General features: G+C 39.1%; 1 protein-coding gene across 6 annotated transcripts; it reads left to right on the plus strand.

Moving 5' to 3' along the window:
• The first annotated feature begins 117396 nt into the window (after positions 1-117396).
• Positions 117397-224210, plus strand: pcbp4 (poly(rC) binding protein 4). 6 transcript variants are annotated; one of them, XM_036559314.1, is made up of 15 exons: positions 117397-117520; positions 117758-117863; positions 163547-163742; positions 165624-165647; positions 173753-173785; positions 184841-184957; positions 192224-192355; positions 194050-194178; positions 198678-198752; positions 201593-201664; positions 209013-209054; positions 210164-210242; positions 212806-212861; positions 219066-219235; positions 222044-224210. In XM_036559314.1, exons 3-15 carry the CDS (start codon positions 163635-163637, stop codon positions 222396-222398), a joined length of 1392 nt encoding a protein of 463 aa, XP_036415207.1. In that variant the 5' UTR covers positions 117397-117520; positions 117758-117863; positions 163547-163634; the 3' UTR covers positions 222399-224210. The 6 variants fall into 6 exon arrangements, with proteins under 6 accessions (XP_036415207.1, XP_036415210.1, XP_036415211.1 ...); XM_036559317.1 differs by having other exon boundaries at positions 212809-212861; XM_036559318.1 differs by lacking the exon at positions 222044-224210 and adding an exon at positions 221697-221847.
• The last annotated feature ends 21822 nt before the right edge of the window (positions 224211-246032 follow it).

A 246032-nucleotide genomic window follows, 5' to 3' on the forward strand; every position in this document is an offset into this window, starting at 1 on the left:
AGCAGCTCTTTCTGGGTGGGAAGTTACAGTAAATGTAAAGACTAAAGAAACTATCACTTATTTCGATTGGGTTGCTGTTTTGTTTTGCAGGTTTAAAAAGTAGTGAGTAAGTGGGACATGATGATTGGCTAGTGGCGAATTGTCCAACTAAATTAACCCCTGATGCCAGGCCTGTCCGATCACCCCCTGCACCGGTTGATGTTGTAGATTTGTTGGCATATCGTGTGGAAAGTTTGAAATGTATGATCATTTATTTGTATTGGCTGTTGTGACTTTTATTATTTAATATATAAAGTGAATAATTGCTAACATGTGGTACAGAATTATAGTTGCTCCAATGAATGTGGTGAACAATTGCCACCAACAGTTAGATGCAAGATATTGTCTGTAAACCAATTAGACATAAACAAGTCAGACACTGGGGAAGCAAATTTTTTTCAAAGTGTTTCTGAAGGCGAGTTGCTATTTTAGGCAACGTCTTTTATATTTATGACAATAAGGATAGCACATAAACCCAGACTTGACCTAGATGAATAACTATGAATAATTATGTAATTACATATGTAAACAGTTGCATCATTAATAGCAAGTGGAGCTTCTAACATAATTACATTGGTAATTCATATGTAATAAATTTATAATTACACAATTATGCAAAACAGAATAACAAATCTAATAAAAACTTTTAAAAGTTATACATAAAATAGATGCATTATTTGTAGCATGTGTCATTTCTTACATAATACCATATTTGACTCTTATGTAATACATGTGTAATTACATAATTGTGGTTAAACTACAGAAAATCAGTAAAAATTTCATCTTCATTTATGTGGTTACATATATAAATACATGCATCATGTGACATTTCCTGCATAATTACATATGTAACTTATGTGTAATATATATGTAATTACATGATTATGGTTAAACAGTACATCAAAAAAGTAATTATGGACTTTTACCTATGTGATTACATCTAAAAATGCATGCACAATGTGGCACTTCCTATATAATTACATATGTAATTTAAATGTAATTCACATGTAATACAGAGTACATAGTACTTTTCAAGTAGTACAGCAAAGCAACATTAACATTTCTAAACATTTAAGAGATAAGGGGGAAATGTAAACCGTGTAAAATGATTTTTGAAAGTTTGACTTCTTATTTCTTTCTTTTTTGTTTTCCTTTGGTGCTGAATCTTGAATTATGAAATAAATTGTCACATTTTTCTTTCTTTTTATCCAACCTACTGCATCAGCCTTCACTTTTTCTGATTCAATCTCTGACCAATGAGAATGAAAATACATTTAAAAAATGTATTGCCACACATAATCATTAATATGTTGGTGCATATAGACAAGTCTTGCTTCAAGAACCAACAAGCTGACCACTAAGAAAATGTAACCCCTTAAAATCCCAGGCTTATTACATACTAAAGCTTATTATTCAGTAATTACACAGACTTCAGTGCAAAGTAGATCAGCTATTCTTAGGTTTATTGCTTTAGGTTTAAAACTTTGTGCCCGTCAGCGGACCCTGGCCATTTAAGGGGTTAATATTTGGAAATTTGGAAAATATTGTCACAATACCATTATGAACTGTAACACAGTAATACAGAATGAGCATCAAAATGTAGGTGTGCATTATGGTTCTTACCCTATAAATCTTTGACCATTGCCGGATACACAACTGAAGTGTTCATGTAGCGTGTAGACATGCGAGCGCAAGAGCAAGAAGGTGTCCAGATGCCTCTATGGTCATGTGTGGAATAATAAGCAATAAGCACTGGTGCATGATGGGAGATCACAGAGGGAGCAGCAAAAATGAAGGAACAGAGACTGTAATGAGCTGTGAGCAAAAGAGCCAGTGTAATAAGGACAGTTTCATTCATGACTTTCAAAACAGATGATCCTCTTTCTCTCTCACTCTCTCTCTCTCTCTCACTCTCTCTCTCCCTACACTCTCTCCTTGCGGTGGGAATCAATGTTAAATCGATGGGTGTCTTGGAGAGCTGTCAGAGGAAAGCTATTTCTCCACATTTCTTAAAAAAGGCGCCGTGCCTAGAATTCCAACAGCCGCCCCTGGTCTGGCCAGGGCAGACAGTTTATTGACAGAGGAGGATGTACTGTACAAGGGAAAGACTTGAGATTAGCAGACCATGTAGAGATGCAAGAGACTGAACTATTTTATTGCTTTCTTCATCTCACATCCCATCCTCTATCAAAGTGTTGCTGTTGCAGAGAACCGGCCCTGTCTATTCGGAAAAGGTGGAAACAGTGGAATGTGTGGAAATGTAATGGATGGTAATGACAGATGCAAAGTAATGAACGCTAAGGTACAGCACGAACTGGTTCATAGTCTCAGCCTCAGATGCTTCACCCACAGCTACACTAATGGTATGAAATCTACTCTACGCTTACAGTTATATGTCATTGGCTATTCAAACTGTTTGTAGGCACATCCAGACGCCAGGTTTTATCAGTTTGTTGGGAAACAAACTTCGGTAAGCGGTTGCTCTGCAGACAACAACAACAATGAACCAATCAGAGCAAGATGCAGGCACTGTATTTAAAAAAAAATTGAGTATCTTGTTTTGGAGTTTTCTGCACTGCATTTAGTAGCTGGTAAAAGAAGTATCCTCTTGTTTTCTGATAACAAGATTCTGGATTTCCACAGGATTCTGTTTTTGTTGTTTGTGGTTGGTCATTCTGTGGTTTCTGGTCACAAATGAACCTATACAAAACTGTGATATATGGCCACATATGCAAACCTACACTCTCAGAAAAAAAGGGGGGTAACTGTCCCTGGGGCAGTACCCCTCTTGTCAATGGGGTGGTTCCCTCAATTGTACCATAATCCACTGAAATTATATTTTCTAAGTTGTATTGACTCCACACACCCCGTCTCATCTCCAGGCTTTTTATTTTATTGTTCTGTTTTAAAACATTAGGTAATGAAAAGAAACAAGTACAAGACACAGGTGCACAGTTGGACCTTAAAACCACTGTTGTACCTTTAAGGGAACGTTTACATTGTTTGTACCATAATGAATGAAAAATGTACCTGCACAGAACCTTTATTTCTAACAGTGTGTCATAAAGGGTCAGACATATTTTTTAAATATGTAATGTAAGTATCAAATATTAGACATGCAGTCAACTCCAGAAATATTGGGACCCCTCAAGAAAGTGAGCAAAAGTGAGACTTTTTTCCAAGTCATTTTGGGCCATTTCTTTAGGTCCATTCTTCATGAAATTTACACATAATGCAAATGGCAACAGGCATTTTCAAATTATGTCAAAAACTGAAAAACTCCAAAATTGGAGATACAAGGTTTTCTTCCGACAACAGTGATATATATTATATACTATATATATTTTAAATATTAAATTATTTAAATGTAGCAGCTTTCAATGCAGCAGGTTAAATGTTTCAATGCCAAAAATCTAATCTAACTGCAACCCATTACATAACTTTCCATGTTACATTACATATGTATTTATGTATAGTAATTTAATTGTAATTCTATAGCTAGTCTTAAATAATATAGCAAGAACACAGTAATACCTCGAGACATTTAAGAGTTAAGGAACTTACCAGGTGAACTGTACAGCAAAGTTCATCCTAGTGGCGCCCACTGGGAAAGTTTCAGCCTTTTAGTTCAGGCCTCATGTTGTGAACATTTAAAGTGTCAAAATTTTTGGAAGACTTGTCAAACTCAGTCAAACAACCTCACAACCTTGAAAAACCTCCGCTTCTCAGAAGGCACACAGAATTGTGGACTTCATAGTTGGAAATGGACAGTATGATTTGTAGTATGTGGCATTTCCTGAATGCTTTTAAATGCTTGCAATTAGAGCATTCATATGTATACAGAAACATTAGCATACTAATGAACATGAGGTGACATGACTAATGTAGATCATTATAACATCTAGCCAACATATTACTAATACATTGCCAGTGTTGTCTATTATGTTATATTGTTATTAATTCAGTCATCATTTAACTTCTCTCAATGTTTGTTTTTTTTCCCAATATATGGCCGAGTTATTAAGGCTAAAAACCTCAGTGATGTCTCCTTTATCTAACAATGCAAATCATTGCATGCATCCACCAATAAACAGCCAGGATCTTTAAAATGTGCTAATTACATGCAAATGAGATGGGGGTCATTTTACTGTTATAGCCTTATTGTAGTTTATTACATGGTCCACAGAGGCTCCTCACAAAGCCAGGAAACATTCACTTAGCTCTCATTATGCTGAAGAGATGAGAGTTAGCAAGAGAGAAAGGATAAGAGAAGAGCTGAACATTCCAAGTGCCACAACAGCCCCTTAGGACGCTGGTGTTCCTCGTGCTGCAGATCAGTGAGCTGTGACGTGGAGCAGATTTTGAATTAAGAAGAAGTGAATTACCTTAACCTTGGAGAGGCAACAGTACTAGACCACCTCCTCAGCTCTATTGATCTCCACTACACTGGCTCTTTCTAAGTGTTCTCATTATGGGAAAGCCCTCTCTTCTTCGGTAGCTTTGCTAGCTTATTAGCTTTCTTCTCTCTCTTTGTGGTGACTTTTGAAACGGTTGCGCAAAAAATAAATAATTAAATGAGTAAAAGTCAATGCTGGCCTAAAATACACAGTACTGTGCAAAAAGCCATCCTGTCAAAAAAGACAGGATGTTCCAAAACTGTATAAAAAGTTGAAAAATAAGAAAATGATTGGAAGATATAAAGAAAATGAGACTCCTAACAACCACCTGCAAGTCCCACCAAAACTGCCCCCATCAGATAAACAGCACTTTAAACTTTCATCTTTGAGAGAGAGGAGAAAATCAAGCTGCTTCAGATCTGAAAACCTCCACAGGTGTTTCTGTCCATCCTTCCACTGTGAGAAGACAACTCAGTGATGCGGGTCTGAAAGGATGTGTAGCTGTTAAGAAGCCTCACTGAGAAAAGGAAATAGACAAAAAAAAGAAGAACATCTGCAGATCAAAGAAGCTGCAGGTGTTCTCAAAACAATGGACTGACCACTCGAGAGTCCAGACCTCAACGTCACTGGGTATGTTGCATTGTGGACTGTGGGAAGCAAAAAATGCAACCAACTTCTAGACTGAACTTTTTTGAAAATGAAAGTGAATTTTTCTAAGCCATTCAGGTAACACTTTGTTTGAAGGGTGTCTACATAACACATTCATAACTTTACATAAACACTTCATAACATGTTCCTGAATGTTTAAATCAACATTTATAAAGTATACCTGTTTACATGATATTTATATGGACCACTATGTCCATATTTTACCAAGAAATATTTTAAAAAAAAAAAGTCCTCACTTTTTTTTTTTCAGCAAAATGCCACATTTCTGGACTGCCAAAATAAAAATAACCTAATTTTACCTCTTTGGTCATTAAGTGCCTTAACACTTAGGTACACCACCACACTAAGAATCCAATCGAATGATTGTTCATCATATATTTATTAGTAATTTACTGTTCATGTGTTAAAGTGTCATGGAAAGCAATAAATGCTTAAAAAACATCATTAAAAAGAAATTGAAAGTACAGGTGAAACATGCCAGAGTGTCAAAGCACTTAATGACCAAAAGGGATAAAACAAGGTCATTTTTATTTTGGCTGTTCAGAAATGAGGCATTTTACTAAAAATAATATAGTTCTTCAAAATAAAAAAAGATTTTTTTAAAGAATGTCTCTAGAAAATGACACAGTAGTCCATATCAATGTCATGTAAAGCATGTGCGCTTTATAAATGTTGATTTAAACATTAATAAACATGTTATGAAGTGTTTAAGTAAGACGGTATGAACTTTGTTATGTAAACCCCTACTGAGTGTTATCAACATAATAAAGAATGTAATAAAGGGCAAGATATAATAGATATCCATTTTGAATGTAAATAAAATAAATGAGGGGTGGTCTCTGACTTTTGCACATAACTGTAGGTGCAACTACTTTGAATGAAAAGGTTTATTTGCACGAGGAAAGCTGGGAGGCTGTTGTGTAAATTAACATTGATCAATGTCTGGTTTGTGAGACCAATAACAGTCTAAAACATTATGAATTGCAAACTCAAAATAAAGCGCAAGATATTTATATGTCATGAAATTTGAGATACAGCTCAATGAAATTATAAGCATGTGTCAGTTGGGGATGTCATTATATAGCAATGTTTAATGCAAAAAAACTTTTAATTCTTTTTTTGACCCCTTAAATGGCCAGGGCCTAGCAACAGGACCAAAGATTACAGATTTCTATAAGAATATAACCTAAGAATAGCTTAGCGAGTTTGCATAGCCAATACCCATAGTTACTAAAAAATAAGCCTTAAAATGTATTAAGCCTGGATTTTAAGGGGTTAAGTAGCATTTTTTGGTCCCATTTCCGCTACTACCAGAATGCTAATGTTTGGCTATGGGATTTCTAATGTTATGTTAGTACCAAGCGTAAAGCATATTCCTGTGTGTAGTCTTGTATATTGCTCTTAATTGCTGTTTGTAGACATTACTTACGTGAATAATGAATCTTAATGAATAATGAAATCTTACTAAATTGTAAGATGGTGATACACATCTAAGGTTACTGTAACTGATCACAATTGGTTAATTGAAAGCAAATGATCTTGCTTAATTTGTAACCTGATTCTGGCTGAGGATCCTGTAGGTTGCCTGGGCTAAAGTTTATGCTTTTCACTCCGTAAGGCAAGCTAGCATCTGTGACTGGCTGCACTGACATTACCAATGGAAAGACCTTGGAAAGCAGAAATAACCACAATACATACTTGGGGAACATCTCTGCTCAATATCAGGGTGTAAACAAATTGCCACAAACAGTCATTCTTGCGCTCTTTTGAAGCTGCTTGTTAAGTGCCCTATCTAGAATAATCTTTAAGCCACCAACCAGGCAGAACTGCTTCTTGAGAGTTGGGCAGGAGCATAAACTCAATTGCAGAAGCATGCTCTGAATGTGTGGAGAAAATACAGCTGGGCTAAATGAGTTTCAGTGGAGGGCCCTCAAGATATCACATTATTCAAGCTAACGCTTGGCTGTTAGATGACTTGCAGGTAATTGGGCTTGATGAAGTTTGAGGTTTCGCTCAAATTCCTTATCGGTGATATTATAGCGCTAATGTACATTGACATAATGCTTTGCTGTGTTCTGAATTTTGAGTCATATACCAAATCTAACTGCATTGATAGCTTGGAGATACTCTATGATAATAAAATGACCCTCCGCTTCATTTTCCAGGCTACATCAGTGCAGAAATTTAGTGCTTGCCTTTGCTCTAATGCACCCAATTCAATTCATGAAGACCTTGCTAATTAGCTGATGAGCTGAATCAGGTGTGTTGAATCAGGGAACTCAGCAAAGTCCATAGCTTTGGCCCTCAAGGCCCAGAGTCTAGCATTGCCTTGGTTAGAGGTATGACCCCCCACCACCACCACTACCACCATTTATTGATGCCATAATCAATAGTCATTAACCCAAAGAAACATAATTGCGTTGTTTACATTACATTTCTCAAAGCCCCCGCATGATTCCTGATGGAGGAAAATTGCTGCGAGTTCTTGTGCCGTCTAAAATGAGGAATAAATGCACAGCGCTAAGTCGACTTTCATAATAAGGCTTCAAAAACCATAGAGTGGTACTTCAAGCCTAAGCTAGAACCGTAATAGTGGCCATATCCCGAGAATATTATCAATTAGCTGTCAGAAATGCAGCAGACAGTGCCTAAGGCATATAGCACTTGTTCATTCATTAACTTAAATGAAGCTTCGTCTGACACTGCTGCAGTAAACTTCCTTTCTCTGAAACTTACTAGACAGGTAACATGCAAAAGGATTTGCCTGTTGGCTGGATACAAGCACATTTTCCTGTTGATTGTGTTATTTGTGATGGAAAAGGCAAACTGTGAAAACATGGTCAGATTTTGCGCCTCAAGAAACACAGATTTCATGACTGCCAGCACCTGCAGATTTCATGCATTTATTATTAGCCTCACATCCCAATGAACGCAAGCACAGAGCAACAAATCCACTGTGACTTGTTGAAAACAGGTTTGTGGTGCTTCTTCAGTCTATGAACCAAGAAAAGTATTAGCGTCATGCTAATTAATTTGGAGTAAATGTCATCTAGTCGGCAAAGACAGTAGCATGGAAAACCACTGAGAACACGAATCTATTAAACTTACAGTGTCTGCTGTGCTGTTTACACTGTTTACACCTTCTGCACTGCTTTAGTGGGTGAGAGAAAACATTACAATCACATTTTATAATGCAAAAACTAGTGTTTATCTAGTGTTTAGCATACAAAAGTAATCAAATATTACTTGGATGACTGAACAATACAGTCATTATATCAGTCATAAATGGCAGAATTATAGCATTTTATCACAAGTTTTTTACTTATGAAGTCAGAAACGCACGTTTGTTTGCTGCATCTTCACCTTAAAGGAGCGCCTCAGTGCAAAATGCTAAAATGAATGAAGTTGCGTGGTCAATAGTTTACTTCTTTAGATTGATTTTAATTGGACTACTTCCATTCATCCATTAACCACAACCCTTAAATAGCCAGGGCCCAAAGTTTTATTGCACATTTCTATAACCTAAGAATAGCTCAGCCAGTTTGCATTGAAGTCCTTGTAGTTACTGGATAATAAGCCTTAGTATGTAATAAGCTTGTGACTTTAAGGGGTTAAGCTTCAGGCAGCGTATATGTAACCATTCCTTGTACTAGTGTTCTGTGATCGAGCTTTCAGCGGTATTAAAGGCTTTGTATGTCTGGTCCCTATCACCACCACAGTTAGCAGTTTTGATGCTGTAAATTTCTCAAAAATGGAATATTTCATATTAACTCACTTTAATTTCACTTTGCTTCATTGTTTAGTTATGTAGACATTTTGAACAATAAGTGAAATTCCCCATCGAAGAAATAGCTCCAAATGCAAATGTTGCTAACAGTAAATAAAACTGTATAGTAAATAATGAGTATTATTGTAATTGGTGGCTACACACACCGGTCAGGCATAACATTATGACCACCTCCTTGTTTCTATGCTCATTGTCCATTTTATCAGCTCCACTTACTATATAGGTGCACTTTGTAGTTCTACAGTTACAGACTGTAGTCCATCTGTTTCTCTGCATACTTTGTTAGCCCCCTTTTACCCTGTTCTTCAGTGCTCAGGACCCTCATGGACCCTCACAGAGCAGGTACTATTTGGGTGGTGGATCATTCTCAGCACTGCAGTAACACTGATGTGGTGGTGTGTTAGTGTGTGTTGTGCTGGTACGAGTGGATCCGACACAGCAGTGCTGCTGGAGTTTTTGAACACTGTGTCCACTCACTGTCCACTCTATTAGACACTCCTACCTTGTCAGTCCACCTTGTAGATGTAAAGTCAGAGATGATAGCTCACAGTTTGTGTTGGTCATACTCTAGTCCTTCATCAGTGGTCACGGGACGCTGCCCACAGGACCCTGTTGGCTGGATATTTTTGGTTGGTGGACTATTCTCAGTCCAGCAGTGACACTGAGTTGTTGAAAAACTCCAGCAGCACTGCTGTGTCTGATCCACTCAGACCAGCGCAACACACACTAACACACCACCACCACATCAGTGTTACTGCCATGCGTCTCTGTTTTCGCAAAAATATATGTTTTAGGTCCAAATAATTTTTTAAGACCATCATAAAACAATGCCTCAAGCATGAGGCATCATATTCATAACCATTTAATGTAATAACTCTCTGTGAGGAAGCATTTAGAGGCATTAATCTCTTCAGACATCTGGTTCCTATCACCACCACTGTGAACGTTTCTGACTCGTTTCTCTAGAACAGAGCATTTCACCTCAAACCACTCTTTTACATCTTAATTCAGTAGAATTGGTGGAATTCCCCATTGAAGGGAGCTCAGTCTAAAATGCTAATATTGCTAACAGTGAATATAGCATTATTAGCATTACTGTAATTGGTGGCTTTTAGTTTCCATTCACTGTGAGCCATATTAGCATGTGTAGCTCGAGCCATTCCTTTAGCACCAAAAGAGGGTCGCAAAGCACTCCAGCCAAATAGACCTAAATAAAGTTAACCCAGGAATCAGTGGAGGCCACCATCCCCTCCAACCAGACAAAGTCTCATATAGCATTAGCCTCCAGCCAAGTTCTGATTTGATCATCCTTCCCTGAAAAGTGCTGCTTCCTCTGACTTCCAATTTTTTGCCCATAACACTGAATTACAGTCCCTGACTCAGACGACCCCGAATGAATTCACACGCGCTGAATGAAAATGTGTATACAGGCAAAAAGGTCAGCTGTTACATCAGTGACGGGGGGATGGAGGATGCATGGGGAAATTATATTTACATCTCACTGGCGAAGAAGAGAGAGGGAGAGACAGGAGGGAGGGACAGTTTGAGTGAGCGAGCGAGTGAGAGAGTCATGTCTCTACAGTCAATGGAAGGGCAATGGGGGAGGGGTATTGCATCAGGGGATTCATTAAGGCATTCCTAGGTGGCCAGTCTTGGAGTGAGAAAGAAAAAGAGTGCTGACAGAGGCTGACCACAAAAGACAATTATCTGAAATGGAGGAATATGAGGTAAACTAACCAGATCCCATGGCGAGGAGGGGGTTGGGTGGAAGGGTGGCAGTCCGCCTGGACTTAATTTGAGAGGTCAGGATGGGAATGTGTCTTTGAAAACCTGTCACTTCAAAAGCACAGATCACTGAGATGTGATACGAAAAGCTGGGGCCTGTACTGATTTTCTTCCTTTTATAGGATGCTGCAATTTCTTTTCAAGGGCTAACTGAGATAATGCAATTGTGAAGACAGCTTGTAGGACATATTAGGTTATAGGCCTATTTAGCCCATCACAGTGGTAGTTCATATCAACTGATAAAGTCAGGATGAGCTTGCCTACCATCTGAATTCCATTCATCTGCAGTTTAGCTTCCTACTTCAGCGGCCTCCCTCAGTGGACATTGAGTATTGCTGCAGACCAGGCAAGGGGGCAAATAAAATTACAACATCTTACTACACCTTCACTCAATGAATGACTGACAACATAGTCTTTTTTGTTGCTTATCATTACACAACAGCTGGCTTTTCTCAAACATTAACAGTGCAGTGCAGTCGGGAGTTGGTGTAGCTATATTATAGCCTGCTAAGCTAATGATAATGAAAATAAATAAAGCTTCATAATACGAAAGTGCCCAGGCACTCAAGTAATTGATTGGCCATTCAAGATGCCAGTACTGGACCACTCAACTCACTATTTGAGTATTGATTATATATCATTATGGGAATACCAGGAATATAAAAAGACATGACTTGAAGAGAATTCAAGGGTAGCACAGCTGTATTGCTCAATGAACTACTCTAGCTGAAGTTAGCTAGGTCTAGAAACAGTAACAATATATTTATCTAACCAAGTAACCTGTTGGCACATTGTCCACTAAGGAGAAAAGACCACCTGAAGACAACGAGTCCCCTGTAGCATCCAGTGTTGTACTGGTTAGTTCTGTCAAAAAAGCAAGCAAACTCATCAGTGGTCCATGTACCCATGTGTCAAATATAGAAACATGGTTCAAACATTTCCTGAATATGTACAGTCACCCTTTTGATTCTATTTCATCCTAAGATTGTATGTGACTCACATCTGGAGTTATGAGGCTATGAAGTGAGGCTGAGAAACACGTCATCTGCCTTTCACTGTGCAAAATTGTTGGATTTGTGTGTCCATCAACATTTTGTGTGAAACTGACCAAAGGACACTCAGGAAATCACTAAGCACTGACCCAGCACTTTGGCAACCCTTTATTCGACATAAGAGACGCATGTGAAATGGTATGCAAAAAGTTTACAACCACTGAAGTTGCTGCAGTGGTTTTGGAAAGTAAAGATAATGGAGCATTTTGAAATTTGCAAGTGGCTTTAAAAGAGAATTTAAGAAGATGTGCCCAAAATCAAGAAAATACCTTAGACCCTTACCTTAGAGGGCTAACTCATGTGAAGGGGCAGCCTTGCCTTACTCATCTTACAAAAAAATGTACTAATTTACCCTGTTTTCATATGTATTGCTCTGAATGCTGCTCAATCTTTGATGCAACACAAGTGATATTACCAGCCTACAGACCTACATTAGTGTAGGCCAAAGTTGTGCTGTTTATCCCATTTTCACAGTTAACCGATTATCCGTTCATTAACTATTACAGATACTTGAAGAATCAAAATTAGTCGGAATGTATATCCATCCTTCATACACTTCACGTTACTTACCCAGCTTCATAAGCATGCTACAGAACTCACCACAAAGTGATCAACAACATGATTCAGCTTTTGATGGACTACGTCATTAGAAAAGGAACCAAACTGAGAACAGTAGCATACAGTTATATCTGATGGGCTCCTATCAAGCAATACTTACTAAAAGATCTAAACTGTTCGCTCAGCAAGCAAATCCACGACATTCCCGTGAAGGTTTGAAGGCTAGGCGCCCTTACAGGACAAAATAGGAAAGCACAGCTGAGAGGGGACAATATTCCCAACTGAGGGGGCCACCAAGCCTGTTGTGCACACTAAGAACACCTGTCAAATGCACCTGTTTTGACCCCCAGCAGGTGAAATCACACAGATTACATGCAACATCTCGCAAAGCTGTCTCCATCTGAGCTATGCAATTGATCACAGGGGCGGTTCTGTGCGGGAACCCAACTCCTAAGTCGTAACTGTGTTATTCAGAACAGCAAGTGTGTGTTTGTATGTGCTCTTTTGCAGAAATGTGGGCCTTGACACGCCACCCCAAACAAGGGAATGTGTCAGTTGTCACAAGTGTATGTGTGTGGTGTTAAGCTTGTTGTGTATGCGCATGTGTCCCCTCGTTCACTCACATTCTCTCCTCATCCTCCCTGCAGCACAAACACACATCACTCACCAACTAATTCTGACAGGAGGAGAGATGTATGCAAACAACTGTGCAGTCAAGCATGGTCTACGTCACCGAGTGTCTATGTCCTTCACTCTCAGGCACGCCTGTATGGGCCTGTTTGTGCTTGTGTGTATTAGAGCTTGTGTTATGTGTCCGAACCCAACTATCCATGGGGTTTGGACATCATTTCTTAAATATTTGGCAGACATTGTCTGACAAAGCTGTGCACACTGGATGTCATGTGACATTCTTTCTTAATATTTATTTATTTATTAATTTATTTGGCTATGTTGTTCGCCCAGCAGTGAAGAGGGTATCCTATTCCTCACAAAAAAGGAAAAGGGTGTCAATAGGTAGGCTTCATTCCATCTTGGAAAAGTGATAGCAGTAGGGAGTTTTGTTAAGGAGCTCTTTACTGAAAACGTCACTGTAAAACTTAACATAACGCATAACGTCTGTTATGTCCGTTACAAACTTTAAATAAAATGGAATGGTATTCTGCTCGCTATCCAATATCGATCAGAGGAGGATGGATTCCCCTTTTGAGTCTTGGTTCCTGTCAAGGTTTCTTCCTCTTATTTTTTGGGGAGTTTTTCCTTGCCACTGTCGCCATTGGCTTCTCATAAGGGTTTGGATCTGGGTTTTTCTGTAAAGCTGCTTTGTGACAACGCCTGCTATAAAAAGCACTATAGAACTAAACTTTGACTTCACTTGTTCTATTTAATGTAATATCTTATACCAGCTGCAAGTGTCCATGTCTGGCCAAAAACTCATCATGTGAATTGCTGTTAGCTAAGTGCAGGGTATGGGGAACAACCTAACACGATTTAACACGGACAAGGTCAAGCAACGTGTGCTTTTGACTACATTACCACATTTCCTAGCCACATTCTCCTACCAAAATTCAAAACAATTCATCAGCATTTTAAAGAAATATTTGCTAAAGAGTGTTTTCAGGGCATGTAAGTCATTTTTTTCAACACACGTGGTTACTGAGCTGTTTGTTTAAACCACAAAACCCAACCTTGCATTACTTTAATTACCATCTAGTTGCCATACAGTGTAGCACCATTTTGAAGCTGGTGACAAGCTTACAGCAAGTTCTAGCTAGACTTAAGTCCAGCCTCCGTACTGTGGGGTTAGTTGTTACTTGGCATTACAACTAAGCCACCTTTACTAAACAATGACAAATAAAGTACATTTTGTCTTTTTGTTCCATGTGTTTATGCAGATTTTTAAATAAAAAGACAAAACATCTGAAAACAGGGAGTTTCTTCTACTTTATTAGTATCTTCAGATGTTAGCGTTTTGGTTTTACATAAGTATATTAATGAAATTGGTATTAACAGTCGATAAAGTTGTAGTTATTCAGAAACACATATATTTTACTGATGTGTGATGGTTTTTTTTGCCGTTCTACACTGGACAAAAAATAAATGTCATTGACAAACAGTCTAATATCAGTTTTCATGTGTAATTTGATGTGTGTGAGTGTATCTATTGATTGAACTGTCTATCTGTCTTATAGGTGATAATATATAATGCTGTACACTTGAAATATATATATATATTTCATGTAGAATTAACTTTGCACTAATTCATCAGACTTTTCTAGAAATCCATGTGTAAATTGTAACATTACACTGCCCATCATGTTCAGTGGAATTGTACCTGAACCATAGGTGCTAGAAACAAAGTTCAAGTGTTCATTTGTAGCAGAGATATATATGTTGCTAGTATAGAAATATCATTATTACAACTTAAATATTTGTAAAATTATTTTGCAAAAAACAAAATGTATTGTGCCCCGCTCTCTCCCACTAAAATCCCTCATCGGTGCTAGCAGAAATTAGCATTACTGTAGAGGTGTTTTTGTCTGACTCTTAGCATTTATGACCTGAAGTGAGGGCCTAGCTTTAATAGTCACAGTTTACTACTAAATTAATTAAGATTTAGTTGGTGGTGTTCAGGTTTGGGCAGAATGCTCTCAGGCTATGTTTAAAATGTAAGGCCCGATTAAAGCTCTAACATGAATAAAGAGGACAGAACGAGTCTGTACAACTGTACAACAGCAAACATGGGCTCACAGAGTCTCCTTGCGTGACAACTCTGCAATTGCATGGCTGGATTTGAAAACAAACGCATCAATACACGCCTGGCGGTGCGTTGGCGACATTTGCAAGGACCCTCGCGGGCCTCTGGAACGACGTGCCCTGCCAGGGAATGTGCTTTGATCTCGCTGCAGTCCATAAAATATCCAGAGACAGTAACACCGAGGGCAGGAGTGTAAAAAAAATAGTTTGATTCACTTACATGCCTTTAGAACTACCCAACCAATATAGCTTTCATAGTGCAATATGAGTGAGTGTTTCTATGTCTGTGTTTAGGGGAGAGGGAGACAGACAGAGATAGAGACTGAGACTGACTGGGAGAGAGAGAAGGAGAGAGAGAGACCCATAGAATGTCAGAGATTGCCAAGCAGGGAGAGATTGCAAAGAGAGGGAAGTAATTCAGCCTACCTGTCGGATCCCATTCCAGCAGCTGCCAGTGGCTTTAGCTCGTGGAAAGCTGACACACTCCTGTCCCTGTATGAAGCTCCCAGCCGTAGTCATCTGCCCTTAATAGTCTTCAGGCCGACTGACAGTGCCAGTGTTTGTCACCGCTTTCACCGGCTGTATTCATTTCATGCTTAGTTTAAGGCCATGATGCTGCGTCCATTAGTATTAACATGGACAGCCACAACTACAAGCATCGCTTGCTAATAATTTAGAGCTGTTGCTTGGAAGATACTGATATTGAGACATGGGCTGTGTGTGTCCTCAGGAAAGCTGACAGGTGAAAATGGAGCGGGAGGAAAAGGTGTTTTTCTTAGCAGAGTTTGCAAGAAGAGTCATGGAATGGGCAGCACGTAGGGTTTTCTAGGTTCTCCGCAGTAGCCATAAAACGACACTTGTTTTGGACGGCCCTCCATTTTTTAACTATTCTTTTTTTCCAATAATGTTAGTCGTAGCATGGCCATCCTAGTGTGAATTGTTTTCACAGCAATGGGGGTCTCATCCCTCCATTTTCACCCATCATTGCTCACCAGCAGCTCAACACAGAAGCACAGCATTACACACTGAGAGAGCCAACAGTGTCTTAGTTATAAGGAAAAACACTTTATTTGATTATATTCAAAATATCTGTGTAAATTTCCATTCTGACAAAGGAATGGCCTTTAGGGGGCCTGGAGAAAGAGGTTTAAGTGGATGCATTGCTGACACAGTCAAGTATACTCAAGTATAGTCAAGTATAGTCAAGTATAATGCTAAGCATTCACAATGCAAAGGGATTGAAAAGAAATTAAAATTGAATTTAATCAGTTTAAACTAAAATGAACCAAGTTCACTTTAAAATAAACAAAATCAACAAGAAAAATTGAAGAAAAAAGATTTAAAAGAATAATTGAAACTAATTAAGAAGTGGAACCAGTTAATAAAAGGATAAATAAAGCAAACTGAAATTTAAAGCAATTAAGTAAAAGGATTTCAAAAAAATGTAAAAAGTAATAAAGTTGATTAAAATAAAATGAAATAAGCTGTAATATAATTAAAATCAAACAATGAAAAATACTAACATTTGAATCAGTCAAATTTTAAAAATAGGAAAGAAAATACAAATTTTAAATACAAATGAGAACAGAAGAAATTAAACTCAACTAAAAACTGTTACAGACTGTCTGAAAGGTGGCTGGAGATTAAAGTTTAAAATGATTGAGTGGCACCAGCGGGCTGAGCTTTAGAGGCTCCTGTAGTGAAGTCCACCTCACTGGTTCACTGTAACTAAAAACAGATTTCCCCACTTAAAAACTCTAGGTACCTGACCGGTGATCCAGTCCGTAGAGCGAGTCTGATAATTATGGTTGCCGTTATTTATAGAGATCAGAGATGGGATATAAGGTGACATATGGGCGGAGAGTGATTTATAAATAAAAATAAGCCAGTGTGTTTCCAATCATGCTGCTAGTGAGGACCAACCAACTTTATCAGTCTGCAAAGCAGAGTGATAGACTGAGTCTAGTGGTTTGAAAGTACTGGTGGATCTGTAAAATACAATGCTGTAGTCCAAGACTGATAGTGAGGTCGTTTTTTGAGACAAACGTAGGCAGACAAGACTTATTCCAATAAAGAAATTCAAGCCTCTGTCTGCACTTACTGACCAGATCAGGGGTCGGCAACATACAGCTCTGGAGCAGCATGCGGCTCTTTTACTGCCCTGTTGCAGCTCCACAGTGGAATTGATTTTTAGGTAAAAATAAAATAATCCTCCTCCTCAGACTGCTGGTCACTACAGCAACACAGACAACAAGCTCACCTGGCTTGTAGCTAACAACAAAAGTCAAATCACTCCAGCTGGTTTCCTGATAGATTTAATCTGCAGTGAGAAACCGTCAAACACTCTAAAGTTGTGAGGCTGTAGTCACATTCTCATTTGTCAGCTTCTTGTTTGAATTTTCCCGTTCCACCTTAAATAGTGCAGCAGTTCTGACGCCTCAGGCACCATTTAAGGTGGAATGGGAAAATTCAAACAAGAAGCTGACGAATGAGAGGCTGACTTCAGCTTCATAAAAAATTGTTTAGAGACTTTTTACAAGAAACTATTCCATTTTTGTGGTAAAGTTTCCTGCTGGAGATGTGAGAAAAGCTGCTACAGCTGAGCTAAGGCATATATTTTTAGTCTATACTAGTATATCAGCACATACTGAGACATATTTACAGCCAAGACAATAAAATGGACATAAAATGTTGTGGCTCCTGAGGTAGTTTATCCATCCATCCATCCATCCATCCATCATCTAAACCGCTTATCCTTCTGGGTCGTGGTGGGGTGCTGGAGCCTATCCCAGCTGTCATTGGGCGGATGAGGTAGTTTACTTTTTGTTAAAGGAGCAAATATTTCTTAACATTTCGGTTGCCGACCCCTGTACTAGATAAATGACAGCTATTGGAATAAGTGTTCATAGATGTTTGTGTAGGTCTCTGTCAGTGGTCAGGAAGGGCTTATGCACACTCTTCAAAAGATGGTTCTTTGAGGGTTCCTTAGTAAAAAAAAAAAGAACCATGAACCCTTTTGGGTGCTATATAGAAGCCTGTTTAAAAAAGGTTCTAAAGCACAATACAGCACGTTCTCCGTCAATCTGAAGAACCTTTTCATGATGCAAAGAACTCTTTAATCATGCATGAGTGTTCATGGTTCTATGTAGAACTATTTTCTTTACTAAAGAACCCTTGAAGCACCATCTTTTTTAAGTGTGTAGGTGTGTGTGGCTTATAAACACTGCCTTACAGTAAAGTGTTACCAAAAATGATTATAAAATTATTTTAAAAATCAATCTTTAAGATTTCTGTCACCAGCATTCTGGAAATCACAATAAAATACATGAATGTTTGTCTTTCTTTTTAAAAAAAAAAACCTTCTGTATTGCTGTCAGATGGAGTTGACATCCCTGGTGACAAACTGAACAGCACCATGCAGTGTAATTCTTTAGACATGGTCCAGTTAGTCTGTGTCCATGTCGCAATGCCACCCCAAGCCCTAAGGTCTGCCCTTAGGACGACACTTTGGTGACATGGAGAAGCTGTAGACTAATAGTGTGAGGTTGTATGAGGTTACACAGGTTTAAAAAGAAAAGAATTGAGACATGCCACATGACACAGTCGCTTGACCATGTTTAAAGCTTACAGCTTTACACATGGTCAGTGTGTTCTAGCTGTTTTTGCTGTGGTACTGCTTAAGGTGCCAGAGAATTTCTATAACCTAAGAATAGCTCAACCAGTTTGCATTGGAGTCCTTGTAGCTACTGAATAACAAGCCTTAGTATGTATTAAGCCTGAGATTTTAAGAGGTTAAATTAGCATGGAAAAAAAGCTATTGACACCACTGCCACCTCTTTTAGCTTTAAGCTAGCTAGCTGTAGCTATACTACAGTGGGCAAAACTAGGTAATGCTATCTAATAAAGGGACATTAACTAGATTTACACTGCAAAGAAATGATATCTTGGCAAGTGAAATCTAGTCATAATAATAATCTAGTCAATATTTCTCATTATCAGAATCAGAATCAGAATCTTTATTTCCCAAATACAAGATGTATAATGAATTTCTCATGGTGCAGATCTCAACACTAAATTACATCCATTCAAATATCCATTAAATATAGAAAAAATACCGTATATAAACAGAAAATAGACCAGGGATGTCCAACCTTTTTTCATAGAGGGCGAGATCGTACCGTGTCAAAATACCTGAAGACGGAAACATTATTCACAAATGATTCAAGATATTATGTATTCAAATTATCAGAGTATAGAATCATAGCTTTCTGTGAGCTACGGTGTTTTCTATCACTGTATAAAAGATGCATGAGGCTTCTTTTATTGTTGGATTGCTCAGCACAATTTGGATCAATAAGTGCTTATAGCAAATAATTACATTGTTTAATAATAACAATAAAACATGTCTAATGTATTAATTATATTCCAACTCAAGCGTTCATTTGTTCAAAAGCATAATTTGTGAGAGAAATTAAAATCTATAACTTTTTGGATTTGTCAGAATTCAATTTATTGCAGTCGTTTGATTTTCAGTCTTTGGCTCTCGATAAAAAAGTTTGTTTTTGTTTGTTTTTTGGTTTGTTTTTTTTGGGCACCCTGGTCAAATGACATTTTGTTGATTTTCTAAGTGAAAATAAGCTCACATCCTCTACGGAGAACAGACTTCTGCACATTTAGTTTTTTTGCTGAATTTAACCTTACAAAAAAAACAAAACTATAATAATAGAATGTGACCTGTGCAAAAGTAATTGGACATTTTATATTTTTCATTTTACGTCAAACTCCAGAAAAAAAAATCGAAGTTGTGCATTACACTTTGCTCTCGATAAAAAAGTATTCAAATTTCCATCTCGCCAAAATCGCCAGTTCTCAGTGTTAAGTTTGTGCTTTATGGCTGTAGTCTTGACTAAATGTGAGAGGAAAGGCTCTTAAACTTTAGCTAACCGTTATTACAGTGCCGTGCATTACGCTGTAATTTTACAGGCACTGCTGCCATCATCAGGTGAAAGGAAAAACTGCAACATACTGGCTGGTGGGCCTCTTACACTCTAAAACAGAAGCCACGGGCCAATTAAAATCTGCCCAGGGGGTGCATTTGGCCCTGGGGCTAGACTTTGGACACCCCTGAAATAGACAATACACAAACAATCTGCAAGTAAAAAAATTTTGGGAACATAATTGTATTATATTCCATTGCAATTACATTTTAAGTTGCATTGACTCTTTACAGCCAGTCCTGACTGCAGGTTTGTATTTTATTTAAGTAATTGAATGTAGTTAACTTTCAAAACTCATTTGAGGTAAATAATTCGACGTTTAAGACATTGTTGTACCTTTGGGGATACACACTCAGAAAAAACAGTATGAGACTGTCACTGGGGCAGTACCCCTCTTATCACTGGGGTGGTACCCTCAAAGGTACATCTCAGTACCTTTAGTCAATGAATATATTTGTACTATAATCCACTGAAATTATATTCTCTAAGTTGTACACTCACCCCTGTCTCGTCTCCAGGCTTTTTATTTTATTGTTCTGTTTTTATAACATTAGGTTATGAAAAGATACAAATGTGTACTTTTCATCTAGAAAAACGTATTTAAGGTGTACAACTGGACCGTAAAACCACTTTTGTACCTTTGAGGGAACCTGTACCTGTACAGAACCTTTTTTTCTAACAGTATACTCTGACAAAGCACAACAATATACCTGTACGTTACCTTCTTTTTTCCGTTTTTCCGTTTTTTGGTTTGTTTTTTGGGCACCCCGGTCAAATGACATTTTGTTGATTTTCTAAGTGAAAATAAGCTCACATCCTCTACAGAGAACAGACTTCTGCACATTTAGTTTTTTTGCTGAATTTAACCTTACAAAAAAACAAAACTATAATAATAGAATGTGACCTGTGCAAAAGTAATTGGACATTTTTATATTTTTCATTTTATGTTAAACTCCAGAAGAAAATAGAAGTTCTGCATTACACTTTGCTTAAAAATGACCTATAGAGGATGTGCTTATTTTCAAAACATATCATTGGACCGGGGTGCCCAAACTTTGAGAAGGGTCTGGCCGCAGACATGCACTCTCAACCTGATATGCTCTGCCAGCCTATTAATGGCGTCAGTGCACGCTCTGCCACTCTAGTGTTTTGGTAGGTTTTATGAGGAAAAACAACAAAACACCTACTGTTGGGCAACAAGAGTTACACTGAACATATATTAATGTTGCCATATTGAAAATAAGGTAATTAAATATGGAAACTTCCAAAATAAAACCACCACGATGAGACATAGATGTCCGGTTTATTCAGCTACCGCTGAAACTCATGAAACCCATGCTGAAGATGATTAGAACCGTTAGGAATAAAACCTGATGATATTGCCTCCTAACGGGAGTTGGCTTTATGGTTGCCATTAGAGGCCATTAAAAAACAAAAAATGTCTGGAATCAGTCCCAAAACACCTGATTAAATGATTTGAATCCTTTACACTGTGCTATCACCCCATCAGGAAAACACAGAATAGCATTAGCGACTACTAAAACCCACCAGGAACAGACACTTTTAATACATTCTACGACTTTTTTGAACAGGGAGGACACTAAATGCAATCATCTAGCCGCGTTATGGATGAAAAATGGATTAAGTGATGATATCGTTAAGCAAAAGCGGCCATATGTAAACGTGCAGTGGGGCTGCTTCTGCCGTCGTGGCAGAGAGTGCATGTGCACGTGATGTCACTGGGGCTGAGAGTGTATCTGGCTGAGAGTGCATGTCTGCAGCCACACTCTATTGCAAACTTCTCCATAAGACTGTTTGCTCGATGCATGTATGTTAATTGTTCTTTGGAAAAACTAGCAACAATCCTTTGCAACTGGAGAGAAACTGAAATGTCACAATGTTGCACTTTGGGGACTTTGGGGAAACATCACTTTGAGAAGTCTGCTCTGATAGGGACTTGCTAGAGGGGCACACCAAGGGCTCACTTGGGGTGCTCTAGAGCAAGCCGGTCAAGCTCTATTTCTGGAGGGCTAGCACTGTTTGCTGATCTCCCTGCTGGGCAATTACCAGGTTTATTGGTGTAAGTGAGGAAGGAAAAGCAAGGAAAAAACCAAACTGTACTTGACCAAGGCCCTCCAGGACCCCTGATATGGGACACCCTAAGCAGTCGCTTAGCCCACAAGACTGCTAGTGTTTTAATTAGTTTCTATCTCCACAATTAGTTTTCCTCTCTGGCCCCTCAGCCAATCCCCCACCTTGCTAAAAGGCATTCAATCTCGACTGAAAAGGCTACAACTGCAGAGGCGGCACTCGTGGCTCTCTCTTACGAGCCACTCTGTGGTGGTCTGCGTGAGGAGCAGAGAAGCGCTACTTATTGTTCACTCACATTGTGTCGCCTTTCTTAATTACATCAGCTAATGAAGTCTCCGACGACCATGTGCGCTCTCGGGACTGGGACATTTATCTTCACGGCCAGAAGGGGATCTGCACATGGAACATTGTTGTAAATGATGCAGGAGAGCCACATGTGTCATGATTCCTGATTGGGCTCCGCTGCTAATGCATAGGCTGCGGCTGACACCAGCAGAGCGCATATTTTCAGTAAAGGCTGTAATGGGAATAGGTATTTAAAATGCAAGCAAGCATAAAGCAGTAATTTATGAGCCACAAGTAAGAAGTAACATGCAAATATTAACACAGTTAAAGAGGCATTAATATGTTATTTCTCATGTTACTGTAGTGTTCTGTAGTCTAGCATTGTATCCCTCAGCATCATCAGTTTGCCAGAATATAAGACTTCATACCATTTTCTTGTTCTTACTATAATACCCAGCATGCATTGTGCAAATACATACAACTATTGGGAATCCCTGTGGTGTCAACCAATCCTGACTGCTGGCCACTGATCTATTGGCTAATGCAATAAACCAAGCTAGCATTATTGTAATGGCCCAGTCACTTTAGCGTTTTCTAGTGTGTTTCACAAGAGAAATTATATTCATTTTACTGTAACTCGCCATGATGAGTGATTTTGTGCCCTAAACTTCTGAAGAAAGTTCGCCTTTGAAATTTCACATCAAGTTCGACTTTGACGCATGAATTTGCATCTTTGACGAAAAGTGCTACTGCTTTAGCTGTGCTGACCTCTGAAGGGTCAGGGCTTCATAGCATGGAAGAAATTATTATTTTAGAAGTTTTTATGCACAAACCTTTTAAACATTTTTTCCCCACTGGCTATAAAAAACACATGAAAGAGAGATGGCATGATGGTCAGTCAGGAGACTTTTCTTTTGTGGTTCTACATTTGTGGTAGACAACCCTGCTGAAAAAATACAGCTCAAACCAGTACAAATTCCATGCTGGTCTAAACTGGATTATGCTGGCCTGAGGCTGTTTTAGCTGGTCACCTAGCATGGCCATGCTGTTTGCCCATCATACTTTTATCCAAAACACAACATATTGTTGCTGTCCACAGAAAAACGTATAGTAAGTTTACAGGAAAAAAAAATGTAACATAATGTTGTAAAGAGTTTTACTCCAAGCAATTTTGGAGCATTGCTATTGGTCCATTCATCATGAATTTGTCACACAATGTAAAGGGCAGCCTATGTACTCAACTGGAATAGAAAAATAAAAATTAAAAAATGTAGATACTTGTATATTTTGGACAGCAACAGTATGCTGGTTATGCTGGTGATCTGCATAGAAGCTTCTATTTCTGCTGACCAGCATACCAGCATTAAAAACACAGTATATGCTGGTTTTCCTGGTGAACAGCTATGTTGGTCTATGCTGTTTTCTCTAGCCGGCTTGCTAACTGCGATGTTAGCTCCTTGCACAGATCAGTGTGCAGCATTATACTCTTGTGAGAATATAAAATTTTGCTTGTGTTGTTACTGTTACTGTGGGCAAGATAGCAGGCCTGCTAAATGCACTGCAACAGCTTAGAAGATTTTTTTCTTTGTCATTCTTCCTGTCCAGCCTTAGCAGCACCTTTTTCACAACTGCTAATATCTAGGTCAGGGTTTGGCAACCCAAATGTTAAGAAGAGCCATTTTGTCTTTCAACAAAAATCAAACCACCTTGGGAGCCACAACATTTGATGTCCATTTTACCATCTTGGCTGCAAATATGTCTCAGTATGTGCTAATGTACGTGTATATTATAGAAATATAATATACTATAAACAAACGCAGATTTTGCTTTAAGCTTTAGCTCAGCTATAGCTGCTTTTCTCACATCTCTGGCAGGAAGCTTTTTCTCAAAAGTAGAACAACTTCTTAAAAATGTCTCTCACTGTTCGACTTTTTATGACGTTGAAGTCAGCTTCTCATTCCCCAGCTTCTTGCTTAAATTTTCCTGTTCCACCTTACATGATGTCTAAGGTGCCAGAATGTAACTGCTGCACCATTTAAGGTGGAACGGGAAAATTCAAACAAAAAGGTGGCGAATGAGAAACTGACTTCAGCTTCACGACTGTATAGTGACAGTTTCTCGTTGCAGACTAAACATATGAGGAAACCAGCTGGAGTGCTTATGAATGCAAATAAGTCTACTTGCTACTAGCTAGGCAAGATTTTTGTCTTGGTGTTGTTATGGTGGCCAGCAGCCTTCTCGCCGATCTTCAGGGTTAAAGCGTGAATTGGCAGTTATACATTAACTCCAACATTTAAGACCATTTATTGTAAAAACTGTGTTAGAACGATCAGCAGAGCTTTATTTTACTGCAAGAGAGGATTGGTTTTTTTTTTACCAAAAAATCTAATTCTGCTGTGGAGCCGCAACAGGGCAATAAAAGAGATGCTTGTGGCTCCAGAGCTGTGTGTTGATGACCTCTGATCTAGTGTGACTGTGGCTGAACTCTTCAGTTTGTTAAACAAGATAGTGTATTTCTATATCAAAGAGGCAATTCAGTTGAAGAATACCTGCAAACTGCAGCATATTTAAACAAAGATCATGACAACAACAATATTGTGTCTTTATTCAGCATATAATGAATACATTATATTATATAACCCATTCAGTCAGATATAAGGAGCCAAACTAAGGTATTGTCTCTTTTAGGAAGCTTTAGCTTTCAGCTTATTGTCCGTTTTATTGAGGGTCATTTCTGTCATTTGAGGAACTTATTCTTTCCTTTGTAATGATAATTGAAAGACAAATTGAAGTTATCATAGTTATACAGTTGCAGCAAAGTGTCCAACTTCAGCAGTTGCAGTTTTTCAAAAGTTCCTCCCACCTTCAAGATACTTCATCAGAAGGGAGTTTCCTGGCCTTTCAACTGGAAAACCACTGTAGGAGGCAAGCAGGCCTGTTTACCATAGTGATGGTTACAGTTTTCATTTTGACCGGAGTGTCCCATTGAATTATCACTGTCTTTTTAGGTTTATTCCACACTAATCAGTGATTGGATCTGTTTGTTCATGACATTATGAAAGAGCCCTTCCCTTGAAAGCATGTACAGAAATGTTACAGTACCACCTTATTTTCAGAAAGACAAAAAAATCATCCGTGATAAATCATGGCATCATTAAGAATGACATACCCCCATAAATCCCTCTACTGGCCCATCACTTTGAGCTGTAATGAAATTATCCACTTCTACCTGAGGACTTCTAACCTAATCCCCAAACCAGGAGCTGAACCCTCACTTCAATAAGTTTTCCCACAATAGGAGGCCAGAAGGAGGGAGTCAGATATCCATAGGGAAGCAGAGGTGACAAATGAACCCCTAAGGAAAGATGATTTCATGAATTTCTAAACCAGGTGCACAGCCTAGAGGTAAAGACACAGCGTCGCACATCAAAGCTGTTACTCAACACGTCCTGCCCTTCCAGGTGGGTAGTTTGCGGTTGCATATCTGGCGGAATTGGATTACTGCCTGTCCAGTTAGCTGAGATAATGAAATGCAATATTTCACTGATTTATAGCGTACCATAAGGGAGAGTATGGTGGTAAATGGAGACTTGTAAAGGCAGACTGAAGACGTTGTCATTAGTTATTCATTAAAACAGGAGTTACAATGAGATTGAGCTGGAAAAATTAGAAAACGTAAATTTGGAAATGAATTCTTATATGAATAATGGCCACTGTACAATCTGCTCAATGTCTGCATATTAAGTGGCAATCAGACTTTAAGTTATGGGAAATGCCAAGTCTTTAGCTACCCAAAAAACTCAATCTCCATGTACTTACTGCACTTCTCAAGACCATACTGATTCTTATAATGCTGTTGTTGATAGGTGTAGAAAGTGGTTGGAAGCAACACAGACTGCTTCATAACTTTGACATAATCATGTCATAAACTTGTTAAAGCAGATGTTTTATCACTGTTGTCTGAACAAATCTTCATATCTCCATTTATGTCCATTTTTCTGTTTTTGTCATAATCTGAAAATGTCTGTTGACTTTTATATTGTGTATAAATTTCATGATGAATGGACCAAAAGAAATGACCCAAAATGACTTGGGAAAAATTCTGGCTCCTTTGACTTACATTAAAAATAAGGTATGTTTCTCCATCTCCTGTAAAGTTACCATTTTGGAGATATGAGGTTTTGTTCTGACAGCAGCGATATGCTGTCATGAGTTATCATGGCAGATTTTGTTCAGTAATATATTAATGCCACGTAAACCGTTAGCGGTAATAGTCATGACGGATGTCATTGTTTGTTATTACACCTTATCTTGCCAAGTGTACTCTAGTTAACTGTCATAATATCAAACATTATGACATCTGTGATGACTGGTACTGGTAATAGTAACATGACAATGTTATATTACTGACAACACATGACAGCATGTGACATCTGCCATGACATGTTTATGGCATGGTAATGTTAGTGTTATGTAGCAGGTGTTAATTAAAATGTTACACATTAGTCTTTAGGTTTGGGAGGTGAGGTTGGAAAGTTAGGACAAAAGGGACAGGGAAGATTTTTGTCTCTGGCAATCTTCTAGTCTTGAGGTGATTTTTAGGCTTACTGGAAGATTCTTAATTGAAACACTTTATTTGTTAAATAACATCATTAAAAACTATTTGAAGAAACAGTGCCAGCACCAATGTCTCTCACATTCTGTCCCCCCTTCAGTGGAATCCTATGTGTAAATGTCCCATAACCTGATCATGTTCTTTAAGAAGAGTGAGAGTTTTGTTTTTAACAAAAAAAAGAGCCATCAATCAGGTTAAAAAATGACAGGATAATAAAGAAGAACAGCAAAAACAGGGAAGACGGTATCACCACATTTCTCATATGTAAGTACTCGTATGTAAGTAAAGGTGGTTAATAAAGATATACTGAAGCTGTTGAAAGAAAGGTAGCTTATCATCACTTTTCTATTTCACAAAACCCCAGGTACTCTTTACATTTTGTTTCATGATGAAAAGACCATTTAAAATGGTCCAAAGTTACAAAACCATTACAAGTAATAATGTTTTTTTTTCTTAAGGTAAGTTATCATTTTGGAGAAACAAGGTTTTGTTCTGTCAGAGACGTTTTGCTGTAGTATACAACAGTTTGTTCTGGCCACGCAAGCTGATTGGTTGAGAAGCATTCTTATGGCGAAAGAACATCATGGCTTTTTCCCAAACACTGTATCACTCCACGTTGCTAAGTAACGAGTCTCACGGCTATAGGAGATGCTCAAGCCATTTAAACGTTTTTACTTCTTACTTTGTGCACAAACAGAAAATGGATACTTTTAAGATTACATTTGACCGACAGCCAATTTGGTCAGACTCTGAAGATGAGACTACACTAAATTCCCAAACTGTCATTAACACTGAGCTGCTTTTCAGTCAGCAGCTGTGACAGAAGAACAGCTAAACAACCTTTCCTAGCCAGAAATGAACCGAATACCATTCACCAAACAGCTGTAAGATGCTTTACCGACTGGCTGGAACAAAACAACATTAATACTGATTTAGCAAAAAATGACAACACTGAGCTAAACTTGATATTGTGGCAGTTTTATGGCTCAGTCTGTACTTCAAAAGGCGAGGCTTACAGCAGACTGTGCAGCGAGTGAGCAGAGCTCGTTACTCTGACATAACAACAAGCTGCTTGTTTAGGAACTATAATTTGGTGGAAGGAACTGCTAACATTGAAACATATTAAATGCCACGTTCATTTATTTGTTTTTATACTTTATTTATTTAACTGTTGTATAAAAGCAATAGAACACAAGGTCATTTGTCATCGGGAATAACAACACACTCCCTCTCGTTTTCTATTGCTTAAGTAACTGGAGTTAGAAATCATTTGACAGAGCTGAAAGGAGAAAGAAGACTCATGTCCTAATAATTTATAGTGTTTTCCATTGTTTCCTTTTTAAATCAAAAGTGCCCTTTGCTTTTGTGTAAAGATGTTATGTTCTCACAACCACTGAAATGTAAAAAAGTAAAAAACCTGAAAGTAAAGGTGAAGCTGAAAGTGTAACAGTTCAACAACTGAATTTCATTTCCTACCAGCTTCTCTGGTTTTACGTATTCCTTTTATCCTAATTAAGGCTGCAGAGAGAATGAGAGTTACTGTATAATGCATTTGCTGGGAGATGCTTTATGTGCTCAGATATGACAGTAAATTGATTTTACCTGTGAAGGACGGCAGATGGTCAAAACGATTTACCTAACTGCTACTTTGTCATGCCACACACACCGTGCATGGCTAGCACATGCTAATGGGCCCTGACTCTACCCAGTCTCAGGGTTATCCATTACCTTCCCATCAGCCACCCCATTAATGCCTCAGCATGCCTGTGCCTCTGCAGACTCCAAAAGCTGCCCAGTGAACCAGCACACACACACACACACACACACACACACACACACATACACACACACCTGACCCATTACCTATCACAGTATCCTAGCAATGGAAGATGGTAATCTCTACCTGCCATCCTGCATTCCGATTTTTCATTCCTTTTTTTCTTGGTATACTTTGTCATTACCTTGAATTAAATAAAGTTGCTAGAAGAAAAGAAGGTTATCTAGCCCCGTAAATCAATAGTCCAAGTTCCACCAATTACCTAGCTAGTCAGGAGTTAGTTACAAAGGTATGTGGCTCTTTAATAGCTGTTAAAGTTATGGCAGTATGGCAGCAGGGATGTGGTGGACGTCCTGTACCCCGAAACACAGCAGCATTACTTACATTGAAGGAGACCACTGGGATTGGCCTCGCCTACATAGTACCACCCGGTAATCTGGGAACTGAAGCTTTCCGTCTCATCACTGATCAGAGCTACAGAGAGTGCCACAGAGCCAGTGTTGAAAAAGGCAATGCCTCACAAGGCAGAACCACCTCACAAGCCAGGCTTCTCACTTTGGGGCCCACTAACATAGCTACGCCTGTTATTTGATTCCTTTGGCTAGGCTATAAAGGGGGGCTACTGAGGTGGCTACGGCGCAAAGCTGAAGTTCTCTCCCAGCTCAGGTGCCAGTGCTCCTCCTCATAATAGGCCTGGTTTGGCACAGTAAAAAAGGAGCCTGAACAGCCAAGGAGTTAGAGAGTGAGCAAAGCAAGCCAGAAAATCTCCTGTGCTCAGGAAAAATGGTTAGTTTGAGTGGCACTGAAAAGAGTCAGTGTCTACAGGGCTGAAAAGCTTTACTTAAGTTAAAGTGCTTAATTTAGGTAGAAGGCTGAAAAGTGCCTCACTGTGTGTGTGTGTGTGACTTTGGGCTGTAATAAATGGTCTTTTCTGCTGCCGCTCATCCTGGCCCCAGTGTCCTTTTCTCGCAAGGAGCATGGGGTAAAGTAGCAAGTTAGGCATTAACTAGTTAGCGAATTAGGAGGGGATGTATTTGTCTAGTTGGAAGAGGAAGAACTAGCCAGAGAGGTATACATCCTTCTAACTAGTTAACTAGCTAACTTCCTACTAGCTAATTGCCATAACTTGAACAGCTATTGAATTATAGTGACTCTTCCTCTTCCAACTAATTATGAAGAAGAACCACTATAATTCAATATCTGTTCAAGTTATGGGCAATTAGCTAGTTAGGAGTTAGCTAGTTTGCTAGTTAAAAATGTCTTTCTAATCTAATAGCTGTCCAAGTCCTGTCAGTTAGCTAGCTAGAAGTTAGTTACTTAGCTAGTACGAAGGGGATGTGCCTTCTAATTCAATAGATGTTTAAGTTCTGGCAGTTAGCTAGTTAGAAGTTAGCTAGTTAACTAGTTAGGAGGATGTATACCTCTAATTTTATAGCTGTTCAATTTCTGGCAGTTAGCTAATTAGGGGTTAGCTAGTTAGAAGGGGAGATACCTCTCTGATTCAATAGCTGTTCAAGTTCTGGCAGTTAGCTAGTTAGAAGGGTATTTGTCTCTAGTTCAGTAGATATTCAGGTACTGGCAGGTAGCTAGTTAAGTTAGCTAGTGAGCAAGTTAGAAGGGTGTGTACCTCTCTAATATAATAGCTGTTAAATTGCTGGCAGTTAGCTAGTTAGAAGTTAGCTGTTAGCTAGTAAGCAGGGGAGGTGCCTCTCTAATTCAATAGCTGTTCAATTTCTGGCAGTTAGTTAGGTAATTAGGAGAGTGTTGCTGCTGAAATAAACAGCTTGGACCAGCATGAATTCCATACCAGCATCCAAAACAATATGTATGCTGGTTTTGTTGATGATCAGCCATGCTGGTTTAAGCTGATTTTTCCAGCAGGGCTGTACTTCTCTAATGCAATAGATGTTGAAGCTCTTGCAATAAGTTAGCTGGTTAGAAGAGTCACATTGTAGATGGCTACTGGTAAAATTCAGACACCGTGCATTTCTTAGACCAATTCTAGGAGAGATAACTTCTCAATAAAAGCTCAATAACCATATTTCAGATTCCCAGGCAAGTGTGGAACCAAACACCATTCCTTCAACACCAAAATAGGTTAATCTACAGTGGACCACTGCTCCCTCCATGTCCCCTACTCACTACTCTGCAGTCTACTGACATATTCTCCACCACACCAATGGGATGATTAATTCAGAACACAGATCCCTCTAACAATCCCATTTCTGCCTAAAATGTATGCAGGCCTCGTGCGCTCAACATAAACCACGCCAAGCAGGTCTGCCGTAATGCGTTCAGGCCCTGGCCATTTTCCTTCTAACACGACTATAAAGAACGCGATGCGACAGGTTAATAGAACGGGGGCCCGTGTCGGAGAGACTATTTTAAAATTTAATAAGACGTCGATGGAATTGGAAGCCCGGGTTGCGATTCTGCCTCTTTCTCTCCATTCTCCCACCTCCCTCCCCCGCGCCCCAAATCAACTATGCTGTCTGCCGTGTTATTTAGTCCGTCCGACCTATGATTCATAAGAGTTTATTTCCAAAGACAAGCCAAAGGTATCATTAAATCGAATTTCGCATGTTCAGAGCTGATAGGAGGCCACTGGAGGTGAGATTGCAGTTTAAGGCACTCATCATCGCCTCTCTTTCGCAAATTGCTCCCTGAAAAGGAATCCAATCGCAGTCATTTTTTTTTCTTCCTTCACCCTCGTCCCTCAATGTCAAGCTTTTATTTAGCTCCAAAGAACAAATGAAATGTGAATAAGCAAAATATTGTATGACTCAACTGGCCCATGCTATTGGAGAGCAAATTACAAATGGAGGTGTTCAATTGTTTATTTACAAGCAGCCGGCTGATCCAATATACATCAAATGCGGCAGACCTACCAAAACAACTCGAGGCTAGTAATTTCATTATGGATCCTCGCAAAATACGTTTCCTTCCCCCGCTCCTTTGATTAAAGTCTTCCACTATGGATGCACTCACATTTTACATAAATTTAACAGAAAAGTTCAAACTGTACATAACTATGAGGAACAAATCTTTTCTCTGGCATTCGAGCAGAGCATCTCTCAGCTACCCCCATTTTAGCCACCACCACCACTGGCCGCTAGCTCCTGAGGCTCTGACTCAAGTGAAGGGTCATCCACTTCTCTTCATAACAAATCATTAGCAAAGTTCAAGCCCAAGTGCCCACGGCAAAAGGTCAGCTCTGAGTGAGCCATAAAGCTCTAGAAGGTTGGATGGTGCAATATCAGCACACGGTAGCATCTGTAGAAATACGCGAACTCCCCACAGAGGGCTATAGGTTGTGAAAATCACTAGTATGTGAGCTCTGATGACGACTATCCATGGAGTAGAATGAACAAGCAACATTAATCCCAGTCGGCCTTTCAAAAAAGCTGCAAGAGTGAGAAGGCGATTCATTTTTCAATACGGCGCAGGTTATGACTAATACTCACAGATTGTTTCTGGACTGAGGTACAAAATGAGACTCACTGGCGAAGCCTACTGAGAGACAGCCTACGCACACGGTCAAGAGAGGGATATTTTAACATAGACACTTCTTTTAATGTAGAAACTTTTCTACGCCTCGTCTGACGTGGGCCGTCGGCCTTGATCAAATGTTTCTGACAAGAGCAGTCAGCTCCTTTTCTACTCCAAGTTATTGATAATTATACTGGCCTAACTTGGATCTTATGGGCACCAGTGCATAGAAACGTTATCTAAAATGACTAAATACAAAGTAATTGGCTCATTTACTCTCTATTGATATGCTTCAACCAAACTTGTGCTCTAATGTAGGTTAATAATTGAGCTTTATAATGAAGTCATGAGTCATGGATGTAAAATTGTATGATATCGTAGCTGTCAAGCTTCAAGGTTTACACGAGCCTCACTTTTTTGCCTTTGCTGCAGTCTCGCTGCAGTGAATGTAAATCTCACGAGTAAAATTTCATGAGAAAATCTCACCGGACTCATCTATATCTTTGGATTTCCCCACCAAGCGTTATTGACCAGTACATCCACCTTACACTTAAACACCAGAGTACTGATGTTGCATGCTCTGGTATTGAAATAACTGAAATGAATACAAAGCAAAATCAGCCAGTATCTAAATGCACATAAGTACATATGCAAAGAAGTTTACACTTTTTATCAAATTTGATCAAATTCTACAGATTGAAAGGTATACAAGTTAAAAGGTATGCAATATAAAAGGTTCAATAAAGATATCTAGGCTTGCCTCCACTACTCGTGGTTATTCCACAGCATAAATGCTAACTTTAGAAAGAAATACAGACTGTGAAGAAACCAATAGATAGGATAAGGATCAAGTAAATGCACTTTTCCCATATGCATTCAGACCAGCACCCTCCTGCACTAGGACTGGCCATCAGCTTCCTACACTTTCAGAAATAAAGGTATGAAACTGTACCCTCAATGGTACATCTCAGTACCTTTAGCCAGATGTTCTCCAGAGATCATGTATGGTCCTGCTAGACTATTGTAGTTATAGATTATTTTATTCCATACACATTCAGACAAGCCCTGCTGTCCCACATAAGGACTGGCTATCAGTTTCCCATCATAGGTGGCAGGACTGGTTAGCAGTATTGCCGCCACCCAGACTGCTTGTGAGTATGAACTACTAGCCAATCCTAGCGCAGGTAGCAAGATGCTCCTAGCCAATCCTAGCCCAGAAGAGAGGAGCCCATCTGAATACAGAGATAATGGGGCCTCAGCAGCTATCACTGACCCGTTTCTTAGCAATAAGAACTGTAAGATTACAGACGTCGATTTTGAATCAATTGTGGATCAAACGCTGTGAAATTGGTTTGGATTTCCTCCCAAAGCCCTTACGGAATGACTGATGTATCTGATTCTGTAGCGCTGAGCTTTGAGACTAGCGCTGTCTACCGGTTCAATTTTCAGCTGTTTTGACAATCTTCTCCCTCAAACTGACTCCAACAAGCTTGTAATTGACAAATAAGCTGCCGTGCATGTTCACAGCGAATTGCATTAAGCAGAGTCAATTTAATATTCATTTCACACCTTGCTTTTTTTCCTTTTCCCTTTTACTCACCCTCACGATTCAAATCAATACTTAAGTTTTTTTGCAGAGAAGCTCTCTTGCTGCAAACGTTAACAGGAAAAAAAATGTCGCGCAAGCAGGACGAAATTGGAGCTGAAGAAGATCGAAGATGATTAAGTAAAACTAGAAAACAGCATCAAGAAACCGGCGCTCTCGGTTGTAGGACAATATAAAAGAGAAAACAAAGTGGTTTCACTAGGATAGCCTGTTTGCTAATGCCGGTACAATGTTTAGATAGAGACAAATAACAGTTTATGCTGTTGTTTTCATAAAAGAAAAAAGAATTTCATCCTTTTGTGGCCTGAGAAAAAAGAGAAATGCCAGCAGGAGACTGGCTCTCGCAGTTGGAATGGGATGTAAAATAAAACAGAGCAGTCGCATTGAGACTAAAATGCCTGGCAGTGTTGAATGGAAGGGTAAGCCATAGAAACACAGTGTACGAATGTTTGGTATTTTAACACTGAGAGAAAACTTCTTCATTTCTGTGTGATAGACTCTTAGAGAGAGAGTTCAAGTGAGAGTAAAAGAAGGGGAAGCAGGGAACTTGTTTAAGAGAGCGAGAGGTAGAGGTAGGATTCAAGGCTTCATCCTTCCATCCGCTGCCTTGGGGCATCTGGCCTTGTTCATGCCTGTCTGATTTAAAGGTGGACTGGTAGGGGAGAGAGAGCAGATGGAAGAGAGGAAGAGGAGACAGGAAACATGTTGGGCTGTTAATCTGATCCGCCTCCGGGTTGCTGGTCATGCGGCCCAGCCTCTGTGTAGGGGCAACAAGTGCAAAGCTACTGACCTCCAGTCAATTTCAGTCACTGTCAAGCACATCCCTGCAGCTGCTGTCTGTACCTATGCACACCATACCAAATACCATACTATATATCTATATATCTATATATCTATCTATCTATCTCTCTCTCTCTCTCTCTATATATATATATATATATATATATATATATATATAAGAATCAGAATATACCATATAATGCATGAAGATGTATGGATAAAACAATGAGCAGCCAGTGGAAAGACAAACACCCAGGCAGGCGTATATGCATGCGTATATGACTTCACCACAGTAAATACAGAGAGTTTACCACAAAATGCATACCACCTCACCTGTTGAGCATGGTGGAGGTAGTGTTACGGTTTGGGCATGTATGGTGCGGGCATGTATGGCTGCCAACCGAACAGGTTCCCTTTTATTTCTCGATGATGTGACTCCTGACAAAAACAGTAGGATGAATTCTGAAGCGTATAAGGCTATACAACCTGGTCAGATTCAGCCAGATGCTCCAAAACTCTTTGGACCGTGCTTCACAGTGCATATGGACAATGACCTGAAGCATACTGTGAAAGCAACCCCTTTTTAAGGCAAAGAAGTTCAACATTCTGTGATGGCTAAGTCGGCCACCTGACCTCAATCCAATCAAGCATACATTTCACTTACTGAAGGCAACATTGATGGTAAAACAACCCAACGACAGTCAGGAACTGAAGACAGCTGCAGTGAAGGAAGAAACCTGATGTCTATGGGTTCCAGACTTCAGGCAGACGTTTGTATACAAGTATTAAAAATGACAATTTAATCTAATTTAAAATTATGTTAATTTAATTACTTTTGAGCCTCTAAAAATGGGAGGGCTATGTACGAAAATGGTTGTCATTCCAACACCGTTAACTCGATTTGGGCGTAAATACCCTCAAATTGAAGCTGAATGTCTGCACTTTGAGCTCATGTCCTTTTTTTAGTTTCAACTCCAATATGTTGTGGTAGCGATCTAAAATAACTTTGTGGATGTATCCAAATATTTATGGACCTGATTGTATACTCATTTGGATTATAGTATTTCATAACATAAATGAGTATAATTTTATATTATTTATGCAGTTTTCCATTTAAAATTTGAAACATTTCACTAGTTTAACTTCTTTCAGTCTTTTGCTTTGGCAAGATCAATACAGGTATAAACAGGTCAGCGCTGTCCTGCTGGAGGTTGGTGAGGGTAGTCAAATGGGTGACCTTAGGTGGTCGCTTTGACAATGGCGAGGTGCACAGCAGGAGGCTTCACCTTTTACAACCTGTGTTTTTAAAGATTTTCCAAACGGTCTGTGTTCAATAGGAGGCTCTGGCTGACCTTTCCGAACAGCTCGGCCGTTGCACGCTCCAAACGCACTCGTGTGTTTGAAAGAGCTGGCTGTATAGCCAAACAGAATCAAAGGCTACAGCATCAGCATGCAGAGCAGGGGGGGTGCAGTGTGAGACAGAGTGGGGGAAGGGAGTGTGTGTTTATGTGAGATGGCTGTGTGTGTGTGAGAGAAAGACAGCGAGGAGGGAGTGAAGCAGTGTGTGAATGTATGTGTGTGCACGCGCATGCGCATTACTGCGTCATGCCGGGGATCAAACAGAATGCCTACAGACACAATCAACACCACCTGACACTCGCTTCATCACTGACACCCTCGCTGAGTATCATCCTGCGCTGTTAGCAGAAATCCATTACGGCCTTGTACGAAAAAAACCGGTAGTATCTAATATAAGACTTGTTCTCCATACTGTCTCTCTCCCTTTCTTTCTCTCTCTCCTCAGATTAAAGGTTAACATTTGCTCTAGTATTCGTCCCAAGTGGCTCTGCCTCACTATTGAAACAGCTCTGGTTTGGACAGATCTTTCAGATTAGAGGTGCGATGATGACGGTGTACAGAGAGGTAGAAATGTCTATGTACTCTACTGTATGAAAAAGGAACATGAAGGTTTTGAAGTGTAATGTTGCACAGGGATGAATTTTCCAGCAGGGCAGAATTTATACCAGAACAAGCTCTGGCTCTGATTTCCATGGTCCAGCACCTTGGTCATTCATGATACTAATGCTATTACCTGTTAATGTTTCATGATCAACCAAAACCATAATAATTTCAACAAATAATTTGTTATGTCCTTATAATCTAATTCTTATAACCATTGCCAACTTGACCAAAATGCAGCTAGCAAGCAATGCAGTGCATGTAGAGTACATCTAAAACGTTTGGGAAACCCACTTACAGCCATTTTCAAAAGTTTGAACATGACGCTTTGTTAATTTTCTAAGTAAAAAAATAACTTAACATATTCTCTATGGGGAACAAACCTAAATATGCAATTTTCTGGTACAAAATTTTTCAAGTTGGACAGAGTCTGTGGCTGGTCTGCAAATTTTCAGGACTCCAATTTTCAGACCAATCAGTCTATGTCTAACACAGTTTAGCACAGTCGAGCAGTTGCGTGGCTGTACAATGTAAATTCTAAAAACTACCACATACTGATCATGGCTCACATCTACAACCTCACCTGAATGTATTCTACCTGTTTATTCTGTACTGTTTCGACTGAAATCAACAGAAGCAGCAAGGTGCAACACTGAGGAGAAAGAAGTACTGCTGAAAAAAGAAACACAGAGAAGTATTTAGATAAATCACAACTCGCCTGGAACAACATACTCGACTCATCATGCTCGGAGATTAGTGCATATAATTGGGAAGCACACAGTGAAGCCTGGAGGTGGGAGCATCGTGATGTGATGTTCTCTGCAAACAGTGTAGGAACAATCCACGTCATTGAAGGAAATGATGTACCAGCAGACATTACAAAAGAATTTAACCTCACTGGCCAAGAAACTGAATCTGGAGAGAAGATGTTTCGATAAGGCATTGACCCCAAACACACAGCCAAAACAACACAAGACTGTATAAAAAAAAAAATTAAGGGGCTTGAATGGCCTAGCCAATCTCCTAACAGGAGAATTTGAAATTGTGAGTCTATCACAGGCACCTTCATTTGGGTGGGGAATTGAAGTTGTCCAGCGCCAACCTATTGTGTAATCTGTGATCCCCAGTATTTCATTCATCAAAAGCTGAAAGGTCAACTGTGGCAGCTGGGGCATGGTTAGCACTAGGAAGGGAGACGGTCCATGGGGTGGTTAGGTCAGGGCTAATGTGGCACACCTGCACCTTATTTGAACTCTCTGGCATTATTGTTCTCTCTCTCTACTTCAGTAAAGGAAGGCAAACAGAGCAGAGGTGAGAAGAAGACAAAAAGGCTGAGGCTGAAAAGCAGAGCAGAGCTAAAGTGTGTGTTTATTGTTGTTTTATGAATTTTCCAGTTATGAAAGTATATAAGAAAAACCTAGAAAGGGAAAACTTCTGACCAAGCTGAAGTTGGCTTGACAAAGCCAGCTAATAATACTGAAAAAGTTAAAGCAAACTTAATTGGGTTTATAAAGTAATTCCACCAAAACTGTCACCATCAAGTTAGTTGTTACAAGGTTGCTATGGCATCCCAGATAGTTGTTAGGGCATTGCTAAGATGTTGCTAGGCTGTTGTTATGGTATTACAGGTGGTTGTTAAAGTGTTTTCTTGCCATTGTTGTGCTATCCCAGGTGGTTGCTAAGGTGTTGCTAGGCTGTTGCAATACTATCCCAGGTGGTTGTGAAGGTGTTCCATTGCTATGCTATCCCAGGTGGATGTTTAGGTGATTTTAGGTCACTGCTGTGCTACCCCAGGTGAATGCTAAGGTGTTGCTAAGCCATTGCTATAGTATCCTAGGTCATTGCTGAAGCATTGCTGGTGGGTAGCGGGCCCCAAAGTTAGGGCCCCCCTTTTCTGAAATGGCCCTGTGTACAGTTACCACCGAGCTGCACGTTAATGCACCTTCATGCACTCCCGTCTTTACTCAGTGTTCCAGAACCTTATCATTTACGAATTAAGCACTGTATATCAATCATGTAGTAATTGAACCTACACCAGCTAATAGGACATTACGTCATTTTGAGTTGAGGCACAAATCATAACAGAAATCTTCAACACATAATCGTCAGGTTTACTTTTGCTGTGATTTATTGTCTCTGCCCACATCGAGAAACATCATTAGCTCGAACTAGCAGCATTTCGAGGCCTTCGCTACAAAATATGTAAATTAAAGCAATTGAACATGCAGGAAAACTCTAGATATGTGGGAAAGCAAGTCGTAGTCACCTAGCAGAGCAGGAGATCAGTCAGCGACAATCATTAGTCAGGAATAAATCAGTGTTCTTATGATGAAGTGCCTTATAAATAATTAGCTTTCTTGTTCTGTTATGCGTCAAGGCGAGATGGTGAAATTTTCATGGCCTTTTTATGATTTATGTTTCTCGCTTGTCCCTCCCTCTTGCCGCTTCACATTTGCTGACAAAGTACATGCCAGTCCTGACAATGATGGTTTACTTAATGCATCTAAATGTGATTACTTATGCACAATTCATATAATCTGGTTTTGAATCAATGCAAAATGAATTTGGTTTGGTTAATTATTTTATTACATGCTATCGGTGGGCGATTCATAATTAATACTTCTGTCAGCCTTCAGAGCATTGGAGTGGGAGTGTGTACTGAATTATAAAAATAAAGACTAGTGAAGTCGACACATTTACGCTCCAATATTAACTTGGTTCAGTGTGGCTCAGAAATGGAAACAAAGACTGCGATGACTACAGATGTAGAACAGATGTTGAAGAATTCAAGACTGGCAGTTTAGCAAAGGAACCAATTTACACTTGTCTCTTATACCAAATGTAGCCAATCAGAAAAGACATGCTAAGCATTGGATATTTGCTTCTGTAGTTGTGCACTTGTGTCTTGTCTGATAGACTAAATTTGGAAGGGAACATTTTCTACATTTGATTTGCTGAACCTTTGCTTTAAGCAATTGTTTTTTAAGTTTTTACGACTTGACCTCATCATTTCATCAATCCCCAACACCAGGGGTGCCCAATCCTGGTCCTGGAGATCTACCACACTGGAGATTCACCACCCTGGAGAGTTCAGATCTGTCTAACCTGGCTCATATAGTCAGATGCCCCTGAAGGCCTTGATTACCTGGATCAGGTGTGTTAGATTAGGGTGGGAGCTAAACTCTGCAGGGTGGTAGATCTCCAGGACCAGGACTGGGCACCTCTGCCCAACGCCATTCATGAGCTGTTCTTTTCCTTTATTAGCTCAAGCGAAGTGTGTTAAATGACCCCTTGGCGGAATAAAAGATCAAGCAAACACATAGTACTGTGCAAAAGTCAGAGACCACCCTTCATTTGTGTAATTTCGAGTCAAGACTGACATAAAGTTGTTTCTTATTCAGGAGGTAATTCGCTAACACTTTATTTGAAGGCTGCGTACATAAGGACATCATAACACATGCATAAGCATTAAATAATGCATTTATAAAGGAAAAGTTTGTTCCAGTAATCATAGTGTACCATAAGCTGAAGTAAATGACATTGTATTAACGTAAATGTTTTTTTCATGTAGAACTGCATAGAACAGATATAAATCTAATGTTTTATTACTTGAGAATGAAACTTCATTAATTTGTTATAAAGAACAAAGAACAATTGTCCATCGCTTAAGTTTAAGGTTCCTTACATTTACTACACATAAACTTTTGTCATATCGAGGTTACTAGCATGAATTTGTCATAACTACTTGAATATTGCTTCATAAATAAGTTATTCAGTGCTTATGCAGTTATGTGTTATGCAGTTCCTATGTAGATAGCCTTCAAATAGAGTGGTACCAATATTTCTGAAGAGATGAGGTATAAGATAATCCATTTGTATAAGGAAGAAAAAAGTGAAAAAACAGGAGTTTCCAAAACTGGAGTTTGTAAAGTGATTAAAATATATAGGCAACACAAGGTAAAGCAATGGTTCTCAAACATTTTCTGTCATGTCCCACTTTGGGGTAAGAAAATTTGGTAGACCACCAAAACTGCCACCATCAGATAAACAGCAGAGCTTTCATCTTAGAGAAAGAGGAGAAAATCAAGCTCCATTTTTCTTCAGATCTGAACAAATCCACTGGGAGAAGATGCCTTAGCGCTATGAGTCTGAAAGGATGTGTAGCTGTCAAGAACCGCTTACTTAGAAAAGGAAACAGATATAAAAAATACACTTGAAAATCAAACAAAGAGGTTGCTGGTGTTCTCAGAGCAATGTACTGACCACTGCAAAGTCCAGACATCAACATCACTGAACGTGTTTGGGATCACTTGGAGTATTTAAAAAAGAGTGTTTGAAAAAAGTGAAAAGACTGAATTTCGGAGGTGTGGACAAATAACACTTCAAAAAAAAAAAGATTCTGAAAAAGTGGACACACTAAATACTGAAAAATATATTAAATTTAGTTCATGAAGCTTCTGTGTAAATTTCTGTTCAACATTTCTTTTCTGTTGTTTTTTCTGATGAAAAATGAATAACTTGTACTTAAAGACTATTTTGACTGGAAACCCAATAAACCAAGGTGGTCTCTGACTTTTGTATATTATCAAGAGCAGAACTTGCCCAGAAATCAAATGTAAAAACTGGCAGGCAAAGCTGTTTATAAGCGATAACACTAAAACACTTAAAAACAATTGAAATTTCAAAATTATAAATTTCACTTTGGTATTTATGTAGTAAACCACTCTGTTATACATGACTGCTGATACAGCTGCATTACTTTACTGTGCTAGCTTGCAAACCAAAGGTAGCAACAACAAAATGAATGGCAATACTTCACTAAAGCAAAGCTCACGGCCAAATAAAACACTTACTACTAAAAAAATTACAGATGTTTTAGTTAGAAATGTTCATAGAGGGCTTATGTTGGTGTCCTGTGTTTTGTTATGTCATGTGTTATGCTCTACAGTAATGTTATCAAATGTTCCAGGTTTAGATTCAGTGTTCAGTTGGTCTCTGTGCCTCTCAGCCAAGTTAAACTGTAAACGTTATGTGCCTTCTGTGCTCTCCTGCTTTCATTTACAGCCTCCATGTTCATGAGAAGCGTGCTAAGTTGTCTTTGTGTAGCTTGTTATTGACCAACTGGTGAAGGATGGAATGCTGGACTAAAATCAGACGAGATGAGGTTAATAGTGATCATCTGGCAAGTAATAAAAAGGTGCATTAAATTGCTCAAAGGCTAAAAATCTAGGTAAACATAGCCTTCAAGTGTCATTCAGCAAGATTTATCAGACAGCAGAGTTGCTAGCTGAATTATGTTAAGTAAGCATCTGTGGAAAGTTTTAAAAGATCAAAAAAGGGAACAAAGTCCATCCTGAATAAATGTAGAAAACAGTCCACTTTTGAGGCCGTAAGAGATCCTGAAACTGAATGAATTTCAGGTCCAGTAAAATGACTGCAGGCCTGTTTTAAGTCTGGTATTATTCAGCATAAATATGGAGACATTTTTGGTCTGCCTAATAAATTAGAGCTGTATTTTGCTACTTTTAACGTGTTTATATTTGATATGACTGTACATTTTTTAAAATGATGGTTCTTTAATGGTTCTTTAGTTAAGAAAATTGTGTTACATAGAACCATGACCACTCAAAGAAACATCTGTATGATTAAATGGTTCTTTGCAATGTTGGAATAGTTCTTCAGATTGATGGAGAACATGTTGTAGATGGTTCTATATAGAACCTCTTTGAAAAAGGGTTCTTCTATTGTTACAATGTCAAGTCTGCAACAATAGAGGAACAGTTTTTGGTGCTATATAGAACTCTTCTCAAAAAGGTTCTATATTAAACCATCTATAACACAGTCTACACCAATCTGAAGAACCATTTTACCATGCAAAGAACCATTTAATCATACAAAGAGTTCTTTGAGTGTTCATGGTTGTATAGAACCATTTTCTTTACTAAAGAACCATTGAAGAACCATGTTTTTTAAGTGTGTAATGCTACACTGAGGAAAATATTCTACATATTCACAATATTTTACAACAATCCTGTTAAATTCACAGCTTAAAATGGTTATTTGGCTCCAGAAATCATTAGAAATTCAGATTTATAAAATCACTTTCTAGAATTAATTTTTTTGCCCTGAGGTTTTCTTATATTTACGTGGCTTTATGTAAAAATAGTAACTTTTTTCCCTGCCTCTCTTTTTTATCCATTAGAGTTCAACAGACTGTTTTTGCTACATCCTTGAGACTGAAATAATTCAATTATCTCTTTTTTCATTGTGCCTCATTTAGTCTGGGCTGCAACACTTCTTATAACTTCAACATGAGTGGGTGGGGCTAAAGTGCTACAGGCTGAATAAGGAGATATGCAAATGTGATGGTCATCACAAAAACAATAATCAGGCTGTTTTTGCATCTTATTTTCATGTATGGTCTAAATGGTATGTTATGAAACTGTAACAATGATTATGTTTATATACTTAATCAAGATGTTTTATTTTTTAAAAAGTGAAAAAGTTCGCGTTTTCCACAAACATGGGCTCTTTAAATTTTGTTTATAAAGCAATAACTGACTGAAATGATTGTAGCTTTTATATATGAGAGGTAAAATAACCTCTTGATGAAGGAACTGGCTAAGCAATAAAGATAGATCTTCAGTGCACAAAGTCAGGAGGAAATTCAATGCTATATTTCATCATTTTGTATTTCATCTTGGTTAAGTCAGACTCATATTGGTGTAATATTAAAAGCAAAAACCTGAACATTTCATTATGTCATGTTGCATCATTTAATGGGCATATAAAATATGAAAATATTGCCATTAGCTAGGTCTACTACATATTTTATTTGACTGTTTAACATAAAAACATATTTATTATAAATAAATTGTTTCATATAACATGTATATTCTGTGTCATTTCTTTCCCTTTTTAGAGCAGAGTTATTTGGTTTAAAAAACAAATGATCCTTCTGCTACAAAAACCTCATGCTAAGCTTCCAGAGAAATACCTTGTTTCTTCACACTTTCATTCCCTTTAAAAGGTGCACTCTCATAACAAGCAGCCCCAAACATCAGTAATGCTCTGGCACTAATGTCATGAGTGGTTGACTTCAACTCTTCCGTAGCAGGCCTCATCACTTGCAGTCTGGAGAGGGAAGTTATGCAGCACTAGACAAATTCATGTCTTCCCAGAGTCGCTTTCTTAACGTTCCTGCAGGAGAGCTGCTCTAAACAGTGGATGACCAAGCTATATGTCAGAAAAACGCTGCTGCATAAACAGGACTTCACATCAACATTAAACATTTTTCCAGACCCCACAGTGCATCTGCAAAATCACAATATGTAAGTATAGTTAGTCCCCTGGATTAGACTTTCACTGCCATGTGGGGTTTTTCAAAAGGTCTCTGCTCAATATATATATAATTTATTGCTGCTGTTAGGAAAAAAACTTGTATCTCCATTTTTGTCCATTTTTCAGTTTTTGACATAATTTGAAAATGGCTGTTGCCTCTTACATTGTGTGTAAAGTTTATGATGAATGGACCAAAAGAAGCCACACTAATTATTTGGGAAAAGTCTGGTTCCATTGACTTACATTAAAAGTAAAGTATGTTTTTTGCTTCTCCTGTAAAGTTGCCATTTTAGAGATACGAGGTTTTGTTCCAAAACATGTACATACACACATATATACATAAATCATATATATATATTATATATATATTATATATATATATATATATATATATATATATACCGTCCAGGCATAACATTATGACCACCTCCTTGTTTCGACGCTCATTGTCCATTTTATCAGCTCCACTTACTATATAGGTGCACTTTGTAGTTCTACAATCCCTGTGGACCCTCACAGAGCAGGTACTATTTGGGGGGTGGATCATTCTCAGCACTGCAGTAACACGGATGTGGTGGTGGTGTGTTAGTGTGTGTTGCGCTGGTCTGAGTGGATCAGACACAGCAGTGCTGCTGGAGTTTTTAACCACCTCAGTGTCACTGCTGGACTGAGAAAAGTCCACCAACCAAAAATATCCAGCCAACAGCGTCCTGTGGGCAGTGTCCTGATGACCAACACAAACTGTGCAGCAGCAGACGAGCTATCGTCTCTACAAGGTGGACAGACAAGGTAGGAGTGTCTAATTGAGTGGACAGAGAGTGGATACGGTGTTTAAAAACTCCAGCAGCACTGCTGTGTCTAATAGCTACATGTACCAAATCTGACATAGGAAACCTGGGTGTGATCTTAGACTCTGAGCTCTGTTTTATTCCGCAAGTAAAGACAGTCACACAAGTAAATTTCAGCCTTTTCTAGCTCAGAGCGATGCAGAGAACAACAAAAACAAAACAGAGAGATCAGATCACCCCCGTTTTAAAAGAACTGCCTGTATCTTTCAGAATAGATTTTAAAGTTCTGCTACTAGTTTTTAAGGCTCTAAGTGACCTTAAAGCATCACTTACATCAAAGAGTGTCTGTTCATCTGTTTATGTTCCAGCATGTGATCTTAGATCTGCAGATTCTGACCTTATTCTGCTTCTAAACTGTGAAACTCACTTCCACCTTTTATTAGACAGTCAAGCTCAGTGCTCACTTTTAAGAAGCATCTAAAAATCTCTAACTTTTTTTTAAATTAAGAGCATGTGATTAAAACTATGTCTCGTGGTATTTATCTTTTAATTTAATTTAATTTGATCTCTGTCCTTTTCTTATATGATTCTAAGTTAATACTTATAATTCCTGTTTAACTGAATCACCAGTCTATAGAGAAAATCAGAGATATTCAATGTGATCTCAGACTTTTGTTACATTCTGTTCTCCACAAAATTTCCTAGATAAAAATACAATAATAGACAGATGTCAAGAAAAGCTAATTAAATAATTTCCAGATCAGTTCAATTCTGGCATATTGTCCTTACTTTTAATGCATAAAATATGTCATTAATTCAGTAGTTCAGCTCAACTTAATTATATTTGTACGGCATTTTTAAAACTAGGCGTTGCCCATTAGCTGTAACGGCATGAAGAAGAACCACAGAGAGGAACCAAGACTCAGAAGGAGAAACTCTCTAAGAACGTGAAGAAGAAGCTCTGAGAGGAAGAGGAACCCATCCTCCTCTGGGCCACAGCTGCATGGATAGTGTGGTTAAGATATAAGGAGGACACATGAGATTTGGCCTGATACAGTACAAACCCATAATAGTACATATTCAAATATCTTCTTACTACCGTGTTCAGTTATATATATGGAAACACAAGTGAGAGCAGTGGGCCAGGTTTGTGAACACAATTATCTGGTGTGAGATTTCTTTTTAAAATCTGAGAGTTCTTTTGGATTTGAGAGGCGGAAAGTGTGAGCCAGGTGTGAGATACTACAACATGTGAAGCTCCAGCCCTGAAATGGAAAACAAGAGTTTGGTTGTTGTGCTCAGCTCAGGATGTACCACTGTGAGCACAATATATAGCCCAGTAAACCTAATGTACAGTGAGCCCAATGCAGTACAAAATGAGAGAATAATCTAAGAGAGATAACAAAAGCAGCACAATTATCTTAATCTTTACTTTTCTAGGTGAGAATAAGGTCAAGCAGTCACATGACCACACACTTAAAAAAGAAGGTTTAAGGTTTAGTGAAGAAAATGGTTGTATAAAGAATCATGAACACTCAAAGAACCCTTTACATGATTAAAGGGGTTTTGCTTCATGAAAGTGTTCTTCAGATTGCAGACTGCAGAGTGCTGTAGATGGTTCTATGTAGAACATTTTTGAAAGGGGTTCTCCATAGCACCAAAATAGACTCTGCTATTGTTATGATGCCAAGTCTGTAACAATAGAAGAACGCTTTTTGGTGCTATATATAACCATTTTCAAAAAGGTGCTCATTATAGAATCATATACAGCACATTCTCCATCAATCAGAAGCATCATTTCACTATAAAAGGAACCATTTAATCATGCAAAGGGTTCTTTGAGTGTTCATGGTTCAATATACCACCACTTTCCTTACTAAAGAACCCTTGAAGAGCCACCATTTTCAAGAAGGCACCAGAAATGTGAGGTAGAATGACCCAGGTGGTCTGTCACTGCTATTTGTAGAATTATCACTCTTTAAAGAATTGGCTAAGGTGATGTAAGTTAATGCTACTATGCCCATGTTATGTTAATGTTATGAGCATGTTTGCAAGCACCATTCCAATTCCACTAACCAGGGCTTAATTTGTAAATGACGAGGTTTCAGAATATTGAGTCCTGCTGTATCCAGCAGGTCGATGGGGTGGCAGGAGGTCGCAGAACAAAAGAAAAAAAGGAAGAAAGAAAAATGTGTGCGTTAAAAAGATGCATCAGACACGAAGCTCAGCTTGAGCTTTTCCTTTCGGATCTTACCACTAATGAGACTGCTAACGAGGCTCTTACGTGAGTTTTCCAAAACTAAGCATAATGCTGCTAATGCACGAGTAGTTAATAAATCAATGCCTCAAGGCAAGGCTTTCACACAGCGTTCCTAAGCTCTCGTGAGTGATGAGGGCACATTTAACACAGATAAACTACATGGTAACTCTGTGCTTTAAGAGTGTCTACATAACACATTCATAACATCTTACATAAGCACTTCATAACATGTTCATGAATGTTTAAATCGACATTCATAAAGCATACATGTTTTATATCACATTAATATGGACTACTGTGTCATTTTACAGAGAAACATTTTTCAAAATAAAAGTGCTATTTTAAAAAAACTATAGTATTTTCAGTGAAACGGCTGATTTCTGGACTGCCAAAGTAAAAATGACCCCTTTGGTCATTAAGTGCTTTGATAGGCACATTTTGCCTCTACTTTGTTTCTTCTTAAGCATTTGTATTTTGTACTCTATTACTCTTTCTAATTTTACTCTATGTCTTCTTCAAAGCTTTATTGTGCCAAAGGGTTAATTTAACAGTCTACATTTTGTTTTTTGAAAACATTATTTATCCTAAGTTTAACCCTTTCGGGATTAAATGCTGGCACTGTTAGTGATGTTCTTCCTTGCTTATGGTATTAAAGAAGGCATAAGTGCATTGGAAATTATAAGTATACATGAAATATTCCTCGGCATGTCAAAGCACTTAATGACCAAAGGGATAAAGCAGGGTCATTTTTATTTTGCCTGTCCAGAAATGAGGTGTTTTACTTGTAAATAATATGCATTTTCAAAACAAAACATGTAGACTTTAATTTTGAAAAATGTATCTCAGTAAAATGACATAGCAGTCCATACCAAAATCATAGAAAATGTACACTTTATAAATGTTGATTTAAACATTCATGAACATGTTATGGAGTGTTTATGTAAGATGTTATGAACGTATTATGTAGACACCCTTCAAGTGAAGTGTTACCAACCACATATTACGCCTACAAGATGCTGAGATATTAGTTCATGCTTTCATTACTATAAGATTAGTCTGCTGTAATGTGTTACTGGCTGGTTGCCCTGTTGCCACTCACAGCTCAGTTGGTGCAAGATTATTTTCTTATATGAAGCATTCTATTAAATTAGTACAAACAAAGAAAACACAGTAAAAATATTGAAATACATATTCAGATCTTAGATATTTACAAGGATTGTAATCTGTTTCAACCCAAGGCATTCACGAGATTAGTAAACTAATTATATATAAAATCTTTATTTATAGGGTACCTTTTATTGGGAGGGGTCTGTCGCAAACCCTGACCCATAATTATGTGAAAATAATGCTGTTATAGTTTTTTCAATATTTTTAAAAGATCTTTTTGATTTCGGTGGAGCTGAAGGATTTTGTTGTATAAGCTTAATTAAAAAACTCAAAATAAAAAAACTTCATTCAAAAAATCACAAAGTTTAACATCAGTAAGTTTTAGTCTATAGGCAGGGCTTTATTCTGGCCACACCCCTGTATTTTAGAACAGAAAGTAAGACTGCATGCCTGTCCCTCATGCCCCGTCCCTCAAGTGTAAAATTCAGTGTAGAACATAAAGAATTATTATCGAAACATTTTCTGCACTATATTTTTAATGAAAAACATTGTGATTTTATGTGTGTATAACTGTAAAAATGGAATGTTCTGTCATTGTCGTAATAAAATAAATAATATAAATATAAATAAGGCATAGTGTCAAAGCAAAAGCATTTTCGTCTCAAGTCCAAGTCCGTTAAAATTCTTTTGAACCAGTTTGGTAGATTCAACCATGAACACTATATGGACAAAAGTACTGGGACATCTCCATGTTACACCTACAGGAGCTTTTATAACATCCCATTCTAAATCCATAGGCATTAATATGGAGTTGGTCCCCCCTTTACAGCTATACAACTTCCCCTCTTCTGGGAAGCTTCCTACAATATTTTGGAGTGAGTCTGTGGGAATTTTTGCCCATCCAGAAGAGCATTTGTGAGGTCAGACACTGATGTTGGATGAAAGAGCCTGGCACGCGATTTCCACTCTAGTTCACCCCAAAAGTGTTTGATGGGGTTGAGGTCAGTGAAGTTCTTCCACACCAAACTCACCCAGTCATCCCTTTATGGACCTTGCTTTGTGCACTGGGGGTCAGTTATGCTGGAACAGAAAAGGGTCTTCCCCAAACTGTTCCCACACAGTTGGAAGCAAAGAATTGTCCACAATGTCTTGGTCTGCTGAAGCATTAAGATTTCCCTTCACTGGAACTAAGGGTTCTAGCCAACCCCTGAAAAACAACCCCATAGCATCTTCCAAACTTTACAGTTGGCACAATGCAGTCAGACAGGTAACGTTCACCTGGCATTCACCAAACCCAGACTCATCCATCAGACTGCCAGATTGAGAAGCATAATTCATCACTCCACAGAATGCGTTTCCACTGCTCCAGAGTCCAACAGTACACCAGTTTTTTTTGCTGATGTTTTTCAAATTTTACATACTGACTTGTGGCAGAGGTGGCATCCTATGACAGTGCCATAAAAAGTCACTGAGCTCATCAGTACAACCCACTCTACTGTCTACTTTTCCTGAGTAATGCTGTCATGCAGTCGACAACCAAAGCATACAACCAGTTCTCCACATACAAAGCAAGTGCCTCTCCCATACAACTGGGAATCTCTGCAGTGTAGGATGTTCTGTGATGTAAAAATATGTGTATACTGTGCAGGAATCAATGGATGAGTAAATCCTTGTTGGTTCTATTTATGCAGAAGTGCTTTCCTGTACACCCACAATGACTTAAAATGGAATCACTTCAACCGGCACAATACAATGAGTAGCTCCCTAGCTGACTGACGCGATGGCAACCAATACGTGTCAGTGCAGTTAGATATCTGTTACATCAAAGTCCGAAGAAAAAGATACAGATACTAGACCACGCTTAATAATGGAATTGTCTATTCCATTATATAGAACAAGAGGGTGAAATGGAAGTGGAACACTTTATAAGACCACCGATGCGTTGGGTGGAAAAGAAAGAGCAAGGACGTTCAAGCAAGGCAAAGCAGCCATTGTGGGTCATTGTGTGAAATCTCACTGGATGAGCAGCAGTAGGTTTTTCACAGTTCACTTCCAAAGTGACAGCTGTCTCTTTTCATCCGGCCAAACACGGCAGGACAGTGCGGGTGGGATTGCTGGGGTAAGGGGGACAAAATAAAGCAGAGAAGATTTGGACTGCACCGCAACCACATCTGAAATTAACACCTGACAAATGTGGCCCGGGAGCGCAGGAGCCCGCAGACGGACAGCCACGAGATTGTGAAGGACGATGGAAGTCTCACATCTCAGGCGTTCAGCACTGATCAAAGCCCACAGCAGCCCAATGTGTCTAAACCCTACCTGACAGAAACCAACGCCAGAGGATGTGGTTGTGAAATTGTCTTGTCTGTGGGCCGAAACACACGGGAACATATGTGTGTGTGTTTGCTGTCTTACACTGTTAGAAATAAAGGTCCCAAAAATATTTAGCACTTTTTTATTTTTCTGTTATGTTTTTCGTTATGTACTCTTTTCTTGCTACTTTATGTTCTTCTACTATACAAATATTATATTAGTATATTATATGTATAGTATTTTATATAGTATTTTATAGTATATAATCTATTTAGTCTGCTAAATGTGAGTGAGTGAGTGAAGCTTGAGTAAGTGAGAGATTCAAATGAGTGAGCGAATGAGTAAGTGCAAGTGTGAGTGAGTGAGGTTTGAGTGACTGAGTGAGCCAGTGAGTCAGGAATGTGTGATTGAGTACGTGAGTGAGTGAGTGAGGAAAGTGTGAGCGAATGAGTGAGTGCACGCCTGAGTGATGGAGGTTTGAGTAAGTGTGTGAGAGTCGAGCAAGTGAGGATGAGTAAGTGAATGAGTGAATAAAGATTGAGTAATTGAGTGACTAAGTAAGTGAATAAATGAATGAGAATTGAGTAATTGAGTGACACTTGAGTAAGTAAATAAATGAATGAGGATTAATTGAGTGAGTGAGAGAGTAACTGAGTGAGAAAGATTGAGTGAGTGAGTGAGTGAGGATGGAGTTAGTGACTGAGGACTGAGTGAGTGAGTGAGTGAGTGAGGGAGTGAGTGAGTGAGTAATTGGGTGAGGATGGGTGAGTGAATGAGTAAGTGAGGATGGTGTAATTGGGTGAGGTTTGAGTAAGTGAATGAGTGAGTGAGGATGGTGTAATTGGGTGAGGATGGGTAAGTGAATGAGTGAGTGAGGATGGTGTAATTGGGTGAGGATGGGCAAGTGAATGAGTGAGTGAGGATAGTGTAATTGGGTGAGGTTTGAGTAAGTGAATGAGGGAGTGAGGACTGAGTGCATAAGTGAGGACTGAGTAATAGTAAAGATTGAATGCATAAACGAGGATTGAGTGAGTGAGTGAGAATTGAGTGACTGAGCGAGTAACTGAGTGAGAAAGATTGAGTGAGTGAGTGAATGAGTGAGGATGAATGAGTCAGTAACTGAGTGAGTGAGTGAGAGTGAGTGACTGAGGAAGGTGTGAGCGAATGAGTGAGTGCACACCTGAATGAATGAGGTTTGAGTAAGTGTGTGAGAGATGAGTAAATGAGGATTGGGAGAGTGAATGAGTGAGTAAGGATTGAGTAATTGGATGAGTGAATGAATAAGTGAGTGAGTGAGGACTGAGTTAGTGAGGATGAGTGAGAGAATGAGTGAGTGAGGATGTAGTTAGTGAGTGAGTGACTCAGTAAGTATGTGAGTGAATGAATTATACCCCAGTTCTATGAGGTGCTTAGCATCTAAAAAGGCTTCTGTGTATGATCCCACTTTTGTTTCCAAAAAGAACCTTTAAGTAGATGGTCCTCTTGAGAGGCACGTTTGAAAAAGAGAAGTATGAGTGCAAAGAACCTTTTAAAAGTTAAAGAACCTCCATGTAAATTAAAGGTTCTAGGAAGAACCCTTAAAGAACCCTTGCATTATGTGAAGATTCCTGAAACCTTTAAAAGCTTGTTACCCATACACCTCTTTTAAAGGGAGCCAAAAGTGGTTCTTTTAGCATCATTCAAAAATACCTTAAATGATGGTGGGCATTAACAGTAATAACAATATTTATTTTTGTAGCATTAAAATTATGAAATCTTAAAATATTTAACCTAAGAAGATATGCAAAACATTAGAAAGGTAAAAATATTACACTTTAAATGGAAGAACAATTCCTTTTAAAGACTTTTTCACTGAAATCAAATAAAAATTGAGGCATCTGGTTCTCAAACTGGTTTCTATGGTCATGTCAGCCATGCCCTGAATGACGGACTTAAGTACTGTTAGTTAATTTGTCCCTAAATCATTTGTTTGGCACAAATGAACAAATATTCACTACGATATAAACCATGTAGGCTAGGTAATCTAATTCTGTAGACTTTGACTGGACAGATGTCCTCTAGACCTGCTCTATATGTGCATTTTTACAGGAACTGGTCATTGTACACTGGCCATGGCTGAGCAGGACAATTCACCAAAAAGATCCATTCGAAAAAGAACGACTCATTCACAAACAACATCACTTCTCTCAAACTCTCACTACACTAACCACATATGATTGGAAGAAGACAAACAGCAGATTTGGATGGCGGCCTGGTTGGCAAAGCCTGAGGCTGTTTACCTTCACATTCTCAAAAATATTATAGACTCTTAGGAGAAACAAACTGAACAATTAACCTCCGTGGCCTGTAGCACCTCATAAGCGGGTACTGTGATTACACCGAAGTGAGGGACGCTTTTAAACAGGCCTGGTGTAATCTTCCACGCTTGTTGAGAGCTACTATTAAATCACTCCAGAAATCAATGAGGATACCGATTGCTTAGCCGTCGTGCATATAAATGTCTGCGCTATATAATGAAGGGGAAGGTGTTCCCAGCATCTCCGCCGTTGATAAACGCTGCATTAATCTGGCCGTCCCATGTGCGACTGCGGCGCAAGCCCACAACAGCCTGCGTTGCTCAGATCGTTGCGAGTCGATTCATTCAGGTCATGAACGATTGACTGTGTGAGGCAGACTGTACGTGATTTACAGAGACGCTGCAGAGTTCCTCAGGAGCTCCTACAGTGATGCAGCTTTAATTAAGCGCTAACTGTCATGCTGGGAGGGACTACATTATTCAAGAGCTTAAATGCAAAAGCAATGGAGTGATTACTGTTTTTCTGATGGCAGACACGAAGCACGTAACTTTTAGTGATTTGATGAGCAGTCACTGGGGCACTAGAGAGGCCATTTTTACATCTTTTTAACCCCTCAAACCAACCCCACTCCAATTCCTCTTTATTACATATTAGTTTCATAGTAATTAATAAATAATAAGCCTGCAGTTCAAAAAGTTAAACTCCTAACCACAGATCTCAGCTTCATGTGTAGTCAGAGTGAGTATTAACTAGTTACATACACTATTTCCATGTTTAAGTACAATATATCACTAACAGGATGTCTTATTTGTCAAAAAAGATTATTTGGCCGATGAAACTACATAAGACACTGCTAAATTCTGTTATTGGAAAGTGTAAAACACATCACCAATTAATTACTTATTAACATGTATAAACTCCAAATAGGACACCTTAGTGTAAAGTGTAAAGCACATCACCAATTAATTAGTTATTAACACGCATAGCATCCAAAAGGAGCCTTATTGTAAAGTGTAAAATACATCACCATATTACTGTGTTATTAACATGTATAACCTCCAAAAAGAAACCTCATTGTAAAGTGTAAAACACATTGCCCTATTACTGTGTTATTAACACACATAACCTCCAAAAAGAAACCTTATTGTAAAGTGTAAAACACATAACCAATGAATGAGTTATTAACATGTATAACCTCCAAAAAAAGCATTATTGTAAAGTGTAAAACACATCATCAATTACTGACACTTATTTAAATAGATAAATATCTTTTTAACAAATATCTGCTGATGGAGATGACAAAATAAGGAAAAAGGGAATCTTCTTGTAAAGTGTAAAACACATCACCAAATAATGAGTTATTAACGTCTGCAACCACCCAACGGGAGCCTTATTGTAAAGTGTAAGACACATGACCAAATACGGACACTTACTTAAATAAATAATTAAATAACGTATTAACAAGTATCTGATGATGGAGATGACAAAGTAAGATAAATAAGATAAAAGGGAGTCTAGTTGTCAAGTGTAAAACACAATCACCAGCAAGATCTCAGGTTGAAGAGTATAGATGAATAACTGCTTCTTAAGTTTTAAGGTGTTTATGACCTGATTGATTACCATTAATAAACTCATTTTAAACCACTCATTAACCCTTTATGAAAGTATAGTCTCAGTGAGCAGCAATGCACATCTTGCTAGACCTCATGTTCCCATAAGTCAATCTACTGTTAAGCCAGGTGTACTACATTATTTCAGCCTGGTTTTAAAACTGATTTTTCTCTTTTGACAGATATTCACAATGTGAAGCAAATGTCAAGGCCAAGAGCTTGATCGGAAATGAGTGACGGTAGTGTATACTAAGGTAGTGTAAGGAGAAATGACTCAATCTTTAGCATTGTGGTGCAGCTCCAGAGTGACAGTAAGCCTTATGATATTGTATGATTTTTAAAGTCCTGTTATACGAAATGATTAGCAACATAACCAAACAAGTATTCATTCAACAGCCAATGAAAAAGCTAGAAGAGAGGAAAGGTGCATGTAAAAAGACATAAATGTGTGGCGATGTAACTTTATAATGACCAGAACTTCAAGCCACTCACCTGACAATTGCACATCATCTTGCCAGTTTGTAGTAAAATCCTTCTCCTTGCTGCAGAACAGAATGATATCTGTTTCCCGACCCCACACTGATGCACAGATTGCGATTTCACTATGCATCTTGTGTGCATCAAAGCACAAACAAATCCGAGGCAGTTTCAGCTTTGTTTGTGTTAAGATAACAGCCAGATTTGGGATTTTGAGTGTTTATTCTCTGAGTGCTTATTTGTGTAGTGTATGCCTGGCTTACTTGAAGGACAAACCACCCATGTTGGAAATTATATTCAATTTTTGGTAAAACTTTACTCGAACCCTGCTAAATAACATTGACACAAGCATGCCAAAAACATTTCACGGCAGATGTCTTGTGCATGTGTTGTCACTGCCTATTATAAAGTAATATAACAGCGTTAAGTTGCCTTTACTGGTAATAATTATGGCAGATTTTATAAACTTTCAAACTCAGAGAAAATTTTTTACACTCAGAGAAAGCTGCTTTATGAGAAGCTTGGTTCTTTAGTGACTGTATTTATGTTCGCAGTCACTAAAGTAGCTTTTCATCATTTGAAAAAAATTAGATTGGCCTTTTATATCTCAGAGAAACTTGCATTTGTTACAAGCAGAATTGATCACTGTAATGTTCTTCTTACTGGGCTTCCTAAGGAAACAATACATGCTCTACAACTCATACAAAATGCAAAGAACTTTTGAAAGAACTGCAGCTTTTGAAGGCCTTAAGGCACCACTTACATCACAGACTGTCTGTCTGTTTATGTTCCAACTTCTGATCTTAGGTCTGCAGATACTGACCTTCTGAAAATACCTTCTGTAAGATACAGAAAATAAAGAGAAACGTTTGCTTTTATCATGCTTCGAAACTGTGGAACCCAATTCACCTTTATTAGACAATCCAGCTCAGTGCTCACTTTGATAAAACATTTGAAAATGTATCTCTTGATCTCATCTTAAAATTCTACATCTCTTTTGTATATGATTTTTGGCATATGCGGAATGCCTTTTGAAAGTCTGGACAGAAAAAAAACACATGAAATCTGATTTTTGGAAATTGGATCCAAAACAAATTTGAAGGTCCTTTGAAATGTGATTCCAATCGGATTTTTACAGACACATCTCAGCGCAGATGCTCTGGCCAATCCAATCAGATTTCGAAGTGCATCACCATTGTAACTATGTAGTTACTGATGCCTACATCGTTACCACAGCAAACCACACAGAAAGACTGGTGATGTCTGGAAACACAGATCGAGTCTAACCACTTGCAAATAACAGGGCGGACAGTCATCTCAAAAGATCTGATTTGAGAAATCTAATTTGCCTGCACTCTGAAAATATCCTTAGAAATGCTAAGATAATGCTTTTATGTAACAGGACAAAAATTGTCACGACAACTGAAGGCAGCATGTAACATTTATGGCATGGTTATGTTAGTGTTGTGTAGCAGGGTTCAAGTAAAGTTTTACCATTTTTAATGAGAATTAGGTTCATATTTCATCCATGAACATCCAGAGTTTTGAATTCCAGTGATGATATTTCACCCTGCAACTCCTGAGGGCCTTAGACCTAGTTTAAGCATAAGCCTAGCCTAAGAAGAATTTCCAATAGTTATTCACCATTAGCAATTTAGTCCAAATTTAGGTGTAATCCATGTCTGGGAAAACAGTCCAAAATGGGTCTGATTTTCACCTCAACACTTCCAGAAAAAAGCACTAAACCACTACTGGACTGGTACCCTCAAGGGTACATCTTCAGCACCTTTAGATAGGAAACATTATTGTATCATAATCCTTTCCAATTGTATTGTTTAAGTTGTTTTGACTACACACACCCCATCTTTACTGTAGGCCTTTTACAGTGTTGTTCTGTTTTAAAACATTAGGCTATAAAAAGGTACAAATATGCCCTGAGAGAAGCTTATTTAAGGTACACAATTGGACCATAAAACCACTGTTTACCTTTGAGGGTACATTTACATTGTTTGTACCTTGATAAATAAAAATGTACCTGCACAGCACCTTTGTTTTTCGGACCGTTAACCACTAGACGGTAGCTTGGAAAAGCCCTGAAGATGTTCTCCACTCCGGGCCCTGCTTGTCTACAGAGATTCAGTCTCCAATCCGGTGAAAGGCAGGAAATAAACTCAACCTTAAAAGGGGTGGACATTTTAAAAAATGAGATCTCATTGCATGTTGTCGGATAAATCGCGGCAGTTGGCACACGCATGCTGATATCAGCAAAGTCTTTTCAGTACAAATCTTCGCAAGCTTTTCCTGCCTACTCCTCTTCATTTTCCCGCAGTCCGACTGAAAAAGTGAGAGCGGCCTTTGAAGTCACTGCCACGCAGAGAGGAGGGAAAAAAATAAGAAAGAAATAGAGGACTGGAGATTAATTAAATGCAAGCTGCTGAGGGTGTCTCTTCCAATTAGTATCATTCTGTTTCCCTCCCTTGGTTTTTTGCTGGTATTCCTGGCTTTTGTTGTGCTTTTTTTTCTCACTGACAGTGCCATAGTTGCTGATTTCAGTAAAAAGGTACAGGGACACATTAGAAGGCACTGCATCAGATTACTTTGGCATAATCGCTTAAGCTGGTTTCACCATTGGTTTCGGCCTTTGTGTGCTAATTAGAAGTGGCTGTCATGAGCAGGAGGGAGGGGAAAAAAAAGTTTTACGGCAGATTTACAACAGGGAACGCAACACCTCACACATCAGCGTGGCCTAATAATAAGCAGAGAAGTGCCACTACTTGGCATGATTTACTGGCTGCTTTGTCAATGACTACGCTGACATTTTTTGTAACGGCATCCAGCGCTAATCAGTAGACCTGAATAAGTATGCGGCGCTGTTGATTTAATTGGGGATGATACGGGCACGTCTGACGAGCCTTAAGCCTAGGCGTGTCTAATGCCATGCTTACAAGGCACGAGGAAGCTGTTATTTACCTCTAGAAGATAATGTGTGCATGCGTCCTTTGTGTGGGTAATGGGTTATAATGTAACTCCAATTTGATTATATTGTGACAGCAGAGGATGCTGAGCAGTCACTGATTCGTGCCAGTGCCCTGAAGGTTGTAGGCTTGATTCCCGTGAGTGAGTGATGGGAGTGAATCAGGAGATATCAGTGGTTGTGCCTTAAATTGACTTCTAGTTCAATATGTTGTGATTTACTATCTGTGGTAGTGGTCACCATCCCTCATCTTCCTACAGAATGTATTTTGAACCCTAATTTACTGCCACTGCCGTTCTCACTGCAAGTTTGTTCTGAGGAGTTCTGCCAGAATTTTTCCTTCTCAATTATTTTGCAAATGGCCAGTTAACCTGTCCACCTACAAATGTGTTCTTTTGTAGCAACTATTGTGAGGCTGAGCTAGCTTTGCAGAGTGTGGATGAAAATTCCCATTTGTCCTAGTAAAAACTTATAATCAACTCAACTCAAATTACTAATTTCAAACACTAATTTTGCATACATGTGGTAGGTCACACTGTTAGTATGGGATTTTTTTTTTTTTTGCTTTGTAGTCAATTTAACATTAACATTGTGGCAAATTCATGGTCATTTCTAACCTGCCAAGATTTCATAAACTACAACTCTAAAATGTGTCTCATTCACCAACCAATTTCTTCTCAAAACCCACTTATGCAGTTTTCATGAAGATTCTGACATTCACCAATGTTTTCTTATTTCTTTTTTACTTGTTCTTAGGTAAGAACACAATCTACACACACTCAAGAGCACAAAAGTGCAAACAATTCTGTGGTTTAAGAACACATCAAGAATCTGATGTACACTTTCTTTTGGACCTTTCTCGAAAACAAATTTAAGAAAAAACTTTGGAAGATGTTGGTGAAAGAGCCCCAAAGCTATACAGAAAAGCTGAGTCCCAACCTACATTTTTCAAGTATTTTTGCCAGCGTTCGGTAAAGCTTGTCCAACCTCACAGCACTTGATATGGAACAATGGATTTGTGGGCAGGGCATGGATAGATCAATTTGCTACACTATTAGTAGTCTTGTGGGGCCAGAGACAATATTGTAACGAGAATGTCTGAGGACAACCATGAGAAATTCTGGGCTAAATGTTTGTGGGAATGTAGATTTATAGAGTGGGAACCAATTGAATATGACATTTCTAAACCAATCCAATGCTTTGTGAAGATGGCGCTGAAAGTAGGGGTACACATGTCAACATTGTGACATGGACATCAAGCCTTAGCACATGGATGTAAGTTAGCATGGCTGTAAAGTTTCCTCAAAACACTCCAGTTATGCATGTAGATGTGTCATTACCCCTCACAAGAGAAAAACAGTTCAGTTAGCTAACAACAGTGTTTCACTAGCTATTTTGTTTTTGCTCATGTTATGAGTTACATTCTACAAAAGAGAACAAACTAGAGAAATCTGAGGGGTGGGTCTAAGAGGGGGTGTGCCCTTGTTTGTGGTGGATTTTATCTCAATCCAGCAGTTTAATAAGCTGTTCTCAGACATGTATTCTCAATACAAGATCAAGACTACATCAGAGGGGGTCCTCACATGGACCCCAAGGTAAAAAATACCTCTTACCTGTTGTATCAAATAATTATGAGCTGTATTCTGTACATTAAGGAGAATGGGATCACCCGAACCTGTTTTTTTGGAACTCATTGGGCATATAAGGGGGTATTCATCTATATAAACATGCGTTTGCATGTGGGCGATTTGGAATGCATGGTTATGGCAGTGGACCCCAGACAATTATATACAGACAATTATAATGCTTCGATTCAGATTCGAACATTGTTCGACATTCTCTGTACCTGCTTTGCTGTTGGTCTGATTTGCAGTGCAACCTGGGATTTGCCAGATTCCTGTCATTACACAGATGATAAAGACCACAGGACAGAAACAATCAAGCTCATGCAGAAGAACTTTAAATCGTACGCACCTTAATTTAATGTTCGACAAGCAACATCCAACTTAAGATATTTTAGGGCCTCATTCATCAAAATCTTCCTAAGTTTGTTCTTAAATTTGTTCTTGAGAAAGGTCCTAAGAAAAAGTCTATGTTAGATTCATGATGCGTTCTTCAACTGCAGAATTGTTCACACCTTTGTGCTCTTGAGTGTTTTAGAGTCCTCTTGTTACATAAGAACAAATCCTAAATAAGAAAACATTGGTCAGTCTTTGTGTAAACTGCTTAAGTGAGTTTTAAGAAGAAATCCTCTTAAGAACACTTGGTTAATGAGGCCCATTGTTTTTAAGGGAGCTCATCTTTTTTTGCTTCCTCCTGAGATTTTTGGTAGCTTGTATGAAAAAGCTTGAATATGATGCATGTAAAATGTGATCTCATTATTATTTGACAGAGGTGCGGGGGTGTGACTAATGGACAACAAAGGCACCAATTAGCATAAAGAATGAAGAATTTCTGGAAGAACAAGTACTATTTGAATTCAAATGCTTTACAAATGTCAACCTAATTTAACTGAGTAAATGTACTCACATATACTGGAGAAAGAGTGCAAAGCATCCTCTATTAAAATGTTTTGTACAAGTACAATTAATTCAGAAACTTAGTCAAAGCTGCCCTATGTAAGGGAAGTAGTAGCATTATTGAGTCAGGAGAAAAACACAGGCTAAGATATGGCGTTGTTCACTACTGCGAGTAACCCTGTAAAAGTCAGAATCGTAGAGTCTTTGCACATTAAAGTCACACATACGGCTCAAAAAGAAGATCTGCTCAGTGTTTAAGTTTTAAAATGCAAAATCAACATTATTCTGATGAAGATATGATGACAATAGTAGATAATTCACTCGCATCCTCAGAAGACACATCCCTCACCAAGTCCTAGTTCTTTCTTTCTTTGAATACTCTATGCAGGCTTGCAATCCTCCGATTCGCTTGGTGAAAGGGTCCAAAGCACAGCCCAGGTGTTCTTTCACATGCACTTACACTTTTCCACCAGAGAGGTGCCCAAATAAGAAAATCTGCAGTAAGTTTGCATGTTGGGGAATCTATAGATGGGGGTGGGGCTGTGGGCCAAAGACTATTGAGTATTTGTGCCTACCTTATCAAGTTTATTCCACTTCATATAAATATTTTTAACTATTAGATGACAATGTAAGAGTTATTTACTAGAATTTGTACCGATATTGACTTCAACTACATTATAGTGTGAATGTCAATTATATCTACCGAGGGCCTCCTATGGATAAGAGATATGAGGGGTTCAATGCATCTCCCCTTTTTTGGACTGACTTTGAACTGCGCCATCCAGAAATGGTTCCAAATAAACAGAAACTGACAAGTAATTACAGGTGGAAGTCTCCTTATTCCCCTCCAATTATCTTCCTTCAGTCCACCTTAGAGCCAATTATTCCAAATTGTGTTGTCATTGTCACTGATTTTTCCATCTTATCTTGGAGCGTGCAGTTACTCATTAGCGCTTACAAGTAAACTTGTTTGTGTCCAGTGGTCAATAGCCTTAGCAAGGTATGACCACCATATTCATGATGATCTCCAAACAATTCCTCGCCCAGAACTGTAGTCCAATTATAAGAATCGCAACTATGAAAACGTGTGGAGAAACGTGCTGATGTGGGATTGGCACTGAATCGGCCTCCTCTGCCAGAAACGAAAAGAGATGACATCTTAATTTCCCTTGTGTTTCCCTTCATTCTCCCAAACCCCACAAATTATTGGCTGAAAGACAGCAGTGCCGTGCAACGGGGCTTCTTTTATTAAGTCCCCAGCTTTAAATGTCACTGCCGCCCACCACAGCGTCGGCCTTGCTGGGTAGGCAAACACCACGGGACGAGTGTGATGGCTGTTTCTCCTTGGGATTTCGTTTGAGTGAAAACGGAGATGACGGCTCACGCATGCCCGAGACTTCGGTCAGGTCATGGTAGATGATGTGGAGTATCACCCTGCACGCCCTCACTGACAGGAAGCAGAGAATGGCATGGCTCACACACACCACCATTCACTAGAGGTCTGCACCCACAGGTCCAGCATGAACTGCGTTATAATTTTGCGGGTGGGATTAGTTTTTGGGGCACAGCGGTCAGAGCAGGTAAACAGCCAATAGATTGAGAGCTTTTGCGGGCAGGTCTTGAGGCTCGCTGGGTGGGACTGGCTTGGGCAATTATTGGTGCAGATGGACAAGCAACAGATAAGCTGCAAGTGTGCCACAGAGAAAAAAATTATATATATATATATATATATATATATATATATATATAATTTTTTTCTTATATATATTATTATATATATATTATATATATATAATAACATTCACAAAATGTAACTGTATTTTAGAGAAGTGGGTAACACTTTACTTCAACCTTACTATATAACAATGAAATAAATATGCTATAAACATGTCATATGCTGTTTAGTTCAGTAGTTCAGTTTGTTCAGTAGTTCAGTGTCATGTTGTCATCACATTGTTATGGTGACAGTGTTTGATGTCATGATGGCTAACTAGAGTACACGTTGCAATAATAAGCTGTCATGACATTATTATAGCATCTTTTATGACAATTACCAGTAACTGTACCAGTAACATGATGCTGTTATATTGCTGAATAAAATCTGTTGTGATGACTCATGACAGCATATGACATCTGCCATGACATGTCTTTGCCATAGTTATGTCAGTGTTATGTAGCAGGGTTCAAGCAAAGTATAACCTAATTGTGTAATTAATATGCGGCTATTTCATAACATTTGAAGAGTATTGCAAAATGATGAAATGACTCTAGACTAAAAGTTAACACAGAACAATGGTGATTCTCACTGAGTGTAGAAGTGCATCCCATACGATCAATTTGTGAAAGATCTAGTGACTCTGGATGGCCAGACCATTTTTCAGACCCATGGAATATTTTGGAAAAAACTTTGGTTAACTCCTTAATACCCCATAATTCAGGCCTATTCCATGCTAAGATTTATTATTCAGTAACTTTAGGGAGTTTGATGCAAACCAGTTGAGCTATTTTTAGGTTATAGTAACTTTGGGACTGCCAGTGGGCCCTGGCTTTTTTAGGAGTTAAATTAGTAAATGTTGTGTTGGGTGTTGGCTAATTGGCTTGCGTTCATACTTGTAGGCCTATAGTCAGCACCAGCTCCACTTAATTAGTGACATAAGTAGCTTTCTAAAGATGCAACTTCTAAGATTTTTAGTGTAAAACATTGAAAAATTGACTAAAATATTGAAGACATCTATGTATCACGTTGCAGAGATATCTACTGAAGTTAGCATGTGAACCAGCTAGCCCCGGCCCATGCTGTCTTGTCATACCACTTTGTACCTCAAAAGGCAATAGTGAGTCACTGTAGCGTCATTTGCCATCTAATACTCAGACTCTGATTAATACTAGTTTAGATACTCAGGTTGTGATTAGTTCTAGTTTAGATACTCAGGCTAATCTTTTAATTCTAGTGCACGTGATCATGAAAGCATTTCTGACAAACAGCTGATTGTGTAAAAGTTGCTAAAAGGCATTTATAATAGTATTTATAACAGCATTTATAACATTAAAGAACCAATGTTGTCTCCCTGCCACCAGGGTCAGATCAAACTAAACTAAAAGTTAGCTGGGTAAACGAGAAATACTGAGTGGTGAGACAGATGCTTAGATCCAAAATGCTAATAAAGTTCTCTGTAATTTAAATTGTAACGTATTAGAAACCCAAACAGGCATCCATCATTAGCAAAACACAGTTAGCCACTCATACATGTGTTTAATTTAGAGAGCTTGTGGTAGTCAATGCTATTAGTTAGCCTCTAATTTTACAGTACTTCATCTAGCAAAATGGGGACCGCAAAAAATCCTGCTTAGGACCCTCAAAAGGCTAGAGCTAGCCCTGGATCTCTTCTCTCTCAACTCTGATTGGAAATCACTTGGACAGTTAGGTGTGTGGTGTCATGTGTGTGTATGCATTCACAGGCTGACTGGCATGATTCGGCACCTTCCAGCAACCTCCAACACCATGTTTGGACGGAATAAATAGCAGTAAATGGTGGGGAGGGGGGCAGGGATGAGTCATCGGGAAGAAGGCACAGAAAGAAAGGCGTAGACGAGGAGAAAAAAAATGGCCTGTAAGAATATTGCTTCTGTGGAGCTTTGATACATCCTAAGAGCCCACTGGTTATGCATGTGGCTACAAAACAAACGAAGCAGCATGAAATGTAGTTTGAGGCCAGGGCATGGAGGGGGAAGTATCAACCACATGCAATGCAAATACTTAAATATTACTGCCCTTTGCAGTTCCAGGAGTTCAGCAGACCCGCTTTTAATGGAATAGTTTGGTGAAAAAAGTCACTTTTTTACACAATTTTCCCTTTAAATGTACACTATATGGACAAAAGTATTGGGACAATAAAGAATCTGGATACAGGAGCTTTTATGGTATCCCATTTTGAATCCATAGACATTAATATGGAGTTGGTCCTCCTTAGCAGCTACAGCAGCTTCCACTCTTCTGGGAAGCTTTCTGCAGATTTTGGAGTGTCTGTGGGAATTTTTGCCCATTCATCCAGAAGAGCATTTGTGACGAGAAGGCCTGGCTCACAACCTCCATTCTAGTTCATACCAAAGGTGTCCAACACTTTGTATGGTGATGTAAGGCTTGCATGCAGCTGCTTGGTCATGGAAACACATGCCATGAAGCTCCTGACACAGTTTTTGTGCTGATGTTAATCCAGAGGAGGTTTGGAACTCTGCAATTATTGAGTCATCAGAGTGTTGGAGACTTTTATGCACTATGCAGTTCAGCACAATGATTAAGAGGTGTGTCCCAATACTTTTGTCCATATAGTGTAGCTGACAACTCAAAGCATGTGTGATGTCCAAAATTTGCTGCCTTTGTTCTGCTCTGGAGCTACAAGGCTAATGATGCCTATACTTCACAAAGCACCTGCTTCATCTCACACTTGTCTCAAGCGATGCTGAATTTGCACCTCAGTGTCACTGCTGGACTCAGAACAGTCCACCAATCAAAAATATCCAACCAACGGCACCCTGTAACCACTGATGAAGGACTAGAGGATGACCAACACAAACTGTGCAGCAACAGAAGAGCTACTATCTCTGACATTATCTCTACAAGGTGGACCAGCAGGGAAGGTGTGTCTAATTGAGTGGGCAGTGAGTGGACGCAGTGTTTAAAAAACTCAGGCAGCACCGCTGTGTCTGATCTACACGTACCAGTGCAACACACACTAACACACCACCAGTGTCACTGTGTCACTGCAGTGCTGAGAATGATCCACCACCCAAATAATACCTGCTCTGCGGTGGTCCTGTGAGGGTCCTGATCATTGAAGAACAGGGTGAAAGGTGTATTATGTGGACGTGTTTTTATATGAATAACAAAAGCTACAAACAACAGTAGTTGGTAAGACATTGTTGCTTGGTTAAACTAAAAACAATACAACTGACCTGTCTTACAAAACTAGCTGGCTTTCACAAGAGACCCCCCCCCACACACACACACACATACACACATACACACACACACACATACACACATACACAATTTCATATTTGTCCTGTCCATCACAACAGCTCCATTGTTCGTTGATAGGAGGTGGTATTATTTACAAGATTCACATTATAGAAAGACAGTGGCACATCCTGGTAACATATTTATAGACAGCATTTTTTCATTTTCACCTCTTCAGGGACTTCAATGCAAAGAGTTATTCTTAGGATATAGAAGTGTGTAATAAAACCCTAGCCCACCGGCAGGCCCATGGCTTGTTAAGGGCTTGAATAAATAAATAAGGGGATGTGATTTTTAGTGTACTTTAACATCCTATCAGTTCCAATATGCTTTCTTGTCACTCTGAGAATGTAGGAATAAAATGATGACTAATCAAATAGTAACATCAGCAAAGTTATCAAAATTAACAGTGACAAAGCTTCAGCTCAGAGCTCTGAGCATTAAGGACCAGGGAATAAACTACAGAAAAAAACATGAAAATGTAGCTCTGAATTAGTGAGTCTGGTGATTAATGCATCCACAACACAAACCCAACTGGCTCTGTTTACACTTTGATGCAGCATCACGGTCCATGAGTTTTAGGCTGTTTATATAAGATGGCATTTAGATGTACATGTACATTTTCAAAATGTGACCTGCATTAGAATCCCGTTGCAACCTAGAAGTTAAGACCACAAATTAACAGTCTGAGTCTTGAGTCCATTCTATAGACCACAAATTAACAGTCTCTGTCTTGTGTCCCATCTCAGTCTCGAGTCTGATCTCTAGACCACAAAATGAACAGTCTCTGTCTTGTGTCCCATCTCAATCTCGAGTCTGATCTCTAGACCACAAAATTAACAGTCTCTGTCTTGAGTCTGGATATAGTCATGAGTCCGGTCTCCAGACCACAAATTAACTGTCTCTGTCTTGAGTCCGATCCCAGTCTCAAGTCCGGTCTTTAGACCACAAATTAACAGTCTCAGTGTTGAGTCCGATCTCAGTCTCGAGTCCGGTCTCTAGACCACAAATTAACAGTCTCAGTCTTGAGTCTGATCTCAGTCTTGAGTCTGGTCTCTAGACCACAAATTAACAGTCTCGGTCTTGAGTCTGATCTCAGTCTTGAGTCCAGTCTATAGACCACAAATTAACAGTCTCCATCTTGAGTCCGATCTCAGTCTCGAGTCTGATCTCTAGACTATGTCTCTAGACCAGGGGTGTCAAACTCAGCCCGTAAAAGGGCCATATTAAAAATATGTGGGCCAGAGAAAAAAAATGTTTTTATTTCATTTTTAATTAATGGTGTGCTGTAACCCAAACTGGCCATTGTTTATTCAAAACATGTAAAACCTTCAATAGTAAAATAAAGACACGCAGTAGACCTAGAAATATTACAGGGACACTTGAAGTATTAAAAATTTAAATGTCCTCAGAAGCGCAGTCTTTTAAACCTACCTATTTGCTTGAACTAGACACCTGGACGTTAAGTGTTTATGTTGGTTAACCTTCAGCTGAAAGGGCTGGTGTTTTTGAAACGTCGGCGTATTCTCTGAATGCTTTTGTAGAAGTGGGTTGTTCTGGTTAGATGGTGACTCAATCAGTTTTAGAGAAGAAGGGCCAGAGAACCGCCTCTTCATCATTTGCTTCCAAAAGTAACAAAGTAATATTGAACTAAGACTATGATATAACAATAATATTTTAAGGTATATTTTATTTAATGTTATATTTTACAAAATATTTTATTAAATACAAAATAAGATCATAAACGTACAGTGAACTACAAACTAATTTCAGTTTCCCCCTTTCTTTTTTTATTTTTTAATCCGAAAAATTGATCTTGGTCTGAACTTGGTCTCAGCCATGACTTGGACTCAATGTAACATTACTTTGCATTAATGTGGCCTGCACAGAAGACTGGGATGAACGTGCACCTCTGGAAAATAACATTGCAGCTTTAAGTCATAAAAGTACATGACTTATGGGCAGCTGGGGTTAAAGAAAGATGGAGGAAGGAGAAGTAGAGATCGATATTTAGGTTGATGCGGCTGGCAGGCCATTAAACTTGGCTACTGGAGACCTGGGCCCTGCCATCAGGGAGGCTGGTGCCTAGATTTACAATGCATGGAGCCTAGAAAATCCCTATAAACCATTACAACCCCATTGTATTATGTTCAGGCACCAGGCCCCATCGCCTTTAAAATAAAAGGTGATAGAAGCCGAAGCGAAGAGCACAACAGCCCGAGAGGAAGGATGGCAAGCTTTAAATATATCACTCCATGAGATGGGCATGTTGTGTCGAGGACCTCCGAGCTGGGGGGACGTAACACACCAGTCCTTCAGGATCGCATTGGGAGGACATGTCAGTGAGAATTAATAAGGCCGTCTCCCAGCATTCACTTCTAATTAGGCACAGGCTGGGCTCAGAAAGCTGAGGCTTAATGTTAGGATGAGCTTTCTATTTGGTACTGGGGAACTGTTTCACTTTTTTTTCCCCCTCTTCTTCTTCTTCTTCCTTTTGTGGCACCGCTTCCCCCAGGAAGGCAGTCATCACAAATGCGGTCTGACATGCAAATAAAACAAGGCGGCGGACTGCAGTTCACTGCTTCCAGTTCAATCTCATGCAAGTACTTAAGAGCGGCCTCGGCACTTTCTTCACGTAGTTTTCAGGAGCCAGCCAAACTCGCTTGGCGTCGCCGAGCGCTGTCAATATAAGTTACGACGTAGCAGGGCCGGTGTTTTTTGGAACGTCGGCGTATTCTCTGAACGCTTTTGTAGAAGTGGGTTGTCTGCTTCTGTTGCTTCCTTTTTTTCCCCCCTACTCCCATTACTCCAAACGATGAAACATCCATTACGAAGGCTTGTATAAACAAATCCATGCTGCTCCTCAATCATCAGACCAATCTTCTGCAACACGCTTAGGATTTTTCCCCTCTTTGTTAAGAAGCTAGCATTAGCGACATGATAGATGTCAAGCCTCTGTGCCTGAAAGCAACCTAATTATAGAACTCGCAGACAGAGAAGCAGAGCGTGAGGGAGGAGGATGGGATATAAAGAGGTAAGGAGAGGGATGCTTTTCCTCCCCGTGACATTAATGTCGTTTCCCAGAGGACCAAGACTTGGCGATGTGGTGGCACAGCCAGACAGACAGAAGCAGGCCGATAAATAAACACCGTTAGCCGCCTCTTCCTCAACAGTGGCCTCCTCCCTGAGGAAACTGGAGGGAGAAAAAAGGGCGTTCCAAAGGCAAATGGGTAAAAGGGACACTTTAGCAGGCTCTTAGGAGTGGGAGCAAATCTGTTGACAAGGACACTGAAGAGAGATGCCCTTTGTACCTTTTACGGCTCAATTTGAGCAACCCCGTCTGGCTAGTCATGTCTGGAGTGTTGGAGAGCTGTAGCGGCGGCTGAAAGAGGATTTTGCCTGTGTTTAAAGGCTCCGGTGCACCACGGTGCTCCAATTATTCCACCTGAACCCTTTCTGCTGAGCCCCTGTGTGCCTGCGATTAGAGCAATGAACCTGCTCCCTCCAGACGGCCAGCGCAAACCACTGGCAAGCACTCAAAACAGACAGTCACCAAGTGAGACCCTGAAAACGAGAGGGAAAGACAGAGCATGGGATACAAAAGGAGGGAGGGTTTCGGTGTCTATTAGGAGCTCCAGCTGTGAGGGATTTGGCCTGACATTTTTGCAGTGCAATTAGGGAGCTCTTTTTTTGCCTCTTGCAGCTATCATGTGATGCTCTGTGGCTTCTGGTGTATGCAGGGCTCGAGCCAAGGGTATATGAGGCCAGTTTCAGGGCGATGGCTTTGCATGATGGGTTTGATTCGACTCCATTAGGGACATAATACTTTCATGAATGAAAAACAAGGTGCCACCTGATGTCTGCCCGCCAAGGGAAAGAGATGTCACCAACCCCAAAGCCAGGAAACAGAAAGAACACAGTCAATATCATGGAGACGCCCCCCGATCGTCCCAGGCCCAGCCAGGTTATTGACGGAGACAACTTTGTCTGTCTGCCAGAGTTGAAAGCCCTTGACAGATCTTAGGCCAGCCTGTTTGATCAGCGAGGTTTAGACAGGGCAGTGGTGATCCTCCCATGGTCGCACTGATTAAAGAACAGAGGATCCTCTCTTTCTTTCCAAATGCATTCTTTGATCCTTTCGGTTCTCTTGCGAGCATTCCTCACTCAGAGGTTGTGACCATTCACACTGACCAATGGCTGTAATCCTCTACCCCTCTGTGAGTCTAATTTCCCACAAGATATTTATACTTTTTAAAGGCTGGACAATGTAAGTTTTTGTTGTTGTTGTTGTTGTTAAAATTGAAAGAAGTTATATTACAGAGCCAAGCGAAAAAAAAAACATGCTAAGACATGGTGTGCATGCATTGCTGAGAGTCACCCTGTAAAGCATGAAATACTATTCTGGGAGTTTTTCGAGAGACATCATATGTCTTTCTGAATCAGCATCAAACACAGAGGCTCAAAAAGAAGGTCCAGCTCGATATTTAGGTCTCAAATGCAAAATCAACCCTTCTGATGAAGATATGATGACCATCGTAGATTCACGAATATCCTCGGAAGACACGTCCTTCACCAAGTTTTGTCTGAGTTTCTTTGAACACTCTTTCAATGCGCTTGCAATCATCACATTCATCTGCTCGGGGAAAGGGGTCTAAAGCACAACCCGCATTACCAAAAATTCATCCACACTTTTCATGTAATTACACATTTTTACCAGAGAGAACTCCAAATCCCCAAGTACAAAGTACAGCTTTATTTAATGTTAGAATGCTTGGAATACAATCCAAGCTTTGGGCAAATTTGACTTGTCAATAATAATGAAAACATGTCCACAGTAAGAACATAAGAATATTAATTTCATAACTTCCACTGATAGTCTTATATTTTTCATAACCTTTTTTCTGTTATAAACATATAAAGTTATCTGCAAATGAACAGTCTTTCTTTCATCTTTCTTTGAACAACTTTGGAAAAAGGACAAAACAAGCATGTCAAGAATTACATCAGAGTAATCTATGTACGATAATATGTCAATACTGTTCACAATTACACGCTGTTAATCAATTTAGCTAATCTGTGGATTTACAAACTTAAATAGAAGCTAATGTTAGCTATAACTCTTTCAATTACTATGTAACAACACCTCAAGTCAGATAATAGTATTAGTAAGCTGTTTATTTATGTCTCTGACACTGTACTGCTAGGGCTAACGTAACAAATCTGTCCTCCTATTATATAATTATGTAGTGATTTATCCAAGTTAACCTATCTAAGGATCAAAAAGGGAGCCTGTATCTGTCAAAGTGAACCTTTCCCTTTTGTTAATTTGATTTCCTGTCTTTATTTGACCTGTATTCAATCAACTAATGAAGCAGTCTGAATTAGGAACATAATGACTTGTGGAATATGCATGCACTCCATGTAGAAGTTGATCTTCTTTTAAATTCAGTTCTGCCTGGATGGTGGCGTAAAGATTATTCTAGATAGGGCACTTAACAAGCAGCTTCAAAAGAGCGCAAGAATGACTGTTTGTGGCAATTTGTTTACACCCTGATATTGAGCAGAGATGTTCCCCAAGTATGTATTGTGGTTATTTCTGCTTTCCAAGGTCTTTCCATTGGCAATGTCGGTGCAGCCAGTCACAGATGCTAGCTTGCCTCACAGAGTGAAAAGCATAAACTTTAGCCCAGGCAAGCCATTAAATCAGCTTTCGAAATAAATCTCATTGCTTTCTTTTCCAGTCCAGGTTTAGTTTCTTATATAGGTATTAGATGGGTATGTAACACGTAAGACTTATGTCTTCAAGTGTCTTTGTCTGACCGCTTAACCACATGTAACTACTTGGTTTGTTCCTGTTGCTTAAGCCTTGGATACACTACATGACTTTTAAAGTCCTAACAGATTACAAAAGAACCAGGCATCTCACACTAACTGACTGGTTTCTGCAGATTTTTTTGGCCAACTGCAATATTGGGGATCACACACTAAATGACTGACTTGGGATCACATATTACCCATATTGTTGTTGAACTGAACCAAACTCATCCAACTCACAAAACTTCACTGAGAGATGTGAATAAAAACGCTTGCTGCTGCTGTTGTTCTCTCTGCTGTTTGTGCTGACATGGTAAAGAAGCATCAAGTGAACACATTAAGTGATTAACACATTAAGTGACATTAGTGAGGGTCATGGATGTAAAGATATAATGAGTGTAGTAGTTTTAGAGTTTTAGATGTACATGAATTCAACTGTGCCACTGTTTAGAATTAAAAAGCTTCACTACACACAAAAGTGTCTTTTCACTATTTGTCTTTTTTCCTTGTTGTATTCACTTCTTTCAAGCTCTCAGTTTTCGTTGGCTATTGGAGGAGTCCATTCAGCCTGAGTCACTGTCCAGTACACACTACTAGATTACACCGGTCAGGCATGACTTTATGACCACCTCCTTGTTTCGACGCTCATTGTCCATTTTATCAGCTCCACTTACTATATAGGTGCACTTTGTAGTTCTACAGTTACAGACTGTAGTCCATCTGTTTCTCTGCATACTTTGTTAGCCCCCTTTTACCCTGTTCTTCAGTGGTCAGGACCCCCATGGACCCTCACAGAGCAGGTCCTATTTGGGTGGTGGATCATTCTCAGCACTGCAGTAACACTGATGTGGTGGTGGTGTGTTAGTGTGTGTTGTGCTGGTCTGAGTGGATCAGACACAGCAGTGCTGCTGGAGTTTTTAAACACCTCAGTGTCACTGCTGGACTGAGAATAGTCCACCAACCAAAACTATCCAGCCAACAGCGTCCTGCGGGCAGCGACCTGTTTATTGCTAGAACACAAGTTGCCAATCCCTGGTCCTGGAGATCTCCCACCCTGAAGAGTCAGATCCAACACACCTCTAATGCTTAGATGCTCCTGAAGGCTTTCATACCTGGATCAAGTGTATTATAATAGGGTAGACCTCCACAACCAGGAGTGGGAACCTCTGAGCTAGAACCTGTTAAGCATTTCAGTGTAATTTAATGATTAATCACCTGTCTTGGAACTCACAATCATGTTACACAGAATAATTATCTAGTCCTTTGGATATTGTACCGCACACTTACCCAGTTAATACCAGGTAAGGGGACTTGAGGGGCTGTCTACTTTGACATCCAACCCAAACCCAAAGACAAGCAAACAAGCAAATTTGATTGATTATAGCAAATATCTTAGTGGAATCATTAGGCACACACACACACACACACACACACACACACACACATCTTCTAAGCCGCTTATCCTTCTGGGTCACAGGGGGAGCTGGGGCATATCCCTGCAGTCATTGGGTGAAAGGCAGGATACACCCTGGACAGGTCACCAGTCCATCGCAGGGCAGAATCATTAGGCATAAGTGTAATAAAAATTAGCATGAAGATGCTTAACATTGTGACCTTATAGAAGTGTGAGGTTATTGTTGTGGTTTAATATGCAGGAAATTTACATTGTAGAATATACATATGTAATTACATAGTTAATTACATAGTTACACAATTAATTACCTGGATATTTGATTTACATTCTAAATCAAAATGGACAAAATTGATAAAAATGCAAATTTTTGTCAGACTCATAATAAAATATCTCATCGAATAGACACTTGGAGAATCCACAATGCATCCATTAAATTGGGGGCTATGAGAAATAATATTGTACCTATTATAAGAGCTACTTAATACTAAAATCCTTAGAGTACCCCTCATAAATTGTCATAAATTAAAACACCAAAAATCATTGGTGTTGAAAAATAGATTGTTAAATGTTTAATCTATCAAACTAAAAATGCCACAGAAGCATTTTTAAACCTTAGACCATAAAAGGTTCAAACTCACTCATGACATACAAAGCCAAGCTTTCTGTGTAGAGCCCTACAAATTGCTTTCTTCAAATGTTCTGAGAAAGTTCATGTTGGAAAAATGTGCTATAGTAGCACAATTGAAACAAGTATGAGTCTAAATAACCATAATAAGCCAGCACAGATGACTCAGCCCTGTAAAAAGCACATTTTTGAGTGCAGGGGGTGTTTGAACAGTATTGAATCATTCAATGAAGTACTCTAAATTATGCATGTAATAATTTGGTACATGATTTAGCTTCATGCCTATTGTAAGCTATACATGCAGTATTGATTTTGAAGGGATTTATGAAATACACTCGGAATTTGTCATAGCTGACCTCCCAGCAAATGGAACACCACAGCAACTTAGAATTTGATAAGCGAGTTCTGTATAAATTAGTCATTTGCAGTATCTGAGTTTGGCTTAAACAATTCGAATTCTTGCATAATTATAATTAGTTCCAAAATTGCCTTTTCTGCCGTTTTAGTGACACTGTCGGCCTCTCATTTCATGGGCTTCATCTTTGCTAAATGCAGATGATAGCGGCGCTACTTCGGCAGGTGTCACTCTTCAGCTTTTGTGGGGCTAAATTACAGAGGATGAAAATGACTGAATTTTCTCCCGGTATAATGCCCGTTAAATTTAGCAGCCTAATGCTGCGGAGAACCACTGCGAGGAGAGGGGCGAATATGCTTCTCTGACATGCTGACAAAACCCCTTTTTTCAAAAATGTTTTTTTAATTATCTTAACTTGTCAAGCTCCTTGCGAGAATTATCCGTGATTAAAATCCCTTGCAATTTCATACTTTGTTCTACCACGATTGTCACATTATAACACTGTTTGGGCAATTACTGGCTCTTTCATAGGGGAATTACTTTTGCATTTCATTAAAAAAAAAGGGAGCTGCAAGAATAATTGCATGTCTTTTTTCATTCCGTCGTCTCCCTCCCACTCTCTCTCTCCCTCTCTCTCTCTTTTTCTCTCCTCCCCTCCCTCAGTATAAGCAGAGGAACAAATAAGCGGGCGCCGAATGAAATTTGTTTGAAACTGCGAATAACTCGAGAATAAATCCGCCGTCGTCAAGGGGATTCCGCATCAACCCCAGGTTTTGACTGCGAGGGAAAACAATGTGCATATTGACTTAGCTCTGAGGAAAGCTTACATTCACTTCCTACCCCCCACCCCCCACCCGCCACCTCCTCCATCTCTCTCCCTCCCTGCAGCAAGAGACAATACAGGCGGCTTTTTGACATGCTCGAGAAAACATGCAGGTGCAATAGCTGCCTATGCCAGAGTAACCAAGCTCGCTTGGCGTGCTTTTGCTTTTCGCAGACGTTCGGCGGCTGCTGTTTATTGCCGTTCTGCTGGGAGTCAAAATGACACGTGCAGAGTCGAGGGAGAATACACAAAAGCAGGGTTGTCCAAAACCTCTGGGGCTGCAACGCTCCGACCGAGCGCTACCTTTCTGTTTTGAGCCCAGGCAGCACACACAATGGTCAGCAAGTGTATGTGTATGTATGGATTTTGGTGCCTTCAACATATCACTGCTGTCCAAAAAAAAAATCTCAGTTTTTTGCCTTTTTAGTTTTCTACACAGTTTGAGCTCAGCAGCTGCCCTTAACATCATGTGAAAACCTGTGCTGAATGGAGCGATAGAAATGCTCCAAAACTGCTTGGAATGAAATCTCTTTACTTTAACTTACATTAAAAGAACATTTTTTGCCCTCTCCTGGAAAGGTACTATTTTGGAGACACTTGCTTTTCTTCAGACAATATGCTCACCAAACCTGCAAAAAAGTACGTCCATGGCCAGTCCAAGAGAGAAAAATTGGCCTTACTCTCTCTGAGTGGGTAGGACGACCCTCCCTCCTCCCCATCACTCAGACATCTGTTAACTGGCATAGCAGAATTAGCAGTCCCTTGTGATGTTGCTCCACATGTCTTGCAGAAAGCATACGCCAGCCTTTACCCTCCCAGTGTAGTAACTTCATGTGATGGGGAGGCCTAGCTAGCATATGGGGATCTTTCTGACTAAACTGAGTGAAAATAACTTGTGAAAAACTGTGTTAAATGGAGACAAAAGAGGTGAAGCTTTAGCATAGCAACAAAATATCATTATTCTAATTTGCTATTGTACCCTTAAAGGGGAACACTGGAGTTTAACCCCTTACATGGCCATGGGCCCACCTGCAGGCCCAAAGTTTTATTGCACACTTCTATAACCTAAGAATAGCTTAACCTGTTTGCGCTAAAGTCCCATTAGTTACTGAATAATTAGCCTTAGTATGTAATAATCCTGAGATTTAAAGGGTTAATGTTTTCATGTTGTGTTACGCAGTATAAATATCCCTGAGATTTATTGGCTTGACAGAATTCACAATTTTAGGTCATTTCCATGTTTTCATTCATCAATGTTCTCTCACTATAATATCCAGTATGCCTTGTGGTGTCCACCAATTCTGACTACTAGTCTAGCCACTGATTTATAGGCCAAAATAACCAATCTAGCATTAGTGTAACATCAGTCATCAAACAAAATCGTAAAGAAAACAGTGATTCTATCTTTATTCAGCACAAGACAGACACCAGAGACACATGTACCCTTTTCAGCCAGAGAAAAGAGTAGAAAATGTTCTATCTATATTTAGATAGAATGCTAGATAGATGCTCATTCTAATTGCACTGGGTTTTTTTTTGCACTATTTATACCCACAGACCTTAATCTGTATATACCTTATGTCACTTTAGTGTTAATTTCAGGACCTTCTATATTTATATATTTTGTATTATTCTATCTATCTACAATTAGTGTTTATTTTTACAATTAGTGTTTTTTATGTCTATTTAAATTCACACTTTTCCTGTTTGCTCTCTATTTAATGTTATTGCTACACCATGGGGTCTGAGAGTAACGCAATTTCAATACTCTGTATGTCCTGTACATATTGTAGTATTGACAATAAAGCTGACTTGATGCTCTTAACTTATTGTCCTCATCTTCTGATAAGTCATTTGAGTAATCCATTCCCAAAAATCCACCCCAAAGCAGTTAGAGTTTTTACAAGTACCTCCCATCTTCAAGATGCATCACCAGAAAGGGGTTTTTAAACACACTTAAAAATGATGCTTCTTCAAGGGTTCTTTAGTAAAGAAAATTATTCTATATAGTACAATGAACACTTAAAGAACCCTTTGCATGATTAAAGAGTTCTTTGCATTGTGAAAAGGTCTTTTAGATTGATGGAGAATGTGCTATAGATGGTCATTTTTAGAACCTTTCAGAAAAGGGTTCTATAAAGCACCAAAAAGAGTTCCTCTATTGTAACAACCTTGACATCGTAACAGTAGGGGAACCCTTTTTGTTGCTGTATAGAATCCTTTTCAAAAATGTTCTGTATAGAACCATATACAGCACTTTCTCCAACAAAGAATCATGTAAAGGGTTATTTGAGTGTTCATTGTTCTATATTGAACCATTTTCTTTATTAAAGAACCCTTGAAGAACCATAGTGTGTCTTTAACCTGGAAAATCTCAGACTAGAGACTACAGTGCCAGAGAATGTTTACAACAAATGCAGCAATTGGTACATTTTTCATTTTGACTATATTCCTTGAAGTACCCTCCATTAACAATGCTAAGTTAAATAAACGTCACTTGGACGGACACACTGGTGAGGTTTTTTTAACCATAACTTTCCTCCCCTGAGTCATTAATAATGAATGCTTCTAAAATTAATTGAGTAGGCTCATAAAACCACTATTCAATAATTATGTTAGAAAATGTTTGCAAAATTCATGACAGACCACTACAAGCACTGAGCAATTATTACTACAAGCAAAAAAATATTACAAATAAAAACAATAATAGATTCCCGGCTATTAAAGACAATTTTAAATCATTTTATTTCAAATAAAACACTTTATTTAGAGTGATCCTTAGTAGATGGTTAATAAACTCTAAACAGAGTATCAGTAACACATCAACATATCAGTGAAGCAGCAGTGGTGAAGCATCTAAATACACTGAAGTAAATATCTTGTAGACGTTCTGTTGATACGTTACTTACATTAAGTAGATGTATTGTTAATGTTACTTCCATTACACAAAACCTAACCTTACCCAAAACCTAACCCTAACCCTGGCCCTAATCAGAACCCTCACTTTAACCTCAACCAAAACCTAACAGTAACCCTCATATGTTTTTGACATGTTACTGAGAGTCTGTTGAGTGTTTGTTTCATCTAAAAATGACCACTCGAAATAAAGTGTCACGCAAACAATGATAAAAAGCCCTTTGTCTGGCAGTCGAGGACAATGTTGAGCTTGTTCCCACCGTAAAAACATCATTTGGACCTAGTGCTCTACCACACGTTGAGAACAAAATACATCCAGCCAGATTTGTTTTACTGATGATCTGTAAAAATGTGAAGCATCATTATGCTGTAGATGACAAAGGATGGCGTGACGTTGGGAGAGGAAGTGAGAGTAAAGTAAGAGCCGGTGGGATGTGATGGGCAGGCTGTCATGAGTCACAGCAGCTGCTGTCCATGGGAAGATGATACTGTAATATCATTATCAAGAGGGGAACACAGTCTGTCCCCCGCCATCCCCGTCTCTCTGAGATGGGGAGGGGTCACGGGCCTCCTCGGCTCCAGCTCCCCTCTCTGTAATGCAGCCTCATTCGCGAGTAAATCCTTCAGGGACGTTGTTATTCATTCTCGCTATTTTGTGTCAATAGAGGGGATATTGAGGAATGAAAAGGCATGTAAACCAGAGGTATGAGGAGTGGAAGCTCAGCGCAAACAGGCTGAAATTCCCTCCGTTCGGCTCCTGGACACAGAGGGGAGGGGGTTGAGGCTGTTTCCGATGGCAGAGCTCCCCCTAGGGGAGAGAGAAGGAATTGCGTAAAGTACGCCTACCTTGCTCAGGCCAAAAAAAGAGTAGAGCTGCCTTGTCGCAGCATAATCACAATCTCGCTAAGCAGACCTCCTTTCGGCTTATTGCGAAACAGGAGACGGACATTCATTCCCACACAAAAGCAGCGTTCAAAGCACAGGGAGGTGCTTTTACGGCCAGCACCCATGCACGTCTAGCTGACAGACGGACTCTGAACCCATTCAGTCCATTGAGGGCTGCCTTATAACCCTAACAAGCCTTTCATGAACAAAAGAAAATAACCCAGGGGATTCTAAAACAATCCCCAGGTCCCAACTGATAATCACCCCACCCCCTCCTACCTACCAAGTCTCCACGGCTTTGAAAAAGCCGAAGCCCCTGCTGATTTGATTCAAAATAAGGGAGAAATTGCGGTCTTTTCCACATTCCAAGCCTGAAATGATGGGCGGTGAATGGGGTTGAATGCTAAGCAAACCTGAGACAAGTTGGTTTGTCTTGCAAGGGATGAAAATGCCTATAGATCCCTTCAAAGATGCCTTTTCGAGGCAGTCTAAATGTGTTAATATACACACTAATCTGAGATTAATGTCAGTAATGAGGTCTAAACGAGCACGATGACTAATGTGTTCCAAGATCAGCGCTTAAGAAAAGCCTGTTTCTTTCTGTGCTCAACAAGCAGGCAGAAGACACTAAGATAAATGGTCAAGCCAGCCGCCCAGTAGCCAGCAGTGGTGACATTAAGCACTCTAACTCAACCGTAACCTTGAATAGGTGACAGCCAAGAGGATTTTGGTTTTCTCAAGGTGGCTTCGCCTTTTGCCTCGTAAACATCACGCTCAGGCTCACCACTGAGGGGAGATGCATTCACGAGGTCAGCGGCATCTGTTTATTGCTCCGTTCTGTTTAATGTTTGCACTATAAAACCTGCAAAGTTCCTCATAAAAGCCAGAAGCGGAGGCAGAGATACTGCCAGTGAACTGGCAGCTCATACAGTATATGTCCAAAGTGTGTTGACATCTGCTCATTCAATGTGTTCCAAAATCAAGGGTATTAATTGAGAGTTAGAACCTCCCTTTGCTGCAGTAACAGCCTCTACTCTTCTGGGATGGCTTGATACTGGACCACTGCTATGAGAATTTGATTGCATTCAGCCATTATTGAGGTCAGGTACTTGGATGATTAGCTCTGGCTCCCACACCACTCCAACTCATTGCAACAGTATTGGATGAAGATCCATCACTCCAGAGAACACAGTTCCACTGCTCCACAGCCCAATGCTGGGGGGCTTTATGCTGCTTTAGCCAACACTTGGCACTGGGCATTGTGCCCTCTGACTCGAGAGCATCCCATTCTATTGGTCAAAGCTTTTCTCAGGAGATTATACAAGCTCTGTATGAACAGTTGAATGCCTTTTGTCAGCAATGGATGCACCATAATGTATCTGAATTAGAAGTAATGTCTCAATATTTCTGGACATAGAGTGTATCTCTTTGTGTTTCTTGGGAATATTGCAGTGGTTCCCAATCCTGGTCCTGGACTATCACTCCCCTAACATGTTAGCATTTCCACTGCTCTAACAGCTTCAGCTCAGGAACATCTTGTTAACTAGTCGAATAGTTGAGCCAGGTGCCTTAGACCAAAGAAAACACCAAATATACATGAACCACTGGCATCCTGTAAGTCCTTTTAAAGCACCCTGCATTGACCCTGCATTGAGAGTGTTTGTCCTTTGGCTGGCAAGTTGAAGGGGACTTTGTTTATCTGCACTCCTTGCAGCAGCTGCTGAGTCAGAAATTGTCCACATTCAAACTGTATTTCTTGGTGAAGAGCTTTGAACAGTCTTGTTTTGCTGACACCCCCATTTCCCAACACCATATCTGCTCACAAACATTGCTAGCACCTCTACAAATCACAGGACTGCTCATCTTGGTGGACCCTGAAATATTTGTTGAACCTACAGGACCTGATTAATCCTGGGGTTTTGTCATTATGTTCTGAAATATTTGTTATATTTTATTTGGTTTCTAGATGGTGGTGGTCAGGTTTGAGTTGGGTTTGGACCCAATTTTGCCAGGCAACAACAAAGGTTATGACAGAATTATATTGTGCTGTAGTTTGGTTTAGACAGAATTTTGTCGAACTGCATTCAACTTACGACAGAAATTTGTCAGGCTAGTATTAGGACAGTATTAGGACAGAACTTGGTTGGGCTACAAATGGGTTAGGACAGACTTTTGTTGGGCTACAGTCAGGTTTAGACAGAATTTTGTTGAGTTACTGTTGGATTCAGACAGAATATTTTCAGGTTAAAATTCTGTCAAGGAAGAATTTTTCAGGCTACAGTCGGGTTTCCACAGAAATCTGTTGGGCTACAGTCAGGTTTAGACAGAATTTTGTTGGGCTACATTCGGGTTTAAACTAAATTTGATTGGACTACAGTGGGGTTAGGACCAAATTCTGTTAGGCTACAGTCAGACTGGGATTCTATACCTGGTCCTATATGTCCATCCAGGTTGGATCAAATTCTCAGGCCTGATTAAAGCTCTGCTTCCTGGATATCAAAGAACCACAATTGCTGTACTCCTCAATCTTGCTCCCTCTCCTTCTCCCATTCCTTTCCTTGCTTCTGCTTTAGCATCATCCTCTAAAGAGTCACTGGATCAGGCTGGGATGTAAAGCGGGTCATTGGGCAGGCGGCAGCACGGTTAGTTCCGCGGGAGGTTTTCCATTCAAAAGGCCAGGGCTGGAAAATGTCAGCCAGTGAAAGCAGTCCGGCTTTCAGAATCGGCAGCCAGGCTGCTGGAGCGGTGGACCAAGATCCGAAGCCCTGAAGCACTGGCGCTGATTAACTATTCAGCACCTTAGATTGAGAAAACAGTGAATTATTGAAAGTGGAGCGCTCAGGAGAAAGGGAGTGCATAGCTGAGAGAGACACCATTGCTTAGAGGAAGGTGACAGTCATGGCAAGTTTAAAACCGAAGGTAATATACAAAACTTGTAATGTGCTCTAAAATGTAAACATTTGGAGCTTTCTAGCTTTTCAAAATGTAATAATCACCACATTGTTATGGTGACCAGCAGTCTACTTGCCAATCTTCAGGATTAAAGGGTGAATTAGCAGTTATAGGCTATGGAGCCGCAACAGGGCAGTAAAAGAGCCAACCCCTGACTTAGCCTCTTATGAAGAAAACTATTTAGGTCTTGCTATTTTCTTTGCAAAACCAGAAAAACTGAAAGAAAAACTGACAGAAGTCCTACCTTGAGAATAATGTCGTATCCCACACATTTTATTCCTTGTTTCAGGTGTTTAAACCGCCTTTGGCCAAAGGAATTTCAATACGTGCTTTTAACAATAGTTTAAAAAAGAAAGTAGTCAATCTTTATTTGGGCAAAATCTGCTCTTCATTCCAAGGAACACACTTTGATGAACATACAGCAGAGTGTTATGAATAGTTTTGCGAGTAGTAGTAAGCAGTTGCTTTATGTCAACAAAACCTTTGCAGATACTTTTTCAGCCATAATTAAAAAGTACCAGGATCAGTCAAACAGTACTCCGAAAATTTCAAGCCAATATGTCCCCAAACTTTTGATGAGCAGTGTATCAATAAGAGTCGACCAAACACACATCTCATGTGCAATCAAGTGAGAACGCCTCCTGTGAAAAGGACCAGCAGGTCCAAAGGCGAGAAAGTGATAAAATTTGGAACCCGTCCGCCTTCTGTAATCTCGGCCCCCGCAGGAAGACACGGAACGATGGAGTGGAGTGGGGGCTTTCGCTGGCTTTTCCCGCGACCTGTCCTCTATCCATCCTCCACTGGCTCCGCTCGGGCTGGGGAGGGGTGCCAATAATGTGTCTGCCCGCTGATGGAGGAAAGCGCGGTGCCTTGCCAGATAAGGCATGCCTCTTTATTTCACCCCCAGCTGTCCTGTTCCACCAGGGACTGCCAGCAAGTCTTCATTCCCACCTTAAGCCCAACACATACAAGCTACCATTTAGGACCACAGGAGCTAAAACACCATAATAAAAGTTTAGATCGATTCTCTAAAAGGGCAAGAGAACAGGGAAACGCTCGCTGCAGCTTTCTTCATGGAAGTGGTAACTTCAAAACAGGGCTGGCACTGACCGTTATTTATGTGATCGGGCCATCAGCTATGTTTTTGATAAAGTTACCTAGCAGAATATCTGCTGTAACAGGTGCTTTTTTATTTCAAATACTTGTATAATCATTGATTTGTGGATAAAAAAAAAACTTTTTTGGACATTCTAGGCTCTCTATTTGCTGTTCCTATCATTCATTTCCACCAGTGTGAGCAATGACAAAATAATAGAAACTGTATCACCTCCTATACATCCTGTAGGGTTCTGTTATTTATCAGAATGACCCCAAGTATCATTTCAGATCAGGGGTCATTAGTTCCAGTTCTAGAGGACTGGTATCCTGCTCAAACCCTCATTAAGTAGCCCCTTTCTGTAAGCCCCCTACTGGAGGACCAGTGGAATGAAAATTTTAATTAATCGGGTTAAAAAATAACCCATAACTCTGTCCACAGATTAACTACACTTTAGTATGCAAAATAGCTCTATATAGAACCATGAACCCCTTAAATAACTCTTTGCATGACTAAAAGTTTCTTTGCATCACCAAAGTGTTCTTTGGATTGATGCAGAATGTGCCGTAGGTGTTTCTATATAGAACCTCATTGAAAAGGGTTCTATATAGCACTGGAAATGTTCTTTTATAGTTACATTGTCAAGCTTGTAACAATAAAAGATCCTTTCTTGGTGCTACATAAAACCATTTTTTGAAAATGTTCTACAGCATATTCTCCATCGATCTGAAGAACCATCTTTTTTCAGTGTGTAGAACACTTGCCTCTCTGTGTGTGAAGTGATCTCTGTGTTGAGCTGCTAGTGAGCAATGAGGATTGTAAGGAGAGGCTTGAGAGCTCCCTGCTATGAAAACAACTGCCCCACAAAGAAGGCTGTGCTGAGATTAAACAGACAGCAGAACTGCAGCTTTCGTGATGTCAAAAAATGATATTCTTCTGCTACAATAAAAACAAAATTTAAACACAATAAAAGCCTTGCTGACTAATGGCTAATGTCATGGGTATCACTAAAGATTTACAGATGTGGGCTGAGGCTTTACTAAGGGGGTCTGGGGGGCCCCCCTAGGAGGATGTTTTCTTAAAAATGGCTATTTGGTCAAACTGGCACACAGAAAATCTTTTTCTCCATAGTGTACTAAGTATTATTCACAGATCTCTCACTTCTTCAACACTGTGTCTGTTCACCTGCACAGATCACAGATCAAACAAAGGTATTAGTCAAGCAGTGCTATCTCCTCTCTCTTAGATCAGCTGCAGCTCCTCAATATGTTATTTAAATGCATTGACTCTTAAAAAAAGATGTTTTTTCAAAGGATCTTAAGTAAAGAAAATGGTTCTATATAGAACCATGAAGACTCAAATAACCCTCTGCATGATTAAAGCGTTTTTCAAATTCATGGAAAATATGATTTATATGGTTCTATATTGAACCTTTTTGAAAAGGGTCCTGTATAGCACCAAAAAGGGTTCTTCTATTGTCACAGGCTTGACATTGTAACAGTAGAATAACGCTTTTTGGTGCTTTACAGAAACCTTTTCAAAAAGGTTCTATATAGAACTATCCACAGCACGTTCTCCATCAATCTGAAGAATGCTTTAATGATGCAAAGAACCCTTTAATGATGCTTAGTGATCAGGAAGAAAGCAGGTGAGTGATATTTAAGCTTTCGGTTAATGTTGATACTGAATTTGTTGAGATTTTATTCTGTTAATATGTTCTCAATTGTGAGACTAAAGTTAAAAAATTGAGAAAATAGTTTTTGTGCTGTCAGATGTCACTATGAGTGTGTCACCTAGACCACTAAACATGCAAGCAGAACTACAGAACAAAAATCACACTATCTGGTTGCACAAACGGAGACTGTACCAATCTAAAATCTATACTCTTAAAACTGAGGGATCTTCCAGGGTGCTTTATAGAAGCATGAAGACCTTAAGAACCCTTTGCTTTATCAGACCTGATTTTACAGCTTCAAGGATAAAAAATACAGCTAATACTGTTGTGATTGTTTCAAAACACTCTGTAGAAATATAAAAACAAATAATTTGTTTCACAAAATTGTTAAAATAATTGACTCTTTAGCTAGTTAATATTACTATGCCTTTTCTATACTTCACATGAACATAAAGTTAGCTAGCAACGGGCTAAAAACTCATCATCCAGCTATATTGACCACAATTTGCACAAATCCATATTGTAAGTAAAGATTTTGACTAATTCAGATTGTATATTATATATCCTGAATATCAGCGCTTGACTTCATTTAGAGTGAGTAGCACCAGAGACCCTCTCCAGCTCTGATATGATTGGCTGAGCCAGCATTACATTTCTCCCCTATGCTAAACAGCAGAGGATTGCTATGTTAGTAAATCTACTAGCATCACCAAGGCAGCAGTGCATTAGAGCAGCAGCAGCTCCTCCCCCAGTTCACGCCCTGCTATAACAGTGTATTGTGTATTTGGAGAGATAATAGCCAAGTTGAAAAATGAGGAATAAATACAAAATACTGTTAATTATTTGATCTAATAATGTACATTCATTTGGGGACAGGGCTAAAGCCCCCCTAAAACTGGCCTAACAACACCACTGGCTAATGTTAAAAGGATTACTTACAAAGTTTAGACTGAACAGTGCAGTAAAACTGCGCTTCTTTGATCCTCCAGGAACAGAATTGTTGACCACTGAATGTTGATTATATAGCTTTTTTATCAAACACCACATTGATGATAAAAGTCCACGTGCAGTTTTCATCATTGTCAACTTTATCAACTAATTGTTGCAGCCCTACCACAACAATTTCCTATTTTTAGTCCATTTTTTTTTAAGTTAGTGCAGTTAAGTTGTTCTGTTTCACAGATGCTGTTGAAACGATATTTCATTAACAGAGCCACAGATCTGATGTAACAGTTTGTTAACTGCTTAAATAAGGAACAGTGATCATTGAATAGGGGGTCTCTTAGCAAGGAGTCCCATGAAGAGCATAATTGTGCCACCTGCAAGCTGCAAAACACAGCATGTTTGAACATCTGTGCATCCTATCCTGTTGCTCTAGCTATAGAAACAGAGGACAGTTAGAACTGTAGAACTACAGGATTGTTAGCGAGGAGGAGGATTATTAGTACTCTGTTGAATGGGACCTGGTCCAGTACAATATTGGAGCCATTGTAGAGTGGTTGAGTATTAATGTGGCCCTTACAAACCATCACAAACATTCTTTCTAGCAAAGTCAGTACAAAACTTCCCCCTTCCAACTCCTCAGGTCTGACTTTTTACTCTTTTTACCATTTCAGTTTTTTTCTTTTTCACTACACACCTTCCCAGTTAACAAGAGGCGGTGTCAGACAGCTCCATACCAAGGTGGAAGTTTAGTTTTGAACACTCCAATATACTTCAGCTATGAGTGCAAGGTGAGGTGCGCAACACAAATGAAAGAAAATATGTATCAAAGGATGTAGGCATGATTACATCATCAACAAACACGGTCTTAGCCAGTTCAAATTGGCAGTGCAGGTCATGACATACAGCTCCCTCGTTCTAAGTATTCTAAAATGCAGGAACCATCATGACAGGTGGCAGAATCGTTGCTCGTGAAGAAAATCCTTCATTATGCATACACACTGGCAGAGGTTTAACACGTTTATTTCAATACAAGAAAGGAAATAAGGCAAGCAAGAGTAAATAAGGAGTCCCAGGTATGTCACTCAGATAGACGCATTGAAGACTGCTCAACCCACTTTGCTGAATATTCAAGTGAATACTCCATCCAGCGAGCGGAAGCGCTGAAAACGTTTGGTGCGGAAAACAGTAAATCAGTCAAGACTCCAGACTGTTCTAAACGGAACGATTAAAATCCCACAACAAAAATTCAAACATCAATACACGTAGCATCAAGAAATATGCACCATAAACATATCGCTGTTGTCAGAACAAAACCTCTTATCTCCATTTTTGATGTTTTTCAGTTTTTGACATATGTTGAAAATACCTATTACCCTTTACAATGTGTGTACATTTCAGCATCAATGGACTAAAAGAAATGGCCCAAATAGACTTGAAAAAAAGTCTGGCTCCTTTGACTTACATTAAAAGTAAAGTATGTTTTTTCCTTCTCCTGTAAAGTTATCATTTTGGAGATACGAGATTTTCTTCTGACAACAGCGAAATATCTAAACCTACTTACTTTGTAGAACCAACTGCAGCGCAAAACATATTTCTAATATAATAGTGGTGAGGTAAAGATTTACTGCCCCTTGCTAACCTTTTAGGTGGCCAGAGCCCACCAGCAGGTCCAAAGTTTCACTACACATATATAATAACCTAAGAATAGCTCAGCCAGTTATCACTGAAGTAATAAGCCTGAGATTTTACAAGCTCCAACTGCCTTATTTACATATATGTCTATATATATATATATATATATATATATATATCAGACAGCACAACCATCTAAGTGGCTTGCTTTACAGGTACACACAGTTCACTCTTATATATGTATAATTTACATATAGCATGCCCTGATTCATGCAGATGTTTCAACCGTGAGCCAATAAAATGAAAGCATTCAGCTGGTTGTTCAGCATTTCTTTCAGCTTATCACACGCAAATTTACATGCACTTCTACCTGACATGAATGCAATTGTACATACACTTGTATGCAGAAGTTTTAACACCCAGTCAAATTACATTGCATTGATTTTCTAAGGGAAAATAATTTAACACATCATCCTCAGTCACACACACTATCTAAACCACTTATCTTTCTGGGTTGCAGGGGATCTACAGTCAGTGAACTTAAAAAAAAATAGAAAAAAAATCAGAAATAGAAATCTAGCTCAAAGCTCGCAGAAAAAAGTTTTTTTTAACTACAATCAGCAAACTTTAAAACTGACATTTTTCTGCAAATTTTAGAGCTTAATTTCTATTTTTGAATTTTTTCTATTGTTTTTTCTATTATTCTTTTCCCAAATATGTTAAATTTAGCAAATAAACAGCAATTGTGAAATAAAATGTGCAGGAGTGTGTTAGAGGAGCTTGTTTTCACTTAGAAAATCAATATCATATAACTGTATGTGCCAAAGATGAACTCGATGACTAACAAAACTGCCATTTTATGGTCACTTTTGACCATAAAGAACTTACGATTAAGGGCTAAAGGCATAGCATACTTCATACTTTTGGGTGCTCGCTAAAATAAATATATCATTTAATTTGCTGTAAATAGCATGAATTAATGTGATTTGCACATAAACTGATGATTTTGATGATTTGATAATACAGCAACTATCACCTTGAAAGCTCTTTCTACCATTTAATGAAGATCCTTGTGGTGTGAAGCTTTGAGGAAATGCTGCCCTGGTCAGTGCAATTACACATTGTGACAAAACCCTTATTAAACGTTAGAGACAATGTTGGCTCCATTCGCACAGTCACACGACTTCGACTAGACCTGGCAGTAGCTCCCTGCTCAGCTAATGCTGCTAATTACGCTGAGGGAGGAGGCATTTTGAAAAGGGCGAGAGAGTCACGAGACTCCTTCTATCTGCTTAGGGCTTAATTATGACCTTGCCGTGTGTGTGTGTGTGTGTGAGTGTGTCTGATGGAACATCTTTAACTTCAGCTAAACTTTATGTTCTCCTCCAGCACTGTGCCACTAACTACCAGCTTATAGAAGCATGTCTCGCTGGGTTCTCTGGCATTACATTAATGGGCATGAAAATGAGCAGCTTTCTAAATGGGTCTCATGCAACCCTGGGGTGACAGTGAGCCACAGACATGGCGGCTAAGAGATAATGTATTTCACACCGTCGCACACATGGAACCGTCGGCGTGTGACATCCATGTTCTGCTGTGCATTAGCGAACCATGGCCTTTTAGCAATTAGCAATAGGAAGGCCATTAGCAATACGTATGGGTTGTGCAATAATGCATCTAATAGTAATGAAGAGGAAAGTGGTTTTTGATTGAAATGACATGCACAGAGGAGATTCTCAAGGATGCCTTTTGTCTAAAACGGCACTTTTTAGTTTTTTACTTAGACTGAGCATGTGTATATATATATATATATATATATATATATGTGTGTGTGTGTGTGTGTGTGTGTCTGTGTGTGTGACAGGCACCCTCTACTTGCATAAGGAAGGAAAAAGACAAAATAAAATGAGTGAAAAAACAACAGCTGGAGTTTAAAAAATTGAGCGCAATTTTTTACATGCACTTCATAATCCGATAACTGCAGAAAATCAGACTTTGTTAGTAATCTGATCAAAGCGTTTATATGCACTTGAGCAACGAGATAATGGGGAAACTCCATGTCTACATGAGTCAGACAGTAATCGGATTTCTGCTTTGCAACCAGCCAATAAACTCACAGAAGAAGACGTGACGTAAACGTAATGTAAAGCTCAAACCTCATGCCGCAGCTATTTTGTTAAAAAACGCTGCGCCACTTTACTTGAAACTATGAACATACATCATCTAGAAGATGAAGAATATTTAAATCCTTCATTTCGTCAAGCATCTGTTTGATCTCAGCGCAGCTCCAAAAATGTTTTGCTGCCATCTAACAGCAATGCTGCTTGCTTATTTCCAGTACTGCCATCTGTTTTTGCACATGCGCTGGCTGAGAAATCTGAAAGAAATCAGAGTAAGAGTTCACATGCACTGAGAAATCTGATTACTGAGCTAAAATCCAGCTCTCTTTATCAGATTTCTTAATCAGATTTCTAGACCTTACCCCTATGTTAGAAATCAGAGAATGCTGTTTACACAACCATTTGAATAATCAGATAACTGCAGAAATCCAATTAAGATCAGATTATTAAGTGCATGCAAACACACTCATTGATGAAACTTTTATTGAGAAAAGAACAAAAAATCTAACAATGAAGCTGCTGGTGTCTCAGAACAGTGGACTGACCACCCTCAACATCCAGTCCTCAACATCACTGAACATATTTGGGATTATTTGGATTGTAAGGAGAACTTCTAAGACTGAACTTTGTAAGCATGATAAAACATTCCTGCAGACGTCTGAAATCGAGTCTCCCCTCTTCTGGGGAGGTCTTACACTAGATGTTGTGGATTTGATTGCATTCAGCCACAACAGTATTAGTGAAGTGAGGTCCTGATGTTAGATGATCAGTTCTGGACACTCCAACTCATCCCAAACATACTAGATTGAGCTCCATCACTCCAGAGAATGCAGTTCCACTGCTCCACAGTCCAATGCTGGGGGGCTTTATACCCCTCTTGCCAATGCTTGGCATCAGGCAAGGTGACCTTAGACTCATTTGTGGCTGCTCCAGAGCTTCCCATTCTTTTGGCAGTGCTTTTCTGTGGAGCTTAAATAAACTGTTTCTGTGCAGATGAATGCCTGTGTCTGTAATTGGTGCACCTGGATACTGTAGTGTATATAATGTTTTTAGATACAGGTTTACATCTAACATAAGGTGATCCATCCTTGTACTGCTTGTATGAAGTTAGCCATGGAAGAAAGCCCGTTCGCAGACATTTGTCTCAAAATTGCGACGAAAGCCTACATTATTTATGCTGCTGTAAATAATTCATTGCCATTGAAAAGTAAGCATTGCAGACTGTCACCAATCTGTCTGTGCTCATGTATTTTAATGTTTGCAGCAGAGGCTTATTGGAGCTGGCAAAGCTTAGAACTGTTCCCAATTAAAGAATAACACACAACTAGGCGGTACGTCGCTAGAGAAAAAAGAAAGTCTCAGGACAATGGCTCGTACCAGGGCAGAAGGCCGAATAGAAGACGCTGCTCAACTATTCAGGGATGGATAAAACAGAACATGCTGGTGCAACAGCCACTGCACTCTTTGATATCCCATCACAGTGGCACTGAGGACGGCAATGAGAACAAGACATCAAGAAGTACGCAGCAGCTCAACCTTTCCGAAGACAGATCGAGACAGTGTAGGTTCAAGACTGAATCCACAATGCGTCTTTAGAGAGACCCGGCGTCTGTTGCTATATTAACCCCATTCCCTATTTGTCATGAAGCACTATACTCCGAGCCTATAACCTTACTGATGCACAGCACGTCTGCTAGTGACACTGGAGGGAAAGGAGAAACAAAGACACCTATTACAGTTATGCACAAAGGGAAAGCCCACTCCTTCATAACGTGACAATGTAATAAAGATGCTGTTCATGGAATTCACAAGCTCCGCACACAGTTTCAGTAAATAATCCTTGTCACTTAATCCCTTCAAGGCCTTCGAAGGGAGACGGCGGCAAACAAGGTAAAAGAAAGGGAGGGACGTCGGAGGAATGCCGTTGTTCCTCATTGTCCCTGGCAAGCCTTAGCTTTCTCTACACGTGCCACCGAGAGTTCCCACAGGCATGGGGGGAGAGTGCTGGGAGTTGGTGGACATCTGAGATAAAAAATAATTAACACTAGCAGGTCCTAATTCAAAGCTGGTGCATAATAGCGGGAAGCTTTGTAAGAATGTGAGGGGCTGGGTGAGGAATTGCAGAGACAGACTGAGAAATAATGGAATGGGGCTCTTCTACCACACATGGGGATTGGATTAGCACCGGAGAAAGACTACCAAATGTAAAAGTGTACACGTGAGTGTATCTGCATGGTCTTTAGGGCTCAGCTGATATTAGCTTTTTGTCATTAATGCTGGGAATTCCAGTGATTTTTCTAAATTGATGCATAATGATATGATTAGGATGTAAACAAATAGAAATCATAGCTTCAATCATACTGAACGGCAAATACAATAGCTATACTTTTGCTTTGGACATATTGACTTTTGAAGTTTCTCTAAATTGCATTTCAATACACTCTGAATTACTTTGTTACATCTTACATCAATAATCCAATCATAATCAGATTTCTGCAGTTATCTGATTATTCAAATGGTCATGTAAACAGCATACTCTGATTTCTAAGTTTGGAGTCTAGAATCTAAAATGTCTAGAAATCTGATTAAGAAATCTGATAAAGAGAGCTGGATTTTAGCTCAGTAATCAGATTTCTCAGTGCATGTGAACTCTTACTCTGATTTCTTTCGGATTTCTCAGCCTGCGCATGTGTGAAAACAGATGGCAGTACTGGAAATGAGCACGCAGTGGTGCCGCGATGTAGCAGTAAAACACTTCTGGAAGTGTTAAAAAACGTAAGAAGCGTCATGAAGTTTTACATTACGTTTATGTCACGTCTTCTTCTGTGAGTTTATTGGCTGGTTGCGAAGCAGAAATCTGATTACTGTCTGACTCATGTAGATCTGGAGTTTCACATTATCTGATTACTCAAGTGCATGTAAACATGTTGATTGGATTACTGACAAATTTTTTTTGCAGTTATAAGATTATTAAGTGATTGATTTATGTTGAAATTTTGCAAAATGTAAAATAAGGTAAAATAAGCTGACACACTTTCATTTGATTTAAAATAAAATGAACTTCAGCACTTTTAGTTTTCAGTAATAAAAACATTGGAGCTCCTAGCATTTTTACCAGTTTTAAAACCAGAAATGAGAAGTGTCTGTTACAACAAGAATCCAGCCAGAAATATTTGTGCCTTTCTGGCAGGATTTCTGCTGATTCCAATAAACCAATTGAACCTTAATATTGATCAGTTTTCCAGCAAAAATTTAGGCTCAGATTAGTCAGGCTCAAGTGTTCTTATCCTTGCAGTAGTGTCTTGTCCTTCACAGTGTGGCTGGGACAAGAAATGCTTCTTGCGAAAGCATGTAACAAAGCATTGCCCCAAACTGCTGAAAGTACAACGTACAAATCACAGTCAACAGGCTCTGTCTCCAGTGCAAAGCTGTAAACAACTGGATTTGCAGAACAGCCTCTCTTCACAACATGAAAATAAACTAAATGAATCATTTACTAGCGAGGATGTGCTAGTAATTTAAATTCAAGAATACACACAGCTGTTGCGCATAAGCCTTGAACTGCACTATATATTTAATCATTATGGCAGCATTCAGTCATAAAGTTGAGAGTTAATATCATAGCGAGAGATTAAAGAACGTCTTTGTAAATTAAGAAGGCTTGGATGGATATAGCGTGGGAGGGAAAATAGGGCTGGCAATAGCAACAAATGCTTCTTGTGCGTGAAAGTTCTGACTGAATCATGCTCTGTATTTCAAATAAAGCATTAGCTGAGACAGTGGGGATGCCATTACTTTTTTTAGAACCTCAAAAACCTTAATAAACAGGGAAGTCAGGATATCGGGATCCCAGTGCTGTAACTAGAAGTAGTTACAAAAGCAGTACACAGTGTTCTTGCACTAAAAACAGCTCATCGCAGTGATGAAAAGGTGAAACTTTACTGCTTGTGAGAACAAAAAGTGCAATATTTCATTCAGAAAGGGTGTATAAAGTCACTCATACTTACTGACTCCTATTAGCTTTTACTGATTGCCAGGGCACATCAAAATTAATACACCGACCCAACGTTCTCCAACAAATTCATATTTAAGGTGGTGTGCCATAACTATTTGTGATTTTCTCTCTCAAGTGTTCTCTCTCATTCACACTGGGTCATTTATTTTTGTCGATTCTTCTTCTTAATGCTTGGTAATTGCTAACATTAGAACATCCAGGTTAATTAGAGAAACAGTACAGAACTACACTAAAGCAATAAGCCATGAGAGGCAGTCCATTACCGCGATTTTATCATGGGAAGGGTGTTCTTAGGCATGATCCGTGGCTTATTGCTTTTATAAAGTGGCAGTCAACATAAAATATGATAAAATACATATATTTTTTAGATAGTAATTCAGGTTATTAGTAATAATAATCAACACGAACAAGTATTCCACCAAGAAATGTAGTTCCTTTAGAGTACGGTATCACTGCCAAGCAACCATGGACCGCTGAATGAGGAGAACGTTCGGTCACCCATCGCTGTACATTGTAGACATTTAATGGTTTTTTAACTTTTTGTCATATAACAATGAACATATGATAACACAGCAGTGTTTAATGCAAAAAACCTTCGCTTTATATGTATTTTTAGTCACCAAAGTACCACCACAAGTCTTTTAAAGCACCAATCCAACAGCCCCTCTTCTCACACTAGGGCTGAATCTCAGATGACTCCCTGATCCCTACATAGTGCACTACGAAGGAGTTTAAATACTGGGTCCTACACGACAACGGTGCAAAATACAGCTAAGAAATAGTCATTTGGGACTCAGACACATCCACACTTGATACATGATGCACTATTTGGCTGTAGAGGCTAGAATTTCTAAACATTCATAGCTAGAACACTGTTTAGGGAATACGGAGCCGTTTGGGTTTCAGCCTGGGTTTGACGCAACTTCTGACAGAAACATGAACATTTGAAAGGTGTAAGACATTCAAGTGACTTTTTTTTAGACTTTTATATTGCTGTTTCAGAGAAAATCACACCGTAAGTACTTTAATTCATGCCCGTGATATTAATGAGGAAGTTGTTTAGGCTGTTAGCTGTCTTTTAGCCTGTTAGTTAGCTGACCAGCCTAGTTCTTGCTAACAACATAAGTTGCCAGCCCCTCAGTTTGCACAAAGAATGGGTTCTTACTTCCTTAATACACTTGGTGGTCCATGTGAGCAGCATGAGAGTCAAATATTATTCCATTAACAGCACAAGGGTTTTTTAATGCCATGGCATAGTAATATACAATTCAGTTGGTGTGAGGTGGTCATAGGTATGCGTATATCTTGGATTTTACAACGGCTTCGAAAATGGCTCAGCCAATCAGATTTTAGGACCATAACTATCTGTTTTATGTAACAATAGTCACCAATCATCTCTAGTAGAAGTCATAGTGTATATGGCTACAGTGGAATAGTTCAAACAAAAAAATTCCATCTAATGTCAGAATAAGTCCAGCCACTGACAGTGGACAAAGTGAAGCAAAAAGCACAGCCCAGCCCTGCAGCACTTTGTGGCATTGACACTGCCCACGCAAAAGCCATCAGCCTGTGAAATGTGGCGGCTAATGCCTGAGCAATTCCGCCCTACACAATCTGTGAATAAATCTCAGCTGAGGGAGGAAAATAAATAAAGAAAGAAAAAAATTGCTCATCCACATTACTGGTCCCACCATTACCATCAAAAAGGACAGAAACAGACTGTTTGTTAGCCATTTACCCTGCAGAGCGCACCTTTCTAGCACTACGGGTTTGACCCCCATTCTATCTACAGGCCAGGTGGGCTTGTGGTGTTTATATGGCTACCCACCACGCATCATCATCTTCATCCTTCAGGCCCTCAGTCCAACCGATGATGAATGCGTACGCTCATTTCTCCCTCCCACTGCTGCTTCACTTTTTGCGTCAGAAAACGTCAAAATCAGGTTGCAGGTTAAACTCAGATGACTTTTTTGCTTTGTTGTTTTTGGCCGTGTCTAAAATCCATCCCACCTCCTGCAGGGCTTCAAATATACGTGAATGGTCCAGCTCCAAAAAGAAGATCTGAGTACAACTGGCAGAAGATCTAGGTTTTTTTTTCATTTTAATTATTAACCAAGCCCCAGCCTAGATGTCAGCATCTGCATAAGTATTCCATTTGCGTTTGCGCCCAGCGTCTCTGCTTTTAATGGCAGCCTGCCAGTGTATACATTAATGCGTGTACAAATCAAAACGACCCTGAGGTTGTCAAAATCAATCCCCATCTACAGCTGATAACAGTCAGGATGTCATGTGCCAGGATCCAGTGGCAGGACATTTGGGCCCGAGCTGCCTCTGATCATCCTACACTTTTGTGAAAGTCTCCAGGGAGCGAATGTGGAAGGAGTGCATAATTTTCTTAAGGAAACAGAGGAAACGATATTATCAAAGAGAGAGCTGCCCATAGTCCAGTGGGTCTAGAACAGGGGTCGGCAACATGCGGTTCCAGAGCTGCATGCAGCTCTTTACTGTTCAGCTGCGGCTCCACAGCAGAATTAGATTCTTAGGTAAAAATAAAATAATCCTCCTTTGCAGTAAAATAAAGCTCTGCTGATCGTCCTAACAAAGTTTTAGCAATAAATGGTCTTCAATGTTGGAGTTAATGTAGCTTATAACTGCTGTTTCAGCCTTTAACCCTGAAGGTTGGTGAACAGACTGCTGGTCACATAGACAACAATCTTGCCTAGCTAGCAGCTAACGAAAAAACAGATTTAAGGCAAACATCAGTGATATGGAGATGAATGGACTTGCATTTATAATCACTCCAGCTGGTTTCCTGATACGTTTAATCTGCAACAAGAAATTGTCAAACCCTAAAAAGTCACAAGGCTGAAGTTGCTTCTCATTCTCCAGCTTCTTGAACGAATTGTCCCGTTCCACCTTAAATGGTACAGCAGTTACATTCTGGCGCCTCAGGCACCATTTAAGTTGGATTAGGAAAATTCAAACAAGAAGCTGGGGAATGAGAAGCCACTTCAGCCTCGTAAAAAGTCCAGTGATGAGAGACATTTTACAAGAAACTGTTCTACTTTTGAGGAAAAGTTTCCTGCCGGAGATGCAAGAAAAGCAGCTATAGCTGAGCTAAAGCTTGAAGCAGAGCAAAGTAAGTCTGCATTTTCTTTTATATTATATTATATTTTTAGCCTATACTGGTACATTAGCACATACTGAGGGATATTTACAGCCAAGATGGTAAAAGTGGACATAAAATGTTGTGGCCCCCAAGGTGATTTGATTTTTGTTGAAAGGACAAAATGGCTCTTCTTAACATTTGGGTTGCCGACCCCTAATCTACAACATTCAGAAGCATAAAACTCATACACAGCCTATGCAGCCTTGCAAAAAGAAGAGCAGGGGTTATCAGAGTTCAACCACTTAACTACAATTTTGCAGACAATTGTCCTACAGCTGGGGTTACAGTTTTAAACTTGTATGCTGTTTGTTCATGTCAGTCAAGAGAAGAACCTCCAAGAGCAATATGACAAGCAGCTCAGAAGGCATTCCTGTAATTATACAGATGCTGTTGATGGCATGCCTACATAACTCCATAACTTCCCAATGCATTACATCAGTGCTTCAGACTAGCAACCTGCGAGAGAAATATATTTAGATTTAGCACCTGCTTCCCAAATGCCCATTTTGCCATTCTAGCCTCTGGTCGTTTGCCACTAATAGGAAATACGAGTATGAGAGATTAATAACTGGCATTTTCAATCTGGCATAATGCAGAGTTTATAAAAAAGGTATTTTCCTCTTGTAAAGCTCCAGCCAGGTGTGGAGGGCTACACGGTCAGATGTCAATATGTATCGCCTTCAGTTCTGTGTCCATGTTGAGTCCCTTTCTCTACAGAGCGTTCAATTCAAGCCAGCCAGACAGCGAGGCGCTTCCCTCAATGGTTCCCATTGTTTGAGAGAAAACAGGTGTGCAAATAGCTTTGGCATGGTATTATGCAGCTGTTGCAGAGGAGTACATGTGCTCCATTCCTCCACAAGAGAGATTATTCAAATTGTATAAAATAGCACAGGGGATGGGATGTAGTCTGCCAAAACAGAGATGCTAGATTTGTACAACATTTATTTTGTCCTCTTACTTTCTCCCAATTTCTGTTTGCAGGTCATTTCATTGTCACATGGCGCTAGCACTGATCCATGAGGGCAAAGGCCATCACGCAGCATCTGTAAAGGATATGAAGCCTGCCACAACAAAGGCCCAGGAATTTTGTCAATTACCTCAACATATTTGGAGACAGTACTACTGATGAGATGTTCAAGTGACAGGCTAGAAGCCTGATGAGGTAGCATCAGGCATCAGTTCCCAAGCCAGGATTCTGCAGGTACACCAGTCAGAGAATAAGAAGAATGCTACAGTTTGCTCTTTAGTTGCACTTTTTCTCTTGCTTATAACAAATCTTCAGGCCAAATAGTGCCATACACCATCTATTAAAATCCAGGAAAAGTCAGTGATACAGTAGTGACACTTGCATCTAGAGCAGTTTGAAAAATTGGAAGTACCTCTACAAACAAATCCACAGAAACCATCTGAGAGAGTAAGCAGAGGTTAACAGAGGACGGCAATATGATGGATTGGAACAGAAATGCTGGCTAATAAACTCTTGGCTCTGATCCCCCCTCACTGCGAAAGAAAACTACAGGGAATGCTGTCCTCTGCTTTCTTTGCTTTTTACTACCCTAAAGTGCCACATCGGGGACATTTAACTTTCATTAATGCGGCCCGCTGACAGCTGATCCAGCATCTCTCTCTGTCTTTCTGTTCCCATCTAGATAAGCACTGGAGGATGGCAGGTAGACAGCAGGAAGCCTGTACTTGCAACGATGGAGGAGGCTGTACCAGAGCAGCATTCCCAGCATGGCCGCTCTTGGGGCACAGAGCATGTGGCCTGCCCAGCTGCTTTAATGAGGTGATTAAAGCAAGATCAGGTAGGTGGGGGAGTCACTGAAGAGACCAGATCCCTTCCCTTACCATACACCTGATGTTCTCTAACAGCCCCCACAGTCGAGGAAAGATATGGGATGTCGTAGTTTGATGCAACGGCATTCGGATTCAGCAGTGCACCCATTATAAGTTAACCCAAATGTGCAGGCAGGATAACGACTAGGGGTTTCACGTCTGAGCAGTCCCTGCTGCGGGTCTATTATGTATTCACTGATGCACTCAAAGTGTTCGAGCGCACACCTTAGGCCTCTTCGTTTGACGCCTTCGTTCGTCCTCATTAGGAAGTACTGGTGAAGGAGTTTCTGGGCTAATGAGTGTTTTGTCGTACATTATCCAGTGGTGAGCTGGAGAGAAATATGACTAAAGGATTCTCAGAGGTTTTGTGAAAGCCTGAAAATGTCAAAAGAACTTTAAAGGGAGATCTACCAGGTCATTGAAGTTAAGTAAAGGAATATCAACCTGGGCCAGAAGCCTTTACTGTTAAGTATTTACATAAAGACCACTTCACTTTCTTCACCTTCCACTTTCCACATTTTCACATTACTAAATTAGTCTTTTCAGGACTTTTTAAACGAGTGAAAACAGGAATGGACAGCATAATGAAGCAGTTGGATGGCATAGTGGATAACTCCATAGCAACACACCTAATCAGATCAGATTTGATTCTTCATCCAGCCACACTCCATTTGCTATACCAATAAGTGTCCTCAGGCAAGACTCCTAACTAGGGGCATAACAGTACATCATGACAAACAATCATTGCAATGCAAAAATCTGCGTCATGGAGCTGTTTGCTATTAGCTGCATTCTATTAATTATGCCATCTAATGCAATTTCAGTCACCTGTACACAAGCACATTCAATGTCTACCATGTGTACCAGGCTTGCCACCCCCCAGGTCCAGTCTCATCAATTTGTTGTCCAACAGTATGGATGACTGTTCATCATTTTCTTAATATTGTGGTGATATTGAATCATGAATCGAATATCATGAATCAAAACTGAATCATGACCCGGGGGTATAGTTACACCCTTTCTTCTAATGGTACATTCACCTACCTGCGTGAATCACTCTGGAAAAGCTAAATATGATGGGCCCTCAAGAATAGTTTTTCACGTCTTTTGTTTTTTAACAAATTAAATTTCCTATGAAAGTGCATCTCAAGATCAGGTTCTCTCCAACATAGTTGGATATTCTCCTTCATTAGCTGACTCATGGATATTTCAAGAGCGAAAACATTTTAGGGCTGGAGCTGGACATCCCTGCCTCGATCAGTAAACAATTGTTGAAATCCAGCTTCTCTTACTCATCATAGAGGAAATAACAGTACTGATCTCAAGTGTAGAAGGACAACTTCTGCTTTAGGCCTACATAGAGGAAAATGTTCTGTATTGTAAGCATGTCATTCCAGATAAGCCTGTGGCAAACTAACCCAGAGATGAACCCAGTTTGCTGTTTGTGTTTGCTTTGGAAAGTTCCCTCATAGCTGTAATTTAAAGCATATCTCTGCATGATTACAAGAAGTGGATGATGATTATACAAGGCAAAGGTTGAGGCCTTTCTTTAGCAAAAAAGCTCTCGCTCTCTAATTTAATCCAATGCTGGATCACATATTCACATCAAAGTGCACCTTGTACAGTAGAGCCATGAAATCCTTAGATAACTTCAAAGGGAAGGTGTTCAACAGCCATTCCTCTCTCATATTTATTTAGTTGTTATGCTTAATCAGTTGTTAATGTATTCATTTTTTTCTGCAGTTCTCAGCCTTGGTGAAATGTGGAGTGATCCGATGTGAGGGGAAACTCTAACTGGTCCTTTGAATCTTGCTGCGCTTGGGTACATCAAGACATATATGCACAGCTACACATGGTGCAGAACGACATTTTGCATGCTGTAAGAACACCAGCTGAAGTTTATGTGGTAAGCTACTTTACTCCCACTCAGCTTCAGCCTAAGAAATGTCTCGAGTCTAAATTCAGGCAGAGATTGGCCTTGGTTGATTATCTAATTACAATTTCAGCACCCCTAATCCACCATAATGGAAAAAAAACAACCTCAAATCTGGCTGAATGAGGAGCAGATCCACAACATTCTTCCTCAGGGTGTTATGATAAGGGTAGGAGCGCCCTCTGTTGTTCATACTTGCAGATACAGCTTCATATTTTTTAGGGGGGTGAGGGTTCCTTTCCAGGAAATCTGTGCACGCTGCATTAGTTTAATGGTTATTTTGTTTCTATGCATGAAACTACTAATAACACCTCAATGAATGAGATATTATGAATAGATAGAACGAATAATTGTATGTAACATTTATTAAGTATCTTTTCTATGGCACGTCACTGGAAATTACATATGAATATAATTGAATCTAGGCCAGTTTTCCAACTCTAGTCTTGTTGTTCACCTGCTTTGCCTACCAGCTAAAGATCAGGTTTTCATTGAGATACATCAGGTCTGTTACAACAGCAAAAATTGAAACTGTGTAGTGAAGCTGTGCTCCTAAAAATAAACATTCCTGAATGTTTTTTGGATTTGAAGAAAAAATGTTGCAGAATTTCCACCAATTTGCCGAAAGTTAGATTATATAATAAGGCCTGTAATATAGCTGTTTGTCAGAATTGTTCACAGTGGTGGTGATAGGAACCAGATGTCTGAAGGGTGTGATGCCTTTAAAGGCTCCCTCATAGAAAGCTCCTTGAAATGATTATGAATATGCTGCTTGATGCCTGGGACTATGTTTTATGATAGTTTTGAGAGAAGGTATTGGCCTAAAACATCAACAACAACAACATTTTTCATCCGTTCATGGCATATAGGTACATGCAGGTGCTGTGAGGCAAAATAGTCCCCAAAGAATGTTTTTTCAGATTTATTACTATTTTTCCATCATCTATGTTTTGTATGCAAATGTGCAAATGCAGAAAACATGTGTAGGTTCTTGGATAGTGAATACAATGGTCTTATTTGCATTGTAGACATTGTGAATCCTGGTTCCTATCACCACCACTGTAAAAAAGACTATACGCGTTTCGGTAACACTTTAATTGGATGGTCCACTTTAGATGCTTTGTAGGTACTTTCAAGTTTCATTCAACTAAACATCGACTAAATTGACCATAATTTTCTTTAACTCTAAACCTGGATCTAATCCTAAACCTCACCTTAACCTTAACTTCTATCCAAAACCTAAACCCTAACCCTGGTCCAAATCCTAACTCTAGATATATAGTTTACTTTCAAGTTTCATTCAACTAAATATCTACTGAATTGACCATAATTTTCTTTAACTCTACCCCTGGTTCTAATCCTAACCCTAACCTTAACCTCAACCCAAAACCTACACACAACCCTCACCCTGGTCCTAGCCTTAACCCTCGTCCAAATCCTAACCCTAATCCCACCACTGTTTAGAATCAACTAAGTTTGAACAGATAGTTTGTTAGCAATTCGAACATCTGTAGATAATCTATAGTGGACCATCCAAATAAAGTGAAACCAGATTTTCTATAACTAACCATTTCACATAAAAGCACTCTGAATGACTTTGTTTACAGCTAAACTTTTGCCTGTTTGAAAAATCAGTGAAATTTCCTGCAAAGCTTCTTTAAGTTTAAAAAAATGTTCTTAACAATCAAAAATCTCAGGGATGAGTTTATACTTTTTACATTGCACTGAGTTGGACTACATGGACTGATGAGAGCTGATCTTAGATCCCTTTCGAAATCGTTTTGTAAACTTTATCTTACAAGCTTACAAAATGTAAGATTTTGTTTTGTTAAAATCAAAAGAATTAGCATTACAGAGTGAGAAGGGAAAAAAAACACACTATGGTAAGATATGGTAACTATACATATTAACATCTCACACACAGGCTCAAAAAGAAGGTCTGGCTTGATGTTTAGGTGTCAAATACAAAATGAATATTACACTGATGAAGATATGATGGCAATAGTAGATAATTCATTTACATCTGCAGAAGACATGTCCTTAACCAATTTTGACTGAGTTTTCTTTAAATACTCTTTCATCAAACTTGCAAACATCAGATTCATCCCCTCAGGCAAGGGATCCAAAGCATAGCCCAGGTTATAAAGTGTTCTTCCACATGTTGCATGCATTTTCAGCAGTCTCAAAATCTATGAAACTTACATAGTGTAGCTTTAAGAATGTAAATGAAAAGATATGAAGAAATGAACAACCATTGTGTCCATTTGAAAAGGTACAGTAGCAAACAATCACCTGGTATCGATTTGGGCTTTGGCATTAAGCTGTGGTGTGTATTAGTAATAACAGCACAATTCTAAACAATGAAGTATTGACATAACATCATGCTAGTTCCATGTTGCATATGAAGGACAGGGCAGGAAGAGTGTGCATTGTTTTTGACCTAGGGAAGGGCAACAAGCCCCCAGGTCCCTTTCAGAGCACAAATCATCTTCAGTACTGGCTTGGCCCCTCTCTCTGTCCCCTGAACGAAACACCCTTTTTGTCAGCCTATTCACTCTCCTCTCTGAACTAGCCCTCTGTTTTTTTTCTGCAGCGTAATGCCTTATCTCACTTTTCTTCAGAAAGAGCTGACACGCTCTGACACCCTGCCAGGAGGAAATTTGGGCTGCGGAGCCCTGACCCCCTCTTTCTGCACAATCTACTTGTCAGTGCCGCTGTCACTCTATATCATCAGTTTAAAGCAAGGCTTCTCCTTTGCTACGGCTCACTCCCTGCATAGATAGCCCTGTGCAGCAGAGAGAACAGCTCCATTTGCCTCAGGGCGAGTGAGTGAGGTAGTATCGGTTGCACCTGAACTCTTCGTTGACTGATAAAAGTAATTAGCCGGCTTGCAGAGTGGTCTCAGCTTTGTTCCCTATGTTTAATCACCAGCTAATTAAAATGTTGCCAAGATAGCCGACTCTCACAGCAGCACACTAGAGGAAAGAGTTGTGTTTCAAGAGTTAAGGTGTTGAAGCGTTTACATTAAAGCAGGAGGGTTCTGAAAAGTAATGAAACGACAGAGTGTGTCATCAGTTGAAGTTTCGTTATCTTAAGAATTATATCATGTGATGTGTTAGTTGTGCGTTCAGCTTTTCGTCTATAAATCATTGGCACTGCAGTTGCAAGTTTCTGTGGTTTGAGTCCGAGTCAATTCTCAAGTGTCTGGGTTGTGAGTCTGAGTTAAGTCTTAAGCTCCTGAGGTGCTGGAGTTCAAGCTGACTTTCAAGTCTCTGAGTTGCAAATTTGAGTCGAGTCTCAAGTCTCTAGTTTGCAAGTCTGACTCGATTCTCTGTTTTTTAAATCTGATTCAAGTCTTGACTCACTGGGGGGTGAGTCCAATTTGAGTCTCGAGTTTCAAGTCTGAGTCTAGTCTTGAGTCTCTGGCAAGTCTGAGTCAAGTCTTGAGTCTCTGGCTTGCGTGTTTGAGCCTTAAGTCTCAGTGTTCTGAGTCTGATTCAAGTTTCAAGTCTCTATATTTGTGAGTCCAAGTTGCATCTCTGTGGTGCATGTTGTAGTCAAGCACAGGTTGAGTCTCGAGTCTCAGTGTTGCAAGTTGCAGTCTTGAGTCTACGACACATCAGGTCGCAAATCTCTGGGTTGCAAGTTTTGAGTTTCTAGGTTGTGAGTCTGAGTGAAGCCTCAAGTCTCTGGGTTGTGAGTCTGATTCAAGTCTCAAGTCTTTGTGGTGCGAGTCCAAGTTGACTCTCAAGTCTCTGGGTCACAAGTCCGAGTTGAGTCTCAAGTTCTCTGAGATGTGAGTCCAATACCAAGTCTCTGGGGTATAAGTTGTAGTAAGTCCCGAGTCTTTGGGTTGTGAGCCCATGTCAAGTTTAAAGTCTCTGGGTTGTGAGCCCCTGTCAAGTCTTGAGTTTTAGGGTTGCAAGGTGCAGTCAAGTTTTGAGTCTCTAGGTGCAAGTATAAGTTGCAATCCTCTGGGGGACGAGTGTCTTTCAGATCTAAAGTCTCTGGGTTGCGAGTCCAAGTTGCATGCAACTCAAGTGCAACTCAAATCTGAATCACTGACTTGAATCCCCATTTCTGGTACCTACTCATCTTTCAAACCCCAACACAGAGAACATTTATGAAACTGAAGTTTGTGAACAGAACAGACAACATGGGTCAGAAAAATAATTTTTCACAGTCACATTTTTCAAAGGCTGTGAAAAACACTGCAATGATCTTTAAAGGGACAAATCACAAATTTGTCATATCACAAATTCGTCATACAATCACTGGGAACCTCACCATCATGACAAAGAAATCTGGGACTGCTGGCATAGCCACAGATCAGGGACTAATAAACACAGTGATGGCAGTAATGACAGCCATCTCGCTTCCTTTTGGATTAGCTAGCTAGTGAAGAAAAAAACAAATACCTGGAATCTGCCCGCAGGTCGTCCATTCCTCACTCCTATAACTTAAGAATGACTCAGCCAGTTTGATTGCTTTCCATGTAGTCACTCAGTAATAAGCCTTATGATGTAGAAAGCCTGGGAATGTAAGGATTTAGTGAAATAACTCAATTATAAGCTGGTTGTTTACAGGATCTCTATTATTCATGATGCATGCAGTTGTTTAGTGTTCTAGAAGTCCTGGTAGTACCCGTAATCTACTCAGGAAAGCATATGCTGGAGTGACTTATCACATTAGTCACACTCCATATTACTGAACAGAAGTTCTGACTTGAGCTAACATCTAACACCTTTTTGCCCAAATCACCAGCAGTAGTTAGAACACCTGCTCTGTTGTAACTAATCCTCTCGATACAGGAAAAAATCTGCTACCTCAGTGTCAAAAGAGCCCCCTTTGGCCCTTACAAGACCATCTTCACGCTACACCTGCAGTGTTTCATTCTCCTGTGATCTGTCCCAGCCTCATCAGGTCATATTTAGCTGGGGATTGCCTTCGCCCAGAACGCTGAACGCGTGTATTTTTGGCCCATCAATTTAGCCTTTATGATGCTGTGAAGCTGTGGGTGGAAGGACGAGGAAAAGGCAACGGCATGCTGGGGTGTGCAATTCTGCGCTCCAGGAGGAAGCATAGGTAGCGCTGACGTGTTTTCACAGATTCTTCTCGTACAGGCCCACAAACCATATGTTAAATTAAAGTGTGAAATTACATATTCATGCACATATGCAGTGTGTATTTTATAGATGTGGCTAAATATTGGAGATTGTGGGCTGGATGGAGCAAAGGTGAAGATGCGTCAAAGACAGCAAGCTCAGCCACAAGAGTCACAGAATTTAACCCTCAAAATTGATACTATGCAAATGGTTGGCAGACTTTGTTTAAATTAGCATTCATTTTGCTTTCAAACATAGGCAATATGCATCATCGAGTACAGAGACCTTCAGTAACTAGCTCCTATACCAACACCATTAGATAGATGGATGGTTCAAAGACAACTGCTGAGTATTATTAACTATTGACACACATCTCAGAACCTTTCAGCCCACCTCTCCCTCTCCCATTATCTATATCTATCTGATATAACAACACTGAGAGATATAGATATATACAGTACTTTGCATACATCAGAGATCACCCATTTCTATAATTTCCAGTCAAAAAGTTATTAATTTCTCAGTGTCAAGAAGACTTCTGCAGGAATTTGCTGGGATATTTTTTGACACAAGTTCAGTCTTAGAAGTTCGTGCATTTTCTAGTCACATTCAATGATTTTGAGGACTCTGAGGGGGATCGGTCAGTTCAAATTTTTGATCTATTTTTTGTCTATTTACTTCTCTCAGTGAGGCTTCTTGACATCCTTTCAGACCCATAACGCTGAGTTGCCTTTAAGAGAGTTTTCTCTCTCTCAAACATGAAAGATTTACTGTTTATCTGATGGGGCAGTTTTGGTGGTTACCAGGTCTTGCATTGGTTGTTAGGAGTCCCATTTTCTCTGTATCTTCTAATAATTTTTTGAACTCCAGTTTTGGAATCTTCTAAGCTGCTTATCCTTCTGGGTTGTGGAGGGTGCTGGAGCCTATCCCAGCATTCATCAGGCAGAAGGCAGGAAACATGCTGGACAGGTCACCCATCCATCACAGGGCAGACACACAGACATACACATGGCAATTTAGTATGTCCAATTGGCCTGACTGCATGTCTTCGGACTGCGGGAGGAAACCCATACAGAAAGGACCCTGGTCGCCCGGCCGGGGAATCGAACCCAGGCCTTTTTTGCTGTGAGGTAACAGTACTGCACCACTGTGCTGCCTGGATAATTTATATCTAACCTCCTAAAAATTGATAACTTATGGCCATTCTGACTAGAAATTAAATAAATGAAGGGTGGTCTCAGACTTTTGCACATTACTGTAGGAACCACACTGAATATATCTGGGTCAGTAAACATGCTGTTTGCATGTCTTATTTTTATTTAATGTTACAACAAAGTCTTGAGACTAAAACAGATATCATACTTGTGTTTTTATGCATTTAGAATTTCCTAAACATGCAACAGTCCAAATGAGCCAGCAAATTAGCTCTTTCAATCTCACTAACAACCTGACTTTTACCTTCCCACTCAAATTACATAAACAACATCCAATCAACATTTTCTCTCCAAATTTCACTGCCAACAGTTATGTGTAAAACCAGTAATTATACACCGCTGTGGATTCAAAGAAGTGAAAGAGAGTCATTGTTTTCGCTCTGTACTTTTGAAGAAAGTTTCCTGTTTGGTGTGATGAAGATCAATCCACTCTTGCACGATAGGCTAAATGCAACGTGGCCAGATTCATTTACATAATGTGAAAATCTGCTGGACTTTTTCACAAGAACTCAGCAGAGCTATGTATAGAAAGGAACAGGATGTGGCACATAGACACATACCATAACAACCTCTAGTCTTCCGTGAATGCCTTACACTAGATATTGGAACATTGCTGTGAGGATTTGATTGCATTCAGCCACAAGAGCATTAGTGAGGTCAGGTACCCACGTTGGACTGTCACTTCTGGATCACTCCAGATCATCCCAAAGATATTGGATGGAGCTCCTTCACTCCAGAGAACACAGTTTCACCGCTTCACAGCCCAGTGCTGGGGGACTTTATACCCCCCTAGCCGAGGTTTGGCCTTGAGCATGGTGACATTAGGCTCATGTGTTGCTGCTCCCATTCTATTGACACTGCTTTTCTATGGAGACTATAGAACGAAGCTGCTGCATTTCAGAGTTCACGCTCTCGCTTATCATCTTGTCACATTCAACCACTGCAGATAATCAAACTTTGTTGAGATTGCTTGAAACGATCACAGCAGGCTGCCCATCATGCCCACTTCAGCTAGCATGTTTACTTAGCCAAAGGTTAATCAGCACATGAGTGATGAGGAGTGTATGCTTGCACTGCGCCCCACCGCAACGTCACATTGCTGGCTTAGCAGATGCCTCTTCATGGAGTGCGCTGTTAAGGCTTGTTCTGTAGAGGCTAATCAACACCTGCTAGCGAGTTAATTAAGCTGCTTTTGGATGGAGAACCGGGCGTATAAACTGTTGTGTAATGAGTGCTAAGAACAACTGTGCAACTGTGGGGGGATTTAATTTGCAGCCTGACCTTCACTGATGTGAGCTTTGGGGTGTAGAGTTTTAGTAGGAGGCACTTTGTGATACAGCACTCCACAGTTTTTGGAACTTCAGGATGCTGTAAAGTGTAATGGCACTGCGTCAAAATCACTGTTCCCATATGTGCTCAGACAATATCTGTAACCTTTTACAGGCTGCTTTTTAAAAACCTTTTACTGTCGAATGTAATGGTTTGAACACCCCCAGTCAAATGACGCTTGATTGATTTTTTGAAAATAGGTAGACATCCTGTACAGAGAACACACTGCACATTTTAAGGCACAGCTACTTAATGTTTGCTTAATATATCATTTTGAGGGAAAACAAATCAAACATAAAATGTTATATTTTCATCAAAAAAATAGAAATTGTCCACTAAGAAATGCAGAAAAAAGGCCCCATAAGGATATGTTAACTAATTTTCACTTATAAAACTCAACAAAATATTTAATTTGACCAGGGGTGCTCAAACTTTTGCCTACACCTGTACCTGCATGAGGATGATCTGAATTTGGAGATGCTTGTTTTGTCATCCAGTACTAAATCAATATAGCAACTTTTAGACATGTTTTTCTAAAGAAGAGCTAAATATGACTGTACAGATTTGGCAAATCCAGTTTACTTATTGGGACTTTATTACCACCCTCTATTGGTCATGTAATGAACTGCATGGTTGAAAGAGACACATTGTTCCACTGATTTTATAAATTTCTGCATAATTAAATAGATATAAACAAAGTCATTCATTCTAGAGAAATTTGCCAAATCAAAATTATTCACAGGGGAACCAGGGGCCGGATTCACAAAAGCTTTCTTAAGAAAAAAACGTGTAAATGTTCTTAAGACAAACACTAAGAAGTTCTAAAGAAAGTTCTTAAATGCAATTCTTAAGACTCTTAAGACAATCTTAATTATTTTCTTAACCCTCTATTGCATGAATTATTACTCAAACATGATAAAAATGTTGATTTTTATGTTAAACTGCTTAAATAATGGAAATATTTGAAAAAGAAAATCTTTTTAAGTGGGGTATTTGGTAAATTGTTGCCATATGGCAACAATATGCACTCGTACCATAGCACCTAAAATCTAAAAGAAAAGCACCATAATATCTCGTTTGTCTCTAAAAACATAATTTTATTGAACACAAGACCAAACAAATCCAATTATACTTAAATACTTACAAATATTGGAAATTAATACAATTTCAACTGGTATTTGGAATGTATGGTAATAACAACTTCATAATAAGAATTCGTGGTCTTGTGATGTCATTATGTATTTGTCCTTTCTAAGTAAAAAAAAATAAAAAAATTTCACAATTAAAAATGAAAACAGATTTTATATCACTGCTTTTTAGTAAAATTGAGATAAAGTAATTGTTGCCATATGGTAACACTGTGCAATAGAGGGTTAAGATTTTCTTAGCAAAATTGCCATTGTTTTCTCATGTAGGCTACGTTCCATTTTACCACGTACCACAAAAGATGCAGGATACATTTTGAATTTGGATTAACTGTTATTTCTGGTATTTAGTTTAAATCACTCAGATGTATACTTTCACACTCACAATCACACACACAGCCACACCCAGGGCAATTTAGCATGTCCAATTGGCCTGACTGCATGTCTTTGGACTGTGGGAGGAAACCGGAGTGGCCTGCAGGGAGTTGTAAGGCAAAAGCAGTCCCCAAAATATGTTTTCCTTCTGACACCTGGTTCCTATCACCACCACTGTAAAGAAATCAGAGTCCGCAAGTTTCTCTACAATTAACTATTTCATATCAAACAACTCTGAATGACTCTATTTACATATCTTTACATTGTATATATTGTATATATGGAGAGGGAGGTGATAAGAGCCGGTTTTCACGTTTTGTATCATTTGTACATCATTATTACAGTTTATGTTTATTTCACTTACAGGTTAATGTTGTTGACCTACTGGTAGAAAAGAATTCTAGTTAAATTTTACATTTTAACAGAAGTACTTATAAAAAGTGGTAATTTGGGGTAACCCCAGGTGAGGAGTAAGTGGGTCACATTTTTCAGGACATGTTCATTCAAGGTGGAAACATAATCTATGATGAATCGTTTTGAAAACGATGCATACATTGTGTTAACTGTAGGAAATAAGCATGGAAGAAAATGGCATGGATGAACTGTCGGTAGCACAGTGTTTAACTTAGGCCACAGCTTCAGGTGTAAACCTAATAGGAACAGTAATGCATTTGACATAAGTAAACTGCTGTGACCTAAATAGCACTGTGCCAGCTGAAATGTCAGCTCTTCAGCCTGCTCCACATTCTACCTGGAACACAAACTGTCTCATACAGGCCCCATCACAGGTCTTCATTTATAGCCACTGTTTTGATGGCACTCTCTAGCTCTCCACTTGCAGCTAAGGAGATGAAATCTGCAGGGATGTTTTTCCACACCTCCAAAGTTCAGTCAAAGAAGTTGGTCGCATTTTCTGCTTCTCGTGACGAAAGTAATCTCAAACACGATCAATGATGTTGAGATCTGGACTCAGTCCATTGCCAATCCGTTGTTCTGAGAACACCAGCAGCTCATTTGTTTGATATGCAAATTTTCAAATTTTTGTCTATCTCCTTTTGTCAGAGCTTCTTGACAGCTACACATCCTTTCAGACCATAGTGTTGAGTTGTCTTTGAGAGAGAGGTTTTCCTTTCTCTCAAAAGCTTTACTGTTTATCTGATGTGGCAGTTTGGATGGTCTTCCTAGCCTTGCATGGCTAATGAAATGAAATCTGCAGGGATATTTTTCCGCACCTCCAAAGTTCAGTCGTAGAAATTGGTTGCATTTTCTACGGAGCCCTGCTGGTGACATCACATATAAATAAAAATGATGCGTATAACTTATTAAGGCATGGGAACAAGATAATTAAGTCGTGGCAACGACTTAGCAAGGCATGGGAACAAGATCCTAATGCGTGGCCATGACCTAGTAAGGCCTTGACCACATCTTAATAGGGCGTGATCTCGTTCTCACACTTTACTAAGTCGTAGCCACAACTTAATTATGTTGTTCCCACATCTTACTAAGTCATGGCCACGCATTAGGATCTTGTTCCCACACGTTAATACACCGTGGCTATGCATTATTTTTATTTATATGGCATGTCAAAAATAAAGTTTCCCCATAATTTTCTGCCTTTCACAATCCATTGAATCCCAAACACATTCAGTGATGTTGAGGTCTGGACTCTGGGGTGGTCAGCCCATTGTTCTGAGGACACCAGCAGCTTCTTTATTTGATTTGCAAATGTTCTTTTTTGTCTGTTATCTTTTCTAAGTAAGGCTCCTTAACAGCTACACATTCTTTCAGACCCATAGCAATAAGTTGTGGAGGACGGCCAGAAACAGAGAGGGATGGATGGCTGTGGCATCACCGGAGATCGGATCCGCAACCTTCTAATAACATGGCAGACACTCGACGGTTGCACCACTTGGCTACACTTTTCACTTGAACTATAAAGTCATCTTAATGTTCTTCAAGCACATGGCCTGACGTTCTCTCCAACCATAGCTGCTGGTTCAGATTCAACCCTTTAGTCCTGCTTCATACCCTCAACATGCTAACCACGCTAACACTTGCCCTACATCAGCTATGAGCACCACAAAGCGTCCTCCACTTCTGCCATTGTCATACCTCAGAGTTCCAAAGCCCGCATTGTCATCGTACCTATGGTGGGCACATTCTTCCTCCCCCGCTGTGTGAACACCACTCTGCACTTCTGCACCTGTTTGGCATTCTCCCTCAGCCTCGTCGAGCTTTCAGAGTGTCACAGCAGCTTGGGCTCGCTCGTGTCCACAATGTAACTCTGAAGGGCGACACAAATGGTTCCCATCTGCACGCTCTTCGCCCGCTAATCCTCCCCATGGGGCAGGGCCGTTTCTCACCGCTGTCCGCACTTGGAACACCTGTCTGCCTGTCCGTCAACAAGCCCAACTCTTCGCTCACTCTGGCGTAACTGCTCTCACTTACAGTCAGCAAAGAGGATCACTTAAGACAAGCACAGACTCTCAAAGCATGACAAAGCAGCTCCAGAGGGCTTTTAAAAGCATCTGTTAGCAGTTCAAGAGAGTAACTGACCAATGTGGACTATTCTTTATATTTTTCATTGAAATCTTTATTTTTGAGTTGTATTTTTTTTCGACTTTCGTTTGCCTTGTCAAAGTTTGTTTAAAGCTTAAAATGTAGACCTTTTTACCTTGTTAGTTTATGTCCTTGGTCAAATTAAAGAGCAATTTCAGCATAAACGATGTCAACATAAGATGTCAACAAAGTCATTCAGAGTGGTTTGGTGTTAAATGCTCTGTTCCAGAGAAAACTACTAAGTTATTACATGGAATGGCCTATTTTTTAACATAAACATGGTGAAGCAAGCAGGACTTTGTAAGTAAAAATAGAAAATGAAAAAGAAGTTATTTACATGCACCACAATTTTGCCATCATCAGCAAAAACCCAGAACAGAAAAAGGTTCAGTGGTCTTTCTGGATTGTAAATCAAATATATATTTGTGTTATAGACATCCTGACCTCTAGTTCCTATCACCACCACTGTAAAGAAAAGAAAAAGTCAGCAAGTTTCTCTCAACAATTTAATTACCGAATTTTTATTCAGTAATTTCTTTCAAAAGCAGTTGTTTTCTCCTTCGAGCCTGATTTATCATATCATGCCATTTAAAAGACAAATTTGTTTTCTTGTAATCTTCAATCAACATTTAATGACTGCCCACCTCTAAAATGCCTTCTGATTTTGATTATATCATAGTGCACCAGTGGGCAGGGAGACAATATTAAACACTGAGTGTTTACATGCACTCAATAATCTGATAAATGCAGAAAATCTGATTTTTTCAGTAATCAGTCTGATGCATTTACATGCACCTGAGTAATCGGATAATGGGGAAACTCCAGGTCTACATGAGTCAGACAGTAATCAGATTTCTGATGTGACATAAACGTAAAAACTCAAATTCCTTGCCGAGGCTTTTTTTTTAAAACATCATCCCACTTTACCTGAAAATATGAACATACATCATCTAGAAGATGAAGAATTTTTAATCCTTCATTTCATCAAGCATCTGTTTGGTTTCAGTGCAGCTCTAAAAGTGTTTTGCTGCATCTCATGGCAACACTGCTTGCCTATTTCCAGTACTGCAGTCTGTTTTTGCACATGCACAGACATCCGAAAGAAATCAGAGTAAGAGTTTACATGCACTGAGAAATCTGATTCTCACTGATCTCTCTTTATGGGATTTCCTAATTGGATTTCTAGACCTTAGTCAAATCTAAAAAATCAGAGTGTGCTGTTTACATGACTATTTGAATACTCAGATAACTGAAGAAATCTGATTATGATTGGATTATGAATGTTTAATGTATAGATTTTTAATTATTAAGTTCATCTTTTTTCCACCTATGTTTTTATGACTTACAGAGACGTTACCGGCCCACTATGAATTACTGCCACCCCCTGAGTGTAGGCCCATGCACCACTAGAGGGTGCTTTACAGCCCACTGGTGGTCTGTGGCCCATAGGCTGAGAAACCTTGCTCTAAACTACCACATTTGCAAAAGCTTACTGATTGTGGGGGATTTCCCTGAGGTTGCCAGTCATGATGTCGATGTCGATTCAGTGCACACCAGTGTTAGCTCACATTTACAATAGCTGTGTATATATATATATATATATATATATATATATATATGTATATATGAAGTGCAATATTATTATATAATTTTATATTTTATAATGATATCAACATATATGTTTAACTTATTTTTTTCCCTTTGCACACATATGTAGAAAAAAAAATGAAATGTCAATTTTTAACACTTACATATGTCAAAAATATTTTTTCAAAATTTTCTTTGACTTACATATACATATATGTTAGTATTGGCAGTATATGTAATATTTTGAAAAGTATGCATACATATTTTTCCTTTTCATATGAGACGATCAGAAATTCAACAGCATATGGTGACAGGCTTCACACACAGCCTCTCAGACTGGCTTTCTAAGAGATATATATAAAATACATATATAAACTGGTTGTGACTAAATAGTTTTGCACAAAACAAAAGAGTCATTTAGTCCTACACGACAAGCTCACTGACAAGTCCAGAGGAAGGTCTGGATGTCTAATTGTAGCAGAGGCTAAACATACTCAAACCGTGACAGTGATCGATGCAGCACAGGTGTGCACTCGTACCAAGTAACTGCGGCCAGGTACAGTAAATCATCTGCAAAAACCCACAAAAGCCAATTATGGATGTTCATGCATGATGAACACTTAAATGTCAGTGAATGTTCTGGGTGAAAAGAGAGCTGCCAACTATAATGGAGCGCAGAAAGAAAGCTGAAGCACACTGTGAATAATAAATGGCATATACTATAATGTGTTACATGATAGATACAACACACTGTGTTCAGTCTTATAAAACTAAATTGTTGAAGATACAAACACAAAATGATTCTATTATGAGGCTACAGTTATATAACTTCATAGCTTTCAGCTAATTTGTAGAAAGCTGTAAGAAAGTGAAGAAAGGTCAGGTGTCCAGACTAAAAACAGAGCTGTAGATGATTCTATAACGACTGAGAAAACAGCAGGACATTGAAATTAAGGTTATAATAAAATGAACATCCAGAATGCCTCGTGTTTGACAGATAACCTATCAATAAATCACTGTAAATAGATCACTGCAGAATATAATTTATCATTTAATAAGTTACTGATGTTCCCAAAACCTGAAATCTACAATAAACATCTTAAAAAAACATCTGGTGTCTAGCTTACAGTATTTCCCTCGTAAAGAAATCTGCACTTAAGTGTACTTTTCAAAAATGTGTTTAATATGAAAAGCACATAGCTTTAATATTTACACTTTTAAACATACTTTATTACATACTAAAATTTACTTATGAAAACTTAAGTGTATTTAAATTGCAATTAAGCTGTGGTTAAATATATATTAAATATAAAATATTTTAAATTAGTAGTGCTTCCGAGTGCTTTTTACAAAGTAGATTTAAGTATGTAATAACAGTTTTGTCTACAAATTACATACTTAAATCTACTTAAGAGAAACATAAGTTAGAAAAAAACATCCAAAAGCATAATCAAATGCATTAAATATATATTTATTCATAGCTTAATTACAATATAAATATACTTAAGTTGCACTACTGGATGTACTGATACACTTCAGTGCTGTTATACTGCAACAAAAATGCACTTAAATGCATTCAACTATATTTCATAATCACTACATTTAAACAGATTCAATAAATAAAGTGTATTTAACTGTAACTCTATTAAACATAATTATTATATTCTAAATTGTACAAGTTAAGTTAAATATACTTTTGTTTGTGTGCATTTATTTAATGCATTATGCATGTATTTAAATGCATCTCCTTACAGAATAATAAAGTGTAATTTAATTTATTGTTTAAAATATATTGATATAGTTATAGTCTAATATGTTCGATATATTTCCATAAAAAACATCAAATAAAAGATTACTGTAGTATTCTGTATATACTTTAATATACTATTGATGTACAGTATGCTTCTTTTTGGAAATGCTTCGAACTACATCGGATACATTATTCTTAAATACAACAACAGTAATTATTAATATAAAACTTCTGAACTTATTGATGCTTAATACCGATGTTGATGTTCTCAGACATGGAAACAGCTCAGCGAAACTCTGTGAGTCTTCTTATTAAAAACATAATAAAAATAAATCTGTTCTTAGAGTTACTTTGCATTTTGTTGCCACATGGCAACAGCATGAGACAGCGGGACTGTAGTCTGCAATGCACACAATGAGAGTAAACCCATACACTGCCATTAGACGCAGCCACATTCATCATCCAGGCCTGGAAAAAATATTTGCATTACAGCCAAACATGCCTAAATGTTTTAAGAACAGAAAGAATTATGAAAATAAGTGTATATAATAAAACCACCAACTTAGAATGTAAAATGATGTGAAAATGTCTTTCCGATAGTAGTGTACTAATTTACTCCCTTTGTATGCATTGTAGATTGTAGTTCCATTGTCACAGGCTGTTGCCATATGGCAACAATTATATTTTCTCACTTTATGTAAAACCCCTACAATCTAAACTGGTTTTATTTATGAAAACAGAAACCATAACCTTCCACAGATTGTGTTTCAATTTATTTTCAAAGGTTTTAAAGAATAAGAATTACACTTTGAAGGAGCTTCAGAAGCCTGGCTGCACCATGTCATGTGTATGTGAAAAAAGAAATACAGACTAAAAGGCATGTGATCAGATAAAAGTACATCATGTGATTCAATAAGCCTTCAGATTACTTATATTCCGTCAAGTAAAAAAAGGAAGAAAGAAAGAAAGAAAGAAACAAACAAACAAACAAACAAACAAACAAAGAACGAAAAAGCCACTGTTGCTTTATGGCAACAGCATAAAGTAAAGGGTTTCATTTGGATGTTGGAGGATCTAATCGAATACATGCTGGTGGTAGTTCCTCAGAATTATGAATGTTGTTATAATAAAATAATAATAACTTTTTGTCCATTTTGAAAGAACAGTGATTAAAGGGCCTTTGTCTTACAATTTTTGTGTATTTTATGTTTACCACTGAGGTCCATTTTGATCATTTGTAAGGTTTTATGTACCAAAGAGAGCCATAATTGTTCTCTACATGATCGACCTCTCTTTATTTGCCTGTTGTGGTTATTGATATATGCAAATGAGCTTTGCAGAAACCAGACCAGTTTGAAACACTCCTTAGAACTTTAATGTAAATGGGTGGGGCTAAACTGCTGAAGGCTGAATAGGTAGATATCTGTAAATACATTGTTTTTTGTGACATCACAAAACTTTCACACAACGAGCCTTTTTCCACAGCTGGTTTGCATATATAGGGAGTAAACTGTGTGTTTTGAAACAGTGTTTTAACACTACATCAACCTGCTCCCTTAAAAAGTGAGGAACATTTGGTTTTCAATTATTTGGGCCCTTTTTTACTTTTAAAGTAAAATAAATCTATACTAACTTTTGACAGCAATGGACTATGGCAAGGACTTATGTCAACATCTAGGCCGAATTCAGGCACTAATGAATAGGCCCATCGTCCGTCCTCTAGTCTAGCAGTTGCTGTTGACCAATGGGACAGTCTGGCCAGCATGAGGCCGGCAGAGCAGGTCATTACGAGCCAACAGGAGACCGACTCCAGCGTCCTGCACATCCTTCACTGACTGGTCTGTGCTGCTTGACCGCTGCTTGTTAGGAGATGCCAGAGATTGGAAAGAGTAGAATAGAGCTCCTGCTGGTTCTGTGTCATTTTTACAGTGGGGGAGGATTAATTAAAACATCCAGAGAGGAAGAGTGACTGACACTTGCATACTGAGAGCGGAGAGCATGCTGTTTGCTAGTGTGGAACTGAAAGGCAGCAAAGAATATGAAAGGGAGTTATTGCACAAACCGGCCACAAGGGGGAGGCAAACCTGTAAAGATGAGCCCAGTGCAGTGAAATACCATCTAGTTGAGCGCAATGCATGATTAATTGAAGGCAATAACTGTGGTGTAAAAACAAGTTATGTTACACAGTCATACATCTAAACATATAAAGTTTAAATACAATACTGCTACATAGAAGCATCAGTAGGCCTAAAATTTTATATCTTGCTCGGATTTTATTTTTATTTTGTGGTTTTTGTTTGTTTTTTTTTGTGTGTGACGGCACTGAATCATTGCCTTACGTTGCTTTAAAATATTTTAAACATTTAAATTAAGCCATGAGGGAAATCTCACACAGACATATGTTAAAACACCTACACTAGGTGGCAGTACGTTTCAAGTGATTGCCTACAAATACATAGTCAAGGCATGTATCAAATAAGGCATCTAATAAGGATTTTAAATACCTTTAGAAAGGAAAAAATACTGTTTACGCTAATAACAGTGCGCGATGAGACAACTGTATTTCGTTTTTGGACGATTTTCTCTCAGTAATATGCGCATTTAAGTGCCACAGGAGGTGTGTTTTCTTTTCCCACCCGTTTTCCGACATCTTGGACTACGATTGGCTAGTAGTTCATTCTTATAAGCAGTCCACCAATGCAAGCACAGATGCTGGTGCCGTACTAGTCAATAGCAAGCGCAGGAGGGCGGGGCTTGTCTGAATACGGGTGGAGAAAAGCCGAACTCGTCTCGGCACGGCTTGGCGCTCCATGTGGGTTTGTTAACTCTGAGGCTACGGCAGGTTTAAGGATGCTCCTTTTGGCCAGCCGTCGTGCACCGAGCCTGGGATTAATTCTGGACGACCGAGGTAGTGTGCTGGGGAATATGGTGGCTAGAAAGGACCTGATTAAGAATTAAAAGCAGAAATGCATTCAGCGTGGAGGAGTTGGCACACTGTGTTCAGCGTGAAGCTTCACCCATTGTTTTTTCAGTTAGCCTCTCATTTGTCTGGTGTAATTGGATCTCTCTCTCTCTCCCTCTCTCTCTCTCTCTCTCTCTCTCTCTCTCTCATTGTTCACATCAGGATTTTTTTCTCCCCTTACAGTAAGAGCCTCGCACTGACAATGTGGACATCAGCCGGGAATATATAACACATTTCCACTGGAGGGTTTTGTTTTTCTATCTGCGCATTCACCTCCGTAACCAGAAAGGTAGGACCATCTCTCACCTCTCTCACATTCTCCCTTCTTCTTATAATAAATGTAGTTTTTATCTTCTGTCTAATTCGCCGCGAGCGAAAGTGTGCACGAACGACGTTGTCTGACTTCCAAGAGATGTCCCATAGTGGGCAATGCAGTAAGGCTGCTCGATTATGGCAAAAATCAGAATCACGATTATTTTGCTCAGTATTGAGATCACGATTGTTTAACACGATTAATCATCGATTTTGGAAACATTATGCGTTTTTAGGACTTAAAAAAAAGTTGTTTTTTTAACAGTGTATTTCCTTGAACTTTCAATATAAATCAATAGAAAGACGAATAAAAAATGTACAAAAATAATAAAAATATATAATATATACGTATTTAAATAAATAATGTAATAATAATAATAAATGAAATAAATATCAAAATAAAAAAATACGCATGTCCACAATGTACTTAAATCTACTAAACATATTTTTAAAAAAATAATTAAACACAAATAAATTAGACCAAATAAATTAGATGAGTTTGGGGTTTTAGGGAGGGGCAAAAGCACACCACTATAAAGGAAAGGGGTGCGCTGGTTTTATAGCTCAAGACAAAATTGCAAAATGTGCGTCACATAATTGTTTCATTTCGATTATCTTGATTTTATAATCATTGGAAGCCAAAATTGTTACTGGAAATAAAATCTGATTAATCGCCCAGCCCTACGATGCAGTGTTACAACACATAAAAATGTCTTACTCATTAGCACAACTTTTAAGAACCTGCCTGAGATGTTCAGATGTTCAGCATTAAGGACAATTATCATGGACATTGGAGCTTCTTCTGGATCCTGCTAACAGGTTATCGGATTTAAACAGAAGCCCCTTTATTTGAGGCTCCAAGCTGGATTTATGGCAGTCAGTGAGCTCCGATTTGTTACGCCGTCATGTGGACCTTGGTTAGCCGAGGCAGAGCAGCCTGAAGCCGGTGAATGTGCAGCGCCTGATCGCAGTCACAGCTCCGGGCTTTGGGTGGCAGATGGCCGTGGGCCTGACAGATGTTCGTACATTTTGACAGTAGTTTGGTGAGAATGGGGCAACCACTCATCTCCATTGTTGGCTGAAGATGCGAAGGAGGAGGAAAATGGGAAGAAAAACTGACACAGCAAATGTTCAAAGATTGTCCCATGGGGTGGAAGTGCATGCATGACAGACGTTACATTTGGCCGTCTAATTTGATTACGAAGCCTTTAACAGATTGCACTGACCAAGCCAGATTTTGCTGAGAACAGTTATACTCAATAATTTTATCCTCCCTGATATTCAGAGTCATGTATTCTTTAATACTAGTTCACTAGTTTTGAGTTAGCTGGGTGGTCTTTGCACATTTGACTAGAGTAGGAAAAATATTGGCCTTTTATTAAAGGGGAGCCCCACTGATTTCTCAACAGTTCTACATAATTAAATGATTGAGATGTGAACAAAGCTATTCAGAGTGGTTTGGTATGAAATGCTTCGTTCTAGAGACACTTGCCAAGTCGGAATTGTTCACAGTGGTGGTGATAGGAACCAGACGTCCACCTCCAAAAGCCCCCTTACAGAAAGTTATTACATGGACTGGTTAGATATATGCTGCTTGATTTCTGACACATTGTTTTATGATAGTTTTGGCTTTGAAGTATTTAAATCCATTTATTTTAATCCATTCCTGGTGGAGGGGTACATGTAGGGTGTTGCAGGGCAAAATAGTCCCCAAAGAAAACTTATTTTTTCTGATTTATGATTATTTTACCATCATCAACATTGCATATAAAAACTCAGAAGACACATGTGGGTTCACTGGTGGTTTTGGATAGTAAATAAAATGGACATATTTGTGTTGTAGACGTGGTGACCCCTGGTTCCTATCACCACCACTGTAAATTTCTATTAAAAAGTCTATTTCTGTAGTTTCTCTACAATGAACCATTTCATGTCAAACCATTGTAGGTGGCTTTATATACATGGATTTATATTGTATAGTGGAGAGGGAGGTGAAATGAGCCAGCTTTACACATTTTGTATCATTGCTACATTATTATTACAGTTTTACGTTTACACCACTTACAGGTTACGATGTTGTTGAACTACTGTTGGGAAATAATTGTAGTTAAATATTAGCATTTTAAAAATGCACCTATAAAAAGTGGTAACTAAAAGGAGTAAAAGGATACATTTTTTGGGCACCTGCTCATACCAGGTGCAATAATAATCTATTTATGATGGCTCATTATGAAAACAATGCATACATTGTGTTAATTGTAAGAAATAGCATAGCCTAGACAAACTGTCGGTAGCACAGTGTTTAACTTAGGCCACAGCTTCAGGCGTAAACCTAATAGGAACAGTAATGCATTTGACATAAGTAAACTGCTGTGACCTAAATAGCACTGTTTCAGACTGAACTGATCAGAAAATTTGAAAAACGGGTGGAATTCCCCTGACTTTGATGTGCTCCATGGACTGGGTTTCCATAATAATGTATTTTTTCTTAAAAAAACAATCCCACTTTTATTTAGGTTGTATCTGAACAAGCCTAAACATATTCAGTATGTACCTAAACTAATCAAGAGGTGCAGTATGTATTTATAATACAGCCATTCAAGAGGCTGTGTGAAGTCCCGTCTGCGTTTGGAGAAGAAAAGAGACTTTGTGTGAAGGCTGTTTTGTCTGCTGGACTAAAGGACACGTGAAAAGCAAATGCCCTTATTTCAAAGATAAGTGTTTGAGGTTGCTTTGACTTTTAGCGGAAACTGACTGTTTTTGAACTGAATGCTTTGAGTGGAGATGCATCACGGGTGACGCAGTCGGCATGAAATGATGGGTGAAACTGGTCGGGAGGGGGAGGGGGGGTCAGGATTAGGGCTAGGTTTATTTTTGTGTTTTTAAGTCCTTTCCTTAGAACTCCATTATACAGCACCCTCTCAGTGCTTACAGCTGCGCTGAAAGCGAAACATGAAAGTAGCCTCAAAATGTCCACCGAGCAGCGAGGCCCTTTGAACGTCACTACTTGATATTTGGATCAACCCAAGCTCTGACTAAGTGCCTTTTTTGGAGAAATGCGCAGTTGCATTCAAGTAATTGTCCCTGTTAGATGCACGGCGGAACTGTAGCAAATGACATTAGCTCTGGTCTCAGATTAAACCCTCTTGTCAGCATAAGACCCCACTTAAGAATATTCTTCCAGAGCATATATATATATATATATAATATATATATATATATATATGTATTTGATATTTTTTTCCTCATGAAAAATAATTGTTTTGCATTGGAGCATGGGGCATTAGGCTTGCATACTGAGTCATGTAGTAAGAAGGGTAGCTGGAGGGCCAAAGCGTTCTGAGATGTAAGTTAATTTAGTAGATCTCATTCCTGTGCTTTGGTTTTCTTATTAAAAGACCCTAACAGAACCACAGCTGCAGCAGGGCTAATCACTGAGCCCAGAATTCTTGATAATCTCTCACTACCCGACTCGATTGAGATTCTGAGAGCAGGCCCCGTCCAGTTTTGCTCAGAAGACACCTCAGTGACTGCATTCCTGCACTGCAATTCTTCCCTGTCTGCTAAACGTGAAAATAATCATACTTACAATTGTAATTCTTCGGAATTCCTTCTGAACATTTGCTTATGCATGTTCTCATGAAATAATATGTGGTTCAGGCAAGGAAAACACTTGAATTCTTTCATGATATTGACAGATTGATAACTTTGGCTTCATACTATCAGATTCTGTATTAACGTCTTGATTTAATTTAATGTATTTTAGCTTTTAAGGCACTGCTGTTTGTTGCAGTTGTGCCTATAAGGGAACATGTAGCACATCATCACTGAAGATGACACTAACTGAGCTTTATTGAGTCTGTGCTGGGCTGAGGTCTGTGTCAGACTCATTTCTTCAAAATCTCAAACCAGAATACTATTTCTGATGAAACGGCATTGCAGGCAGCTATCAGTAATCCAGCGATTCTGATAAGGATGTGGTTTCACTTAGCAGCGACTGTAGATTTTGAGAGCATATGCATGGCATAAATGCATGTGATTAATGCAAATTCGCCTTGGTTTTTTTTTTTCTTGTTTATTTTCTCCTCCGGTGTTTGTAGTTCAAAGCTAAGCTTGGCGCATCACAGAGGCCTAAGGCGGGTAGTAGTGGAGGCAGAGTTGATCATCTGTAAGTGGTGCTTTATCAAAGAGAGTTCAGTAGAGATATCGATCATTTGCCTGTACAGTGGCATCAGTAGCCAGTGCCTCAGGCTTGCAATGTGACTTCCAGGATTAGAAAGCTAAAAGGGTACAGGGTTTGACTGGAAATCCTCTTTCATTTTTATTAAGATTTTACTAAAAATCCTGAAAAACATTCCAGAAGAAATTATAATTTACTTGATTAATGCACTACAGTGAATTGCCTGAAAGCTTTATAGCATGAAGATCATTATATGATGGAATAGAACCACTTACGGAAGCTCATTCTTGAGTCTCTAGTGGGTCCTGTTGTCTTTGTATGTTCTTGATTTATAGGGCCCAAATTTTCCTCACCTTTTTTGAAAGGAAAAAGTCGTATGGTTGGTTTGTAAATATTAAAGTATTAATACCTGCTGTCCATACAGCCCATAAATGGAAATTAAGCTGAGAAAACGCCTCAAATTCCTTGATTTTGTGCATTTACGTCTATCCACCTTTTCAGCCTACACAAGTTTAGCTCCACCCATTCACCCTGAAGTTATAAGGAGTGTTTCAACTCAGGCTGCTTTCTGAATGAGGCACAATGCAACTCAACCAGTCAGAACACAGCTCATTTACATATGTCTTAAAGGCGCAGTAACAAAAACAGCCTGTATAGTTGTAAGGGATAAAGAGAGCTTGGCAAACAGTCATGTAGACATGAATTATGATACTGGAAAAAATGTAGGATACAAACACTTAGTCATCTCACAACATATCACCGACAAATAGAATCAGACCCCCAATACAAAATGACCACTAGTTTTCCACCAGTTCTTCCTCAAACACAACTTCCTTCTGCCAGCTGAGTCACGGGTGTGTTTTCCTACATGGTTCATTTATAGGTCTGGTTCCATGTTTTAAATTTTGTTGGCAGACGGAACATTCCAGATTTAAAGAGGCTTTTTCTGGCAGGGCTGTCAAGCACCTTGCTCACGGGGCCATTGTGTAAATGCTGGACATCGTGAACTGTTGTTTGATCAAACGGCTGAAGCATTGAGCTACTTGTGAACTAACAATTTAATGCTAGGCCACCTGAGCATAACCTGGAAAAAGATTAACTAAATTCCGTTTTCCCCCAAGCCAATGAGCGCCTCGATTTAAAAGCCGTCTTCAGGAATGCAGCGCCTCTTTATTTCGTCAGCTTATCAGCCAGCTCCTAATTTAACGGTGAGGTTGTTGCTTTTGTCTGGAGACCAGGTCTAAACTTAGAGCTTGTTCTCTCTCTCGCGCTTGTTGTTTGCCACTCATATCCACTTCAATTGGAATTCTTTCCCCATCAGTGTCAAAGCTCCCCCTCCCCACCCACTCTTCTCTCTCGCACACACGCTGTCAGTGTTGCTGCCTTTGCTTCAAACTTTCCCCAAGCCTCTTTGATATGTTGCTTTGCAAGAAGGTGTAGCAATTTAGGGCTTGGAAAGCGTTCGTACCGCAGCGTGACGCATCCCTGTTCTTTCGTGTCGCACCCCTGTTTCCAAGCAGGCCGTAATTATAATCTAAAAAGATGAAGATATGTTTTGAAAACATGAATAAGACTTTTGACCTGCTTTGAAACGAGCATGAGAATGAAAGACATGCTGTTGTCATGCTAAAAGAACACAGAGTTACTTGTGGGCTTGTACAATTGTCGACTGGTGGCGTTAGCAGGGCTTGTGTAATATTTCACTTAGTCTTTATAAGCCTGTAATGTACATTATTCAACAGAGCTGGCCTTTATGTAGAGAGTCAAAATGTATATTGTTCTTGGTGAGCTAGTGCCAGAGTGCATAGAAGACAATCTACCATTTTGAACAAACAGCTTCTTCTTTGCTGTGTGAGAGATTGAGGTCATTGTTAATTGAAACTCAGACACATGTTAATTAGTGTGAGATTTTTTTCCCCCTTGAATCTCCCTAATCACCACTGTCCTTCATTAAATCATGTTCTTTTCATTGCAACGTGTGCGAGCTATGTACTCCACTAAAAATGAGTTTAAAGGATCCTTAATATAAAGACAGACCCCAAAATAGATATTCAGCTAATGATGTGAAGATGGGCAAGATTTATTTGCTTTATTCTAATTACTCATTCTTTCATATTATTTAGATAGAATTACAACAGGATAGATTACAGCAGGATCTTCATGTTAGAAAACTTATGTTTTATGATTTATAACAAATGTTTTATGTGAAGACATATTCGATCATTTTTTTTTCAACTGTTATTTTAATTTTGTGTCTATCTCCCAAATACAAGCCAATATCACCCGTTAGGATGTTCGTTTTGGCCCACCTAAAAGCTATCCTGACTCAACCCTCTCATCCAGTGAGAGAACATACATATTTTTATACTGTATAGCTTATTAAATCTTTTTTTTCCTTTTCCAATTTGTGTTTTGTATAACATAGTGTAGTGAAATGTTATAAAGGTTATAGAACATATAATACTTTATTATAACATTATAAAAAATTGTTTTAAAAACTCAATTTAAACCTGCCTACCATCTTTATTTATATGTTGTTTTGTCTTTTTGACCCTCGGGCCCACCAGAAACTTTGGCCCCCACAAGGCAAAGTTTTGGCACCCCTATTCTAAAGGGACTGTGTGCTTATTTATTTACCAATTTTTCAGAAACAGCAAATCAAATCAAACAAGTTTTTGCTTCAAACAAGCCTGAATTGCAAGTTTTAGGACATAAATGAAATATTTGGATGCTGCTGCTGTGCCTACACCAAAATGCTGTTGCATGCTTGTGTGTAACTCATTGTATTAAATAGCCAGTTTTAATATACCACTTTATTAGATTCATGCTATTGAAATAGGCAAAAAATATGAGTTTGGTCTGTGAAAGACCAAATAATGTTATTTATTTTGGAACTTTAGCTTATAAAAAGTACTGGTATAAAATTGGTCATGAGCCAGTGTGGATCCTGATCTACCACTGCCACCTTGGAGAGTTCATATCCAACACACCTGGCTCTAATATTCAGATGAGCCTTCATTACCTGGATCAGTGTGCTAGATTAGCACTAGGGCTAAACTCTGCAGGGTGGTAGATCTCCAGGCCCAGGATTAAGCAGCCCTGCTGTAAAGAAATCTGTATCAGCATCAGCCATAAAAATTTTGATAGATGCACCTAAAGCCTCTATGATGACAGCTAATCAAGAACCATGCAAGTTAGTGAGCGAGGCTGGGAGCTTTTTATGATATAATTGATCTGACACGTGTGTAAAACACCTGTTCTGCCAAACAGTATGGCTGCCATTCTCGATTGCAATCAGGTACCAGGGAGCTGTCGTGGCGTGTCCAACTAGTGTGACACCTATTTCCTGCATTCAGAAGCCAAACGTTCATTTTCCGAAGCTCTTTGGTGAATTTTCCAGTGATCACATTTAGAAATCCCAGTATTCACCTCACAGCCCCTCTATGTCCTTTACCACAAGATTTGCTCATACATGACTGCTGTCTGTGCTTTGAAGATTGGCTATGGCACATTGTCCCTAGCTTTGAGAGCTAGCCACTTGTAGTGCTTTTTTCCTTTCCATATTAGCGCTTGAGAGAGAGTAAGTGTTGGGGAGGGGGATAGCATGGACCTCTGGGCTTTCTGCTGCTGGAGGCAAATGAAAGAAGCAGTGAGAAGAAGGAAAAAGGAGGACTCGTTTCAAAGCACTCAGTATTCTCAGAGGGACAGCCGAGTGCATTGGAAGAGAGCTGAAATCCGCCATCAGATTGTGGGGGTGAGGGGGTTACAGGTTAATAACTGACTAGAGGGAACATGGGAGGGGAGAGAACTCGAGCTCTTTTGTCTTGTCCTGTAACTGGTGGGTCCAGGAGAGCATTGAGATCCACATACATGGTCAGCTGGTAGCACAGAATGGGACATGGATACAAGGGTTTGTGCAAATTCATTATGCTAGTGCTTTTACCCTTTAAGCTCTTGTCAGTTTGAGTATGATTGATGATATTTAGTAGGTGCGTATGTGTTAGTTAAACACTCATAATCAGTCATCGGAGTGTGTTTGTAATTAGTGGAATCTGTGCTTCTCGCCTCCGGTTGAGTAATCAGTTTTGCCTGTGTGGCTACTTTCTGATGATTCTGAAAAACTGTTTGGTAAACGACAGACAATATAAGGGAAAGTACTGCGGCGTCCACCACACGCCAGGGGCATAGTCTGCAAAACTGCACCCTAAGCTCCGCCCCCTCTGCTGAAAGAGACCTTTACTGTTTTTATGTTAGTGTTGTCAGTTGTTACGTTCAGATGTGTGTATATGTTGACTGTGTTATTTAGTGTCAGGCTTGGATGAGATTGAGTGAAGGTTAGTGTATCTACCATAAGGAGGAAACGTATGGCTAAAAGTGACCTTTCGCTCCCTCTACTCCGACGCCACAGTACAAAGGAGTGTCCCAATACAGTGGATCACATTGCTTCGTTCAATACAAGCCCTTCGATTTAATTCGCATAGACACTGAAGGATACATTCAACAGGCTGGAGCAAATAACATGCTCATTTTAATACTGATTATCTTGCATGAAATATAATAAAAACCAAACAAGCCTGAGGAAAATGAGGGTAGACTATCCCTCCTCTTTCTCTTTTAAGTCAGAATCAGGTGCAGGGAGGAAAAGCACAGAGTTAATATTAGCTCATTGTGTATATATATTATTGTATTTTTATAGTGCTGAATGCTCTACCAAACTGTAAATGGAAAAAAATGAACATAAGGCAAATCAGAAGTTAAATAATTTATTGTATCGTGTTGTATTGAAATATATATTAAGAATTTTGTAAATTGTTAAACCCCTGGAAAATATTTTATATTTTTATTTTATATATTGTGTATAATAGTTATATACAAATTTAGATAGATAGATAGATAGATAGATTGATGGATAAATAGATACATGGGTAGATACATAGATAGATAGTCAGACAATTTGATTTCTTTCGCCCAATTTCTCAGTTATGGATAAAAACGTCTGTAACATCTAAAACTGTCCATTGTGGATCATAATTACTGGAGTGAATGAAACATGTCAGTGAGCAAAAACAAGCCTGGAGCCCAATAGGCCTCCAATCATCCGCGTAATCGAGTTGAACGTGGGTGTCGTTCTTATCTCTAACATACAACTTTGCAGGAGGATCTAGGTCAAATGGTGCGTAATGTTAAGGGGGCCAGTCAAGACTACCATCATTGTTAGTCCTCCCCTTTTCTGAAATTGGGTTATCCCGTCTCCCCCAACAAAAACTTGCCTTGTTCCCTTATCCATTATGCCCCATTCAGGCATGGCCGCACAATTATGTCAAGCCAAGCCAAGACTGGAACGAGCAAGTTCTGGCTTTATGGAGCCATGTGGGAGATTGTGGGAGAACTAGAGACTGTTTCCCAGACAGAGCTTGTTTTCTCATTCATGTGCAGCGCCTCAAGAGTCAGACCGTCTCCCAAACCGTGGTGATAGTGACCTGTATGAAAAATCCAAGCTATAGCCCCAGGGCTCTTAAATTGGCTGACATAGAGGCATCTGGACACGTATGACCTACGAGCACTACCAATGCATCGCCCTCCTCATCCATCTCTGCTCCTCAATCAAGGGACCACAGGTGACACAGACAAATGTCCAGCATTTTTATTTTTTACTAGTGGGGCATGCTGACAGGAGTGTGAACAAGGTTGTGTTACTACATGAAGCAGGGATGAGGTGTGGGACGGGGGTTGCTTCCCCATTGATTCCATCTTTAATTAAGTTTTTGTGTGGCGGAATATTCAATGAGGTGGGCCAATCTGAAAGAGCAGGGCTGTGCGCGGCAAAGTGGCGCTTCTGGAAATTTCCCCAAGCTTATCAAAAGGTACAAATTAATCCTCGGGCACGTCTAAAACCCACTTCCCCGGCTCCTTCCTTTGGGAGGCGATAGTCCCATTTGAAATCTTAATCTTTCTTTAAGAGACAAAGCAGCTGCTCCAACCTTTTCATGAGACAGCCGAGTGAACTCAACATCTCGTCTTGTCTCTCTTTGTCACGGAAGTAGACTCGGTAATAGGACACTGTGAACAGCTTGCACAAGAAAGACATTCTTCATATTTTTTGCTCAGCTGCATAGCCAAACGAATGACCATGGCTAAAGACTTGGCAATAATGGATGCTTACATGTCATGAAGAATGCTCCTACGGCCCTGAGCAGTGGCGGGGGTTGGGATTGCGTGGGTGCATGCATGCACATCTTTATTCACTGGCGCGTCAGTGGGATCCGTGCGATGACAGTACGGCCACTGTGCTAGCCTCCGCCCGTCATTCCCCAGCTCACAAGGGGCAGCTTTGTGTGCGTGTCAGCCCCGGCATGGCATAGCACAAAGACGGAGATGAGGCGATCCAGGGCCCAGGACGGAGAGAGATGACTACTCTTTCTGTACCTCTCTTTTACCACTGGCTCCTGGATCCATTCGTTCCAAGTAAGAGTGGAGTGATTGAGAGGGGGATAGAGATAGGGGACAGCAGAGAGAGAGAGAGAGAGAGAGAGAGGGAGGGAAAAAAAGGGGAAAAGGCAGGTGATCCTGCCAAGTCGGCAGGCAGCATCCATCCCCGTCCTGGATTTAATATCCTAATGTGCTCTTGGAATCGCAGATCTAATAAGGAAGGAGAGAGAGAGGGAGAGAGAGAGAGAGAGAGTAGGAGGCCTTTTTCAATAATGAAAACTGGCCAGAGATCTCTCAAGCAACCAGAGAGATGGGGGGCGGGGGGGTTGGGTAGGGAGGGGCGAGGCCCTCCATAAATTACCCAGCCTAGAGTGACACATGCATCTCCAAAGGCTATTAGAAATGCCAATAACTGGGCTCATTTGTACAGCAAAGATGCAGCAGTAGCAGGCAAAAGGGCTTTTCTGGGTGGAAATCTCTACACTGAAGCACTGCTGACTTAGAGCAGCGATCTGCTCTATTTGAAATCCTCAACCTCTGTGAGACTGTAGACATCAGTTCAAGAGCTGTTTTAAAAAACAGATCCTGCTAGACAATATAAGCATACTTTTCAATATATGACACATGAGATCATGTTTCTTGTGTGAGAATTTTAATAAGTAGGGCTTCAGATTCCAGATTTCATCATCTTTCTTCTTTCTTTTCATCTTTTCATTTTGTCCCTTATGTGGTTCTCTTGGATTTATTTTTTATGAATTTTGCTTTTTTTACTGTACGTAAGTGTGGAAACATGGCAGTAACAAACAATAGAGAACTTGCTCCTTCCATACTTTCCCTAAAACTGCTGTAATAACGTATCTGTTATTTTAAGAATTAAAATAATATCCATTTCTAGCAGTTCGGATATACTGAGGTTTTGAAAAGAATATCAACTGATATGGAACGGAAAGCACATATTGTTTTCTGTAATGAAGATGCTATTAATCATAATATAGCATCGATATTTCTTGGATGTGTAAAGCCACTCCCAACAACGTATATCACGAAAAAATTCTTGAAGGTGGTCTGTGTTTTGCAAAACAAAATCTTAATTTTTAACCCTAATAGTAAGAAATGTTCACAAATTTATTTATACATTTAATTTGAATTTCATTAACGGACTCACTCGTGTTAAGCAAGTTTAAAGATTCTTCACAAGAGGAGATGATTAGCATAGTTTGGATTCGCTGAAAGAGAGGAAACGTGCATGAACCCACACCAGCAGGATCTCCTGAATCACCAGTTGAGCCGCAGTATCACTGCCTAGTTTCCATAGATTTCCATGTTTATATCTGAAATCTATTTTTACGTCTCAATTCCGATTTTTTTTGCGTTGCCCCATATAGGGTCTTCACGTCTTACTTCATTTACGTGTACATTTACAGCATTTGGAAGACGTTATCCAGAGCCACGTACAGAAGTTCTTTGTTGTCTACATGGAAAACTTGTGCGTATAGGTCAGTTTCTAATCCTTTTATCTTACACTGTCACTCATTTCTGTCCATCGCAGACAAGACTCACTCAATCTCTCTCTCAGTTTGATGGCCTTGTGGTCCTCACTCCTTGTGTATACATGTCTGCGCCGGTAATTACCCAGCAGATCTCTTTGTTATTAAGCACAGAGGATGTGGTGTCAGTATGAATTAGGGATGAGACAGCCCTGAAGCTGATGGCTGCGCTCATTTTTGAAGATATAATCATCTTCCCTCATGGCACTGGCTCTACGCCATGCTACGCACACCCTTCTTCCCCCACTCTTTGCATCCTAATACAACCCCATCGCTGCCATTATCTCGGCAGGTTTCTCCAAAATGAATCGATTATGCTGACCTACTTCCTGTTATGGGTTTATAGGCAAACAAAGGCTACATAAAGGATTGTGTGCACACAGATGTCTTTTGGAAATGATTAAAGACTGAATGAGGAGTGTGAGATCTTCTGCGGTTGCCGCTAAGATGTAATCCTAGTGTAGTCTTAAGGATTGTGCCACAAGCATGAATTCAAACTCAGAAAGATGGATTTCAACAGTCCTCTCATACTGTTTTTCTACTTGCTTTCATTCTCTTTGCCAGCCCAGTGAAACACTCCAGCTTGTCAAACTTATCAGTTCGCTTTCTAAAAATAAATGACCCCGACGATCAGGCCATCGTCTTTTGGGACTGAGAAGACTGTGCTTTGTGTTTCTGAGGCAGAAAGGTAGCACCAGCGTATGGTGACAAAATGAGGCAACAATACATTACAGCAGATGATAGAAGAAAGAAAAAGATAACAGAGATGGCAGGTAGGGGGATGCATGCGCTCATGGCTTCAGCTTTTCAACAAACCTTGATCTCCTCTTGAGGCAGCAGAGCGGAGAATAACAGCACAGAGTGTAATGTATGTGTGTACAGGCCCATATTCGCCTGTTTACTTTTGTACCCGTAGTTCATATCTGCATTAGCGCTCAAGTTTCCTCTGTGCTCTATTGTGGGTGGCCATGCATGCTAGGTAACAGCGGTGGCTGCGGAGGAGACGGCATCGAGCCCACTTGTCATGCTAGTGGGCTCACACAGCACGGCTGGATGCCTCTCGCACGCTTTGATCAAGTCCCGAACCCAGGCGCTCTCACATCACGCTCCCCCCACATCGAGGGAGATTGCTACAGGTTACCTAAGCATCTGACAGTCTTCCCACCCTCCCAGAAAAAGCCCAGTCACTTTCTCTTTAATGGCCTGCACAGGGTTTCGAGAAGGCATCACGGGTTGCTATGCACATGGTCTAGAATCGCAGAGGTTTCTCCTCCCTCGATGCCCCCCCCTGCCTCCCACTATATCCGGTTTGCCGGCACCGTGACAGCGGCCACTGCTAACGCCTGCTAAAAGCGGCTGGCTTTTCCTAGCAGTGGCTAATCTCACTCGGCTTTTTCCCTGCGTTTTGGCCGGTCGCAAAGCCAGCACCTAAATAACTGCTCGGGCTTTGTTGTGCGGTTCCTGGGACTGTGGCAGTCAGGCGGGTGGTTGAAAGTTAAACGAGAGACTCCATGTTTTTTTGCCACGGTGGCTAAATCTCCAGAGGTTTGTCAGAAAAGCAATGCAGGGACAACAAATATATTTATGCCTTTCAATGCAGGTCAGAGAGCTTCAGCATTCCGCAACGGCATGTTTTTGTTTGCAGGTTTTCGTGGGGCGGGAGGGGGCACTTTTTTTTTCTCACTCCCTTCTGCCAGCCGAGTGCCTAAAATATTTAACAAGGCTCGTGCTATTTTTGGTTTGCTGCTGCTCTCTCCTCCTCTGTATGTGCGTGTGGTCCCCCCCACCCCCCACCGTCGCTACCCTTATCCAGTCCATGATGCCATGGCAGTGACTTTCACTCTGGGAGGGATCTACGACTCTGCCCAGGACAGGGAGGGCAGCGGAGGTGGCGGCGACTATGCGGTGGCCCAAACATGCATCGGTAACCTCTAATCAGACGCCGTTCGGTCGCGTGCGAGGCTGAAGATCGACGGAATGCAAATAGTGCGCTAGTCACGCGTGCACTGTTCAGTCAGGGCTCACAGCCTAGTGGCGTGCATGTTAATCAGATTTAGGAGCATCCCAGATCTTTTTCCCCCGGTTTTATTTTTTTCCTGTCTCATCCTTGTTGTTTCAACCCCCTCCCCAGCATGCCCTGCACCTGTCGATCAATGTGACAGACAGATGGGGTATTGCAGTTAGAGAATCTGCATGAAAATCTGCTGTTATCTCAGACCCAGGGGCCAGGAACCTGTATTTAGAACAGTCTCAAGCGTAATGACATTAACTATTACTCTGTTTAATAGATAAGGTATGGCTAAGCAATCATGCTATGTAAGCAAACAACAGCTGCCGTAATCATCCTTTGACAGTGCAGTATAGGGGGATAATGTAAGAACAGTTAAGCAAATATGATCTAGGATCACTGCTCCCTTTAAGTCAACATACATCTGCATGATTAAATAATTCACACCGCATTATGGCATTCATTTAAACCAGTATAACATTCGAAAGCAAAGCAATCCGGAAACATTTCCTTTAGGAATATGATAAAGAAGATGATGAAGACAGTCTTTATTTGCCATTTCTTGACAGCTTCTACTGCTGCCATTTGTACACAGCCGCTGCGGAGTACGCTGGAATGCTTTCAGATTACAGATGCCGTTCAAACAAAGCGATCCTCCAGCAGCATGGGATCCGTGGGATCTCCAACGAGGCCTGCACCCTCAAAGCACGCTGTCTTGGACTAGATGTAAAGGTCAGATGTTTCTCTGAACTGCTTGGTTGTTTGGAAGTAGAAGAGACTGCTCTGAGTGATGGCTTTGGATAACTGCCTTGACAGGTCTTTCTCACGCCGAGCGCAGCATATAGGACTATCCCTGTGCTGCAAATATACAAGTGAGTTTGAATTAAGAATGTTTTCCCCGCACTGTTGGCTGCAGCCTGTGACAGAACTCATCCTGTTTGGAGAGCAGTTTATCATCGGAGGGCTGTTATCGATCTTTCCCATTCTAGAACTGGGAAGTCGTGGTGAGCACCCCATGTAATACTTGAGTTTTGGACTGTAGCACCATGCTAGATTATCCAGATGGCGGTCTAGACATTTTGGATTACATTCCGCTGAAGTCCCAGATTATTATTGGGGTGGAAAATGAATTTTGAAATCGATGGTGGGTGTGGGTGGATATCCTTTTTGGTTTATCATCGTTTGTTTACTGGTAAACAGATTAGGCTGAGAAGAGCTTTTTGAATCCTGAGTGCTTTAGTGATTATGCTGGAAACCATTGGGAAAAGCCAGTTGAAGAAGCCCATAATATGGAAAGCTGAATTTTCCTTGCTTTTTTTTTATAAAAATGTGTTGTAGTACATAAACGTGTTTCAAAACCCACCGTTCCCTCCCCCGTCCACACAATCCATGCATGGACACTAAGCTGCACAAACAGCCCATTTTGAATTGTTTTTGTGATGTCATGAAGACCAGCACATTCACATGTCCGCCTATTCAGCATGCAGCAGTTTAGCCCCACCTGTACATGCGAAAGTTATAAGGAGTGTTTCATGGGTCAGTGTCATGATTTCTATTCTTGAGGTCATCAAAAAGAAGTGATGTTTATGGTGCAATGCCAAGGTCAAATCATAATCTAGCCTCTGCCAATCTTAGTCCATTAGTTTTACAATTTTGAAATTATTATTATTATTGTCATTTTGCATGTGTGTGTATGTATATGTATATACAGCGATGAACTGACAACCTGTCTAGGGTGTTTTCCTATATATATGTGTGTGTATGTATATATCACTGCTGTCGGAAGAAAACCTCGTAAATTTCATGATGAATGGACCAAAAAAAATGCTGACGTCATTGGTTTTCATTGTCTCATGTGACACGTTTTCTTCCTTCTGTACAGTTACTATTTTGGAGATACTTCTTCCGACATTTTATATATATATGTGTGTGTGTGTGTGTGTGCATATATATATATATATATATATATATATGTATGTGTGTGTGTGTGTGTGTGTGTGCGTATATATATATATGTTCACGCACACATGAGACAGTCTATTTTTGGGATAAACAGGAATAAAGAGAAGTGTAAACGTAAACTATGGCTGGTTTTGGTACATAAAAACACAAATATTGTAAATGGACCAATGGGAAATCAATTAAATATAAAAAAAATGCAGGAAATGGGCACTTTATAGAGGTATTTCTGGCAGAATGCAAACACCCAAAGAGTAAGAGTGTGCATAATCAGCTATGATCTTATCCTGCACTGCTTTTGGTCAAAACTGCATTTTCAGTCAAGTATTCAGTTAAAGGCTATAAATCCAGTTTGATAATTTCTTGACGCAAAGACATAAATCCACTTTTTAAAAGGACAGTGCAGTTCTGTTAAAAATGTACACTGTCTTATAAACGTGGAACTGAAGTTCAAAGACCAGCCTGCGTAGTTACAATGGAGTAGTGCGTTTAAATGATTTCTGTTCTGTGTTTTGGCTGACACCCTCAAACAGAGCAATTTGCAAATCACAGCACCTGTTTAAGCATGCCAGTGTTTACACATCCATCCTAGGCGAGGAAAGCTTCTCTATTTTGCACTGTCTGTTATACCAGCATGTCTTCTAGATATCTAATGGAATAGATGAAAAATTCGCATTCCCCGCGGTCCAGGAAGACGCCTATACTGTTATCTTAAAATTGGGCGCCGGTATGTGAGCATAATGTAACACATTCCAGTAGTTTAAAGCAACTATTGACAGATAAAACTCTTGTTCGCAGAACATTACATGAATACTGCAGTGCCTTCTCAGCTACATCAGATATGAGGTGAACATCTTTATCTAGAGCACTCTGTACTGAGTCGAGGGGAGCAACTCTTTAGCAAGGCTTTAGGCTGCTCTTGCTCCAAGAAGAGACCTCCATCCTTCCAGGGTCTCGTTCGTCTGCATTTTTAATCTGCACTCTGGCCATTCGGCTAGACCTGTTCCCTTCATGTGAGATCAGTCAAAGCCAGATGGAGACATCCCTCCCCCAAGTCATATATTAGTCTTCGTTCCTCTGCTTCTCCCTGACATGAAGAAAAGCACTTTGCTGAAGAACTTCTTCCTTTTTTGCTTCCCGTATTCACTTTCACTGAGCTTCTGGGTCGAGAGGGAAGGCATGAAATGTAAAAATAGCTTGACGTGGTTGTCTGAATGCTAACGTAATAATCATTTTTTTAGTTGTTTCAGTTCCCTGAAAAGCTCAGGGATACTGGAATGACTAGAAAGGCTAAAGAGGCACAGCACAGTAGCCGAGTGGGGGGAAAAAACGAGATCTGTGTGCACGTAATCAAATTAAGAATAGCTCAGCTCGAATTACCACCAATTTAGGCACAAGGACAAAATGTACGTCTCTGCAATTTGTTCTTATAACGTTTTCTGGTCAGGAGGACTAGCTGGAGATCAGATGATGAGCAGAAATAAATAGAAAGCAGTGTCCGTTTTGTCTTCGGTGCTCGCATGTAATACCTTTTGGTTCTACTTCGTGACATTTGGACCACAAAAACACACGAACATCCCTACACTGTTAGAAATAAAGGTACTATGCAGGTACATTTTTCCTTCATCAAGGCACAAACAGTGTAAATGTTCCCTCAAAGGTACTACAGTGGTTTTAAGGTCCAATTGTGAACCTTAAATAAGTTTTTCCAGGTGAAAAGTACATATTTGTACCTTTTTCATAACCTAATGTTTTAAAACAGATCAATAAAATAAAAAGTCTGGAGACGAGACGGGGTGTGTGGAGTCAGTACAGCTTAGAAAACATCATTTCAGTGGATTATGGTACAGTAGTTATGTTCCCTGACTAAAGGTACTGAGATGTACTCTTGAGGGTACCACCCCAGTGACAAGAGGGGTACTGCCCCAGTGACTGTTCAGTACCTTTATTTCTGAGAGTGCACATTATTGCAGACTATATGGTCAGTTACTCTGTGGAAACTAAAGAAAAGCGGGTTTTTGGAACTTCTATCTTGATCCACTGAAGTTCTTTATCCGTGCTTATCCTCGTCTTAACCTTTTAGCCTGTTCAGGCAGACTCCTTTAGGCTATCTCAGCAGCACAGACAGTATCTTGACAGGGCTATAGGATAAGTCCTAGGATGGGGAAATGTATGCTGATTTATTATGCTAATTTATGCATTTATCTTGCTCAAAAAGAACTTCAAAATTTGAATGCTAATTTATACAGTTCTTCTCAAGTCACAGTGCCTGGTAACAAAACGTCCGCAGCTGTCAAACTGTCTTTCAGGATACCTCGAAATGTTTTGTTTACCCCACCAGACAAATATAAAATCCAAGTATATTTATTTACCATTTCAAAACCTCATTTTCTCTGTTGTCGGTCTGTTCCGTCGTTTCCTGTAACAAAAACGCAGGAATCGATCGGCTGATACGCCGTATACATTTCAACGGTGCATTATGAAAGAGGAAGAATTCCCGTAATCGGGGGCCACACAGATATCCGCAACCCGCCCTGCCTTGCTGTTAGGAGGCTATCGATCATTAAGCCCCCCTTCTTCAGTCCCCCCCATCTCTTGTGGGTTCTCAAGTTGCAAGCATCATCATCAGCTAGCAGGGAAGTGGAGTAGGGTAACAGACAGGAGACACGACCTTCACCCTGGGATGAGGTCAAAGGGCTGGATAGGCTTTTTTAGCCGAGCACCACAGTTGTCGTTGTATGCTTTAACCGAGGCCTGATTAATTAGGGTCACGTCTATAAGGAACGTCAGCAGATGGGAGAATGAAGATTACTCAGCTGTGTTGGTGGCAGAATTGGTATTGAGTGAAAATGGAGTGAACAGAATGGACTCCAGCCAAATGTGTAGAAGTTTATTTTTGAATGAAGTGTTTATACACTACTAATCCAACGTTTGGGATCCAGCGTTTTCAATAGCACGTCCAGTTAGCTGTAGATAAATTAAAAATAATAAAATAATATGATTCTAATATGATAGTCCTGTGCAACCTCACACATTTTGTGTCATTTATAACTGAGAATTTGAAATACAAGAAGATGATGAGAATCAGAGCTGTATATGATTCTAAAATAAAATTTAAAAAGCAAGAACTGTAGAACATCAAGAGTGAAGTCATAAAAGAACTATTCACAATTGTTTGTGATGCAAAATTGGAGACCAAATCTCAAGGCTGAAATTGACAGAAAATTGTTCTAATTAGGTAATTATGTCATTGTGTTGTTTAGCATTTTACAATTTCTTCTCAAAATGCTTAACATATTGAAAGAACATCTGAAAATACCTTTTAATTAAGTGTACATTCTATAGGTTATCATTAGTGAAACCAAAGTTCTTGGCTCAAACTGAAACTGAAATTCAGGTCAGACTAGACAGAAAAAACAAAAACCAAAAAAAGGCTGAAAATAAGTATAAACAGTTTACTTAAAATGAATTTACTAAAATGATTACAGTATGCAGGCTACAGTGTGGCCTATGACATCCAACATCCTCATACAAAGCAATGAATTCCATTTTTTTAGTTATGATTTATGTTTGTCATTTGTGAATTTTTTTCGTCATTTCAAAAACTGTGGCTTTAATACTCAACTTGAACCAAGGCTGTAAATCGGTTGTCTAAAGTTTCTAGTAAGTCTTTGATTTTGACACTTTGTTGAAGCAATCTTTGTCCTTTTTTTCCAGTCGAAAATTTTAATGTTTTTCTCAGCTGAAAATGGTCAAAATTGCATTTTAGTTTGAAAATTTTATAATAATAATTATTGAATGTACAATAACAAAATTGATTAATATAAAGTATATGACGTGATTGCAGTCTTACGGTAGTGTATACAGTACACAGACGGAATTTAAAGCTGCGCATGGAACACTTGTGTTCCAGAATTTGCCCAAATTGAATCCGTAATCTGGACAAAGCTACTGCAAATATGCAGACGACACAGGACACAAATGGAGCCTGAGGGCTGGAGTTGTCCTCAGAGTGCTCTGTGGTCCCCTGTGCCCCGGAGCCCATTTATTCTTATGCGAAGAGCCTTTTATCACATGATTACTCAATGTGAAGAAGAGTGCATGTCATTAGCGAGCCACAAGACTGTGGCTCTCCAAGGAGACTCGCTCTGGCACTCTGTCTTTGCTTTGTGATCCCTGCCACAGGTCAGGTTGGATATATAGTGTAAGGCAAGCTGTAGTGCATTATCTTCCCTGAGGTTATTTAACCCTTAATAGTGTAAAATTCTTATTGTTTGTTTTGCTATATTTTACATAATTAATTACATATTTATCTAAATAATTACACATTTACATACTGAAGTCTTCTGGCACTTTTTTCTGTTTGTCTTGATGCCAAAAAATGACAAAAATTCAGAAATTTGAAGTTTTTTTTTTCTTTCCACAAACAAGACAGTAACCATGACAGTAAAGTTTAAATTCCATACTTTTGACAAACTACTCCATTTTTCCAATGAGATATGAGTGAGAAATAGTTCATATAAATATATACACTGCATTTTTTTATTGATGGAAGCTGCCAATTCTAAAGGTTTTTAAGGGTCAAAGAAAGTCTGTTCAAGTATTGCAATTGCAGGAGTTTGGGTTTCCGTTTGTTGGTAGCAAACAGCTTCTGCAGATGCATATTAGAAAGGCATGATTGGAATCAGTCTAGTTTGGAATTGGCAGATTTTTGCTTTGAACACTCAATTGGCAATTAGCCAATTTATTGTTTTTGTTTTGACCATTGCAATTTTATGATGTCAATAACATGAACTGGGTGGGAAGTGCACTCGCACTGTACTACTGTACTCTATACCAAAATATTGTAGCATAATTACACATGATTCTTTGATGCAGTAGTTTATTTGATTTATGTATTTTAAATAGGCAACTGATTTTTCATGTACAACTTTAAAATGCTTGTTCAGCCCATTAAAGAGAAAGTAATATTGGACTAAACGTTGGCTAAAAGAAAGTGCTGGAAATGGTGTTTCATTTATTCCACACAGTGTGAGCAGGTTTAAAAAAAGACTGATAAAAATCATCCCTAAAAGTGGCCATTGGTCAATTTGGCAGTAAAAATCTGAAATAAAATTCATGAGTGGTGCATTCCAAGTGCATAATATTGCTGCCCAAAGAAAAAACGTGTATCTCCATTTTTGTCAATTTTTATTTGTCTATTGGACAAAAAGAAATGCCTCAAAATCGGTTAGAATAAAATCTCTTTACCTTAACTTACATTAAAAGCTAACTGCATTTTTTTCTCTCTCCTGTAAAATTACCATTGTTTTTCTTTGGACAGAGACGGTATGATGTTTCTGTTTGACCTGTAAAATGAGAAGTCGAGTATCATAGAAGAAAAGGAAATCACATTTTTCAAATACATCAACACTCGGGAATGGCGGCTACTTCACTGCTCGGAAATGATGATTTGGTTTGGAACCGGATTGTGAATCACAAACATTTGTCAGTTTGTCTTTGCCATCCCCTCGATTAAAAAGCTTTGTCCAGAGCCTCATCTCAGAGATCCTTTTGTGTGTGTGTGAGTTGAGGCGGAAGCATGGCACTGATTGCCGTCCAGATGTCCATTAGCTTAATTGAATGTAGGAACAGCAGACTGGTGGGGAACTTCTGGAAAGAAGGAGGCCGGGCCCGAGCGGGGGACAAGGAGCCAAGAAGGCTGGCGGAATGACCAGGCTTTATCTCCGTTCTAGGTGGTAATAAGATTGCAGCCTTCCTGCCTATGCGTTAACGTCCTCTCTCCCCATAAAATCCACACGACCCAGTCCGCCACTGAAGCCCCGCACCCACCCAGCACCAAACATTTCTGACACACCTCGTGGGGACTAGCTGTCATGGCAGTTGTGTGGTCAGATTAGTGCCTGTACGGGCATGATGGTCACATGTCATGAGGGAGGCTTAGCCATGCTGGCTTGTGGTGGTAGTAGGCTTCGTCCTGTTGTCATTCAGGAGGACAAAGAGGTATTTTTAAATGTGGTGGTTCTTCCCCCCCGTCTGGGCGCTGGAGACACTGGGCTCAGATACCTGATCCACCCATAGCCAGCTGTACCACAGGCACAATGACATATTTAAAATATTCCCAGGTACGGCTCGTCGGGGTCCGTGTTCACAAAGCTTCTCAGAGCAGGAGTGCAGGAGCCCATCCTACATCAGCACTACTATTCCGAGAAGGTTTGTGACTGTTTACAGTAATTCATGTCTGTTTATTTAAGCCATTTGTGATTGCTAGTGTTAATTTCTTATTAGCGTCCTGATGGGACGTTTTCTTATTGTTCTGAGTCAACATAATGGTCATGTTGGGGCTTGCAAATAAATCAGATTTTAATAATGAATGTTTTGTGAAGTACATTTCCAGCTGAAGCGCACAGTTTGCCCTAACATAAGGCATATGAAGCATGAAGTGTATTATCATAATTACGTTTGGCTTAGGTCCGCTCTACAGTTTCTGTATTTGTGCAATTACTGTTGTCCTTTATTATCATTTTTCTGATTAATAACCAGAGTTACCGTGAAAGTTGAGGCTGAAACAACTTTAATAGCCAGTGGAATACATGATTTTAATTAGGGTGAAAATATGAGATACCGACTGTGGGTCTCTTGTGACCATCTGCAATATCCAGCCATTATCTGGGGCTGGAGCTGCTAGACTAAAACAAATACGCAAACTGATATTAATACAAGGCCAGTGCTTTTGTTTGCTGTGAGCCCTTGGAGTGCATCATTATGAGTGTGAAGACATTATGGGCAAATTTGCTGAAGAAGGCATGCGTGTAAAAGAAAGGAGGTCACTGTTTAGTTCTTAAAAAAGAACAGGAAAAATAGACCATTGTTATTCTCGCAAAGCTCCTTTTGCCGCTTTATCGAGGGCTACAACAAAGGTTCTGTTGAACTGGCATGGTATTTCAACAGCATAGTGCTCACTGAAATCATCTGTTTAACTGAATTACATTGAGTCTTTTAGATGTTGCTGAAACCACGTCAACCCTGCAGGTCTCTCAACACTTAACTGACACACAGCAACGAGCTATTGTAATGGAAGATTGCATCTGACAGGAAACCTCGCATTACGTTCACCTCAGTAACTTAGGAATTAGCACAGTGGTGGTGGACAGAGCAAGATGCTTAAATAGAAGGATGAAAATCAATAGGTGTTGTGAGGGTTAATGGGCAGACGTATGTCTGGACAACCGGGAAGGAGCTAAGCAGGGCTTCGGGGAGCAGCGTCCAAGCTCAGGCCCATAGCACAGCCCCCCAGGGAGTGAGCCAAAGTGGATGAAACTTGGACGAACATGCTTGGACCAGCAGCCACTAATGCTGGACTGCAACGATTACCATGCAAGCAGTTATACGGTGCTGAGTTAGACAGAATGTGAGCTGCTGTTTCAAGCATGAATTCTCCATTTTAGCTCAGACACATTTTGCGACCTGTAAATGAAGACTTGACAGTATAAGACTAGAAGGCAGTAATGTAGGTGGGAACCCTCAGGGCCTTTTAGACCTTCAGAGAAGACCTAGTGTTTTAAAAATAAATCTGTAGTTTTAGTTTATTTTTATTGATCAGAATCACGCTTGTGTTTAAGCTCTACAGGCATTATAATAATCCTCTTGGTTGGAAACAAAAGGGGTAATGAAAAATTGTTCAGTCAGGATTTTTTCTCGGTGGTATCTAGGTAGACACAGCCAAGCGAGTTGTCTCATTGGTTAGGACTTCAGGAGCCGAACTGAAGGCCTTACACATTAGATTAACGAGCAACACGATTAGAAAGCGACAAAGGAATCAGCCAAACGCAGTTTGATTCCAATAAATGGGACCAAATTTGTGTTGAAAAACATCATTGAAGGCCTTCTGGAGGTTCTAGATTTGTCCTTGACTACGAATTCAAGCTGTAGTCTAACTAGGTTTTAGTCAGATGTTAGAAATGAAAAGGATGCAATGACTCTTTACCGAGTCACTGAAAAACTGCTACTTACAAGGTAAAATATATGTTAATGCAAATTAAAAACTTCAAATAAAAATATGAAATGTCTTTCACAAGCCTTAAATATCCATGTTTAATCTAGAAAATGTTCATGTTCACAAGTGTTAGTTTAATGCTAACATACTATTGGAACTCCCATAGGGGAGCTAGAAATAAGCACTAGGTGGTATTTTCTATTTTTTTTTCTATTTATGGCTGTAACTGAAGGCCTAGCTCTAGCAGTCAAGCACTAAACACTGCTTGCACTACTTTTTCACTTGGATTTTCATATACAAAACCCCGATATTTAACATTCCACTTTCCTCTAAATACATTCTAGGGCTTAATGAGTACAGGACTGCATTAAGTCAGGGCACAAAACTGACTGACAGACTTCACATTCGCTTACTTCATTAGCGCTGATAATTGGTGACAAAATCAACAGCGGATCACGATGGCGCCGAAACCTTCAGCCGATGGTTAGTGAGATGACACCGCACGGGGCGAGCAGCCGCACCATTCTTCTGCGTGGACGAGGGGAGACATTTACTAATGAGGCCAAGCCTTCCAGCCTGTCAGGCTACTCCATCACGCACACACGCACAGATACGCACACACACCCACACGTGTTGGCGACTGGAAACAGCAGTAAATCACAATTAAGATGACATGGCTTAACAAGCTACACTCCCAGCCCCACTGTTAATACCATAGACCCACAGAACTACTACAGCGTAACTAATAGTTAGATCATTTGTATTACTACAAGCTAATTGGTGTGCAGTGGCCACGGTTTGTTCCTTTGTGTGATGTTTTCTTGTTAATGTAATATTCAGGAACAAATGAATGTTTAATATGTTTATTTTACAAAGTGAACATTGAGATTTTATGGCTTAATGTTCTACTTAGCTGGTCTCTAGGAACCAAACTGGAGCAAGTGTTGGGGTGAACAGGGTGCAGGACACTTTCAGAAAGAGTACTTTCTTTGTCTTATGGTTCCTCATGTCATATAATCTAACATGATGCCTTCATAAAAAGCTTAAAATCTTGCTATAAAGAATTAAGAAATGCAAATTACAGACAGGTTGATCTTTCTTAGAACCTCTGCTGACAGAACTCTGACTTTTTGCAACTTTCTACAGTGGGACACCTTTACTGGATAAACTAAGTAACTTACCAGATCATCTACTGTAAGCAAACCTTAAACCTAAAAATAATATAATAAAGCACAGTTTTTATTTATTTGTTTTCAACATATTGGAAAAAAATAAAACATACTAAATATGTTGATGTTTGTACACGCCATAATTTTGTTCTACGTTTTTCCATTATGTTATGTTCAGCAAATAAAGCCTTTTGCATTACAAGCATACTAATAATAATAATAATAACAATAATAATAATAATAATAATAATAATAATAATAATATAAGAGGTGTGTTCTCTGTAGAGGATTTTTTACGTTATTTTTACAAAATCAACAAATGTAATTTAAACAGAAGGGTCCATGTTTTTGCATATCACAGTGTTTATTATTTATTATTATTTTCCTTGTAATGTGTATGAAAATGATGTATATGACTGATATCTGGGTGAAACTGTACAGCAACAACCAACAATGTTATTTGCTTCAGAAAAATCAAATATAAGCTTCTGGATTTTCTTTCCAAACCTCTATTGGTCAGTATCTAGTGTTGATAATTGTAGTCATTATTGTTGTAAATGAATAATGAACACAAGTAAAAAGTATTCACTCGTAAGCCTCCTGAGTAACCGTCCCAGTTTACTAGTAACACCCTGTCCCACTGCGCCAATTTATTATTGGTAAAGTGGGACAGAGCATTTACATTTACAACATGACAAACTTTGAATTTAACTTACGCTGTACTTTCACATTCCACTTACATATTCCATATGTACAAAAGATATGTATACATATATTTGCTCATGTTAAAAATGTGATGTTTTAAAAATATGCACTAACTGTGCCATTTTGACTATAGATATTTGCCAATTTATGCACATATAAGCCAACATATTAAATTATAGTGTCAGTATTTATTATCTACATATGTGTCAAACGTATATGGGAATATATTACAAAGTTGACAGAGGTAATGAAAAATATATGTAAATATATTTGAGGTGTAAAATCTAAAAACCCTAAACCAGGTTTTACTTCTTTATAACCTTAACATGATTTGCCTCATACTGCCATATCGTTGCACTTACCATTCATTTTCATGACCCTCGTTTTAAAATTTAATAATGAACTCCCTCAAAAGTGATATCACAAACAATTGAACATCTTACAGGATGAACTCAGTAATGATTCTTCATTACTGAAGTTACTTTAACACATGAAGATAAAATTAATCAAGCTTTTGTGTCCCACTTTACCATTTGTTACCAATAATCACCCTAATATCTGCATACGCTCATTAGTTTTAGCCCTAATATTTCGTTGTTGTCAGAAGAAAACATTGTATCTCCATTTTTGTTGTTTTTCAGTTGTTGATAATTTGAAAATGCCTGTTGCTGTTTACATTGTGTGTAAATTTCATGATGAATGGACCAAAAGAAATGGACCAAAATGACTTGGGAAAAGTCTGCTTCCATTGACTTACATTAAAAGTGAAGTAGGTTTTTTCCTTCTCCTGTAAAGTTACCATTTTGGAGATTTGTGGAGGTTATGGAGGTTTTGTTCCAACAACAGCGATATGCTTTTGGTGTATATTATTCCTCTGTAAATGTTAGATCTTGGTAATTTAAACAAATGAATAAACAAAGGTGCCTCGTCTCCGTGAAAGGAACTCTTCCAGTGTACGATTCAGGAGAGAGTCACACAAAGCCGTAGGATAAGCCTTCACCTCGTAAAATTATTTCCATGAATGATGCCCCCCTCCTCCCCTTTTAGGAGAATTGGATTATCTGGTGTGATTGATTTCCAGGGTATTGTGCGGCGCCTTCGTTTAGAATGTAAATAAATCAGAAGGTCACCTTCACTTAATTAGCTTCAATGCAGCGTTGCTTTGGCCGGCAAATGGGCGTTTGTATGTCTGCAAACAAACATTCAGACAAATGGACGCAGGCCCATATTTGTGCGAGGAAGACTTAGTGTCTGTTTGCATAGATATTCTTGGAAATGCACTTAAAAACTTGAGAAGGTGAATATGGGCGTAGAACCAAGGTGTAAATTCCACAGAGCAACTGAAGATGTTTTCTCATTTGTAGTTAGTTTTACGTTACATAGCTGGTGATGTGATTTGGAATGTGTAAATGCTAGAATTACATTCTGGCAGATGTTGGATATGAACGCAACAAGGCTGAATTAACCTTCACTTAACCCAGAGTGGCATCTGCTGTCACGTCCATTCATTTTATTAACTAAGCTTGTCTGTCAGAACCTGTACTTTCCCTATTTGTAGGAAAAATGCCTGCAGTGTGAGCTACAATTAACTGACACTGAATACCGTGCTTATAAATATGCAGTCTGGGTAATAGCACACTTCTAATGGCCTTTCACATGGATGCTTTTCAGTGATAAGGACTTTGATTCAATAATTAACGCTGCTGATCGATATTTAAAAAGACCAAGGTGGAAAATAATCCAGTCCAGATACTGAATCCAGTCGCAACTGAGATCGATATGATGGCAAAAATGCTCAGAACTTCCAGTCAACTAATAACACCCTTTAGTGTGATGGCATGACAAGCGTCACAGGACAGGCAGCGCCTCAGCTTGTAATGTGATATATAATTAACCTGAACCGGACCTTGTGTTGATTCTTAATTATTTGGTGGGGGCCTTTGCTCTTAATTGTGTCCACAGTTCTCTTGAAAGAAACGGGGGAGGGGCAGAGGTCATGGCACTTACAGAGTGTCAGAAAGGCTGGAGTAAGAGGCTTTCGCTCCCTATAGACCTCATTAGGCCTTGAGGGGAAGTTGAGAGAGTCTGACCACTGTACTCCACTGGAGAGCAGCTACTGCTTTCAACTACAGCGGCCATAACTTTAAAAGTGCTTGTTTAAAGCATGCGTCTCGGTTTCCACGGATAAATCTCAGCCCAAGAAAACAAAATCCGTGATATTGTTTTATCAGGATCTAGACTGACATTCTTATTTTTATAGTTCTAGGTTAAAAGGAAACTTTCTAGGGCTGTGCAACAATTACAATAATTCAATTGCAACTCATCACATTATTTTGGGTGCCACACATCCTATTTGACTCAAATTTGACCTTAAACTGAGACTTTCATTTATAAAGCAGTGCATTTTGTTATAGCTCCATGAGGGGGCAAACTGGCCATAGCTGGAAATAGCTTTGGTTTTATCAAGAGGGCCGTCAATGAAAGTTCCTCCCTTTTAAAAGCAGTATTTGAATGAGAGCCATGCAGTGACATATAACGAGCAGCTGGGCTTCAGGCTGGACCTACAGATGGCTCTAAGGGTCAAACTAGAATAAATAACAGCATTAGGAAATTACTGCCTTTAATATTTTATCACTAATACATTGTTTTTGCAATTCAACTTAAAACTGGTAACTTTTTATTAAAGAAAGACAGATTTTCTGATTACTTCTCTTATTCTTGCAACGTATGCTGAGAAAATAGAAGCTTTTTGAACTGAGAACACTTAACGCCCTGGTATTGAAGTGAAACATCCAGTGGGGTCTATTTATAGCCTCGCCAGATGATGAAAGCTTGACAAATCAAAACCTGGAAATAAGTGATTTTTTTTGTTTTGTTTTTTTTTCAGGAACATGTAGCAACCTAAAAATCTTTTAGCACATCAGTGACAGGCAATGAAGGCAGATATGATTAGTGGATCAAATGCGTCTTTAATCTGTGGATGAGAAGTGATTATAAAGCTCGGTGCAAAACAACCGGCTTGAAATTCTAGCACTTTCCCAAATGCAGTTATCACAAGATTTTTTTAGCTGTTCTGACCATGCAGGTGCCATCAGAGTGGTGAAAGCTCTGCTGCAGTGTAATAAAGGAGCACCACCACTTCCCAATTTGGTCAGAATGAATGGAAGTGATGGGCAGGGATTAGAGCTGGTTCGATGTTGCACTGTTGTAACGAGGCATGCTTTTAAGAAAAGCTCAGTATCTCGTTGTCTCCTGCCGACTCCAGTGGCTTGTCTGAAGTGCCCCGCCAATACCACAATCCCCCCGCTCCTACCCCCGCTGGGTTCCAGCTGTCCAGACTGGAACAGCTGAGGAGCTTCCCTGAGATCAGAGGCATACGCCCAAACCTCTCTGCTTGCGCAGCTGACAAAACCCTGCCATGGTGCTATGCTCCCCACCCCCTACCCCAGTACACCCAAGCCTTCCGCCTTTTGCTTCAGGGCCGCAGTGCCGGAATCCACTGCAGTGTCGAGGGTGTGGGTGGCACGCTCTGTTGTTTTAGCAACACGCTCCAATAGTCCCAGGCGTCAAGTCCCTAAACCAAGCGTGTCCGAGACACATATCTGTCACTGGAGAGCGCCGTCCCTCTCTGGCTCAGATGTCTCGAGCCCTCCCTCTCGGAAAAGCAGAAGACAGAATAACGAAGGCTCCCAAACCCGAGCTTGGCTTCCATTTAAATGGAAGAAGCATTGCAGTGGAATTATATTATGTATTTGGGTCAGTTTGTGTCAGGCCGGCCCGAGTTTGCTCATCAAGAGTTGGATTTTTCTCACTAATCTCTGTGTAAAGCAGGAAACAAGAAACAGAATCTTTCAGCTGAGGTTTTGAAGATGTACAGCCCCCCCCCACACACACAAAAAAAGCCCTCGCCTAGTTCATCTTGCCGCATCCTTTTTCCAAAGTACGCCAGAGAATTAATCGCAACTTTATGTAACAGTGCTCTGACCAAGCAAGGCTCTAATAGACACCTAACAAAACCAGACAAGAAACCCCCCCAACCTCTTATCAGCTCATCAGCATGGAAGCAAGAGAACATACAAATGAAAACCCACATAGCCGATAACCCCCTTCCAGGCACTCCGAGTTTTGCTTATTTCCTTTCCCTTTTTTCAATCTCCACTTTATTTACACTTCCATCACCTGGGTCTTCGGGCCATGCCGGATTCTGGGGTCACGAACGGCAAACGAGAAAACAAGACGAGATTTTTTATTTTTTTTTCCTCTCTCTATATCCCCTGCCCGGTGACCTTCTCGGCAGTTGAAGTGGAGGAAGCCAGCAAGGCAGGGGCTGACCGGCTGAGCAAGGAGAAATAATACCTTGGAGCAGAAGAGTGGAAATGGAGTTTCCTGCTGGGCACACCAGACCCGCTGCAAGGGCCCAGGAAGGATAATAACTGCGCTGCCTTTGTGGAGCATCTAATTAAATCAAAAAAAAAGGGGGGGTCCACTTCCAGGTTATTGCCTCTACTCATTAAATACCTACTCAGCCTTCGTACTCCCATCCTAGCTAGATCACCGAACAAATTTAATTCAGCGCCTACTCTCAGCTGGAGCTTTTCTCACTAAATGAGAAAAATGGAGACAAGATGGGACCGCGGCGACTTGAGGCGTGAGCATAACCGTTGGGACATTGATACATCAGTTACGCTGGTTGGATTGATATCTCAGAATGGAGACACTAACAGACTCGCCAGTGAGACAATTTTTTGAAATCATAAAAATCCTAAAATACTAGTCTAACTTAAGGTACGTTCACACTAACGTGGCAAATGCATGTTGCCCTATACAGTGATTATGTCAGGGGTTCCTAACTCACGGCCCACCCACCCAACCAACCATGAAATCTTCCTTGGCCCACAAAGAGATTTAACCAAACCAAACATCTAATATGCAAACAAATATAACACAATGGTGTAATGCAATAATATAAACATAACTAATTAGATAACCAGCTGTACAGTTATGTCAGTCATGGATTTCGCAGGTCAATCAATGAGCTCGACCGAAATATGATGTTTTATTATTGCAAATGATTATATCAGTATAATATTTGTCGTATTAAAATTTGTTTGCTTAAACATTCATATGTTGTAATAAACCTATGCAATAAAAAAGTTTACCGTGAATGGCCCTGTAGCACTGGCCAGAGTGACTGCAAATAACTGGACTAGGTCATTGCTCAAGGCGCCAAACCACCCGTCAGAAGAACTGCAACAAACATCTCAAACACATGAGTCAAGACCAGTTTTTTTTTTCAAAATATACACATAAAAGGAAGAAAGGGGAGAAAAATGGAATTTGTCTGTAGTTCAGTGCCACATGCATTATCATTCATTATCCATGATATGTGTTAATAAATAATATCATGTGTTTGGAATATATAGCCCTGTGATGGACTGGTGACCTGTCCAGGGTGTTTCCTGCCTTCCCACCAATGAGCACTAGGATAGGCTGCAGCACCACCCAGGAGGATAAGCAGCATAGATAATGTGTGTGTTTGTGTATAATATATACTGTAAAAGATATTTTATAATATTACAGTTTACACTTATTATTGTTATTATTATTACTATAGATAATTATAATATAGTATCCAATTATTATAATTATATATTATTATTATTATATTATAGAGAACAGTTTTCAAGTCTATTTTACCCTGAGATAAACAGAGACCATTCATTTATGGTCTCGAGAGCGTTCTCGGACTCAAGTAGCACAACACTAGTGACTCATTTTGAGATTTTATATTAATTATTTCTCATTTGTGGCTCAAACATTAATGAGATATTTAGGATTTAAATACAGTGACAAGCTACTATTGTGTACAGTCTTGTTTTGAAGTACCCAGCCATGCTTTTGTCTTTGTTTGACATCAAAACACAGTAATGTAATTTGATTGTAACTGTATGACTATATAATTATGTAATTTTGTTGTTACATTTAAACATTGTGGCAAAACAATAATAGCTCTAGACTTCTACGGGTTAATAAAAAAAGAAAGGGGAAAAAAAAAAAACATTAGAAAGAAGTCATGGAGTGCCACAGTGAAATTTTGAGGCACAAGTCGAGCATGAATACATTTCCTAATTACCCTACAAACAAAGGCGTGCATTAATTTCAAGCTCCAAACAATGAGGATTAGGTACGGAGAGGTTGGGGCAGACACGGCGCACCTTTACCTCACTTCCCCCTGCCCTCTTTAATCCGGCCTCAAGCTGATTGAGTCATGGTTTGCGTAGGGTCACCAGGAGCTCTGTAATTCCTAAGCCTGAAGTCTGAATGCTAATTAGGGCGACAGTGCTAGCTACAAAGAGCTTCTGTTGCTTGTTTTTTTTTTTTATGACTTGGAGATCTGCTGCAAGAATCAAAGAGCTCCTCCAGCTACACACACAGTGGAGGATATTCAGACAAATGCGGTTGGTTGGCTAAGTCAGTTAGTTAAGTCATTTAGATGTCTGCACGACAAGCATTTTACAACAGCTTATGTTGTGCATTGAAAACATCCAGACGTTCCCAAGATAAATAACACTGAAAAAAAAGCCTTTTACACTGAAGAAGAACGAGCCTTTCTGCTGTTTAATCTGCAGTTTACTGTTAATAACATGATTCCGTAACTGTTGCTGCATTTATTTGATAAAGAATGTGATCTCAGAGCTACGGAGGTCCAGAGACGCCATGAGGTAGTTACAATTTTCTGGATTGTTATCTTGAGATAACAAGTTAGCTATCTTGTGATCTCAAGATAGCGAGTTAACTATCTTGTCCTCTGAAGATCACAAATATCTTGAGATGATGAGTTAATTACCTTGTGATCTCAAGATAACAAGGTTGTTATCTTGAGATAGAGGTAATTATTTTGTGATCTGAAGATAAAGTTATCTTGACAGAGTTAATTATCTTGTGATCTCAAGAAAACAGTTGTTATCTTGAGATAAGGAGTTAATTATCTTGTCCTCTCAAGACAACAAAGTTGTTTTTTTGAGATAACGAGTTAACCGTCTTGTGATCAAGACAACATAGTTGTAATATTGAGATAGTGTTAATTATCTTGTGATCAAGACAAAGTTGTTATTATGAGAACAAGTTATTTATCTTGTGATCTCAAGATAACGAGTTAACTATCTTGTGCTCTCAAGACAACAAGTTTGTTATCTTGAGATAGGTAATTATCTTGTGTTCTCAAGATAACAAAGCTTTTATCTTGTGATAACGAGTTAATTATCTTGTGATCTCAAGATAACAAATTAACTGTCTTGTGATCTCAAGATAACAAAGTTGTTATCTTGAGATAACGGGATAACTATCTTGTGATCTCTAGATAACGATCCAGAAAATTATAGCAACAGCTCATGACCTCATTGCACTTCTGTACAGAGCCCAAAATGTGTAGATGTTTATTCGATTTGTCTCACAGACTAGCATTTTAAACAAGAAAACATAAATAGGAAAATAAGACACATCAGTTGTTTTATCGCTATTCTGATTAAACAAAAGACTTGTTAGCGTTTACTGATCTGAACTGCGCTCTTGTGCACTCACTCAGAAGAAACATCACTGCATGCAATAGTAGAGGAAGCCATACATCTTTTATACAGTGATAGGAAACAAGGTAGCTTTGATTCTCCACGCTGATGTATTTCACTGTGGCTAAAATGGACTTGCACACACAGTAATTCCTCTGGCTGCTGGTTGAAATGTTCAAGGTGACGTTACCAAAGCCTCTAAATGCATTGCTTTTGAAACGTTCAGTTCCATAGGGTTAATAATGAGCTCATCATCTAAGGTGTACTTGTATATTATACTGTTTGACCTTTCAGTGATGTTGTGTAAAACATATGGTAACTGAAATGGGAGATTTTAGTATCAATTCCAGTGAAGGACAATATGGTCACGGAGGATCAATATCCTTGAAACATGACATGGATAAATCTGCCGTCTCCAAACTACATTAGAATGATATCATATCAGTTCCGGCCTGTCGTCTATGCCCTAATGGCAGTGCATGGTATCAGAGATGCATTCTCAAATGCTGACATTCAAATGCTCTGTGGTGTCGGACATTTGAATAATGCTCTCGCTTTCTCTCAGTACAAACAGTGACTTAGATTGAGTACGAATGGAGGTCATAGACTGGGTTTTCTAGCTTGTTTTTCTTTTTCTTTTTTATTAAATGATTGAAGTAAGGACATGACTTGACGGAACTGACCCTAGCTCAGAATTTATGTGGGCGCTCTGCCAGGACCTGGTGAGTTACGCCAGAATCTGTCAGCTTTGCTCAACCTGATTTGTTCACCATCAAAGATATTGATTTTGCTTCCCATCTGATTCGTGCTGCTGATTAGCAGAGTTGCTAAAACATTGGGGGGGAAATTTTATGTTCTTTGAACAGCGTGCTCCAGCCTTGAGCCTGATATATAGTGATCTGAGATGATTCAACAGCACATTTGTTATGTATTTTAGCAAAATATTTCCCTCTAGGCCTGTGCCTAGTAACGGTTAAACGAATTATTGTGGTAAGATCCTCCAGTGGTGGTAAAAATTTAACGTTTAGAAACATTGTTGATTTATTTTGTGCGAACCATATCAAGACACTGAGAGCCTGTTTACACCGTTCATTAACGTGGTTTATTTCCGAATGATCTATTTTGGGCCATATCGTTTATACTTTTCGCTAAAATGTATCCCAGGTTGGACCACATGAATATACACCAATCAGGCATAATGTTATGACCACCTCCTTGTTTCTGTTCTCATTGTCCATTTTATCAGCTCCACTTACTATGTAGGTGCACTTTGTAGTTCTACAGTTACAGACTGTAGTCCATCTGTTTCTCTGCATACTTTGTTAGCCCCCTTTCACCCTGTTCTTCAGTGGTCAGGACCCCCATGGACCCTCACAGAGCAGGTACTATTTGGGTGGTGGATCATTCTCAGCACTGCAGTAACACTGACGTGGTGGTGGTGTTTTAGTGTGTGTTGTGCTGGTCTGAGTGGATCAGACACAGCAGTGCTGCTGGAGTTTTTAAACACCTCAGTGTCACTGCTGGACTGAGAATAGTCCACCAACCAAAAATATCCAGCCAACAGCGTCCTGTGGGCAGCGTCCTGTGACCACTGATGAAGGACTAGAGGATGACCAACACAAACTGTGCAGCAGCAGATGAGCTATCGTCTCTGACTTTACATCTACATGGTGACCTGACAAGGTAGGAGTATCTAATAGAGTGGACAGTGAGTGGACACAGTGTTTAATAACTCCAGCAGCACTGCTGTCTGATCCACTCATACCTTTTTTCCACAAGCATGGCTTGGACACTTTCATCAGCCTAGAGTGCTATACGGCTCTTTGTTACGGATCACTCCGGCTTCATATCTTCCATTCTTTGTTTGATTGATTGTTTTTCCTCTCACCAGCTAGTCAATCTGGGTAGATGCATTTCCGCTCACGTAATTGTATACAGATATTGAAAATGCATTCAGTTTACATTGTGCTAAGCATCTGTCTCTGACCACCTCCGAATGTGGTCTGATAATAATGCAGCATTGATGGGTAAACTTTGTGTGACATTCTCAATTGCATTCTTTATCGCTGAATTGCAAGGCCAAATTAAAGATGACAGTAAGTTACAACTTCAAACTTTTAGTAAAATCCAAATGGCAATGACCTTTCCCTGAATTTGCATTTGAGCATCTGTGTTTCTTTAACGGACAACATAACGCCATTTTTCAGGCACCCCTCCAAAATTCAGGGGGTCCAAGAGGTTAATAAAGGAGGTCGGGAACCCCTAGGTCCCCCTGTATTTCACACTGCTGTCTGTCAGTACATCTTCTAATGCTCCCGGACACATCATCAGTGATGCTCCTGAAAGCATCTGCCGATGTACTTAGAGATGTGAGAATACTTATAATAATAGTACCACTTTTTTTCTTTTAGTAGTTCATAGACGGTCCCTAACTTTGAAGCATGTCCGGAACTGGTTTGCCTATTACAAGCACAGGCCTATTTCCCTCAGTAAAACCCAGCGTAGAACACCTCAGCAGAGAACATTTGCTTAGCACTCAAATCCATTTTGTCCTTCCAACTGCTTATTTGTTTGCATGCGAGCGCGTGTCCGTGTGCGATTGCGTCCGATTCTTGGCACTGGGTGTCCTGTGTGGCGGAGGGTTCTCCGCATGTGGTGCCCTGTTGTGAGTTTAGTACAGCTCTATATGGCAGGCGCCAAAGCGCCAGGCAGTATTCTCCGCTGAAAACCTCCTTCACATCCCTCCCTCCACCCCACCTCACCCCACCCCCGCCTCCCCCAGTCCTTCCCTTCTCTGAGTGGCTTCCAGGCCCCCCCTTATAAATCTCTGCTGGACACGAGGCCCTCAAGTGGCCAAGGTCACTGGTGCCGTTTTGGCTGTCAGTCATACCCCGTAGTCCCTTTCAATCCGCAGTGTTTCCTTCCACTCACCAGCATTGTGCACTCAGCTCTTTTCAGAGGCGGGAGAGGGAGGGAGAGAGAGATAGAGTAAATATTACCACAGCAACAAAAAAAGTACTGGCACTTCAGTTTCCCTCTGAAGTCGGCCCGCAATTCTCCACACGGGGCTGGCTTGAAAGAGCCCACAAGCTCCGTGAACCCGAAGAAGCCTGAGTCTTGTAATTATGATAATACGGCTGAAAGCTTTTAACAGTCAAATGTCTTTCTTTCCCCCCCAACAACGACCTTGGGGTGCACACTATTGCAGTTATTGACCTTTTAAGTTGTTGCAGTGGCCAAGGCTGTAGGAAGGGAGATTGATTTGAAGAGATAGTGATCAGAAAATCCACCCATCACCAGTGCTGCCTGAGAAATTCGTTTAAATTTGTACTTTTTAGCTGCTGGTGATGGCCTTAAATGTACTCGAATGGATATGTACTACTGCACTATCAGTCACTGTTGTAAAATATGATAGATTGATGCACTTGCCATGAACGAGTGAGAGCAAATTGAGTTTGACTGCTTTGTACAGTTCAGCACATACAGCTCACTATCTTCAGAATAGAGACCTCCGCTGCACCCCTGCTATTATATTCAACGTAATTATAGTGATTGCAAGCACTGGAGAGAGAGCATGAGAGAAAGAGGGAAAGGCTGTAGGAGGAGTGACAAAGCAGCCTCATCTTTTTTTTTCCCTCTTCTCTATTTGCTCTGTCAAGGCCTGGTCAGTGCAGAGGCGAACTGCTATGTGTGTGTGCGTGCGTGCAGTGCCCACATGTGCCAGTTCAGTCTAAAAACCTCTCAGCTAGCGTGCGTCACCATGACATCACGACTGAGCAGAAGTGCTCAACATAACCACTGCTTAGTAGATCAAAGATGGCAATGCTTAGAGAGGCGTCAGTTTATGCCAGCTTTGTGTCAGGAATTAATAAGGCCTTTTGTATCTTCAACTTCTTTGGGACATAAAATGTGCTTAGCAAATGTTCCATTTTATGCCACCAAGGTTTTATCTAATTAAACACATCAAGTAAAACTTTTAAACATGACATAATGGGACAACATTCATTTTTGTGCTGGCCGAGACGCTTAGAGCGACAGTTAAAAGGATCAGATTCATTTGCCAGCTGCTAATAAAGGATCCTTATGAATCATTTTAACTGGCCTTCCATATATGATTTTTTTTCCAGTCAGTATTTTTTGCTATACAAGATGCTGTTAATTTGAGTCAATCCATTATTACAGTGAAATCTGTTATGTTATTGCGTTATACATTAAAACCTCCAACTGAAGAGCTGCCAAACTGTAAAAGCTGAAGTCGTAGTGAAATTAAAGCTTGTTCGGTGCATTTATTTGATGTCCTAGTTAGTACATATAGGGAGAGTAATACACTTATATTCTGTAATAAAGGTTTTAGTTTTAGCAAGAACAGTATTTATAGGATTTTTACACATTCTTTGGTGCTCTAGAACACACTTGTGGAAGGCTCTTCAATGGTTCTGTAGTAAAGGAAGAGATGAACCATGAACCATGAACACTCATTGAATCCTTTGTATAATTAAAGGGTTCTTTTCATGGTGAAATGGTTCTTCAGACTGATAGAGAATGTGTTACATAAGGTTCTATATAGAAACCTTTTGAAAAGGGTTCTATATAGCACCAAAAGGGTGTCAAGCACATTCTCCATCAACCTGAAGAACCATTTCACGATGCAAAGGATTCAGAGAGTGTTCATGGTTCTATCTGGAACCATTTTCTTTACTAAAGAACCCATGAAGAACCATCTTTTTTGAGAGTGAAAATTACAAGTCATACAAAGGCAGCTCTTTGCAGTGATCGTTATATGCACTGCTTTGTTCAACAAAGACTACCGCTGACTTCAAATGGCTGTGAACGTTTGAAAGCAATGTGTTGTCCAAAAATGCAAATTTTGCAAACATTATGAGAATTAATGTTTTAACAAGAATGCTAGGTATCTACCAATTAGCACATTTCAACATGGCTATTTTTAGTGAAGGTATGGGGGAGTGGGGCACCGACTAAGGCAGAGTAAGATACAGTGTGGACTTTTTAGGTAGTTAAAAAGACTCAAACAGAATGTGCTTCTGATGATCTTCTTATGAGCCCACCCAATGGCATCTGCCGATTTTTAAAGCAGTCAGGCTGATATTTCTCAAGATTTGCCATCAAGACTGTTTCTGTACCATAAAGGTCATGGCCACACATTAGGATCTTGTTCCCACACCTTACTAATTTGTGGCCACACATTTGGATCTCATTCCAATGCCCTACAAAGTTGTGGCCACGACTTAATTATCTTGTTCTCATGCCTTACTAGGTCATAGCCACACGTTATTTTTTATTTAAACAGGATGTCAACAGCGGGACTCCGTACAATATTTTGTTTTCATGATATTTAATAAGTTGGAACAGACAAGATAGAACCTGTAGTGCAACTAAAAACAATACTAAAATAATAATCATAAACCTACAACTGCAGTGATTTTTATTCAGTGTTTTTTACAAACTGCACTGCACAAAATCCAGTTAAACAAACCTATTTATGCACACTTTGCAATGAAACATGTAGTTAGTCAGTGTTGACATCCACGATATGCCCACACAAACATATTGTAACATAATTTATCACAATAACGATAAAATATCATCATGGTGCCCATCCCTACCTGCTATATATATATAAATTCAAATTCGATATGTTATACACAGATTCATCGAAAACATACTACAGATGTCATTTAAATAAAATGTATAAATATATTATCATGCTGGTATTAGCTCTTCTACTTTATCATCAGAAATTTGCCAATTTGCCAATTGTCACAGCTTCTTTTCTCTATTCATATTTATTTTGATGAATATATCAGAAAGCTCCTCCGGCTTAAAGACCATAGAATGGTGTTTGCATCAGTTTACCAGACTTTTTAGTATTAAAACTAGCCTAGTCTGTTACAGTTAACCCCATCCGTGGAGTAGGTTCTAACATTTGCACTTACTCTGCTTTTACTTGAACTGTTCGCAAACAGTAAGTGCTGGAAACAAAGTTAATTTTATATATATATATATATATATATATATATTGTGTTCGGCTGTGCCCTGCTTTCCTTTACTCCTTTAAGACTGCATAACCAGATGGAGTGTCAATAACAGCAACACAGCTGTGAGGTAATGTTTGCATTATCGCAGCATGCACTGTCAAGCCCAAGGCCAGCCAGGGCTGAAACTCCAGAAGAGTTGTTTAGTGAAGGAGGCCTGACCATTATGTGGAATGATGGCCACGCTAGCACTGAACCCCAGAGACAGGCTATGAATCAGTCATGCGAGGGGTCAGCAGCCCGCCATAACCAGAGAGACAGCAAATTAAGGCCCAAACTCGCGTGGAAGCACTTGTGTATGTTTTGGAGGACGTGTGGTACTAAATAGAAATTTTAACCCCGTTCTGTCCAACATTTTGGTAGCATTTCAATGATTCATTTCCGTTACGATGAGAGGTTTGTATTAGAAATTCCACTGTGCATGCTGAAGGGCACCCACAACACATTCTCCCACACCACCCACCCCTAAGTCCATGAAATGAATCCTGCCCCCAGTGTGAAACCCTGGAAGAAAATCGTCTCGGCAAACATTGCAATCTTTTCCTGACTCGGCTCGGCAAATCCCACGTCCTTTCCTCTGCCTGTAAAAAGCACCCCCAAGATAAATACGAAGGCCTGTATGAATAGTTTGCAATGCAAAATGAGAATAAGCCCAAGTGGCCATCTAGGCACCTGTTTGTGCACCCCCCCTCCCACCTCTGCCCTATTAGAAGTCGTACAGTGAGTGTCAGTGAGGATGGAATGCACCATTGTGGAGTTTGGGGGTGGGGAGGTTGAGGGGTAAGCATGCATAAACCTGCCATGTTAGAGTGCGCAGCCTTGACTGCACGCCGTGATATGTGAGCTGTGCTTTGAGAAGAAGGTGGGGTCGTAAGCAACAGTGGGGCCTTGTAAATAGTAGTGCTCAGCTATGGCCAAAGCATGTCTGCCTGCATGCAGATCCTCTGGATGAATCCACCATTTTTGTAACCTATTCCGAGTACGGAGAACCATGTCAAGGCTGAAAACCCCATCGATCTCAAAGCTCTGGCATGGCAGCCAAGACTACAAGTCAAAAAAAGACTAGTAAGATATTAAAAAAGGCCAAAATCAATCAGCCGTCATAAATTTTGGAACAAGATACAGGTCCCTTCCTTACTAGTTCCCGCAAGAAATTCGGTTTTTGACCCATTTGACCGTATTCAATGTTCTAAAAAAGCATTAAAATGTTTTAGGTTGGGTCTGTTCAGGTGAAGTGGATTTTTTGGTGCCTGCAGCTTGTTTTCAGCATCCTTCATTCAAGTAATATGTGTCGAAAGTTATATCATGCATGTTCGTAGTTGTCCTTACTCGCTATCTTAAGTTTTCTCATTTAAAAGTCTGAAATTGATTAGCTGTCATAAACGCTGGAGGAAGGTTTAGGTCCCTTTCTTATTAATTCAAACAAGAAATTCAAGTTTGGACTGTACTCAATGTCTAAGACAGCATGGTAGGCAAGAATCCTCAGAAGGCTGGAATTAAATGTTTTAGGGCTTTGTCAGGTTGAATTGGGCTATTTTGGTGAAGTGGATCGAAATTAGATCCTTTTTGACTGCATCTTGTTTTCATCCCTCCTTCAAGTACTGCATGTCCAACCTCATATAGCTTCACAGTCATCCTTACTCCCTGTCTTACGTTTTCTCACTTCTTCAAAGTCTGAAATTGACCAGCTGTCCTGAATTTAGGAGCAAGGTACAGGTCTCCTCCTTATTAATTCATAGGAGAAATTCAACTTCTGCATTTGACTAAACTCCATGTGTAATACAGCATTTTTTCCATTGCGCCTGGCTTTGCTGACCTCTCCCTATGGCATGTGTTCCTGAGCTTCTTAGGACTTGGCTGTTGTCCATTACTGCCGGTCCTGACAGTGAGAGCCCCCAAGTCACTGCAGGACACTGAAAAGTCGTTTAATCGCTGCCCATTGCTCTTCATTAAGTCCAGTGTTTTATTGCTTCCAAACGAGGTAGACAGTGCCAGAGCGTCGCATCAATTAAGGATGCTGAAACTAAACCAGACATTTCTTGCCTAAGGCTCAGACATTGGTAGAACTGTCTGGGTGTGACCACTGGGCACCTTGTCCCTCTACGTCTCACTGCGCAATCACTCCTGGACTAAGTCTTTTTAATTGGTCTGTGAGCGACGGTGAGAAGGGACAAACACGGACGCTAGGAATGATGTCCGTGTCCTAATGATGCAAACATGTCCCCCGCCTCCAGACGGGACAAGTTGAGTGACAGACTGTTAACCCCCAACACCACCACCACCAAGCCATGAGACAAGCAGGCCTCATTACCGATGCAGCTCACGTGACAGACTCATCTTTCAATATCTAAGCCAGCATCAAATTTGTGACCTATATTTTCCCCTTTACCCTTGCCTATTTGGCAGACTTGCCACTTGTCAGCGATCCCAAATTTTCATACGAGTCTTCTAAAACTAGAATGGCTGTACCTGTTGTTGAGCGGGCACGACAGTGGAGCCCACAATTAACCTGTCCAGTGACTTTCCTGACTTGTCAAAAATCTGAAATCTGGGTTTCGCTGCGGCAAGACAGATGTCGGAACGTTCGTCTTCGTTTCTTATCAAGCAAGCCAAGCTCCTCATTAGCATGCAGAGATGCCACGTCTGTAGCATGTGTGATGTCTGCCAGAGTGGCCTCTATTTTTCCTCTCTTCCTTCCCTTTTCTCCCTGATATTCGGCACAAGTGGCACATCAGAGCCAAGAGCTTATTTAATTCCCCCCCTAAGCTTTTAACAGACTTGCAATTAATTTTTAAATTACAACGCATCCAGTCTCATTCCTGGATCTTTAGAAGGCTGGGATAAAATGTTTTAGTGCTTAGTTGAGTTGAATTGGACTATTCAGGTGAAGTGGATTGAAATTAGGTCTTTTTTCTTTTCTTTTCTTTTCTTTTTTTTTGCTTGCTGTTTGTTTTCACCCCTCCTCCAAGCTGTGCTGTGTATTTTCATAGTCATCCATTACGTTCTCCTTTCCCAACATCAGCTTCATTCTCTTCATATTTTACTGGCTATTTCTTTTGCAAATAAGATATTTGACTGCTGCAACAGCTGTCGAGATGATAGCATGCCCAAGCATCGGCGTACATCCCATGAAACCATGAAACAGTCACTGATTGAATGGTTATTTTGCACTATTTAGATGTATTTTTTAGACAGAGCCTTGAAAAGCAGCCAGTCCATCCCTGCAGTCTGCCCCAGGGGTCTTGGGGAGAAAGCGGCTAATGCAGATGCAACCTGCAATTACCTCACAGCTATGACACATACAATTCCCTGAGCCTGACGTATCTTCTTACTCGCTTCTCTGAGTGCCAGAATGCTTGACAGGACTCAAATACTGTATGGAATAGACTTCCCAGGCAACCCTTTGCCAACTGTTCTTCCACTTTATGGGGTGAACGCAGCTGAAATGGTGATACTTTATTTCAAGATGCCCGTGGCTCACAATGTTATTGTATAACAAAATGCCTCATTATATCTGTCAGCTGTCCCTTACGTCCTCATAAATGTGTGCTATGTTCGTCTTCATTTAACATCTGAGCACAAATAACAGTTGGCACATGTCGCTATTCATCTCTGTTGCAAGAGCTAGATGTTAAGGCCCTATTTTAAGACACGTGATAACCTTTTCTTCTGTACTGGGTTGCATTAAGGGGTGACCCCTGGCAACCCCAATTTCTGTTATACATGATTCTTTCTCATATAAAAATAGAACATCAAGGGGTCAAGCTGCTGTTCGAATGTAAAAGCAGGAAATGACCAGTTTTGCTTCCTTTGTTGAATCAGAGATCAAAAGATACTTTGTTAAAACGATGGATGATGCAAACGGTTTTACAGATGATTTCTTTGAATTCCAAAGAAATGTTATAAAAAAATATTAAAAATGTTTGTGACCCTAAACTTGAGTGTTACAATATACATCCAGCAGACATGGAACAAAAGAAGAAAATAGACATAAAGGAAAAAAAAATCAAAAAACAGCACAGTTTTCTGATCAAACGGTCTGGGCGTGGCCTAACATTTGCTTGATTTACGTCACTTCGTCCAACACTCAGCTCGCAGACCTAACATTACAGTCAATAGTGCAGAATAAAAATGGCATCAACACAAAACATTATATATTGATCTGATATCAGTAGAGAATGCTGGCCTGAAATAGTCACATGCCTAACAATATAATAAAAAGTAGCTGGAATGGGCATTTTAAGTTCATGAAAGTTTTTAATTCTTATATCATCATAAACATGTTTACTATGTGGCAGTATTTAATGTAGACATGTGTCTTTAGCTGATTACCACTGTTACAACAGTGCCTCAACTCTGGAATTTGCAATGCTATGTTCTCATTAGTCTAACGATGGTGTATGTTCACTTACTGACACTGGGTTAATATTACTAAACTAACATACATTGTATGTTGCAGTTTTTCAGTGATCGTTTTGTAAGTATTTCAACACAAAGCCTACCTCTGAGTATTACTGGAGGAGCCTGTTATTTTGTGAGCTTGCATGTTTAGTCAAAAATAGTTTATAGATGATTTATTTCCTTTTTTATTCCAAACTGAACATGGCTTATTGGAAGACACAGTTAAGTAAGCAAATGCAAAGATCATTTTGGATATTATTTTGATGTTCATTTGAATAAACAAGCGTGATAAAAACATCTGAAGGTTAAAGGCATTTTCATTAAAAATACCATTTTGTAGCTTTTCAACTTTTACGTGGTTCTGTTCTTTTAGCGTTTAAAGAATATTTATACCTCTTAGGGTGCATGTCTGTCAGTGTGCTGGTCTATATTTCACCTTGTTGATTTTAGTTCTGGTTTGCTTAGCATTCACATGGACATATTTACAACCCAAAAGTTGTATATTAAATTCATATGTATAAAAAAGTCTGATTGGGCAGGTTTATGATGTCCATTTGTTGATCTTTTTGAGCCATGTTGTACTCGGGCCTAACTCACCTCATACTTTTATATATTTAAATGTTGTTTTATGTTTTCTTGTCATATTCTAAGGCAGTAAGGTACTAGAGGCCATGCATTACAGTGGTTTTCCTACACTAAAGAGTAGAATACAATCACTGTAGCACAGCCTTTTATGACAAAAACTTGGCACGTTATATATGGTTGTTTCTGTATATATGGAGTAGTTTACAACAGCTTTGAACTCACTAAAACTATCAATTTTCATAATTGCCAGTTCAGAACAGCCAAAATAATTTTGTCTATTGCAGGTAGCAAAGAAGGTCTGTAGACAGAATTAACAATAGTTAATGCTATTTTTGGTCCATATGGAGATCTTCGGTGCACTATGCATTCATATTTCAACAGAACGTCACCAGAGTTCATTTAGAAGAGGGTCTGTTTATTTGGTGCCACCAGAGTTTGAATGGAAGCATTCCTACTTTTTCTAATGAACTGCATGAACAGAGCAATGGCCCCTGGATTTAATCAAATTTTAATCAAACCTGCCATGGTGAACACAGCCTTCGTTTATGAACCAGTTTTTTTTTTTGTTGTTGTTGTCTTTTCCCCACTGTTCTTAAACTGTCCTGCTGTTCATGGAAATTTGATTATTTTAAGACATATAAATAGATTTAAGCTTTAAGGTATGGAGTTTAGAAACTGTTTCATATGGGTGAATTTGTGGGGTCTATTAGATCAAAGCCTTTATTGATTCATTAAATATCATTGAGTATAAAATGTCTATGATTATGGTATATTTCAACACAAAACAGCCATTTAGCAACAATTTTGCAAAAAAAAAACTGTCCATTTCCACCTCTGCTTTACATTTAATTACATTAAATTGGGAAAAACTCTGGTTAAGTATATATAGACATGGGAAAGTTATTCACAGGGTCAGAGTTGTACTTACATACCCTATGCCCACAAGACTAACATTAACCTAATTAGAAAGAAATGACTAATTAATGTTTTTTGGGGCTTTAAGGAATACAGAGACCTGCTGAGTATGATCTGATGTGCTTACTTGTGTTGTCCTCGCCCCCAGTGTTGTGAAGAAGAAAAAGAAGAAGAAGAAGAAGAGTGAGCCCGTGTCCCCCTCCCCTGACAGCTCCATCATCTACATCGCTTCTTTCATGCGACTCCCTGGGCCAGACTCCACAGCCAGAATGAACTGTGAGCAGGACTTCGGAGACGGGGGCATGAACGTCACTCTCACCCTCAGGTTGCTCATGCATGGCAAGGTAGGACACACACACACACACACACACACACACACACATACACACCATCACTCACAGCTCATCCTGAAATAGCAACATCTAATAGAAGTAGCTCCATATAGTATACAGCTCATCCACAAACAAAACAGATGGAAACCATATAATACTCTCTTACACTGACTCTTGCACTACGCTGCCTTTGGGGAAACTCAAGCTAGCTGCGTAGCTCTAATGGGTTTTAAATGAATACTTAAAGCTGGCTGACATTAAGGTTATGCAAATAAGATCAGGATAAGTGGTCACTGCTAGTCACCACCCTATTTGCATTTTGAAGTGAAGTATTCCTTTAAAATTGTTGGGTTTGAGCTGATCACTGGTTCATGCTAAATGACTGTAATAATTAAATCAATCAGGCATCAGATTTGGCACAGTTGCTTAAGGATTTCTATGTATTGCTAGCAAAGCCTGTGCCTGCAAATAACTGGTCTACACGCTGGCCATTTGCATATAATTAAATGTATGTATGTAAACACAAATGGTTGGTGTGCAAACATACATTTAATTACGTGCAAATAGCAAATTTCATTTGCCATTTGCATGTAATTACGAATTAATAAGTCGTCAACTGAAATATTTATACACAGCAGAATCATTAATAAATCATTACAAATGATTGCTCTGCAGATTAACCCTTTAAACTGCGAAGGCCTTGTGGACACCCGTTTTTATTTCACACTCTAATAACCATGTAACATACATATTTAACTTTATAGCCATTGCTGTTGCAGTAGTTATGTAATAATATGTCTTAAAACCATTGCAATCACAAAGCAGTTTATAGGATTACTGTTCATGTATTCTTCATGAGGAAGTGAAATATTTGACTTTTTTTTTTTTGATGCATGGAGAAAAAATATTAAAAAGATATTTTTAATGGTCCAGGATGATTTCCTGACATTCTGATGAAAAATAATGTGATTTTATTCCGTTCTCCATAAGTAATGTGATTTCTCAGCACTTATTGTTGGTGCATTTCTTTGATTTGGAAAAAAATGTGATCTAGCAAAGCCAAAAATCTGCAGATTTTTATTTTGTCACAAACTGCTTTTCTGAACAAGAAAGCCTTTAATCTTTACTTTGATAAACATCATAGCAATAAGCGCTTGTAGCCAAATTGCAGTCAAAATGAGCTCGCAGGCTTGCGTGGAAAAAATAACAATGAAGGAATAATAATAATAAAGGAAGCCTCATACATCTTTTATACAGAGATAGAAAACACAGAAGCACACAGAAAGCTTTGATCCTGTATACTTTTTTACTCTTGCCAACGTAAACACTTTTTAACTCCTCTGGCGGCAGATTTCAGTGAGTTACCAGATATGCCAAAGTCTCTGAATGTAACACCAGCAAGACTTCTGTTTGACTGGGTTAATTGCTTGCTGATTTGATGTCAAAGTTAGAAAATTATAATAATCATACATTTTGAAGGACTTCTGAAGGACAAGTAGAAACCAAGTAGTCAGTCTTACAAGTCAAACTGATAATGGATGCTTTTCAACCGTTCCTTTGCAGTTAGGAAAGATAGTTAACTAAAACCGAATTTCCTTCCATGTGTTCTTATGAACACTTCTCATCTCATCTCTGCCTCTCAAAGTGTGTACTAAAATCTCCAGCTCACGGTGGCTCCAAAATCAAGTGAAACAGTGGAGGGATTTGATGAGGACATGGCGGCCCTTCCTCAGGGGGGTGCCGAGGCCTCATCCGATAGTGATCAGACGGGTTTGTTATAAGCGTGACCAGGTCCAGCGCACAGACGTCTAAACCCACAGACAGATGTCTGGGGCGAAGTGCTCCAATCAATACCCTGACATTTGGCTCATGTTGTCTTCTGTTTTTTTGCAGGAGGTCGGGAGCATCATAGGCAAGGTGAGCATCTCTGAATCTCTCATTGTCTGGACTTCTGTTGGCCATTTGCATGACATTACTGTTGTCTCTTGCAGTCTAGATGGATTTTTTTTTCTTGTTTAAATGTTAACTTGTGTCGGCTGAGGTTAACCTTTAGAGGACGAGAGGTATTACCTTTGATATGCTATACATATGTAATTACTAGGGTTGTCAAATAATTAAAATATTTAGTATAAAATAAATATATTATTTTGTATAGTTAATTGCATTTAATATTGTCTTATGAGCGAAAAGAAACTGTTCTATTTAAAAAGCGGTTAATTTTCTTTTTTATAGCTATTTGAGTGGACAAAATAAGCTTCCACAGGTGTAACCTAAACATGAAAATCATACAATTTCCATAAAGTGGGCACAGTTTTCAATTTTTATCAAGGTCCAATGAGAGCAACAGTGGCCGCATGTTCCAATGAGTATATCAGAGGTCTACAAATGGACCTTGAATCCAGTTTCCAGTACTAGACTGGACAGACACTGGTAGGTTTAGCCCTAGATGGCCAACTCCATCAGCAGTTCAATTAACTACCAGTGTTTGCAACATACAGGACTGGAAACTGGATTCAAGGTCAAGATTTGAAGACTTCTTCAGTATATACATCATATATATCATAAATCAAGTTTATTGTTCCAACTACTCCGTGATTGTTGCCTTTATTCATACAGATTGTGTATTCAGTACATTACTGCTTACTGTGGGTAACTGTGATGAGAACTGGAGCTGTTGCTTTTGTTAATTTGCTGCCAGTAGATTTACCCATAGATCTACTGCATGCACTGTCCAGTGTAGTCTGCTGAAGGTGTCCCTTTAAAAGCCTATATACATTGTGCTGCAGCTGGGCTTCAGTCTAGACTACTACAGATGGTTCAAAGGGTCAACTTGGCAAAATGTTTTAATGGTGTTAAAATATTTAGTGCTCATATAATTGAACACATAACGTGTTATTAACTTAAATAGCTCAGCTCCTAGAATTATGTAATTACCTATTTTACAGAACAGGACTTTATGCGCAGCAGTAACTTTTGATCACATTAAATTTGGATTCAAACTAATTTACAACCATTTTATCCTAGTAAAACATACACTGTTAATTACTGCTAGGATTTCACGATATTTAACAGTCAGTTTCCACAGTAAAATACTGTATTCATCATCTTATTGTGACATTAACTCATCTAACTCATCCAAATCATATTTAATGTAATAACACAGCAACTTACTGTGAGGTAAGATGTTGACATTAAGATGTACTGCACAGCATTTATCTTTATCTTTAAAGACATTTATATGTCTAAGGAAAATTTAAATCGGTTTCTTCATATATAAATTCACAGTACATTACTGACTACTGAGTTGCATTACTTTACAAAAATGCAGAAGATCACTGTATACTTACAGATTACTTTATACTTTACATAAATACAGATTACTTTATACTTTAGAAAAAACGGTAGATTACTTTATACTTTACAAAAACAGTAGATTACTTTATACTTTACAAAAACGGTAATTACTTTATACTTTACAAAAACAGTAGATTACTTTATACTTTACAAAAATACAGAAGATTTCTGTATTTTAATTGCAGCTTATTACTGCATAGAGCAGAATTCAGCTACATCACAGTAACCTTTAGTAAACAGTATACAGCTGCTATTTCACTCTTATTTACTGTTATAATGCTACAGTAAATTACATTAAAGTAGTGCAACTAGTAGCCAGAAATTTACTGGTATTGACTTAAAAGTTTAGACTCCAAACCTCTGACAGATTTGAGTAGATTTTGGGTAACAAATAATTTGTATTAAATCATTTTGGTGACCAGGAACTGACACTAAAGTCTTTCATGTAAACTATAATCACAGTGATTGACTGTTACAGTTTAGAATACTAAACTGCACAATTAATCATCATCGTATACACTAATGAGGTGAATTGGATACATTTGCATGATATTAACGTGCTGATTCTTCATTACCTGTTGTCTGTCGCTGCATTCTTAATTGTTCAAATGTTAGCTTATGTAAGCTGGGGGACCCCTAGTTTAAAAGTCTGTCATGTAAACCATAATCACAGTGATTGACTATTAAGGTTTTTGATATCAAACCACTCAATTAATCCTTGTCATATATGCAGTAATGATGCGAATTGGTTACATTTCTCATCTCATATCGTTTAATACTCTGGCTGACATTGTTTATCCCTGAAGGCAGCATGAATGGAGCTGTCTGTGGTGATTTCATAACAGCAAGGCCCATTATCATTAACATGCAGTGTGAAAATGCCACGTATTTGTGTGCGCGTGTGTGTGTGTGTGTGTGCTGCTCCTTTGAGCTTTGCACTGTTAGCTAACTCTCACTCAGAGACCTGCAGCGTTTCTGCACACACACACACACACACACACACACACACACACACACAGTTAGTACGTCCTTGGCTCTCGGAGAATCACTCCCGACACGGAGGCTCTCTCTTCAGAACTAGCCTGCTAATAGGTCCCTGGGTTTTCGCCAGTGTTTTGCCTTCCCCCAACACACACACACACACACACACGCGCACACACACACACACACACACACACACACACACACACACCCAACCCCCCCAGGAGAAGAACCAGACGCTAGCACACAGTGAGCCGGAGCATGATGGAATTTAGTCTGTGACAGATAGACCCCTATTCAGCTGAGATGGATTGACTTATCAGGGTCTGCTGCTGCTACTGAGCATCATTTTCACAACACATGTTCTTTTGTCTTTTCTAAAAGCGCATTCAATCCAAACAGCTGCTTCACTGCCACTGCTCCCACAAGAAGACCATAAAATTACATATAACAGTAAAAATAAGCTGCGTTCATGGGCATTTGGACAAAAGTGGTAGCCTACCGATGCTACTTTCATGTAGAGATGGCACGATCCCTCTTTTGTTTCCAATGCTGAGATCAATATTGAAATTTGACGTATTGACAAATACCGATTTCACTCTGATAGTTATAAAAATACTAAGCTTTAAAATGTTTTTAATTGAAGCATTTTACTTAAAGCTACACTATGTAAATTTGAGGGATTATGGGATTTGGAGGAAATGTCCCCATTTGGAATGCAAAAGTGCAAAAGAACATTCTGTAATGCCAGCTTCGGATCCCTTCTCCACTCTGATGATTGAGAGTGTGTTGAAAGAATATTCAAAGAGAAGTTGATTTTGAGACCTGAACGTCGAGCCGGACCTTTTTTTTGAGGCTGTGCGTGTAACGTTCATACATAAAGGCGTATGACGTGACTGAAAACTTAGTCTGTTTTCTTCTCCCGAGTCAGTAATGCTACATTAAAAGCAGGTTATCATGCTCAAACTACTTATACCCTCTTCCACCCCACAGGAAGAAATGCACAGCTAACAGCTCATCACACAATGTGATTATTTTCCCTCCCATTTCCAATCCAGCATTTGTTTACTTTCATGATCGTAAGTATGAGTTCACAACCTAAAAGTTGCACATGAACTTTCCTTCAAGTCTTTACCCTTAAATCATGGCAAAAATGATCTAAGCAATTCTTTATTTTTGTATGACCAGCTTACTTTCAGTGGTCACTCAATAAGCCATAGACATTTGCTTACACCTATAACTACTATCTAGATTCTGTAGATGTTTATTATGGGAAAAAATGTAAAATCAAGCTAGCTAAGTAGAAAATGTTTACTGACCAGGCTTGGCAGGCAAGTCCTTCATGTTTCTGACTACAAAGTAGGCTCATAGCCAAATCCACCATATGAGTGACCTTCGCGACTCCCTAGGGGCACCCAGTGCCCAAGGCAGGGCCAGATTAAGGTGCTCTGTGCTGCGGTCCTACAGTTTTCGACGAGGTCTTGGTTTTGCTCAAGACTTGTTCTATTGATTCTCATATGAGAGCTCACTCGCGAAGATCACTATAAGATGGCCAAATGGTCCTGTCTATGTTTTACCCAGACAGACGGGACTGTCTGTCAAATTTACACTTAGGTGATGCTTCACAGATATTTGTGGCCGGATTATTCGGCTGAACGTATTGGTGTGTGAATACACATTATCTATTCCGCTTATCCTTCTGAGTCGCTGTTGGTGCTGGAGCCTATCCCAGCAGTCATCGGGTGGAAGGCAACGTTTGTGATTAGATTGAAAGTAAACTGATGTTTCAAAAAGCATTACCTTTTGGTGACCTTGGGTATGGCCAGAACTACCATATGGACGACCTGGGTGGCTGCCCACTGAAAACAGTCCATTTATTTTTAATCTATTCACACAACACAACTTTCAACCTGATAGTCCAGCCACAAATATCCAAAAATGACTGTCATTGTGTGAATTTGGCAGAGAGTGGCTACATTCAAATACCAAGTAGTTATATTATGTATAGCCTAAGTAATCTGCCATTTTCTGCATCTGTTGTTTTATGCTTTTAAAATATATTATTACAGGACTAAAAACGTTGTTTCTCAGACAAAAATCTCATCTTCATTCCGACTCGCTTCTCTTAGTCGCCACGAGAAACAGCTAATCTGCTCTTTTAATTATATGTAGCCATCTCCAGGCAGCCGAGTGACATTTCTGAAATTGTGATCCTTTAATGCTCGATCACGTCCTGCGTAACCCATGTTAACTGCCGACAGGCCATCAGGGGCTCATTGCATCTCTGTTGGCCTGTTCTCCTTCACCCATCACCCTTCAGAAGCAGAGAACTAAAGAGTGCACACTTAAAGATGGTTCTTTAGTTAAGACAGTGGTTCTATATAGAACCATTTTGAAAAAAGTTCTTCTACTGTTACAGGCTTGACATTGTAACAATAGTATTACTCTTTTTGGTGCTATATAGAACCCTTTTCATCATTCTGAAGAACCATTTAATGATGCGAAGAACCCTTTAGTCATGCAAAGGGTTCTATGAGTGTACATGGTTCCATATAGAACCATTTTCGTTACTAAAGAACCCTTGAAGAACCATCATTTTTAAGAGTGTAAATGTTACATATTTATCCATTGCATAGATATACAGTCATATGTAAAAGTTTGGGCACCCAACACACACTTTTACATATAAAGCTGCCAGAGAGGCTTTTTTTTTTTTGGATCGATATAATAAAAGAACCATTTTTGTTTCCCTGAAGAACGTTTCAGTTCTATGGTTGTTGAAACCACTCAACTGAGGTTCTTTAGGGAACCGAACATGATTCTTCTATGGCATCGCTCCAAAAAGCTTTATTTTTAAGAGCGCCTGTTCTCGACTCAACGGCATATAACAGCTTGTTGATTATTAGTAATGCATTAGAGGACTGGCACTCTTAAGCTCGTCAATCAGGACAGCTTGCTGTCAGCTGGCACCCAGCAGTTCGGAGCTGCAGGCGCGCGCCGTCTGATCTGTTGATTAGAAAAATAGCAGCAAGTTAATTTAGTGTCAAAATGTTTACGAGCTGCATTTTAGTATTTCCCACATTTTTAGAATAACAGAGAGGATCTCAGAACTGACACATGGATTAAATCCAAGCAGAAGCACTGAGCTACCAAATACATCAACATACAGCTGATTGGCTCAGACACATTAACATGGACCATAACTTTTAATGAGGCACACATAGTGATTGTTGTAATAATTGTGAGTTGACTTTTCAGCTAAATAAAAAACTGATTGTTGTGAGGCAGTTCGGAAAAATAAAGATTGTTTTCAGGACATAAATCCATACATAGGCAGTGCACTATTTAAGCGGTGTTGTACAAATAATGGTATTTCACAGGAGGCTGCTTGGTTTGAACTACAGCCCTCCAATTAAATGAGAACTAGCCTTCCGTTACTCTGTTCAGCTCAGCCATAAGAGCCCTCATTGTCCTAGTATAAAGACAATGGAAAAAGCAGTCAACGCCACCACACACAGGTATTTGGATCTACTCCCGTAACTGTGCACTGTCCTGCCTTCCAGAGAGTAAGCGTGGATATACAGTCCTGTGCAAATGTCAGAGATCATTCTCTCATTTCTATCATTTTCCAGTCAAATGGAAAGTACAAGACATTCATATGATGATATTATTCATAAGGATCGATTAATAATAACAGCAATACTACTAATAATAATTCTTATTCACTCTTTAAAGTCATTGATACAGAATTCTTTTTTAACCTTATAAAAACAACCTCAGGCAGTTTGCAACTAAAACAAAAAGGAGTCGTCTTTGTTGTGTAAATGCTGTGTTGTTTGCTTCATTCTTTCTTTTTGTTTTTTCCTCATCACTCATTCTTAATTCTGTAGCTGATCTGTAAAATAGTACTTTGCTGTAGTTAACAAATGCAGTTTGCTTTTCCTTGTTTGTTTACTCCAGATTTATCGCTCTGAGTTGGATTGGTTATGTCCTTTTTTGTCTTGCTGAGCAAGTAATGTCATTTCTGTTTTGTCCAGAGTGCAAGAAAACATTTAAAAAGGAAACAGCAGCAAAGTAGGCCTAATAATCAGCGTCAACAGAAAGCAGCCCACAAAACTCAACATTTCTGTGATGCTTTAATTTTGTATATACTTTTTTAAGGGCCTGAGGCTGATCTTGGGGCCAAGGCTGTGTGTCATTGATCATTTTTGGGCTTATTTTTTTGGGGTTTCCATTATACAAACTATTCTACTGAATTAATTTAAACTGCAGTCCAACAGTAAAAAATATTTAAAAGAGCTATAAAGTATTCAGACTTTAAATATGTACAAGGATTATGTTATAATGTATTTAAACCAAATGGATTAGCTGAATTAATAATAAGCTAAATATATACAAAATCACCTTAGGGTACTTTCTACTGGGATGTGTCTGTCTGAAACCCTGAGCCCTAAATTTACACTTATGAAAATAATGCTTAACATTTTTTATTTTTTAAGATCTTTTTGATTTTTTAAAGTGAGGTTGAAAGATTTAGATTTCTCTTGAGTTTATATTTTATTTAAAAAAAAACTTGCTGTCCTACATTTTAATGTCAAATACCGAAACAGAGTTTTAGTTAATAGGCGGAGACTTATTGTGGCCACGCCCCTGCATTTTAGAGCAGGAATTGAAACTGCATCCTTGTCCCTCATGGCCACATGGTGAGCAGTTAGATCTCATTGTTTTAAAGTAAATGTGTCCCAAAGTCTGAAAGTCAATGCACAACATTAAGAATTGTCACTACTGGAACATACTTTCTGCACTGTTCAAAGCTGTGTTTGCTAGTCACATACTGTCTAGTGTTTTGGGATCTACCCAAGATTAGTTAAATTTGTTCAAACAGTTACTGCTGAAACATTTTGCTGTTGTCAGAAAAAAACCTTGTGTCTCCAAAATGGTAACTTTACAGGAGAAGGAAAAAACATACTTCACTTTTAATGTAAGTCAATGGAACCAGACTTTTTTCTAAGTCATTTTGGGACGTTTCTTTTAGTCCATTCATCATGAAATTTATACACAATGTAAAGAGCAACAGGCATTTTCAAATTATGTCAAAAACTGAAAAACGACAAAAATAGAGATACGAGATTTTCTTCTGACAGCAGCGATTTGTTAACGTTTCAGTTGTAGTAGTGACAAAATAGAATGTTAAATTTTTTGTTTTAATAAAATAAACATAACTGAGTCATTCAAAGCTGAAGGATTTTAGTCTAAAGCGTAAGTCATGTAAAAGTCTGTTTTCTGAAACAATTCGGCAGAATGAGCCATATGGTAAAATCCATATGGCGAGACAACCTGATACCACTATTCACTTTTACACCAGCATTTCTTCCACCGCTACCAGAAGGCCCTGTTTGTGGGACAGCAAAGGGAGCGTCAGGCTAAGTGATTTAAGATGTATTGATTCCCTTAGTCATAGCAGTCAGTGGGGCCTCAATCGGAGAAGCAGCTCCTGTGGGACCTATTCATGCAAAAGCCATATTGCTGGGTAGTGAAGCAGAATTGATATTAATTTGGGCTATCTGTTCAACTAGTGAAGCTCATTTATTCGTCAGGTAGAAGGACATCGGCGACAACAGCGAGGCAGGTAGCAGGATGGAGCGGGAGAGGAATTTAAGATGACTTTTTGTTCTTCTTTTCCACAGAAAGGAGAAACTGTGAAGAGGATACGAGAAGAGGTAAGACATGCTGAATCTGTCTATGTCAATGCAGGTGCTGAATTTAAGCCATCGTATTATATTATCCATATCTAATATATACTTTCAAATGTAATTATTTATTATCTTGATGTCTTTTTGCTCAAAGTATCAGCCAAAATATGAGTGTCTGATTTGACATAAAATATGTGCCTCTCCAGAAAATCTGTTGGTCAAAAGAAGTCAGTGTGGTGCTGTTTGGGCTCCTTAAAATAAGGAGATATTTTAGGAAAAAGTACTAAAAACTAAAAGCTAGTGGAGAGCAAAGCAGAAAGAGTGCAGCCAGTAACAGACGAGGAAGCTGTTCTGTTTTGTTATTGGCTGCTTCTGGACAAAATAGGCTTCATCAGAATAAATTTCTCACTTTCAATAATTCAATAACATTATTTTTATCCTGTGAATGCACCATTTACATGGGCCTAAACAAGAAAAGCATATGATTTTCACAAAGTGAAAGCAGTTTCCAATTTTCATCAATGGCCATGTTTACATGCAGCCTGATAATCCGTTAATAATCCGACTAATAGCTCAATCGGAAAGAATACGTCCATGTATACACCTCAGTCAGAATAGACTAGTCTGATTGAGGCTGTTCACTTTCTATACAATTCCGCAATACAATTTCTATCCGATTGAACGAGGTGGGTAATCCTGTTGAAGCAAATGAAGAATAATAACCATGTAAACGCCTGTATCTGATTACATTCCCAGTCGGAAAGTTTAAGTACGTTTTGTGCATGTGCGTCATGTAATAGTGAACGTTTATAACATTCAACATGGCGGGAGCAGAAACTGATCTGCAGAGGAGACGAAGTTTATGCTCTGATCTGTAAAAGACAGCGATGGGACGGACGTCCAGCTTATGTGTCACAGAACACGACGTCTTCCTCTCGCCCTTCTTTAATAAGGACATGTGAAGTACGTTTTCCTGAGTCTGACATCATTTTAAAGTAATCAAAAACAAGCGCTGCTCACTGCTGCTCATCTCACTCTGACTGGACTCACCTGATGCTGGTTGTCATGGTAACGTCTACACTGAGCGGTACTCTATGCATATGCATAATTTTGGATCGGATTTTCCATCAGATTGTTGAGTAGAGTATATACATATAACATATAAACACCCCAGTCTTAATCTATAATCAAAATGTATTCAATCAGATTGGCAAAAATCTTTGCATGTAAACACAGACACTGACGTCCAGCAACAGTGGCTTCATGTTCTGACTAATGAGCTGTCCTAATATATCATATATATCATGTACACAGTCAATGTCTCAGCTCCTCTGTGATTGTAGCCTCTTTCTCTCGTTTATAAAGCTTGTGGGTTTTTGTTACACTAAGGTTCTCAAGGGTAGCTGGAGCTTTGTTGTTGCTTTTGTTAAGTTTGCGGGTTGTTGATTTATCCACAGTTCTCCCTCGAGCACTGTCCAGCGTAGTCTGCCAAATTACTGATATTGCTGGTGTCGGTGGTGTGCTTTGCTTGTAAATGATATTTCAGACCCAGTGTACTTCAATCTTGAACAAATTCACAGTGGCAGTAGCTGGAAATAACTATTATCAAAAGAGCCAGCAGTGGAATTTGCCATTTTAAAGTTAAATTCAAAAGAGACGGCTACAGTTATAGCAACATAGAGCACCATACAGCTGGGCTTCAGTCTGGAACTACAGATCAGACTAGGAAAATAGGAGTGTTAATATATTAGCACATTAACTTTGCAGCACTAATATACACAAATACATCTGTGGGTATACAGTTGTATGCAAGTCAAAATAAGTGAACACATTTTCTACAGAGAACACAATTCTGCACAGTTTAATGCACATTTACTGTTTATTTGTTGAATTTAACACATTGGGGAAAAAAAAACAAACAAAATGTGGCCTGTGAAAAAAGATGGCAGATATTATATGTTTTATTTTTTTCCAGTTTGTTCAACTCAGCAAATAAACAGTAACTGTGCATTAAAATGTGCAGAAATATGCCATATTGAAGTGATCTCTGTAGAGGATCTGCCAACATGTTTTCAAAAAAATCAGCAAAACATGAAATTTGACCAGAGGTGTTTAAACTTGCATATGACTGCATTTTATAGTTATTATTATCTCAATGAATAACATCATGCACCTTTCTGAGTGTATCATGGGCGTCATCAGTATCTGTAGAACACAAAAATTAAAATGAATTCAAATTTAACTGCATAGTAAGATGCATCTGATTGGCTGTCAGGCCTTCAAGCCATTATTTTATTTGTTACTAGGAATGTTTTAATCCAGTTTTTCTCCCCACAGTCCAATTTGAGTACTTTAAATGTTACCTATTGGCCGATACCAGTTTGTTTTTTTGTGTTTTCATAGATAAACCACACAATTTAGGTAATATATTCTGTTAATTATTACTACTGTAAGATTACTACATTTTTAGTATGTACATACTATGACCTTCTGGACTGATATGATTTAATATTGGCTTATGATAAAATTTCACTAACCTACTTGATGATTTGACCAGCTGTTGTTTTAATATTCTGCATGTTTTTGTGAGCTACTCATGCAAAATCACCATTTTATAGTGACATGAATACTCAGTGAATTCATACTGCTCAAATGCAGATGCAGTAGCTGCTCTTTTCATGATTCGCAAGTGTAAAATGTGGCGGGATTGTGAACATGCTGCTGCTGTCATGGTGCTTGTTGTAAGCTGCAAAAAGTAGACTTGAAGCGTAATAGAAACTCAACACATATTTTCCATGGCGAAATGTGGCTCAAACACAGCGGAAGTTTTCATATTCCATATTTAATAGTTCATCACTGGAGACGTTTAAAGCTCCATTAAAGCAACACTCAAACATTCAAATTTGGGGAATTTGAGACCTCTCTGGTGGAAATATGTAATGGCACATAACGTGGAATAACGTTGTGTAACATAGGTTGTGCTTCGGACCCCCACAAGTGAACGAATCTGATTTTTATGAGTGTGTTCAAAGAGTGTTCAAAGAGAACTCGGTGAAGGACGTGTCTTCTAAGGATGTGAACCTAAACATCGAGCCGGACCTCCTTTTTGAGTCTGTGCATGTGATGTTAATACGTAAAGACATTTGGCGTGGTCCGAGAAAGCCCACCAAATCCGTACCAGCACCTCTGACTTTTAAATGATTATTTCAGCCGTTACAGGGCGACTCACGGTGATGCACACACAAAATATTTGAGTGTGTTCTTTTTTCTCCATACTCAGTAATGTTACTTCTTTCGGTTTTAACAAAAAATATGACATAGTGCTGCTTTAACTTCTGAAAAAGTACCTAATTGCTGTGATTGTGGATAAAACGGTTTATGTCACTCCTATAATAGTGACACTATAAAAATAAAAAATTTTAAAAAAAGAAACGAAGAATCTGAACTAGATGGGGTTTATTACAGCTTATTATCCCAGTCCATTAAAATACACCTAGTTGTTTGATTTTGCTTGTTCCTTAATACTTTGTATAAGATAAATAGACACATTCTCCTCATAGTTTTTCATGTATTTGTTGAGGCAGCGCTATTTTACTGGTGCATTGTCTGTTTGGACGTGTTTGAAAACTGAAAAATATGTTGCTACATTTTGCATGTTGTAAAAAAAATCTTGATATTTTTCCACTATCGCCCTCTCCCTGTGTGTGTGTTCCTGAGTGTGTATGGCCTGCATTACACTTCATCCATACAAAACAGGAAATGTTACATTTTTGAAGCTGGCTTTGCACACCAGCGCATTAAATCTTAACAATGGTGGTCCTGAACAGAAAGAAAAAACCTCCAAACTAACCTTGTTCCACATCCACACAGACAAGACCACTCTGTGCTCGAGCGTGAGGAGAGGCGGGAGAGGAGCATGAATATTTAAATGAAGGTTTTCATCTCAAGGGCTCCTCTCATACACACACACACACACACACAGTCACACTGAACACAATATAAATTCATTAACTCCTGCTAAATGGCAATGTTGGTATTTCAAGGCCTCTGCCATTAAAAACATGACATCCCAAGACAGATTGAGGAGAGCTTAGAAAGGAAAAGGGCTCAGCTGTGCCTGTGTGTTCATGTGTGTACTTGTTTTCATACGTTTTCAGGACAAAGATGAAGAAAAATAGGACTGGGGTGAGGTCTAGAGCACCTACATCCAAGTATTTACATATAGATAATACACAGAGGACATATTACTGTTGTTACATATAGGCATTTACATATATACAATACCTTTGGGACATGTTACTCCAAAATGGTAAATTTACAGGAGACGGAAAAAAACATTGCTAACTTTTAATTGTACTAAAGGGGAAAAAAAGATTTCAATCCATTTTGGAACATTTCTGTTGGTCTATTCAATGTGAATTGTTGACTGAATGTAAAGGGCAACAGGCATTTTCAAATCATGTCAAAAAATGAAAAATGGAGATTTAAGGTTTTGTTCTCACAGCAGCAGTATGTAAAATACATGTGTGACATATCATTACATATAGGTACTATATACATATACTTACGTATATACAACACATATGGGGCGTAATTTGAGTATATATGTAAGTATATTACATATAGGTATTTACATTTATATAATACATAAGATACATATTATCCCTACATATAGGTACTTATGTATATATAACATATGGGGTATAATATTTTTATTACTACATATAGGTACTTACATATATAACACATATGGGGCATATTATCCCTACATATAGGTACTTACATATATGTAACACATATGGGGCATAATATGTTTATGATCACACATAGGTATTTATGTTTACATAACACATGGGGCATATTATCCGTATGTATAGGTACTTATGTATATTTAACACATTGGGTATAATATTTTTATTATGACATAGATACACATTTATATAATACATATGATACATATTATCCCTACATATAGGTACTTACATATATAACACATATGGGGCATATTATCCCTACATATAGGGCATTTTTAATATTCTTATTATAATATATAGTTATTTACATCGATAATACATATGATACATATTAATCCCTACATATAGGTACTTGCGTATATTTAATACATACAGGACATAATATTTTTATGATCACATATAGATATTTACTTTTATATAACACATATGGGGCATATTATCTCTACATATAGGTACTTATGTATATATAACAGATGGGGTATAATATTTTTATTATTACATGTAGGTACACATTTATATAATACATATGATACATTATCCCTACATATAGGTGCTTACATACATATATATATATATATTTTTAATATTACATAAAGGGACTTATGTTTATATAACACATATGGGGCATAATACTTATGCTTATTACATATAGGTAATTACATTTATATAATACAGATAGAACAAAGTGTTACGTATTATTTATAACATATGTATGATCCTGGGTCCTGATATTGTATTAAAACGTTTGTGTGTGTGAGCGTATCCTGGCTCTACACATAAAATGTCTTTTTATTCCACCTATAAAGACACTGATGTGAAGCTCCTTATAAGACGCTTCCTTCTCCCACGCTCCATCTCTCACGTACACACTCACACACACACACACACACACACACACACACACACACACTCACACACACACAGCATAACAATGCCTTTGACAGACATATGCTCCCTGCCACTGCAAAATGAAGACTAATGTTTTTTTGCCTGCTTAATACATGAAGACGCAAAACAGGCCTCTCGCTGTCTGGCTCGCTCCTAATTAGCATCTTGAGGACCATCTGACGAAGTCCAGGCATCATTTGCCGGTAGGAAGGCACCATGGGGTCGAGGGGGGGTCAGCAGCAACATCAAAAAGCGAGTCGTGCACGCACAGCTATTTCTGTGCATCGTTCTTTCGCCCCCGATCAGCTGCCGTGACTTATCAACACCTCACGGCCTGGAAACGAGAAAGAACATCTCTGTCTCTTTTATGTCTCTTTGAAGCGAGAGTCGCCGATTAGAGGAGTAAAAAACATTTTCACAACCAGTAAGCAATAAGCAAGAAATCGGTGTTCGAGCTCCGAGACATAAAAGTAATCAGGCTGAGGACACAGAAACCCATTCGCATGTGTGGAGTGGGCTACTTAGAAAATAGCCTCGTTCCCAGACCTCTGAATTAAGCTATTTATTTATAAAGCCACTGTCAAATCTATGTATTGGCTCTGGAAGATAAACACTTTCAGTGCCTCTTTGCTACATACAGCTGTCATATCACATCCACAGTGGTAGTTGTATTTGTTTCGACTAACTGGCTCGACCAATATCATTTGACTGATAAAACTGGCCAATATTAAAGGCTCATATCTTAAATTTATACTGTATTTTATTTTTCCCCATTGAGGGAAATAACATTTGTGTGGTTTTATGTACAAAAAATAATAATTCATTTGACCATTTTCCAACCTCTTTTATCCACTAGAATTAGACAGGCTGTGCCTTGAAGACTGACATATGTAAATTAGCTCTGTTTTGATTGGGTACACTGTAATGAAACTTTGAAACTTGATGTACATACCACATCAAACCCCCTTAAAAGTGAGAAAAGTTTGGTTTTTCCAAGTAACAGGCCCTTCAGCATTCCCTGGAAATCTTGACAGTACTCTGTGAATGTTATATAAGACAACGACATTCAGGAAGACTTTTTATTTAATTCTTAATTCTTTTTATTTGAGGCTTTTCTTTTTCAAATCACGCTGAGTGATGAGGGTACGGACGTCCGGAGAGGCCATGAGCTGTTGCTATAATCTTCTGGATTGTTATCTTGAGATAACAAGCTAAGTAACTTGTTATTTCAAGATAACAGTTTTGTTATCTTAAGATAACAAAATAAGTAACTCATTATTTCAAGATAATAATGTTATCTTGTGTTAAGTAACTTGTTATTTCAAGATATATATCTTATCTAAAGATAACAAAATTAACTCATTCTCTGAAGAGAACAACTTTGTCTTGAGATCACAAGATATATAACTCGTTATCTTGATAACTTCTGTTATCTCGAGATAAGATAAGTAACTCCTTATTTCAAGATAATGTTATCTCGGGCTAACAAGATAAGTAACTTGTTATTTTAAGATAAGTTTTGTTATCTTGAGATAAGATATATAACTCATTCTCTGAAGAGAACAACTTTGTCTTGAGATCACAAGATATATAATTCGTTATCTCAAGATAACTTTTGTTATCTCAAGATAAGTAACTCCTTATTTCAAGATAATGTTATCTCGAGATAACAATATAAGTAACTTATTTCAAGATAACGATTTTGTTATGTAACTCATCTCAAGATAACAACTTTACCTTGATCACAAGATAATTAACTTGTTATTTCAAGATGTCTTTTGTTATCTTAAGATAACAAGACAAGTAACTCAAGATAACAATTTTGTTATCTCAAAATAACAATCCAAAAAATTATAACTACCTCATGGCCTCTATGGACCTCAGCATAAGGGGGTCCATCCTACCCACCCAGAGAGAGCGAGGCTGACTGTGCTCTCTTGGACTCTTTGGCATCACCAGGGAACAAACTGTGAAGACATTTGTGCCAATCAGGAGCCCCTCAATTGAGTTTCTAACAGAAATTTAACATTTGAAAACTGACAATTAGAGATTAACTAGAACTATTACAGTCTGGCTCAAATTAGATCTGCTGATATAATATATAGGTCTGTGTTTTTGGGGCTTTTTTCCCCCCTTTCTTCACATTTCGTGGGCCCTACAGCTGTCATAACTGTAATGAGTTGTTTTTGCTACATGCTGTATGACTAATATTTGTGCTGTGTGAGTAATACAGATAGCTGTGCGGCCTACTTTCATCTGTCATATTTCAAAAGATTATGGGTGTAAATATCTGACCACAAAATGTTTTCTTTACAGTTCTTTGGGAAATGATTCAGTGCATCAGGATATCCCAACTATGAGACTGATCTTTTGATCATTTTGATGCATCAAAATTTAGTACATCAAGGGCTTAAATGCTGAATGTGATGGGCCCGACTTCCAGTTCACAAAGTCGCTCAGTGTTACATTTAATTTACCCAATAACAAATTTCAGATTTCAATACAAAAACAATGAATCACTTAATTTAGCCCTGATTTTTATGGCAATTAATCATCAGCTTAAATCTGATGACTGTGACAGGCCTAGTCTGTGTTCCAGGAGTGATTTAAAGGCTTGAAACGTTGCCTGTCGTGTCATTGGCTAACGCAGTGGACATGCAGCAGTATCTCCCTTCAGTGCTTTAGGAAGTGCAGCGTCAGTGCTGCTGCTTTCATGTTTTGAAATTTGGGGCTGTGACTGAAATTGATTATGACAGAATTATCCTGCGGTGTGTAACTGTGTGACGTACGGATGGAGTCTGAGTTGAGTGAGTGCACATGTACATGCATGTGTGCATGCGTGAGAGATGCTGAGTGATGGAGAGATGGGTGTTAATGTAGAGAGACAGTGGGGGGCCTAAAGGACAATGATTCACACACTCCAGCCCAGCACCGCTCTCTCTTTAGTCATCCTTACACACAAACACACACACAGAGCTAACGCTGGAGAATGAGTCAGTGAGCACACGAGTGGAAGGAAACACACATACACACATTAATGCATATTTATAGTCACTCGCGCTGTCAGCTATTTATAAAAATATTAGTACACACACGTCTGTTTGTGTCTCTCTCACACACATACACACACCTTTTATCAGATAGCGCTTACTCACACGCAAACACTTGTTTTTATACCTCATTAAGGCATACAGCTGTACACACCTATATGTAATAGTAATATGTCCCTTATGTAATATATAAACCGATCAGGCATAACATTATGACCACCTCCTTGTTTCTATGCTCATTGTCCATTTTATCAGCTCCACTTACTATATAGGTGCACTTTGTAGTTCTACAGTTACAGACTGTAGTCCATCTGTTTCTCTGGATACTTTGTTAGCCCCCTTTTACCCTGTTCTTCAGTGGTCAGGACCCCCCATGGACCCTCACAGAGCAGGTACTATATGGGTGGTGGATCATTCTCAGCACTGAGGTAACACTGACGTGGTGCTGGTCTGAGTGGATCAGACACAGCAGTGCTGCTGGAGTTTTTAAACACCTCAGTGTCACTGCTGGACTGAGAATAGTCCACCAAGCAAAAATATCCAGCCAACAGCGTCCTGTTACCACTGATGAAGGATTAGAGGATGACCAACACAAACTGTGCAGCAGCAGATGAGCTATCGTCTCTAACTTTACATCTAGAAGGTGGACTGACAAGGTAAGAGTGTCAGAGTGGACAGTGAGTGGACACAGTGTTTAAAAACTCCAGCAGCACTGCTGTGTCTGATCCACTCGTACCAGCACAACACACACTAACACACCACCACCATGTCAGTGTTACTGTAGTGCTGAGAATGATTCACCACCCAAATAGTACCTGCTCTGTGAGGGTCCATGGGGGTTCTGACCACTGAAGAACAGGGTAAAAGGGGGCTAACAAAGTATGCAGAGAAACAGATGGACTACAGTCTGTAATTGTAGAACTACAAAGTGCCCCTATATAGTAAGTGGAACTGATAAAATGGACAATGAGCGTAGAAACAAGGAGGTGGTCATAATGTTATGCCTGATCGGTGTATAGATGCATTTTATTGAAAAGTGTAAATGGAATCCGGACAGTGTTTATCAAGATACAATCTGGACATGAAACACATGTTAATGTGAGGTGTATACAGGATGTACAAGGTCAGGACTATTTTATTGGTCCTGTAAGTTAGACCTGTTTTTTCTCTTGTATTCCTACAAAGTCAGGGCACTTTTTGCCCAGAAGGTACACAAAAACATATGAACATTTAAAAACACATACGTTTTTTGTGTTTAACATGATGAACGGAGCAAAAGAAACGATACAGAATTACTTTGAATAAAATCGTTACATTAACTTAAGTTAAGAATGTTTTTTTCTCCTTCTGTAAAATAAAAAATTGACAATATGTAAATGCCAGTATGTAATACTAACATGTCCCATATATATGTGCAAAAGTCAGAGACCTCTCTTTTATATAATTTACAGTCAAATCAGCTGTTAAGTACAAATTATTTTCCAAGAGTAAAATATATATATAAAAATATATTTATTTATTTATTTATATACATATATATATATATATGTGTGTGTACATATATATGCCAGTACGTATATGTAATAGTACATGTAAAAGTCGCATATACAGAAATACCTACTATATGTAATAGTAATAACACACATGGGGGTGGGCAATATGGCAAAAAAATTAAATAACAATACTTCAACATTTTCATGATATACAATGTGCATCACAATATTTCATTTTTCTGAGATTCAACAAGTTAGAAAAGACCCATAGTGCCAAATGTATATCTTAATAATGATAAACTTACAATTAATTTTATTCAGTGTTTTACAAACTGCACTGCACTAAATCCAATTAAACAGGCCTATTTCTGCTCACCTTGCGATGAGACATGCAGCTAGTCTGTGTCCTTTAATACTAACGATATTCATGATATGCTTAGAAAAGCATACTGTAACAGTTTATCATGATAACAATAAAGTATTGTCATATTGCCCCCCCTCCACACACACACAAACATATTATTGCACAATACACAACATAAATCACCCCAAACATCTTTTACCAGATATCGCTTTAATCCGCATGCATGCTCATGCAGCCCCCCCTTCACGCACACATCCAGATCACATCCCCTCTTCCCCATGCATATTTCAGTGGAGCTGCTAAACAAAGCAAAGGAACACAGGAAGCTGTCTCAGCCAGCCGTGTGATTACCACACCAATACTTTGAAGGGGGGGGGTGGAGTGAAAGATACAGAGTGAGATACAGAGTGAGGGAGAGAGAGAGCAGCAGAAAAAATAAGAAAGGAAAGAAAGAGAAAGATTAAGAGAAAGAATGAGGAAGAGACTATTGCTGTCGCTTAATGCTCTTTCTCTCAATCTGTCTATCCTAACAGAGCAGTGCACGCATCAATATCTCAGAGGGCTCCTGCCCAGAGCGGATCATCACCATCACCGGCCCCACGGAGTGCGTGTTCCGAGCCTTCACTATGATCACAATAAAGCTCGAGGAGGTGAGAGCACACACACACAGACGCGCACACACTTGCATCAACACACATGCACATACAAATACACATTGTACTTCAGTTTTGAAAAAGCTCTTTCAAATATTACATCCATATAAACCCAGTCTCACAATATACAATTAGATGTCACTCTTACATACAAGAATAGATAGACTGAGAAATTCAGGCCACAGCCCTTTTATTATTTTGTGATTTAGATTTTTTTAGCAAGTTGTTTACTACAAAGGGGGAGCAAGACACTCAAAGTAACAAGAAGAGAATTAACAAACAAGGTATGAACCGTATAAATTACTTAACAAGGCTACAGTCTGTTACTTGTTACTATATATATATATATATATATATATATATACAAAAATTGGGACGCTGTGTAAAATGTAAATAAATGTGAATAAAAACAGAATGCAATGATTTGCAGATCTCATAGACCCATATTTTATTCACAATAGAACAGAAAACATATATCAGATGTTGAAAGTAAGACATTTTACTATTTCATGAAAAATATTAACTCATTTAGAACTTGATGGCAGCAAAATCTCAAAAAAGTTGGGACAGGAGCAACAAAAGGCTGGAAAAAGTAAGTGGTACTAATAAAAAACAGCTGGAGGAGCAATTTGCAACTAACTCACATGATGGGTATAAAAAGAGCATTTTAGAGAGGCAGAGTCTCTCAGAAGCAAAGATGGGCAGAGTTTTACCAATCTGTGAAAAACTGCGTCTAAAAATTGTGGAACGATTTCAGAAAAATGTTCCTCAGCATAAAGTTGCGAAGACTTCGGATATCCCACCATCTACAGTACAGAATATCATCAAAAGATACAGAGAATCTGGAGAAATCCCAGATTGTACGCAAGGGAAAAGGTTGACGGTCAATGTTGGATGCTCGTGATCTTCAGGCCCTCAGGTGGCGCTGCATTAAAAACAAGCATGATTCTGTACTGGAAATCACTTCAAAGTTAAAGCTGTATCAGACAAAGAAAAAGCCATATGCGAACAAGATCCAGAAACGCCGCTGTCTTCTTTGGGCCAAAGTTCATTTAAAATGGACTAAGGCAAAATGTAAAACTGTTCTGTGGTCAGATGGATCAAAATTTATAATTCTTTTTGGAAACCACAGACGTCGTGTCCTGCTGACTCGAGAGAAGAGGGACCGTCCAGCTTATGATAAATATATAAACTTCACATAAACTCCATCCACAAAAATTAACAATATAGAAAATTATAAATAAAAAAGCAAAAAATATTTACACTGTAAGGACATTTTACCTGAATTACACATAGGAATGGTGATGAATTAACAATATAAACATTATAAATAGAAAAGCAAAAAAATCTTAATTTAAGTGTATTTAAATATCTCTTATTTTTGTAACTGTACATTACATATTCCATCACTGAACTGGAAGTTAGAACATTCATAGACTCTAGTGGTCATTCAGCTGATTGAAGAGAAATCAATTCAGATATCTTTCATTAATATAATCAAAATAAAATCGCTTTCCACATAATTCTGTCATTAGTTTAACTTGGACACTTGTCTCTCTGTGTGAAATGTTCGGCTGCTCATGAGCAATGAGGGGTAAAATGGGAGGGGTGAGGATCCCCTGCAGGGAAAACCATTCACACCTCTCCACAAAGACGGCCATCCTGTTTAAACACTGTGCAGGCATTTTTGTTCAAAAAAGTATAAACAATGTAAATATACTCTCAAATGTACAACAACAAGTCCACCTGTGTATCTTAAAATGACTTTTCTTGGGAAAAGGTGCATATTTGTACATAATGTTTTAAAATAAAACATTAAAATGAAAAAACTGGAGTTAAGAAAGGCTGTGTGGTTTTAATACAGCATGAAAATATAATTTTAATGGAATATACAATTATGTTCCCTAACTAAAGCTACTTAAGACATAACCTTTAGGGTGCCACTCCAGTGACAAGAGAGGTACCGGCCCAGTGACCGTATCCCTTTACTGAGGGTGCATTTGCAGGGACATTTAATCTCAAATCATGTTTGAGCACAAAGTAACCCTACTATAATTACACTTACTGTTACGTTATTACAGAGAGATCTCCTTTAAGTACACAAACACACACACACACACACACAGACACACACACACTTTTCAAACCATCCTCAGCTGCCACTCAACACGCCATGCATTTCTCCCGCCAGCCAAACGCAGAGAATGAGTCTCCCTGATGGGCCCTAATGACTCCTCTTCCTCAACAGCGCCTCTATGAAGAACCTTGCCTTTCTGCCTCAATGCTTAAAACAAACCCATTATTTCCTTTACATCGTGTTGCACCAGGCAGGGCGCCACTCATTAAACAGCTGTTTGGGAATCTCCCCCCTTTGCCCCTCCCCGCTTCGATCCTGCCTTGTTCCGCCTCACCCAGAAAGGAAGGAGTTGTCATAGAAACCCTCGAGGTGGTGGCCAAGGTTTGGCTCACGCCGAGCACATGATGCACATTACCGCTTTTACAAGGAGCTCTATTCAGGAGCTTGTCCGGCCTCAGAAGCTGACTGTTTTTTTGGATTTAGAGAACACAGGGGAAGCATTGGAACAGTGTTTCACAACCAAAAGCTGTCGGTGGGTTACATTCCCACAGGCAAGAATCAAAGAAATGTGGAGCACATGCAAAAGACCTTGATAGTGTCCAAAGAAATTTGCCAAAACAACTAAATTTTTGCACAGAAGTGAAGTTCTCCTCTGAACTGCTGGTGATAACTGAAAGAATGAGCTGTCGTTTCAAAGCATTTGCAGGGTTACCTGCCCTGAGACTGATCCATGAGAGAGTGTGAGGTTTTTCTTGGAACAGTGTCCTGACTTTCACATTAATCACCTAATGGAAGTTTATTAGGCTAACCTGCTGCATGTGGCCCAATTCAGTCCTATTATAAGACGGATCTGTCACTGTGTTAAAACTCCAGAAGCAAAAGCCCAGTGATGAACTTGAATTACCTACACTTATGATTGAGGTCAAAAGTCAGTAGAATTTGTTAAGGTTTTCTTTAAATCTACAAGTGTTTTCCATCAAACGGCATAAAACATTAGTCCTTTAAGACTGATGCCTACACATTCATGACACAAAGGCCCTTATTCATCAAAGTTGCATAAAAAAGAGGGCAGATTTGAGCATGAGCGCCTGTAATGATGTAAGATCTACTCTGCATTTGATTCATGAAACTTTCGTACGATGTGGAAACAAGCAGAGATTTGAGGGCAACGATGAATCGGCTTCAGTGCGTGAAATCAAGCACCAGCCTACTAGTGCCTTGTTTACATGGGACATGGAAAAAATATGCAAAATACATACACTTTGGTATAAACAAATAAAATACAATAAAGTACATCCACTTTTTTTCTGGATTGCCATGTGCACAAATTATTAGTATTATTGTTATTGTCTGTTTTTATTCGTATTATTGCATTATTACAAATGATGTTGATAATAGATTTGATTAGTTAACCATCAATCAAGCATTTTTTTCAGGTTGTTACACTCAAATTTATAGACATGAGCACAGATAAACTACAGATGAAGCACAGATGAATAAAATTTTAGGTGCTTATTTTATGATCAGACTTATTGATGAACTTCTTGATGAATAAGGGCCTTCAAACCTGAAAAACTTTACAGCAAGAACAAAATTCATTTCTTTGAGATTCTGTATTTTACACACATTTCATTTTGAACGTTTCTGTTTAATAACTGACATGAATGAAAAGCTGAGTTTGTGCTGAACAGAGGACATATATGTCTTGCTGATAATATAGTGTACAAATTACAGTCCAAAATGTAAACATACACCACTTATGAGTCGAGACCGATATTTAGCCTAATTTTAACCCCCAGATTTTTGCTTTATCCAAGGAATTTTGAATTTTGAAAGTGAATTTCCAGGACAGGAGCAAACTCCAGAGTGATGTTTGATTTTTAGGACTCAAAATCAGTTTGCAGTGTCAGATGATCAGCAATGTAACTGAACAAGTGATTAAGGCAACATCCAGTAAGAGAGCTGGTAGAGAATTAGGTGAGGGTGAAGCTGCTTGTTGAACTACTGGCACATTTGAGAATCCCTCTAAAACATCAGTGCCTTAATAACCAAGTTCATCTCTCGACAGTTTAACGTCAGCTTATCAGTTCATACTAAAATGCTCCTCCAGATTTCACTGCCCCATATTTAACCACAGTTTGTACTTCTGCTATTTTTCTGCTATGCTGTGTGCTAAAAGCTCAAACAAGTTCAGTCCAGTCAGCTTTGTTTGTCTGAGTTTTGGGATTTCGAGTGCTAAAACCTGTTATGCGTGCGATACCGTGATCTCTGCCCAGTCATCTTGTGCGTGCCTCAAGACAAAAAGACAAGAAATTCTGTAAAGGACTGAGCCTATGTTTGAGAAGCTCTCCGTTTTCGCTCTCTTTTAGGATTTTATAGATCATGTAGTGTAGTTAATAATACAGACTTTCAAATAATAGCAACACAAAACATACAATTAGGAATATTTACAGTGATTTCCATTAATAACCCCTGTAATGGATGCAACACTGTGAGGGAAATTCCAGATTAGGGCTGTAAAGTGCACCACAGGGTAAATCCTGAGCTTCTCTGACCACCGAGCACCAGTGCACCTTATAAGCAAATGCATAGCGCTGTAAAGGTTGATACCATGATTTATCATTCACCAGGCTGTGAAAGTAGATTAGGAGGAGGAAGGTGAAAAGGTGGGCCTGGACATCTTGCTAGCACTTCAAATTACACCAGGGGACGCGGGGGGAAGACACGTACTGTTCACGCCTATTAAGACACAAAGCATATTGTGAAATTAAATCCAGAAGGTGACTCCTATATCTCCCTGACTCAGATGAGGAGAGACTGCAGCGGGGGTGAAAGTGCAAATCCTCCAGCGAGGAACTAGTGAGAGACGCAGAGGTGGGGAGGGAGGGGGGAATCATTTATCTCTCAGTCACACATTTGAGTATTCATCACCTGTTTATTTCCGAAACGCCACTATATTTTTGGGAACAGATGCACGTCTCAATTTTTTCCTCTCCTCCCGTCCATTCTCAGGAGGTTTCAGAAGTAGCTGTCAGAGAAATTGCAAAAGGCAATATCTCCCAAACAAACCCCTGGCACAAATGCAAACACTAAACACAGGAATAAATCCTTTGTCGGGCGCCGTTCGGAGGCACCCACTCGAGTCATGATAATTCTGTTCACGTAGCAAGAGCAGGAGTTGATGGGCAGCGAGACAGCGGCCGCTATTTACATTTCAAACCCCAGCAAGAGTCCTGCTCCCCACTAATTGATTGCCGCGATGGTAGGCCACGACTCGGACTGATATTTATTGCCTGGCTTAATTAAAGAAAGAGCCTCCGAAATTGCGTCGGCTGACTAATGGACATTCAGGCCCATTCCTCTCGGTGCATGGAGAATGTCAGTAAAAACTGCCCTCAGCTGCTGATCTCAGGCCACGTCTGCAGTTCCTCCTGTCATGCCTAAGGCTAGGCTCAAGATAAGGGTCAGTGGTTCCAGGTCGGTCAGAAACTGTATGTGTGGTAGACGCCAGGACTCTTTAGAATTCTTCCGAAGCCGGTGCTTACAAAGAATGTTTAAGATTTAAATATTTGTCCATAATCTAGTGGTGGTGGAGATCGATGTGAACCCAGCCACAAACTGGGCTCAATTTGGTTCAATCACCGGTAACCTTTAGCCAGTGGGTCGCATCGATTTGCAAACTGTGAATAGGGGGATTGATTCATTTGCGAGGCTGTAAAAAAGGCTCTTTGCAAGCATGGAATCAGTTGCATACAAAATTAATTAAAGTCTTCTGTAATGTTCTAGTTTCAAAAGGTACAAATCGGGATCAGGGTGGAACTGGGCCACGATTGATTTCTGGATTCTTTAATGCATTAAAGAAGACACTGTGCTCAATAGATGTTACACTGTTAGACTGTTACACACTGAATGTGGAGCGAATAAACAAATCAGAAATGCAAAATGAAATTTCTTTTTTTGCATCAAAACTGTACAAACCTCACACTTTGTAAGTGCTTTCGGAACAAACAGGCATGTCTTCAGGTGCACAAAGTGCCTTTTGCTTTTCACAAAACAGTTATAGGGGCCCTTATTCATCAAAGCTGCATATTGTCAAATCTGATAGTAAAATGAGTGTGCGCACGTTTCACTGACTGTTTTGTTATTCATCAGTTTCATCTTTGGCACATTTGTACAATCAGACTCACACCTGGTAGGCTTGTGTGTAAACCTGAGCGCAACAGTTTTACCACCTGAAAAAAAATGCTTAATTGACAGTTAACTGTAAGATACCGATAATGCAAATTAAAAAAGAAAATAATTGGAATTATTAAATAATATGTAAATGACTTGCTGATATGCGCTTGTTTTCACGCTCTGATGCTGATTCAAATTTTGTGCTCAAATCTGTTTTCATGTCATACGAAATTTTCATGAATCCACAGAGCAGTTCTGAAAAGTTTTGGAAAAGTGAAAGAACAAAACTTTTCTGGCTCTGCAAATAGTCTGTGTGTCCACAACTCATTTTAAACTGTTATTGGAGATGGAGCACCACAGGTGACGAAGCAGAAGACCAATTTGATGCGAGTTCTAGTTGCTGAAACACAGCCTATTTGTCAGCTTGGTTGTCGCCACGACAACATCAGACACAGCAGTGAATGATCAAGCTGCCGGAAGTTCACGAAAAATTTAACAAAAAAATTAGATTGCATTTTCAGCATCAGAAAAATCGTGTTGGTGTGAGAGAGATCAGTTATACACGTGTTTGTATTAATTTACTGACATCCGAATAAATCATATTTGGTGTGTAAAGGCCTTCAGGATGGACTGACCTCATCAAAACAACAGTACAAGTTTTGCATCTGTACTGTATCTCACAGCCCATGGTCTATCACTGAATAACTGTTGATTTCTCCTTCCACTGAAGATGCTTAAGCACACCACACCAGCAGTGACATGTTTCACATAGGATACAAGTATATTTATGAGATGTTCTCACAGACAACCCGAGTGCTGATCCATTTCATTTATCAAGTACGGCATCTAATTAATCCAGTTTCACACCTTGTTTGGGCAGCTCGGAGTTTAATATCTTGAAGTGCTTCTCTCTACCAAGCTCACCACATAACTCAGCACTGTTAGAAATGTCACTCCTCTCTATTTTCATTCATCCCTAGTGGCTCTTAAACCCGTATTCTCTATTCCAGGACCTGACTGCTCTTGTGGCTAACGGTACAGTCACCAGCAAGCCTCCAGTCACGTTGCGGCTGGTCATCCCCGCCAGCCAGTGCGGCTCTCTCATCGGCAAGGGTGGCTCCAAAATCAAAGAGATCAGAGAGGTAAGTGCTGCAAAAATAGACATGTATCTCTGTCTGCTCCCTCTGCCTCCTCTAGAAAACGTCTAAGGAGCAGCGCTCTATGTTAAAACTGCCTGCTCCATTGCATATTTCATGGCTCTGGATGCCAGTAAAAACCCATTTATTTCACGTTTATGGTCTCCTCGCTGCCGGCCTGGGAATGAGGTAATGCGGAAAGCCGGGTCATGCTAACTTCGGAGTGGTCACTAATGCAGGAAATGGAGGGAGGTGGATGGCAGGAAATGTGTTAAGCTAATCAAAGAGGGGGAGTTGGTTTAGAGAGGCAGAGCTTATGTTGGGGCATTAGTGACATTTCCTGCTGTCCAAAACAACCATATTGGGAACCATCTTTGCAGTCTGCTGGGGCTGCTGTGGAATCCCTGGCTAAGACTAGCCAAATGGTGTGGGTCTTTATTATTTAATTAACCTGGCTTCATTGTTGTCTTGACCTGATTTCACTAGATATGGGTGTCCAGTCCTTAACAAAAGCAAAAGCAGACCCTGAGAAGTGTATTTGTAGTGTAAAATATAAAATTGTTTATACCAAATGTGTATACCAAAAGGTCTGAATGAGAACCAAGACATATAACAAGAAACATCATTACAAAAAAGCTATGTGAGGAGGATAAGTGACATCAGCCTTGTGACTGGTGAGGGTAAAGCTCATACACGCTATACCAAAGATGAGAGCCACCTAATTTGCACTGAAAAGGGAATACACATAGATGAGGGCTGCACAAAGTGTGGACCGCAGGCCGAAGTTGGCCCGTGAGGACGTTTGATTTGACACACTAAGTTTCCCCACAGACCAATGGAATACATATCGCTGCTGTCAGAACAAAACCTCATATCTCCATTTTTGTTGTTTTTCGGTTTTTCACATAATTTGAAAATGCCTGTTGCCCTTTAAATTGTTTGTAAATTTCATGATGAATAGACTAAAAGAAACATCCCAAAATGATTTGGAAAAAAATCTGGTTCCATTGACTTACATTAAAAGTAAAGTAGGTTTTGCTTCTCCTGTAAAGTTACCATTTTGAAGATACAAGTTTTTGTTTGGACAACAGCGATATATATATTGTTTTAGAAGCAAGAGTGTTTATTTATTTTTTATATATGCATGTACTGTTTCTTGGCTTTTGGACCACCACAAATGTTGCACTTTTGCCCCCCAAGACATAAAGATTGGGTACCCCTCATGTGGACACTGGAAAGTCATTCATGCCTAGGTTGTACCTGCATATGTGTCCCCACAAGACTAGTCTTAACCTAATAAGAAAGAAAGCATGGATTTGGGTTATCCAGGTCTTTAAGTGGGGGGTAAAGGCAGACAGAAAAGATCTCTAACAAGGTCCAACCAGATCTCAAATGTATATTTGCTATTTTATTGGCAACCAGCTAATATTGGTTCCCAGTTTCACTCATTCAAGTTGCTATGCACATATCTGTGTTTTTCATGCTGTAGCCATCGTCCATACCGCTGGGATTGAAACCCAGTGACACAGTGTGTCTGCAAAATCACTAATGCTTATTATACAGCAATGTCAATGCAGATTGATCAAAATATTTGTAGATCATCTTCACAGACCTCTTGTTCATGATTAATATAGTAGTGCAGCCCACCAGGCGGATACATGCTTCAGATTTGTGCATTAAAATCTGTGTATGATTGACAGAGCACGGGGGCACAAGTGCAGGTAGCAGGAGACCTGCTTCCCAACTCCACAGAACGAGGGGTGACGATATCTGGAAGCCAAGAGGCCATCATCCAGTGTGTCAAACTCATCTGCACTGTCATACTCGAGGTACTGCTGGTCATTTCTCAACTTTAATTTAACCCTCAGATTCCAAAGCCTATTGAATCAATAGCAAGAGCTACTGCACATAAAGAATCTGCACAAAAGTGAATCGATTTTTTTCCCCAAAATAAAAGGAAAGGAAAAAAAGACTACTCTAAGGTTATGGAAGGGAAGTTTGATTCAGTGTACCGATTGCCTGTTTCAGTGAATTAAATGTGCCAATTCAGTGAGTCATATCCACTGTGGGCTGGGGGAGGGCAGGAGGAGACAGTGTGATTAACACTGGAGATCCAGAAGTGTTGGATGGGCTACAATCCCAACATACCCCTACTGTAACCTGTCACTTTGTCTAGATCTGTTTTCATGGCTTTGAAAGACGTAAGCTAAGACCATTAATTTGCAAACTACCCAACAATTCAGTCACGATTTCGCCTAAATTTGAATAGTGACCTTGAAATAATGCCAAAGATTTTTGAACTTTTTTTCCTCTTACTTTTTTAAAAAAAAATTTAAAGACTTTTTGTTGTTTATTTTCAGATTTAAATTAACAAAATCCCAGATTTTCAATGTGGTCTCAGATTTTAGACCCCAGTGTATATTCAGATGCTGGAAGTTTTTATCTAATATCAAGATAAGTTAGCTTAGCAAGATTGTGTGTTTTTTGTACACATGCTTTTTGTCAAAGTTAATCCAGAAGAATGATTGACGAATCATGAATCACTGTTTCAGATTCTTTTACCAAAACAGAACTAATAGTGCCTTAAATTTTGCCTGTGTAAGAACATGTAAGAAGAATGGACTTATTGGAAGTTTTTTCGGACTTGTTGGAAATTCAAATGTTTGAACGCTCATGGTCAAATATATGTTTCATTAATTTGTGAAATTAAGTTGATTGATACAGGGAGGACACTTAAATAGTGCATTTTTCTGCAATTTTATTGTCTATTTATTTGCTGCATTTAACACATTTTTAAAAAGGCATAAAAATAAAATATACAGTGTGCGATTACTTTTGCAGAGGCCACATTTTGTTTCATTTCCCGATATTTTAAATCCAGCAAATAAAATCCAATAATCAGTTATTAAAATCTGCAGTATTGTGTTCTCTGTAGAGGATGTGCACCGCAGAAAATATGTTAGCAAGTGAAAACATCTTAAATGTCGTCAATCTTTCTAGTATTTCTCATTATCAGATTGTTGTACTGAATATTATAAGATTATTTAGTCTATTTCTGCACATATTTCTTTTTTATCTGGTGAGTTTCAGTCCATTGGCAGATTTGACTTTTTTTTTTAAATAATGCAGAGAATTTTGCTTATTTTAAGAAATAATGTTTAAAACAAGCATGATGTTCTGCCAAGGGAATGAGACACTTTCAGTAGATAAAATTACTTAAAACAAGGAAAAATATATCAAAAAAGAAATAGGCTAAAAAATCTGTACTTACATATATTACAGATATTCTTACAACAGTCTCATAATGAAAAACATTACATATGTACTGACTACATTTGAGATGCTTTGACTTGCTAAGATATCATTTTAACTTGTTTTTTAACTTTCAACAAAACATGTAATTTGACCAGGGGTGCAAAAACTTTTGCATATGACTGTATATTGTATTTGTCGGTGTCAGTGGTAGTCTTTGTAGGCGTTTTAGGTTAAGCCACAGCTGGCCTTGGGGTGACACTATTTTTGCAATTGCTCATTGGGGCTTTAAATACCAATATACAGCCTATAAAGCTTGACAAAGCTTTAAAAGGCTTCTCTAAAATATTGCACAGTATTTGCTGCTCCTTCTCCGAGCAGTGCTTACAAGACTGTTATAATAATCTCCTGCAGTGCATGCAGTGATTTTGTAATTTTTTATGCACTTTCCATCCACTTCTGAGGGGCCGCTTCTAAATGAGCAGAAAAGATCCGTCACTGAGGTATGATCACTGAGTTTATTCCCTCAGATCCAAAATGAATTTGCTTTCAAATCATTGTCCTTTTACTCAAACGGGGAGGAAGGTTTTACTTTTTAATCAGCCGGCTTTGTACGCGCTCTGCTACTTTCAGCGTTAAAGGACCGGAAGACAGGACGGCTTGTTGGAGCCATTTTTTTTGTTAACCAAGCTCTGCACTGAAAGCTGTAGGCCTTGCTTCAGGAATGCTCCTCAGCGGCTGTTGTCACCTGTTGGGGGATGCAAATTATGCAAAGTGACCCAATGAATGATTAAAAAGATTCTTTTCGCCCGACCAAGCAGAGATGAGACTGTGCCTTATTGGCTCTTAAGCTCTGTTAACATCGCTCCTCTTTGGGCCCATTATATTATTCAATATCAGCTTTATCTGTTAGATATTAATACAGCACATGGTACAATGATCCTAATGAGACAAATCTAAGCAAATAGTACTTGTGTGTAGGTTTGTATGCAGTAAGTTTTATATCAGGAATAAAATGAATCAGTAAGAACGAAGATATTAAGAACTTTGTTATATATATATATATATATATATGTCTGCAGTGCAACAAACAACAGGGCCTTTGTTTACAGCACCACCCTCTACAATTGAACAAGTGAAAAATAAACCAATGTACACACGGATCGTGTATTGCAACTGTACAAGACATTGCAACACGGTATCAGAGAGAGCGTCTGACCTAGCTAAGCATCTTCTTTTCATAGTAGATGGAAGCTGAGGGAGGTTAAACATTATATTATTGGTTATTAATTATTACTATCATTTATATCTATAGGCTAAAACTGATCATAGATCAAACACCATTAGTCTGAGAGCAGACTAAAATATGCCATCATACACAGGAATGGATGACTGTCCGAGATGACTGTGATTTTTTGGTGTGCCTTTATGTTGATCTGTCCAGTCCACTCAAGCTTAATTGAGAATGCCCCGTCCAAGCACTAGCATGAGAAAGCATCATCAATCTCAACAATATACAGAAAATAATCTAAGCAAATGGCTTCCTGTTTAAAGATAATGGGCCACTCTTAAGTAATGTGCCGAAGAGCTGATCGATAAGCACATTACATTTGTGTTCAGCTTGTCAGCATTTCTACTCATTAAGGTAATACAAGCACATCAGTCTCCAGCGCCAGCTACTAAAATGAATGCACAATTATCCGGGACTTTCCACAGTCATTATAATAGATATGACTTTTTTTCAAGCGCTTGGTTTCTTTTCTGTTCTTTCAGTTGTGTTAGAAAATTGCATATCGTCGCTGTTATATTAAAACCTCTTTTTTCATTTTTAATTGTTTTACACCATTCCACACGTTTACACCAATCAGGAATAACATTATGACCACCTCCTTGTTTCTCTGCTCATTGTCCATTTTATCAGCTCCACTTACTGTATAGGTGCACTTTGTAGTTGTACAACTACAGACTGTAGTCCATCTGTTTCTCTGCATACTTTGTTAGCCCCCTTTTACCCTGTTCTTCAGTGGTCAGGACCCCCATGGACCCTCACAGAGCAGGTACTATTTGGGTGGTGGATCATTCTCAGCACTGCAGTAACACTGACGTGGTGGTGGTGTTAGTGTATGTTGTGCTGGTACAAGTGGATCAGACACAGCAGTGCTGCTGGAGTTTTTAAACACTGTGTCCACTCACTGTCCACTCTATTAGACACTCCTACCTTGTCAGTCCACCTTGTAGATGTAAAGTCAGAGACGATAGCTCATCTGCTGCTGCACAGTTTGTGTTGGTCCTTTATCAGTGGTCACAGGACGCTGCTCACAGGACACTGTTGGCTGGATATTGTTGGTTGGTGGACTATTCTCAGTCCAGCAGTGACACTGAGGTGTTTAAAAACTCCAGCAGTGCTGCTGTGTCTGATCCACTCAGACCAGCACAACACACACTAACACACCACCACCATATCAGTGTTACTGCAATGCTGAGAATGATCCACCACCCAAATAGTACCGGCTCTGTGAGGGTCCATGGGGGTTCTGACCACTGAAGAACAGGGTAAAAGGGGGCTAACAAAGTATACAGAGAAACAGATGGGCTACAGTCTGTAACTGTAGAACTACAAAGTGCACCTATATAGTAAGTGGAGCTGATAAAATGGACAATGAGCTTCGAAACAAGGAGGTGGTCATAATGTTATTCCTGATCGGTGTATATTGTGTAAAAATGTTATGGTGAATGAACCAGTAGAAATGGTCCACAGTCACTCATTTTATTGATGTACATTTCATGATTTTGAAGATGTAAGGTTTATTAGCAACAATATACAGCATGTGTGTTCTGTTGCTTGTATCCTAATTGAAGAACCCTTGCGAGTAGGAATTCAGTTGCATCTGTATTTACGCTGGATGCACAGGCTACGGCAAATAAACCTTGAAATCACAGCCTGTAAACGAAGTGGTTCCTCATGCTTCCGAATCACTTTCAATTCAGTGCAGTCTGAAAATTTCATCACAGAATGTCACGCCTCACTTTGGCAAACACGATTCAATTTCTCTGTCTTCTTCTCCATCTTCCGCAGTCACCTCCAAAGGGCGCCACGATTCCGTACCGCCCCAGTCCCTCACCAGGGGCCGTGCTGCTCACTGGAAATCAGGTGAGGACTTCAAAACCCACAATGCATCTCTGCCATGTCACACCCATCCCACTGTATCACTCAGTCATAACCTACCATGTCTTACAGCACTCGTCAAAAGTTTGGACACACCTGATTATATATTTTATAATCTTAGACATTCTGACACTTAAATGAAAATGTCTTCTAGGACAAATATCAGTACTGAGTGAATTCTTATGAATTAAATACCCAACAACTAGTTTTTATTTAGAGCTGAAAAAGTCTGGACAATTAAGCCCCTCCAATGAAAAAACATTAATAATTCCACCATTTTTTGGATTATCAGTTCTTTTGTTTTCTGTTTTATTTTGTACACCCTTTTACATTAAAAAGCCAAACTATGCTTTATTTATGTTTTAGTGACCCCTTTATTTTATATAGAGGGCATTAAATCAATGCCATATCATGCTAATATGATTTTTACAAGAAATAATTAAATATATGATCATCCTACATCTGCCTTATTAAAAGCTCATTTGAATAGTGTCCCTTGCAAGAAAGAAACATGCTTAAGTACGTTAGTAGTGTACTTGAAACATAAAGGTTAAAAGTACATTGTATTATTTAATGTATTTATATTTTATGGAAATACATCTAATATATACTTTATAAATTTTTCAACATGTATTTTTTAAAGTAGCATTTTAAATTATACTTAAGTATGATAAAAGGAAATAAATTTCAGTTGCAGTATAACTCCAGAGGTAGCACTGAAAGGTATCACTACTTCCAGTAGTATATTTATAATATATTCCAAATGTAATTAGAGTTATTTCTACAAATTACACACTTAAACCAACAAGTGCAACTTAAGTTGTTCAAAAGAAGCAGTCAAAAGCACAACATGCATTCAGTATAGATGAACTCACAGCTTAATTACAGTATAAATACATTTAAATACAAGTTTTTAAAAGTTGTTCCAATAATAATACATTTAGTAATTAATTCAATTTTAATTAAAGTATATTTAAAGTGTAAAATAGTATGTACTTTTCATGTTAACACACATTTTGCACACTTAAATGTATTTTGCTTTCAATCCTCTCTCTTCTTAGGTAAATAACTAGGTGGAAGGTCAAAATTTCTGATTGGATTTAATACATGAGTCATTTTGTAGTTTTGATGTCATAAAATGTTGAAAATAGGAAAAAATAAAGAACTCTTTAAATGATAAGTTTAACCTCTTAATATCTCAGGCTTATTACACACTAAGGCTTATTATTCAGTAACTACAGGGACTTCAACGCAAACTGGCTGAGCTATTCTTAGGTTATAGAAGTGTGTAATAAAACGTTGGGCCCACTAACAGGACCTGACCATTTAAGAGGTTAATTAATATTAGTTTCCAAACTTGTGGTACTGCATATCACTGTTTTTTAATCCTAGTCCTGAAGTTTTCAGTAATTTAATATTTTTCCTGTTCTGTTACATTAAGTGCCATTCAGGGATCACTTGTCGAATAGAAATATTTAATTTTTGTGTGTCATTATGTAATTAATCTCCATAATTGTCACTCTTTGGTAGTTCAGGTTTTTGTTAGCTCTTGATATCAAAATATAAAGAATATACATTTTTCAATACAGAATATAAATTGAATGTGAACGCAATTCATCATGTAGTTATCATTATTTATGTAACAACATGAATACACTTAAATTGTACACTAGAACAACAGTAATAATTCTAGACTTTTAAGGTTAATCTGTATTCAGTAGTGAAGAAAATGTCAGGCAAGTTGTAAAACGTAGGAGAATTTGAACAAAATTCATGAATATGGAGCACTGTAGATTAGAAATAGCGATAATATTGATGTTTTCTTTCTGCAAACCTCTAATTCAGCCTATTTAAGCTGTTTTTCACAGCAGCCATAAAATGCAACCTCAGCCTGTTTGAGGGCCCTCAGTTCAGCCTTGGATTTTAATATTTTTAATCCAATTAGAATTTAAAAAAACATTTAATTAGATTTTGAAGCATTTTATTTGATTATATTAATACGAATATCTTTCAAGTCGATTTCTATTCTGCCAGCATGACCACAAGGAAGCCTGCAGAAAGGGTTTAAACTGTACAAGCACAAGCATAAATCATCGTGAGGCACTCTACTTGGAAAAGAGCTCACAGTATACTATACTGTAAGACATTTAATGTTGGACTGATCATTATCATTATGTACTTGACCAGTGGGTGTGTACCTCTGACGTATACCGTACTGCTGCGGCATCTTGAAAGCCACTAATTTAGCATTCTAACGTTAACCGACTTAGATATTTAGGTGGTTCCTGACTGTTGACTCATCCTGTTTGTACGCATTGTCTCAAATAACCGTTTTACTCGCTGAATTATCTAACCATCTCCACTCAATAACTCACCCTCTAGACTAAAGTGGAATGACTCTAATGTTTATTCATCCTGGCATGGCTATTCATTACCAGCACGCCTATGCATGAAGCAACAGTAACATTAAGATCAATCAGGCTCATGAATATTCATCATCATTAAAACCGCTTTCGAGCTGTTCTCTGGCAGGAAAAAAGAGAGGCAGCGAGTTTGAACGCATGCAGCTGTGATAAGGCCTAACTTTGATATGTCGCCCTATCATGACAAGCGAGAGATTAACGTCTATCAGAGAAAATTAATGTTCGGGGTCTTTCCTGTCGGGGGGGGCCTGTTTTAGTACGGACATGCTGGCATTCATGGCACATTTGTCAAAGTGATAACAACAACAGGCTAGCATTGATGATGATAATACCGGTTACATCAGTGATATGCAAATGAAAGCCTCAGTATGTGTTTTTGTGTCCCCATTTTGCCTTCTTAAGGTTTTCGAAGCTTCTGAGTTTGGGTCTCACCCTCTTTTCTCAGTGGCTCAAGGAGCTCTGGATCTGCAACAAGTGAGTATCATGATAACAGAAATATCATAAAGGGACTACGCTTGGACCCGACCGATAAATTGCATAATTCTGGAGGAGAGATTTGCTTGAGGAAGCTTTGGCATCAGCAAAAAACTCAAACACACTTTGAAAAAAGAGACAGTTTGGCAGTTACTACACTATAAATGTTGATATCTAAGCCAGTCAAAACATCTTAAACCTGGCCAACATATCTAATATTTCTGATTATTAGAACGGTTGGGATATTATTTAACCCATTTTTGTACATTTTTACTTGTTTTATCTAATTTGACGTGTTCTGAGAAATAATAGACAATTTTGTTCTTTTCCAGATTATTTGAAACAAGTAACATTTGCCAATAAAACAAAACACTTTCAAAATGACTTGAAGGAGAATGCCACCTACTTTTCAGAATTTCTTTATATTTCAGCAGTAGAGTCATTCAGAGTGGTTTGATGTGAAATGGTTAATTGTAGACAAAGTTACTATCTCAGATTTCTTTACAGTGGTGGTGATAGGAACTAGGGTCATGATGTCCACAACACAGATGCAGCCATTTTTTTTACCATCCAAAACCACCAGTGAAGTTTTATAATCGATGTCGATGTTTATAAAATGGTGCTAAATCTGATGCCTTACCCTGCATGTACCTCTCCACCATGAATTGATTTTAAAAAGTACATTTTGAACCAAAATATTTTCTTAAAAGTATTGTAAAACAATGCATCAGGCTTCAGGCAGTGTATTATTCATAACCATTTCATGTAAAAACTTTCTGTGAGGGAGCTGTAGGAGCGTTAAACTCTTCGGACGTCTTGTTCCCATCACCACCACTGTGAACAAATGTCTGTTTCTGGAAGTTTCTCTAGAACAGTGCATCTCACATCAAACCACTCTGTATGACTTTGCTTACATCTTAACCATTTTATTATGGATTTTGGAAATTTTGGAAAATCAGTGGACTTTCCCCCAATACATGTATAGAAATAGGTTAAATAACATCATACTATTCATACTTATAATTATTAAAATATTAGATATGTTGACTTGCTTTCACTTGCTTAGACATTATTTTGTTTAGTGTAGATACATTTATTTCTGAATTAGAGAATTAACTGGTGAACATGAACACAAAAAGCCATTATAGTTAACCCAAAAATGTCAAATGCACCAAAACCCTTAGACTTTGGATAACATGGCACAAACAGAACAGCTGAAAGAATAAGATTCATTATTTTTAATTTACAAAAAGGAACAAAAGTGATAAGAATGCTGGGAAGCTCCACCCTCGACTCTGCAATATTTCCTTTGGAGTTTCTGCTGATTATTTGAGTTAAAGAAATTTGTAAATTGAGAACTCAGTCAGTGAAGCACTGCTTAACTTAGACTAAACCATATATTGTTATACTCTTTGTAATTTTTGACTATAAAAAAATTATATCAGCTAATATCAGTTAATAGGAATTTTTAGCTGATTAAAACCACTGTGATGTTCTCCTATCGGTTGGGCCCTAAAGCACATTTTCTGCTGCATCTTTATTTTCTAACACAGCTGCCTCTGAATACGGAGGCGAACCTTCATTCTCCTGTTATGCTTCTTGCCGCATGTTGCAACCAGACTATCTCTTGAGCCAGAGAGAAACTCTGCACAGAAAACCTTTTGTTTGCAGACTGGCATTTTGCTTTGAGTTAGCGCATGGCTTTTTCACCCCTCCTGTTCCTGGCTGCTCTGTTTATTAGTGCTGTGCGTGTTCCTAATTTAATTAAAGTCCTTGAGAATGATGTGTTTTATAGCCGGTATTTCAGGCTGCTTTCAGTATCTTTTCCCCTGTGGGAAAACATATTGAGTTATTTCACATTCATTTCGGTGTCTCTTTAGAACTTGTTGCATTTTCATATGTGCTTTGATTTTTGATTTTTTTTTGTGAAAGATTAAAATGGGTCATGCTCTGTTTTTTAACTACTGCTCCAAGTTCTGACATTTGTGTTCTCATATATAATGCATAAAAAGTTAGAAGACAAGCGTGTGGTGTGAAATATCATATAATAGACTATTATATGATATTTGTTTGTGAGCTTAGAAGTGTTTGCTTGGTCTGTATCTGTGTGGGCATTTTGCTGACCAGAACATATGCTGTAAAGACTGTGGAATCTTTTTAATAAAAAACAAATTATGGAGGCCATAATGTACCACTACAGGGTAAAACACCCCCCTGTACAGCATTCTTGGGAGCATTTAGGCTGTAGAGTTAGCTAGAAAACAGTTGGTAATCTAAACTAAGTAGTAGTAATAATAATAATAGTAATAATAGCTGAAGCGGCTGGCCTGGGAAGGCTTGGGAAGCCTGTAGCCTAGTCCAGCAGGCCTCGTAGCTGCAGTGAACTAAAAGTCTCTTTCTGCAGGCCCCCTAGTGGCCATTCCACTGGAATAATGGAAATTGCCTTGAATAGTTTTAACTAATATAACATTAAAATATTTTATCTTCTACAATCTGATTTACAAGGACACTGTTGGCTCTCTGTGTGTGAAATGTGACTCTGTTGGGCTGCTAGTGAGCAATGAGGGGTGAAAGGGGACCCCTGCTGTAAAATCAACGCACATCTCTCCACAAAGACTGCCGTGTCGAGATGAAACAGACCGTAGCTTTCTTGGTATGAAATAATAATTCTCAAAATCCAGTTCACTTCCTTTTTTAAATCAAATATTTTCATCAAAATATATATTTATATATTCATATATTCAATCAGTCTTATTGATGAAAGCGCCTAGTTCAACTGAGGGATCTCCAGAATAGTCTGCTGCTGTAAAAAGGAAGTTAACTTTACTATTAAAGACGATTTAAATGATATGAAATAACCTTCCAGATGAGGTAGAGGTTGTGCTTAGTAGCCCATATTCATTAAGCATTTCACAAGAATTCTGATAAATGTGGGCCATTGTTCAACGCTCTGGAATCATGGGACTGTACATGTGAGTGTGAACCGGACTGCTGGGGCTAATGGAGGGGGTATTATAGGCCTGGTTAGTGATAAAATCAGCCATTCCTCAGTTAGCAGCTTAGCACGCGGGAGAAACCTGGGGGGCACAGAACATCAAGGTCCGATAAAGTGTGCTTGTATGAGTGTTTGTATGTGTACTTGGCCCTTGCGCTCACTGATACTAGTGATGCTCTTATCTGACTACAGCTAAAACAGGGGAGGCATCTGACCCGCACAGACAAACACACTCACTCACACATACTGACGGACGCGGGGACATGACACGAGGTGGGCCGAAGCTTTTGGCAGCCTCCGAAATGAGTTCAGATAAGTGCTGCCTGGCAAGAACCTGGGGACTGTCAGCATCGCAGCGGCTCTCGCTAATGAAGGCACCGCATGAGTGCATTGAGTGTGTGTATGTGTGAGAGAGAGAGTGGGGGGGATTACGCTGTGTTAAGTGCCTCGGTAAGGCGATTAATGCTTTTACACATTATTTACGAGGGTGCCGTGCTTAGACAGCAAGAGAAGAAAAAGGAAGAGAGAGAAATAACGGCAGTAAATAAATGAAGTCATTTAAATGGAGTACCCCCTTCCTTTCTACTCCCTAACCTACTTTGACTGAGACAGGTAGTGATAAACAGAGGAAAATAATATGCTAATAAAAGGAAATCAAAGACGTTTCCGGTTAGTTAGACTGAAATTAGATTGCTGTATGGCACATAATATGCAAATCAGCTCATATACAAACACTAATCATGTGTGTGGCTTCTTTATTTCTGTAATTGTATTCAAAATATAGAAGGTTGCCACCTCCATATCACAATGTTGCATGTCGTTATCCATTTCCAGACACTGACTTTACATCAATGTTTACAAGAAGAAGGCCATTTAGAATGATTAGCCTCCTGTATTAGTCATTATGGTCATGAAACGTGCATTTCACTGTAATGTATTGTAGTGAGACAGGGAAAAACAGTGAAGATTAAAGTAACTACAGCTATATTTTAACTAGCTCGAGCCTTTAAATACTACTGAATTAAACTCAGAGGAGAAACTCACGACAAGAGCTGAACTGAAGAAGCAGCAAACGTCTGTTAAGTCATGCCAGTGGACGTTTTCCCCCGTATGGATAACAACTTGGGAGGTGCTGTCGTAGTGTTGGGAGGGGTTTTGGTTTACGAATGTGGCTTGAAGAGACAAATGCATTTACACTTTGCTAAAATGTGTCTCCGTGAGGCCAATGTGAGGCCACCTCCTCAAGCAGTTTGAGTGAGATTTAAATCTGTTTTAAAAGGGTCTTGGGTGCATTTACACCTGCATTATAATGTGGATACCTTAAATACGTGCAGATTTACTAAAAGAGGCACAAAAAATGTAGTCAAAATGTTTTTTATCCTCTGATTCTGGTTTAAATTCACTCCTGAGGTTGAAACAATGACGTATTTTCTTGAGATTTTGACTTAGTAGGCCAAAATTATTACTCTTTGGGAAAGTGTGCGATTATTTTGACATAAGAAGTCATTTTTTCAGGATGTAAAATTATTTTAACATAATGTCTAAAAAATGAGACAATAAGTAATTTATTTGACTTTTTTCTGCAACGCTTGTTTGGTGGTTTGAGCTAAACTTCAGTTTCGTGCATTTAGAATTCACGTAATATTGTAAAACACCTGTTCAACAATACCTGAGAGCTTCCTGCTCAGTTGGGAACTGTATGATTGAGTGCTTCCTTTTAGCTTTGTGCACGGCATCAATCAAAGTCTGTGATGTTTCTGTAACAGAAGCCACAGCGTGAAGTAAAGTAGTGAGTAGCTAGTGATTTAGCAATTTCAGAGCCAAAAGAGTTTAACAATAGTTTGTAAAAGATCATCATTTAAACAAAACCTGCTGTTTTGACACTTTGCTAAGTGTGAAATACACCCACAGTTTTAGGATTTGGTGCAGTTTTTTATTCATGTGTTTTGTGCTTTGAGAGGGAAACTCTTATAAATGAATATGCAATAAGGCTAAAGCACAAAAGAGCAGCTCCGCCCCTTTGGTCTTATTACAGACACTAAAGAGCCATTACCCCTTTTTTAGCAAATCAAGACCACTTTACCACCAAAACAAGGTTTGTGGTGGTAAATATTCGTAAATCTGCATCATAATTCTGATCTATAAGATGGATGAAATGACCAGGTCTAATATCCAGATATTTAATCACGCTCAATCCTAGAACATACAGAACCGAAAAAAGAACCAGAGAACAAAGGAGGAGACGTTTGGGATGAAAAGAAGGAGATATGAAGGGTCTGGGATGGTAGCCCCCCCACACACACACACAAGCTTCTCTCAGCCTCCCATGGGTGTCTGAGCCCCCCCACACCCCCCCCCCAGAGGGAACATGCTCAATTCATATTGGAAAAAAAAAGCCTCTTCTTCTGACTTTCTCCTTAAAATCTGTGACCAGTTGTTCTCATTAATTGAAGCAGTGAGGAGAGCAAACCGGGCTTCCTGCACAATGTGGCTTGTAATCTGTGCATCAATCTGTGCTCGTTCTCTTATTTTCTTGCTCATTCTCTCCAGCTCTCTTTCCCCTTTCTATCTTTCCTACTGTCTCCCTCTGTCTCTTTTTTCTTTATCCTGCTCTCCTTCCCACTCTCTCTCCATCTCTTTTCCTTACTCTCTTTCTCTCTCTGTCTCTTTTTTCTCACTCTTTCTCTCTCTCTCTCTCTCTGCAGTGTGTTTAAACTTTTAAACAGGCTTATACAAGAGCGCCTCTGGGAATAGCACGTAGTGCTCCCTTTAGCCGTTGCGTCTGCTCGCTGAGCTCCGTATTCTCTTTGATGCTGAGGCCCCGAACTCAAAAGTTCTTCGATACGAAAGTGAGCCTCATGAGAGCCTGCAGTGGCGTCTGTAAAGCTCCAAAGCGGGCGCAGCCAACACAGGTTGACTCCACAAAACCTGTTCCAGTTTCTTTATGAGGTCTGTGTTCCACAGTTGTGGGCAAAGATTGACTAACAGAAACTGGACTCCAGGATCTCAAAGGCTCCATTTGTGTTACACCTTATTACTCCACTGAGATTTTATGCTCAGATTTAATCTGTCCACTTTGGCGGTTCACGTTTGGGTTTGTAAATGATGGGTTGGTAGTGTGAACACATCTCTGCCCTGAATGGCTCCGAAGCTCAGCTGAAGCTGCTTTGAATTCCAATCTGGCTGCACTCTTTGGTTTTGGTTACATTTCTCAGACATGTACAGGACTGTGCAAAAGTCTGAGACCACCCTTCAGTTATTGAATTTCAAGTCAAAATTAAGTACAAGATTCATTTTCAGAAGATATTTCTGAGATTAGATAGGAGATAATCCACTTGCATTAGGAAGGGGACGGTCAAAGAAAAATGAGTAAAAAAATTCCAGGAGGTTCCAAAACTGCAGTTCAATAACTTATTTAAATAGAAAATGGGACTCCTAACAACCACCTGAAAGACCTGGTAGACACCAAAACTGCCCCATCAGATAAACAGCACCTAAAGCTTTCATCTTTGAGAGAGAGGAGAAAATCAAGCTGCTTTAGATCTGAAAACATCCACAGATATTTCTGTCCATCCTTCCACTGTGAGAAGACAACTCATTGCTATGAGTCTGAAAGGATGTGTAGCTCATAAGAAGCCCTCGCTGAGAAAAGATATCAAGCAAATAAGCTGCTGGTGTTCTCAGTTCACAGAACTGGCCCGTAAGCCCAGACTGAACTTTGGAAGTGAGGAAAAAAATTGCAGATTTCTTTCAAGAACTGAAAGCAAGTCTCCTGAAAAGATATGGCATCGTTTGATGCCCTGTGTTTAAAATAAAGGGGTCGCTAAAACATAAATAAAGCATAGTTTGGCTTTTTAATATAAAAGGTAAATAAAAATAGAAAACAAAATAACTGAGAATCAAAAAAAATGTGTGGAATGGTTAATGTGTTTCTTCGCTGGAAGGACTCAATTAAGGCAAAGAGTGGACACAATAAACACTGAAAAAAGAAAAAAAAACAAACATATATGTAGTTGTTGAAAGTTATGTGCAAATTTATGTTAAAAATATGCCGTTAATCCTGACACTGAAAAATGATTAAATTGCACTTAATGGCCATTTTTGATGGAAATGAAAAAAAGAAAAATAGTCTCTGACTTTTGCATAGTGTTGATCTAATCTAATCTATTAACATTACATCCTGATTAGAATAGATCAGATGTGTTCACAAAGCTCTGAGAATCAGATCTGTGTCACATATTTGTGCCACTTCAACGCTGTGAAGTAAACACAGCCTAAGACATTCAAATCAGCACACATGCACTGTAACATACTCCAAAAAACATGTCCTCTCTGTCATTTTCTGTTTTTCAGGCATACACTGTACAGAACCAATATGGCATTCCACATTCAGAGGTAAGGCCTGTGAAGATTAATTGCTCATCCTTGCTCCAAACAACAGATCAGTTTACAGTGAGACATGACTCAGCTGTTCTGATCTACATTCTAAACGAGCACCATTGCAAATCTATTTTTCTTCATACTGTGTTTAGAAACAATATGCTGTTAAGCTATGGTTCATATCCAGTCTACAGGATTTATAGTACCTGTCAAAGGTTTGGACACATCTGACTTAATAGATGGTTTTTCATAATCTTAAAGACATTTTGATCTAAAGGCTTATGCCTAAGTGCTCAAAATTTATTTTTAAGACAAATATGCAGTCGTATGCAAAAGTTTGGGCGGCCCTGATCAAATGACACATTTTGTTGCTTTTCTAAGTGAAAATAAGTGAACACATCCTCTACTGGGAACACATTACTGCACATTTTAATGCAACGTTACTGTTTATTTTGCTGAATTTAACATACTGGGGAAAAATAAAACATAACATGTGGCCTGGGCAAAAGTTATGGCACATTTTATGTTTTGTTATTTTTGTCTGATATGTTAAACATATTAATATGTTAATATATTCAGTAAAAATGTAAATGATGCACTAATATTTGCAGAAAAATCCCATATTTCAAAGTGTGTTCCCTGTAGAAGATGTGTATTCATTTTCACTCAGACATTGAACAAAACATGTAATTTGACTTTTGCATACAGCTGTAAGTAATGAAGTTGATGTCTGTGTATGTGTTCACTTCCAAAGCAAAAATCTGAAATTTGAAATCCCCCTACAAGTAGTTTTCAGCAGCCAAGGCCTCAGCAGGTGTGGATCTTCTTCCGTCCTGCTGGAAAAGCATCCCAGGTGGCTCTTCATGTAGCTGCTTGAGAGAATGCCAAGCGGCATCAAAGCAAAGGGCGGCTATATTTCAGAAGCATCTAAAATACACCACTTATGTTGTAACTGCATCATTCAGTATGTGTTTTCTAGTATTGATGTCTTCAGTATTATTGTAAACTGTAATAAAAATACAAACGTAATAAATAAAAAAAGTGGATGTGTTCAAACTTTTGACTGGTACAGTAGCAGTCATGCATTCATTCAATCATGCATTCATTCTCTTTCTCTCTCTCAGCTGGCCAAGCTGCACCAGTTGTCCATGCAACAGGGTCTTGCACCAATTGCCCAGCCAGCAGCTACCCCTGTCCTGCCTGGTATGTCTGCCCAGCTTGCTGCCTTTGGCATAGAGTCACATAAGACAGAAAAATCTTAAAGTGGAATTCTTCTTATTTTTATACATGCATTTCTGCATAAAGTCATTCAGAGTGAATTGATGTGAAATGGTGCATTAGAGAAACGTACCAACTCAGGTTTCTTCTAGTGGTGGTGAGAGGAACCAGGCGTCGCAACATCTACAATACAAATTATCCAAAACCACTGAGGTTTTAAATTTAACACTGTTAGTGGTAAAATAGTGGTAAATCTGAAACAGTATGTTTTTAGTGGACTCTTATACCTAACAGTGGCCTGCCTGTACCTCTACATTATGAATGGATGTTAAAAACACATTTTAGGCCAAAATCTTACTTCAAAACTATTCTAAAACTATGTCTCACACACCAGGCATAGTATGTAATAACTTGCTGCTGAGAGAGCTTTTAGAGATATTAAACACCTTAGACATCTGGTTCCTGTCACCACCACAATTCTGAGTCTGTAATGTTTCTTAAGACTGGAACCTTTAACATCAAACCACTCTGAATGACTGTTTACATTTTAACCATTTAATTATGCAGAAATGTTGGAAAAAATGGTGGAATTTCCCTTTGTCTGTTTGCCAGATTGTGCTTAAATGCCTGCGCTTCTTCTTTGTGATGCCTCTGAGGTTCTTTATTCGGCATAAAGCCTAAACAGGCAATGGTTAAGAGTAAGTGTCACAATCCTATCCCTGTGAAGTTTACTGGAACAGAACTCTGTTACTTTCTAATGGTGAGAAATCTAATGGAACAATGTTATGGGTGCTGGTACCATCAGAGTACATCTCAGGGTAAAGCACTTGGGTGCATAAATGTAGATGAAATGGACCTCTCAACAGTGTCTGTGCCAGCCTAGCTAATGCACCTGCACTCCACGGAGCATATGGTACGCGTAGATTAGACCCAGGAAAAATAGGTCCAGCCCTAGCAGGGATTTCACAGTAAGCACCAGAGGCTTTTCAAGACCAATTTCCAGCCAAGCCAAAGGATGGGATCTTCTCACCCTCCCAAGACTCGCAGATATGGGATATTACCCCACTCCTACATCATTCCAAGACATCTCTCGCCACGACTAGTGATCCCTTGTATTTGTTTAGAAACAAGCTCTTCCAAGCAGGCTCTTTCATAGTCAACCGATTGGTAAGCATTATGGTAAATAAGCACTTTGGCTTAGAGAAGAGGAGAAAAGGAAAAGGGGGGGAAGCCTCTGAGCAATTTCTGTGCGTCAAAAAATGAGCGCAATAGCAGCCTCTTCCTGCCGCCAAAGCTAGGGGAGCATATCCCTCTTATGATATGGCCGGGGAATTCGATTATGTTGGAGGTAAAAAGCTCATCTGTCAAGGCAGTGTTTCAGTCTATTAAAAAGGGCTCCTGACGGGCAAGCAGGGAGCACAGGCTCAGGCCTTGGGCCTAGACAGGAAGTGCAGCAGATATCGTTAAACGGCAAGTGATAGCATCCAGGAGGCTGGAGAAGATAGCAAGCGTACATCACGGTAAGGACTAACACTATCAGTACTGGACAGAGCTGCTGAAAGATACCAAACTCTAGAGAAGTCTTTCATTAAGTGTAAAACTAACTCAGTGATGCAACTGTGGATGGACCTCAGTCCTAGCTCTAGGCTTGTGAGATTGCATACAATGTGCCATCGCCTGGACGTGGCCCCTGGCCATTGCCTGAAGTATGCATAACAAGATCTCGATAAGCCCGAGGCATTTGGAAACAAGTGCTGTGGACTGATGAAGTAAAGTGAATGTCTCTGGCCATAATCACCAAAATGAAAATAGAAAAAAAAGAGCAGCATTTGATGAAAAGAACACCTTGGACAAAAAAGTGAAGCTGAAAAGAGGGTGGCTTCTACAAAAGGACAATGATCCAAAACACACAAGAATCCACCATGAGCTACTTTAAGAAAAGTTTTTGCAATGGTCCTCAAAATCCCCTGACTTCACATGACTGAAGATCTGTGGGTAGATCTTAAACATGCTGTACATGAAAGAGTAGGGTGTCCAAATTTTTGCACATGCCACAATGATTAATTTACGTTAAATCAGAAAAATATTTTTTTTAATTGTTTGCTTTAGATGTTCTTTTTTACTTCAAAGATCAACAATGCATGTAATTGAGGCAGGGCACCCAGAGTTTATCTGCAATAAATAACATTTTTCTTATGATTAAAACTATAGTTTCCAAGCTTTTGAGCAGCAGTGTATATATTAACACAATGCAAAACAATTCCTCATAAACCCCTCCAAACCTCTTCAAATGATCTGCCGCAGCCAGTGGCAAACACTTCTGTCAAACATTCAGACAGAAACTAAAAGGACTGGCATCCATCAAGTTCCATCAGGGGATTTCAAAGCTCCAAAATATCGTGCCCCATGTCTAGACTGAGGAGGGAACATTTAGCATGAGGGAAAGAGAGGGTATAATTTTGGGATGCATAATGCAGTTGCGATTGTTTGCAGCTTTTGCAGAATATCTCTCGGGCTTCATTAACTCAGTAACCCTCCTCTCTCTCAGCAGGCATGGACTCCAATTCCCAGACGGCATCGCAGGAGCTCCTCATTCCAAATGACGTAAGAGCCCCGCTCTAAAACCCTTTTTTTCCCTATTTTCATGCTTTTATGCCTTTGAAACTGCAGTCTCATGGTGTTAAGCTAGATTTTTATTTACTTATAATGTAGAGTCTGAGCTGGAGATGTAGTCTGAGTGAATGTAGTCCAACATGAAACATCTGTTCAAGTAGCTTTGTGTTGTAATTTGGTTTTGCAGGATTTGTGACAGATATCTGGCATATTACGTGAACAGCACATAAATAGATGAGAATTATAAGTAGGACACAACACAAACAAAGGCGATGCCAATTCCTATAGGCACAAAATCTTCTGTGTGGAAGTAAATTTAATATATTAACAACAATGGTCCTTCGGTATACACCTGTGGGCTTGTCGTTGAAGAGGATTTGTGAGCGTTCATAATATTACTGAGAGCACAACACAGCCCTGGTAGGCCTCAGAGCACATTCTTCTTCGAGCTTTCCATATTTCCTTGCGTATAACCTAGATTCATCAAAGCGTCAACACAAACAGCCATCCATCCATCCATCCATCCGTCGATCTGTGCCTGTCCCACTGCCTGGCTCCCCCCGAGGAGCGTCAGAAGGTTCGGGTTCAGTCCTGTCATGGTGGCTGACGTACTTCGAGCTCCTCTGCTGTCAAAACAGAGCGGTAAATAAAGCAACCTCAGAGCCTTTCATCGAAGCCCCCATCTCACAATACAGCAGCCCGCCACTCTGGAGGATAGCTCAGCGTGCCTGTCATGCCTGCAGACTGGGGCTCCCCCCTGCCCTTATGTCTCTCTGAGATCACTGGATTAATCTACTGGCACTGGGCCCAGCCAAAGGCTCTGACCACACTTGTTGGGCCCATGATCTGCAATGGTGGATTGCATGCTTTGTTTTTTTTAAGGGCGCTGTTCTTGGACAGTGCGAACAATGCTTCGGGGGTATTGGGTTTTTATTAGTTGCGATGCATAATAGAAGAGTTGTTTTGAATAGTTGAGACAAGTGAACAAGAGCATCACTCTTCTGGAGTTTTTTGTGTGTGTAACCTAGATTCTCTTTTTTTTTTAAACAACCGACAAGACAACACTGACTTCCAGTAAAACGCTGAAATACAATAAATATTCTACAAACAGCATTAGGAATATTAACCGTACAATAAGGCCCAGTTGCATTCAATAGAAAAAATGTATGGCATACCCTTTTAAGCAATCATGAATTCATGAAACAGGAATGATTCCCTAAAAAGGATATGCCACAATTAATAATTTGAATGTGGTAGGATTGCCTGACAGACTGTTTACATGCATATAAATAGAAACAATAGAAATCTTTACTAAAGAAGAAACATAAGCACATTACGGTACTCTGAGGCTGTGCTTGACTCATCAGTCTTAAATATTCATGACTTTGAGGCAAGATCATCCCAACAATTCATGAATACATGAATGTCTTGATGGTCATGTTATATTAAGTCTGCCTAATGCATTTGTTATGAAATAATACTACATTTATGAACATTTGCAAATATGTTCAAAGAAAATATATATTTCCCACCAGAAAGCGCCAGATTTTCTACGCATCCACATTCATATGCCCACAAAAAGACTATAAACAGGGAACTAACGTGGCATTTATTATTGAAATGCCCTTGCAGCATAGCGATTCCACAGCTAGGCGACATCAAACAGACATCAAACGACTGGCAGACTAAGTTGTTTATCACTCGCAATCAGGTCTCACTCTCTAGAGGAGCTGCTTCTCCACGGCAGCCCACCCCTCTAAGTCTTCGGGAACATGTTGCAATTAGATTGGGATCAGACCCGGTGCTCGAGAACACAGCGGCAGAGACAAGTTGTCGGGTCTATAAGTCTGACGACTGCCCAGTGAGCCGGCTCAGAGAGGCAGCCAGAAGCGAGGAGAGTGGCCTCATCTTCGCCAAGCTGTGTCTTCCCTCAGCTCCCTGCCTTTTTTTGAATTACAAAATGCGGCAGGGATTCACCCGACAATAGACCCACCGCTACCTTAGAATCAAGGGGATTTACCCTAGCTGATGTTATTTTTTCCTCCAGGGGAAAAATCTTTGAACGGCTTAGAGCGGCTGACGTCAAAAAAGTTACGCGGTTTCAAGTCTCGGCTTTGAATAAATATGAAATACGAGTTCGTGGGACCTGCTATTGTGCCATCCTGTGTGTTAAGGATGGATGAATAATTTAGAGTTTCATAAATGCATGACTGTGGATGGACGGTGCTGAGGGGCTACGCCTGGGTGGTAGCGGGACCTGGCGATCTTCTGCCAAGCACTTAGACACCGACATAATCAGCTGAGCCATTAATAGCCTCAGGCACCAGGGAGAGCAGTGTGACAAATCAGGAGCTGCAGCGGCCATATGACTTGTGAGGAAAGGAATGCTCTGTGGGTGAAACAGACACACACACTCACTTGAATGCTCTCAATGTGAGGGAGGAGTGCAGGGGCAGGGAGGGGGAGCAAGAGGGAGCTGTCTGTCAGACGAATGCCAAACTGCCAACGCGTCTGCACCGGGGTCGCTTTATCATTGTCCAGGCCTGACACCAGGCCCTAAGGATCAAGGTCTCGGCACCCGGCCCCCTCCATCACGCAATAACCCATTTTGCTCCCAGGCCACAAGCAGAAGCAAACTGTCAGTGAAACCGCAGGGCTTCTATGAATTCAACCACCATCCGTTCGGACTGAGCCATGCGCTGAGGAACGGGGTGCGCCCTTTTTAACGTGGGCTGAAGGATTTTCAGTGGCATATTGCTGGATAAAATCCTAATCTTTCCCACACATATGGAGCAAAATTATCATCCTAGCCATTTTGTTGAATAAAAAAAAGATGTGCCACCTTCTTTTATGTTGAATGCACAAAAAACGTGAGCTCTTTTTTATGACAGATCCATGTTGATTTAACTAATCAGGCCACAGTTACAAACTGCTATACCATTCTAGAAGCGTATTAAATTCACTGTGCTGTCTTAATATCCACGTATACAGCGATTCCCAATCCCATTTCTTATTTTTACCCCTACCCCTTGTTTTGAGTGTCACCTTGCCCCTTGAAACTTACAAGGGGTAGTGGTTAAAATCTTCCGCTACAAAATAGGACGACCCTTAAATAAAGAACATTACTTCATTAACGGGCCGCTATCTGTGTATCTCTGTAGGTGACCCTGCCAGTCTGCAGTGAAAGCACTGCTGGGCTTTAGTTGAATTTAGGGCACCCTATGCCTTTAAAGAGGGGGATACGACAAATATTTATTGTCAGCCACCCCAATTCCTTGGTGATATGAAGCTGAAGTCAGCTATTCGCCAGCTTCTCGTTCTGACTTTCCCGTTCCACCTTAAATGGAGCAGAAGCTACATTCTGGTGCTTCAGGCGTCAGAACTGCTGCACCATTTAAGATGGAACAGGAAATTTAGCTAGCTAGCTACCGAGACATCAGCACACTACTAGCGATTTTTATGCGTGTTATGAAGAAAAGGATCATAATATATTCAAATGACATTAAACTAAGATAATACAATGGTTATCATCATTTTTAAGAGAAAATTCTCACATTTGTGGATTTCTTTGGTCGCTTTCTTTTTGTTTTTTTCTCCTAACACCCCGTTTTGGAGGACCATGTAGCCCTAACACTCTCATCAGACATCAGGACACCCTGCCCCTAGGCTTCAACACCCAAACAGAGGGGTAAGGGCTAAGTGGTAGGGGCAAGAGGTGAAATGGGAGTGGGCCTGAGTGACTACCATGAAACAAAAGAATGAAGTGCTGTTTAGCACTAACCCATTCCTTCAAATCAAATCAAACAGATGACTGTGGTAAACAGCACTGAAAAGCCTATCATGCCTCAGAAGGTGATGCAAGGAACAGAAGGGGTTCTGGCCCCAACTACTGAAAATATGTTCCGCAGTCTATGTTCTGAGTAATGTGCCACTTGCTTGCTGCGCTCAGTTGAAAGAGGCTGGATGAGTCAGAGTTCACCACCTGTTGTGGGTTCACACCAACCGCCTGGATCTGCAGAGCAAACACCGCTATTAACAAACGCTCATCACAGAGACAATGCTCCCCACCGCTGTCGCCCTTCCATTTCGGGTGCTGATAATGACTAGATTCAGGCACAGCACACTGAATCAGGGACTTTAACACAGCACAGCAGATGTTAGTGTAGCAGAGAGCTAAATGGAGAAATTGCATAACCACTGAGAGCACGCTCCTAATATGTGCTTAGATGCACAAGATATGGTCTGTGAGCCTGTCCTCAAACTAGAGTTTGAAAATCAATAGCCACTTAGCAGCACAGATGGTGGATCTAGCATGGTCATCTTGCTTTACACATTTTGATGGGACTGCAGTTGACAAAGGATTGGAGAGATTATGTTCTACATCTGACAGGTGATCCATTTCACACAATGAGACAGTTTGGATTAAAGGATGGACTGAAGTTTTTCCTTAACAATGCTCCAAAAAAGATAGAGTTCCAGAGGTTATGTAAAAGCATACTCTCCTGACTATATCTCGTTACAAGGTACAAGACTATTTTAAGGTGACAGTTATGTAATTATACAAAAAATAAAATGATACTTTCCAAAATAAAGGGCTCCACTGTGTATGATAGGTCCAAGTGGCATATTCTTTTAGAAACTGCCTGTTTTTAATTTTGTTATATTTTCAAAGAATTTGGATAATTTTTTCATTAGGTTTGCAGTAACATAGGATAATCAGTAGAAATGTACTGTTACTGCCTGAAGAAAATCTCCTAAATGGTGACTTTACAGGAGAAGGCAAAAATATTCTCTACTTTTAATGTAAATGTAAATGTTAATGCAAAGGCATTTTATTCCAAGCAATTTTGAAGCATTTCTGTTGGTCCATTCATCCTGAAGTTTTCACACAATGTAAAGGGCAGCTGCTCAAATGATGTAGAAAAATAAAAATAAAAAAATGGAGATTCTTGTTAAAAACCTTCATACCTTTATGTCTTTATACCAAGGAAGACATGAAGCTCAGTGTTGCAACATGTACACGAAGTATTAGTAAATAGCTGTTTTAACCTTTTCAACTCCTTGGGACCACCGGTGGTTCCAAAACGCACTTCGTCATATTCTTCATAACTTTCATATTTCATATGCTACATTCAAAAGGTGGGTCTCATATGAGAGCTGTAACTGTCTTCTTTCCAGTCAAATAGATAGGTGATGTAATTTAAAACCCGTATAATAAAAGAAGCTGAACTCAATTTTTTTTTTTGTCTACTGACAGTCGACCCATTTTTCCACAAATCTGGGCTATAAACTATAAAAAGATGGTGTCTCTCCAGTGATCTGCTCTGTAAAAATTATTTTTATAAAATAAGACAAAGAGCGTCTAAGATTTTTGGCTTTATAATTACGATTTGGGCATGTAAATTCAGATGGAAAAACCAAAACATACCCTGGTCAATATTAAGCAAGTAAAATTTTTGTCTGCTTTATCTTTATCTGTATATAGAAGGCCACGTTGAGCAACATAGGAACCCACTGGGTGACACTTTATTTTGAGCGGTCCTTTTTAGATGAAACACTCAACTCACTCTCAGTAACATGTCAAAAACTGATGAGGGTTAGGGTTAGGTTTTGGGTTCAGGTTAAGGTTAGGGTTAGGGCCAGGGTTAGGGTTAGGTTTTGGGTTGAGGTTAAGGTTAGGGTTAGGTTTCTGGTAAGGTTGGGTAACGTTAGGTTTTGCGTAACAGAAGTAACATTAACAATACATCTACTTATTGTATTGTAAAGTATCAACAGTGCATTTTTAAGATATTTACTTCAGTGTATTCAGATGCTTAACTACTGCTACTTCACTGATATGCTGATGTGTTACTGATACTCTGTTAAGAGTTTATTAATCATCTACAAAGGGCCACTAAAAATAAAGTGTTACAGTTTGACACATGCTTCACTGAAAGTGCTTAGTTATTCCAGTCATGCGTCCAATGCTGTGGTTGGCATTCTACCATTGTGGTGTCGTGGTCATTGGAGCCCTATTTCCTACTCAACCATCGAAATGTAACGGTGAAAACTAAACAGTACTTGCATCATTTCAAAAGAAGTCCCCAGTCTTTTGACAGGCAGTGAACTTAAGTGTTACTTTTAAACTTTTCACCACATTTGTATGTAGTTCTGTGTACTTTATCCATTCTCTTCATTTCTTTTCTCTCCTTGCAGCTGATTGGTTCCATCATCGGCAGACAAGGTACAAAAATCAACGAGATCCGCCAGGTGTCTGGGGCTCAAATCAAGATTGGCAGCCAGCTGGACAGCACCAGTGACCGACACGTCACCATCACTGGCTCTCCCATCAGCATCAACCTGGCCCAATACCTCATCACATCCTGGTAAGCACCCCTAGCCTGGCCATTGTACTGGAGCTTTTGAAGTTGTCTGACCCCGTATGCTAATCCAGGATCAATGTCTCATCTTACCCATAATGCCTTAGATAAGGATCCAGTTGGGGAAAGCTGATTCTAGATCACAACCTCAGGCCATCTGCTACTTGAGGCCTTCACTAATCAATAGCTCTTGTTGCGAAACAGGCTGGGCTATAGTAACTTCCATAGCCAAGTCAGAAGCACTGTGCAACAACAAAGTGGGGGAAAGGTGGCAAGAATATGCCCAACCGAGGAATTAATTGGCTGTGTTTCAAGCCAGCAGCTTGTTAGAGATAAAGGAGGAGTATTTGGGCTGCCTCGTAGTCAGACTGTAATGCTCTCCCTCGAGATCTCAGCAATTTTTTGTCAGACAAGAAAGGCGTACATTCCAGGCAGCTTCTGAGTGTTTCCCAGCAAAGATTTAATGTGATGATTTAATGAAACTGAGTCCGTTCAGTGGCGATGCCCATCAGCTGCTTCTACATGCATTTCAGCTAATAAAAGGGACTTGTGACACTATTTTAAGGAACACATATTAGGCATTTATTAAGATTTTTCTTTTATCCAGTCAAGCCCAAATTAGACACTTCTAAATGGTTTATTCCCTAAGTATTAAGCATATTAGGAACTGTATTAGAACATAACTGGAGGTCTGTTCTGCAAAAATCATTAATAATTAGGTAGTCATGTGACTTCTGAGTTTCATACGTTACTAACACTTCAAAATTTGTTCTATATTCTAAAGCAGACATGTAGACATCACTATTTTAAGACTAAAAAGTTCTCAGTAAGTCAGTATTTTTAATTTTTATCTTTTTTTTTTTTACTTTACCAGCACATTCGGTATTTCATTACAACTTTGGTTGCATTCTGCTGTCTCTATTTCACCTGATAGTGCAAACAATGAAATAGAAAATAAAAAAAAATTGCCTCACAAATTTAATACATATTTGACATTTTGACTGCAAAAAAAAAATAAATGTTTGTCCGTTAAACTGCAAATATTCCCAGCTTGTATGTTTTGGCTAGTAAAAGGCTACGAACTGGTGCAAATCGACTTACTGAAAACTTAAGCGCTTTTTAGCCTCTAATTAAAGCTGACTTAAAGTCTATTTTAGAATATGGAACTTATTAAACTCTTATTAGCCCTTAATAATAAACCCCAGAGGTCACTTCACATTACCTAGAACGTACAGGAATTAAATGTTGACAATTTTACACTAATTAGATGTAACTTCAGGTGATTATGCTCTATAATTTGCATAACAAAATATTCAGTGTTTATTGCGCATTTTTACAACACAGTGCAATTATTAGTGATTTTCACATAACAAACCTCCAATTATGTACTAATACATGCTGATGCATAAACGATTATAATTACAATTTCAAAACTGGGACTAAATCCGCCTGGATTAGCATTACAGATTAATGTAACATCCATAACAGAACAATAAATACCTAATCAAATGTCTGTTTGAGGTATCGGTCAAACCTAAACATCTGTCCTATTTAATTTTTGAAGCAATTATCTGACCGACATTCTGATATTATAATCCATCCCTAATTGCTGTGCTTCATTCCTTATAAATAACAAAAATTGAATGCATATGTAGCAGTAATTCCGCTTCAGTAATGTTTTTCAGATATTTGCTTTTATTGCTGGAGACCATATTATTCCTGAAGACAGTCAGTCAGATGTCAGAGTCATGTTTATTGGCCTTCATTCTGATTCAGCAGGTTCACAGAGCGAATCATGAATAAAAAATGTATTCTTGTCCCAGGTGTGTTCAACAAGCAGACTGGTGCAGAGTGTCAGAGTCTTCCTAATAAGCACCTTATTATGCTGTTCAAAATGTGTTATAGTCTCCAGCATTCGGCGAGAAAACCAGAGGACGTGTTGGTTTTGAACATATTTTGCTTTCTGCAAGTTTTCTTTCACTTGTGTCTGATTTAGCAGTTTGTCATGAGTTGGAATGCTGTTAATTTGGTTTGTAAGGTAGTTCCGGGACAGTGAAGCCATGGCAATTTCACAATGTTTCATTAACAAGTTGCTTCAATCAGACTCTTCCATCTCAAAGTGTTTATTCATGTCTTGGAGCTCCAGTCTACGAACATCACCCCCAATTGGCACTGCTGTCAAAGAACGCATCCTTCACCAGCCGCTGCGTTACAGAACATTGCATCAGAAAGTTCTGCATATTGAACACACCGCATTGTTTCATATTGTCCATTGACCTCAAAGTCACGAGGTCAGGTATGCCCTGAAAGCAAAAAACACAAACATCAAGGTGGTAGTCCGTATGTTCACCTGCATTTGCAATGGACACCATATTGCCAAATGCATTTTCTTCTCTCTTTACCACCGAGTACAGGTTAAGGAGAAAATCCTAATGAATTTAAAACCGTTTTGTTTCTTTTCCCTAAGCCCCTACCCGAGCCATCACCCCGAATTAAACAGCACCTCCCCCATGAGTGCCAAGGTCCCCCCTCAAATAATCTGTTGCAACCTCCAGCAAAACACACCTCTCTTATGATTTTTTCTTTTCTTTTGTTTCCTTTTGTTTGTTTTGATTTTATTTTCATCTTTTCTCTCAATTTCTTTCTTTAACATGTCTTTTATTTAACCTTCTAACCCTTCTCCATCCGTGTCCCCTTCCCTCCACCCTCCTTCCCCACACCTCTCCTCCTTCCTCTTCCTGTCCCTCCCTCCTTCCTTCCTTCCTTCCCTCCCTCCCTTTCCTCCCCTCCTTCCTTCCTTCCTACCTTGTACAGTTTAGAGACCGCCAAATCCACCGCCCAGTCCTCCTCCATGTCGACCCCTGTAGACCTGAACATGAGCTTCACCCAGCCCGCCTCCCCTGCCTCGTCCTCCGCCGCAGCCCTGGCAGCGATGGGCGGTCTTCCCCACGCTCCCATCCTGGGCGCCCCCTATGCCCTCCCCCTCTCCAGCCTCCTGGGAATGAAATCCGTCCCCTTCCTGGCACTCTCCGCCCCCGCTGCCACAGCTGCCGCCGCCGCCGCCGCCGCCGCAGCCCCGGCCCATGGAACGCTGGCCTCCTACACGGCCAAAATCTCCTCAGCCAACGGCATCAAGAAGCCAGAGCGCCAGAAGTTCGCCCCCTACTGACATCGCCAGAGAAAAGCCACGCACTTCTTGTTCCCGAGACAAGAACTGGTGAGGAATTCCTTCAGCGGGCCTCCCCTCTTGCCCATTGTAGCCGTCTAGTCACGAAACCTTACCTTCTTTTTTGTTTGATTTTCTTTTCCTATTTTTCAGTTACGTAACTTGTCCGAAAAACTACTAAGACACTATAGCCTGTTTAGATAGTTCTATTTATGTTTTCTGGCTGCAGTAGCCTCGAAAGCCATAGCCTATTCCTAACCCTATGTTTTTTTCCCTCCCAACCCTTATTATACTCATCTATTGTCTGCTCTTATTTATTAATGATTACGAAATATTCCCGCGGAAGAGTTTATAAAGTAAGACACTGGTGACTGATGCTAAACATTTATGTATCAGCTTTTATACAACGATGTCTGTGTATGCTTCTGTATACAACTTTCTCATTTTTTTAAGAATCTTTAAATGATGTATAAAAAAAAGACGTTTTTAAAGAAGACAACATATTTAAACCTCGCTTTGTGTTACGTTTTTCTGTGTTTTGTCGCGTTTATTTGAAACCGAGTTATTTATTTTATTTATTACGAGCATTTTCTTTTGCGATCAATGTTTGTTTTCCATGACGACACTCCGCCCTTTCACGGTACGGGATACAGTTTGTCGCTCACAGAGACGGACTCACAGAGATGATCTATTATTGTCAAATGGAAAATGTTTCCATGATGTGGTATTATAACCTAATTACACACTGAACTTCCTAAAAGCTAGGACTTTTTTTGGTTTTGAAACGTAGCTAATAAAGGCTAAATGGAGAGAACTGTGTCTGGATAGAGGCTAGTTACCTCTACTGATGGCTTACAAAGGCTACTATGCATGGTGAACGCCCTTGTCAGAAACTGAAGCTGCATGTTGACTCGGCCCACTCTCTCACATACACTAGCTAAAACAAACAGCAGCCTAGGCAACAGGCAGTGTGACAGCAAAGCAATACTGGACTAAACGTGCTGATTATACACATACAAACCAACACTGCAGACCTAGACATAAACGTGCATCAACTGTAGCTACTGTAATCATGACTGTTTTCATCCACGAGGGTATATTACGTAGACTTTAGTTCTGTTCTATTTTTTTCCTTCTTTTTATAAATATACGAATATAACTCACTTATTTTTGTAAAGCCAGATGTTATGAATTGAATGTGGCCATGATGACTCACCGATTCATACATTTAGATGTGGTTAACTTTGACCCTGTGTTCGTGCTTGTTTTTTTCTTTTTTATCTCTTTTTTTCTTTTCACTAACATGTCTCACATACTCATTTGCATGAATTCAACTTGGCGTCTATGCAAAACATCTCTTGATGGTTTAACGAAGCATCCTGTGCCACGCATCGTTGGCAGCCCTCGAAGACCGCAGTTGGTAAGGGCTACACAGAACAATGAGGTGCAGCACAGGCAAGGGCAACGATGCCCTGAACTTGACGAAAACACGTGATATATACTATATGATATTTGTTGTATTCTATCCATTCTCTCATTCCAACCCTTAACACGTAACCACCACGTATACTGTATAAAATGCCACAGCGATACTATATGCCATGCGATATTGCACTTGAACATGATAATTCCACTATGGCCAAATGAGAATCGAGTGTGAAATGTTCAACTGCTTGACTACTTTCTTCAAAACTGTCTGTTTTGATTTGCACCCGGATTTCACGTCGTGTCGACTTGGCACATGTGTGACTCTTGATTTCGCTCCATTCATCAATGCCATAGAAAAAAAAATAAAACAATACTGTATTAACTTTATCCTGGTGATTCTTGTCATTCATCTACATGCAACCAACATGAATTTCCTGACTTATATCTTTTAAAAAGTCAGCCAGTTCTACTCAGAAATATGTGTCCACTGAAAAGCGTGCAGCGTCTGCTCTGTGAATGAATACTTTCAACAAAATAATACATTTGTGGTAACAAATCTGAGGATTTTTTTATGCAAGCCAGTTGGGGGAGGGTGTTTTAATGTCTTTTTGCTATTCAGTATCCACATTTTTAAACAGTCATATATATCAACAAGAAAATATTTCAGTTGTTATCAATACAAAATGAAAACATGCGAGGGTTAACATTGGGAATAAAATCTCATATCCCCAATTTTGGACCCTTTTGGATTATTTCTATTGGTTATATATATCTATATATATATATATATATATATATATATATATATATATATATATATATATCTATAGCTTATTTTGAAATTTTTGACCTAGTGTAAAGGATAAGTAGTAGTTTCAAATTATGAAAAGAAAAAAAACTAAAAAAATGTAGATGTAAGTTTTGAGTGACTTTATTTAGCACTGCTAGCATAAGATGTGAACTGTATCTGTATGTTCTGTTAATTTAATAGTTTATCTTTGTGGATTAACAAACTACCGATTGAAATCTGGACGTATTACTCAGATTAGACTGTCACCTTTTTGTTTGAAATGCATCCATATGTAGCTTTGCTTAGTCACCATTCCGCTTAATGTGAGACGCAACATCAACTGCTTGTCTCAGTTTCTACATTGTGTTGTCTATGAAAACATCTTAAAACTTACAAGAAAATACAAGAGGGAGCTTCTGATTTATTTATTTTTTTGTCTGAAACTGTAATCAAAGAAATGGCTAAATGCAAAAGAAATATATTTATTTTAGCACTTTTGTTAATTCATGTCCACTCGTGTCTTATTTTCCAAAAGTTAGCAAATTGAAGGTTAACACACAAGTTAGCAAGGTAGGCTTAGCTCCACCCACACTTGGCACAACCACATCATGCCATATATCACTGAAAAGCTTTTTCCTGTAGAATCTAAACAGACTATCCAAATATGTCTGCTTCCTTTGTAGTAATGACAGCGTTCATACAAATACAAAATGTTCATATGAAACCATTTTTCTCAAATACAGCTTTTCTCTTCATTCACAACCAAAAATCTCAGTTTCTAGAACAGCTGCTTTCTTGAAACTTTTCATATTAATTCCTAACAATGTTCCGAATGTTATTCCAGAAGGATTTTCTAATATGTTGCTCATAGCTGGGTATGTGTTAGACCTCATACTACAAAATTATAAAACATTTTATAGTTACAATGCAAACAAAAAAGCATGAGGTTATGAGTGTCTTTACAATGTACTAAACATTTTAATTATAACATCATTCAAATGCCAGATCTTACGCAAGTTTATGCACATTTAAGTAGATACCAAATACTTCTTTGCAAAACTTTCAATGCAACATACGAATATCATTTATCAGCTGGCAAAGACTGATTCTGATTGTTTTAAAAAAAATGACCCAATTCACCTGCAGTGCCCTGCCTTAAGATATCAACAAAAAAAGGGGATCACAGTGATGGTGATAGGAACCAGACATCTGAAGCGCTTAATGCTTTGAAAATCTGAAATAATGTAACTGGAACAATGGTGGAATGACAATTTATTTTTTTCTTCAGTTTCACAAAAAGAGTCTGAATATGCCTGAGACACTATTTTAAATTTATTTTTTAAATCAGTTAATGGTGGAGAGATACATGCAGGGTTTTATAAGGCAAAATTGTCCCCAAAGAAAACTTGTATTTTAAGATTTTCTACTATTTTACAATCAACATTACATTCTGTATAAAAGTCAGGAAATATGTAGAGGTTCAGGTTTTGAATGGGAAATGTGTGTTGTAGACATTGTGACCCCTGGTTCCTATCACCACCACTGTAAAGAATTCAGAGCTGATACAATGAACTACTTCACATCAAACCACTCTGAATGGCTGTTTACATCTCATCCAGTGACTTACGCAGACATTTGGAAAAATCTGGCAGATAGACTGGAATAGATAATAAGATGAGATCAGATATCTATGTATTTGAATTTCTAACTGGAGTACAGTAGTGATGTTCGCCTTTAACCTTATCAACTCCTTGAGACCACCAGTAGTTCCAAAACGCACTTCGTCATATTCTTCATAACCTTCATGTTTCATAAGCTACATTCTAAAGGTGGGGGTCGTATGAGAGCTGTAACTGTCTTCTTTCCAGTCAAATAGATGGGTAATGTAATTTTAAACTCTTACAATAAAAGAAGCTGAACTCACAATTTTTTTCTTCTACTGAAAGTCGACCCATTTTTCCACAAATCTGGGCTATAAACTATAAACAGATGGCGTCTCTTCAGTGATCTGCTTTGTAAAAATTATTTTTATAAAAAAATACAAAGAGCGTCTAAGATTTTTGGCTTTCAGCAGTAAATTGTAAGCATATAGCAATATGTGTCTGAATAAATAAAAAATAAATAATTTACATTTATTTCATGCAGTTACTGAATAATCTGCCTTACGATTTGGTCCTGTAAATTCAGATGGAAAAACCAAAATATACCCTGGTCAATAAGAGGTTAAATTATCCAAATGCTAGGTGACTTCAGAGCATCACAGTATTATTTCAGGTCCATGTTAGAACCTAAGATTAAAACACACAACAGACACACCTCTAAACTTAGACACACCTCTTTGTTTTGACTCAGCTTAACCAGATCAGTCATTACTTACAGTGCATTTTCATTTGATAGGAATAGCTCTGGAGACACGTCTTTATAGGAATAGCTGCTAACGTTAACGTCGCTATAATGCACTTATTCATCTATAATGCTACGCTGACAAAATCAACCAGCCTTTCATCTCTCCGTCCTTCCATTGAGCCCAGTCGGACGGCACCACCCAACTGGCCTGCTGCCATCACCACACGAAAGAAACAAAGACTACAACCCCCGAGATGAAAGCCTGCTATGAATAAGCTTACACTTCAACAGCTGCTCAAACACAAACAAATTCTTTCAGGCGGCAAGACGGGGTTATACTGGGTGTGTACGTGTGTATGCGAGTGAAGTGTGTGTGTGCGTGTGGAGGGGGGTGGCAGGGGATGTAATGATAACCCTAGCGCAGTCCCCGTGTCACACAAAAGACACTGTAGTTGCCCACACATACAATCAACCGAAGCATCCTGCAGAAGACCACTTTATCTCAACCTCCACCCATGCTGATTCTCCCAACAGCCTCCGTTTCACATTAGAGAACATCCCGAGACAAAAGGCCCGAGAAGTCACTGAGTAATTACACCGCCGATAACCTCTTCCAGGCGATGTTTGGAATAATAATTACAATTTACCAACAATTAAAGAAGAGCCAGAGACAAAAGAGGCCCGAAATGGAAGCCGGTAATTACATGGTGACGGCCACTTGGCTGTCGAGAGCTCTGCTGAACTTGAGTGGGGCTCTGGCACGCGTTTAAAAAAGCACGCTGGTGGGGCCACCAGCTAAAAAAGAATACAGTGCCACGCGCTGGAGTTCAGTTCAGAAGTTAAGGAGGAGGCGCCGTCTACCCACACAGGGCAGAACAAAGACAGCAGATGTAACAGCAATGTACCGTAACGTGTTGGTAAGAAAAAAGTTCAGTTAACATGACATCACAGCAACAAAGCAGATAGCAAAATAATGTTCACGATGCTGCAGTATAACTGTATATCTTTATATTGACTAGTAAACAATGTGCACTCAAAAATATGTAAATGGATTGTATATGTTGGCATTAATCTATTTGAATGAATGGAAATGTGTGGCAAATTTTAAATGTATAGGACGAGGGAGCACTTCAATATAGGGGGGCATTATAACGCACTGCAAAGTTTTTATTAAGCCTTAACAGGCCGTCCAGTGGCTGCTCAGTACAACTTTATTGAGCAATATACTTTTATTGAGCCTTTTCAAACTAATAGCTTGTAACTTATACAGCCAATAACTAGTCAGACTTGAGTAGGGCACTTATTTTTGTTTCATACATCATTATCTTTTGTGCAAAATTTTAGCTGTTCATATGCTCATTCTAAGCCTTTTCAACTCAGAAGCTAGTGACTAACTTAAGTTAGTAACTGCTAATTAACCACCTGCTTGTTTATTAAGCAATAACTATTCTCCAGAGCATGTTTGTGTATTACACATTGTAATGTTGTCCCACCCTTACCTGAGCATTAACTTTACTGTACTTATTACTGAACTCTAATGAAATACAAAATTAGTTACAGTGCATCTAATCCATTTATTTTCTTCTTTTTAAAGCACTAGACCAACTGACCCCCACTTCAAATGTGAAAAGTAAAAGAATTTATAGTTTACACTTACGCCTAAGAAGGTGTTAATTCACCCTAGTTATTGCTTAATAAAGTAGTTATAAGTAGCAAGTTAATAAGACCAGCTAATGGCCTAGGAAGAGCATTATAAGGTCTTGCTATACAAGTGTTACCTCATTCTATAAATGTAAAATTTGCTGCACTTTTAATCTCATAAAATCTCAGGCTTATTACATACTAAGGTTTGTTATTCAGTAACTACAGGGACTTCAGTACAAACTGGTTGAGCTATTCGTATGTCATTAGTGTGTAATAAAACTTGCACTTGGCACTTGGTCATTGTTGGAATATCATATTTTCAGTTTGTGAACACACAGTATCTCCAATTTTTCCATATCAATGGGTGGAGAATTTGTCATTTGATTGTCACGTAAACATTATATATATATATATATATATATATATAAAAAAAATGTATAAGTGTGTGTGTGTCAGCACTCAACAAATTTTTCAGGTGTTTAAACCAATATGTGCTTGTAACAACAGTTTGTAAACAAAAACGGTCAAATCATTATTTAGACACTACGTGATCTTAGGAAGACAATGATGAAGCTGATTGCTGCTAAATATACTCGAATGATTTGGAAATAGCTGATTTATGGTAAAATCTTTGCAGGTTTTTTCTTACTTAATTGAAAAGTAACCATGAAACATTGTTTATAAAATAGAGCTTTCTTACAACACGGTGTTTAAAGGGTCCATATCCTATATTTCATTTTATTTTTGAAGTTCACATATGATGTTTGTATGGTTTTATGTACCAAAAACAGGTTATTAATGTCTTCATGACTATTTTCCAACCTCTCTTTATCCCTTAGAATAAAGCAGGCTAGTATTGCTATTGCGCTTTTAGGACTGAGATATGTACATGAGCTCTGTTCTGATTGGCTGTCCTGTATTGTGCCTCATTCAGACAGCAGTCGGAGCTGACTCCTTATAACTTATAACTGGGTGGAGCTAAACTGCCGCAGGCCGCATGGGCAACTAGGTGTAAACGTTTTGGTCACAAAAACAGTGAAGTCAACACAGGCTGTCTTTGCAGCTTAGGTCTCATGTATGGACTGTATGGAGTGTGGGGTGAACAGTATGTTTTGTTGACTCAAACATACAATGTTACATTTCCTTTGGAAAGTGAAGTATTTCTCGTTTCTTGCCCACATTTATATGTGCTTTGTCATTCATATAGGATTAGATCATTTGGTTCATCATCAGACATTACTAACTGCCTCAAAATGTGCCGTTGAGCCTTTATGGAGCGGCGTTTACCTTAAGTGGCACGGACATTTTCATTCCTCGCACAAAGCCGGGGTGCAAAGACATGCTATTTTGTGAGATACATAAGTCCGTGCTTTGAAATTCAATGCAAGATTAAAAGAATACATGAAATGCATTCACTGAGATAAGAAAAGAGGGATCAAAGGCAGGCTGGTGTGTTTGGTACGGTCGGCTTGTTAGCGAATTTGCGATTTTATGCAAGCGTGTTAGCATGATTCAGAGATTCCTTTTGGGACGGAACCGCAGTCGCACAGTTCACGACTACAGGATCGAGGGGAGGACGCTGTGGATGGGGAAGGTAATCAGAGAACAGGCAAGCTGCTCTGTCCTGTTTGAAATGATGATGTTCTGACAAAGTGGTGATCTCATTCACTGTTGATGGATGGATGGGCTGGTGTTCTGCACTTTTCCATATCACTGTTCCAGTGCACATTTAGAGTCTAAATGCACTTCTACTGACTCAGTTTACCTGGAATTCCATCAAGAACCGAGTTCCTCCCTTTTCTGCCTTTTCCATTCATTTATTCCGCTCCCTCATAACTAAGAGGAAGCTGGAAATGCTTGAGTTCAAGTCTTCTGCTTAGTCATGAGTATATTCATTATAGGCCTACAAATTGCAGAAATACAGCAATGAATTCATGCATACTGAGGAAATAAATAGCATTTCCATCATAAGTGTGCTTTCATAACTGTAAATAAGTGCCTTTTCCATGTATTTCTTCATTCTATTGTTAGTGCCCTCTTTTACAGTCCCTAAGGTTCTAGGTAAGTGTGAGGCACAAGCAAGCTCCAAAGTATTATTAGTAAGTTCTAAGTTATATATATATATTGCATATAAATTAAAAGAAATGACTGAACATTCAATTTTGATAATACCAAAACAGTCAGCACTACCAAAATGTTTGATAGTGACTGTTTCTGTAATTACCATTTTTAGGATAACTCAAAAACTCTAGCCAGTATATCACCAAACAAAAACAGCTCTGAATAATTGTACACTCATAAAATATAATTCATACAATTTAACAATAAAATATAAAATAATAATATATAACCCATTATAATTTTTCATTAAAACATAAAGTTCACTTAACTGCAAAAATCGTGTGTTTCAGTAGTGACAGTTCTTAATGTTACACACTGATTTTTGGATCATGGGACACATTTACTTCAGAACAATGGGATCTAACTGCTCACCATGTGGCCATGAGGGACATGGATGCAGTCTCACTTCCTGCTCTAAAATGCAGGGGTGTGGCTAAAATAAGGCTCCGCCTACAGACTAAAACCGTGTTTGAGTACTGACATGAAAATCCGGCATAGCATTTTTTGAATAGTGAAATGTTTTTAATGTAAAAATTAAACTCTTGATATATATATATATATATATATATATATATATATATATATATATATATATATATATATATACACACACATATATATATATATAATACATAAACATAAAAGACTAAATCTCAGGAACGCTGCACACTAGCGACTTAAAGGGTAACACTGTGCCATGAACAAGTCAGGAACACAGCCTCTGATAGGTCAACATGTCAGGTACACAGCCTTTAATTGGTTGACAGACCCAAACCAAGGCATCGATGGATGGCTAACAGCCATGCTAACAACAATATCTCTTTTCAACACAGATAAATAATAAATAATCATGAAAGACATTAAATGTTGATTTTGTCATAATGGGTTTTTTTTTAACAAAGTCCCCAAAAAGAATTGCAGTTCAAGACTGGATTACAAAGCTACTGAAAGGGAAATGATCGCATCGGAGCCCTCACTGGAAAAGCACAGCACTACCCTTCTGGGAAAAAGTAAGTCTCTACTGTGCAGCGTTCCAGAGACTTATTCTTTTATGTACAGTATCCTCTGACATTTGCGATATCGTCGACCTGTGAGGGTTAAACTCAAGGTATTAACTGAGAGAGTAATAAGTATATAAAGTATTATTTTCACAAGTGTTAGGGGTTAGGGCTTGGGACAGACACCTCCCAACAGAAAGTTACCTATACATGGTCATTTTGTATATATTGCTGTTGTCGGAACAAAACCTCTCCAGTTTTGACATTTTTCAGTTTTTGATATCATTTGAAAGTGCCTGTAGTCCTTTACATTACATGTAAATTTTATGATGATTGGACCAAAAGAAATGGCCCAAAATTACTTGGTGAAAAGTCTGGTTCCATTGACTTACATTAAAAGTAAAGCAGGTTTTTTCCTTCGCCTGTAAAGTTACCATTTTGGAGATACAAGGTTTTGTTCCAACAGCAGCAACATTTAGCTTATTACAATCTCACTTAATCCACTGGGTTTAAATAAATCTTAAAATAATGCTTAAAAATGTGGGGTCGAAGTTTGGTCCATATATATGTATGTATATATTTTTAAGGTGGAGCTAGAACTGTTTGGTATTTCAGTGTAATTTATTTAAATGTCTAAGAAACCATCATATAACCCAAAATGTTTACTCAGTACTTTGGAGTTTGTACAGCACACTTACCTGGTTAATACCTGCAACTTAGGGGCCTGCAAAACAAGTTAGCACTGAGTTTTTAAGAGTTAGTATTAATTCCATTTTGCAGGTCACTGAACATCAATACAAATCACTGTTGCTTCAAAGATCATTCCTTGATTGCAGATTCAGGTCAGAGATTCTGAGGAAAGAAAACAATATTGTGCTTTTTGTTTAGTGAGTTTTTGTTGTGCTTTTTGTTTAGTTTGTTTAGTCAGTAGCAGTTTGGGTCTGGCTTAAGAACCACTGCAAAAATAGGCCTTTTATAGCCAAAAAAATGATTCAACATCCAATTTGATATAGAACTGGATGACTATCAGATGGTTAAGAAAAAGACATGTAACTACTGCAGCTCAAGAAAGGTGAGGCAACACTGTCATCATGCTGGGGACTGCAGGCCTTGCCTGAGCCATATAATGACCTTGGAAGTGGCTGCTGACAAAAACTCATAATAAAAAACACCTCAGCCTTCAGCCTGCAGAGATGAATGAAGGTAAGATGACCAACTATGATCAAAAAATTCCACCCACTGCAGATGCTGCCTTTCTAACTTGGCTTAATTCATCATTTAATAGTCTAGACCGCTAACTAGCAGTGCAGCAAACTGGTTATTAGTTGTGTAAGTAACTAATTTATTCATTTGTACATTGCTTCATTCCTTAATTAATCTTAGCAGTAACTAAAATTGGCTAATTATACTTTCATTTAAATAAACTTAATAGTTTTTACATTTTCACTTTGCAAAATGAATTTTATTTCTGAGCTGTAGTTTAGGTTGAAGCAGTAGTTCCTTTGCTTGAGTAAATTACAGTCAAATGTAAAAAGTTTTAACACCCCTGGTCAAATGACATGCTTTGTTGATTTTCAAAGTGAAAATAAGGTCCCCAGAGAACACAAATATGGAGAGAGTTTGAGTTGATCATATTGGGGAAAATATAAAATGTGCCCTAACTTTTGCACACAGTCATTTAAATTCAGCAAATAAACAAAAACTGTGCATTAAAATGTGCAGAAGTGTGTTCACTGTACACACTTCTTTACAAAATCAACAACACACAATTTGACCAGGGGTGCCCAAACTTTTCGACTGTATATCTGCACTTCAACCAATATGTCCTCTTCTGTTTTGAACGGTGCATACAGCCTACTGATATTTCGGCTCGATATGTTTGAGCGCTCATAACCCCCCCAAGACATTTCAATTAGTTATAAACAGAAAATATTCATGACACATTAGAAATGTTATAAATACGAGATAAATTCAGAACATGTTGAGTCAATAAAGATGAGCCTGTGAAGCCAATACTAATCTGAGCACTACAAAATGAACTTTACATGAGCGCGCGAACAAACTGTTTGAGCACATTTGCTTTACAGATGTCAGAAACCAGTTTTTCCTATCCTCTACATATAGCACTGATTTTTATTTCATTGGACACAAATCATTTCGTGGCTCTAAGAGTTTGGAAAATGGAATAAAATCTTCTACAAGAAGCCTGCCGAGTCTTACAAATCATGTTTGACTCAAAACATTCATGTTTCAGTGTTAGCTTGACCACAGGCCTACATATACATTTCTCAATCAATAAAAAGACATTTTTAATACACAAGCTTCTCTTTTCTGCTAGCCAGTGATTACTGATGAATGAACCATCAGTGTTGCTGTGTGCTGTGGAATAAATGCTGCATCTGATGCCCGAGAATGAAATAAAACCTGTTTTTTTGTTGCAGAGAAATTCAATAACACTGTGGGATTATATATTATATTTACAATAAAGATTGTATATATAAATAGGATTGTATACATATTAGGATCTTTGCTAACACTTTACTTGACTTAACTATGCCAAAAAAGCAGGTGACTATTAGGGCCATAAATGTCAAAACTCAGTTAAAATGAGCAGAAAATGCAATTATCATGCTAACTTCTGCTAGCATTCTTATGGGATTCTAGTATCATGTTAGCACCAAGCTAACAGAATAATTTTTTTGGCTGTTGTAGACTAAACACGGACATTTTAGGCTTCTAAAAGACATTTCAAGTTTTACTTGAAGCTTGTTGCAGACATATTAGCATATATTTTACCTTGTAGGAGTTTCACAGTGACGCAGAGAAAGGTCTGGTTAAGAGCTGTTGTTGCCGATATTTTCCGTTTCTTAACCCCCTTATTAGGTTGCCACTCACAGTTAGTGACGTATCTAGGACTTTCAGCCTAGAGTGACTTTTTTCTCACAAAACTGGTCTTAACCAATGTAAATCAAAACCTGATCAGTTGATTCCTTCGTCATTATGCTAATAGTTACGTGTTAGGACTTCTCTTAAAGTCTCTTAAAGTCCTAACCAATAGGAGAGCTGTATCTAACTAGTAGATACTAAAAGAAAATTCCTGATTGGCCATTTTCTGAAGGCCTGGAAGGCCCAGAGGTTTCCCTTCAGTCATATGTTCAGTAACATAACAGTGTCATATAACCATTACAATTAACTGTCAAGACAGATGTCTTCAGGTTTAATATAATGACGGCTAACTAGAATACACTTAGCGTCTGTCACACTTAGCATTACACATTCTGGCAACTGTCTTGGCAATTAGCAGCAATAGTAAAATGACACTGTTATACTACTGAACAAAGTCATGACAGCTAATGACAGCATGACATCTTCCATAACATGTTTATGGCAAGGTTATGTCAAAGTTGTATGTAATATGTCTGTATATGTAGCTTTACTATGGGTTCAAGTAAAGTGTTAATAAGCACTGTAATATGCTAGTCATGTTCAGTTTCACAGGTTTCATATAATGAATAGAAAGCTGTATAGTATATATGCACGATTCTAAAATGACTGAGAAAGCTGTATAGCATCAAGAATGAGAATATAATTAATAAATTAATATTCAGAATGTCTTGTATTTCGAGTGGTGATTAAATCTCAAGGCAAACTGACAAAATTTTTAAACACAATTACAGTACGTTAATGAATATTGAATAACTTTTTTGTTGTTCCTATTAGAAAAACTGAATAAAACATCTAAAAATACATTAATACAAAATACAGTTTATGATCTTTAAAGTTGTTATTGACTATAAAATGAAAGAAGATTATTAATATGAGAAATGAGTCCAAACTTTCGACCCAACTTTTAAGCATGTTTGCACATAGAAGAAATGTGGCAACCTGACTATTGTTGTTAGGCCTTCAGTTCAGGCAGTAAATGTAAAAATCGCATACAATAATGCTAAATTATGTTAGGATTTGAGCAGTACGTTAGCACAAAGCAAAAAGCAATACATATTTTTTTTCTACCACTGAAGACTAAACATCTGAAGCATGTGAAAGACATTCCATTTGATGCTTGTGAGTGATATTAGCATATATTTGACCTTGTAGCAGTTTTACAGTGACATGGTAAAGAGTCCTCACACAGAGCTGCTGCTATTTTCCATTTCTAACATCCAACTGACACTTGGTTAGAATATGGCTTCAATTCTAAGCCACCGTTTCTGGAACTTCCACAAGGCCTAGATCAGGGGTCGGCAACCCGACTGTTAAGGTGAGCAATTTTGTCCTTTCAATAGAAAAAAAAAATCTTGGGAGCCACAACATTTTATGTCCATTTTACCATCTTGGCTGTAAATATGCTGCAGTATGTGCTGATGTACTAGTATAGGCTAAAAAATGTAATATAAATGAAAACACAGACTTACTATGCTCTGCTTTAAGCTTTAGCTCAGCTATAGCTGCTTTTCTCGCATCTCTGACAGGAAAAGTAGAATAGTTTCTTGTAAAATGTCTCTTAATGTGATTTTTAACAAGGCTATAGTCAGCTTTTCATTCGCCAGCTTCTTGTTCTAATTTTTCTGTTCCACCTTAAATGGTGCCGGAGATGTCAGAATGTAACTGCTGCAGCATTTAAGGTGGAATGGGAAAATTTGCTGATTTCAGCCTCACAACATTTTAGTGTTTGACAGTTTCTCGTTGAAGATTAAACGTATCAGGAAACCAGCTGGAGTGACTGTAAATGCAAATAAGGCCATTCGTCTCCAAATTATTTATGTTCGTCTTAAATCTTTCTCTTTGCCGTTTCGTTAGCTACTAGCTAAGCGAGATTGTTGTCTGCGTTGCTTTGGTGACCAGCAGTCGGTGTTCCAACCTTCAGGGTTAAAGGTTGATGAATTGGCTGTTATACATTAACTCCAGTATTTAAGACCTTTTATAGTTAAAACTGTGTTCAAACGACCAACAGAGCTTTATTTTACTGCAAAGAAGAATTATTTTTACCTAAAAATCGAATTTTGCTGTGGAGCCGCAACAGGGCAGTAAAACAGCCACACGCTGCTGACCCCTGGCCTAGACCAAATGCAATCAAATCAAATCCTCACACATTAAAAAAAGTGTTCTTTGAATTGACATGATTAAAATGTGTCAAGTGTTTGAACGTGAATACAATGTATTACATGAACACAATAATTGCCAAAACAAGTTAACTTAAAGAAAGCAATTGTGTTGATGTAACAGAAAGAAGAAGAGCCCTTGATTCCAGAAGAAATGTTGGATGAGCAGGTGTCTATAAACCTTTGGACATTTGGGGCCAGTTTCCCAAACCAGATTAAACTTGAACCAAGACTAAAAAGAATTTCCTAAGGTGAATCATCATTGGTGCTTCAATGTAGTCCAGGACTAGCCCTAATCCATGTCTGGGAATCCTGGCTGTAGTGTATCTTCAAACACATTGGGAACGTCCACATTAGAGCGGTTCTCATGCGTGGCAGCAGTGTAGGGTCTTTAGAAAGGATATCCACTCTAACACACTCTATAATTAAAGGATCTGAATGTGGTCTAAAAGAAAAAAGGACATCAGTACAAATGTAATTAAATGTATCACCAGCCAATACAACACTGCGAAATTAACATTCACAGTCGCATGCAAAAGTTTGGGCGCCTCTGGTCAAATTACCTCTTCTGTTGATTTTTAAGTAAAAATAAGTTACACATCCTCTACAGAGAACACACGTCTGCACACTTTAGACATGATTACGGTTTGTGTTCAAACGTTTGCACAGGACTTCAGTCATTTTACTCAGTGTGTTTGTCCCAGATATTTAAAATTCATCAAAATTATTAAGGGATGAGAGAAAAAACAATCACAAAATGGATTTCAAATGAAGAATAATCATATAATTCAGTAGATCAATAGGAGTTCTGTGGTACTGTAGAAAGTTGACATTCATTTTTCTTAATACTAATCTCCATTACAGTAACATGTCCGCATTACTGATAGTCCTTTTTTAATTAGAAAAACCCTTTAAATGTTTTCCTCGTGAACTCTACAGGTGTCAACAAAAACAGCAAAATATTATATTCCACAAATAAGAAGCAAAATCTCTGTGCCTGTCAGTGTGTTGCGATAATGGGATAAAACTGCAAAACGCTATATTATTGTTGAATATTTAGTCGCTGTTGGAACAAAACTGCATATCTCCATTGCTGTAATAAATTATCGGCCACCCCTAATTCTTTGGTAATATAAAGCTGAAGTCAGCTATTTGCCAGCTTCTTGTTAAAATTTTTCCGTTCCACCTTAAATGGAGCAGCAGTTACATTCTGGCACTGGACTATTTAAGGTGGAACGGAAATTAAGTAATCTAGCTGCTGAGACATCAGCATTCTACTAGTGATTTTTTATGCTCGTTATGAAGAAAAGGACCAAAATACATTGAGATGACATTAAACTAAAATAATAGTGAATATTGTATTTTTTAATGGAGAAAATTCTCACATTTGTGTGTTTCTTTGGTCTCTTGCCCAGCCATCTTGCCAGTTTTTCTTTTTCTCATAGCACTCTGTTTGGAGCGTGTCTCTGAAAAGGGCCATGTAGCCCTAACTCTTCACCCTACCCCTCTATCTCAACAAAAAGCGGGACACCCTACCCCTAGGCTTGAACAAGCAAAACAGAGGGCTAAGGGCTAAATGGTATGGGCAAGGGGTGAAATGGGATTGGGCCTTAGTTTTCCTTTAAAATCTTATTGTGTTGCAGTAATGAGAATGTGGTCACTTTAACAGGAACAAAAAAGTTACTAAAAAGTTCAAATCAATGAAATCATTCAGGTTTATTTTTAATTATTCATCCAGGCATCATTATTTGAACTTTGTTTTAGTACTATTATTTCGCTGTATTTTTCGGTTCCCTACTTGGCCAAGCACACCAATAAGACTCCTAATGCTACTTTCACCTGCATGTGTGACATTAAGTTGCTCTGGATAAGAGCGTCCGCCAAATCCGTAAAGGAAGCGAGTCTGAATGCCCTATTAGTCTTGTCAGAGGTGGGATAGGCTTTAAATTTGCATATGTATGCCAGATCACTAGTGATGCAAAGTTATTCTCACAACAGGTTTGTGCACTGGCCTTTAGGTATACGTACGATTATCATTTTAATACCTCCTGCTAAGAGATGTACACAAATAAATACATCAGCCTCTTTCCACATGGAGCACGATTGCAAGTACACCACTTTACAGACATTGTGAGCTAATGATCACGCTGGAGAAGTGATTAGGCCATTCACTGGGCTCGTGACATCCTTCATTTTAATGCATGGCACTCTGTGAGCGTATAGCACACGCTCTTGTTTCAATAATTCATACAGCTCATGTTCCGTCCGCCTTTACATTCGCATCTGCACTGCACGCGCAAAGAAATTACAAAAGGCAACACTGGCTGACTACAGCTCCCTTTTGACCACAGAGGACAAGATTGAGTGACATTTCTTTGTAGAGACATCCTTCCTCTCTCTTTCTCTCTCTCACACACACTCTCACTCATTTTCACACATACACCATCTCTGGGTGAAGTGGATCCTTTGGTCCAATGCAATAAAAACTCCTTACCTCATATCAAAGGCCTGTGAAGTTTCCCATTTCAGTGATCCGCAGGGACACACGCCCCGAAGGTCTGGGAGGACAACCACAGGATGGGATCAATCAGAGCGCTGAAAGAGGAGTAGAGAGAGTCGGCTGGTGCCTCTGGTCATCGGTGGGCAGCCATCTGCCAGCCAGGAGCCTCCTTGCCCCGGGGTTAGAATCTGTTGGAAAGACAGGGCAAAGATCAGCGGCCAGCAGCCTTTTAGAGGCAGTAAAACCCAACACTGGTTAATTGTACAGACTTCATTTAAGCATTCTTACTTGAGTTTTTGGTATTATAATGAAATGGAATTACAAGAACATAATTCATTTCAGAGCAAATCAAATTTACACTCCATTTTAATGATAAAATAGCTCCTACTCATGAACACAACTGTGGCGTGGATTAAAATTTAGAATCTGCACTTTCCAAAGAATTCTGTCAATTGTGCAAGATAATATCAAAAGTCTCTGTATCAGTAACTTCTAAGGCTAAAGATGGTTAATGATTCAATTTAGAAACTTATTACTATTTTGAAATTTGTTCTAGGTTATACTTTTTCTCATGATTCAAAAGCTCCAGGCATCCTTTGCATTATGTTAAAATCCTTGAAAATTACTTCCATAACAATTTAGGAATATTTTTTCCATTGGAGAGAAATATATTTTATTTTGGTGATTGATATATATATATATATATATATGAGAAAATAAACAGTAATTATGCATTAATGTGTGTGTGTTCTCTGTAAAGGACGTGTTCAATTTTTCACTTAGAAAATCAAAATTTATTTGAAATTTCACTGGGCCACCCATGCAGTATCGTGGGCCTAACAGCTTACTGATTTACTTTTGCTTCTATTTTTTATGTTTCCAGTCTCATCACTATGTTCATATAACACTAACACCACCATTGACAATATCATAAAGTCATTTGTTTTATGTTTCAGTTGGTTTATTCTTATCAATTTTCACGTTATATGCTTTAGATGCATCATTTTTTAATTTAACCATGCAGTTAATGGGTGCCACTGTGTATTAAGACAGTACAAAAAAATGAAGCATTGCTATTTATTTATTTCAGGGTTGTGTCTATGAATTTGACAAATACAAGTTTCCCCTTCTTTGAGTGTTTCAGAATATGTGCTGCTATCTGCCTCCATTCCCTTGTTGTTTCTGAGCCTGTGGCTTTAAGGTATTGACTGAAGTCTGAGTTGATTGGACAAGCATTGATTACTTAATGAGCAGGTAACGATTGCGAGATGAAGTGAATAAGCCACTGAAAACCATAATAACTACTTAAACGACGTTTTTTGTGCGTTAAAAACCGCTCCCATCTGACCATCTCCCAGATGTGAAGCAAGTCCTTAATCAGCCTTTTATTTTTAATTAGAAGTGCATGCTTTCTCTCAGGGGAGTCCAAAAAAAGAGTGATAGACCCCTCTTATAAAATTACCATCTCATTGCAAATTGCATCATGGCCTCGTTTTCCCAGTCTATCGCTCTCTCTTGCAAAGCGTTTAATTCTGCGGTTGCGAAGCATCTCCTCATCCACGCCTTAGGCTTGAATTTTGAGAGGGGTATTCATTCTCATTTGTTACAATGGCCCCTAAAAACAAAGCGGTAATTGTGATGATTCCTGAAGAGGATTGCCCGTAATGGAAGCAAAGGGGCCTGTTGAAAAATAAAACTCCGCAGGGATGCTCTGGCTAGGCCTTTGTGCTTAGTTCATGGTTTAAAAATACATTCGTAATCTCATGCCGATAAAACGGGCCCCTATTGTTTTAGGTAGATGCTTCTCTCTCTCTCTCTCCGCCCAGACTTTGAGTTGGCTTTGCGAGACTGTCATGGGCTCGCGGCGGTAAGGAGCTTTCTTTTGTAGCCGCATAACAATGCTTTGAGCGTTACGGTAGGTATGTCACAAATACGTGTGGCGGCCTGAAAGCCACTCAGCTGCCTGACTGCCAGACAGAATGTGATGCTTGGGCTCCAAAGAGCCTCTGTTAACATCATCCACCTAGCTTTGCATTCGCTGCTGCCGCTGTTGCACTAAATTCCGTCAGGCGTTCCGGGAAGCCATGTTGTCAGTCACTTAAATCACAGCCCAAGAGGCTTTAGGCTCCTTTTGTTGGGGCCATGCAGTGAATTTCCATAAGGGCCTTGACTGATGGACTCAGGGCAGCTAAGTTTTAGGCCTTCTAACAGATATTGGGAAAGCAAAGGAAAGCTTCATGGATGCAGATACTCTTTACTATGCTGTTCAAATGTAACTACATGAATACAGTCATAGACAAGGTAGAAAATCCTGTATTTGAAGGAATGTGGAAATAGTTGAGTAAATGTAGTAAAAAGTACTTAATTTGATATGTACTGCATAAGTAAATCATTAAGATGTAAATAAAGTCATTCAGAGCGGTTTGGTGTGAAATGCTCTGTTCTAAAGAAACTTACTGAGTCAGAATCTTTCACAGCGGTGGTGAAAGTAACCCTGAGGAACAGGGAGGGGTGGTGGGGATCTTCAAAACTTTGTCACGTGTAACTGAAGGTGGAAATGTGAAATTATATATGGTGTTAGATTGGAAGGAGGTGTTGTTTCAGGCCTGGTCCTTCCCCAAACTTCAGTTACTTAATAACTCCATTCAGACTATATAAATTGCTATCTTAACCCCTTACATGGCCAGGCTAGGATTAAAAAACAGTGATACTGCAATACCAAAAGTTTGGAAACTAAAGTTATTAACCCCTCAAATGGCCAGGTCCTGCCGGCAGGCCCAAAGTTTTATTACACACTTCTACAATCTAAACAGCTCAATCCATTTGCAGAGGGAATGTAGAAATAGTTGAGTAAATGTGGTAGAAGTACTTGATTTTATATGCATTGCATAAGTAAATCATTTAGATGTAAATAAAGTCATTCAGGGCTGCTTGGTGTGAAATGCTCTGTTCTAGAGAAACCTGCTGAGTCAGAATTGTTCACAGTGGTGGTGATAGGAAGGCTAACCCCTTTTTTGCCTACCAAAACACATAGCAGAGACAGTTAACCCCTTAAAATCCCAGTCTAATTACATACTAAAGCTTGTTATTCAGTAACTATAGGGACTTCAATGCAAACGTTTTGAGGTATTCTTTTGAGGTATTACACGAGTGTGTAATAAAACTTTGGGCCTGCCAGCAGGACCTGGTCATTTAATGGCTTAAAAACCTTAGTTTCCAAACGTTTTTAATCCTAGCTTGGCAATGTAAGGGGTTAACTTATGTAGTCTGAACGGAGTTAAGGAGTAACTGAAGTTTAAGGAAGGACCAAGCCTGAAACAAACCCCTTCCTTCAAATCTACCACTATAGGATTTCACATGTCTACCTTTGAGTTCTCACAATCCCCACCACCCCTCCCTGTTCCTCAGTTCTATCGGTCAGTCCTACCACTTGCCAAAGAGGGGTTTGGCCTCCTAGCTCCAAGCAGAAGATGCCCAGAACTTGAACCCAAGTTCTCGGAGCTAACTCCCCTTCCTCACACATCACACATACTACCACCATACGTTGAAGGCATGGTCAAAACTCACAAATTAAATTTAATACACCAATAACATTGTATATTATTTTCAAATAAAAGCGACATTGTGCAGTTAATATTTTTTATACTCACAGGCTTGTCATCTCACTAGCACGAGCTAATTATGCAAATACAATACTTCGGCACACAAAATAGTGTGGAAAACTTTACTGTAGGGTACCAGTCATAAGGCTTTATGGCACCTACATAAGCTTGTCATGACAACTGACATAACCCTACAAAAATGTTTATAAATGCTTATTCCTATAGGTGTAATTCACTATAAAGGTTATATTTAGTTAACTTTGATCAAAACTGGCAAAGTAGTCTTTTTTGACAGATGACTATTATGTCAGTTGTCATGAAAAAGCTTATGTAGGTGTCATGTAGGCTTATGAACAGCACTCTACAGTAAAGTGTTAACAAAAGAGCTTTAAACTGTGCTTGACTGGTCAATTTTTTCTGGTAAAAGAAAGATGATAAAGAACTAAAAGAAGATTTCTGTTTTTAATGCATGCTGTTCTGCCCCAACGACTGACCAAAGGGGTTGGACTGTGCCCTTCAACACCCCTGAATCCGCACATGCTGGGTTTCAGTGAGCTACAGCTGAGAAATAATAAACTACACCTTGCTTTTGTTAGTGCAGGGTAAAACTGCAGCTTCTAAAAATTCTGATTTCTCCAGTACATGCCGTCCATATATGGAGACTAAGCTGCAAAAACAGCCCATTTTGAATTCATCATTTTGGCCTGGACTGCTTTTTGGATGATGCACAAAGCAGGGTAGTCAATCAGAACAGAGCTCATTTACATATATCAGTGTTAAAGGCACAGAATAAAAAAACAGCCTGTTTAATTTTAAGGGATAAACAGAGGTGAGTAAATGTCCCTATTATTTCATTACAACTGTTTTAGTACCAAAAACATCATAAAGGTACCTCGGGGAGAAACAGAAGAAACCCTGACATGCCGATGAGAGAAATCTGGGACTAAAACAACAGGGAAACACACACTCCTTTAAAGGGGAACTCCACTAATTGTTCAAAATTTCTACATAATTTAATGGTTAAGAGGTAAACAAAGTCATTCAGAGTGGTTTGGTGTGAAATGCTCCTTTCTAAGAAACTTAATGAGCCAGAATTGGTGGTGATAGGAACCAGACGCCCACCTTTAAAAGTTCCCTCACAGAAAGTTATACATTAAATGGTTATGAATAAAGTCTGTAACTTTCTCTACAATGAACCATTTCACATCAAACTACTCTGGATGACTGTACAGATCATTAGCGGAATAATGCAAATATTTTGAAAAATCGGTGGAATTCCCCTTTAGGTTACAGCTTTGTAATGCAGTTCAGCAAAACTGCAGACACCATCATCACAAAGCTCCTGCTGAAAAACCAAGCCAACATAGCATTCTTATTATATTAGCTACAGCATTTGGTCTAACGCGGCTTTAGTGGTAGTCTTAGCTACATGAGACCCTCCGCTGTGGGTTGCTGAGGCCTGGCCCACACTAATGGCTGTGTTCCTCGTCAGCGTCACTGTGAAGGTAAGGAGAGATAACAGCAGTCTCATCTCCAGATCTGGTTCCCTCTCTGGTCTGGCCGGGAGGGGTGTGGGGGCCATGTTCCATTGATTTTTCCTCTCTTTAATGGATTTCATTGGAGCCCTCGTGATTCCACATTAATATTTCATTACTTTTGCCTTCCATTTCCTGGGCTTTAAGAGCACTGGCTGGCTTACAGTGAGTGTTCTGGGTCGATGGGCTGCTAGTACGAACAGCTACACGCACACACGGGGCCCTCTCTGGAGCAGGCAGAGCCTGGGCTGCTCCTGTGGGACCTCTGCTGGCCCACCATTGATCAGGGATGCCGAAAAGAGCAAAACAATTAGGTAACGAGATTTATGGTAAGAAGAGGATAGCACTCTCTACTTTGCATTGGAGGAATCTGGCCTGTGTGTTTGTGGAGGAAAATATTTGTAAGCACCAGACTGAGTGACTTAAGTGATTCTCTTGAGTTTGTGCTGTAAACATGCCTTTTTGGAAAAAGCTATGAGTCAATGTAATTATTATTCAACCTAATAACTGGCTTTGACATTCAAACCTAATCAGCCATTGTTCTTACAAACTTGGAATTCATTAATGTTCAGTGTGTTAAGGTAGCTCATTACAAAGAGAGGCATTAAAAGGAGAACTGCATAATTCAGCCGTTGACATGTAAATAAAGTCGAGAGGTGGTTCAATGTAGAGAAACTTATCGGCTCAGGTTCCCTTACAATGGTGCTAAATGGGAACCAGGAGTCGCAACGTCTACAAGACAAACACAGCCATTTTATTTACTATACAAAATGTCCAGGGAACCTACATGCATCTCTGAGTTTTTATATGTAATCTTAATAGTAAAATAGAAATAAATGAGAAAAAAACGTTTTCTTTGGGTATTATTTTACCTTAAATTTCAGGCCAAAATCTCCTTAAAACTATGTCTTAGGCATCAAGCACTGTATTCACAATCACTTTATTTAATAACTTTCTTAGGTAGCTTATAAAGGCATTAAACTCTTCAGACGTCTGCGGTTCCTCTCACCACCACTGTGAACAATTCTGACTCAGTACGTTTCCGTAGTACAGAACATTTCACATCAAGCCACTCTGAATGACTGTTTACATCTTAACCATTTAGTTATGCAAAAATCTAGAAATTATGGGGGGATTCCCCTTTCAACAAACCGCATCACAAGCATGCCTTATGTTAAATAAAATACGCAGTTGAAATGAAGCGTAGTGGTTAATGTATGCAGGTGCGGTGGGGCACACTAAGTCGATCAGACATATACAGGTCAGTGGAGATGCTGGCTCAGCAAGGCAAGATAAATCGTTTCGGCTTTATCAAAGTCATATACCACCTAAAAATTAGATCTTCAAACTGTTTATTTCAGCATTGAGAATTTGCATGATACATTTTTTGAGAGATATGTCTAGTCGTGAATTCCAATTGGCTTAAAGAAGAAGCTGGGCCTACTTAAAGAGTAGTACCTCAGTACTATACATGTTTTTAAAACTGAGAGTAGCCCCAAAGATCTTTAAATCTATTTATCATAAATCTAAATATTTTAATATAACCCAAAAGAAGAAAGATGCTTTTCTTA

This window comes from Colossoma macropomum, unplaced genomic scaffold (genome assembly GCF_904425465.1).
Source record: "Colossoma macropomum unplaced genomic scaffold, Colossoma_macropomum, whole genome shotgun sequence".
NCBI lineage: Eukaryota > Metazoa > Chordata > Actinopteri > Characiformes > Serrasalmidae > Colossoma > Colossoma macropomum.

What these genes read in the sequence shown, in the direction of transcription:
- pcbp4 (XM_036559314.1), top strand. Translation starts at nt 163,635, where the DNA reads ATGCGACTCCCTGGGCCAGACTCCACAGCCAGAATGAACTGTGAGCAG. An exon ending in AAATCAAAGAGATCAGAGAG is followed by an intron (nt 192,356 to 194,049) that starts GTAAGTGCTGCA and finishes TATGATTGACAG; the next exon opens with AGCACGGGGGCACAAGTGCA. An exon ending in AGCTACCCCTGTCCTGCCTG is followed by an intron (nt 210,243 to 212,805) that starts GTATGTCTGCCC and finishes CCTCTCTCTCAG; the next exon opens with CAGGCATGGACTCCAATTCC.